This window comes from Cupressus sempervirens, chromosome 10 (genome assembly GCF_028749045.1).
Source record: "Cupressus sempervirens isolate cs-2001-9-10 chromosome 10, ASM2874904v1, whole genome shotgun sequence".
Classification (NCBI taxonomy): domain Eukaryota; kingdom Viridiplantae; phylum Streptophyta; class Pinopsida; order Cupressales; family Cupressaceae; genus Cupressus; species Cupressus sempervirens.
In genome coordinates this window covers 525,544,795-525,833,152 of record NC_143127.1, presented here as the reverse complement: position 1 = coordinate 525,833,152, position 288,358 = coordinate 525,544,795, and the positions used below count along the sequence as shown (strand labels likewise).

General features: G+C 35.7%; 2 protein-coding genes across 3 annotated transcripts; one reads left to right on the top strand and one right to left on the bottom strand.

Annotated features, from left to right (window-relative positions):
* The first annotated feature begins 68,427 nt into the window (after positions 1 to 68,427).
* On the top strand, positions 68,428 to 247,154 carry ALG3 (asparagine-linked glycosylation 3). Of its 2 annotated transcripts, none has more exons than XM_089806855.1 (13): positions 68,428 to 68,740; positions 68,807 to 68,855; positions 68,926 to 69,063; positions 91,984 to 92,052; positions 123,738 to 123,895; positions 123,982 to 124,048; positions 175,709 to 175,762; positions 175,837 to 175,925; positions 199,627 to 199,743; positions 207,934 to 208,061; positions 208,187 to 208,265; positions 246,373 to 246,429; positions 246,519 to 247,154. In XM_089806855.1, exons 1-13 carry the CDS (start codon positions 68,541 to 68,543, stop codon positions 246,676 to 246,678), a joined length of 1,365 nt encoding a protein of 454 aa, XP_089662981.1. In that variant the 5' UTR covers positions 68,428 to 68,540; the 3' UTR covers positions 246,679 to 247,154. The 2 variants fall into 2 exon arrangements, with proteins under 2 accessions (XP_089662981.1, XP_089662982.1); XM_089806856.1 differs by having other exon boundaries at positions 68,598 to 68,740; positions 68,821 to 68,855.
* On the bottom strand, positions 221,872 to 226,329 carry LOC149534958 (uncharacterized). The gene is made up of 6 exons (XM_089805660.1): positions 224,366 to 226,329; positions 223,922 to 224,220; positions 223,382 to 223,779; positions 223,053 to 223,276; positions 222,755 to 222,942; positions 221,872 to 222,658 (listed from the first exon to the last, which is right to left on the bottom strand). The coding sequence occupies exons 1-6, from the start codon at positions 225,103 to 225,105 to the stop codon at positions 222,045 to 222,047; spliced, it is 2,463 nt and encodes an 820-aa protein (XP_089661786.1). The 5' UTR covers positions 225,106 to 226,329; the 3' UTR covers positions 221,872 to 222,044.
* Positions 247,155 to 288,358: the final 41,204 nt, after the last annotated feature.

Sequence of the window (288,358 nt, the reverse complement as noted above, 5' to 3'; positions counted from 1 at the left end):
AAAAATCCACTTGTTAGTGGAAGTGGGGCAGCAATAGGAAGGGGTGATGTTGTTGGTAATCCTTAAAATGTAATTATTACAACCTCGGGCATTGGTGGAGAAAAGTACAATGTTGCAAGTGCTCTTTCTCCTTTCAAGCATCGTATTGTATCAACAAACCCAAATTTTAAATTCAATAATTTCATAACAAATTTTCAAGAAACCACCAAAATGAATAGAAAAAATAATAAGGCATTAAAAGGGTGTACTTTAGGTGGCTCATTCTCAAGAACCTACATTGAGTAGGATATTTCCAACATATAACATCAAAAAGAAATGATGGAGTTTATGATTATTTCTCCCCCACAGTTACATAATATTCCACTAGAGAGTGAGATAAATCCATCAAATTTTCATATTAGAATACTATCTATAGATTTATCCAAAGTATAAAATGTGGACAAAGTCAATGTGGAAAAAAGACCAACTTTGTGGTCTACAGTTCACTGTTCAAGGTGGAGAGAGAGAGAAAAGGGTTGGAGAAGGCAATTGAAAAGTTAAAAGAAGACCTAGAAAATGCAAAGGCAAAGGAGAAAGTAGTAGATAGCAAGTATGAAGAAATAGAGAAAAGTATTACAAGTGCTTCCTCCCAAGGACCAAGTGCACAGCCTCAGCTAGAAAATATGGAGGTAGAAATGAAAATTCTAAAGGAACAATTGGAAGAAAGCAATAAAAAAGCTATTTGATGTAAATGTAGAGAGAGAAGCAAAACTCAAGATGTTGAAGCAACAATTGGAACAGAGCAATAAGAAACTCAATGATACTTTTAACCATGTTAATATGGAAGCTGATGTAAAATTCAAAGAACTCAAGGATAAATTACAAGAATCAAATAAACAACTTAAGGATGAGAGAGCATCTGCAGTAAATATTTTCAAAAAGTTTGATTCTAGTGGACATAAAATCAGTAACATAAATAAGGAATTGGACAATGAGAGAAACAATGGGAAGAGAAAGTAGAGGAAATAAAGAAACAAAGTGAAAATTAGTTGTCACAAATGTTGCAAGTGGTACAGAAGGCTAATAAAACAATCAAAACCTTTGAGAACAACTTGTTTGACTCAAATAAAAAAATAAAAAATTTAGTCAAGCTAATTAAAGAAAAAATGTGGGGGGGAATTATGAAAAATACCTATAGGTTGTGTGATTGGCTTGTATTACATCAAATTTTTTAGATGTTTGTGGGAGTATCTATAAGAACCATGTCCTAAACAAACATAAGAATGAAAAATTGCAGAAAAGAAACCAATCATACACACAGTTGAAAAGTCAAGAACTTATTCGTTATCCATTAACTAAACAAAATAGTTTATGAACTCATACGAATTTAGCATAACACTATGGTGTTGATTTACATCACACAAATGTTACAACATGAACTATGGTGCTAATTTACATTGTATGCTCATCTTATACATAAAGAAAAATACATCTCAATCTTTAAAGATTATGTTACCCAATAATCATAGATTACATCAATTGAATGTTACCATACTCATCATCAAGATGAAGGTACAAGACCATGAGAAAGGTTACTGAAACTTGATAGGTGTCCTTTAATATATCTAGTCTCTAAAGCCATCGAGCATCATCCATCTACTATCTAAGATGGGAGTGTCGCTGATGCAGGAGCATCTTGCATGGAAAGATTAAATTATTAGAAAAAAAAAAAAAAAAGAGGAAAAAAAAAAAAAAAAAAAATTGTGGAGGAGAGAGAAAGTGACGAAAATTAGAGGAGAAATAATAAAAAAATAAAAAGGAGAAAAGTAAGGAAAAGGAGATTTCTATTTTCGAGGCGCATAGGTGGCGTAAAAAGAAAAATAATAAAAATAGTTGTCATTCCATTAATCGAGGTGTATAGGTGGCAATTTAGAAGTTTGTGGAAAGATCCTTAAATCATGTATTTAATATTTGTTGGGTGCTTAGTTGTATTTGGGTGGGAATTTAATATTTATTTAAAGGTAGTTGTATTTACCTTTTATCCCACATTGGTTGTGTTTGTAATGTCTTGGGTTAGAAGTGCCTATTTAAGAAAGGCCTATTATCATTTGTAATCAAGTTCAAGAAGTTCAAGAAATGGAAGCTCTTCTAATGGAAGTTGGAGAAATGGAAGCTCTTCTAATGGAAGTTCGAGAAATAGAAGTTCTTGAATTGTAAGCTCTTCAAATGTAATCTCTTCTAGGGGATTTCAAATATTAATGGATGCTTTATGAAGCATTTTTTTTGTCATCTCTCTATCTCCATCTTGTTGCATTTTTGGTTGTGAGTTGGTACGGGTGGTGTGGCCCCTCATCAGTGGTATCAGAGCAGGAGTTCCTGAGTGTGCGGACAGATCGCCGAACGTGAGGCAGTTTGCACCAGGACCTTGAGTTGGTTGAAGTTTGTGAAGAAGTTCTTGATTGTGTAGACAGAGCGCCGACTGTGAGGCAGTTTGCACGAGGTTCTTGTTTTGGACGAGATTTGTCTTCTAAAGACTTGATTATGGAGAAGAGAAAAAAGAAGATGACTTTTGTGATTGGATGGATTCTGAGGATTCCTCGACTTGAGAAATTTAGAGCAAGAAATCAACAATCATTGCTAGTTGATTTGCAGAAGCAAGTGAATGAATTAGAAGCTGAGTTGCGGAAACGAAGAGCATGTCACCAGAAAAGAGATGTTGATAATTCCTTGGATGTGGAAAAGAAAGATGATCCAGTGGAAGAGCAAGCAGATGAAGAGAAAATTATTTGCGAACCTAAAGTTGAAGAAGATGAAAGAGAAGAGGAAGAGCATAAAGATGACGAGATTTATGAACCTGAAATAGATCAAGATGATGTGAAGATTGCAGCAATGGAGGAAGAATATAGTGCTTTCGTTGGAGATCAAGCAAGTGGAGTAGTTACGTGCATTGTTGATGACATAAAAGAGGCAAGCAAAGATGAAGATGTCAAACAGGTAAATTCTTATGAATCATGGGATGTTGTCTTTGATATGAGTTTAAAAGATATTGATGATTTTTTGCATGAGGATCTTGTTAGTCATGTGTGGTATGCAAAGGAAGATTGGTATGGTGTTGCTGGATTTATTACAGGTGTGATTAATTCAACAAGATTGGATGAGGATGAGAGTTATACTTGGATAGAGTTCATTGCAAAGGAGTATTTTCAGCAGCAAATAGTTGTTCCAGCCAGGTGTTGGAAAAGAAGAAAGAAGGAAATATATCGGCACCGAATACTTGTTCCAGCTATGTGTTGGAGGAAGAGGAAAAAAAACTTTCAACAATGGCTACTTCATTTTGTGAATCCATATTCACAAAATTTTTCCTACCATGGGAGTCGGATGCAGGAGCATCATGCATGAGCAAAAAAAAAAAATGTGGAAGATTTGCATGTTGGTTTTTCTTGTCCCTATTGAGGTCGTAGCTTGTGGTGAAGATGAAGATGGATGTATATCTTTCTTTTGGCATCAAAGTGTGGGACACACTTTTCTATCTACCAAGGGAGTCTGATGCAGGAGCATCTTGCATGGAAAGATTAAATTATTAGAAAAAAAAAAAAAAGAGGAAAAAAAAAAAAAAAAGGAAAAAAAAAAAAAAAAAAAAAAATTGTGGAGGAGAGAGAAAGTGACGAAAATTAGAGGAGAAATAATAAAAAAATAAAAAGGAGAAAAGTAAGGAAAAGGAGATTTCTATTTTCGAGGCGTATAGGTGGCGTAAAAAGAAAAATAATAAAAATAGTTGTCATTCCATTAATCGAGGCGTATAGGTGGCAATTTAGAAGTTTGTGGAAACATCCTTAAATCATGTATTTAATATTTGTTGGGTGCTTAGTTGTATTTGGGTGGGAATTTAATATTTATTTAAAGGTAGTTGTATTTACCTTTTATCCCACATTGGTTGTGTTTGTAATGTCTTGGGTTAGAAGTGCCTATTTAAGAAAGGCCTATTATCATTTGTAATCAAGTTCAAGAAGTTCAAGAAATGGAAGCTCTTCTAATGGAAGTTGGAGAAATGGAAGCTCTTCTAATGGAAGTTCGAGAAATAGAAGTTCTTGAATTGTAAGCTCTTCAAATGTAATCTCTTCTAGGGGATTTCAAATATTAATGGATGCTTTATGAAGCATTTTTTTTGTCATCTCTCTATCTCCATCTTGTTGCATTTTTGGTTGTGAGTTGGTACGGGTGGTGTGGCCCCTCATCAGTGGTAGTCGCCTAGGCACTTTTACCTTGTCAACCATGGAATGTTTACTCCCTCGGGATTCTTCCTGACATGAAGAATACCGCAACCCTAGCATGAGAAGCCTAGCTTACTGGAACAAGATGGATCAGATGGATCCAATACAATCGTGAAACATACTACATACAACCATGTGCCTAGTAGCCTAATCACAGAATGTGGTAGGGAAAAGAAAGAATGCTACACATCTACCCATATGCAATGAAAGAAAAACTATAACATATCCACCCACATGTACATTTCTTTTAACTAATGCATATCTACACATATGTAAAAATAAAATCAAGCATAGTCACACACATATGCTATATGTTAGAAATAACATACTTAAATGCAATAAATAAATGGCTTGGCCAAGCACTGAGCTCATCAACAAGTACTAAAAAGAGAGACAAATCATAATGAATCCTACATTTTAGAAACTGACAAGTTGAGAGAAGAAAAATAGAATGCATCCATTTCCACCTTCCCATTTTCCACATTACACCCAACCATGAAGGAATTATACATCAATACTCAGGACTTCAACAAATAACAATCAATCTCTGAGTTCAAATTTAGTAAAATAAGAGTAGTCTATATCTGAATTCTTATTCAGCAAATAAGAGAATTCTACAACTAAATGCTTGGCCAAAAAAAAGAGAAATCTTTAGTTGAATTCATTTTCAGCAAATAAGAACAATCACAACTAAATTCTTATTCAAAAATTAATTCTTTGCGAACATTAATGCCTTAAACATAGAAATTGTAATCTAGATAGTACCTATGAAGGAAGGCCTAGTTCTAATTGGTATATAAAACTCTAAAACTAGTACATAGCATATTCTTACACCGAGGAATAGGAAATGAAGACATTGGCTTGGGTATTTTCCATCGTTCTCTCATAGGTATTAAGGGTGGGTCTATGAAATTCTTTGAAGATTTGATTGAGTAGCTAGTTTAGGATTTGAAAAGATACAGTCTAACATGGCATAAAGGACTCCATATGTCTATTGATTCAAGATAACTAGAATTATAAGGGAATCCCTTATCAAGCACAATTGAAGAGTTATTCATACAGATATGTTCTTCTAACTCAACGTAATACACTTTCTTTCACCCAAAGCATAAATGAAAAACAATAGATGGGAAAATTTTTGAAAATATCCTACCAAGCTTTGTTTTAGCTGGTGAATCATGTCTAGAACTCTACTAGAAGAGATGAAATGGGAACTTAGGAGAATTGAAAAGCCCAATATACTTCTGAACTAAATCCCATCTAAATGTTTGGTGAACAACGTGAACAACCAGATTTTAATTAAAGTTTAAGATGGTTCTCAAAGTGGTAGACTTAATGGCATTACAATAAATAGTTGTCATTAAACTCAATGGCATTACAACAAATAATTTTCATTAAACTCAATGGCATTATAGAAAACAATTGTCATTAAACTCATTCTGCTAGAAAACTTGACCTACAGTTTGATAATAAGGAAAAAAAGAAACCTTGCAAAATATAAGTACGCATTTATCATATCCTATCACATCTTCATTTAAAAGTTACAAAACATACATAAGGTAGAGACAAGTTCTACATTCAATCAGGCCTTGGGTTCGAGTTGTCAAAAAAATGCTCTAAGGAGGAAGTTACGGTTTGGAATCAATATAGCATCAATATTGAATGCCCCATGGTTTTCTATTATTTCCTCCTATTAGCTAAAGAGGTACAATCTCAGTCTACGATGGTATTAAGCCATAGTCATTACATCTTACAATTTTGTTACATTTAACGCAATGTTTCCTATTCTTACTCACATCCCTTTTCATTATCATTTAAGGCAATTACATTAGGGGAGGCTAACCTTAGTTGGAGGTTTACAAGAAGATATAAGTAGAAGAAAAGCATGTGCCCTCATACATTCCAAACACATAACACACAAGAATTTATCAAAACTTCTTTTAATGCAACCATACAAGGATCATTCATATTAAACAAAACCATCCATTATTCTATAGCAAGGAAGAACTAATTAGTGGTATTCAATAAAAGAACCCGAAATGTTAAGCTCCTGATTCCTTTGAAGTTGCCTTCAATTCCACTACCTCCTGCCCATTGTCGATACCCTGCTTCCCCAAGTCCATCCACCACCAATGCTCTAGTTCCATAATCACAATTGTTTTTATATCACTGCCTTAGTAACCAACCCAATTTTTTTGGGTTTGTCTCTCCTAGTCATTTCTTTTTCTTTTCTTTTCAAACCCAACTATTTTATTGTCTCTGATGAGTGATAAATAAAATTCAACATCTATAGTTAATTTTCACAAATTTTCCAATAAAGAATAATGCTATATTCTTGCTCATTTCTCTATAATTACTTACCAAATTAAATTTTGATCTACAATGTAAGAGGAAAATAACTTAACATTATAAGGGCATTACATGGAGATATTCTAATACCAACATAAATATCAAGTTACCATTTTCAACTATGAGAAAGAGATAATATTGAATAAAATATTTAATCGCATTATTCTACATGGTGTGTGGGCTACAAAGGCAATTTGATACATGCTCTTATGAGAGGTTAACCCTCTCCATGTTGACCACACTCTCATCCCGTTGATCCTGCAACACTAGGACATTTGCAATAAGCAACGAGTTAGTAATCCAATAATATGATTAATACAGCATTAAAAGTAATCATAAACAACATAACATAACATCATATAAAATTAAATTTGACATCTCATAACATCCATATATGCATCAAATAATCATTAATCCATCCTCAGAAATAAAATTAAGTTACAAAACTTAGGAAAATAGCTTAAATATCTCTTAATTGTCATCAAACAAAAGGGTTGACCAGTCTAACTTTGACTCAATCACCACATAAGCATCTAAATAAGCATGTTGAAAAATGAGATGCGACAATATCAAAGAGAATATTGAGAAGAACAATGACCTTTTTAAGCTCAAGAAGACTGCAAGATAGATTATACACATAATCAACACACACAGTGATAGGCATTTGGCCAACCAAGGAGTTTATGACCATGTTAGTGCATCATTTAAGTCATCAACTATCTTTCAAAAATGCCAAAGTATAAGGGAAGGAGAGGAATATTTGAACTCAATTGGGAGAAAACTCACGAAGCTAGATGATAGAGAAAAAGTAATGATAAGTCTTGGTTTGCCTACTTCTTGCTTTAGTAAATCATCAACAACATTCATTGGAAGGGAAGCTTACCAAAAAGAGCTGGAGCCCAAAATGGTGTCTGAAGTAGTCAAGTTTCCTAAGGATTCAACTTCTGAAGGTATTTTGAATTTCATCAAACCATTGGCAAATCTAAATGCACTATTGGATATAGCATTGCTTTCAAGTAAATCTTCCAAATATGGAAGTCTGGCGTAGTTAAAGGTCATCTACTATAACATAACAAATGTTAAAACACCAAATGAAGAAGACTTCAACACTCTAAAAAAACTTACCAAATATTCAATCATATCATAAGACATCCATCAAGCATCAAAGTATGTGACACTTGGAAAGTGATTTATATCATCTTTGTAGTGTTTACTTTATTTCTATGTGTAATTGTTTGATATGATTTTAAAGTTTGAACTTTTTTTCTTGATCAGGATAAACGTAGCAGAATCAAAATAATATTTTGCTTACTAGGCCTATCAAATGCAAAGGTAAAAAATGTTTGTGATATTTAATTTGATGCTAGTTTAAGACTCTTCCCATGAGGCAAAATGACCTGAAGCTGTTGTTGCTCCATTATTTCTATATTTGTATAGAAGGGAATTCAGGATCATTTTCTAAATGATATAGTTATAAATTTAGTACTTTTAACTCATGATTATGAAATTGGGCATTCCAATTAAAATTTTGCAAATTGAATTCATTGAATTCTATCATTTATCATGTATTAAAAAAGTAATGAGAATGAATATGAATTTTATCATTTGAATTGTTATACTTTCATAAAAATTATCAAGGATTATAACATAACAATATATCATATGAGTATAATAAAAAATAATAGTAATGGTAAAATTTAAATGAATCTTGATTCATGAATCATGGCATCATCTAACATAAAATGTACTTGTTTGTTTGACATTAGACATTTAAAAAATGATATGACTTATTATGAATGATAGATGAATCATGATTAGATTCAAAGAATACTGTCTAGAATCCAAATTTTAGATTTTACTAATTACTAATAATTAATAAATTCAGAATTGACAAATCATGCCATAACTATTAAACTTGCGACATCATCTCATCATCTGAATCTTTGGATTTCTTTTTCTCTAGTAGACATACTCCATCATCCTGATAGTAATCCTCAGCTTCAACATCAATGCTACCAATACCAGTACCACTACCTGAGTTACTGATCTCATTGTTTGAAATGTTGCCCAAACCTCTTCTTTGGCATTTCATCATCCATAATTTTAGTGACCTTTCGTAAGGAAAATTATTGATTTTATATCTGAATGTGTACAGCCTCAAACAATTTTTCAAATTCTTGTCTATTTTATTTCTTACCTTTGATTTTAGGAACCCCAAAGCACTTAAACTTTCTCATCCTCCATAGACCCCAATATCATGGTCAAACATAATTCAGCAAGCTTGAAAAAAAATTATATTGAATCTCGCAACACTTCGCTCTAAGCTATATTTGTCCAAAGGTTGGTTACTGATCCTTCTTCTCTAGGGTTCTGCATAAGATCATATTGTCCCATCATTATACTGGAAAAATGACATGACTACTCTCTCAAACAAGATTCATCTAAAACTCCATCTACAGTCACCCCATTAATTTGTTTGCTTTTGCAAAATTGATCTATCAAAACCAATAACTTATCTCTAAAATATTTAGGACTTCTTAAACTCCAATAATGGGGAATCACAATACACATTGATTCAAGTAATTCATGTTGAGGCAATCTTTCTCTCATTTTTGAGGAAATATTATAAGAAATATCCTGCACAAAATTCATTATAGACCTAGCAATCTATTCAAACACTTCCTTTGTAAGAGTAAATTTTGGTTATGTGGGTTTCTTTCCTTTTCTCATGGATACAGGCCTTCCATAGTAGTGCATCGGTATCTCAACACCTCGTATATTGGTACATAATTCTCCCTTTTCATCAATCCTTAAAAACTTATCAAGATTATCCAAATCTATGATTCTCATCCACCCTAAAAAATTTTCATCCACAGAAAATGAATCTAGATTTATATAGAGATTATTGAGGGTCATGCATGTCATTTTACGTAGCGTATTATATTTTGCAAGATACATAAATCTTTGTTGGATCTTCTTCATTATATTTCTCATTTCCTCTGGCACAATGAGAATGGTTGCTAACATTAAGAGTGTCTCTACATTACTTAACCTTTCAATTAGATCACAATATTTATCTTGACCACCCTGATTGTCATGAGTTGATTCCATTGTACCAAGAAACGATGGATATTAAGAAAAGAAAAAGAAAAAAAACTCAATGAGTTGGTCCATCCAAAGAGATCCATTTGATATCATTATCCTTAAGCAGCTTTCTCCCATTAGTTAGGCCCTCAGCAAACTATTGAAATTCCCTGAATCATTTAGGACTTTGACAAAAGTTCCTATAGATCTCTTCAATTAAAACTTTAACTCTATATTTTGTGGAGACTTGTTAACAATTCCAAAAGATAGATTCATTTTGTGGGCCATGTAGTGAATGCCAACAATGTAAGGTGCAAAAAAATCTTTTAACTTTGTGACAAGACCATTCTTGTGGCCTTGCATTACTGAAGCTCCATTTGCTCCAATACACACACCAACTTTTGGGCAATCGTCATTTCATCTATACTTCCATAAATATGTTTTATGTCATTGAATTGTCCTTCATTTTAACAATGGTTAGTAGATTGGGTTGGCGGACAAAATTGTGTACAGTATAGACATGCATGCATACCCAGGAAGTATTTTCTATTGTTATCACATCATCTAAAGATAATGCAATGAAATTTGAATCTTTAGTTTTTGCTTTGATATTTCCCTTTCCAACCTCAGCAAGACAACTTTCCTATTTCCATATGTTGTTTACTGAGCAGTGACTCATCGAATAATAACAAACTTTTGCAAAGTGGAATAAACTATGCAATGATGGGTAGTCTAGTGTGGCATGCCCTTTTCTTAAAATATAGAAGACAACACTTAATTGAAGAACTTTACCATTTCTTGAACTTCCATTGCTTTTCCAAGAAGAGATTCAATTAAGCCCTTTTACTTCAGTAGGCATCAATTATATTTTCTCCTAAAATTCTAAGATTTCTACATTGTTAACATGTTGACATTCATCCTTGGTTTTCCATCTTTTAACTAATTTTTTCACTTCATCTATGATTTGCTTCTCATAAACTTTACACGTGTGGTTTTCTATGGTGTCAATTTTTAGCTACAACCTCTTTTTCTTTTTATTTATCCTTATGCATATTGTACATCTGCATTCTACCAGAGGCTCACCTTCTTTTGGATTGCGTACAGATTCAATGAATGGATACTTTGAGGCCCAATCTATTTGAAAATTCTTGATCAATAGATCCCAATGCGATATTTTTTGGATTGCTCATCAGTTTTTGTATTGTATTTCCTTTTTCCCTTCCCTAGTCATTCACCATCACCATCTTTAAAATTATCATCCAAGTCTATTATACTATTCTGGCTACTCTAGGAATTGACCTAAAGATCTTGGCTACTCTAGGTATTTACATGAATATCTTCTTCAAGTTTATCATGATTAGATATATCAGGTTCACCAACTCCTTCAATATGTGTCAGTGGAACTAGTAGTGGTTGGGAATCTTGTAAATGTACTTGTGATGATGTAGCTTCCTAATTTTGGCCTGCAAAATATGATGTCAAGGTTCTGCGAGTACACTTAGCTGGCCTTTCTTGAATTCTACCACATGTAGGACTCTTATGCTTGTTTATGTTCAACATCTCTCAAGAAATATAGGCTGTCATAAAATTCAAGTTGTTTAAAAAGTGACAATTGAGTATAGTATATTACATATATTTATCTAAATGGTATTCATTAGTTGTACAGCCTACACTATAAAATATAGATGTCTTAGGTCTCCTAGGTTACTGCATAACTCAGTGGTACTGGTCACTAGTTCCAACTGATAACTGGCCACTAATAGTCTAACTTGCATCTACTAAATATAAGAACGAACTAAAATTATAGAGAATAGATAGATACAGGTCTAAGTTACTCACCTTTGGCTAAAATGTAGTCAAGCACACTTGTGACTCGCCCAACAATGATCTTGGTAGTATGAGAAATTGAGACTTTGCTATTGATTGGAATTTATACAACCTATTGATCTATGAATGCATTTATACCACTCTTTTATGGAAAAATCTATGGGAATATTATAGCTCATACAAAATATTTGGTGAAGCCCACATAATAAAAACCCGTATTCTAAAATTTCTAAGGTGAATATGGTTCATCCATTATATGCCATGCATAATATAGTTGACAAAATTAATTTTTTATGTACACATGTTCGTATATTTGGGGGATGAATGTCATCCCTCTCCTACAACATTTTTTAAAACCAAGGGCAAATCGAGGTCGTCCAAAAAGTTCCTCTTGCGAAATCATAGGCAAACGTGTTTAATATGTTGTGTGCCAAAAATATTTTAGATTGGCTATTTCACTTCAAAAGAAGATCCAATGGCATAAATCCTCTAGCAATGGGCTCAAGGCTTTGACTTGTATTTGGTAAACTTGGGGCGACACACTAACCCACAGATGCATACAAACATTTTCCAAATTGACGTTGGTTGATGGACAAAATTCACCAAATGGCGAATATTTGCCACTAAAGTGAACCCTGGAATGGAGTAAAGGAACTTTGATTAGTTTTAGTCATTAGGTTTGATAATTGTTATTTCATTTGAATTATATTCTAAAATATGGTATTCCAAATAATATTTCCAAAAGGAGGAGGAGGTGACAGAGCATTCCTACCTTTGGTAGAGATAGAGGATTCACCACAACCTCCAGTATTAATGATAGTATTTTGTTGGCCACCCCAAAGAGGTATATAGTCACTATGATAATTATAATACTAACACCCTAGAGATCATTCTTGTGTCACCTCAAGGAGTTGTACTAATAGAGGATCTACCACATGCACGAATGCTCCCAACATGGTTAGTTCAACTTGTTCCTGTATAATGCCCAAGCAAGATAATTTTGGGTACAAAGAAGGGAGAGGTGTAACCTCGTTCACTATCTCCTCTATTATTAAGAGTACCTCAATACCATTCTTATTTACACTTAGTAATTATGTTATATATGACATCTTTAGCCCTAGAATGGTAACCTTTTTGCTAAAGGAATGACTCAAAGTCTTTTCACTTATCATCTAGGGCGTAGAATTTATCAAAAGTAACCATGAGGGCTAAGTTGTTGTCTACTATAGGATATCTTCGTGGTGTACTTTTGGCACAGTATAATATTATCCCATCTTTGGAGAGGTGTTGAATAACTATAATCCACTTAAATCATTTACGTTTGTGTCTCTAGTAAATATGGGTCTTGGTCTAGCGGGACTATACCAATTAGTGGAGATTTTCTACCTCAAATACCTTCTCACAACAACTCCTTTCATAGTCTAAGTTGCAAATCTCATGGCAATTTGCAACACCTAGACTTTACCAAAGGCATTTTTTACATTAGGTTCACCAAAATGTGGGGAAGATAATAATGTACAAACCTTAGGGGTTGACTATGTTGACATTAAGGTCAATTTTTCTATCAGTAACTTAACACTTAGTCAAATGGTTACATTACTACCAAGCTCTATAGTTTCTACTAAGCTAAATAGAAAGTTTGCAATACATGTCGAGCTACATAGTATCTACCAAGCATTAGAGACAGTTTGTAGTGTAGCATGAGCATCAAAGAGAAGATTGCAGAAGTTGAGTGTTAACCAAGCTCACTCGATTGATGAAGGAAGAGTTGGATGGAACCAGTGTTAACTAAGCTCACTCATTTACCAAAGGAATTTTGTAAATATGCAATGTTAACCGAGTTTATTTGGTTAACACAACAAAATCATCTCTAAGTTAGTATCTACCAAGCAGGGTCAGCGAACGAAGGATTTTCTTGTTTTCTCATATTGAGTTCAATTGATTTGATTATTGGTTCTAGCCGACTAAGGAGATGAGTATTAAGTATTCTAAATTATATTCAAGCTAACTTGAAAATGTGAAAGATATAAATATAAGGTCAAGTTGAGAATTGAATGAGAGTGGAATATAATAGAAGATTTGAAGATGCTTAGAGGAAGCAAATTAGAAGGATAAGAAGTATATCCTTGTTGAGATGCAAAGATACATTTGATCAGAAAGGATCAAGTATACAAATCAAAATTGAGATCTATAATCAGCAATTAATCAAGTCATTTCATTGTTACTCTCTTACCATTGTAGCAGTGATCTAAATCCCTTAACAAAGTTGGCTTAACAGCTATTTGTAAATCTTCTAATAAGGTGTCATTTCTAGATTGAAGTGTTTAAAGACCTCTAACAAGGCCACTCCTAATAGGGTGATTAAATCCTCTAATAGGTCACACTTAATAGTGTGTTTTGTAACCTTTAACAGAGTTGACTCCTAAAAAGGCTCACTTCAGAAAAGTGAAAATAAATAACTAGTTGTAATTGTTGGATTTTCCCAAATTGGGTTTCCACGTTAAATCTTGGTGTCACTTGTGTTCATGCTATTTCTTTTATGTGTTTGAAACTAAGTTTAATAAGATTAATCACGTATAATATCTTAATATTTTCATGTTAAGCAATTCCCAAGTTATTTCAATGTTTGTCGAGTTATAATATTTGGTAGTGTAAATTGAGTGACTGTGTGTTTACCAAGCATTAATATTTTTAGTAAAGTTTATTCTGACATCTAAGGGATCTGGGATTTGTCTTTTTGGTAATTGATTCACTCCTCCCCTCTTAGCTACTCTTATATTTCCAACAATTGGTATTAGAGCTTCATGGTGCTTGTAGAGAAAGGTTTCGAGGACCTAAGCTAAAGATCAGGATGTCTTATAGGAGAGAGATTTCTAAGTTAAACATAGATAACTTTGAAGTATGGCAAAAAGTTATGAAGTTGCATCTAGAAAACATCAGTGATTTAGGTTTGAAATATTTAAACACTATTTGCAAAGCTCCTACTAGTACAATGACTATGGAAGAAATTGTTGAAAATAAAAATCATAATATCATGATGATTGACATAGCATCAACTCTTAATTATGTTGAATTTGATAAGGTCAAAGGATGTGCTACTACTCATGACATGTGGACCAAACTGAAGAATATCTATGTAGGTAATGATAATATGAAAAGAGCCAAAGTAGAAAGCTTGAGAGGTTAGTTTAATTAGATGAAGATGAGAGAAGATGAAAACATTGTAAAATATGTTGAAAGAATCAAAGCCAGTGTCAGTGTCATCAAAGTCTCTAGAGGAAAAATTGAAGATGTAACAATGGTAAGCAAGGCACTCAGAACCCTTCTTCCTATCTATGCAATTAGAGTGTCTATTATTCAAGAGATGAGATGTGATCCAAATAATAAGATAACCTTGGATGCTCTAGTTGGAAGATTGACTACATTTGAACTAGATAACTATGATAATTATACTCCTAGTTCTAGCAATCTTGAGTCTGCATTTGAAGCCAAGATATCACTCAAATAGAAAGCTAAAAGATCTAAAAGTAAACAATATGAAAGTGAAAAGGAAGATAGTTCTGATAGTGATCTTCAAGCTAGTGAAGCATTGCTTGCAAGAAGGTATCCCAAAGGCAAAGGAAAGTATAAAGGTAAGATTTCTTTAATTTGTCTCTCTTGTGAAGAAGTTGGACACATTGATGCAAGGTGACCAAACAGAGAAGACAAAGATGAAAAGAAGCACAACAAATACAAAGGCAAGAATGATTTCAAGAATTTCAAGGACTACAAGGACAAAGGTAATAAATCTTATTGTATGGCTAAAGATTTAGATAGCATTGAAGATGATGAACTGGTATATATTGTTGTAAAAGATGAATTTGATGATGAAGGAGATAAAATGGCAATTATTTCTCATGTTAGCAAGAATGATGCATGGATTATTGATAGTGGCTACTCATATCATATGACTGGTGACAAAAAAAAATTGAACATATGGAACATTATGATGATGAAAGTGTGAGATTTGGAAACAATGAACCTTATTGCATAAAGGGAAAAGGTTGTAATTCACTAACCAATAAACTTAAATATGACAATGCTTATTGCATTGAAGGACTAAAGCATAATCTACTGAGTGTGGCATAGTTGAATAACATTGGATTCAAGGTATCTAATTAATGAATTGGAAGGCCAAGCTACTGGATGGAAAATAAAATCTAGTTGGGTCTAGCAAACAAACAAAAGGTAACCTATTCTACCTAGATCTCAGTGAAAGTTCATGTTTTATTGATCAAGTAGAAGAAAGTTGGTTGTGGCATAAAAGTTTATGTCATGTGAACTTTGATAATCTAGTCAACATAAGCAAGAAGAAAAGAGTAAGAGGTATTCCTAGTCTGAGAAAATCTGATATGGGCCTATGCAAAAATTATCAAATTGGTAAGATGGGAAAGACAAGTTTCAAAAGAAAGGACTATCATTTTGAAGAAGTTTTGGAGCTAGTTCATACAGACTTATGTGGACCTATTAGAATAGAAATCTATAATGGAGTTAAGTATTTTATTCTTTTTGTTGATGATTATTCTAGAATGATGACTATAATGTATCTAAAAGAAAAGTTTGAAGCATTTAAAAAATTTGAGTGGTATCCGAAAGGAGTAGAGAAAGAAACTGGAAAGAAGATGAAGTGTTTGAGATTAGACAGAGGTAGTGAATTCATTTCCAATGAGTTCAATGAATTTTGGATTGAAAGAGGAATTAAAAGACAAGTATCAACCCTTGGTACACCTCATCATAATGATATAGCTGAAAGAAGGAACAGACCCATCATGGATTGTGCAAGAGCTTTAATGATAGAAAAGAGTGTTGCAATCAAATACTAGAAGGAAGCAATCAATATTGTTGTGCATACCATAAATAGAGTACAGCTAAAGAAAGACTCAAATCAAACTCCTTATGAAGTATGGTATGGCTACAAACCTAATGTAAGTTACTTGAAATTATTTGGTAGAAAATGTTTTATCTTGAAGGAATCTACGAAAGCTAAATTTGATGTCAAATGTAATGAAAGCATATTCCTAGGATCTTGAAACTATTGAGGCATTACTTACAAGAAGGTATCCCAAAGGTAAAGGAAAGTACAAAGTTAAAATTCCTTTAATCCATTCCTCTTGTGAAGAAGTTGGACACATTGTTGCAAGATGTCCAAACAGAGAAGACAAAGATGAAAAGAGGCACAACAAGTACAAAGGCAAGAATAATTTCAAGAACTTCAAGGACTACAAGGAAAAAGGTAAGAAATCTTGTTTTATGGTTAAAGATTCAAATAGTAGTGATGATGATAAAATAGTCTATATTGTTGTAAAACATGAATCTGATGATGAAGGAGATAAAACGACACTTACCTCTCATGTTAGCAAAAATGATACATGGATTATTGATAGTCATTTCTCACATCATATGACTAGTGAAAAAATAAAGTTTGAACATATGGAACATTATGATAGTGGAAGTGTGAGATTTGGAAATAATGAACCGTGTTGTATATAGGGAAAAGGTTGTATCTCACTAACCAATGAACTTAGATGTGATAATGCTTATTGGGTTGAAGGACTAAAGCATAATCTACTAAGTGTGGCATAGTTGAATAACATTGGATTCAAGGTAGAATGCATGAATGGGAAGGCAAAGCTACTAGATGGAAAAGAAAATCTGGTTGGGTCTGGTAAGCAAACCAAAGGTAATCTATTCTACCAAGATCTCAATGAAATTTCTTGTTTAATTGCTCAAGTAGAAGAAAGTTGGTTATGGCATAAAAGGTTATGTCGTGTGAACTTTGATAATATGATCAAGCTAAGAAAAAACAAAAGAGTGAGAGATATTCCTAGTTTGAGGAAACCTTATATGGGCCTATGCAAAAAATTTCAAGTTGGTAAGATGGGCAAGACAAGTTTCATAAGCAAGAAATATCATTTTGAAGAAGTCTTGGAGCTGGTTCATACAAACTTATGTAGACCTATTGGAATTGATAGCTACAATGGAGATAAGTATTTTATTCTTTTTGCTAATGATTATTCTAGAATGATTACTATAATGTATCTGAAAGATAAGTTTGAAGCATTTCAAAAGTTTAAGTGGTATCTGGCAAGAGTAGAGAAAGAAACTAGAAAGAAGCTGGAGGTTTGAGGTCAGATAGAGGTGGGGAATTCATTTCCAATGAATTCTACATTAAAAGAGGAATTAAAAGACAAGTATCAACCCTTAGTACACGATAGTAGAATGGTATAGCTAAAGGAAGGAACAGATCCATCATGGAGTGTGCAAGAACTTTGATGATAGAAAAGAATGTTGCAATCAAATACTAGAAGGAAGTAATCAGTACTACAGTGTATACCTTTAAAAGAGTACAACTAAAGAAAGACTCAAATCAAACTCCTTATGAAGTATGGTATGGCTACAAACCTAATGTAATTTACTTGAAATTATTTGGTAACAAATGTTATATCTTGAAGGAATCTCGAAAAGGTAAATTTGATGTTAAAGGTGATGAAGACATATTCCTAGGATACTCCTGCAGAAGTAAAGCATATAAATATTTGAATTTATCCACTCATAAGATCGTAGAAAGTACACATGTGAGAATTGATGAGTTTGTAGAAAAGATTGAAGAAGAGAGCAACAAAGAACATGTGGATTACAAAAGATTTGTTTACTATGAACATGATACATTGTTGAATCTAATTGGAAGTTAGGAGGCCTCACCTCCCGAGTCCCCAAAATCTCTAGAAGCTCCTGAGTTACAACTAGTGCAACCTGAGTCATAGTCTAAATGACCTGAGTCACAGTTAGAAGCTATTGAGCTATTGCCAGGGCAAATTGAGTTTGATGGACCCATGTCATAGACAGTGGAACCCGAGCTTGATATAAAAGATCATGGAGAGGTTAGTGGAACAAATTATAAATCCAAAGTACTTGTGTTAGCAAGATATGTCAAAAGGCACCATGCACCTGATCAAATCATTAGAGACAAGTTAGATGAAATAATGACAAGAAGCAAATTCAAAGGTACATGTTTGCTTGCTGAATTTGAACCTAGATAGGTGAAAGATACTTTGGATAATGAAAGTTGGATTGAAGCTATGAATGAAGAAATAGAATAGATATAAAGGAATAAGACTTGGACTCTTGTTCCTAGACCCAAGTATAAAAATGTAATTGGCACAAAATGGGTTTTCAGAAATAAGTTGAATGAAGATAGAGAAGTTTCCAAAAACAAAGTATGGTTAGTATGAAAATATTATTCTCAAGAAGAAGGTATTGAAAGTAACTTTACTTGCTTATGTTGCACATAAAAGATTTAAAGTGTTTATCAAATGGATGTAAAATCTACATTCTTGAATGGAATTCTTGAAGAAGAAGTTCACATAGAACAACCTAAAGGTTTTGTGGATCCTAGCAAAAAGGGTGTGGTCTATAAATTACACAAAGCATTCTATGGTCTCATGCAAGCTCCCAGAGCTTGGTATGAAAGACTTCATAACTACACGATAAAGCTTGGTTTTCAAAGAACAAATGATAACAATAGCTTGTATATCAAAGAAGGACCAAACATGAAAATTGTGTTAGCTAAAATCTTTGTGGATGACACTTTATTTACAAGGAATGATGATTTGTGCAAGGCATTTTCAAAAGAAATGAGTAAAGAATTTGAGTACAAAATTCTTTGTTGGACTATAGATCCAACAGAAGAAAGATGGTATCTATATTACTCAATCCAAATATATCAAGGAGATACTAAAGAAGTTTGGAATGGAAGATAGAAGACCAATCAGAACACCTATGTCTACTGGACATAAGATTTTCAAAAATGATGCTTCCAAAAAGGTAGATCAAATCACATACAAATCAATGATTGAAAAATTGCAATATTTAGTGCACACAAGGTTGGATATTGCATTAGCAGTTGGTATGGTGGCAAGAATTTCAGCAAATCCCAAATAAAATCACATGATGGCAATCAAGAGAATGACAAGGTATTTGAAGGGTACTGAAGACTATGGATTATGGTATAAGAAAGAAGGCAATTTGGATTTGAAAGCTTTCACAGATGTTGATTGGGTAGGAAGTGTTGATGACAAGAAGAGCACCAATGGTGGAGCATTCTTTCTTGGTAAAAGACTAGCGTCTTGGACAGGCAAGAAGTTGAATTGTATTTCCCAGTCCACAAAAGAGGTGGAATATGTGGCAACAGTAGTTAATTGTTCCAATGTTGTTTGGTTCAAGCAACTATTGGTAGGTATGAAGGTAGAGATCAAGGATCTAGTGGTTATCTTCTATGATAACACTAGTGCAATTAATATATCAAAGAATCTTGTGATGCATACCAAAACCAAGCACAATGCTATAACATATCATTTTTTGAGAGAATTGGTACAAGATAAAGAGTTAAGATTGGAATATTTGAATACTAAAGCACAAATTTTAGACATATTCACTAAGCCATTACCTAAAGATGCATTTTTGTATCTAAGAGGTAAGTTAGGGGTCATTCCCCTATCTAAAGCTCACTAAATGAAGTTTAGTGATGTATCAACCAGAGCATGTTGAAGATCAACTAGTTGATGCAGTATTGAAAAGGGCACGTTGCATATGAATTAGTACATAAGGTACACTGGTATTCTCTAGCAATTGTCTTTGGCATGAGATGTCAAAGAGGGAGAGTTTGTTGTCATATAATAGAAAATTTTATAAAGAGAGAGAGAATACATTTCACAAAAAATTTGTAAAAGAAGAATTTGCAGAGATATCAAAGAGGGAGAAATTGGTCTAATATCAAGAGACAAAGTTTTGCTAATAGATGGAGAAACTGAAGGCAAAGGGAGTTCACACTAATAGAGGGTGTTCTCATGGATGAACATCAGAATAAAACTAAGGATATGTTCCTTACTTTATTCTTACCCTAAAATTTCATTGTATTATGACATGTTGTGTTTCCATCAATGCCAAAGAGGGAGATTGTTGAAAATAATTGGTTAATTGTGTATTGTCATTGATGTTACACAAAATGTCATATCATTTCCAGTCAATATATCCCAAGCTCACTCAAGTGATGAAGATAGTTTCCTGTATTTGTCGAGCATTCTAGAGTTTGCCAAGTTTAGAAGTTAGTGACTATCGAGTCCACTCAGGCATCAAAGGGAAGATTGCAAAAATTGAGTGTTGACTAAGCTCACTCGGTTTATGAAGGAAGAGTTGGATGGAACTAGTGTTAACCGAGATCATGTGGTTACCAAATAAATTTTGTAAATTTGTAGCATTAACCAAGTTCACTTGGTTAACACATGAAAATCATCTCTGAGTTAGTGTCTACTAAGCAGGATTAGCTAATGAGGTATTTTAATCTTTTGGCATATTGAGTTCAATCGATTTGATTGTTGGTTCTAGCCAACTGAGGAGATGAATATATAGTATTCTAAATTGTATTCAAGCTGACTTGATAATGTGTGAGATATAAATATAAGGTCAAGTTGAGAATTGAATGAGTGTGGAACATAATAAAAGATTTGAAGATGCTTAGAGGAAGCGAATTAGAAGGATATGCATACTATCCTTGTTGAGCTGCAAAGATACATTCGATCAAAAAGGATCAAGTATACAAGAAAAAATTTAGATTTGTAATCAACAATTTAGTTGCATCAGAAATTAGGCCATTTCATTGTTACTCTCTAACCATTGTAGCAGTGATCTAAATATCTTAACAGGGTTGGCTAAACAACTATTTGTAAATCCTCTAACAAGGTGGAAATTCTAGATTGAAGTGTCTAAAGACCTCTAATAAGGCCACTCCTAACAAGTGATCAAATCCTTTAATAGGGTCACACTTAATAGTGTGTTTTGTAACCTTTAACAAGGTTGCTCCTAATAGGGCTCACTTCAAAAGAGTGAAAATCAGTAACTAGTTATAGTTGATGCTTTTTCCCAAAATGGGTTTCCACGTCAAATCTTGGTGTCACTTGTGTTAATGCTATTTCTTTTGTGTGTTTGCAACTAAATTAAATAAGATTAATCACAAATAATATCTTAATATTTTCATGTTAAGTACTTGTTGAGTTATTTCAGTGTTTGTCGAGTTACAACATTTGCTAGTGTAAACTGAGTGACTGTGTGTTTACCAAGCATCAGTATTTTCAATAAAGTATATTCTGACATCCAAGGGATCTAGGATTTATTTTTGTGGTAACTGATTCATGCCTCCTCTCGTAGTTACTCCTTTTACATTTCCAACACATTGTAACATAAGGAATCTCATTCAACAAATCAAAACTACTGGTTCTCACATCAAAAGTTTGACAACTTGAGATAAGATCAAAGGCAATGAAGGTATACAGGCTAGATAAGGCTATTTAGAATGAAAAGCTAGAGCTAGAATTGGCCATTGAACAACTCAAGAAAGAAAAGGAGTAGCTTTATCAATCATTAAAAAGAAGGAAAGATCTTGCAGTACAAATGGATGACAATATCTACACTAAAAGACCAATTGAAGACTTATGTCAAAAGAGAAATTTAGATGAAGTTGATGCAACAATCAAAGACCTATTAGAGAAGAATTCTAACCTTCAAGAAGAAGTCAGAAAGATAAAAATAGAACAAGAAATACAATCAATTAGAATGTGTGAGGTCATGGAACAGAAGGACAAAGCCAAAGAAGAGATAAGAGAAAAAGAAATGAAATCCATCAACTATCCCTTCAACAAGTAGACTTTATTGATCAACTCAATGATGCAAATCAAGAGCTTATCAATCTAAGGATAGAGAACAAAATACTATAGAATGATCTCACCATTGAAAAGAAAACTAATGAGAGAATGATGAGATCTCAAGAAACCATGAATCAATTGAATGAGCAAACTCAATATAGACACAAAGACAAAATTGGATTAGGGTATATAAAAGAAGGTGAATCATCTCATCAAGGAGCTCAAAAGAACAAAAGGCCTACTTGCAATCATTATGGTAAGATAGGTCATACATTAAATAAATATTGGAGCAATGGTAAAGCAAAATTTAATAGAAAGTGTTATAGCTGCAATAATCATGGTCATAGAGCAAGTGAATGTATAGAGAAACCTAAGTTTGAAGGAAAGTGTCGCAATTGCAAGAAACAAGGACACAAATCTTCAGAGTGCAAAACCAAGAAGTGGAACCTAGCAGAACAAATTGTGAAAGCAATATTTGGATGGGATTACAACACATGGTGTAGATGTCACTGTGGTGAGTTTGGAAACATTGGAGCAAATTGTGTGAAACATCACGAGTAAAAGAGATGCTACAAAGAGGTGTTTCATTTTTACAAAAATTGGTCATCTTGGCAAGAATTGTATGAACACATGAAGAATTGAAGATGAAAAGAAAGACAAAGCTGACAATATCAGAAAACAAATGAGGCAACAATGGGTGCCAAAATCTCTAGAGAATGCAAACCAAAGTCATGGAATTTTTGACTCCTAAGTCAGTGAGTTGGGTGGCCCAACCATTTCAACTTTATTTCCTATGGAGAGCACTAGAACTGTAATTTAGAAGAAGTCGTCTAAGATCAGTTCCATCCAGCAAGTAGAAAGATCCATATCAGCATTCAAGATGCACAAGGATCAGTAAGTGATAATAGAAGTTCAAGACCTTACTGAGTAAGGTTGATTTGTAAGACCTTATCAAGCATGGTCGGGTTACATATCATTAGATTACATAAACGTCGAGTTGGTGACTCTACTGTGTACCTGTAATCACCTAAAAATGGTCATCTAGACTATTAGCCCCCTTTTCAACATTTTGGCTAAATTAATTTAATAATTTACCTAGACCAAATTGCTAATAATCAATTTATTTGATTATAACCTATAGTTTGACTATGCTATCCTAAGTTCATTATTTGATTAAAAGAACATGTCCCCTTTTAATTAAATAAAACACCCCATTCTTCTAACCCACTTAAAGTGCACACATAAAGTCCTTTTTCTATTTTGCAATTAAAAGAAAAGGCTTTGTGACTTTTGTCTTATATGACAAGTCAACTTATATTCTATTGGTTGACTTGTGTGTGCACATGGATCACTCCTCTTTTTGAATTCCAACATTGATCATCCACCATCTTCATCTTGATCTCTACCATCCATACATCTTTAAAAGGGAGAGAGTTTTCCCCCTCAAATTATCCATCCTCATTTTGAATATTGTTATGCTACAGGTTTTTTAACAGGTTTCTTTGGAGCTTTGTGGAGAACTTCTATTTCTTGTCTACATTCTCTCATCCATGGCATCATGGTATTCTAGCTTAGCTTAGCTTTCATTTTTACATGTAGCTTAATCTCACATAGCTTAATAATGGTATTGTAACACTCTCATCCATGCTTAGAATAGCTACACTTTTCATATTCATTCTAGTTTAATCTTTAGTTGCATTGCATTCTTGAGGAACTCCTTGGGACATTTGCATTCTTGCATCTTGTCTTTAGAACCTCCCATTGCATGGCTTACTAGTAAGAAGAGTATCTCTAAGGCTCATCTGAGAGCCCTTGAACTTGAAATACACTCTCTTGCACTCCGTGGATAGAGAGCTCTAAGCCGGCATCCAAGCATTCCGAACTTATGGAATCGTTTGGATAGAAGGGTTTAGAGTGAGACACTTTCGAGTGTACATTTTTGGCGCCCACCGTGGGACTTGAATCAAGTTTTTAGCTCCATTTGATTTTATTTTTCATCTCTAGTTTTTTTACAGCAGCATATTGGATCTAATTAAGTGCTTTTGTAGGATTATCACTTTGATTTTAAGGCCAACCCATAAGTAGATTGGTTTGAAGGCCAAAAATCTAGTTGGTTTAAAGATTTGATCGTATCTTTAAACCGCTTGGATTTTGATTCTAAATTTTTTTTTGTAGGTTGGGTATGTATCCAAAATGTTTCAGTCCAATTTTCAGAGCATTTTGACGTGATTTGTGAAAGTTATGATATTTTTTTTTTTTCATAAAAAGTCATTTTTGGTCGCACATCAGCATCTTTTTTAGAAAAACTTACATTTCCAGAAAGGGTTTTCAATTCTAATGGGGGTTCTTTCTTTGTGCTTTAAATTTTGAGGTCATATTAAGGATCAAAAACTCGATTTGATAAATTTGGCCTGTTTTGACAAAATCGATCTCTAGAGCGCAAATGAAAATATTTTTTTAAAATTTCTTGCATTTTTAGAAAGCTCTCTAATTTTTAATAGGGGTCTCTTCTTTTCATTTTTATTTTTGGATATGAAATCATAGCAAACAAGTCCAATCTTGTTGACTAGGTCAAAATCAAAGAGTAAAAATGAGAGCATTTGTGATTAACTTGCACTTTCCTTGCATGCACTTGGTTGGAAGATAAATTGGATTTTTGAGGCAACTCACCACTTTTTATTGCAGATTTTTATGTTATTTCACACTAACTTTTGGTGCTAACAAGTTGTGATTACAGGTTGCCATCTTTATGAAAAAAAATTGAAATATTGCATAAAAAGAACGCATGTCAAAGCTTCAAATGCATAAGGGCTACTAATGATTGTTTGCAGGGTTGCCCAACGCATAAAAACCCAATTTTGCTTGTCCTTTACTTTTACATGTGCGGCATATATTAGTTATTTATTTTTAGGCACATTAAAACTTACAATTGCAATCTTTTGGTGATAGGAGAGTATGCTCTTCACCCTTGTGGTGAATCAGAAATCTTGACTTACCATTTGGTTTTAAGAGTAAGAGGCAACTGAATCTTCCTGGCGTGTTTGGGAGAAAACGATTGGAATAAGAGAGTATGCTCTTCACCCTTGTGGTGAATCAGAAATCTTGACTTTTGAAAGTTGATCCACTCTTTGTGTAGTTAGAATCCTTTAGAGGGCCTGCTCTTGGACAACCTGAGAGGAACGACCCAAGTGGGGACAAGTAGATTACCCAGCTCTTCCAACCCACTACAAACTCAAGGTTGTCAAGGACACAAAACCTTGGTAGACACAGTGTTTGTCTTCGCCTAGTGTGATTACTTATGGGATTTCGACCATAGGGAGATCACTAGGCAAGAATGCTTAAGATACTCTTGTGGTCGCGAGATTGGTTACTCATCGCAAGGTGAGGTGTCTTGTAATTGGGAGCAAGAGGAGCACTATGAACGGAAGCCTTATCTAAACACCCTAAGTTAGTAACTACCTTTTTTAGCTGCTCAACTTCTTGGTGCAAGGATCAATCCTAGTGGACTACCCGGATCACCCCAAGATTTTACACTCACCATATATGTTCCCTTGGTTGTGCTTATGGCACTTCCATGACAAAGCCAATATCTCTTGTGGGAAACCACTTGGTGTGAGGAAAAGGAGCATCAAGCGTGGGCCAAGTTGTTGAGTAATGAACCATGACTTTTAGGTAGATATTGCTTGATGTGTTCTCGAATGTGTTAGACCTATGAAATTTTTTTGAACATACACATGACGATAGTTCTAGGGATTTCTTTTAAGATGTCACATATGCTTGTATCATGCAAGGTTGCTTTGTCCCTTGCTTGATTGTTTGAAGACTACTCTATTGTCACTATCTTGCTTGGAAAGAAATTGCTTTTGAACATCAAACTTGCTATGCTATCAATTATTGTCAAACTTTGTCAACCAAGTCAAAACATCAAGTGCAAACATTTTCTTGCGTTACTTACTAAGGGGGGTTTCATCATTTGACTTTTCTTTTATATGTCTCTAGTGCTTGAACATGCTTAAAGTGACTCTTTGGTCTTAGCGCTCTTGGTCTTTCTATCTTCATGGTCTATGTCCACTTGCTAGTTATCTTTTTGCTGAAATGGTTGCCTTGATTTCTTGACTACACTCTTGGGTTGGAGAGTTGTTCACTTGTCAACCCGCTTGCTCTATCTATTTGGCTATTTGGGCATCTTGCCTAGCTATTGACTTGGGTCATTCATGTTGTAAGTTTCTTGGACATATTGTTTGACAAGTTGCTTTAATCTCTCTCTACTATCTTGGCAAGTGAACACTCTACCTCTTATAGTTTCAACATCAAGTTATCTTCTAGGCTCTTTTATGCTTGGCTTTGCATCTAAAACTATGGGATCCAAACCTTGTGCTACCAAACTTCAACCGAATCTAGATGATCATGATATCCTCCATGTCACTAAAGAGTTTCAAGATCTATATGCGCAATACAAAGAACTAGAAGAGACAAATGATCTTTCTTACCTTCATCTCTCTAAGCGCATGACAGAAATGAAGTCTAAACTTGAGAAAAGGTTAGAGGAGAAGATTGCATCATTACATGAATCTTCCTTAAGGTCTTTACATGCATGTGAGACACCTTCTTTGAGGTCATCCTCTTCTTCTAGGTCTACATGCTCTACTTCAAGACATCAAATGTCTTCATCTTCTAGATCTCGAGACTTCTTTAGAGAAAAAGCAAGTGATACCTCCTTTGAGCCTATGCCAAAGTTTCATGATGGACCTATCTTTGACCAAGATAATGATGAAGACATGAATGCATTCTATTCACTTGAGAAACAACAAGAAGATCCTAGACATACTTCTAATAGAACTTTTGCTCCCTTGGAAGATTCTTATGATGACACTTTGCAAAAACTTCTTAGCAATAAGATCATCATGTTACCAAAGTCTAGCTCATATGGAAACCCATTCTTGGATATCTATTGTGCTTATCATCAACATAATGAGCATAGTACTTCAGATTGCATTGAGCTAAAACATAAAATCCAAGATCTTATTGATAATGGAATTATTGATACCTCTAATGATTCATGTGCTGAGGATACTTCTCTTGAGCAAGATTACGTTGATGAACCTATGTCTAGTAGTGGCTCCATTACATCTTCCACTTATTCAAACACTCATGCATCTCCCAACACTTCAAAGCTTTCCAACATCCCTCCATCAAATAAAGAACCTAATGCTTTCCACATTGACTACGTGTATCCTCAAGGGCTACTTCTAAAAGAAACTCAAGCTAACCTTCACTTGGCTGCAAACCTTTTCCATGCTACTAATCCTAAACATCCTCAACCTTCATGCACTGCTATGCCTAATCCAAACACTACTCCATTCACTCTTCATTCTCCCTTGTCCTTAGAAGTGGCTCCATGTCAAGAGGACTCTCAAAAAGACAAAGCTATAAATGTCAAGAAAGATCAAGATCAAGCACCCTTTTATCTCTTTCAAGATTTTTTCCCTCCATATCCTATATCTTGTCCACCTCCTAAGTATGATGAAGATAGCACTTCCATTATCTCCCTTGAGCTTACTGAAAATTATGAGAAAAGTTCTCTTCATATGCTATCCAAAGCTACTTGTCAAGATCAAAGCATCCCATCATGTTCTACTTCTCCACATCCACTTCAAAATTGTGCTCAAGCTTCAAGTGCTACTATTAAAAATGTTGTTCCTATCAAAGGTACTCATGAGTCTATTGATGGCTTTGACCATGTTGCTCATTCTAAAGATGTTGATATCCCTTCCCACTATCCCTTTGCATCTTCTAAATCTATCCTTGGTCCTTATCCATCTAAGCTAAAGCATTCAAACCTTCCATCCACTTTGGGGCCTTATGTTCCTCCATCTCCTACATTCACTCCTAGCTCATTCCCTAGCTCTCCCATCATACCTCAAGATCAACAAAGACACTCATCCTTGATGACTTTTCACCCATCTATACATCTAAACCAGTCATATCATCCTTATTCACCCACAAGTCCCAATTCCTTTGGAAGTGAGAATAAACATAAGAATCCATTGAAAAATGAAGATCACTATGTCCCATCTAATCAACATGTGAATGCTAAGAAGGAAAATGCACAAAAGAGACTACAAAGGTCCACTATTAAGAGAGCTAAATCAAAGAAAATGTGGGTTCCTAAATCCATCATTGAAGAAATGCACTCTCAAGCACCCAAAGAACGAGGAAAATCTAAAGCTATGTGGATTCCCAAGTCTCTTTTAAAAGACTTGAATATTGAAAATACTTCAAAGTTGACATTCAAGCTTCCAAAGGCTTCCATTCCATCTTCTTCCAAAAATATTTCTAAAAATATTCCAAAGCCTTCCACTCCACTTTTTTCCAAATCTCTTCTACCACCTCATACATCTAAACCTCAAGCTACGTCATCCATGATTCCTCCATCATTCCAATACCCTTCAAGGTGTGTGTCAATGTTGATCTTGTACAATATTTCAACTACCCTCATGAAATCCTCTAAAGCTTACACTAACTTTCTATACATGAACTATTATCCTCAATATACTCTTCCTACTACCATTTCTCTTTCATCACCCTATCAACATCTTTGAGCATACATTTCTATGGTCTTGGCTTATCATGACATATCTTTTCTATAGGAGCATTATCTACATTCAAATAGCTTCAGCTCTTTCTAAAAATTCAAAAAAAAAAAAGCAAAAAAAAAAAAAATGAAAATGTGCCTTGGTGAAAACTAATTCTTGTGGCACCTTGGTAGCAAAAGTAGAGAGAAATAAATTTATCCTATGGTGAAAACTACTTCTTGTGGCACCTTGGATAAGTACCATGATGAAAACCTAGCAAACAGACGTCATTCGTAATTCTTCCATCATCCATCTATCCCCTCTTCTCTCTTTGATCTTGACAATGTTGACCTATCTTTGCATATTGGCTATCTTATCCATGAGATTCTCTATTTGTGTTTTCTTATTCCCTCATAGCCTCCATCTTGAGCTTTATTTTTATTGCTTTATCCCATCGCTATTCTATCTAGTTGACCCCTTGGTCTTGATCATAATAAATGAAAAATAGTTCTTAGGTCTCTTGACATGTCTACTTGTACACTAGAAAAGGTGCACTTCTCTAAATCATTCTATCCGAGGTTCTCCATAGATTGGAAAGCTCGAATGCCGACTTAGAGCTCCCTAGTCATGGAGTGCAAGGGGCATACAAAATGAGCATATAGGAGCTCTCAGCTGAGCCTTAGAAATACAACCCTTGCTAGTAAACCACAAAATGGGAGATTCTTTAGACAAGAGCAAGAGTGCTAGTGTCAAAGAACTCTTGGATCATGCAATGCAAAAATGAAACTAAATTAGGATGAGATGCACAATGCAAGCTATGCTAAAAATGAGATGGGAATGTTACAAATCCAACTATTAATCTATGTGATCTAATTATTTGCAAAGGAAACTACACTATCATGCAATATGATCTTAAGACTAATATGAAGGAAATGAGAGAATGAGACAAGGAAAAGAAGTTCTCCACAAAGCTCCAAGGAAACCTGTTAGAAAACCTGCAGCATGACAATATTCAAAAGATGGATTCCTTTGAGGGGGAAAGCTCTCTCCCTTTTAAAGATGTATGGACGGTGGAGATCAAGATGAAGATGGTGGATGGTCAACGGTGGAATTCAAAAAGAGGAGTGATCCATGTGCACACACAAGTCAACCAATAGAATATAAGTTGACTTGTCACATAAGACAAAAGTCTCACAAGCCTTTTCTTTTAATTGTAAAATAGAAAAAGGACTTTATGTGTGCACTTTAAGTGGGTTAGAAGAATGGGGTGTTTTATTTAATTAAAAGGGGACATGTTCTTTTAATCAAATAATGAACTTAGGATAGCATAGTCAAACTATAGGTTATAATCAAATAAATTGATTATTAGCAATTTGGTCTAGGTAAATGATTAAATTAATTTAGCCAAAATGCTGAGAAGGGGGCTAATAGTCTAGATGACCATTTTTAGGTGATTACATTTGCCCCTCTTTGACTAATGCGTGATCGATCTGGGAACACATTACGTCAAAAAAAATCGAAGCCAAGTAGGCGATGATAGATATAGATATCTGATTTCAAAGAATGAAATGCAGAAATAGATAGCAAGTCCTAAATGCACAGCCTAATAGCGGTAGTACTAAACATTAGGAAGATGATGTTAGGATTCGAAAAGAATTCTAACATCTAGCAAAGCGAATAGATCGAGAGCAAGTGATAAGGTCAAACAAATGCTCCTAAGAAATAGATAGTTGTAACAATCAGCAATAGAGTATTTCTGCCCCCTCGGGATCGAAATCGAAATGAGGTAAGAGGAAGTAGAAAGTAGCTAGACATGAGAAAATTAGAATATAGCAATGTCCAAGATGATTAGAACCCAAGAATGACTATAAAAAATTTGATAAAATGCCCCAGTTTGACTAGAGTCGACCTTGAAGGATATAGCATAAAAATTAGGTCAAATCTAGTAGAGAGATGATTTAGATGTGAAAAGGTGAATAGAAGGAGATATGAAGTATATAAATGATGAAGATATGAAGAAATGAAGATGCCCCAGCAACGATTCAAAGATTAGACCTCAAACGGTCAGCTAACTGCTCAGAAGAAGGTAAAATTTTGAAATGTGATTTTGACCATTAAGATGAACTCAGATTTCGATTTCGATCTCGAAAATGGATCCAGGACGTCGAAATTATCTAGGGGTGCAATTTTTGCGCAATTCTGAGGAGTTTTTAAAAATTAGGTCAAAATGAGGTTGGAGGCTATAAAAGGGGTCCAAGTGTCATTTTCACTATTCATTTGTCTTTTTGTGATTTGAGAGATTTTGTGTGGTCCACATAGCATCATGGCTCAGGCAAACATTCCTCTTCATCGACACCATTTCGAGCGCAGCCGGTTGCACAACCGGCCAGAGCGATATGGGGCGCCGGTAAGTGACTATCTTTTTGTTGCTTTTTCGAGCTTTTTGTGAGTTTTTCGCACGTTTTCAAGATTTTTGAAAAAAATTCGCGCGATACTTTTTAAAGTATCGCACGGCTTCAGAAATATTATCGCGCGATACTTTTTTCGAAAAAAGTGTCGCACTGCTTAGGAAAATGTGTCGCGCGAGCGACACCCAAATGTCGCACGACATGGTGCGAAGTGTCGCATGACATAAAAATGTCGCACTACTATGTAAAAAAATGTCGCACGACACTGTTTCAAAAAAAGTGTCGCACTCTCTTTGTAAAAAATGTCGTACAGAGAGTTTTGTTGTTTTTCTGAATGCTTTTTTTTCGTCATGTGACTATTACTGATGATTGCTTGTTTTACCTGGACAGGAGGTATTCTCGGCATTACAGATTAGAGCTCCCAGGGTGGTTGGTTTGCGCATTGTGCAGCATTTGAGCGATGAGGAGCAGACTGCGCTAGTGGCTATGGGCTTGCACTGGGTTGTACGGATGCCCCATATTCAGGCAAACCACGGTTTGTTGTATGCGCTGGCAGAGAGGTGGCATAGCGAGCATAACACCTTTCACTTACCAACCGGCAAGGCGTCGATTACCTTGGAGGACGTATATCGCATTCTGTGAGTGTCATGCCATGGCGAGCCGTTAAGTTACTTGGTTAGTAGTTTGCTGATTTAGCCATTTCAATGTTGGATGCCAAGTGTACTGATGTTAAGTTTTCATGATGGCACAGGTGTACTATGATACGACCCCGATAGAGGGGCGAGCGCGAGTGCAGGAGCTTTTCCAGGATGTGACCATTTTGGATCGTCACCTGAGTTGGGAGAGATTGATGACTAAGTATGGATATGATTATCCTTTGCCCAGCTTATTATGTTCTTTGGTAGCCCAGGCCCTGGTGACAGACCGAGGCCAGAAGGGCTTTCCACTAGGATGGGGTCGGCTGGTATATGATCTGATCTCCCGACCACATAGGATGGCATGGGGGCCTGCGATATTGGCAGAGATGTACCACGAGCTTCATGAGATAGTATATCATGAGGGTGGATCATGGGCATGCGGAGCAGTGTTAGCACAAATCTGGGCTTGGGAGCACATTGCTGTGATCCGACCACGGGTGCAACCACGAGAGCGCAGCCAGCCGTACATTTTTTGTTATAGAGGTTTCATCCCACAAAGGCATAGTGGAGATGTGACCTATTACCGACGTGTGTTTGATGAGCTGACAGCATTCACATGGCGACCATACCAGGAGTGTCAGTGGTGGTCAGATTCATGGGAGTTAGATTACATGCGGTATAGCAGACCACTGGTGGGTCAGAGCATAGACATTGTGGAGCGGTTTGTGACCAGTTGCATATGGCGGCAGTTTGTAGAGTGACAGGTGGTGTCAGTGGAGACTACTACCTATGCCCGAATGCGCATAGATGAGGGATTGGGATGGTTGCCGATGCTGGACTATCATACAGCAGTTCGGGATACCGCAGCACTAGTGGCGACTCCCTGAGATTATCACCCAGATGTGGCAGATGCAGGGGTTGATCCAGGGTATCTTTATGAGATGCAGAGACACTCGTTCCCCTAATTCACACATCCAGATGCAGCACCTGTAGGAGTGGGAGGTGGAGGTGGCGATGGAGGAGGAGGAGGCAGAGGAGGAGGGAGAGGGGGGAGGCAGATGGAGGGGGAGAGTTCCCGAGCAGGGCGGAGGAGGATGTGAGCGCAAGTGAGGCATGCGACAGAGGAAACCTCGAAGTCTGAGGAGGAGGAGGTGCCCTTGAGGAGACGACGAGCAGTGAGGGTAGAGGCACCTACAGAGCAGTCGGCAGGAGGAGAGGAGGAGGTGCCCTTGAGGAGGCGGCGAGCAGTGGAGGTAGAGGCACCTGCAGAGCAGCCAGCAGGAGGAGATGAGCAGGGTGCGAGGATCTGTGCCTTGGAGGTAGAGATGTAGGCACTTCGGGTGACTATTGCAGAACGAGATCAGCAGCTGATGGATGAGCGAGCGCGAGCAGATGAGCTGTGCCAAGAGCGAGATACTGCGAGACGAGAGGCAGTGCATCATGGTGCCCGAGCTGCCTACTATTATGCCACCTATAGGAGTGTGGTACCACCAGGACAGGGTCTTCTTGATTATTCAGAGTGAGCGGGCAGATCAGAGGGTGCAATGCAGGCACCAAATAGGAGACAAGCTCCTCCACCAGGGCCAGCACTAGCCGCAAAGGGTGGCAGTCAGACATGACATTGTGTTTTGATTTGTACCTTATGTATTTTTGAGACATATATCCAGATTTTGGATCTCACATTTGTATATGGGTGGTATAGATTTAAATGTTTTTGTGAAAATGTGACACTTGGATAGATCGTATGTGATGATTTTTTGGATTAACCCCTTGTGATGACAGGTTAGCAAAGAAATGTAGCGAAAGATTAAGAAGGTGAAAAGACAAGTAGAAGCGAAAGATAAAAGCAGCTAACTGATATGTCCATGAAAAAGATGAAGAGAGAGAGCTCTTCCCACATGCAAGAATGCAAGACTTAAAAATGAACCTAAAATGCAAGCTAATATGCAAAGTGGTTTACCAGCAAGAAGCGCATAACATTTAGACTCTTAATTTCATCATTGAGCATTTATTAGGGTTATCATGAGATCATACAACCATCACTAGTATAACTATGAGGATATGAATATGATTGATATTAGATAGGTATGTGGAAATCCAATCTAAGCATGAGAGACATGTAAGTCAAGATAACTACATGATTAGATTCCCTAAGTTTAATTTAGCAAGATTACACCTGTATCAAGGCATAAGCGCCAGGATAAACCCTGAGTGCGGTCTTGCAAAACAGTCAAGGATGATACATTTGTAAGTCAACATGTTGAATTAGGACTAGCATAAATGCTTACAACACTATAGACAAACAAAGTATACCCACAAGCAGAAATCAAGAAGACATGCCCCATGCCCCCAGTCTTCTAGTCAATGACATCCTCAAAAGACTATTAGGGAGGGAACACATGGCAAAGAAATTATCATAGACAACACACAAAGTAGATAAATGTCAGCATAGCTCAGTCGTTTAAGGGTTAAAGTGTGTGTGTGCAAGTCACTTGGCCATTTCTTCAAGACTGGATTCTGATAGTGAGAAACATCGCGACATTCGAGACCGTAGGTAAACTATCTAAAAAGTGTTGAAAAACACTTGATGTCAAGGTGAGGGAAGTGTTGAGAAACATTGTTTTGTGAGTTGTCAAAGAAACCCAAATGCACAAGAATACCTCATTAGGCTAAGCAATTGTGCCCCCAAGATGAGGACAAGAAACAATTCCAAGCAAGGAAATGTGTAGCAAAATAGGTGATTGAGACTGATAGACATAGGTGCAAGGGTCTCAAGTAGCACCTGTTTCCAGATTTTCACCACTTGACAGATTTTTTTAGGACTTTTTTCAATTTTTTTTTTTGTATTTTTCAAATTTTCAATTTTTTTTGGTGATACATCAAAGTGCCTATTGCTAGGTTTTCACTAAGATGATCATTTTTTAGGACATTTTTTGATTTTTAGGATTTTTCTCAGCATCATATATGATTTTTTGGATTTTTTAGAAGGTTTTAGAGATCACTAATTCTCAAGCAAGGTCACATCATTTTCTCCCAATGTCTAGCAAGGTATAGGACATGATGGATAAACAAGCCGATTGATAAGCAAAGATGCATAAGAAAGGAATATGAAGCTTGGTGATCCTCAAGGACTGACTCCTCAAGAGTACCCAAGCTAGGGAAAGAGATGAAATAGTCATATGAAGCATATTTTGGATAAGCAATGGAAGTAATGAGAAAGATAGCATGTAGGATAAGAAATGAAGCCAACAAGTGAGATAGCATATAAGATAAGCGATGGAAGCCAATGAGTAAGATAGCATGTAGGATAAGCAGTGGAAGCCAATGAGAGAGATAGCATGAAAGCGTGCAATCCAAGAGAGTAGACATGTCAAGAGACCTATGAGAACCATGTTTCATTTATTATGATCAAGACCAAGGGGTCAACTAGATAGGATAGTGATGGGATAGAACAATAAAAATAAAGCTCAAGATGGAGGCTATGAGGGAATGAGAAAGCACAAATAGAAAATCTCATGGATAAGATAGCCAATATGCAAAGATAGCTCAACATTGTCAAGATCAAAGAGAGAAGAGGGGATAGATGGATGATGGAAGAATTACGCATGATGCCTGTTTGCCAGGTTTTCATCATGGTACTTATCTAACGTGCCACAAGAAGTAGTTTTAACCATAGGATGCATTTATTTCTCTTTACTTTTGCTACCAAGGTGCCACAAGAAGTAGTTTTCACCAAGGCACTTTTTCTTCTTTTTTTTGGTATTTTTGATTTTTTTGAATTTTTAGAAAGAGCTGAAGCTATTTGAATGTAGATAATGCTCCTATAGAAAAGATAAGTCATGATAAGCCAAGACCATAGAAAGGTATGCTCAAAGATGTTGATAGGGTGATGAAAGAGAAATGGTAGTAGGAAGAGTATATGGAGGATAATAGTTCATGTATAGAAAGTTAGTGTAAGCTTTAGAGGATTTCATGAGGGTAGTTGAAATATTGGACAAGATCAACATTGACACACACCTTGAAGGGTATTGGAACAATGGAGGAATCATGGATGAAATAGCTTGAGATTTAGATGTAGGAGGTGGTAGAAAAGATTTGGGAAAAAGTGGAGTGGAAGGCTTTGGAATATTTTTAGAAAGAGTTTTGGAAGAAGATGGAATGGAAGCCTTTGGAAGCTTGAATGTCAACTTTGAAGTATTTTCAATATTCAAGTCTTTTAAAAGAGACTTGGGAATCCATATAGCTTTAGATTTTCCTTCGGATACTTCAAAACACATTTCTTCAATAATGGGTTTAGGAACCCATATTTTCTTTGATTTAGCTTTTTTAATAGTGGACCTTTGCGATCTCTTTTGTGCTTTCTCCTTCTTAGCATTCACATGTTGATTAGATGGGACATAGTGATCTTTCTTTTTCAATGGATTCTTATGTTTATTCTCACTTCCAAAGGAATTGGGATTTGTGGATGAATAAGGATGATATGGCTGGTTTAGATGTATATATGGGTGAAAAGTCATCAAGGATGAGTGTCTTTGTTGATCTTGAGGTATGATGGGAGAGCTAGGGAATGAGCTAGGAGTGAATGTAGGAGATGGAGGAACATAAGGGCCCAAAATGGATGGAAGGTTTGAATGCTTTAGCTTAGATGGATAAGGACCAAGGATAGATTTAGAAGATACAAAGGGATAGTGGGAAGGGATATCAACATCTTTAGAATGAACAACATGGTCAAAGCCATCAATAGACTCATGAGTACCTTTGATGAGAACAACATTTTTAATAGTAGCACTTGAAGCTTGAGCACAATTTTGAAGTGGATATGGAGAAGTAGAACATGAGGGGATGATTTGATCTTGACAAGTAGCCTTGGATAGCATATGAAGAGAACTTTTCTCATAATTTTCAGTAAGCTCAAGGGAGATAATGGAAGTGGTATCTTCGTCATACTTAGGAGGTGGACAAGTTATAGGATATGGAGGGGAAAAATCTTGAAAGAGATGAAAGGGTGCTTGATCTTGATCTTTCTTGACATTTATAGCTTTTTCTTTTTGAGAGTCCTCTTGACATGGAGCCACTTCTAAGGACAAGGGAGAATGAAGAGTGAATGGAGTAGTGCTTGGATTAGGCATAGTAGTGCATGAAGGTTGAGGATGTTTAGGATTAGTAGCATGGAAAAGGTTTGCAGCCAAGTGAAGGTTAGCTTGAGTTTCTTTCATAGGTAGCCCTTGAGGATAGGAATAGTATACATGAAAAGCATTAGGTTCTTTATTTGATAAAGGCATGTTGGAAAGCTTTGACGTGTTGGCAAATGCACGAGTGTTGGAAGAAGTGGAGGTATCAAGGAAACCATCACTAGACATAGGTTCATTAATATGATCTTGCTCAAGAGAAGTATCCTTAGCACATGAGTCACTAGAGGTTCCAAGATCAATAATCTCATCATCAATGAGATCTTGGATTTTATGTTTCAGCTCTATACAATCAAAAGTAGCATGATCATTAGATTGATGATAGGCACAATAGGTATCCAAGAACGAATTTCCATAGGAGCTAGACTTAGGCAACATGATGAGCTTGGTGCCAAGAAGTGTTCTCAAAAAGTCATCATAAGAATTTCCCAAGGGAGTAAAATTTCTCTCAAAAGTATGTCTACAGTCCTTTGGTTGTTTCTCAAGTGAATAGAATGCATCCATGTCTTCATTATTAACTTTGTCAAATATAGGTCCATCATGAAATTTTGGCATAGGCTCAAAGGAGGTATCACTTGCTTGTTCTCTAAAGAGGTCTTTAGATCTAGAAGATGAAGACATTTGATGTCTTGAAGTAGAGCATGTAGACCTAGAAGAAGAGGATGACCTTAAAGAAGGTGACTTACATGCATGTAAAGACCTTAAGAAAGATTCATGTAATGATGCAATCTTCTCCTCTAACCTTTTCTCAAGTTTAGACTTCATTTTTGTCATGCGCTTAGAGAAATGAAGGTAAGAAAGATCATTTGTCTCTTCTAGTTCTTTATATTGTGCATATAGATCTTAAAACTCTTTAGTGACATGTAGGATATCATGATCATCTAGATTCGGTTGAGGTTTGGTAGCACAAGCTTTGAATTTCATAGTGATAGATAGATAATCAAGCATGAAGGAGACTAGAGGAAGCTAATAAGGTGACACAAGATAACTTGATGTCCAAACTAGAGAGGTAGAGTGTTCACTTGCCAAGATAGTATAGAGAGATTAAAGTGACTTGTCAAACAATATGTCCAAGAAACTTACGACATGAATGACTCAAGTCAATAGCTAGGCAAGATGCCCAAATAGCCAAATAGATAGAGCAAGCAGGGTGACAAGTGAACAACTCTCCAACCCAAGAGTGTAGTCAAGAAATCAAGGTAACCATTTTAGCAAAAGGATAACTAGCAAGCATGCATAGACCATGAAGACAAAAAGACCTGAGCACTAAGACCAAAGAACCACTTTAAGCATGTTTAAGCACTAGAGACATAATAAATCATAGCCAAATGATGAAACCCCCCTTAGTAAGTAACACAAGAAAATGTTTGCACTTGACATTTTGACTTGGTTGACAAAGTTTGACAATAATTGATAGCATAGAAAATTTGATGTTCAAAAGCAATTTCTTTCCAAGCAAGATAGTGACACATGGAGTATTCTTCAAACAATCAAGCAAGGGACAAAGCAACCTTGCATGATACAAGCATATGTGACATCTTAAAATAAATCCCTAGAACTATCGTCATGTGTATGTTCCAAAGATTTTTATTGGTCTAGCACATTCGAGAACACATCAAGCAATATCTACCTAAAGGACATGGTTCATTACTCAACAACTTGGCCCACGCTTGATGCTCCTTCGCCTCACACCAAGTGGTTTCCCACAAGAGATATTGGCTTTGTCATGGAAATTCCATAAGCATAACCAAGGGAACACATATGGTGAGTGTAAACCTTGGGGTGATCCGGGTAGTCCACTAGGATCAATCCTTGCACCAAGAAGTTGAGCGGCTAAAAAGGGTAGTTACTAACTTAGGGTGTTTAGCCAGGGCTTCCGTTCATAGTGTTCCTCTTGCTCCCAATTACGAGACACCTCACCTTGCGATGAGTAACTGATCTCGTGACCACAAGAGTACCTTAAGCATTCTTGCCTAGTGATCTCCCTATGGTCAAAATCCCATAAGCGATCACACTAGGCAAAGATAAACACTACGTCTACCAAGGTTTTGTGTCCTTGATAGCCTTGAGTTTATAGTGGGTTGGAAGAGCTGACTAATTTGCTTGTCCCCACTTGGGTCGTTCCTCTCAGGTTGTCCGAGAGCAGGCCCTCTAAAGGATTCTAACTACACAAAGTGGATCAACTTTTGGAAGTCAAGATTTCTGGTTCACCACAAGGGTGAAGAGCATACTCTCCTATTCCAATCATTTTCTCCCAAACACGACAAGAAGATTCAGTTACCCATTGCTTTTGAAACCAAATGGCAAGTCAAGATTTCTGATTCACCACAAGGGTGAAGAGCATACTCGCCTATTACCAAAAGACTCCAATCACAAGTTTTATGTGCTTATGAAAAATGAACAATTAGTCAATGCCACACATGAAAATAAAAAAGCAAGAAATTTTGGGTTTTTATGCTTTGGGCAGCCCTGCAAACAATGTTAGTAGCCCTTGCGCATTTGAAGCTTTGACATGCGTTCTTTTTATGCAATGTTTCAATTTTTTTCATAAGGATGGCAACCTGCAATCACAACTTGCTAGCACCATAAGTTAGTGTAAAATAACATAAAATACTGCAATAAAAAGTGGTTAGTTGACTCAAAAATCCAATTTATCTTCCAACTAAGTGCATGCAAAGAAAGTGCAAGTTAATCACAAATGCTCTCATTTTTACTCTTTGATTTTGACCTAGTCAACAAGATTGGACTTGTTTGCTATGATTTCGGACCCAAAAATAAAAATGAAAAGAAGAGACCCCTATTAAAAATCAGAGAGCTTTCCAAAAATGCAAGAAATTTAAAAAAATCTCTTCATTTGCGCTCTAGAGATTGATTTTGTCAAAACAGGCCAAATTCATCAAATCGAGTTTTTGATCCTTAATACAACCTCAAAATTCAAAACACAAAGAAAGAACCCCCATTAGAATTGAAAACCCTTTCCGAAAATGTAAGTTTTTCTAAAAAATGCGCTGATTTGTGATCAGAAATGGCTTTTTATGAAAAATAAAGAAAAACTCATAACTCCCGAAAATCATGTCAAAATGCTCTAAAAATTAGATTGAAACATTTTTAGTACATACCCAACCTGCAAAAAAAATTTCAGAACGAAACTTCAAGCAGTTTAAAAGATATAATCAAATCTTTAAACCAACTAAGTTTTTGGCCTTCAAACCAATCTACTTATGGGTTGGCCTTAAAACCAAAGTGATAATTCTACAAAAGCATTTGATTTGATCCAATATGCTGCTGTAAAAAACCAAAGATGAAAAACAAAAGCAAATGGAGCTAGAAACTTGATTCAAGCCCCACGGTGGGCGCCAAAAATGTACACTAGAAAAGGTGCACTTCTCTAAATCATTTTATCCGAGGTTCTCCATAGATTGGAAAGCTCGAATGCCGACTTAGAGCTCCCTAGTCATGGAGTGCAAGGGGAATACAAATGAGCATATAGGAGCTCTCAGCTGAGCCTTAGAAATACAACCCTTGCTAGTAAACCACAAAATGGGAGATTCTTTAGATAAGAGCAAGAGTGCTAGTGTCAAAGAACTCTTGGATCATGCAATGCAAAAATGAAACTAAATTAGGATGAGATGCACAATGCAAGCTATGCTAAAAATGAGATGGGAATGTTACAAATCCAACTATTAATCTATGTGATCTAATTATTTGCAAAGGAAACTACACTATCATGCAATATGATCTTAAGACTAATATGAAGGAAATAAGAGAATGAGACAAGGAAAAGAAGTTCTCCACAAAGCTCCAAGGAAACCTGTTAGAAAACCTGCAGCATGACAATATTCAAAAGATGGATTCCTTTAAGGGGGAAAGCTCTCTCCCTTTTAAAGATGTATGGACGGTGGAGATCAAGATGAAGATGGTGGATGATCAACGGTGGAATTCAAAAAGAGGAGTGATCCATGTGCACACACAAAAGTCAACCAATAGAATATAAGTTGACTTGTCACATAAGACAAAAGTCTCACAAGCCTTTTCTTTTAATTGTAAAATAGAAAAAGGACTTTATGTGTGCACTTTAAGTGGGTTAGAAGAATGGGGTTTTTTATTTAATTAAAAGGGGACATGTTCTTTTAATCAAATAATGAACTTAGGATAGCATAGTCAAACTATAGGTTATAATCAAATAAATTGATTATTAGCAATTTGGTCTAGGTAAATGATTAAATTAATTTAGCCAAAATGCTGAAAAGGGGGCTAATAGTCTAGATGACCATTTTTAGGTGATTACACTACTCTCTTGGATTACACGCTTTCATGCTATCTTACTCATTGGCTTCCATCACTTATCTTATATGCTATCACACTTGTTGGCTTCATTACTTATCCTACATGCTATCTTTCTCATTACTTCCATTGCTTATCCAAAATATGCTTCATATGACTATTTCACCTCTTTCCCTAGCTTGGGTACTCTTGAGGAGTCAGTCCTTGAGGATCACTTTCACTTACTTCATACTCTTTTTTCATCCATCTTTGCTTATCCACTGGCTCGTTGCTCTATCATATCCTATACCTTGCTAGACATTGGGAGAAAATGATGTGATCTTGCTTGAGAACTAGTGATTTCTAAATTATTCTAAAAAATTCAAAAAATCATATATGATGCTGAAAAAATCCTAAAAATCAGAAAATGTCCTGAAAAAATGATCATCTTAGTGAAAACCTAGCAATAGGTGCTTTGATGTATCACCAAAAAATAAAAAATTAAAAAATTAAAAAAAATTGAAAAATGTCCTGAAAAAATATGCCAAGTGGTGAAAACCTGGAAACAGGTGCTACTTGAAACCCTCGCACCTATGTCTATTAGTCTCAATCACATATTTTGCTACACATTTCCTGGCTTGGAATTGTTTCTTGTCCTCGTCTCGGGGGCATAGCTACTTAGCCTATTGATATATTCTTGTGCATTAGGGTTTCTTTGACAACTCACAAAACAGTGTTTCTCAACACTACCCCCACCCACTTTGACATCAAGTGTTTTTCAACACTTTACAAATAGTTTACCTACGGTCTCTAATGTCGCAATATTTATCACTATCGAAATCAAGTCTGGAAGAAATGGCCAAGTGACTTGCACACATGCACTTTAACACTTAAATGGCTGAGCTATGTTGATCTTTATCTACTTTGTGTGCTGTCTATGATGATTTCTTTTCCATATGTTCCCTCCCTAATAGTCTTTCGAGGATGTCATTGACTAGAAGACTAGAGGCATGAGACATATTTTCTTGATTTCTACTTGTGGGTATACTTTTGTTTGTCTATAGTGTTGTAAGCATTTATGCTGGTCCTATTCAACACATTGACTTACAAATGTATCATCCTTGACTATTTTGCAAGACCACACTCAGGGTTTATCCTAGCACTTATGCCTTAATATAGGTGTAATCTTGCTAAATTAAACTTAGGGAATCTAATCACATAGTTATCTTGACTTACATGTCTATGATGCTTAGATTGGATTTCCACATACCTATCTAATATCGATCATATTCATATCCTCATAGTTATACTAGTGATGGTTATGATCTCATGATGTACCTAATAAATGCTCAATGATGAAATTAAGAGTCTAAATGTTATGCACTTCTTGCTAGTAAACCACTTTGCATGTTAGCTTGCATTTTAGGTTCATTTTCTAGATTAGTCTTGCATTCTTGCATATGGGAAGAGCTCTCTCTTCATCTTTTCATAGACATATCGGCTAACTCCTTTCATGTATTTCTTTACTTTCTTCTTGTTCATGTATTTTCACCTTCTTAGTCTTTCGCTTCATCTTTTTTCTATCTTATCATCACATTATATAAAGTTTTGACCTCTTAAATAATTTCAACGTCCTAGATTCATTTTCAAGATCAAAATCCAAATTCGAGTTCATCTTGATGGTCAAAATTGTCTTTTAAAATTCTACTTTCTTCTGAGCAGTTAGCTGACCTTTTGAGGTCTAATCTCTGAATCATCACTAGGGCATCTTCATTTCTTCATGTCTTCATCATTTCCATACTTCATATCTACTTCAATTCATTGTTTCATGTCTAAAATCACCTTTCTACTCGTTTCGACCTAATTTTTATGATATATCCTTCAAGGTCAACTCTAGTCAAACTGGGGCATTTTATCATTTTTTTTATAGTCATTCTTGGGTTCTAATCATCTATCTGTCATCTTGGACATTTTTATATTCTAATTTTCTCATGTCTAGCCAGTTTTTGCATCCCCTTACCTCATTTCAATTTCGATCTCGAGGGGGCAGAAATACTCTATCACTGATTACTACAACTATCTATTTCTTAGGAGCATTTGTTTGATCTTCTCACTTGTTCTCGATCTATCTACTTTGCTAAGTGTTAGCATTCTTCTTGAATTCTGACATCATCTTCCTAGTGTTCAGTACTACCGCTATTAAGCTGTGCATTCAGGACTTGCTATCTATTTCTGCATTTCATTCTTTGAAATCAGATATCTATTTCTATTGCTGCCTACTTAGCTTCTATTTTCTTTGACATAATGTGTTCCCAGATCGATCACACATTAGTCAAAGAGGGGCAAATGTAATCACCTAAAAATGGTCATCTAGACTATTAGCCCCCTTTTCAACATTTTGGCTAAATTAATTTAATAATTTACCTAGACCAAATTGCTAATAATCAATTTATTTGATTATAACCTATAGTTTGACTATGCTATCCTAAGTTCATTATTTGATTAAAAGAACATGTCCCCTTTTAATTAAATAAAACACCCCATTCTTCTAACCCACTTAAAGTGCACACATAAAGTCCTTTTTCTATTTTACAATTAAGAGAAAAGGCTTTGTGACTTTTGTCTTATATGACAAGTCAACTTATATTCTATTGGTTGACTTGTGTGTGCACATGGATCACTCCTCTTTTTGAATTCCACCGTTGATCATCCACCATCTTCATCTTGATCTCTACCGTCCATACATCTTTAAAAAGGAGAGAGCTTTCCCCCTCAAATTATCCATCCTCATTTTGAATATTGTTATGCTGCAAGTTTTCTAACAGGTTTCTTTGGAGCTTTGTGGAGAACTTCTATTTCTTGTCTACATTCTCTCATCCATGGCATCATGGCATTCTAGCTTAGCTTAGCTTTCATTTTTACATGTAGCTTAATCTCACATAGCTTAATAATGGTATTGTAACACTCTCATACATGTTTTAGCATAGCTGCATTTTGCATTCTCATCTTAGCTTAATTTTCATTTGCATTGCATCCTTGAGGAACTCCTTGAGACATTTGCATTCTTGCATCTTGTCTTTGGAACCTCCCATTGCATGGTTTACTAGCAAGAAGAGTATCTCTAGGGCTCATTTGAGAGCCTTCTTATTCTTGAAATATACTCTCTTGCACTCCGTGGATAGGGAGCTCTAAGCTGGCATCCAATCATTCCGAACTCATGGAATCATTTGGATAGAAGGGTTTAGAGTGGGACACTTTCGAGTGTACAGTACCAAGGTTAGATTGAATGGTGGTAATATTACATTCTCTAAGTTGGTAGTTCCTACTGAGTCAAGAGACATTATTGAGTTAAAGATGTCTTCTGAGTATTAAAGACCAAACTAAGTGGAGAACAACATGTCACCGAGCCAATATGTGTATGAAGCATTAATGGTGATTGAAAAGAGGAAATTTGTTAGAAGGAAGAAATTGAATGCATTATTTCATTACAAATTTTTAGAGCATAGAGTGGAGAGTGAATTCAAAAGTTTCCAAGCGATTTCAGAAATTTTTGTTGAAGATTCTCCCATTTTTAAAACCCCATCGAGTGATGGAATCTTCAAGTAGAAAAGTGAAGAAAGGATAAAAAATGTTGGTTCATGGAGTGGATTGCAAGGCTCATACATTCAAGTTAAGTCCAACAATTGTAGAAACATTGGACCCCATTGGAGCACAATCATAAATTCTACCCAAAGTACTTCTTCTCCATGATATTCATTCATTCTATTATTGTTCTATTTAAGAACTTGGAACCCTAGAAATGAAGCATTAAATAAGTTGTGTGTGTGGATGGCATTCTCAAACCCGAGCATAATCATTTGGAAATAAAGGGCTTAACATATTCTACATATGTCGAAGGACTTTCAAGTCAAGTGGATCAGATTTATTCTGAGTAGAATTCATAATCGGTAGTTGTGTCTAGATCACCCCATCTTGATAACAAAGAAGATGATACATCAAATCACTAGATTGCCTATGTTGAACAAGGCTAAGACCACTAAAACCCTAGGTCAGGCAGAACTGACAAAACAAACTCTTGTTAAGTGGGATGAAAGAGGCATGAAGCTTAGTGGTGTGATAGACATGGAGTTGAAGTTTGGAATCCATGTGATTGCTCACAAGATATACTGCTCAAGCTGATTAAACAACATGCCATGTGAGGTTGTTGATCTAGCATACAAGGTGGTGAAAAATAACTTATCTTTTAATCTTGTCAAGTTGTTTCTGATACAATTCAAAAATAATATGGAAAGTATTAGAGTGTCAAAGAACAACCCATGTAAGTTTGGTTCTCTTTTGACACATCTATTTTTCTTTGTTTAGAATTTTTTCCCTTCAAAAGGATTTGTTGTATGGAGAAAGGACGTTCCAGTTTTGTACCAAATCAATGAATACATAACAAAAATGGCTTATAATTTTAGCAACATCATGGATAATTACTTTGAGTCATTTAAGGAAAAGATGCAAAGTAGATTTAGGATACCCAAGAAGCTTGTAGAAGATTATGAGCAAGATATTTGTTTTATGGTTGACTCTGACAAAGTATGTATTCAAGTATTCAAACCTAGAGTAGCATGGGTTAAGCCTCTAGATTATGAGGTTAACATTTATGACACTAAGGATGTCATTGAAGCTCTTTCGAACAAGCCTGTGGATCTTAAAGTGACCTATTTTGGAACATATGATGAAGCCAAGGCAAGTATTGAGCTCAAGATCAAGCTACCTCAAGCAGTAAGTAGAGAAAGAAAGAGGATATAAAAGATAATCAAGAATAAAAAGTCATCAAGTTCTCCTCTTATGCTTACTAAGGGCAAAGGAGATTATGCATTAGATGAAGATGAAAAGGAGGAATCTGAATCTGAGAAGGAAGTGCCTCCCAAGAAAAAAGGGAAGGTTATTATAACTAGACCTACTAAGTCCTCCCCTGCAGTATTTACAAGAAGGGCAGCCAAATCCAAGAAGAAGCTAAAATTACGTAAAGATGAAGCCGAATAGATCATCTTTAAAAAGGTTTGCACCTACACTTAAAGAGAAATTGGAAAGGATGTAAGAATGATCTGGCATGGCATGTTTTAATTCTCTTTAAGTATGGAACTAGGACCAGAGAAGAGAAAAAGCAGATTGAGGATACTCTCATGACAAAATTGGGTAAATGGAAATATTCACCAGATGAGCTTTCACAACAAATTCCTAATAAACTATTGGAGGCAATTAAACCTAGATGGGGAAGTGCAATGAAGAATACCAAGGACACCTATGAACAAATTTTGAGATAGCTTATGTCGAGTCTAATGAGAAGGAGGTAAAGGAATCCTTGAAGCAGAATGAGAAGAAGCTCACTGTAAAATTCAACATATGTATGATATTGCTTAAGGATATCGAATCTTTGTTGAAGAAAACTACTACCATATGGAAGAATATCTATGGGTTGTACAAACCCAATGACTTCATGGTACATGTTGATGATAAGGATGGTGAAGATTAGGATGAAAAAGAAGAAGTAGAAATAAGAGATAGATGATTTTAATCTTAATGATGAGGAAGAAGGTCAGGAAGACACTGAGAAAAGTCTTCTAGAAATATAGAGCATTGAGGAAACTAATGCAGAGAAGATTACAACATTGGTCATGACTTCATTTGCTCACTCTCTAAGCAAAGCCTTAGTAAAATCAGGCTCAGAGAAGGCTCCTACTAAGTTGGTTGAGGTAAAAACTACTACACCAAGCACCCAACCTATCTCTAGATCTCTACTATCGAGTGAAGTGCCCAACACTTCATCTTCCAAGTAGCAAGTTCCTCCATCATTAGGCCTGATCGAGCAACAACAAGGTATTCCTATTGTCAGTGTTATTTCTACATTTATTGATATTCCATCTATTTCTACAATTATTTGTATTCTTAGTAGTTCCATAGCCAGTGCAATGACAGTTGAGAATCAGTCTCAACTGATCACTAAAGTTCTAAATAAGGGTAAAGAAATTATTTCTACCATTACAAAGGTTAAGGGTAAAGAAGAAGAGGAAGAAATTGATCTAGATGAGAACATTTTTATTCCAAATTCAGATATCTCTATCCTCACTCTTGATCAAATGGATACCCTGGGTGAACTTTTGAAGAAAATGGCTAAGCAATAGAAGCTTAGAGAAGAGAAGAAGAAGAAGAAAAATCAAGTCCTTGAGGACATAAAGAACGTATTTGTTGATGTTCTGAGTATTGAGGTTGACAATAAACAACCTATTCTAGATCAATTAGCTAAAATTATCCACAAGTATAATGAAGATTTGAATGGACAGGAAAAATTGTTGCAAAGAGCTAAAAGGAAGTTTGAGAACAAAGTGTTGGAACAAGTTGCACTAAAGATTGCAATAGATCAAGTAGAACTATCTAACATTCTTGCTTCACTAGAGACATCCGTTAGTAATGTTGTTTCTTTATTTGTCAAACACATCTATCTTCACAAAGGAGATCAAGGATAAATTATCCAAGATAGATGAGGATATGAAGGCAAGTGCACACTAGGTGCCACTTGATCTGAGTTATAGTTTTGTACATTTCACAAAGATCAAATATCTGACAAATCTTCAAGCATAATTATTGAGGGAAGAAGCTAGAATCAAGGCTACACTTACAGAAATTCAAGGCATGATTCTTCCAAACATGGATGCACTATAGAAACACATTGCATATGCAAAGACACTCATCCATGATAAAAACTTCTCCATAGCTAACCACATGATGGAATTATCAGTAGAAGTTCATATAGCCTTGCATGCAAGTAAGCTATTACAAGATAATTGGGACAAGACTATGGTACTAATTATGAAGGTACATTCTAATTTCTTGTCACATTTTGGTATTAACATATAGATATTATACACCTTTGGCATTTACGTCAAAAAGGGGGAGACGTAATATGCTTAGGAGAGAAGTAAATATGTTAAGATTACCTGTATGAATATTCTAATAAAGGAGAACACTATACTCCAGATATATGTGTATAGGAGAGATATATGTATGGGGGAGTCGTATAGTATTATGCAGATACATGTACTAATAAGCAGATAATATCTTTACCAAAGCAATTTTGAAAAATTAGAAAAATAGAGTATGTTACCAAGCTATAGCAATTGGAAGTCAAAACTGAGTTGAAGACATAATATGTTGTTAAAGAAAGTTCTTTGACTTGTAATTTTGAGTATTCAGATTTTTGGTTTGATAAGTGTTTTTGTCACTAATGCCAAAGGGGGAGATTGTTAACATTAAGGTTAATTTGTCTATCAATGCCTCAAGACTTAGTCAAATGGTTACATTGCTATCGAGCTAAATAGATAGTTTGCAATTCATGCTGAGCTGCTCAGTATCTACCAAGCATCAAAGATAGTTTGTAGTATAGCCCAAGCATAGGTGTCTACCGAGCTATCTAGTAGAAGTGATGGAGACTCCAGTGTTAACTGAGATCTTTAGTGTTAACCAAGATCTGATATCAATTGTTGGAAATATAAGATAAAGTTTTATTGGTTCCTGATTCACCCCTCTCCTCTTAGTAACTTTACCTACTTATATTTCCAACAGACTAGGACTTTTAAGGGATACATGATTCCCTTCAAACCACCTTAATTAGTTATCTAGGAGTGTTATGTATATTAGACCCTAACGATCAAGGTGATTCTTGGTTGGGTATAAAGGTGTAATTAAGGTTGTGTTGTTTTTTGACTTCAGACCAACTAAGTGGATGTAAATTAATTATAGATTAATCAAACACAAGTGAAAATGTGTTAAGTGATGTGCAGGTTAATTAACTATGAACTAGGTGAGTAAATGAGATAACGATTTTGTTAGACTAGAGGAATTGACGTGTCTAATTATGACAGAGTCACTCTAAACTCTATGAGCTCACTACCTTAGACAAGTGTGCCACCTACAAGATGACATTAAGACTGATGGACATCAGCGTGCTGCACTAACATATCATATGGACAAGGTACAAACAAAATACAAACAAAGTGAAAAGCAACTGAAATGCAAATGTGATAAAAACCAAATAAACATAATGTAAATGAGTAAGCTAAGAACCAATACAAATGTACACAATATGATGAAATGATAGATTAACTTAATGTATCAAGATCAAAGAGAAGGATGAGAGAGATAATACCATTTTTCTATGGTTGACAACATGATCCTACTAAATCCTTGAATCCACAATACCTACACACATGCAAAGATGAAAAATGGTTGGATCATTTGAGAGGCTTGCAATAGTAAAACCCTAACTTTGGTGTTTCTACCTCTATGAATGACTGATAGAAATGATATAATTAGCAATGGATAATTGAAGTGAAGATAAAATAATAATAATGTTGAATATAAATAAGATAAATATAATATATTTCTTAAAGACACAAGGATATGGATAAGAGACTCCAAATGCAAATAAAGAGCTGAAATGTGCGTTGCAAATACAAATACGAGAGTTTGAGAGTGGAACAATAGTGGCCTACAAGAAAATGGAGGTATGGAAGAAAAATAGTATTATACATTTGTGTAGGAGAGAGAGAGAGAGAGAGGGAGAGAGAGAGAGAGAGAGAGAGAGAGAGAGAGAGAGAGAGAGAGAGAGAGAGAGAGAGAGAGAGAGAGAGAGAGAGAGAGAGAGAGAGAGAGAGAGTAATCAAGTGACCAAAAAGGGCATCATGAGGGGTTTTTTAATAACCTAAATATAATCCATTTAGAAGACCATCATTTCTAGGCATTATAAATGTAAAGTGGAAAGTTTGTAGTGCTCAAAAACTCTCTACAAGTCTATAGATTTGTGAATGCAAGCACAACACACATATGTCTTTGATGTGCACACATATTTGAGGCTACCAAGGCTTCCTTACATAGAATTTTGATTAGATGATGAGTTGGAATGGTGACAAGGATGAATGAGGGTGGTAGATTTTGTGTCTTAGGATAAGGGAGAAAATTTGAAAAAAAAAGACTTTTACATAGGGGTGTACCATTACAAATTTCTTTTCACTTCTCTTATACAACACATTTCTCAAACTAAATGACTCAAAACCATGAATAAACCTATGAATATATTTATAATTTGCTATACAAATTTCTCAATTATACTTTAAGAAGAAAGCTTAAAGAATGTAAAATTTATTTGTGGTTAAGATACATAATCTCACATGCATGATTTGACATAGGGAAAGATTATGATACCCAGGGATCTCTCAACCATTTTACTTTATTACTCTCAATTTTACTAGAGTCTATGAATAAAATGATTCAATGACACAACCAATATTATAAATATGACATCCTTCATAATATTGATACATTTTAAGAAAGCTAAAACCGAATTGAGCAGTAATTTTATTCCACATAAACAATAACAAGAAGAGTCCTAAATATGACTCTTGTGATTTATTGAATAAAACATATTAGGAAACCCCTACTTACTTCATGCCAATGCCCTAAATCCTCCTTTGCTTCTAAAAAATGTAGGTAAAATATATTTATGAAACATGATATTATTGGGATGGGAGAAACAAATCATAAGAGATATATACAAGTGCATTTCCCACACACAAAACAATGGGCTTTTGTCTCTAAAACCTCTACAATGTGCCATAAGAGTTTAATTTTTGATACAACATGACAAGTCTTGAGGAGACAAAAGTGTTATTTCCTTGATAACCATAGAGAAGGACTCTTCTAATGATTTTTAAAAAAAAAAGAAATATTTACTCCTCTAAAAATAATATTAGATTTGGAAAGAACTTGTGTAGACATTTAAGGTGGAATAAAGAAAAAATAGCAAATAAAAGTTATTTCCACTTTATCACACACCTAAAAACTTCCTAGATCTGAATATAGATATGGATTTAAAAGATTGAGGACAACGTATAACCATAATTTAATAATAAACCCAATTTTCATAACAAGGTTAACAATTGCTAAATGAGGCGTCTTTAGGTTCAATTGCCCTAAAAGTGAAAAGAATGTACACTCTTTCTTGCCAATTTTCCTTGGTTCTTCCCATCTCCTTGTTCCTCATTGAAGTTAGTGATAGTTATTTATTAATTGAGCAATAAGGATTTTGGCTTTCCATACAACATATGAGCCTCTACGTACACTTCTTTAAGAGAGAACATGAGTGGAACTAAACTCCTTAGTATTTTATTTATTTTTTCTCTCATGCACTTTAGCCAAGGAATACTTGATAAATTTATTTAAGACAATAACTATTATCTCTTTTTTCCTATTGGATACACATCTAAATACATGTTCTAATTTCTCATGCATATGATGTTTTGTGTCATCCAAGTTTGCTTTCTTTTTCTTAAACTATCACCCAAACAAATATTTATCTGTCTACTTATTTTAACGACTACAATTTCTTTTAAAAAATTATATGAGGCAAATCATAACAATTTTTTCTATAGGAAATAACCACACTACACTAAAGACAATATATTAATTAACAAACTATTTATTTTAAACTTTCTCATGATCAAGCTCTTTGAATTATCTCAATTTGTTTCCATTTTTAAATATAAGTTTTACTATCCCACAATTATCATTTACCAATTATAAGTAGGAGCACTAGAAGACCAAAAATGAGTATGTCTAATTCTCCACTCCAAAATTTGAGCTTCTCTACATCTATTTTGAAGAGAATAAGATACTTTCCACCTACCCAAATCTCACTTTCTATAATCCTCCCAACTTAACTTATTGGTGTAGTCAAATCTGAGATATTTGGACTACTTAACTTCTTCAGTAATTTTGAACTCAAAGTGGAATGTATGCTAAGTTTACTTTATTTTCCAATGAAAACTTTGATTTTTGTCTTGCTATATTAACTTGTATCCCCACTGAACTACAAAAATGCTCAAGAGAAAATAAGTGCTCTTGTAACATCAAGATGAATTTACAATCAAAATAAGATCATTGATGTAGGGAAGGCATATTGTCATAAACCCCTACAAATGAACCCTACCTCAATCTTGAGAATTCAACCGTTCCTTATGCTTGCCAATATATAGACCAAAAAGAGTAGGGGATAAGGCACATCCTTGATTTTGACCTCAATGTAACTACTAAAACTTTTTCAGATGCTCGTTGAATATATAATTTAAACTTTAACCTTTTCATAATCCCTATTGGGATTTTTAAAGATGAAAACAAATCCCAAACTCGTCTAGTTTCAACCACAATTTAGCCCTAGGAATAGTGTCAAATGCCTTTTTGAAATCAACAAAATAATAAAAGGATTCTTTCCCTTTCTCCTTGTCCTTTTAAATTAAGTGTCACAAAGTGATGACATCGAATAGAATGTTTAGGCCAAAATCATCTTATATTTTTTCCCACTTATCTTTTTCTTCTACAAATGTGTTAATTAATTAAACTACCAAATATATTTGTAAATAACCAATTTATCACAACATTTATATTTGGGAGATTATTGTTTTCACCACTCTTTAAAAGGGGAATCACTCGACTTGTTATTTTCTCCCTAAGGAATCTTTGTCAAATGACGCTGTTGAAAATTTTCATTATATAATATAGACAAGTTCTCACTCCCTACTTAAGCTACTTTCTTAGTAGATCAATAAATCCTTAACTTTTCCAATTCCCAACTTCTTAATACTGATGTCTACATATTTCACAATAAAGAGGTTTTCTATAGTGTTGAATGGAGGAGGAGGGACAACCTATAGTTTTTGCTCATATAGTTATCCTGCACAATCAAACCATTCTGTATTTGTAATATTAATTTAAATTTGCTTCTTTCTAGGTTGAAGTTCCTTCCAAACTAATTTGGGATTATTTTTTCCAAGATAAATTAGATCTCCACCTCTAGTAAATTAATTCTTCCCTCTTAAGCTAATTTTTGGCGACAAATAGTTTTCTTTGTATGTTATCTCTTTACAACCCAAATTAGACTAAATATAATGTTGCGGGATTTGATTTTAAATCCTACATATGCTAACCAATTGAAACTTCCTCTACCTTGTCAATTAAGCTTTGCAAAGACATGACATAATTATTGATACTTCCCTTGCTATATGTATTCCAAGTAAGTCTTTGATATTTTCCATCTATCAAAACCATTTCATATGAATAAGTCAAAGGTACCACAAGTATAAACTATTATTCTTCAAAGAGACTACAATATTTATTATTTTAGGAACACCTTGACCACTGTGATTATTTACTTTTGTAGGTCAAATAGGGTTGCAATCCTCTTTAGAATAAATAATGTTAGCCTTCTCATTACTTATCCCAGAGTTGAAGTCCCCCACCAAGAAGTTTTCACTGGGTCAAGAAAACTCAACAACATTTTTCCTGAACATTGAAAAAGGTTCCTTATTGTCCAAATCATTATGTTTGTATGTCTTTTAGGATTGAAGAGCAAATCAACATGGTACAATTCTAATTTTATTTCCAAATTCTAAAATGTTGAACCATATATGTTATTTATTTGAATTCTCCCCTTCTAATCAGATTATACGTCATTTCTCTTTACTAAGAACATTATATTGTTGTTCCCTTTACCATTTGTTTCTACCTTATTATGATCAACCAACTTAATATACCATTTAAAAAATAGGAGTCTTGCACCCTTCATGCTCATGTGTTCCATGAGACAAATTATATCTCTATCTTCTATGATAGGCCTTATCCTTCATTAAGTCTTCCTATAGATAAACATACCAAAAGATGTCAAAGAACTTAAGAGTCAATAATAATTTTTGGACCTTGGATTTTTGAATGAAGGAAAACAAAGACTTGACTTAGATCAAGACATTATTTTTAAATTAATTTCAATGATGAAAAATTAGTAACATAACTTTTTTGTCAGAGTAAAAGAAAGTTATTTGTTCATCAAATCACGCTTTAACTTAAGAGGGCGAGAGAAAAACAAAGGATATTGTGCTCATTTAATTAAATTAGAAATTAATGAGGCTTATTTATATAATTTCTTATTTTGTGAGATAATAATTATATTTATGTACATGGTTATTAAAAAGATAAACTTTTGTGCAAAAGTGTGTTGGATTGAAAACCATCCCATAAAGCTTATAGAAAGAGTTTATGTGACTTAGAAAAAGACCATGATGACCACTCAAGGATGAAGAAGGTGATTTGATGGGTTATCAATAATGGATAAGGAACCATACATAATGCTTTTGATTTAAAGTATACAATATTATCTTAAGTAGGACTCTAGTGTTAGTAGGAACATATTCCAATATGAGTAGACACATACTTTGATATAAATCAACATAATTCAAGTAAATACATGCTCCATTTTTAGACAAGTTCTTTACATGAGCTCCTACCAATAATAACCATGAACACTAGAAGTTTCTTAAAATGCAAAAGACCTTTTCAAAATTTATGATTAATACAAATAAATCTTATTATTATTATAAACTATTTAAAACTTTAAATGAAAATAAAAATAAAAATAAATTTTTTTATTTATCTTTCGACAATATTTGTATTCTTAAAAATTATTCAATACTAATGATATAAATTTTAATATAATGTCAAATAGATTAATATTAATGAATAAACCACTTCTTAATTTATATTTGAATAATAAGTTTGATTTATAATTTTAAACATAGACAAAATCACTAAACATCATGTCATAGCACATATAATTGTGCTATAGGAACTTATTATATGAAATGGACAACCCAACATCATCAATTAATGGTTCACAATGTCTATGAAGCATGCAAGACCATAAAAGACATCTTTGGTCACTCGTTTTGGTCATTGATTATTTCTTTGCTTTATTAAATACCACTATATTTGTGATTGGTTTGGATGTTCATTCCTTTTTATTGCCCTTTTAAATTTATTTAGTTTCATTACAATAATATATTGAAAATAGCTACCACTTTAACGTGTATGACAATATTTAGTATGCAAAAGAAACCATATAATTGTGGGTCAAGAAAGAACCATATTTTTCTTATAAAGAGGTAGTTTTTGCTTTGATGGTATTCTATTGTGGGGCAAAAACTTCATACCTAAATTCAAAGACTTTTATAAATGCTTAGAGAGATCACTCAAACTGGTCATTACTACATGCACTACAAAAATCAAGGAAAACATCTAAAGTCAATGCATGACATTGTCATCATAAATAACCTCAGTTAATGCATCAAGATAAAAAACAATCGATTATAAAAGATAAAACAAATGACCCACAAAGAATATGAGAAAGAGAAACCCTTTGAGAAAGAGAAAAAACAAATGAAAGATGATAGGAAATCAATTTATTTAGTTTCATTACAATAATATATTGAGAATAGCCGCCACTTTAATGTGTATGACAATATTTAGTATGCAAAAGAAACCATTTAATCGTGGGTCAAGAAAGAACCATCTTTTTCTTATAAAGAGGTAGTTTTTGCTTTGATGGTATTCTATTGTGGGGCAAAAACTTCATACCTAAATTCAAAGACTTTTATAAATGCTTAGAGAGATCACTCAAACTGGTCATTACTACATGCACTACAAAAATCAAGGAAAACATCTAAAGTCAATGCATGACATTGTCATCATAAATAACCTCAGTTAATGCATCAAGATGAAAAACAATCAATTATAAAAGATAAAACAAATGACCCACAAAGAATATGAGAAAGAGAAACCCTTTGGGAAAGAGAGAAAACAAATGAAAGATGATAGGAAATCAAAAACTCAAAACCAAATTTGTAAATAAAAAATAATGAGAAGACCATAAAACCCTACTAGGAGAAAATTAAAAGCATTTCCATGAAATCACCTATTTAGATTGGTAGAACGCAAGGGGAAAGAGTGATAGAGAGGAAAATCCCCAAACAAGAAAACTAACATGCACAAAGTACAAGTATGTTAGAAGTTCAATGCATATGGGCAAATGAGTAACACAAGAGAAAGAGGTCTTCTGGGCAGACCAAGTAGCAGATCTTTTGAGGGCACTGAAGTTGTCCTAGGGTTGTCTTTTGGCTTTCCTTTTGCTATCTTTTCATGCATAGTTATTTTTTGTCCTCTTGTTTTTGGCTTGTCTAGTCTATTCTTTTTTAGACTATAAGGCCTTATGTTTTCTGAGCTTCTCTACTCTTGTTTCTTTGATACTATGTACAAGGTTTTGGGTCCTTTAAAACCTATTTTTACGTAATCAAAACACAAGAGAAAGAGGTCTAGGTTTTGAAGATGTATTGATCTCATGGCACCAAGCTAGGAGTTGATCTTGTATCAAAACTATGATATGAATATGATAAGGATTTTCTCATTTATATCACAATACTCTGTATCTTTCTATACTTATGTTTATCAAGAAAGCATATCTATTTTCTTGAGCCAATCTCACCTTACAATTTCATGACTACTATGTTCAACTAGTAAGACATAATATACAATAAGAATTATAATGTGTAAAGGGGGTTACCCATCGAGATATATTGCAAAAGAATCACCTCAAATAATGATGAAGAAAGACTACAAGTGTAAGGAAATAGGAAATCTTAAGAATATTTGTAGCAACCTGCTATGTTACATGTCAAAGAAATAATTTACCAATACAACAAGCCCTTGCACACAAACACATAGTAAATTTGAGTTATGTAAAAGAGTAAGTATTGTTGAAATATAATAAAAACTGAGTTTTATTGATACATCATCCCAAATTTCTAATTAAGATAAAAAAAATATGTGTCTTTGATTGATAAATTTCATTGTATTGGATATAATAAAAAAAAAAGTTGCTTGGATAGAAACAACCCACATGATAAGTTTTGAACATATTATAGAAAAACCACTCAAATTTTGAATGTAAATTTGGTGAGTAATATTTTAATATCTTCTACTCTATCTATTTACAACATTTATACAACTTTATTGGCACAACTAAGTTGTATATTTTGTTTTGTTAAATTCACCCAATCTCCTCAACTAAGTAACTTGGACCTAGTGTGTTGAGTTTGAAGCTACCACCTTGAATAGAGTAATTATCATCTCTCCATGCTTTTTATCCTGGAACTTCATTAAGAATGCTCAATCATCTATGCTAGTTGAGTTGGGTTCATCCTAGTTTTCTCCTTCACTGAAAATCAAGCTATCTAATTTGAATTTAAAATGAGCAACGGTGTGCGATAATCCAACTTCCTAAGCAATTTTTTGAGATCCTACAAATTATAACATTTGTATGGCTTTCTCGGCACAAATGTGTAGTGTCTTTTTGCTCGGTTAAATTCATCCTATCTCCTTAATCAGGTAACTTGGACCTAGGGTGTTGAGTTTGAAGCTACCAACTTGAATATAACAAGTACTATGTCTCTATTTTTTTTATTATGAAACTTAATTATGAAAGCCCAAACACCTATGCCACTTGAGTTGAGTTCACCCCAACTTTTCTCCTTCATTGAAAACCAAACTACCTATATTGACTTTAATGTTCAATGCAGTAATTGAGCTTCTTGAGTAAATTTTCAAGACCCTACAAATTCTTTGAATTATTACCATTGCTTACCATTTGCCATCATTTCTAATTATTACTACACAACATTGAATAAAAAAAAACAATTAGCCTCACTTTTGTACTTCACCATCTCTACAATCTTATATTTAGATTGATTTTTCTTTAAATAATTATACAAGATTACAATATGCTTTTTATCAAATATTTTTATTAATTAAAAACCAAAAATAACAAGAGCTCTAAAGATTTGGAGTCTCGTCTTATGTAACAAAGGAGAAATAGCATTGAAATAGAGAATGAAGGATAAGCACATGTCATTATTAAAGACTTCCTGTATGTATTTAGAACTAAACATCTAATAGACTTGCTTTTTATTAAAATATATTCTATTATTTATTTAATCATCTATCTGTATATTTTGCTATTATTATTATGTTAATGTTATTACTTGTTTATTAAAATTTTACTATTTAATAGTTAGTTTATTCATAAATCCTATTTCAAACTAGAATATCACATAAACATTTATACTTGTTAGATAAATATTGATTGATTTTTTTTTTTATCGGTAAACAGTCGAAGCCTTGTATTATATTAAATAATAAAAAAGGAATTGTCACAGTAATCTCTATTCAAACAGGCATTGGTAGGAAAGAACGAAGTAGGAAAACATCTAGCCTTGCCTAGGACCAAAGTCCTATATAGTACATTATAAAAGGGGCATACCCCAATATAAATATAATTATTTCTTACAAATTTATACAAATATTGATGAGTTATTATACAATATAAATACATTCACTGCATGGGGAGAAAAATACTCGAGGTAAGAAAGCATGCTCAAAGGAAAGGAAGACCATCTTGAGTGAAGAGATCGTATCAACATCTGCAAAACACACACAACTAAACTTCCAATAGGGGATAAGTAACCCAAAATACAAAAAATATGAGGGAGATTAATAATATGTGAGAAAAAATAATCAGATAATAGATTTAGAAAAACTACACATAATGCCCTTTAATAATGATTCTCTTTCCTTCCTACTCTAAATTATCCTGATTATAAATCTCCACACTTTTGTTGTTATTTGAAATCATAAATTGACATTATCTATTATTAGGCCTAATTATCGAGTAGTACTTGATCTAATCTAAACTGATGAGACTTGTCAGATGTTTTAAACATTAATCTAATATGCTTATTCTTTATACTTTCTATTTTCATACCTTTTTGGAGATGAATTTAACATCAAAGGTTTATTATTAGTCTTAAAGATTTCTATTGACTTCTTCTAATCATATGTTTTATTGATCTAGTTTGTAGAGTTAATGTACATACTTTCTTGTAGACATTTATTTTTGTACCTATACAATCTCTTCATTAATTTAATTTCTATTTCATAGCATGATATCTTTTATTGCTCATTACTGCCCTTGATTTTTGCCTTAATTTTCTACCCCTGTCTGTTAATAGGATCTAGACCATAATTGATCTTGCATTGAATTTGTTCATGGAGCTTTGTAATTTAATGATTACTTCATAGATTAAATAAAGGAAAAAAAAGATAATCCAAATTGATTGATCATAATATTGATACTGCATCTACTATCTAGTTGTAAACAAATAAGAGGGAAATGTAAACCATTTCATATCTTAAGATATGTTTAATAACGGTAAAACTAAGAACTAACCATCTTCACCAAATTATTAAGAAGTATATAACACTTATGATTATATTGATGATAGAAGTACTTACATCTAGGTTGCCAACAACGCAATCAAAAAACATCTTCAAAATGACCAAAGGGAAAAGGGTCCAAACAAAACATGGAAGATCATACAAAAGGACCTAGAAGAAGGAGTTAGTAGTGGACCGAGAACATAAAGTGAGAGATAGCAAAGACCAAAATTGAACACCTAAGACATAACAAAGGAAGAAACTAAAACATAACTACACAACTAGCATCGATATAGATAAGAGGCGAAACCTAAACTAGACCAAAAAACTAGCCAAACCCCCATATCTAGACCTCATCCTTCTTAATACAAACCATGATCATCTCCAAGGCACCCTGGTCATTTGTCACTGAGCACACAGGGGGGAAACAAAGGAAGTTTGATCTTTTCTCAATTTGACTAGGTTAGGGAGAATGAATTCCACATTCTTTGAATTGTTCAAATCGACCTCTGGGTCAATGTAAGCGGAATAGATATTTAAATAGCTCTAAAGCCAATCCACATTTTCTTCCTCCACAATGTGTCGCCACCACAACAGAGATTGGATGTTGGCTTCCATCTTTGGCCAAGCTTGGAAGAAAAAGACACGTCTCTAATAGTCAAAATAGGACATTGGAGCACCTTGGCTAAGGCCAAATTCCTTGGAGGATGATGCATATAGACCTCTGGTAAAGGTATCCTCTGCGCTTGATTGATACTTAGTATCGCTTCCTCTAGCCCCATTGGCCAAGTAGGGTTAAAAATATTATGATAAAGGCTTTTCTTGCCCTATATTGGCCCTAGCTAGGCAAGTGATTAATGCCCCAATAATGGAGTTGTTCGTTTGCCATGTGAAATCATAGTTAAAAACATGCTCACCTAAAATATTGCTCTCTACAATTCTAGACAAATTATCTACATTATTCAAGAGCCTATTCCACCTCTCAGGTTTGGCATTGCCCCTAAACACCATAGTCCTGACCTCTAAAGCATGAAAGATAACCACCGCAGACTCCATTTAAGAAAGAGCTGGGCAAAACTTAAGGGATGACACCAATACAAAGCAAACACAAAAAGTGACCCTAGATATATAAGGAACATAGCCAAAGCCTCTAGAAGGAAAAAATCATGAAAAATTAATATTAATTGCTTAATTTTGGTTTCCCTTTAGAAAGTGTCATGTAATGATACTAGTAATCCGGATATATTATCGTCTTAAAGTTTCATTGTAGTGTATGATTATACTTTATAGAATTTAGTGTTTAGGTTTTCAATTTCCAACTAATCATATAGGTGGATTCATAATAGATGATTTTCTTTTAATCTTGAAATATTGATTAGTCTAATAGGTAATGTGCCTAATTTTTATGAGGTAATCTAGTGAGTGCTAGATTTTTATAGCCTTATAATATATAGTTTTAAAAAAAAAATTTATATAAGAGTGTAGCTTGGAAAAATTAGATCAGTGTAGATGAGAGAAAGGTGAAATCTTCACTCTCTACTCCTTTGTTGGCTAATTCATTAGCCTCTGTATTTCCTTCATGATAAATATGTTGAAACCTTGTTTCTGTAAGTTGATCTATTTGATTTAATACCTTTTTGAGCTTGGAGTTCAAAACCCTATTTGGCGTCTGACATTTCCTAATGGCATTGATGACAATTTGAGAATCTCCTTCGATGATCAATCTTGTGAATTTTTAATTTAAACTTATTTGAAGACCTTCTTGTAGGACTTCTAATTCTACTAAATTATTTGAAATAGTGCCCAAGGTTTTAGCTCGTTTGATAAGCCATTGGCCAAAATTGGACCTAATTATACATCCAATTCCAACCTTTCCTAGATTCCCTCTGGATGCTCTATCAAAATTTAACTTTGCCTAACCCTTAGGGGGGGCTTTCCATACACATCCTTTCCTAGCTGTCCTTTCTTCTCATAAATTAAAGGTAGATTGATAAGGTGTTTCTATTTCTTTTTTTATGGCTCCATCCCATTCAGAGAAGGATCCTTTCAATTTACTCATTTTTATAAGGTAAATTATTCATTACTTCTATTATAGATGCCTCAATTTTATTAAAGAGGGATGTTGAACTTAATTTAGAGTTATTAAATATATGTTTATTTCTTTCTTTCCAGATTTCCCACACCAAGATAGTTGGAGCAATATTCCACAATTTATCATAGATACAATTTTTGTGATTAGTAAGCCAATCATAGAGTTGATTGGTGAGATCATCTGATAGAGGCGAGGTCCAAACAAGTTTATGTTTAATTTAATACAATATTTTTGAGCAAAGGAACATTAAAAAAGAAGATTTTCAGAGGTTTCATAGTTTTCTTTACATAAACAACATCTAGAAGGACCTTTAAAACCCATTTTTGTAAAATGATCTACATTTAATATCTGATTTTGGGAGGCTGCCCATAAGAAGATGCCAACCTTTGGTAGGCAAGCAACATCCCAGCATAGATCTAGAGGAATTTTAAGATTGTCCCATCTATTTGAATTGATTGTGATACTATATCCTTGTTTTGCGTTGTATTTTCCATCTTTGGATGCTCCCCAAATAATTTTATTTGTTCTATCTTTATAGTTGATTATTCATTCCTTGAGAATATTTGCTAGGTTTAATTTGTCTATAGGAGAGATGTCTACAGTCTCTAGACTTTTCCATTCCCATTTCTCTTCCCCTTCAATCTTACTAAAAGTTTTATAATTAGAAACCTTCGATCCCCAAGTGCTTGTCAACTTATCTATGGTAGTATGGGGAAAGTTTTACAGGAGAAAAGGTGGATCCCCATCCCAAGAATCTTCCCAAAAAATATAGATTGATTATTATTATGATGAATCTACACTAATTCCACACACTATTTCTTTGAGTGACTGTATTTAGGAATGAGTGTTTTAGACTGATGTCTTCAATTCGTACAAAGACAGTCTTAATTGTAGTCTAAATAGCATTAATGTTTAGGGTTTTTTACTTTCAAGAGTAAGCACTATTTTTTAATGATTTATCACCTCGTGAACCTAAAAATTTCATGTGTTTGGTCTAAAAGATGCACGTGTTTGGTTGGTAGTGACTTCCAAAGATTCAACCATGATAATTCCAAATTTTACATAATTCCGTGTTAATTTGATTGGATAGTTTTGTTTTGTTTTTAAATTATTGTTATTGGATTAAAAAAGATAACTAAAACCTAAAAAAATAATTATAATTTCATTGAGATAGAAGAGTTCATATTGACATTAGAAAATATTAGAAATCTTAAAATATTTCTTTATTTTTAATTCAATAATATTTTTAATTCATCAATTTTTGAGCTTATATCAAAAATAAAATCCATTCAACTAATTATTAAACTTTCTTGTAGTGTAGACCATCTTAATTATGATTTTGTTTATGGGACATGAGATCTAGAGAGGTGGTTTTGGAAGGAGGGAGTGTCTTCTTCATTCCCATAGGTGCCATCTTCTTTGTAATGTATACAAAGCAAAGCCAACCTCTAGTCACCTTTAATATGCTAGACATTAAATCTTGTTTTATTTGTGATTGGTGAGATCCTTCATCTGCTTTAAGCACCCAAACTCTTGAAGTCACCTACAATATCAAGAGAGGAGGCATTCAAAGGATTTTGAGCAAACCCCAAATGGAGAAGATGGGGTGGATGTATCATAGGAGATTTTATTTTATTATTATAATGCAACCTTATTGGATAAAATGATGTTATATTTTATTAAATTGCTATCTTAATAGCAAGTTGTAATGGATTTGTTTGGAGGCTTCATAGAAACATTTGACCTTCAAAGGGTCTTAGCTCTTCACTATGTATCTTTTCTTTTTTTATTAATTTACTCCAGGCTATATGCCTTTTGCCTGAAAATATAAGTAACTTCAAGAAGGTAATCTTCCCTTATTTTGGTTGGATTTTGTTCGAAAGTGACTATGATCAGAATACAAGATATAACATGCTGCTATACTATTAGATAGAACAACCATGGTAATGCTTCATATAAACAATAAATGAATACAATCAATTTTTCATTTGTAGTTTGCAAAGTGAACTAATTAACAAAAATGAGTAAATTCCCCCAAATTAATGAAGTTTACTAAGGAACTAAAATACACAAGAAATGAAATAATATAACCCTTGCGAAACTAACAACATGAATGCTTTTTGATATATGATATAATTGTATTTATGGTTCAAATCTTACATAATGATTAATTCAATAAAAAATAATGAATGATTGTAATCAATTCAATATAATGAGTTTTGGCATAGAAAGGGGTAAGAAGCATTAGAAAAGAATATGCAAATTGATTATTTAAAAAAACATAGAATCTAGATGGAAGTACTCTCTTGACTGATCTAAATTTTTAAAAATATTGTCTAAAGAATTTACCCCCAACTTCATCTTTTTAACTATCCTAACACAATAACATGTTACTTTGGAGTGCATGCTAGCCAAACAAATTTAAAAAACAAAACAACAATATCCTAGAAATATAATTTGCTAAGAAGTGAAGTTATATTTTATCATCTCTGAAAAAGAAAAATAAGTAGAATGGTTACCATTTATTTCTATATAATAATAAATAAATCAATCAATTAATGTACATTGGTTATAATTTGCCCCTTCACATATTTTAATTCATTATTTAAAAGAAAAGCTACACATGGGACAGATAGAAAAGAAGCATAATGTAAGCACTATGGGCTTTTAGGCAAGTTAAGAAAAATAAGGTTTCTAAATAGACTGAGTGTCAAATTAAGATTAGAAGATAAATAGTCATGAATGATACAACAATTACCGCAATATAAAGCTAGACAAGAGCTTCATAGTAACACACTTCGAAGCTCTTCAATCTTCATCTATTCACAAGAGAAGCATCTTCCCTTTAAAATAAAAGGATTCATCCACCATGTAGGCACCTTCTCTATTCAACAACAAATTCTATTCTTTGGAAAATTTAGCCAACAAATAATAGATCTTAAACCCTAGAAACTTAAAGACGAGCCCACTAAGACAATTTTACTGAAAAGAGAGAGAGAATGTAATGGTATTGCTACAATTACACATAGATAATGGCTCACAATAGTGCACATATTCCCATAATAATTTTGACAAAATGCTAAAGTTGCACCAATCTACATATTAGTTAAAAAAATTATTGAATTAATCTTATTAAGAATCAATAGAGTGATTAACTTCCCCCAAATTGCTCTCTTCTCCTTGCTAGTGATGAAATCCACCCATTAATGACATGCCATGAGATAATGTCTTCATATCCTCCTTTGTGTGTTTCCATTCATTCGACATTTGATACTAATTTTTTAGACATGCAAGGTTGAGTCTTGCCCAATCCCAAAGAACACAATCTATTTTTTGTTGTTGTTGCTAGTGCTAGTACTGCTTCAACAGAGCCAAAATGCTTGAACCAGAACTCCGCATGGAAACATTCAGATTGGAGAAAATTTCTAGAATAATTCATGTCCTTGCCATAATACTTTGAGAGCTTTGCCTATTGCAAATGCCATTCATTAGTCTAACCATTATATTTATGTCTGAATGAGTTGGAAGGTCTTAGCCATTGTGGAACCACACAAAATGTTACATCCCAATTTTTGAGTAGCTTGAAATATAGCCATTGAGGTTCGCATGAAGTCAGTTGGTAGTTTAATTTGATATAATCTGGCGAAATGGTAAGATAGTTGGTCGTTATGATTTCAAGTAAAGATGACATGTTAGTTGATCATTAATCACAAATTTATGGAATTAATATGAAGGATTAACTATTATGATTATTTATGATTAAATAATTTAATAATTTAATTACAGAGAAATTCCTTGCAGGGAGCATGTCAAAAGGGGTGGAAGCATTGTTAGAAAAGAATTAGGCAGGGCATCATGAGCACTGGACAAGCAGGTAAAGGACCTAGTGATTTGAAACAGGATACATCTATGGAATTGCATGAGTTATTTAAATAAATAATTTAACTAAAATAATTGGGTTAAAATATATAAACATATATCAAAGGATATCTTTCATCATATTATTTTAATTAATATTTATAAACATTCATATATGTATAAATGATTTAGCACCATTATAATTTAATAATTAATTAATTGATGTTGCTTGTACATATTAGATTTTAATAATTATAACAAAACCTTTCATCTTATTTCTTTCTTTCTTTTCCTCCTCCTTTCTTTTTATTCTTTCCTTGTTTTATAACCGATTAAACACTTGCAATTTGTATTTGCATATAATCTTTTATGTTTTGGAAGCCAAGAAGTCACAACTAGTTCTTTATAATGAAAGCTGTGAAAGGAGTCGAGAGAATATATATATATATATATATATATATATATATATATATATATATATATTTGCTATGTTTTTTCCTTTCAAGATTTATTATTGCCTCTCATATCATTCAACCTTCATTAATTTTTCTCTGGAGTCGGGTTAGACAATGGATGCAAGAACTCTCATTCTTGTTCCTTTTTAAATCAAAATCTTCTTTATTATTGGCAACTCCATTCTTAATTAGGACTCTGCTTCAAGTCTGCGTACATTGTCATTATTGCCGAAGCCGTGAGAAGAGGCAGGGATCTTTTTCAAAGTCACTGATTACTCTACTTTGGCTATGTCTTCTAGTATTCAATTATGTCTTCCCATAATTCCCATTCTTATATTTCACATGTCGATTTTCTCTGCTGGAACAAATATGCACTCTTCTTCTCACGATTTCATCCCAATCTGACAAACTGCTAGAATTCGTGAGAGTTATATGAAGCAGTGTGTAGTTGATGGATATTATACTCTCACCTGAACTTGCCTCTGATCAAGCAACTCATTTTATGCACCCTGCCATACAAGTATTTCTACCTGAGAATAATAGATCATATGGATTATGGTACCATCCTCAAGCAACTGGAATGAAACTGATTTCAAATCACTTTGCAAGATTTCAGGTAACATCAAATTCATATCAGTTCTTGAGTTACCTATCTAATGTTCTTTTTTAAATTCAATAGCAGCGGGCTAAGCACAGGAATCTCTCTACTTTATGACTGTGTTCATGATATTTATCTTGCTGAATAATTCTTGTGAATTATAATGTTTTTCCTTCTTATTTTCAAAGTATTTAGATTCATCATAATGAAGTTGGATAGTATCTATTTACGAAGAGTTTCCAAGTGTAACCAGAACCACAGTATGGATTATTATGTCACTGGATATTAGAATCAATTATGTAATCTTTTAAAGATCATAATCATGTAATCACAGAATGTGATAAGCCAGAATATATATTAATTATGGAACAATTGAGAATCATCAGAAAGAACTAGTTGTTCTGAGAATTTCAAACACCTGGGACTCACCCGACAATATAGCCAAGGAAATGGGTGATAAGGTGAGAGAAATGAATCTGCAATAACATGAAAACAATATCAGTTTTGACATGACAATGTTTATCATTTTTAATATGAATTATTTATTAGCTCATGCATGATCCTATTATTGTAACTCTTGCTGTCAAGTCTAGTGGTATGGTTAGATATCAAAATGTTTAGTAAATGACAGATGCTCCAAGTCCAATTCTGGGTAGGGAGGGCCTTTCTCATTAGAAATTGTGTGGGGATAAAGTTGAGGTCTGAGGTTGGGTGGTAAAGCCCTTGATAATGTTCCATCTCTCCTCAAGATGTCAGTTGTGAGTCAGACAGAGATAAGCTATGCAGTCAATTGTTTAACAGAAACATGTAATATCACTTTTATTTATGAAGAGGTAAGATTAAATTGAGTTATATCGTATTGTTATTTCACACCTGGATATAAGAGATAAATTCATGGACTACTTTTCATCTATATTAATATCGAATATAAGTATATTTTTATTTTCAAAATACTGTCACAGTTAAGTAATCAGAAGGAAAGGAATCTGAAGCTCTAATTGATTGTGTGATAGCTGGAACCCTAAATGATACAACAGTATCAGAAGCCTTAAATGAATCCAGTGGTATTAGAAGCCCTAATTGAATCCATGGTTTTGGAAGCCCTAATTGAATTCATGGTATCAAAAGCCCTAAGTGCTATAGCGGTATCAAGAGCCCTAAATGAGCCGATGGTAAATGATGCCCTAATTGATATAGTGGTATGTGATGCCCTAATTTAAAATATAGTGGTATTTAATTGTAATTATCATTTGATTTTGTGATAGCGGTTTTTTTTAGATGTTAGTCATCATGTGAAATTGTTAAAGTGTATTTGTGGACTAACCTGGGTGGTTACAAAAGCATCCCTAGTTGATTTCAATCTCAGTTTTCCTAGGTATGTAGTTTTCAATTTCTATAATAATTTCATTTGATGGTACTTCAAGTTTTTAGTGAAGAAATTTTGTTTAATTGATTTTTAACGATAAATCTTATTCACATGAACATGAATGATATAATTGTCTTCCTATGAAACAAAGTAATAACTATATTCTTTGAGTATGTTAGATGATAAATTAGACCCAAAAAAACTAGATGCTACACAAAAACACTTATTCAACATGCATGGTGCCACTTGAATTCTACAACAGGCTACCACGAAAAGTCACCCGCACCAATGAGAAAAGAAAAATTAAATTATAAAAATTCATTTCAATAAAAAATATTCTAATAACCTTAGAATGAAGAAATTGTTTTGACAATTTTATGATATCCAAAACAACCATTAATACAAACTAGATGATTAAAAACTATAATCCCTGCCTATAAATAGGCTTATTTTTCAAATAATGGTACATCCTTGCCAATTTTTTTCACCCATGCATACCTCGAGCCCCACACATTTTCTGCCTATAAATAGGCTTATTTTTCAAATAATGATACATCCTTGCCAAGTTTTTTTCACCCATGCATACCTTGAGCCCCACACATTTTGCACATCGAGGTGCAATTCGTAGTCGTAATACTAAGAACGTTTTGTGAGGGGATGGTCAGAGTGGCGCGAACGTCGTTATTATTATTCACAAAGGACTACCATTTAACCGCTGTCGAGTCTGGATCCTCCGATTTTCGTAATTGCCAACATGAAGAGGCTGAGGACAAGGGATATCAATCCTGCTCTTCGGGCTGCCATTATCCTAGCTGGAGAAATTTTTGTGCTTGCGGCCATCATAAAATATGTTCCATGTAACTAAATGTTGCTACTTTTCTCTTACATTCTTATTCACATGACCTGCCCTAACCTATTTGTAGATATTTGTCTACAGACACGAAGATCGACTGGGATGCCTACATGTCACAGGTACAGTACTGAATTTATCGAGGTTTATTGTTGATAGATGTGCTTGTGAATGTGGATGTCGATGTTGCAGGTGGAAGGTTTCATTGAAGGTGAAAGGAATTATACGGAGCTAAGAGGAGATACAGGACCCTTAGTGTATCCTGCGGGTTTTCTCTATTCCTTCTCCGCCATTCGCTTTCTTACTGGTGGTGCACTCTTCCCTGCTCAGGTACCCTATTCATACTTAGTCGTCTTCTCTTATTTCTGCCCTTCTGTCCAATTATTGTATTCCCTGGCATACCAGATTGTTAATTCCTTGCGCAAACTTCTTCTCATACCTAAAAATGAGCAGGCAGCACAATGCTCATTACGCTCTCAAAACCTTTTAATTAAAATCTTGAATTTAGCTTAACGACACTGGCAATTCCTCATATCCAACAATATCTACCCCACCCAAACAGATATCTCCTTGTTGACCAGTGAAAATTTGAACAGAAAGTGCATTAGCCATGTACACATGTCCAGTGACAGTATCCTGACCTCTCTTCCAGGTAAAAGCTCTGAAACATTGATTGCGTATGAGCACAAAATGCCAATATCTTCGATATCTTAAGGACCCAAAACACTCTTGACAAGATTCAATGAAGAAGAATCAGTGCTTTTGAAATGTTTACAAAGAATGTCGTAGGAGAATTTTACCCTTAGAAATGGACCCTTGCCTTTGGAAGAATGATGCTTTTAAGTCATAAATTCCAAGGCCAGCACATACTGAATTTACCGTAAAAACAATAACCAAGCCTTCTCCATAAAACCTACTATCACCACACAATTGCCAAATTGTTCAACAATGGGGAGAGCACATGTAAACACTACCAAAAAAATTCATGCTACCCAAATAAACAAAAGCTGAGAGATTGCATTCATCAACACCATTGAGAGACAACTCCCGCGGGCCACCAGGAAAAAAAGGCTGACACCTCTGACTAACAATGCCTAAAATAAATGTAGCTGACATCAAGTACACAAAGATATTAAACAACATGGAAGCAATCGTTTCCCCATATGATGAATGCCTAGAGCCCACACCCAAACAAATGTTTTAACTGGGGGAATTTCTCAACCAAAAGAAACTTTTCTAAGCCATCCCAAGATTGTCAGGTAAAAGTGCCAATAAAGTTAGATCATTTATACCAGAACTAGCTACTTTCTTGAATGTAGTGAGAGATAAACATTTTCTTGAAATCTCTCCAGAAATGTACTGCATCGTATGATAAACTACAAAGTTTTCAATTTTGGCTATCCTATTTACTTAAGCCTTGAATGACATTAGCTTAATCTCTCACAGCAATCAGCTTCTTATAACCCGAAGTAGACACCAGAGAGAGCACAGCAACAACTGCTTCCCATTCAACTGTATTATTTGTTTTTGATCCAAGAAGAAAAAGATCACCTTTTAGAAGATTGTCTGAAGAATATATAGTCTGTAATTTCCCCTTTTGAGACATTTCTGATTTTGCCTCCGCAATGGCAAAGATTAAAGGTTTTTTTCCTTAACTTGATTCATAAATTGATTGATTTCTTCACTGAATGCAGATTGTATTAAAATATATCAGACCTGATCATCTCAATGGATTGATACATTACCAGTCTGCTGGTACTGATTGCAGATTTGCATATTATTTTTCCCTCTTCTTTCCTTCTTGAATGCCGATTTTCAATATATCTCTATCCTTGGAATGGAAGAGTCATGTTCTTCCCATATTCATGTCCTCCCTTCTAGAAAGTGGCATCTCTTTTACAGTTGACTAAACAGCTGATTGTTAACTTAATTCATTCCTTTTGCCCCCACCTTTTATAAGTGACCTGCGGCTGCTTGGGTGTACTCACACCTTTATTAATGATGCATACCTTAATAAAAACACTCCCGTATATCGCTGCATAAGAACTTATGCATATACAGTGATGCAGAATTATGTAATGTCCCCGTTATAAATTAAATGATTATTTAATCTTTGTAATGGGCCGATTGATTTATTTTATCTCGGACCCATTTTTATTTTTGTTTGGTAGTTTGTGTCGCTGTCGGCTGAATTTGTACACCCTCGGAAAGCTTTTCCCGACAGGTATTTAAGCACGGCTCGTAGGTAGTTTGATAGCATGCTTTGGATTATATCTCTTTGTACTGTGGATTCCTGTTGGAGTGCGGCATTGTTCGCCATTTCAGAAGTGAAAGACCTTCCCTATTTGGCTTGCATGGTTTCGGTGGGATTCAAACCTCACCCTATTCTGTCTGTGTTCGATCTTGGTGTGTATCTGGCGAATTGGAGTGCTTTGATTATTTTCAAATCAACTGTTGAATATTCCTACTCTTGTACGGCCATTATTTTGGTGTTGAAATCTACAGTATTTGCTAATAATTTAATAATCTTTTATATTGTGTGTTTGGGCATCTCTGTTTTCCAATTGTGTGTCACAATACGGCTTCTTTGGGACCACCATACGGCCACCCTTGCTGCTCACAAGCCTCTGTATGAACTCTTCCTGCTGCACCCTCTGTACGTCATATTTCCACTACAGTACAACTAGTATAGTCACCGTACGGCTAGAAAGTCTCACCGTATGGTAAGCTTATCTCTCTGTATGGATTCCTCCTTGCACATCCCACACAATCCTAATCTTTCGTACGGTCATCCTGTAGGCCATTTGTTTTGTCTGTACCTCCACCCCAAGAAATTCAAGGATGAGATTGAACGAACGATTCAAGAGTTGCTTGAGAAAGGATGGATCCGTTCTAGTTCTAGCCCGTTCGCGTCATCCGTGGTGTTGGTGAAAAAGGAGGATGGAATGATGCGCATGTGTGTGGACTATCGCGTGCTGAACAAAAGAACAATAAAGAACAGGTACCCATCCCAAGGATAGATGAGCTGCTGGATGAACTACATGGCGCTGTCTATTTTTCAAAAATAGATCTCCGTTCCGGATACCATTAGATCTGAATGAGGGAAGATGTGGAAAAAACGGCTTTCCACTGCCACTACGGACATTATGAGTTTCTAGTCATGCTGTTCGGATTGACCAACACACCTGCCACATTTCAATTGTGCATGAACCGCATCTTCAACAAACAGTTGCGTAAGTATCTGTTGGTATTCTTTGATGATCTTATTATTTATAGCAGGACATGGGAGGAGCACTTGAAGCATCTGAATGAAGTTCTGAGTATCATGGAGGAACAGTCCCTGTTTGCCAAGTAGTCCAAATGTGAGTATGGTATGACAGAGATATTGTACTTGGGGCATGTCGTCAGTCAATATGGGGTTCAAGTGCATTAGGAGAAGATTCAGGCTATCCTCGACTAGCCTCCCCCAAAATCACTCACGGATCTGCGAGGGTTCTTCGGATTATGCAGTTACTATAGGAGATTTGTCAAAGGTTTTTCTTAGCTCAGCACACCTTTAACGGATTTAACGAATAAAGGGGCTTTCCAGTGGAACGAAGAAGCACAACTCACATTTGATAAGCTAAAAGAGGCCATGAGCACTTGCTCGGTTCTTGCACTGCTTGACTTCACCCGACTGTTCATTTTGGAATGCGATGGTTTAAAATATGAGGTAACATGTTGTCCGTTGATGTCCCCTTTGTGATAATCCTAAAGCTTGCTGTAAAATCACATTTACAATTAAACCAAGCCACCAATAGTTCCATCTCCCATAGTTAATCATAATAGGGTTTGGAGAAGAAAATCACAAGGGTGCCCAAAGACTTGTTCAGCCCAATTAAGTCTTAGAGTGCTCAACATTCAACTAAGACCATTCAACAGCCCAATAAAGCCCAGGAGCATGCAACATCCAATTAAGATCACTCACCCCTTGCCCCAGGAGTTGTAGGAATATCCACTAATACAATATCATCACTTTGCATGGCCTACTCAGTTCAAGGGAACTGGTCTACTGCCTCTGTCCTTTGATGTCCCGTATGTGATAATCCTAAATCTTTCTCTTAAATCATATGTACGATAAAAACAGGCCATCAATAGTTCCGTCTCCCATTATTAATCAAAATAGGGTTTGGAGAGGAAAGGCACAAAGGGTGCCCAAAGACTTGTTCAGTCCAATTAAGTCTAAGAGTTTGCAGCATCAAACTAATACAATTCACCAGCCCAATTAATCCCAAGAGCATGCAACATCCAATTAAGGCAACTTGACCCTTGCCCCACGAGTTGGAGGAATATCCACTTATACATTATCATCACTTTGGGTGCCCTACTTATATGTTAGGCTTAGTTTTGTTATAGTTTTGTTGGCTAATTCAGTATGTGCTGGCCTTGGGATTTATGGCTTGGAAGCATCATTCTTCTAAAGGCAGGGGTCCGTTTCTCAGGGTAAAGTTCGAAATGGCAGATTGGAAGCCTTCAGCTGCATCTATGGAGTAAGGGCTGAAACTATCATCCAAATCAGATTCACCTATGGTGAATGAATCTGTTTTTCAGGCAACTAGTGGAAAGCCTCATCTATCTGATAGCCACTAGAGCTGACTTAGTTATGCTGTCAGCAGCGTATCATGTTTCATGGTAGCCCTTAAGGCAGAACATTCGGTTGCAGCAAAGTCTTTACTGAGATATGTGAAAGGGACAGCTGACTTTGGCATCCTGTCAACGGAAGCAAAGATCCTCGGCTGGTTGGTTCTAAACTTTTACAGACTTGGATTGGGTAAACGCTGTTGATGATAGGAAGTCTACTTTTGGGCATTTCTTTAGTCTTGGTAGATGTGTAGTCACGCGGAGCAATAAGAAGCACTAGACAACAACTCTATCCTTGATAGAAGCAGAATATTAGGGGACTGTAAAAGCAACATGTGAGATAATATGGCAATGGAGGATGCTTTCTAACATGAAAATTTCTCAAGTGGGACCTTCACCCTTGTTTTGTGATACTCAATGGGCGCTAAAACAGCCAAGAATCCAACTTTTCACAAGAAAACCAAACATGTAGAGCTTCATTGTCATTTCATCTGAAAGTTTGTTGAAGATGGAATTGTGATGTACTGGATTGCAATTGAGGATCAGACTGCAGATATTCTAACAAAGTCTCTATGCCGAGACATGTTTATAAAATTTAGAGGACAACTTATTGTAGTTAGTAGATGACCATTAAGGGATGGTATTAAACTAATAATTAGAATATTTAGTTTAATGGTCATTTATGTATTTTAAATTAGTTTAGTATCTTTCTATTTTCTGCTTTCTGCTTACAATTGTTTTTTGATTAAGAAAAACAGGTTTTATAGGGATCCTGAAACCCAAAAGTTTTTACATAATATCTGAAATAATAATATTAAATAAAGTCCAGACCCTATGCAATTGCCTATGAAAAGCCATAACAAAAGACAGGCCCGCGGCTAGGAAACAAAAGCCAAAAACAAAAGACAGGCTCGCAGCCAATAGACAAAAGCTAGAATTACTAAACTAAATAAAGTACGAGGCAAAAAATCAGACCACTAGCAATTATTTCTCACTATCTGGATCCTGCAGATTTTTTGCTTTCTCGTTGGCGCTTTGGATCTCCACGCCCACACGTTCCTAGTTTGGGTCGTTAGTTCGTTCCACCTGGCCCCTGGTCTCTTTCATTTCTCCCTCGGTCTTCCTAAAGTCCGAGTTGGCCTTTTCATCCTTATCACCACCAATTCCTGCATTTCTCAATGATTCACCCAGGTTATTGATGTTCTCATTCAGAATGTTTAGGGTAGCAATCACCTGATTAGCCAGGTTTTGGTTTGATATCTCCATCTTTTGCACCCTTTTCTCAACCTTTGCTAGACGATCCTCCTGGGCGGTTGGATGACTCTGGTCGCTGCTCGTCCTGTGGCCTTCCTCTAGGCTCCTTTTTTTCTTGAGCTCCTTAATCTCATGGAGCAACCACTTGATAGAGCGAAAATTATCTATCATGCTGTTTTTGGCATTATTGGGCAGATTGAGCCCTGTTTCCCTTGCATTATCTGAAATTGCAACCAGAGCAGGGTCTATGAGCTCATCAAAATGGGCTTTCCCTTCTATATCTTCCAAGACTTGCAGATTCACTTTCTCCCTAACAATCCCCATCGTTGCCGTTTAGGTGTTGAAAGTTCTCCACGACCTCCTTCTATCTTTCCTAATTATCTCCCCACTGTCTTCCACCATAGTTTCCTTAATCCCCCGAGATGGAGAGATAGAAGGTAAGGGTCCCGAAGCCTCAGGGGTCTGATCTTTTTTCTCTTCTGGCTACAACTCCTCCTTGGCCTTTCTCTTTTTGGGGTTCCCTAATTGAATAGAAATATCTTCTCCCACCTTCCCACTGTCTTCCCCCTTCTTCTCTTCCTCCGACTCCATTTCCTCTTACTCTTCATTATATTCCTCTTCCTCCTGTTTCACTGGATTGGGGGTTAATCCCCGAGGGCTCTTTTTGCTAGGAACAATAGTGGAAGGAGGAGGAATTTTCTCCCTCCCCTTAGACTTCTTGCCTTTCGAGGAAGTGTTTTCCTCATCTTCCAAGCTTAGAGTTTGAACTTCTTTAGAATTAGAGTAGGTCGAGCTTCCAGTGGCCTCTGAATCATCCTCAAAGTGGCCTTTTCTGCTTGCAATTGTTTCTTTTAGAAACATTGTCTTATTGTCTTATTTATGGAACTTTGTGTCTTCATTGTAAATAAAATGAATTACCATTTCAAAGCTCAATTGTCATAAATATAATAAAGTTAAAATGTAATAAAAAACATTGTAATATTCAGAAAAGTAAAAAATCTAAAGGGCACTGGAATAAACAAAAAGTTAAAATGATTCATGTTACGAATACAAATATATTAGTCGGGGCAAAGCTACTCTAAATATCTAAAGGAAACCAAAATTTGGACGATATATACATTTTGCATTATATTAGACTTCATTTTATTGCCGTGTCATTGATTGTTTGGAGCAGATGGTGCTTGTTGACTGTTTGAACTCTAAACCACATAAAATGCATTATATGATGGCCATTTAGGGTTGCCATAATCAAGAAGTTGAACAAATTATGTTGAAAATTTTGCTTAGTGCTGGAATTGTTACGTCCAACTTGGAATCACCTGGGTATGTACATCAATGATTGCACATGATTCCAATCATTTAAAAATGTATCTTGCTCGACCCCAATGGTTGATTTGCCAATACAGTAATACATTTTATGAAAAAATCATTTGATATTTACATTATCTTACATAAATGCTGTCTCCAACAAAACTCAAAGCATTGCAATATAGGATATCAATCACAATTTCATATCTAGAAGGGAAGACAGTGTTCACGTAGGCAATGACTTGAGATAACAAACTTTTTTTTTAATGCTTTTTCAGAAGTGAAAATCTAAGTCGCTATTTGTGTCTTGCAAGTCCTAGATCTAAGTTTGTTCAAGCCTTGTTTAGATCTATGTTAATCTAGGTTGGAATTCTAGTAGGACATGGGTTTAAGACTTGGGATGAATTTGTAATAACTCAAACAAACCAAAGTCAAATTTGTCCTCAAAATGGGATTTTTGTTATTCCTTTTTTTAATCTTTTTTGAACTAGAGTTTGAGTATGATTGCGATTTTTTTTTGAATAACTCGATTTCTCAATTGCTCTTGCAACTTGATTTTCTATGAACCAAGATGAATCTTTGTGCAAAAGGCTTGACCAATATGAGTATGTGCTGTTTTGGATAGATGAATAGGTGAGAAGCAATGGCAATAGATTATATGTCAAGTCAATAGTAGATGAAAAGTGGCAATGCCAAGATGCTAAGGTGTCAGGGATCCATTGGTATATGTGAATAAGAAAAAATTGCATTTGTTCCTGAAGGGGAAAAAGTTGTTTGACAAAGAAATTGGGGAAAATATATGTGATGAAATATTAACTTTTAATGTTTGGGTTAATATACAAATTACAGTATCAATTAAATTAATTAATCAAATTAGTTATGGCTCACAAAATAGTTGGTTGCCATAAAGTATTAAATATTCTTAATACATAAGATATGGTTTAAATTTTTTATTTAAATTTATTTATGTTTTAGACTTTTTTTAAATAACCTTTTCTTTTTGATATGTAAATTGCAGACAAGAGGTCTTTGCTTCCATATGTATTAAAATAAAAACATTATGAATTGTTTGTTACAACTTTCATATATATATATATATATATATATAATATTTTGATTTTAACAAATACAATATTTTAAAAGAGAAGTCAGTTTTTTCCCCTCCAATTACATCCTTTGATGAACTTGTTTCAATTTTTATATTTTTTGGTTTGGAACATGAACATGAAGCTTTTGACATAGTTTTTAGTGTTACTACTTACTAGTGTCATTGCTTGTGGTTTTTCTAATCTACTAAATAAAATTATATTCGACAACTCTCAAAAACATGGTCAATTAAAGGACATTGCTATGACATTGATCAAGGGATGATTTTACCATCTTTCCATCCAATGGAAAAAAATAAAGACCTCTTTTTCAATCCATGAATCTTTTATGGGCTTCATCGAATCTTCTCCAAGCTTGACCTCTTTTTCGAATAAGGAATTACACACCCTTGTACTCTTTTGGAGTGTCATTGTGTTTTGCACCATTTCTTGCTAATATGGTGAGAAAACAATATTGAAGTTATTACAATAATAGATAAGATGTCTATTATTAGTTAATGGTTATCTTGTAAATATCTTTAGCTTTAGTTTGCTTTCGTTTTTTGCTTTCTCTGGAATAGAATGTTTCTATTCTTTACGATCGTTTCCTAAGGAAATATCGTCTCTTCCTTTTGTATAAATTGACCTTTCGGTCTCTGTTATTAATAAGGAAGTATTTACCAATTACCTTGTAATATGGTATCAGAGCTAAATACTTAAATTTTTTTGGAAAAATTTATAATTTCTTCTTGAAATTATTTGTTTAAATTTTTCCAAAATTATTTCAGCTAATTTCTCCAAAACCCACCTAGGGTTTTTCTGCTTGGAGAAATTCCCGAATTACGGGTATGCAAATCACGTGGAAATCGTGGCCATTTTTTGAAGACTCGCGTTTTTGGGGTGAAAATCTGCATGTTTCTGTATCAAATCTTCATGCTCTTAGCCGTCTCAGTCTGTCATCGTGCTCTGGGAAGCAGATTCGACCATTTTTCATCAAGAAATTTGAAGTTTTTTCAAGCTTTTTTCAGCTAGGGCCGTTTTTTTTCGAAACCCTAATTTTTGGGGTTGAAATTTTTTTTTGTTTGAAGATTCTTGGTGGGTTTTTCGAGAGCTCAACTGGGTTGTCGTCCGTTTTTTCTGGGTGCCTCGATTTTTGTGCCTCGATTTTCAAGCCAGCAGATTCAGAAAACGACAGCAGATTCCTTTTGGGTTTTTCGAGCTCTCTTTTGGGTCATTCAATGATTCTTCTGGGTCTTCCGTATTTTTGCCTCGAAGAACGTGCCTTCATAGATTTTCACAGTTTTTCATTGAAAAATGTGCCATGGCATCTCTAACAAATATTCTGGTCGAGCATAATTCCAAATTCAATGGTCGCAATTATGGAACCTGGAAGCAGCGCATCATCGCAATCTTCGAATATCGAAACACCAATCAACTTGTTCTGGGTGTTGAGCAGCGTCCGACTTCTCCGGGTCCTGATCAAGATACATGGGATCTGAACAATCGAGAGGCAGTAATGCTTCTCAAACTCTCCGTAGCTGATGACCAGCTTTCTCAGATTCCATCCGGCAAGACAGCGGCCGAAATTTGGACACATCTAAAAGGTCTTCATTAGACTTCCGACAAGAGCAGAGCCTTCTTTCTGAAAAACACTTTGTTTTCTATTGTCATGGATGAGCGCACCTCGCTCTAGGCACACCTGAATCGGATTCAAGAAATCCGTGATCAGTTACTTGCCATCGGTCGCAAGATGGAGGAAGAGGATATTGTGGTAATCACTCTTCGGAGTTTACCAAATTCCTATGAGCATTTTATCGAGACTCTCAACATCACATCTACTGGTGTTGATCTAAAGTTCACTGATCTCTGCACCCTGCTACTTCAGCAAGATCGGTGGAAACAACAGTTCGGTAGCAGCTCCAGTTCCACCTCCACTGAGCAAGCCTTTGATGCAAAATCCTTTCAGAAGGATAAGGGCAAGTTTCAGCAACCATCTCAGCAGAAGTCTTCTGCTCCAGCATCCGATGGTACCAAAAAGAAGAACATTCAATGCAACTATTGCCACAAGTATGGTCACATGAAGGTTGCATGTCAGAAACGCTTAGCTGCCTAGTCTAAGCAATCAGGTTCGCAACCCAAAGCGAACAGTGCAGAGCACACTGAGCAGGTGGAATCTGCCTTTTATGCCTTCATGGCTAAAAGACTTGCAGATCATGTACAGTCATCTGCCTGGTACATTGATTCAGGTGCCTCTCGACATTTCACTCACCGCAGAGGCTGGTTTACTGACTATCGGCCTTATTCAGATTCTGTTATCTTTGGTGGTGGAGAAGAGTACATGGTTGTTGGTAAAGGCAACATTCAAATTCAGTCTGTTGGGAGGAAGCTCATATTCCTTGATGTGTACTACGTTCCAGGGATGGAACTAAATCTACTCTCGGTCAGTCAGTTGCTGCGACATTCTCCACACTTGGCAGTCACCTTCAGTTCACATCAGTGCACCATCACTGATCGGGCGACTAAGTCTACTATTGCAGTTGGTCTTGAGGATCATGGTCTTTTCAGACTTACTGATTTTGGTGATTCTCAGGACTTAGCTATGGCTGCTCGGCGATCTTCCATCAGCACACTTTGGCATCACCGATATGGGCACTTAAATGTGCATTATCTCTCACAACTTGCTCGGGATGAGCTTGTTCTTGGTTTGCCAGAGATTCAAACCCAACACCTTGGAGTTTGTGACGCATGTCAGGCTGGGAAGCAACATCGCACACCTTTCCCCAGTGGCGATTCTTGGCGAGCTTCTCAAGTACTTCAGCTTGTTCATGCTGATATCTGCGGCCCTATGGCCACTCCTTCTGTTCTTGGGTACAAGTATTTTCTGTTGTTTGTAGATGATTTCAGTAGAAAAATGTGGGTGTATTTCCTTAAAAAGAAATCCGATGCATTTATTGTATTTCAGAAGTTTAAACCCTTAGTTGAAAAAGAGTCTGGGAAATCTATTATTACTCGTAGATCAGACAATGGGGGGGAATTTTGTTCTAATGTTTTCTCCAGCTTCTTGGATACACATGGCATCCAACGCCAGTTCACCACACCCCACACGCCACAACAGAACAGTGTAGTTGAACGTCGGAACAGGACAATCACCGAGATGGCTCGTTCCATGTTCGAACACAGACATGTTCCGAAGCGTTTTTGGGCAGAAGCAGTTAACACTGCAGCTTATCTGTTGAACCGATCACCCACAGTGGCGGTCAAAGGTAAAACTCTGGAAGAGGCCTGGTCAGGTCGCAAGCCCAGAATCAGTCACCTGAAGGTTTTTGGCTCTCTTGCTTTTGTTTGGATCCCTGATGCTTCATGCACCAAGTTGGATGCCAAGAGTCAGAAACTGATGCTTGCTGGATATAGCAGTCTTCACAAAGCCTACCGCCTTATTGATGTTGAGACATCTCGTCTCATATACAACCGCGATGTAGTCTTTGATGAGCAGCGAGGACCATTCATGCCTGTTTCTCCTGTTCCTGATCCAGCAGACCAGCCTATGCAGGTTCATGATTTGGGAGTTCGGCTTCCATTAGGTCCACTTGATGGGAGGGCTCTAGTAGCTCCTACAGCTCCAGTCCTGCCAATGATACCTGTACAGCCACCTCCGGCTTCTCCTGTAGGATCACCTCGTTTTGAAGATGCTTCACCTGAGTTTGATCCAGATTCTTCTGATCAGGATCCTGCTGATCAAGCATCTCCTAGTACTACTGTTGGTCATTCTCCTCTCTGGCCTAAGTGGTGGGCTAAGACACTTGCTGATCTTCATGATGATGAGCTCATTGATGGGAGAACTACTCGGAAAAAGAGCAAAACTATAGATTCTGTTAACTTTGCTCTTATGGCCAACATTCACAGTGTGTTTGAACCTCAAACATATTCCGAGGCTAAAGGAATTCCAGAGTGGGAACAGGCCATGCAATCTGAACACCAGAGCCTGCTGAAGAACAACACTTGGGTCCTTTCTGATCTTCCCCCAGGGAAGAAACCCATTAGCTGCAAATGGGTCTACAGAATCAAATACAAATCAGATGGTACTTTGGATAAGTACAAAGCTCGTTTAGTGGCAAAGGGCTTTTCTCAGCGTCAGGGCATTGATTATGAGGAGACCTTTGCTCCTACTGCAAAGATGAGCACCATCAGATTAGTCTTAGCCATGGCAGCACAGTTTGGCTGGAAGGTCCATCAGATGGACGTAAAGAGTGCTTTCCTGAATGGTGATCTCCATGAAGAGGTCTACATGACGCAGCCTCCTGGTTTCAAGGTTGCTGGTAAAGACCATCAGGTTCTCAGATTGGTAAAAGCTCTCTATGGTTTGAAGCAGGCCCCTCGGGCATGGTACATCAAGATTGATACGTACCTCAGTGATCAAGGCTTCAAGAGGAGTTCTTCAGACTCAAATCTGTACATCAAGACTACTGACAGTGACATCATCCTTCTGGTTATCTATGTGGATGATCTGATCATCACTGGCAGTTCGGCATCTTTGATTCAGGGAATCAAACAACACTTATGTCAGTCTTTTGATATGACTGACCTTGGGCTCATGCATTATTGCTTAGGTGTTGAAGTTTGGCAACAGTCTTCTGGTATATTCATCTCTCAGTCCAAATATGCCAGAGCCTTGTTAGACAAATTCCGAATGCAGGATTGCAAACCTGCATCTACACCTATGAAGAAAGGTCTCAAGTTATCAGCCAAGTCTAATTCTCCTTCCGTTGATGATACTATGTATAGGCAACTAGTAGGCAGCCTCATCTACCTATCTGCTACTAGGCCTGATATCAGCTTCACAGTCAGCTATATTTCACGCTTTATGATAGCTCCTAAGGCTGATCATTGGATGGCAGCAAAGCGTGTGCTTCGTTATGTGAAGGGCACTTCTGATTATGGACTTCTGTATTCTCGGAGTTCTAATCCTAAACTCAGTGGGTTCACAGATTCAGATTGGGCAGGCTTTGTTGATGATAAAAAGTCAACATCTGGATATGTGTTCAGTTTGGGATCCGGTGCAGTCACATGGACCAGCAAGAAGCAGCAGGCAGTTTCTCTCTCTTCTACAGAGGCTGAATATAGAGGGACTGTTAAGGCAGGATGTGAAGCTGTCTGGCTTCGTCGGATGCTTGGGGATATGCAGATGTCACCAGCAGGACCGACTACTCTGTTTGTTGATAACGAAGGTGTTATCAAGTTAGCACGGAATCCAGTCTTCCATGAACGAACCAAGCATGTGGATGTTCATTGTCATTACATACGACAGCTGGTTGAAGACGAGACTATAGATCTGCAGTATGTTCCTACCTTAGATCAGACTGCAGACATTCTCACCAAGCCTCTTGGTCCTGATAAGTTTGTCAAATTCAGAGGACAACTTGGTGTGTTAGATAGATTAACCATTAAGGGAGGGTATTACAATAATAGATAAGACGTCTATTATTAGTTAATGGTTATCTTGTAAATATCTTTAGCTTTAGTTTGCTTTCGTTTTTTGCTTTCTCTGGAATAGAATGTTTCTATTCTTTACGATCGTTTCCTAAGGAAACATCGTCTCTTCCTTTTGTATAAATTGACCTTTCGGTCTCTGTTATTAATAAGCAAGTATTTACCAATTACCTTGTAATAGAAGTCAACCCATTGTCAATGACGAATCTCATTTTGAAACATAGTTCCAAAGGTCCTTTTGTTTTTTTGGTTTGTAGCGGGTTCTTCACTTTCAGGAGTGGCAAAAATGAGTAACCTTTTACCACAACATTAGGATGGGATGGGGGCATTGGGTGCTTCATTCCTTTTGATATTCTGTTTGGTAATGGCTGATTATATTTATGCCATGTGAGTTGATTTGCTTGCTATTTCTCTGTAATGTATGCTACCATATGCTTTAATTACACAAGTCCATTTTTTCTTGGGAAAACTTTGATATCTTGTCCAAGTATTCCACACAAATGGGTTCTCATCCAACTATATGAGCTTGAATAGCTAACAAGACATTTATGAAAAATCCAAATATAACCCTGATCACAGGACTACTTGTATCCTATCAACATACATCCATAGAGAACTTGGAACTGTTTTGAATTCAGGTCAAGCCATGGATATATAACTAGTTGCCATTGTGTAATGTCCCCTTCTCGGCAATTTTCCCAAGAGTTTGGTTAGCTGTTTTCTCATTTCAATAAGCTAATAAGTTATTCAAAGGGATGCTTTTCTAGTTACAACTTTATTTCAGGCAAAATGGCAAAAAATAAAATCTTATTTTAAGGTTTATAAAGCTGAAGTTTTTTTTTATGTTATAAAGTGACGTTATAAAAATGAAGTGACTCTATAATGTGGCTTTCATAAATTAAAAGTAACTTTTTATCCCACATTGCTAAAAGTAAGTGTATCCACTGACTTAAGTGGCTATATAACTGAAGCTGTTCTCTCAGTTGGGATATGTTTGAGAATATTAGATTGAAGTTATTTTCTCTCATTTCTGATATTCAGAGACTGGATTGTTCAGACGACAGAAACTGTTGGAGCCAAGAAAATTTGGATGAAAACCCATGCCTTCAATATGAGGTGGATTTACTTCAGCCAGCATTCACCATTCGAGTCAAACATATAATTTTTTGATTTTTAAGAGAAGTAATGCCATCCCAGTGATTCTGGTATAGAGCTTCAGATTGTGATTGATGGAGCTAGGGATTTGAAGAAGTTTGGTTTCAGCTGAGAAGACGTCCCACAGCAAGCTTGTTGGGTTTGCATTTTTTTTTCAGTACAAGGAAGAGTACACAGATTCATCAATTATAGATGACCACAGTGTGCAAATTGGAAAGACAAAGGCCTGGAACTAGTCATGACCCAACACCTAGAGCTTCCAGTCTCATCTTTATTATTAGCACCATTGGAGTATCATAAACGCATGGAGTTTTGAATGTTATCTGGCATTCAAGACAGCCCAAGCCCCATTTTATTAATAATATTTCTTTGCATATCTTTCTATTTTTGTTTAATGGTCAATATTGTAAATCTTGTACTTATTAAAATGTGATTGTTTCATTATGGAAACATCGTCTATTTGTAATCTTTAAATGAATGTCTTCTTCATTCATTAATTCATTCAATATTTTTTCAAATTATCTGTGTAATATGGTATTAGAGCAGGATTACAATTTTTTCGAAAGATTTATAATTCTTTTAGAAATTATCAGTTTTAATTTTTTTGAAATTCTTACTGTTGTTCATTTGAAAAATTTTATGGAGAAATTTTTCAATATCTTTTCTTGCAATCCTATACAGGGTTTTCGGGCCATCATTTTATGTTGTTTTCTTCATATGATGACCTCTCTCTTCTGAAAAACACCTCGCTAGTCATCCGTTCGTGGTCTTTGAAGGTCATTTGTGGTTTTCAACCATGTTTTTTCTGCAACACACTCTTTCTTCAATTTACACCACAATATTGGTTGTTATTTTACAATTGCCATTCTCAAAGGAAAAAATGAGTTTTTTCTTAGCTGAAGACGTCAAAGGAAAAAAATGAGTTTTTTCTTAATTTTCAACTGCGTCTTCTACATATATGCATTTTCTAAAAAATGTGACCTAGTTTTAGTTTTTTTTGTAAATTTGCGGTTGCTAGGATTTTCTATTTGTGATGACTTTTCTTCTAACTTGCAACAACTCTTCTCTTTTGCGGTAGATTTCTTGCTTTCTCTAGCTATCAATTCTCATTATGGTCGTCTTTGCTCAACACGACTTGGGTTTACAAACACGATCCACATTTTTGTTCCAAAGATCCTCCATTATCTCAGAGGTTGCATGTCTTTCTCAGTCAAGTAGGTTTTCTTCAACATCGGTTGATATTTTAGTTCGATTTCAATTTTGATTACAAATTTGTGGTGGGTTTTTTCGAAAGGATTTTTTCGATTTCTCTAAGAATTTTCAGGTTCTTAATAAATTCTTGCATTGGGATCCCTGCCCATAAAATTGTTTTTCTACCTCACAATTAGGCATTCTTTCTGTCTTAGTGTTGTTTCATTACACTATTTCACGCATTGAACGTATTCTGCCTTGATATTCTTGCTACCCTTCAGTCAACTAGTTTTTATCCCTCGTTTTTGTGATGACATCTTTGACGAATATTTTGCTTGAGGGGACACAAAAATTCCACTTTAGAAACTACCAAACCTGGAAGCAGTGTATGTTGACGATCTTTGAATACAAATATCTTGACAAACTTGTTGTAGGCAAGAATGATCATCCTAAAGATGAAAACAAGGAGCAGGACAGATTCGATGAACAAAATTGGGAAGTGTGTTATGCTCATCAAACTTTCAGTCAGTGATGGTTATTTGCCGCAAGTTTCTTCTAGAAGAGCAACTTAAAAAATTTGGATGCATCTAAAAGGAAAAATGAAACCTTTGATAAGAGCAATGCATTCTTTTGAAAAACATGCTCTTCATGATCATGATGGATGAGTTGGTGTCCTTGCAGGATCATCCCAATAAAATCAAGGACATTTGAGATTAGCTAGGAGCAATTGGACACAAAATGGAAGAAGACATGGTTGTGATCACCCTCTAGAGTCCATCGTCTTTCTATGATCACTTTGAGACTTTCATCATTGCTTCGACTAATGTTGACTTGAAGTGTTTTAATCTCTGCACAATGTTTTTACAACTCGATCAATGGAAATCACTATTCGAAAGTGGAACTATTTCATCTTCTAAAGAACAACCCTTGACAACCAAATCTCCATCTTCTCAGTCTTCTTAGCTTTGATTTGGCATCAGAAGGCTTGAAGAACATTCAATTCAATTATTGCCATAAGTATGGTCACATGAAACTTTAGTGCTGTAAACGCTTGGTTGCACAAGCTAAGAAAAGTGGTTAACACCCTAAAGAAAATGTAGCGGAGCACACCGAACAAAGCGAGTCTGCCTTTTATGCCTTCATGACTAGAAGACCTATAGATCATGTGAAATTTATTGCTTGGTATATTGATTTAGGTGCCTTGTGCCACTTTACTCATTGTCAAGATTGCTTCATAAACTTTCAATTGTTTACAAATTTTGTTATTTTTAGAGGGGAAGAGTACACCATCATCAGAAAGGGCAATACACAAATTCAGTTAGGTGGGAGGAAATCGATATTCCTTAATGTGTATTATGTGTCAAGAATGGAACTCAACCTTCTCTCGGTTAGTCAAACACTGAGACATTGTCCTTGGCTAGATGTGACTTTTAGTTCATGTCAATTCAGTATCATTGATCGGGATATAGTCTACTATTGTCATGGGTCTTAAGGATCCTTGCCTTTTTAGGCTTGTTGACTTTGGTGATTCATAAGAGCTTGTCATGGCTCCTCTGTTAGTGTACTTTGGTGTTAATAGTATGAGCACCTTAAATGTGAACTATTTTTCTTAGTGTGTTTGTGAAGATATTGTCATTGGACTACTAGAGATCCAAACCCATAATCTTGGAGTTTGCAGAACGTGCCATGTTAGGAAGTTGCATTAGACTTCGTTTTCAGATGACTCCTTGTGAGCTTCTAAGGTACTACAATTGGTCCATGTTGATATTTGTGGACTTGTGGCTACAATTGATACAAGGTCTCGTATTTCTTACTTTTTGTTGATAATTTCAGTACTAAAATGTCTCTATTTCCTTCATAAAAAATTGGTGGTGTTTGTTTTATTTCAAAAGTTTAAAGCATCTGTAGCAAGAGTCTAGTCAACATATTGTTACTCTTAGAACTAACAATAGGGGAGAGTTTTGTTCTTCTTTCTTCTCCCATATCTATAAACATGGCCTAAAGTGCTAATTAACAAAACCCTACACCCCTTAGCAAAATGGTGGTGCTAAGCATAGAAATTGCACAATTACTGAAATGGCCTATTCTAGTCTTGATCACAAGAGTGTTCCAAACATATTTTGGGCAAAAGAGTCAAAATTGCTGTCTATCTTCTCAACCACTCTCTTATAGTGGCTGTCAAGGAAAAGACTTTGGAAGAAGCGCGGTCAAGCTTAAGCACAAAATTTCTCATCTCAATGTTTTGGACTCTATTGCTTTTTTTTGAATCTGTGATGCTAAGTGCTCCAAGTTGAATGCCAAGAGTCAGAAACTTTTGCTAACCGGCTGCGATTTTAATCATAAGGCCTGCCATCTCATTGACATTGAGACAAATACTATCATTTTCAGTCGAGATGTGACTTTTGACAAGGAAAGAGGGTCATTTTAGTTGTCTCCTCTAGCTATGTATTTAGAGGATCAACCTCTCAAGGCTCAAGACTTGGGTGTTTGTCTTCCATTAGGTCCATTTGATGGGAGGACTTTAGCTATTCTAGTTCCTACACCTCTACTAGTTCCTTCTTTTGTAGGATCACCTAGACGTGCAATTGCACCACCTAATTTTCCTTAAGATCATCCAATCTTGAGTTTGATGAACCTAATCTTGTTGCACCTCTTTTTCTGATGTTCTCTACACTCCGTCCTAAATGGTGGGCTAGGACAATTGGGAATCTTATGGTGATGAGCTCATTGTGGGTAGAACTACTCGATAGACGAACAAACCTTTAATTTTGTATATTTTTCTCTCATGGACAGTCTTAACAGTGTATATGAGCCTCAAACATGCACAGATGAATGGGATACCTAAGTGGGAACACACTATAACAATTGAGCCCCACAACTTGTTGAAAAATAACACTTGGGTTGAGTCAAATCTTCCTCTAGGGAAGAAACCCATTGGATGCAAATGGGTTTATAAAGTTAGAAACAAGGCTGATGGTACTTTGGATATGTACAAGGTTCATCTTGTTGCCAAAGGCTTCTTTCAGTGTAAATGAATTAACTACAAGGAGTCTTTTGCTTCGGCAACAAAGATGAGCACGATTGGATTAGTCCTAGCCACCATAGCTCAGTGTGGCTGGAAGGTAAGATGTCAAGAGTGCCTTCCTAAATAGTGAGTTACAGGAAGAGGTATGCATGATGCAACCTCCTAGAATCAAGGTTGCCGATACAAAACACTAGGTGCTCAAACTAGTTAAAGTAGTCAATGGCCTAAAATAGGTTCCTTAGGCATTATACGTGAAAATTGATAAGTACTGTATGGTCAAGGCTTCCAAAGGAGTCCTTTTGACTCAAATTTGTATGTCAAGTCTATTGGTGTTGATATCATCCTTTTGGTTATATATTTTGATGATCATATAATCATTGGTAGTTTGACATCATTGATTTAGGGAACCAAACCGAATTTCTGCTAGTCTTATGACATGACTGACCTTGGGCTTCTCCACTATTGCCCTAGGTGTCTAGGTTTGGCAATAGTCTCGTGGCATCTTAATCTGTTAGTTTATGAGTATGCACTCTACTAGATAAATTCAAAATACAGGATTACAAATATGTGTCTACACCTATGGTTTGGCTTGAAGTTGTCGGCCAAATTTTGGTTCTCCATTTAAGAATGAATCTCCATCTAGGCAACTAGTGGGCAGTTTAATCTATCTCAACACCATTAGACCTAATCTTAGCTATGTTGTGAGTTGCATATCCTTCTTCATCATAGCTCTTACTTAGGATCATTGGTAGTGTATCCTACACTATGTTAAGGACACTTCAAACTTGGTATCCTCTATGGGTGAACCAAAAATTCCGGACTCATCAGTTACATAGATTTGGATTGGGGAGGATCAATGACAAAAAGTCCACTTCGGGTGTGTCTTCAGTTTGGGCATGTGTTATTACTTGGACCAGTAAGAAGTAGCATGCTATATCTCTTTCCTCGATAGAAGCCGAATATCGGGGAACAATCAAAGCAGCTTGTGAGGAAGTTTGGCTTCAAAGGATGCTTTCAGACATCCACCTATTTTGAGCAGGTCCTTCACATGTCTTCTGTGACAATTAATGGGTGCTCAAACTTGCCGAAATCCAGTCTTCCATGAGTGAACCAAGCGTATCGAGCTTCATCGTCACTTCATCCTCCAGCTGGTTGAAGATGGATCCGTGGCTTTGTAATATGTTTGTACTGTGGACCAGACTGCATATATTCTCACAAAGTCCCTACTTCTAGATTAGTTTCTTAAGTTGAAGGGGCTCCTTGGTGTAGTAGACAAATTGACCATTAAGGGAGGGCATTAGAATAATATCTCTGTAGATATCTTTCTACTTTTTAAATGGTCAATATTGTAAATCTTATACATATTAGAATGTTTCTAATTCTTACAATTGTTTCACTATGGAAACATTGCCTCCTTGTAAACTATAAATGAACGTCTTGTTCAATCATTAGTTCATTCAATTTATTTTCAATTACCTGTGTAATACATTTGTTAGCTGATTAAAATTGTCTGAAAAAGAATGATAAGAGCCTCATTTCTGGTTGAAGTCTGAAAAAATCCAAGCATTTGAATTGAAGGTGGCTTCCGGAAACTATATTTGGTTTCCCACATCCATAGACAAAACACAGTATCACCTGGCAGCAACTAGACACCCTGTGGAGAAGTTTACACTGGGAATGTATAATGTGGGGCTGCATGTTCAAGTTGTTTAGCAGGAGAAATCAGGTGAAACAGCATTTGCTTTACGTTGCATTCTCAGCCCATAGGTAGTTTGAATGTTTTGGGAAGAAAATCTGGTAACTCATGACAGAGAAATTGCTTTAGATCCGGTATTGTTATTCTGATTGAGAAACTAAAATCTTGTACACTATTAAAGAGGATGCTAGGCGAGTGTATGCTGAAATTACTATAAAGTCTAAACAGAGATATATTTGTCATTACTGTCCAACCATTTGTCTTAATGTCTGCCCATATATTTGGTGAAGAAGTGTTGGCATTTCAGACTGGGCTTTGTGTTGATTGTGTGTTTATCTTTGCATTTAAATAAGTCATGAGTTGGTTACCGGTTTTCCATGTTTGACATGATAACTATATAAGAAAAGTGTGCTTTGTAATGTGTCTTCTTGATTCAAGAACTCAGAAGATTCAGAACAGACTTTACACTCCAACTGTTCAATGAATTGCCTGTGATGCAAAGTGAAATTTTCAAGGACAGAATAGAAACGGATCTTACACCTTGTGATTTGTAAGACAATTTTTTGTTATAAACAACACATTCAAAACAAAGAAATAAAAACTTACAACACAAAATAGATATACAAAGCTTAGTTTTTTTTGATACATCCATGGAAGACTGAAAAAAATCTACAATAATAAAGCAAACAGTTTGTATCATGTTTATGAAACCAAAAGGGAGGAAAAAAAAGAAGAAAGCTTACTTCTTTGCAGCAATATTCTTCTATGATCTTCTTGGTAGCCAATGGACACTTGCAAATACATAGGAATGGCCATGCAATTGTTGGAGAACCTTCAAAGGTCAATTTTCAACTCCCTTTTTGATTCAACAAACAAAAGTGAACCTGGCTTGGTGTTTGGTATGTTATAGAAATGACTTTTTGGGGTAAAAAATTTATTTTATTGCACTGAGGTCTAAGTTCAAGCAAAAACAAATCACTCAAGAATAGATGGGCTTGCCCTCTGGTTGGGTGGGTTTCTCCAGATTTGTCCAAGCTGAACAGAAGTTAGAACCCTTTTGTCAGGGATTGTATCCCAATTTGCATGTGGACTGGACCGAATCATAGATCTGGTTTGAACCGAATTGGACCCAATTTATAGGTGGATTTAGCAACATAGTTTTGAATTTTTGCACGTGTAATTCTCAAGCACGTAGCATGAGATTCTAAATATTTCAAATCTTTGAATTTTGCAACTCAAACATTAAATAGGCAAATATTGGATAAGCAAGCTCAAAATCAATGAAAACAAGGACTTTCAAGCAAGGGACACTAAAATGGCTTCAAGCAAGGGACATTAAAATGGCTTTAAACTATTTGATTTCCATCAGGCATGCCCATGTGTCAAAGAATGTGAGAGGATTGGGTGGATGCTACCAAGAGAGAGTTAAGGGCAAATTCATTTTCTCTTTTAGCCCCTCAAGAAGAAGAAAAAATCTGAACCTTGGAACAAGTCCAATGAAAAAACAAACTGTTGTTAGCAATTGAACCCACACATTTAAATGAAATGGCAAATGAGACATTGCCTGCTGTTACACGCTCTTTGAAATCGCTCAGCAAAATTTTCATAGTTTATGTGAAGAAGATGGCACCTAATGTGCAACCATTACCCCTCAAACATTACCACTGTTCATCAGGCACCTTTTCCTTGTAACGAGGGTAGCTCTCCAAATCCCTTGCCACTACTTTACTGTTGTCATGTAAGGAGTGATCAGTCTACTGCCTGATCGATGTGAGCATGCATGTGCATGATACACACAATGGTAATAAGTCACATTTGGTGAGTACAATGACTTGAACAGATTATTGAATATCCCATTCTTCAAAAAGAGGATTTGCAATTGTGATCTTCTTGTGGTAGTGTTGGCTTGTTTAGATGTAGTTAAATATTTTTTGAGATGCAATTAATATGGTCACAAATTACAATTGTTTGGAAAAGATTAAAGTTTACAGATTGCACTTTTGTTGGCAAGTTTTGACAAATGTTAAACCTAGTTTTTTGATTTTTATTGAGATAAGTAATATGGTCACAAATTACAATTGTTAAGAAAAGATTCAAGTTTACAGACTGCACTTTAGTTTCTAAGTTATGATACATGGTAGACCTAGTTTACTTGATTTTTGGTGTATGCCTTTATTTCTCTAAATCTCTCTCTTGTTTTCATGTACAGGTCACCTGTGCTATTTTGTATATTGTAAACTTTGAAATTATTTTACTGATCATATTTTTCGCGATGACTAAGATGGTCACAGATTACAATTGTTATGAAAATATTCAAGTTTACAGACTGCACTTTAGCTTGTGAGTTATGAGACACGGTAGACCTAGTTTACATGATTTTTGGCGTATGCCTTTATTTCTCAAAATTTCTCTCTTGTTTTGGTGTACAGGTCATCTTTGCTGTTTTATATATTGTAAACCTTGGAATTATTTTACTGATCTACACAAAGACTAATTTGGTAAGCAAATTACTACTATTTTTTTCAGAATACAGTTGTGGTTCATGTTTTATGTGGCTGATATAATCTATGCTAGCCCAAAGAGGACACCCACGTGGTGCCTGGCTTGCCTCTAAAATATTAAACAAGAAACATGAGGAAAATAAGCATCGCTCCATAAGTTTTATAGCATGTCAAGATTCTTTTTGGAAAGTGACATTTGAAATGTGAATATCTGTCTTATTGTGGCTGCAATATTTGATTGGCAGCGATTTCCAAATTTGTTTTACTAGCAAATTTTCCATTGAAAACAATAATTGTACATATAAGGACCTGCCTTTTTTCCAAATCAAGGAAAAAATATAGTAAATTATTGCATCATCAGAAACTAACATAAAGTCCGCCCCTCCCAATTAACCACAGATACTGGGGGTACATGAACAATACTAGAAGAGATATTGGAAGTGTACTATCTATAGATAGCTCCAGGCTCCAGCATCTATAGTAGCATCCAAGTTTCGAAGATGATAAATGCATAAAACTTAAAACCTATTTCCATTCATTGTCTGAGAAATGGGTACCAGGCTCAACATTCTTAATTAAATGTGTAAAAGTAGAATGTCAACCAAATTATGAACGTATCATTTGATAATATCAGTCCAGAGCTTCAACACGTTCCTAGATATGGGATTCACTAAAGATTATAAATTAAAAAAGAGGTGCACACCAAGTTGCAGTGCCAATGTGCATGTGAAATCCAAGCATCTACAGAAAGATCATTTTATTTACTTTCTAAATCATTTGACTGTAACCCTAATATCAGTACTTGGAAACAAGGTTGGTTGGGCAAAGCAAAATTATACACATTATTCAATTTTGAGGGATTTATTCTGGCACGACCTAGAACATTTTTTTTGCTTTTCAAAACCTGAGTTGGTCTGTGTAGCAATACCGAACATTGCCCAGGTTGGATTTTAGAACATAACTGGATCCAATCAGTGAGGAGTTAATTTTAGAATGCAAAAGCACTGCTTCTTCACACTTCGGTTCAAAAAAGCAAATATTGAGAATTTTTACTTTTGTGCCTGAGGGAGGAGCAGTTTGATTTACTCTTGTGATTTAACTTGTAATGGGTGCACAATACGTGATTGGGAATTTGATATGTAGCTGGAACTTGGGAGTAATCGGCAACATTGAATATTTGTTTAGGTCTTATCCTTGAACTCTCTTTCTCTTTTGACATGCCATGTTGACATAAATATCTAGAGTAGTTTTCTTGTCCATTTTTAATGAGTATTTTAGTAGTTTCTAAATTACTGAGACCTGTGCTTTCTCTGTTTTGATTCTAACTACTTGAATCCATATGAGCTTCCTGTATGCCTTGCCAATGCCATGCAAATGGAAGGATGCCATTGTTTTGATAAGTTTCCAAATCATGGTTGACAGATTCTGCACCTTGAATATCCTAATTCCTAATATAATTGAAACTAATGCCTAAAAAATATATCCTTTCTGTTAGATGCAAGAATCTGTTAATGTTTTGGTACTGACAGGAGCTATCATTCATACCTGTTCATTGCTGGACTGTGCTTACATTTATCTGCTACCTGCAAAGGTTATGCTGTATGGTTCTATTATTATCTGTATGAATTTTATTATGCCTTCATGCCTTCATGTTCATGAAGCAGCTGTATTTCTGTTGCCAGCCTCTTCACTGTGGAGGTCTATGCTTTTCTTGGTTTGGATGTCTCAAAGATGAAATGATACATTTCTGTAGCAGTCACCGACCATTTTAATGTCATTTGGAGCGCAAGTGTCGCATGGTTACTGATGGGAGCTGGATGATCTTGTCATTGTGTGTTCATTTTTAATGACGGGAGTTGTATGATTTTTCTGTTGGGTTACCTACAGCTCATTGAGGAACTCACATTTCAGTTATCTTAATTGGAAATTAAATGATAAGTAGGAGATAATTTCCACAGCAAGTCAAATTGTGATATTGCTATCAGGATTTAACTGTGTATTTTTTGAGTCAAACTCATTGACCCATATTTCATGAGTAGTGATTCAACATGAATCCATCTCTCATGAGAATAAATGGAACACTTAGCACTCATTGGATCTAGGTGATGCTCATAGAGGTGAAGCACCGGGACTTCCCGGGAGGTCACCCATCCCAGTACTACTCCAGCTTGATCAAGCATGGAAATTAAAATGTTAATGAGTAAAGCCTGTGCATGGTCTTGACTCTGAAAGGCAGAGTGGTTGAAGATTGGTTGATTTAATCATTGTGACTGCGTGGTTATTTATAATGACAAGCGTTGTAACTGCCATGGCTTCTTCTTCGTGCTTCAATTTTGTTTTTTTGAGTTACAGTGGTCATATACATTCTTTGCAGCCAGGAACACTTGAAGGCGCTCAGTGCCTTCTGTCATGAGGTTAGGAAGCAAGTGAAGATGAGTGAAACCAAAGTGAGGATTTTCTCTTTGAAAAAAAAAACAAGAAGCAGCAGAACACTTTCCTTTCCAATGGCAGCCCGTTAGAGATTGTGGATGAGTATGAATACTTAGAATTGACTTCCATAATGGGAAAAAATTTAGAGTGCTGGTACCAAGCAAATGTTCTGATTTTTTCTACTGATATACTGCCGCTGTTGGCCAGTGAATGACTATGCTGCTACTAAACGGCTGGGAATTCAGTACCAGACTGCCTGCAATTCTGTTTAGAGCTGTACAGGCTTTGTATTGTCTTTTTTTTCCTTAAAACTCCTGCAATTAAGTCTGAACTGCACCCTTTTCAAGCTATGCATAAGCTGGGAGTGTGTGATCAAACCCCAGGGCTTTATGTTTGGGGCTGGGACTGCAAATAGCAGTAACTATTTCCTTTAAATTACTGATCTTCTAATGCCGATTTTTAATTTCCCCCAAATCAATCTGATCTGTAGAATTGCTTCACAATTGCCTGATGCTAAGTGAAGTACCAACTGATCCCTGTAAGTTTCGAGCCCTTTGATGATCTCTCACAGCCGAACGCTTCCTAACTTCTGAGAGTTTGCCTTCTCAGATGACCCAGACAGCTGAAACCCTTGCACAAAGCTCCATCTCCCGAAGCACAATTTGCAAAACAACCTGGAATGAATAGATTCTTCCCCGATTTTTCACTTTTACACTTTTTCTTTTCCCTCCAAGACATTTGAATCTTTTAGGGTTCTGTGGCTTTTAAAATAAAAAACAATCATGATAAAGTAACCCTCTTTAAGTTATAACTCTATTTTAATACCTATGGGCTTGGGGCAAGTTATTTTAATAAATTATTATATCAAAAAATGATTATAATAATCACTTTTATTATTAATTTATACAGACTTAGGAAATAATTAAATTATGTCCAAATTTGTTTGCTTGCACATTTGGATCCCGTTCTGAGTTCTGTTTGATGACACCTGTCCATTGCTGTTGTCATAACTGACTGTCCCCTCCTAAAATTTAGGAAATCCCTTCAAAAATAGGAATTATGCCAGAAGTCTCCAAAATGATCCAGGCGGCCTCTTGGTGTGTCCCATGCAACTCCCAACCCGTTTGTTAAAAATAGAGAAATTTAAAATCTAGGAGACTATCCCAAACTGGTCAAACTGGCTCACAAAGCTCTGATAATACTCCATTAGTCCTTGAATGGTTCCCCTATGTAGTCTACTAGCCGAACCAAATTATAGAGCAACCCTACTTGAAACACTACCATTAAGGAAGGTGCAAAATGGGGACATTACACATTACTCCACGACTTCAAATGTTGTGCAAGTTGTAGAATTTGGCTTTAACACTTCCCAATTGTAGTTGCTTGAAAATTCTACAAGCAATTTCTACAAATGCATTTAATGCGAAACCCACAATTGGTTCATTTTGTTCCTTGCATTAACATTTGATCAAGACACTATTGAACAATTCAAGGGTTATTGTTAATGCTCTTTGTTTTACACCGTGGCAATTGAAATTACAACAGAAAACTAAAGATTATCGTATATGCTGTATGATACACTATTCCAAGCCTCTCATCTTGTGCACAAACTGCAAGCATTTGATTTCTTTCCTTGAGATGACACCTCTTCAGGCATTCTGTCAAACCATTCATGTGCATTCTCTTTGCTCGCTTACAGGCTGTACGAGTTTGCTGCACTTAAAACAGCCAACATATTCTTTCTACCATCAGTGCTTCAAAGGATATTGGTAGACTGTTTCAAGACTCCCATTCGAACACAGGTGCAAAGGCATTGGCAAAGGTTACTGTATTTCTTAACAGTAATACTTGTATTTTGTTTAAGTTACTAAAGTCTTTACGACGAAACCGTTTTGTGCATATCCTGCAATTGCAGCATGTCCAAAGACCACATTTCTTCAAAATGGTTCACATGTCTTTTTGTATGCTTCTGCAACTATCAACAACATTCCTCAACTTTTCATGCTTTATTTGATGCCTGTGTACTCTTTATGGAGTTTCCATGGCTGCTCACTTTTTAATCCTTCTTGAAAAAGGGGTTGCACAGTTCTTAAATAATTTTAAAATTGCTTGAATATAAATAAAGCTGTGTTACTTGGGGACACGTCCCCAATATATTTTCCGCCGTTCCCATCCCAGAAACGTCTCGGAGACTTGGGGACACCTAGGGGATTTTGGCTTTGAGTTCTACAACAAATTAGACTTTGATTCTCAAAGTAACACAAATTTGGCATATGAATTTTACTGATTCTTATATTTTTAGGTTCTATTATGTATAAGTACATGCTTTATCGATGTTTTCATATAAATATTTTAAATTTCTTTACATAATTTTTTTCCTTATTGTTATATAGCTGTCCCCATTTGCCGTCTCCTCCTGTCCCCAAAATCAGTAAAATTTTTGGCCGTCCCAGAAACCTGTCCTGCTGTCCCCTGCCGTCCTTGTTGCGGAAACTCGGGGGAACATAGGAATAAAGTACAGAGGTTAGGATTATTGGTTAGAATTGCTCAAAATTTGAGCAATGTGAATTTTAATGTTTTTGAGCATAAAGGTTTGAGATTTGATTTTCTAGAGCATAGAGGGAGTTGGAGTTTAGAATTGCTCAATATATGAGCATCTCTAACCTGTTGACGACTAAGTTACCGATGCTGATGCAGGTGCGGGGTGCTGATGTGTGGATTTTTTTTTTTTGGGATTTTGGATGTGTTTGGGTGCATCCATATATATATATTTATATGTAGTAAAATTTATTTATGCAAAGAAATGCAAGAAAATATTCAAGAATTAGCCATTCCATAGCATGATGCTTCACCATTGATAGTTCAACTTCAAATTCACTAATCAAATTCAGTCGTTTAGAATCATAAGGATTCTAAAAAAAATCCACATTCTCATCATCATTAATTAAATACATGCTAAAAATTGACATCTAAAAGGCGTTTTGGCTGCGGGTGCTTTCTAGATGGGCCTGGATGCTTCCTGGATTCTCCTAGGAAGCACATCCCGGACCTGTGGATTCTTGCTAGATGCGCTGTAGTGCATCCACCAAGAACACATAGTTTCGGGATGCACTTTCAAGGAGAATCTGTGCAACATCCTAACACACCCAAGCATCCAGATGCATTAGAACCAGCATTCGGATGCATTAGAACCAACATCTGGCCATTTCAGAGAGAATTGGTAACTAAGGTTGACGGTTAGAAAATTGAAATCTCCGAGCATGTGAGCATGGCAAAGACGAGAGGAGATGATTGAATGGATTTTTAATTATTTTTGATCGAGGTGGATTTTACCACTAAAAATTCAAAAGTTCCCAATGCTTCCGAAAATAGCATCAAAACAAAGATCTTGCCAAGATGAATCCAATGCAACTTGAACAAAGTCAATTGGAGTTCGTCTGCTCAAGTTACAACAAGTCAAAGATTGGGAAAAAATGGTTGATTGTTCAAAGTTTTATCAAATCCTGTTGACTTTTGAAGAATTGGTTAAAGTGAAAGTGAAGAGGCTTGAACTCCAAACCTCCTCATAAGAAGCCACACCCCTTGCCACTAGACCCCACATAGTAACATCAATTACTTGGGTGCTTATTCAAACAATATTGGTGCCAACTACAAGTAAAAGGAAGACAGTTGAAGGAGTTGAACCCATGACCTTCCACCATGCAACCTGAAAACTTGCACACTACCAACATGCGGCCAACGGGCTTTGAAACATTAGATGCACACTTTGGTACTTACACAAGCAGATCAATTGTATTTAGAGAAAATGGTGGGCCGATGGTTTGAACCGTTGACCTACCAAGCTAACATTGTCATGGATGCCAACACACCAACGACAATAATATTGGATTAAATTATCATTGACCAGCAAAATTGATGACGATGATGGTTTAATATTAACCACAAAATATTCTAAAGGTTATTTTTGCGGGATTTTTAAGATGCATGTTATTTTGAGGGGATTTATCAAAGTAACGAGACTCAGACCCGGCTCGGACTCGGCAAGGGTAACTTAACTTGTGACCCGGCTCGGACTCGCCTGTGACTCGGCAAAGTGATAAAACCCTTGAAATATAGAGATTTTTTGGATTTAAATTAATTCCATGAACTCATTATTGAATAAAGATTAAAGACACAATAACATCATAAAATAGAAGGTAATTTTTATATACATAACATATATCAATTACGTAACTACAAAGGTAAAAAAAATAAAAATCAGCCGAGTTAGATGAGTCAGTTGAGTCACCTAGGCGAGTCAGCCAGGTCAGGCGAGTCAGCTTAGTTGACTCGCCGAGCTAGGGTTACGGGTCATTTTGACCCGGTTGAGGCAACTTGACTTGCCGACTCGGACGACTCGCTCGACTCGCGGCAAGTCCCGTTACTGTGGGATTTATTGTTAAATATGGGAGATTGTGAAATCATATGGTTATCTACCATATTGAGTAAATTTCTTGTATAGAATGAGGTGAAAATGGGGGGAGAGAAGTATTGGATTTTGGAGAGAAATTGTTCTAAGTGTTATTCCAGGCTATCGATGATTGTGATCTTGCTTAGGAGAGAGCTTGAAGCTCAATGCAACCAGATGCTATTAGATTGGCACTAGATTATTGTAATCTTTCTTGGGAACTCAACATAGGACCGATTGCTCTACTTGATGACCTAGAGACGTAGTCCAGTCGGACGAACTCCGTATCAGTCTTTGTGTTATATTTGCATTCTCTTATCCTATTCTTTTAATTCCAGTTTTGCATTTTTAAAACATAATTTATATTTATGTATTTAAAATTAAGTTTGTAATGCTTGTTTAATTTTTTTTTGTAAACAAACTTTAACTTGTATTAGCATTCAAATGCAATCGTCATAGATCCATCTTAATTAGATCAAGTTTGGTATCAGAGCCTTGTATGACTAGTTTTTGCAGATTTGAATGTAAACAAGATCCAAGATCTAATATAAGGTGAAGGAAAGCTTGAGGAATACAATCTTGAGATTGGGAAATGAAGGACCAATCGACTGTCACAAATGGAAGGCAAAGGTGGTGGACAAGTTTACGAAGACAAGAGTATCTAGACGGCTCTTCAGAATTTGTAGACAATGGTAGAAGTTTTAGTATAGGAAAGAGAAGAAAAGATGCGAAGGCATGCAACTCGTGAGGGAAAAGGAAAAAGATCAAGAGGTGATCACGAGCCTCCAAAAACGCCCCCAACTCCCTTCTCTCCTTCTCCATCTTCTCCTTCTTATGCCCATTCTGAGTCTTCCAATCCTTTCAAGGGTGGAATAAGCCTACAATAAAATTGGATGTAAAGTTTGATCTACCAAAGTATTGTGGGGAATTAAGTGCTGAGAAGTTAGATGATTAGATTCAACAAGTTGAAGTCTATTGTAGAGTTCAAAACCTCTTAGATGATGTTGATAGGATCCAGTTAGCTACTCTTCGGTTAGGAGGTACAACTCTAACCTAGTGGGAGAGTAGATCTTGGGATGAAAATTCTCACCATGGTAGAATCAATTTAACTTGGTTAGAGTTTGTTAGTTCTTTTAAGAAAGAATTCTATCCCTTAGGCCATATGCAACAGTTAATGATGAACTGGCAGCAATCTAGGCAAGGGAAAGGTCAGTTTGTCCAAGAGTACACCCATGATTGCTTGCTTATATTTTTAGCCCTAAATTTTGATCTCTAGACAAATTGGGCATTTCGAGCTAATTATGTACAACTTTGGCATATTGTGTTTGTTTTTCGAAAAAATTATAGCCGAAAAATTGATTTTGAGCAACATTCAGTCAGGGAGGCATTTTTGTAATTTTTTACATCGTGAATTCTATAGGCCTTTGAAGCAGGGTCTAATTGTTTCTTGCTTAGAGAGCCACATCTTTTATGGATGGAGTTCGCTTTTTGCAATTCTTGTGGCATAAAAAATCTAGTTCAATCCTCTACATAGATCTCAAATTTATTTATCCAAAAATAATATCAGGTATATGCTATTTGTTGGGTGCATACTTTGCAATCGACAGCTTTGTTAAAATCCAATCGCAAAATAGGATGAGTAGCTACAATGTATGAGACAAAGTCTCTCCTACCTTGAAGGGAAGTCTCCCCCTTCTCACCATTCCTTGGATCAACTCAAGGTAAGCAAGAAGTTGAGAGATCTGTAAAGGGTGTTACCAATATTCTTTCCTTTTAGCTTTCTGGAAAGAATCCACTTACTGCGAAGCGAGTAATGGGCAAGATGAAATCTCTAACTACACTTATATCTAATTTCTAGAAATGGTGATAATCATAAACCAACAACTCAAGGGCTGATTGAAAGCATACCGGTTTGGCCCTAGGTCCTGTTTTAATCTATCTTATAAGAATAACCTCTACCATTGGGGCACAAAGACTTCCAGAATTAGGGAATTCTAGCTATTTTTGTTAATAAAGACGAGAATACAAGCTATAGTCAAAGCTTCTAGTCTATGCATCACCACAATTGCTCCCAATCAAAGCTTTGGCTCTGATTGCCTCTTAACTTAGTATGATCTATAGTTAAACGCAATAATAACATGAATCAAAGAGAATAGACACAAATTACAATCAAAGCTTCTAATTTGCTCTATCACAATTGCTTCTAGTCAAAGTTTCAAGTCGAATTGGTTCTATTATTCACTTTTCTCCCAAATTGGTACTGCACAATTAAAGTTATGCTTGCACAAGTTTGGCAGAGCTTTCTTGTATACAAAAAAAGATGATTTTTTACAATGAGGGGGGCACTCCTTATATAGGAAAAGAAGTGAGAAAAAGGAGGAAAAAGTGGGAGCAACTTAACCACTTTGACCTAGTCTAACTAGGAAAGAAGAATTATTGGATTACATGCGATTGCATTACATGGGATTGCATTACATGTGTTTGAGTTACATGTGATTGGATTATATGCAATCCATCTTCTGCATCTACAAAGAAGAAAACTACATTTGAAGAAAAGATTAAGAAGATGTTGAAATTGTTGATTTTGAATGAATCAATCCTATAGACTATCAACAAAAGCCTTGTTCTTTGTGATGATCTCGGGATCACAAATTCCTATATTCTGCACCACTGCATTCTCTTTGAAGAGTTTCTAATTGTCATTTTGAAACTTGATGTGATCAAGCTTTTTCTTGTTCGAGTTGTCGTAATTTTTTCTTTGTAGATTGACACATTTTGGAGTCTCTACTTTCTTGAAAACCTTCTTGATGGTGTCAGGATGTAAACTAGGAACAACTTTGCATCAACACTTTTAACTCTTTTTTTTTGAAGCAAAGTGCTAGGCGTATTCCCACACGAACTTGGGTTCTTAGACAACCATTGGCAAAATGGAGACCAAATGAATTACTGCTTCTTGAGATTCAAAGCATGTCTTGTTGCCGGGATGTCTTTGTTCTTTGAAGAAGTTCTAACATATCTTGAAGAGTGCACTGCAATGTGAAGATGAAAACATCTTCAAATGAGGCTAGATCCATGAAAATTTTGGGCTTTGAGTTACAATGACGAATCCATGAGGGATGAGTGTTCAAAGTATGGATTAGATACTTATGAAACACATATGATGGCTTGAAATGAATGAGAAAGCATATGTATTTGGATCGAAAGGGCCAAAGTCGGACTTAGAAGGATGGATTGCATGTGGGCAATGATGGGTTTTTGTTGGCATGACCAAGAATGCAAGTTGGGATGCATATGGATGTGTGCAAATGGTGACTTTGGTGTTTACAAGTTTGCAAATGCCAAAATCGGGTTCTCTAGATGTAATTACATGTAAAGTTATTTACATGTAATTGGGTTCGGAGGACGTAATTACATGTAAGTGGGTTCAAAGGATGTATTACATGTATAAGAAAATGGATGTAATATGCATTGACATGAAAAGGTGAAAAGTGAAAGGATGTGGATGCACTTGCATTCTTGGGTAGGATGCTCCAACTTTCTTTCAAAATAGGAAACCAAAACAAGCAAGCAAAACAAAAACATACTTCTTGCTTTGACTCAAACTTTGATAAACTTCAAAATGTTCTTCTATAGGCAATTTTGTTTTTGGAGTTTGGAGAAGTTTCAAACACTTGAAAAGAGAAGATTTCATCTTATTTAAAGAAAATTTGCAAAATATATGGCACGACTTTCAAGAAATGGACAAAGATAAGCCAAAATATGCAACAAAACAGCAAAGCAAGAAAAGATGAGCAAAGTTGAAATCTTCTTACTTGGAGCTCAAAGAGCCAAATGTGGAAAGATAGAGAAGTTAGAATGAATGACTTTCCTCCAAATTCAAATTTCCCAAACAGCTGTTGACTATTTCAAAGCTTGCAAATGTGATCCTTCAAATGCAAATACATGAGGCGTTTTTACATGTAGATGCAAACACGTAATTCTTAACACCTCCAAACGCAAAATGTTTTTCAAAAACTCATGTGTTTGGGACATGTTTGGGTAAAAATGTGCCCTCCAAATGCATGTAAATGAGTCGTTTTTGCATGAAAAGGTTAAAAACGTGGATTCCAAATGCATGAGTATGCATTAAAACTCAAAAACGTACCCTCTAGATCCAAACACATGGGCTGGAAATGCTATTGTTTGGGTGTTTTTGGTTAACACGTGGCTCCAAAATGCATATATATTGGTTGTTTTTGACTTGTCAATGCAAAAACATCTTTCCTAAATGCTAAAACATAGATCCAAATGCAAAAAGCGTGGCTCTGTAATGTAAAAATGTGGATAAAAATCCAATTTTCTTGGCATTTCTAGCAAAAATATGCCCTAAAAATGCACATATTTGAGCCGTTTATGACTTGGAAATGCAAAATCGTGATCTCCACTAGCATTTACATGTATTAAAATACCCAAACATAGTCTATGAAGGAGTTTACATGTTCAAAATGCATACATTTGAAGGTTGGGAAAGCAAATCGCACTCTCCATGGGCAAACACATGTTTTAAAATCCATGTAAACGGAGTTGAAGGAGTAAATCACACTCTCCCAGCCCTATTGCATGTAATATGTAATATGCTCAGGGCATTTTTGGTCTTGGAGGGCAAAATTGTGGACTTGGGATGCAATTACATGAGTTTTAAGTGCAAAAATGGATTCTTCAAGACACATTACATGTAAAGTTCATTGGTTGGAAGTGCATTTACATGTAAATGAACTCTTAGAAGTCTATTACATATTTCAAATATGCATTTACATGTTTAAAATTGGACTCTTAATATGCATTTGCATATTTACATGTTCTAGTGCAAATCGTACTCTCAAGAAGCAATCGCATGTAAAGTGATTTACATTGTAAAGGGGATTTTTCATGCAAAGTGGACTCTAGGAAGTCTATTACATGCATCTCCAGTGCAAATCATATTCTAGGAATGCCTTTGCATTAAAACATGTAAGTTGAGTTTGCACAACTTAAAAGACCAATTAAGGACATATGTAATTGATTTTTGAGTCAATATTACTTAATTGGTTCAAAAATAATATTTACACTATATAGTTTATATATTATGTGCAAATATGTCCGAGGGGTTTAGCTTAGTTGGTTGAAGCAACGAGTTCTCATTGTGGACACCCTGGTTCAAATTCTAAGAGGGACATCTTTGTGGAATTCTAAGTTGTGACTCTTGGTCTTCCAATTGTTGTTTCTAGTGTGATTGCTCGAAAAGAGCTTGAATAAGTTGTAATTGTTGCTCTTAAGGAGCACAATATAATATTATGTGCAAATATTAGTCAAAAAGTTATTTTACTTAGATGTTTTAAAATAAAACATAAAGTAATACTCAGAAATAAATTAAACAATATAGTTAATAAAGCCACTTAAGTGAAAAACTTATAAAGCAACTCAACATAAAAATATAACATAAAGTGCTCTATAGTCACTGAAGTGATGAATTTTAGTGATAACATAACTTAAAAACATAACATAAAGTCAATTTATGTTATATTTTTCAAAAAGTGAATGTCAACATTAAATTATAACATAGATATTTCAAATATACGATTGCACCTGGAGTCTCCACTTTTTGGGTACTTAAATGGTCATATATTTTGACTACTAAGTCCGATTAAGCCCTAAGATATATCCAAGGGAAAACCGGAAGTAAGAGATTGGACAAAACAAAAAGACTAAAAGGCAACTAAACACACACTCAAAAACACAAGAAAGGACGTTGAAAGCTTCAAAAATCAAGCTTAGGCTTAATAAAATGAAAAACAACAAGGACTTGACGAAAACCTTCAGTAAAAGGATTCATTATACAAATTGGGGTTGACTGGTTGATCAATGTTAGCCAATTAAATAATGAACTATCTCAGAGAAATGCGAAACTAAGTTGAAAAAGTTTCGTATTGTTACCTACATTTTGTGGTGACAACATGTTGGACAATGCTATTTTTGTCAGATCTCAAATCTTTTTTCAGCTTCATTTCTTGGAAATTATGCAAATTAAGTCAATTTTTTGTGATCAAGGATGAATTTTCCTTTAATTTTTTTGTAGTTCATTTGTGCACTTGTTTTCTTTTACATATCATTGATACAAATCATGTTCCTTCCCACATTCCAACTACGATAGTTGGAGAATATCAATGGAGACTAATTTTAAGAAACAACTCAAGGGTTTATAGACTGACTATATCACAATTTATGGAGCAATTCAATGATTTGGCTTGCATTATAAAATATATTTAAATAAAGTATCGTGAATGTTATTATTTATACGTGACAGAAATGAGTAACCATGTATTTACTGGTTCAACAAATAGCTTAAATAAGCTAATAAATAATAACAAACATAAACAAACTAACAATCATCAAAACAACCTATCTACATGGGAATAATGATGGAATATCCAACATTCTCGTCTTATTACATCATTGCTTTCATAGACTAATAAAAGAACCCTAAAAAGCTTCAAATTTCACACATAGAAGAGGCTTGGTGAAGGTATCAGTATGCTGTTCCTGTGTAGTGCAGAATTGAAGCTGAATGTTAGTTTGCCAAACATGTTCTTATATGAAGTGACCAACTTTAAGGGTCTATTTGGTTGCTGGAATTGTCAAAGTCCAGTATTTGACGATATTGGAAGATTAAAATCCGGAAAATGGTTTTTGGAGTATGGCTTGAACTGTTTGGTTCACCTGTAAGTCATAATGAGAAGATGCATTTTCTGCCTTTGATTCTGTATTTCTGGAATTGGTATTCCATTGAATAAGTTTTTTTTAAACATGAACGAAATGTGATTTTTTGTGTGATTTAATATGAATGAAATGTGATTTTTCTTGTGAATAAGGTTTTGTGTTTCAGCGTGGGGTGAACATTTTGAACTGATTTGACACCCATCAATCTAGAATGAAGGGGACTTTTGTTAGATGCAAGGGCAATAGCATCAAAGACCCTGCTGGTTCGTTCAGAATCTTCATAATGCTGGTTCTCACTCTCTTCTTACCATTGTAGTACAGAGTGATAGTGCCATTCACGAGGTGAATAAGCAAGGACAGGAATTAGATAACACTTTAGAAGGGAATCGGGGTGGCTTTCCCCGATGTCACTGCATCCTCACAACTTACTGTGTTGCCATGGAGACCTTGCCTTTACACATTATGCCCTCCAAACTCCTCACACATCAACTATCATTCCAATAGTTGGTGGGCTTGATTTTTAAAATCACGGGACATTCGGATTTTGGCCACACACAATGCAAGAGCGTGGGTATTTTATTCATGTACGCAGAGGTGATGGTTGAATGGCCAGTTCAGGCCGTCCAAGAGCTGATGCAAAAACAACCAGATCTAGCTGCTGAACAACTCATGTGAACAACAAGGTGAGCCAATTTCGAACCCCAAAAAGCTTCAACAGAGGCTGAGGTGCTCAACAGATAGATCAAGGGTGTATATGCTGCAACTAGGGTATGGAGCTCCCTGCCTGCCTTCTGAATTGGCTTAAAAAATTCTATTGTGAAATTCTAATGCAAAATCTGCCTCCGCCATCATGAATTCCAAAAACTTCCTTTTGACTTTCAATTCCAATTCTAATTCCAATTCCAGGGATTTAGGTGGAAGATCCAAATGTTGGTTTTGGGTTAAAATTAGAATTTAGAAATTCCTATTCCATTTTCATTTTTTTTTAGACCAAACATAGAATTCAGAAATTCTGGTGTTTGTGAATTCCAATTCTAGCTCAATTCCTTGAAACAAATGGACCCTAATATGCTTGGTTTGTTCATGAAACAGTGGATTACGAACAAGCTTGAGAATTCTCTAATTGTCACAATAGAGGAAATGAGGGCAATTTTGTTGAACACCCAATCCTTTGAATGTGTCGTGTAGCCAAACAGCTTCACATACTATTTCACTTGCTGCACAATACTCTGCTTCTTTTGAAGAACGAGCAACTGTGGCTACCTTCTTACTTCCCCAAGAAATAGGTCCTGAACCTAGGTAGAAAACAAATCTAGATGTGGATTTCCTATCTACAACAGAACCTACGCAATCTGCATTTGTGTATCCTGACAAGAAGAATTGATCATTCCAAACCATGATTCTTTGTGCTTTGGATATACTTTGGTACCCATTTTACTGGTTTCCAATGACATATTTTTGGTTCTTGCATGAATCATGATAGATAATCAACAACAAAGCTGATATCTGGGCTAGTGTATGTTAGATAATTTAAACATCCAGTCATCTGTTGATAGTTGTATACTATCAACCAGAGGATATGGATAAAAAACAGATATCTATGGATCCAGAACAAATATCAGATGGGTATGGAGTCTGTCTTCCTAAACCTTTTGAGAAGTGTCTTGGTATATTCCTTTGAGATCTATACCATTAAGCCTAGACAATAGTGCGATAGCCCAAGGTCTGTCACGTCAAAAGCCTTATTGAGATCTTTTTTGGCTGCTTCTGACCTGCCAGTGATGACTAGGTCATCAACATATACATTAATGATTGCAACACTCACCCCTTGATCATTGAGGTAAAGATTTTGATCATGTGGATGCCTAGTGATATCATGTTGTTGTAGATGTTCATCAATTTTGAGAGACCAAGCTCTAGGAGCCCGTTTGAGACCATATCTGGACTTGACTAATTTGCATACCTTTTCTTCTTTTCGAGGTGGAATATATCCCTCTACTTGAGTCATATAGATCTCTTCCTTAAGGTCGTCTCCTTTGAGAAATTTTAATGTTCCTCTTTTTGTGGTTACTTGGACCCTACATGAATTGTCAATTTCCTTCCAATGCAATGTACAACTATTTCAATTATGAATGAAATTCCAATGCAACTGTTATTACGATAATAGATAATCGTCTAGTATTAGTTAATGGTAATCTATTGTAAATATTAGAATATTTCTAATATTTAGTTAGCTTTAGTCAGTTCTAGCATTTTTAGCTTTCTTTCAGCTAGAATAGAATGTTTCTATTCTTTACGATCGTTTCCTAAGGAAACATTGTTTTATTTTGTTGTATATATAGACCTCTCGGTCTCTATTAATAACAAGCAAGTATTTACCAATTACTTCGTAATATGGTATTAGAGCATGGTTAAATTTTTTCAAAAATAATAATTTCTTAATTGAAATTCAAAGATCATTATTTTCGAAATAAATTTTTACCTCACAAACCTTGCTTCACATTCTGTTTAATTTTTGCTAAGGTTTTTCTAAAGAACAAAGCCTACAAATCGCGAGCTAGGGTTTGAGGATCGAAAAATCGTGATTTATAGAGAGATCGCATGGTGGAAATCGTGATTAATCACTCGTCCTCTGCTAGCATTCAAAAACAATGACATTTACCAACAAAAAGGGTCGTTCTTTGTGGTGTTTTTCTGCTTACGGCTTTCGCGACCTTAGACTTGCATTTTCAGCCGTTTGTGGAGTTAATTCTCCACATCTTCAGCACTATTCAGTGACGTCTTAGCCTCTAGTCGAGCCTTGAAACAAAAATTGGCAAGCTGTCTCAAATCGCCATTTTTCTGCTCTTTTTTGCTTCCATAGCTACCAACTAGGGTTTTCTTCAAAAACCCTACTTTTTGAGTTCAAATTTTTTTTTTGGATTCCAAATTCTTGGTGGGTTTTTCAAGAACTCAACTCGATTGTCATCCATTTTTAAATGGGTGCCTCAATTTTGGTGCCAACAGATCCAGAAACCGAGAACATATTCTTTTTGGGTTTTTCCAGCTCTCCTATGGGTCATCCTTCAAATTTTTCGAGTCTTCCATTTTTTTGCCTCAAAGAATGTGCCTAACAGGTTTTCATGTTATTTCATTGAAAAATGTGCCATGGTGTCTTTGACAAACATGCTAGAGCACAACTCAAAATTCAATGGTCAAAATTATGGCACTTGGTTGCAACGGATATCGTAATTTTTGAATATCGGAATACCGATCAACTTGTTCTGGGTGTTACGAAGCATTCGACTGCTCCTGGTACTGATCAGGATACTTGGGATTTGAATAATCGAGAGGCGGTGATGCTTCTCAAATTATCTGTGGCTGATGATCAACTGTCTCAGAGTCCATCCAGCAAGACAACTGTCGAGATATGGACACATCTCAAAGGTCTTCATGAAACTTCTAACAAAATAAGAGCTTTCTTCTTGAAAAACACACTATATTTTATTATCATGGATGAGCCAACCTTGCTCTAGGCACACCTGAATAGGATTCAGGAAAGCCGTGATCAGTTGGATGCCATTGGTCGCAAGATGGAGGAAGAGGATATTTTGGTTATCACTCTTCGGAGTTTATCAAAGTCCTATGAGCATTTTATCATGACTCTCAACATCACGTTTTTTGGTGTTAATCTGAAGTTCATTGAGCTTTGCACACTTTTGCTTCAGCAAGATCGGTGAAAACAACAGTTCAGTAGCAGTTCTATCTCCACGTCCATAGAGCAAGCCTTTGCTGCTAAATCCTCTTAGAAGGATAAAGGCAAGTTTTAGCAGTCGTCTCTGCGAAAGTCTTCTACTCCAACATGATGGGTCTCGAAAGAACATTCAATGCAACTATTGCCACAAATTTGGGCACATAAAGGTTGAATGTTGGAAATGCTTAGTTGCACAATCTAAGCATTCAAGTTCGCAGCCCAAAGCGAACAATGCAAAGCACATTGAGCAGATGGAATCTACCTTTTACGCTTTCATGGCTAAACGACTTGCGAATCATGTCAAGTCATCTGCCTAGTACATTGATTCAGGTGCCTCTCGTCACTTCACTCACCGCAAAGACTAGTTTACTGACTACTAGACTTATTCCGATTCTGTTATTTTTAGTGGTGGAGAAGAGTACATTGTTGTGGGCAAAGAAAACATGCAGATTTAGCTTGTTGGGAGGAATCTCATTTTCCTCGATGTGCACTACATTTGAGGGATGGAACTAAATCTACTCTTAGTCAGTCAGTTACTTCGACATTCTCCACACTTGGATGTCACCTTCAGTTTACATCAATGCACCATCATTGATTAGGTGACTCAGTGTACTATTGCAGTGGGTCTTGAGGATCATGGTCTTTTCTAACTTACTAATTCTGGTGATTCTTGGGACTTACCTGTTAGTGCTCGACGATCTTCTTTTAGCACACTTTGGCATCAACGATATGGGCACTTAAATGTGCATTATCTCTCATAGCTTGCTCGGGATGAGCTTGTTCTTGGATTGCCGGAGATTCAAACTCAATAGCTTGGAGTTTGTGATGCACGCTAGGCTGGGAAGCAACATCGTACACCTTTCACAAATGGCGATTCCTGGCGAGCTTCTCAGGTACTTCATCTTGTTCATGTTGATATCTGCGGCTCTATGGCCACTCTTTCTGTTCTTGGGTCTAGGTATTTTCTGTTGTTTGTTGATGATTTGAGTAGAAAAATGTGGGTGTATTTCCTTAAAAAGAGATTAGATGGATTTCTTGTATTTCAGAAGTTTAAACCTTTAGTTGAAAAAGAGTCTGGGAAATCTATTATTACTCTTAGATCAGACAGGGGGGGAGGGGATTTTGTTTTAATGATTTCTCTAGCTTCTTGGATCCTCATGGCATCAAACCCTAGTTAACAACACCCCACACACCACAACAAAACAATTTAGTTGAACGTCAGAACAAAACAATCACCGAAATGGCTCGATCCATGCTCGAACACAGACATGTTCTGAAGAAGTTTTGGGCAGAAGTAGGGAGCACTATAGTTTATCTTTTGAACTGGTCACCCACAGTGGCGGTCAAAGGTAAAACTCCGGAAGAGGCTTGGTCAGGTAGCAAGCCCAAAATTAGTCACTTGAAGGTTTTTGGCTCCCTTGCTTTTGTTTGGATCCCTAATGCGTTACAAACCAAGAGTCAAAAACTCATGCTTATTGGATATAGTAGTCTTCACAAAGCCTACCACTTGATCGACACTGAGACATCTCGTCTCATCTACAGTCGTGATGTAGTCTTTGATGAGCATTGAGAACCTTTCATGCTTGTTTCTCCTGTTCTTGATCCAACAGACCAGCCTATGAAGGCTCACGATTTTGGAGTTAGGCTTCCATTAGGTCCACTTGATAGGAGGGCTCCAGTAGCTCCAGTTATGCCAGTGATCCCTGTATAGACACCTCTAGCTTCTCCTGTAGGGTCACCTTGGTTTGTAAATGCTTCACTTGAGTTTGATCCAGATTCTTTTGATGAGGAACCTGATCACTAAGCATCTCATGATACTAATGTTGGTCGTTTACTTCTTCGGCCTAAGTGGTGGGCTAAGACACTTGCTGATCTTCATGATGATGAGCTCATTGATGGGAGAACTACTCGGAAAAAGAGAAAACCTACAGATTCTGCTAACTTTGCTCTCATGGCCAACATTCACAGTGTGTTTGAACCTCAAACATATTCCGAGGCTAAAGTAATTCCAAAGTGAGAACAGGCCATGACATCTGAACACCAGAGTCTGCTGAAGAATAACACTTGGGTCCTTTTTGATCTTCCACCAAGGAAGAAACCCATTGGCTGCAAATGGGTTTATAAAATCAAATACAAATTTGATGGTACTTTGGATAAGTACAAAGCTTGTTTAGTTGCAAAGGGCTTTTCTCAGTGTCACGGCATTGAATACGAGGAGACCTTTGCTCCTACTGCAAAGATGAGCACTATCAAATTAGTCCTAGCCATGGCAGCTCAGTTTAGCTGGAAGGTCCATCAGATGGACGTCAAGAGTGCTTTCTTGAATGGTGATCTCCATGAAGAAGTCTACATAACACAGCCTCCTGGTTTCAAGGTTCATGGTAAAGACCAATAGGTTCTCAGATTGGTAAAAACTCTTTATGGCTTGAAGCAAGCCCCTTGGGCATGGTACATAAAAATTGATAAGTACCTCAATGATCAAGGCTTCCAAAGAAGTTCTTTAGACTCAAATTAGTACATCAAGGCTATTGATAGTGACATCATCCTTTTGGTTATTTATGTGGATGATTTGATCGTCGTTGGCAATTCGACATCTTTGGTTCAGTAAATCAAACAAAATTTATGCCAATCTTTTGACATGACTGATCTTGGGCTAATGCATTATTGCCTAGGTGTTGAAATTTGGTAACAATCTTCTTGTACATTCATCTCTTAGTCCAAATATGCCAAGGCTCTGTTAAACAAATTTTGTATGCAGGATTTCATGCCTCCATGGAGAAAGGTCTCAAGTTATCGGCCAAGTCTGATTCTCCTTCTGTTGATGATACTACATACAGGCAACTAGTAGGCAGCCTCATCTACCTCTTTGCTACTAGACCTGACATCAACTTCGCAGTCACCTACATCTCACACTTTATGACAGCTCCTAAGGTTGATCATTGGATGGCACCAAAGCGTGTGCTTCGTTATGTGAAGGGTGTTACAAGCTAGAGTTGCCATCGCACCAAAAGATCAACCTGTCAATGCCCGATACAACCACTAGATTTATAGAACAGAGGAGGCGGTTAAGCCATGTCACGAATCTCGAAGGGGAACGTTGGCAATTAGTCCAACAATCCCCCGCTTAGTGTTACCTGAAGAGAGTTGGATCTATGACCAAGCTCTGATACCACTTGTTACAAGCTAGAGTTGCTGTTGCACCAAAGATCGACCTGTCAATGCTCGATACAACCACTAGACTTATAGAACACAGTAGGCGGTTAAGCCATGTTAGGAATCTTGAAGGGGAACATTGGCAGGTAGTCGAATAAAGGGCACTTCAGATTATGGACTTTTGTACTCTTGAAGTTCTAATCCTTGAGTCAATGGGTTCACAAATTTAGATTGGGTAGGCTTTGTTGATGATAAAAAGTCAACTTTTGGATATGTGTTCAGTTTGGGATCCGGTGGAGCCACATGGACTAGTAAGAAGCAACAGGAAATTTCATTCTCCTCTACAAAGGCTGAATACAGAGGGGCTGTTAAGGTAGGATGTGAAGCTATTTGGCTTTGTCGGATGCTTGGGGATATGCAGATGTCGCCAGCATGACTGACTACTCTATTTGTTGATAACGAAGGCGTTATCAAGTTAGCCTGAAATCCAGTCTTCCATGAACGAACTGAGCATGTGGATGTTCACTGTCACTACATATGACAACTAGTTGAAGACGAGACAATAGATTTGCAGTATGTTCCTACCACACATAAGACTGCAGACATTCTCACCAAGCCTCTTGGTCCTGATAAGTTTGTCAAATTTAGAGGATAGCTTGGTGTTGTAGATTAACCATTAAAAGAGGGTATTACGATAATAGATAATCGTCTATTATTAGTTAATGGTAATCTATTGTAAATATTAGAATGTTGCTAATATTTAGTTAGCTTTAGTTAGCTGTAGCTTTTTTAACTTTCTTTCAGCTAGAATAGAATGTTTCTATTCTTTATGATCGTTTCATAAGGAAACATCATTTTATTCTTTTGTATATATAGACCTCTCAGTCTCTGTTAATAAGAAACAAGTATTTACCAATTACTTCGTAATAGGTATATATAGATAAAACTGTAATTCCAATGCCACAATGGAACACAATGGATAGTTCAATTCTATGACTGCAATATATATTTGGTAGTTCGAAACTGGCTCTCTGATTTAGCAAAATGAAATATGCACATTACCTTGTGAGCTCTCTTTGATAGACAATGTGATGTTTGCTGCAATTATAGGATGTTCATTTGGCTGAAAATGTTGTCTCTGATGTTCCATTATAGACTATAGAATCTTCTGTTTTGGAGCCGTCTTTGATATATCAAATATGTATATGCACTTTGTTGTGTGTTGTCTCTGATCTACAGTTATAACCCTAGCACTTGATGAAGGTTGTGCTAGCAATTGTTATGCTCTGCTCGAGTGGAATCCACAAAGGGAGTTTGGTTTATAAAATCAATTCAATCATGCTTTGGATAGCCGATTGGCTTGGAATAAATACATGCCGAAGAGGCACGATGAACGGATGCCAAACTTCATTATCATTAGCCTCCGATTGTTAATGGTTGACAAATCAATTGCATGGATTATCATTAGCCACCATTTGCTACTTATAAACAAATACGATTGCATTGATAATTGTCTTTTATTGCAATTAAAACATAACGACCAAGTATCGATGGTAAATGCATATAACCATCACCGAGAATTATCATTTGCTCATGGTGCTAACTATGGTTTTATCATTACATGCACCTTTGCATGATGATTATTCTCCCATATAGAGAGGCGACCATCATTCTTTGCTGAATGTACTCCACTTGATAATATTTGTTTCCCATATAGAAACAGTTCTTAATTGCTTGGGTTAAATCGCTAATCATATCGTTCTCAGTATCATACTGTTCTCTCATGTACATTTACACAAATCAATCTATTGGTCTTCTTCGATTCTACCAATCATGTCTTTGAGCCATCATCGATTTTCTCAATGATGTCAGTTAGATACGGGTTCGTCACTTTGCCGGAGTTGATCTTATCAAACTTTGATGAAAATAAGATCCAACTATAGTTTTGTTTATATTATGGTATCCTGAATTGCTAAATCTGTCTATCACTTCCTTACATATTTGATTTGCTGTTTGATACCTTCGGGTTATATGTTAACCTTCAATCACTATTGGTTATATCGGCTTAATTTGTATTTTAATATCTGTGTTTTGATGTCTTCATAATTACAGGTTTAAATCTTTAATTTAAGCTTGTATAATCAATTATAGTTTGAACAGAATGGGGATATTAGAGAAATGCACTTTTTACATTCATTTGATTTAGTTTCAATCTATCTGGGCAGCTAAAGAAAATACTATTCTAATGGTCTTTATTTTTGCTGTGGGAGCAAATGTTTCCTCATAGTCAATCCCTTCTTTTTGGGCGACCCTTGGCTACAATCTAGCCTTGTATTTATCTGCACTACCATCTGCTTTAGACTTAGTTTTGAATTTCTATTTATAAATCAATTGCTTTCTTACCAAGTGATAGATCAACAAGCTGTCAAGTGTTGTCTCTCATCAAAGATTGATACTTTACATCCCTAGCCCCTTTTTAGGGCTCTGACTCTAGTGCTTCTTGAAAAATAGACAACTCAAAATATTCCTCATTGCAAGCCATGCTGTGATTCATTGAACTTGAAGTGGAAGTGTCTAGAACTTCAACTAGTTTTGCATTTGGTGGTACTAGTATACCACTTTCAGTTATGGTTTTGTGACATTGGTGGGTTATAATCTTTTTTTTGATAGGGCTATAGCCAATGATTTTCATTGAACAGTTTAAAATCTTACAACTTTGTTCAATGTGGGCATCGGGAGGAAAGAAAAGAGTAAACAAAACCTTTCGCATAGCCCAAAACTTATAAAAGTTTAGATTGTTAAAAAATCACAATTCGCGCTCCAAACAATGCAGATAATTGACCATCAGTATTACCATAATTTTTCTCATCCACGTTGAATATAAGAGCACTATCTAAAGTAGTTGATGATGTGAGAAGAGAACTCACATCATTCTTCTCATGAAAAATTACATCTCTACTAATGTAAGTTTTCTTTGTTGGAATCCATAAGGCGATATGCTTTGGATGCATTACTATGTCCAATAAAATTATGTTGCCTTGATTTTTCATCTAGATTTTTTGTAATTATTATTTAGGAATATGCATATAGGTAGTGCAACCAAACACAAAAAAAATAGAGGCAAAAGGCTTTATCCATGTCCATACTTCATTTGGTGTAATCCCATCAAGGTCTTTGGTTAGTGCACGATTGAAAAGATCAGCGGCCATGCAAAAAACTTGAACACAGTATGCATGTTGTACTTGAGAATCTTTCAACATACTTCAGATCATGTGCACAATGCAGTTTCTCTATTCAACAACTCCATTTTTCTAAGGTGTGCATGCTTGATGCCAAATTCCATTTGCTCTCAGGTATGTGGAGAATTCTGTGTTGGTGTATTCTCCCCTTGGTTTGGCCGGAGGACACAAATACAATGATTTGTATCTCTCCACAAAAGAGTAGGAAACTCCTTAAAGTAGGAGAAGGCCTCACTTTATTGTTCAAGCAATATACCCACATTTTTTTGAGTGTAATCATCAACAAAAAGCTGAAAATACTTGTATCCATTATGACTAGGCATCATTGGACTGCAAAGATTGTTATGCGCCAGTTGCAAAGGTTGGCTTGCACAATGCTCACTTGGATAGGCGCTCTATGTTGTTTTCTAGCAATATAGCTAGAACAAGCAACACTTGACTTCTCAAGTGATGGAAGACCTTTGAGCATTCTTTGCTTGCAAAATTTTGGCAACTAGTGCTCAAATGACCAAACTTACGACACCAAAGCATAAAAAGATCATTCTGCTTAATCACTAAGTCTTGATTATTATCAATTGTATCAAGCCTAAACATTTTACCATTCTTAGAGGCATGTGCAACAATCTTGGGATGTTTAGACTTATCACATATGACACATCTTTTAATCCTAGTTTTTATTAAATTCTATTTTCAATTTGTGATCAAGGAACTAATTAACATATAGGAGATTTTTGGTAAGTCTTGGTACATGTATTAGTAAGCTGGCAATGATGTACACCAAACGTTGAAGAGATGTCACCAATACCTTTCATGTCATGAGCTTCATCATTTCCAAGAGGGACTATACCGTGATGATGTTTCAATGTGTAAAACCACTCCTTATGTCTAGTCATGTGCTTTGTAGCACTTGAGTCCATGTAACATGTAGAAGGTTATTGTGAGCCATCTCCTAAAGTGTGAGATGAAAGAACATGTTCCTCATCTGGAGAGACTTCTGCTTCAGTAACATTGCTTTTTAGTTTTTATTTTTCCTACTCCAATCGTGGTTTGCCACTTCAAAATGGCTTCTTTTGATGTGACTTGTTGGATGATCCTTTGTTGAAGTAGTTGTATCCATAGCTTGCAAATGCGGACTTGGAGAGTACGTGGGAAGCCCAAAATTTTCAACTCTAGAAAATACTCGACATATACTCGACAAAAACTCGAGGAAAACTTGACAACTCAGAAAGTACTAAAATCTAAAATTTCTTAAATAAACATATATGTTTTTGTAGAATACAATTACAAAATGTATTAAATTAGTAATTGACATTTCAATTTTCAATAGAGAAAATGTGTAGTTTTATAGCACTAAAATGATGTGAAAAATGCATCTAATCTAATGTTTTTCTTGCATCAACATTTTTACCTACTTTTTTTACATCTATAAATATGTGAGTTGAACTTTGGAGTACTCGAAGAGTTTGCAAACTACGGTTGTACCAACAATATTTTCACATTATGTCTAACTCTTTCAGACATCAGACACTCCTACGATTTGGATGAATTACCAAATTTGGGAGGTCTATTGAACTGCTTCATAAGCTTAGTGCTTTTATGATGCACAGTCATGGCATTATCCTCCTCACCATGACCATGACTAATATACCGGTTTGAATGAGATCTCGTAGCTTCTCAAAAGTGGGTGTTGCCTCAATGACATTCAAAGTTGTCACAAAGACTTTATTATTTAGAAGGTAATGCCCATAGATCAATAGGCACCGATAATGCATCATCAGTTGTTATTCCTAGTGCTTGTAGGGAAGCTGTGAACTCAGCAATCCTTTGGGAATGGGTTTGAACTGTTCTCCATTCTTCATATTAAAGCCATGTAGTTGACTTTGGAGGATTTGATATTGATTCTTTGCCTGATACATCAACTTGAGCTTGTCCCATGTATTTTTGGCTATCAACGAGTCACGTATAAGGGGCTAATCTTCATCAGGGACACTTAACAAAATGGCTAATTTTTCCCTTCTATTGACTTGTTCAAATTGCTTTTGTTCATTAACAATTGTCTTGTGTTGTGTTGTTCCATTCACCACATCATGAACTTCCTCCTCGAGTTGAGGTTTGATTTTGGTTTTCCAATTTTGTATTAAAGAAGGAAGAAAAATTAACACCCCGTTTGAAGAGTTTCAAATTACATAATTTTGTATAAAATATAGGCTGCTAATTTTTATTTTTATTTTGTTTTACGGACTTCCTATATTTAATAATATGCTTGCAGCTGAAAACAAAGGGCCCACCACTACGAATTCTTAACTTGAAGAAGAAACCCTAAAATGGTGAAATTCACACCAATATATGGTAGTTGATGAGTTGTGTGTAGGTGTAAATGAATGCGATCAAAGCAAGCATAATAATCATAGATAGAGGGCTGATTATGAAGAAGCCCCACTTGTGACCAAGACATGAGTGACTCTTATCTTACGCCTGATCCATTGCAATCGTGCAAAGGCAGAGTAAGGCGTGGGAAACCAATGTGACGTCATGACAAATCAACCAATTGTATTAGTAAACAAAATTCTTGAACCATTCAAATAAGGCATTTTCCTCCAAGTTAGATTTTGAAACCACCAAACTTAGAAGATAGAGGGCCATCTATGCTAGGAATCCTACGAACCTTGCCTGCTCGACGCTGGGATGTCTAATCGGTTGTGGCCAACTTGATAGGATTAATCAATTTGATTTAGATCCTCTGCACTTTTGGCTTCACAAAACCAAGACCTGTACACCTGATCTTGGACAACAAAACTTGGATCCAAGAGGTTTTATAGCGAATAGATATAACGTAAAGACAATCTCCTTAAATGGCAAGATTCTAAGGAAAACTTCTGGATTGCGAATGGTGAATATTAATCTTCTTATTTTGATTACTTTAGTAGAGTTGTGAATTGCTGAAAGAAAATTTGAAAATTAATTACTAAAACGAATAAATATCAAACCCTTCAAAGAAAAAGATTAGAAAATTGCCAGCATATATATAGATTGAGAAATATGAATGGTTTTAATGATCAGTGCCGAAATTTAAATGGCCAATAGAGGCAAAAGTATACGTTCTCACATACAACTTTATGATATTAGGTATATTGTATCTATAAACAATTCAGCTATCATGATGCATCAAATTGTTTCGTTTTATGCGTATTTAAACCAGTCTATGATGTTTTAACCCTTGTATGGACAAAATAGATACAAATAAAGAAAACAATAATATTTCACAATATTTGTATTTGTCAGAATTAAATAGCAGCGAATAATTTGATCTACTTATCCTGATAATAAATTGTAAATAGATAAAGAATAAAAAATGATCACAAAGGACGAACTATATAATATTTAACTCTAGAGCAAATAAAATTCTTACTGAGTATACTGCAGAAAATTTCATGTTGAAGACATCCGAATGTTGATGCTCCACTCAACACAGTTTCTTACAGTATTTGAAATGTATGCTCAATAGTCTCAACATCCAGGAGCTTAGTTCAACTTCAGTCCTTTTCAGAAGAGAAATTTAATAATATATATGGTTCAGAAATGTCAAGAGCCTTTTGAAAGTATATTCAATGGCGCTTCTGTCTGCTTTTTCATCACATATTTATAAATGGCTGAAGGGTGTCGGTTATATTTCCAAACCTTGCACCTCTTCATTAAAACTAATCAATATTTATGATTTGAATTACATTGAATACTAATCAATGGTTAATCTTTTCTATGGCTTACAAAGTCAGAAACCATTTCCTTCACTCCCGTGGGCGCCTTTTCAAACTTTAGATTTCCTCATCCTTCTGCGTATATCCTGAGAGTGGCCTTTGGTGGTTTGAGACTGATTTAATACAGTCATTCCTCTTTCGCAAATGCTCCAAGTCTTTAACAGCATCACAAATGAACTCCTATCGCATAAGCAAGCTCCCATAAACGCATCACAGACCTGCATCAAACACATAAGATTAATAATGAATAAGACAGGTCCATTGTTCATGCGATTCTGGAGAGTAGTTCCTCTGAGATTTTAATCGTAGTGTCAGGCAACAAAAAACGTGTAGGATGTGAAACTCTTCAATGAAGACGAAATCTGGCACATGTTTCATGCTATTTGTGACACAAAATTAATCTTCTACCATCGGGTCCTCCTCGTATTTGACCTGTGGTTAATTCAATTGATCGATGCTTATCTTTTGTTGATGTTCAATCTTCATCTCTTTATGTTTGTAACCTGCCATCTTTGTCCTTTCCAGAACATCATTATCGTTATTTCATCCTTTTATCGCTATCGGATTGCTGAAGTCACTGCACTTTATCTCTATAGATGTTATGATGTATATACACCCAACAATATCGTCTTTCCCTACCTTCAAAATATCCGAGGCTGTAGAGTTGAATATCACAGGTAATGCTTTCGAACGAAGACTGATAAGATTGGTATATTCACACATCAATAATCTGAAACATGTTTCTAACTTTTACGGCACATGGTAGCTCTGGATACGCACAGGGTATTTGATTGTTTTAGGTATCTAACAGCGTATATTCCAATCAATTTTTGCCTTGACTTATTCAAATTTCTGAATATCACCATCGCACCTGGAGATGTGTATATCGTTGATTTTTATTTCATTCCTTACTCCTTTGTTGTGAATCATCAATACTTGTTTCTGTACGTGCATATACTCATTGCAGTCGTCAATGCTGCTTCAGATTAATCGTTGATGAAACAATGGCACTTAATCTGCACATCTGAAGCATGTGTGGCAACAACAATGAATTACAAAATTCCTACTGCAATAATCACTGTCCCAACCAAGTGAAGGACAGACTTTTCGTGAACAATAGAATTTTCAAATATAATGTTCATTGTAGAATTTAATGAGATAAAGATTGTTGCTCAAATTCATCTGATTGACCTCTGCAATTTGCCATCCTTTATGTAAAGGTAATGAGATTCACTAATCATCTTGCAGAATGGAGTTCATAAACAACTACACAAATGACAAATCGCAGAAATGCACACACGCGCCCAATTCATTATCCATCGTATGATTTTTCTGTCACAGTGTACTTTATCTGTATATCAAACTGCAGACGATTTCTTTCCAGCCAATTTTAAAAAATTTATAATTTTATTGCTTGTTGGTAATCTTGAATAAGGTCACACCATTCAAGGGTTCTTTACAACTCTTGTTTTGTTTTGATAACAATGTAGTAACGGTCTTGTTCACACATTCTTATTAAACATCAATGATAATACTTTGTCAAGTTTCCAACATCATAAAGGGAGGCCCTAAATTTTGCGGAAATTATGGCTCCATCAGGGGGTATTCGGGTGCGCAACGCACCCGCACCGGGTGCATACATGCACCAGGTGCTTATGGGTTTTTGACTTGGGTGCGCTACTGGTAAAAAACTTGAACATGTAGGTACTGCTTTGAAATAAAAGTGGATTAATAGGTATGATGAGGCTTTTGGACATTATGAATGTTTATGTCTCCAGTTCTTTTCCATGTTGACTCTTGCACCTTTCCCAGTCAGATCTGGAGTTCTTGTTTGCTGAGTAGGAGATTTTTGGCTTGAATCCTAGAGATTTTGGCAACATTGAGGACTTATTTGGAAGTTGATTTGTGCCTGATCTTCCTAGAGCTTGCCAGTTGACTTAAAAGCCTTAAAATCTGGCACTGACTTGTACTGCCGCTGTCGGTGATCATATACCTCTTTTGGAGTAGTTGTATCAGATCAAGTTTTGAGGGATTTTGGGATTGCTGAAGTTATCCACGACATTGTGATTTTAATAGAAGGAAATGCTTCAAGAGATAAATAAAAAAATGCACCAAACCTGAACGAGAAAACCAACAATAGGTAGTTTGTTCTTTTTTGTGCTTATATAAAATTAAATAGATAATATTTCGATGTTAACATAAATCCCATGTAACAATGAACTGGGTGATATCATGCAAACTTTTATCAATCTTACAATCAGCCGCACTTTCTGTTGCCTCTTCTAAACCCCCTCTTTTTTACTGACAGATTAAGCTCATCTAATTCAGTTGAGCCAGAACTTTCAACTGCTGCCTCAATTATTTTTCTTTCTTATTTTTTTGCTTTTGATAACCATTGAAATGCTTGGAATAAGTCATTCTGCTGCATAAATAGTACCAATTCAAGCAATCAAAATGGTGATTTCCCTGTATAGTTGCAAGTTTTGATAAAACGATAATATTGTAAGGTGCTCTTGTGACATGTTATAATGAACTCCTTTTTCTAAGCTTGAATGGATTTCTCCAGATAGTGATTTCCTTGATCACTCATCAATTGCCATGGATATTGAAACTTAGTTATGATATTATCATAGTGGAAGTTTTCAGCAGCATGAACAGTGCAGTTCGTTGTTGCTGCAACATCGACCCATTTACAAAGTAATCAGTGCTTGTGTATCTAGTTGGATTACAGAAGTACAATTACTTCTCAGGATTAAAATCACTTGTCTCTGCATCTTCATTAATTGAGTTTCTCCTAGTGAAAAGAGGCTCATTATATTAAGAGGGGTGTTTGACAATCTAAATTTAAGGAGCCCAATGAGTGAAATTGTTTTAGTGTATGCTACTTTTGTTCTTCTGTTTTCCAGTTTGTTCTGGTAAGATTTATGGTTGAACTTGAGAATACTGTGGAGTGGGGATGTGGAAAATGTTTTCCAACAAGGCCTTGGTTGTATTTGATATGAACTAAAAAATAGCATAATTGAAGTTCTGCAGAGAGAACAGATGTGACCAACAAGGAAAGCAGAGTGCGATGACCATTTATATTTATGCTGTACACTCCTTTGATATCCACAAGCATTTACAGCATTCTGTAAACTACAAAGATAACTTCTAGATTTGTCTATTGTCACACAAACACAAGGGATGTGTTCCCATCTTCTAGCATACATCTTTTGTTACCACATTGTCTTCCTGATTTAGGCCCTCACCTTATTTTTAAACCTTGGTTCTCTTGTGTCTCTCCCCTTATAGAATATGCCAAAGCTTCAATGAGGCAAGAAAGTCACTAAACGTTAATCCATCAAATAGATCCTTATCCTTGGTTGGTCTGCTAGCTCTCAGTCTGGTACAACTTTTCAGGCTGTGAAGAAGATCTTACTATAGAAACGGATTTTATAATTTGTTATTTAAGTAAATTCCCAGTAGATGGATAACTTGTTAATTTGTCAAGTGAGACCTACTGAGGATGAATGTTTATGTAATCTTTAACATTAAACTGATTAAAGACACTGAGATAAATACTTCTGTAGCATTATGCATTAATAGATACACCATTCCTAGATCTGTTTCTCACACCAAGAAATATTAGAATATAAACAAGCTAATATAGCCTGAAATTACATTCTGAACTCTGTGAAATCTGGTTAAGTCTTGGTGGTCTTTTGGAATTTTTTTTGAGCCATCTAACAACAAAGATAAGCTTCGCTGAACAAAGAGATGTCAGAAGGGACATGAAATTTCCTATCTAGAGTAGCAAATCACTCATAGTTTGCTTTGTAAAATTCTGTTACCTATCTAGAGTAGCAAATCACTCGTAGAAGATGAAATGAAATATATTCTCTAATCAGGATCTGGTTCATTGTTTGCTTTGTAAATTTCCTATCTAGAGCAGCAAATCCTTTTTTTTCTCTATCTAGAATTGAGGGCTAGTAGTTTGTAAATTTGGTTCAAAAGATTTAAAAGTTGAACTAGGATATTTTGATTTGGTGGAGTGTAATTGGATGATACATCTCTGGTGGGCTGTATTTAGTTTATTCAATTTCTAAAGCATTTTTTTGCTAATAATTTTTTTACCAAGTGGAAACTCTATTATTTATGCTAGAATAATTGGACACTGAATTTTTAAAATTTTTTTTGGAACATATATGCAGCTTCCATGGTGGGCTCTCTTCTTACTTTGTTTGTCAAAAAGAGTTCATTCAATTTTTGTTTTACGACTCTTCAATGATTGCGTAGCTGTGACTCTTGTTCACTCTGCAATTGCCTTGCTTCTGTACAAGCATTGGTATCTTGGCTTGATTATGTTTAGGTATGTGGGATGGATTCATTTACAGAAGAGATTAAAGTATTTATCTGTTCAATTTGAAATCTCATTATTATATATTGTATTTCTAGTGGAGCAGTTTCAGTGAAGATGAACGTGCTTCTCTATGCACCTCCTTTGTTATTACTAATGCTGAAGGTAACTCAATAGATATGAATATGTATGAATATTTGTATATTAGAGTAGCATTATGTTAATACCTTTGTATGTATTGTGAAAATAGTCTCAGTGCATTCTTTCTATATTGAATATCTCTTTATATTTAAAGCAGTTTAATTCACCATAATTATTCTTTCCAAAATAATTGCAAATGAGACTTGTAAAGTTTATTACAGATTTCTCTGACAATGCTGAAGAATATATGTTTATTATTTTAGGTACAATCTCTGGAAATGAAGGATCTGATGTGCTCCACAATATGTATATTTCAATGCAAGTATGAGATAAAAGTTCCTTCCAATTTGATGTCTGTACTACCTCCGATCTGCTCACATTAATCAATTTCGATGTTTGCAATATCGGGCGGCATACAATATGTATACAAAGGTGGTCGGGTGTATGGGTGAATGGGAATGTCTCCAAATGGAGACATGACCATTCACTGATACACCTTATCTGTGGTATGGTCACATCCGTTGATTAGTCATAACAAAAACTAATGATTTCAGGACTTAACTAAGTCCAAAGCAATCGATAATGACCAGAATAATTACGATCATTACTGAGATCATTCTCAGATATAAACACAGTAATTATATGCACAGTTGGTTCTGAATGCTGCGATCACCATGAAAAATGCAGATTATATTCATGCATATATACATATCGATATTCAAATCATATCGAGATGTATAGATACATGAGTATATTCTCATATGATCAGAGTTATTTGTTTGAACCAAAGCTACATGTTTCAACACTCCCTCTTAGCCAGGGAAGACAAAGTGCATATGCATTCTTCTCATTATAAGAAGTAATATCCTCCAGATATTTTAAGAAAATCAAGTCTCATGATATTCTTTCAATTTTGTGTGTACACAAATATCAAGTCTTATGATATCCTCCATGGTATATCCATAGATATTAAGTCACATAATATCCACCATGAGTTAAACATATTGATCTTCAATAGATATCAAGTCACATGATATCCATCAATATGCTCTTTCAACTATAATGATTTTCAAGAATATCAAGTCACATGACATTCATCATAATAGTAATCTAATAATTTAAAGTCGTCACCTTATATTATTAGAGTCAACATTTCAATATAAAAGATTGTCTCCTTTTAATACTGAACATAGGGTAGGTCCATGAGTCATAGAGTCACACATATGACAAAAGAGTTTACACTTTAAACATCTTTATTAAATAAAACAAATTTACAAGGTTTAAGACTCAATCTCGTTAACTTACATTTCAACCAAGCCAAATTTCTTTTTGAAATGATCAACCTTCACTTTAGAAAGTGCCTTGGTAAGAATGTCAGCTGTTTGATCACCTGCATTGTATATTCCAATTGAATAGCCCTTCTTTCCACCAAGTCTTTTACATAGTGGAAAGGAATTTCTATATGCTTGGATCTGTCATGAAATACCGGATTCACGGATAACTTGATACAACTTTGGTTATCGCAGTGAATAGTGGTAGGTTTCATAGGCTCACCAAACGAATTAGAAAGCAACTTCTGAAGCCACACTGCTTCTCCAGCTCCATTGTTGCTGCAATATACTCTGCATTAATAGAACTTTGAGCAACAGAAGTGTGCTTTCTGCAGATCCAAGAAATCACAGTTGATCCTAAGCTAAAACATCCTAATGTGCTTTTCCGGTCTTTCACACTTCTGGCCCAATCAGAATCAGTATATCCATATAACTCCAAGTTGGTAGTGTCATACTTAAGTTCATACCCAATAGTACCTTGGAGATACCTTAACATATACTTCAAAGCAACAAGATGAATCTCACGAGGTTCACACATGAATCGACTCAATGCATTCACAGCATAGCAGATGTTAGGCCGAGTATTTACAAGATACATTAGGGACCCAATTATCTTTCTGTATAAAGTAGGATCAACTAGTTTGGATTCAACACTTGCTTCTTTTAGCTTGTGTAAGTTGGTTTCCATAGGTGTAGACATAGGTCGATAGTCCCACATTCCAAATCTTTTCAAAATATCAACAATATACTTCTTTTGGTGTAGAAAGATATTCAAAAACTTCTAACGAACTTCCAATCCAAGAAAATAATGAAGAATTCTGAAGTCCTTCGTTTCAAATGCAGAAGCTAATTTTTTTTTTTATGTTGATTAATGAGATGTTCTTCCCTTGTAATTAGAAGGTCATCAACATAAAGAATTAGAATTAGCATATCACCTCTAGTTACCTTGAAGTAAAGATTTGGATCAGCCACATTCTTGGTGAATCCAAGACTCAAAAGGTATTTGTCAATCCTTTCATACCAAGCTCGGGGAGCCTGTTTGAGTCCATATAGAGCCTTCTTCAATTTACATACATGAGAGGCAACATCATGTGTCACAAACCCTTCTGGTTGTTCTAGGTATACTTCTTCCTCGATTTTTCCATTAAGAAAAGCAATTTTTACATCCATTTGATGGATTTTCCAACCTTTGGCTGCTGCAATGGGTATTACAGCTCTAACAAAGGTGTACTTGGCAACTGGTGCAAAAGTTTTTTCAAAGTCGATTCCTTCCTTTTGAGAAAAACCTCTAACCACAAAACGAGCTTTATGTTTTTCAATGATGCCATCTTTAACATACTTAACATTGAAGAGCCATTTTGAAGACCACAAATTTTCCCTTAGGTCTAGGAACTATGTACCAAACATCATTTTTTAGTATAGACTGATATTCTTCCACCATGGCATCTTTCCAAGCTTGATGTTTAAGTGCTTCAGAAGTACTTGAAGGTTCAAGGTTTGGACTCTCATACATGAAAGCATTGTAGGTCAATTTTCTAGGTCTCTTGCTTTCTCAAAAAGTTCCTGAAGGTGCTGCAAATCCACCTCCTTGTATATTTTTTCTTGCCCAAAGTGGTCTTTTAGAATGATCAAGACTCTCTTCTTGAGTCTTAGGATGGATCTCAATTTCATTTGAAGTCTCTTTAGGGTAATCCCTCTGAATCTCAGGAGCAAGAGCCTCTTCTTGAGATTCATCAAATGTATCTAATTCATCAAAAGTCTTGGCTCTTCTGAAAGCAATGTCTTCCTCAAAAATGACATCTCTGCTTAGTTCTATTTGTTTTTGTCCAGGTATGCAGATTCTGTATCCTTTCTTCTGGAAGGTTCTAACTTTGTCCTCTTTTCCTTAGGTACATGAACATACACAAGACATCCAAATATCTTTAAGTCATTGATGTCAGGTTTTTTTCTAGAAAATGCTTCTTTAGGGGACTTATTGTCCAAATATGAGTGTGGACATGTATTCTGAATATAGACTGCTGTGTTAGATGCTTCAACCTAGAAAGACATACTCAAGTTCTGATAAAAAATCATAGCCCTAGCAGCTTCTACAATAGTTCTGTTCTTCCTTTCAGCAACTCCATTTTGTTGAGGATTGTAGGGGACTGTGAACTCCCTCTTAATCCCAGTGAGTTTGCAGAACTCTTTAAATATTTCCGAAGTATACTCTTTCCCATTATCTGTTTTCAAAACTTTAATGTTCTTGCCAGAGGAGTTCTTAGTGATTGTTTTGAATTCTTTAAATTAGAGAGAATCTCTTCAGATTCTTTGCACTTAAGGAAGTATATCCATGTCTTCCTTGAAAAATCATCAACAAATATCACATAGTACAAGAACCCTCTTATAGAGGGCATAGACATGGGTCCACATAGATCAGAATGTACTAGTTCCAACACATCTTTAGTTTTGCTCAAACTATGAGGAAATGGGTTTTTAGTGTTTTCCCCTAGGGCACAACCTTTACATGATTCATTGTGAATATAGCTTAATTTGGGCATTCCGGTTACTAACTTCTCCATTGATGTTAGGGCACGGAAGTTGATATGGCTTAATCTTCTATGCCATATTTCATTTGAATTTGAGGTCTCATGTACAAGTGCAAGGTTTGTCTTAGTGCATAGCTCATATAAAAGTCCTTGTTGTACTCCTATTGTTAGAGCCTTCTTTATGGTTAACTTATTAGGCCAGCTAGTACTTTGCCTCTTATAAATGCAATTCTATAACCATTATCTTTAAGTGCAGATATAGATATTAAATTCCCCTTAATACCTGGTACATAAAGAACTCCAGCTTTTAATTTTATGGTGTAGGTCTCAATTCCTTTTGTGAAATGTGCAGAATCATCACCAATTGTGACTTCTTAATTTGTTTCTATTTGCATGCTTTCTAGGTTATCCTGATATCGAGTGATGTTTCTTGAAGATCTGCTATCAACTATCCATGTATTAGATTGGTTGAAATCTAGATGGACAATGCTGAATAGAAGGCATATTTCTCAGATTCATGTCCTTCATTTGATTTATCAGATTTTGCAAAAGATGCTTGAGATTTAGCTTGATCAGGACGATTTATTGTAATGTCCAAATAGATCACATCTAAAACATTGAATTTCGGACACATCTTTCTTCTGTTTAGATTGTCCTTTTCCATGAAAGTTTCTTTTCCTTTTGTTCTTCTTCTTCTTTCCCTTCTTATGAGAGTTTATATTAAGAACTTGAACGTCTTCATCTGAGGTTTTGTGTTTTCCCTTAATCATTAATCTTGATTCTTCTTGAAGACAATCTGATCTTAAGTGATCTAGTTTTAGGATTTTAGACCTAATACTTATACCTTGTACAAAAGATTCCTAGGAGTTTGGAAGTCCTCCTAATGCTATTAAGGATAATTCTTGATTGTCAATCTCATAACCAAGTGTAGATAATTGGTCTCTCAAATATGTGATTCTCATAAAGAAAGCATTTATGGTTTCTCCTTTATTCATGCTAACATTATTCATTTTCCTTTTAAGAGCAAGTTTTTTGCCTGTATTATTGATTGTGAATGAATTTTCAAGAGCTCGAAACATACGATATACTGTTGTATGTTTTGCCACAATAGGTACTATGTGGTCTCGAACAACATCCACAATTCTCTTCATGGCCTTTTCATTTTTCTCTATCCATTCTAATTTCTTAGGATCATCTTTAGGTTCCTTTTTGTCCTCTCTTACAAAAGATTCCAAATTTGTTTTCTTTTAGCAACATTATTATCCAAAGTTTCGAAGATTCAAAGTTCTCAACACTTGCAAGGTGATGTTCGAATCTCAATACGTTTGTCATCTTTGTAGAGAGAATAGACTGTTAATTTAAAGTGAAATCTGATCCTTATAAACTTAATGCGATCTCTCCTTAGCCTTGCTTTGATACCATGTAAAGTTTATTACAGATTTCTCTGACAGTGCTGAAGAATATATGTTTATTATTTTAGGTACAATCTTTGCAAATGAAGGATCTGATGTGCTCCACAATATGTATATTTCAATGCAAATATGAGATAAAAGTTCTTTCCAATTTGATGGCTGTACTACGTCTGATTTTCTCGCATTAATCAATTTCGATGCTTGCAATATTGGTCGGCATACAATATGTATACAAAGGTGGTCAGGTGTATGGGTGAATGGGCATGTCTCCAAATGGAGATATGACCATTCACTGATACACCCGATCGGCGGTATGGTCACACCCGTTGATTAGTTATAACGAAAACTAGTCAAGATTTAACTAAGTCCAAAGCAATCGATAATGACCAGACTAATTATGATCATTACTGAGATCATTCTTAGATATAAACACAATAATTATATGCACAGTCGATTCTGAATGCTGCGATCACCATGAAAAATGCAGATTATATTCATGCATATATACATATTGATATTCAAATCATATTGACATGTATATATACATGAGTACATTCTCATATGATCAAAGCTATTTGTTTGAACTGAAGCTACGTGTTTCAATAAGACTTCTTTGACCGTTACTACAAGAGGTTTTGGGTTCATGATGATTATGTTGATTTTGTTTGCTTGGGACCACTTTTTTGAATGTGTCTTGCTTCTTATTGAAATAAATTGCAAAAGTATTCAAAAATTGATTCCATGGCTAAAGAGGAAAGATCAAGTTGATTATTGTCGTTAGTGATAAAATTGTTGGAAGGGCCTTGGAATTCACCTCTTAAGAATAATACAAATCAATCTTAGAGGTTTGAATTTATTTACTAAAATTATTAATTGACAATAAAGATAATTAAAACTATCATGAAATTCATTCATAGATGTATAATTATTATACTTTAGGTCTTCTCGTTAATCTTGAATATGATGTTTTAAAGCTTCATTAGCATTTTTATACACATTTTAAAGGCTCTCAAATGTTGAAGTACATGAAATTATATGAACACCATCTTATAAGTGTAGAGTACAATTACAATGCAATAGAATATAAAAAGGGATGAGAGAGGTGGCAAAAACGACCAATAGAAGAGTCCACCGCTATAGCCTAAACTAGGCAAATATAACTCTCATGGAAGATGCCAACAACTTGCACCCATTCACTAACTCACTTTTTTAAGATTATAGGAATCGGATATAGCATCCCCTATAGGCTATAAACTATAGTGCGCTTGGTAAACTTTTTAAAGTAATTGGTGGTGGTGGCACGCCATGTCTTCTTGGTCACATGGGCTAGGAGGACATTGGACCTCATGACCTTATGCTTTACCATAGGAAGCCCTCGCCAATTGAACCAGATCCCCCTAAACCCCCTAATACTCATTTTATTAATCCTAAGAAAGCTTAATTAGAAGTGTAGGAAATTCCTAGAAATAGGAAAAATAATTAACCAACTAGGAAATAAAATCCTAAACTAACATCTTTGACTCTTTTTCCTTTTACAAACTCAACTAGTGATACATGATACTCAGTACAGGAGGAAGCGTCATCTACTAATGGTTTACGTTTTCGGCTAGAAAGAAAGCTAATTGATATGTTAGGACCTGATGGTATCAACATTTGGTCTAAATGGACCAACTTTATTGTATAGTTTTGGTTGATTATAGATTCATGGTCTTAATTGACCATTGGCAACAATTGTTTGTTAATTTTGTCATCAAGAAGTGTTTGCCTTGTTGCTGCTTGCATGATTTTCAAATGTATTCTTGATAATCTTTTTGGGGCTACCTCAATTCAAGTATTGCTTCATTTTTGATGAATGGTCTGAGTTATTCATTACAATCGTTACATTCTCTTTATTCATCTTGACTACAAATTATATTCTTGTGTCAATATTTTTTAATGTAATATGTTGAGCATTTGTAATGTTGATTTTTGCTTGCTTAGCATATTTTTGCAGAGTGGCACATTTTTTGTGATGTCTTCTGCAAGAATATTCAGTTAATGATAAGTCGCCTTATCTATGTTCATCTATGCTTAGAATAATATGTTTCACTGGTCTCTTATCTTTGGACAATGTCTAAAGTTACGCTTCTTTAAACAATTTAATCTTAAGGGCATCTAGATATTTTGCTTGAAGTAATAATGACATTCTTGTGACATGCTCCACAATTGTGATTCCCAGATAGGATAAGGTACATCTTAATTTAGCCATCCTAGTTTGGTACCGATTTTTTCGCATTCTCTTTTCAAGTTCTATCTCATCGTGATGATGGATCATGGCGTGTCATCTTGAATGTCTAAGTTGCTTGGTTGGGTTCAAGTTCAGGTTCAAAGAATTGGTTTCCTAGTACATCAAAATCTCTGAATGGGGATTGGGTTCGTTAGTATATAAACATGTGGAAATTTTATGTGTGTGTGTGTGTGTGTACGTATATAATTTACACACACACACACATATGTATGCAACCTAGAAGCATGAATTAAGATTAGTATGCCAGATAGTATCATAAAAAATGACAAAAACACTATAAACTTGTAATCATAGCATCATATCAACATCAATATATTAAAATATGAATATTGAGCGCAATTATCATTGTTTTGACTTTCAACAATTCGATTTGTATACTTTCAATCATCTAATGATTATCTAAATCTTCATCATCTTCTTTTTCTTCTTTATCAAATTCATTAGTTGATTCACAAACATGCCAATAACATTTTTGCAAACCCGACCCCATCCAAGAACCAGTTCGAGCCTTGTCTGAGCCAGGGTTCCAGGCAGGCAAACCAGACTTCATAGCTAAATGCTAATGCTTATAAAAATGTTACACAGTCAAATCCAGAAATCAATGCATATTGATATCATGGACTGTGGAAAATTCATCATGTTAAAAGTTCCATCTCATGCAGACATCATCATTAATGAGCAAACAATCATTACAACAACTCTTAAAATCTTGACAGTATAAGTAATATAATAATTATTACTCAGTATTTAAAACGATATCATACAAAATGATGTCAGTAAGGTAGTTTTATCTTCAAGTTACCATTACTAGGATATTATTTGATTGTTTTTGGTCAAGGCCCTACCTTCATTCCTTTCCAGTAAAACTAGATATTCTAATTTGTTGAGACAACTGCTCATTATTGATTTCAATTTATTATTTCTACATTTAATTGTTTGCAGGTTTTAGTTTTTCAGATTTGTTTTAATCACTCTTAGTAAATAGGATTTGATCCTTATTGGTGAGTTACCTTGTTCTTTAACATGAAAAGGGCAATCTTTAACAAACAGTGGGAAAAAGCATCCAACCAGCAGCTGCAAAGGTGAAGATAGATTATCCTTTGAATGAATGGAGGTACATAAAATAACAACCAAACAATAGCTTCATGAGATCCATTACCCAACAAACTCTAAAATTAGGTTGCAAGGAGTGCTACCTTTCAGTTGTCCAGAAGTGTAAAATCCTGCAATTATTTTTGGCCTTCTTTTCATTTTTCCAAATGGACAATTTGTCGGACAGTTTGCATGCTAGATTTGAATAATATTTGATCTGTAACTGCAAAGTTTTCAGTTTATAACATTAATCCTTAAAAATAAGACTAATGAAACTGCTGGTGACAGTGATATTATAATTTCTGGCTGTAATAAACAATTGCAACAGTGAGATGAGTCATTTACAATATGTAGTGTCCCCTTTTTGTCTGGCCTAGAAATATAATTAAATAATTAAAATAATGTCATAAAATAATTACTTTCCCTGTCCAAAAGCGACCTCCTTTTATGTCAATGAGAAAATATAGGAGGGCCAGTTTTATTATTTCCCAAGATAAAGTGAAGAATTAAAAAAAGGGAAATATGAAAATAGAGGGATGTTTATAAGGTTATAAAAGAGCATTCGTGGTTGTTGAGTTGAATTTGATCCATCTTAGCCTCTTGAGGACACAAACCCTCTTGGGAAGATTAGTTTCTAGGATGAGAGATTCCTACCTAGCTAGTTTCTCTTTATCAATCTGACATTTATATTAGCATCAATTCTTTAACTATATACACACACCTCTTTTTCTTTTGTAGATTTTATCTTCCCCAAGTCCGCCTTTATTCTTACAAACATATATATATATATATTTTTAATCTTTTATTCACATCAATTATTCCTTATAAATTTTGAAATGTATTCTCAGATTCCTCTTACCGCTGACTTACTTCTGATTTCTCATATTTATTTCTACACACTCACTTCTTTTATTTACTTCACATCTTTACCTATATATATATTTCTTTCATCTCCAAGAATCGTGTCTCTTCAAATAGACATATCTCTTCCTTTAAAATGTGATTTATTATTATTTTCTTTAATCACTTATTTAATAAATAAACCTCTCTTGGTGTAATTCTTCAAAAGTATTTAGAAAGTCTATATTGATTTTAATTGCATCTTCTTAGAATTCATCACACGTTTATTTTTAATACCAACCATAGTAACATGGGACGCATCCCCCCCCTTTTTACCCGACGTCTCGGAGACTTCAACGCACCGGAGACTTGGGGACTCTGTCTCCCCGTCCCCAGCGGTGCCACTAGATTCCACCATCTCCACCGAGGATGGGGGACATCCTGCTATTCACTATTTGCAAATTCAACTATTTATGTTTAATGTTCGATGTTCCAATTCAATGCAATGTTTCAAGTATTCACTCTTTTACATCTTTACATCCTATATTGCAATACTAATTTTCATAACTAACATTTTTAAATACCATATGCATAGATATATACACCCCTCTTGTCCCCTGCCGCCGTCCCCCCACCGTCCCCAAATTAAGGCCCCTCTGTCCCCCCGTCCCAAAAACTTGTCCCCCCATTTCGCCGTTCCCCCGTCCCCCAGGGTGGTGTAACTATGATACCAACCTTTATTTGCTGCTGTAGAACGTTTTATGTCTTAAAACATTATCTCGATTAAACAATCAAATGTTATACGCCTGGCTTGATCTCAAACGCTCTGTGCATACAGACGTTTGTACAACCTTTTAATCATTTTGCCATATTAGATTGTTTCAATTTCAAACTCCTTATGTCTCATGACGTATGGTTTGTCACTCGATTGCCTCTAACATCACTTCTTCCAACTTGCTGTAGCATCTGCAGAGATCAAGGGCACACAAACTCTTTGGCTTGATAAATCCTTATAGTATATTTGCCGCTATTGTTATGGAGTATATGTCTGAATCATTTAATATCACTTCATATTAACTATCGTGGTTTGTATTTATATGCCTTGCTTTTCCATATATGTTTCAATCTTTTAATGTGATGATTGGAATACTTGGTATGTTGCTGTCAAATTTCAGTCATGGCATATGTTTGATGGTGTTCACCTTGTGTTAGCATAACTCATTTTTGACCATCCTTCATTGTAGTTTACGTCAGTTCTGCTGCTCATATAGTATCGGACTTCCTCACTTCGTTGTTCATATGCAAACTATCGTTGTGAGATAATCTTTCTAATAATTGATAATATTGGTCTTCAATGCTTTGAAGAATTTTCATTGATTCGACAACAACCATATGCTGCTGCAATTTGGTATTATTGATTTACACTGACCATGCTTTCAATATATTATTCTTGTCCTTCATGATTTATCGGGCTACATTGCTGACTTGCCTTATTATTTGAACACGGCAAATAAAGATGTCAAATCTTCTAGAGATTATAATTGACTTGTATGGTTCTTTTAACTTCTTAGCGTTATGGATTTTGTTTCCAAATCTGACTTCTATTCATCCTTATCACTGTATGTATTCCATAGCTGCTATAATCCACGGTGGTTGTTTATTTAGAGATTTAGTGCAACCACGATTCTTGGTCTATGACTGGCTTTTCCATAGATGTCTGCAATAATTGCTTCTAACCAAGTATAATTATCGCTGCATTTATATCTGTGGTAGCTGTCCTGTTTGACTTAACATTTTTATATAAATCACCATTGTTGACTTCTTTCTGTTTATTGCACATATTATATAATCTCTTTTCTGCATTCAATATATGTATCATGCTTAACAGTTTTGTTGCCTTTTGTGTCAAATAGCTTCAGACCCATGAATTCTCGGGCTTAATAATCTGCGTATCAGTTATGCTTTCTGTTATTATCGATGCCTTCATTTTACTCAAATAGTTGGCAAAAATAATAATCTTCTTCTATTTAATTAAGTTGCTGGTCTCTTGTATAGATGTCATTTCCTGCTTGTACTAGTGTATATGCTGTTAGTGCCTCTTTTATGTTGATCATAGCCAATCATTCATCTCTGCCATTTTCCTCCAAAATATCAAACTTTGTCTTGGTCATTCACTTTGTAGTTTGCTTCAGTCAATTGCCTTTAAATCAGATTGATATATGTTTCTTTTTTGTGTTATTCAGGCATTTTTAATAATCATCATCTTTTAATTGGATTTCATTACTTTGTTGCCTTTCTGCCTGCATACTGGCATATTTGTCTGCATACACAGATCACCATTGCTTCTATCATTGCTATACTTCTAACTTTATGTAGTCATATAGTCATGGAGCCTTTTTATTATTCTTAATGTGCTATTGGTTGCTCTGTAAATCTGAAACTTGTTCAGATATCATATCTTTGGCTTCTTGTATTTTCAAACCTTTGACATTGATGATGTTATTACAAGTAGTTTGGTACATGCCCATGAACTCCTTTTACATCAATGACAATACTTCCATCAGGGTGTTGATTCCTTCAACAATCTGTATGATCTCCTTGGTTTTGGAATTAAGATTGTCCTCTTGGTGAGTGGCTGCAATAGAAATCTGATTGTTAGCCTTGTATAATGAATAAAGTATCCTACTCAATTGATGACAAAGCTCATCTACCTCCTTCTCTTTATCATCTGCATACTTGATGACAACATTTCTATCGAGTAATTTGAAATAATCAGATTGTTAGCATGTTGGGGAGATTGTTGAGTATATACCAAAAGGAGGAGATTGTTGAGTAGTTGGCACTTGGATTGATTGCTTATGTATTGCATTCATGGCTTGGTTTGTCATTGATGTCAACACATGTGTTTTGGTATGTGACAGATAGAGTTGCAGTACATCATAGAGACAGATTTGATCAACAAGGTTTGGGTATAGCGAGTTAAGCTATGCGGGCTTAGATTAGTGTTCATGGATGTGTTCAGATGCTACATCCGTGTTTGTGCAAGTTTGTAATATCCCCCCTAATAATGGAATTTGATATTAAATTACAATTGATTAAGGAATGAAATGATAACTCAATTATGATATTTTCTACTTGTAATAAATTATTTGGTTATTAGATACTAAATAAACAAATATATGTATATAAATAATAAGTAATACTAACTATTTATTTAATATATAAGATTCATTAACGTAATAAAGTGACCGACCCTGAGTCATCACATCAAACCTATGGGTCATATCCCTTCCAAATACAATGTGGGCCCCATACCCTTGGACACACCATGCGACATGACCCTTCACATTTGGGTGCTGCATAATAGGATTCCAATGAATGGAATAAGGGAGGGCAAAAGGAAGAGAACCATTAGGAAAGAAAGGCGATTGATAAGAAAAGAAGAGGTAGATATGCATCGCATGCAAAGAAGTCCACCCATGAGTTTATAGACACGTCACCACATGTGAACACCATAATCAAAGAAGTGATGTGGAAATTCCTTGACCAGTAACATAGAATATGCCATCCTCATCATATCACGTATAGTAGGGAAGCATCGACAAAAAAGGCCACGTCACTTCCAGATTGTCCACACCACGTGAGTTTGCATTTAGCATAGAGGTACCACGGGAGGAGTACGGGAGTATTCTTGAATATCATGAGTTGGCAGTGGATCATGAATACTATGTAATTGTGCGGTTAGGAGGAGATAAGTAGGATAGGACACCACTCGTATATATGATATTGAAGGTATGTGTAATTATTATGATTTAAATTGCATAGAATAATCTTATTTTTATAGGTTTATTTTCAAATATGTAATGCATATTGTTTTAAGCCAAGTAATATATGTCAGGTAAGCAATAAAATCTATGTATATATATATATATATATAAAATTGAATGGTATTTTATTAAAAATCATAAATTGAATAGTTTAATATGTAATGATATTAATAAATGGATTATAAATTAATTCACATTTAGTTATAGCTTGTTAATGGAAATTAAGAATTATCACATAAAGGAAGGATTATGACTTCATATATTTGTATCAGAGGTGGGTGAACTCCCATTTGGCAAATATGATGAAGTAAATGGCAAGCTATTGATGTCAGTATTAGAGATAGTTATAGCTACTTGTTTGGCTGACACAATAGAGATGGATATAAGGGTTGGTATCAAAGATGGATGCAACAACCATTTGGCCAAACACACGGAATGGTTACATCCTCTATAATGTTGGCATGTGAGAACTATCTCCATCTGACCAGCATGCTTGAGGAAGTTCAATGGAAGGATTATTCTAATGGTGTCAACATATGCATATGTGAGCCTTAAAGGCTGCACTCCAGAAAAGACGGTGGACCAATTGAGGAACTCGATCTAGAGACGTCTTTAAGGTTGGGTTAGGATAGAGGGTAGAATAGTAAAATATATTTTACTATTGCATAAATTCTAACATTGGTTTTGCAGGTATTATTGTCCTCTCTAGTGGGGACACTACAAAGTTTGTTTGCAAAATTTCATCAGTTGTAGTTGATTTAGTGAAGACTGGTTGCAAGGCAGTGTGTAGGAAATAAACCACTGGTAATTCAGTTGTATCGGTTAGGCGAGATGGAATGAAGGTAAGCGAGCTTAGATCGTGGTTGAAGACATGTTAGCAGATGCTGAAGATCATTCTGTTGAGGTCGTTGTAGTGTAATGCATGATATATTCACTGGCAACTGACTCTTATGCTGAGGATGCAAATTCGATCAAAGCAAAGCAACAGATGATGATGAGATTGGTTTGAGAACTTCAAAGGAACTGTATTAACAAAGAAGTTGTTGTATTGGTCGGTTCACTATGGGATATGTAATCCTAGAAATATGTTTTGTGTAACAATCATGAAGCAACTTGGCTAGTGGGTTTAGTTGTCTTCCTTGTGCTCCTAAGAGGACTAGAATCTTTTGGCAAGGATTCAAATTCTCCTAATATGGACTCATATGTATTGATTGTATGTAATTGGCTCCTAACAGGGTCATATCCTCTTACAAGGAATTTTTATATTAGTACATCATATTGTGTGTACCATCCCATTGGGGTTTCCCCTCTGATCAAGGGGTTTGCCTTGTTAACAAATCATTGTGTCATTATATTCTATCTCTTGGCATTGTTCACTTTATTGATTATTGGTGTTGGATTTGGTAAATTAAGTCTAAGTTGGATTAAACATACAAGTGATTCACCCTCCCCTTCTTTGTTGTATTGGTGGAGAAATTAAGTCTAAGTTGGATTAGACATAGAAGTGATTCACCCTCCCCTTCTCTGTTGTATTGGTGGAGTTTACTTTCTTACAACTAGTATTAGAGCATCAGGTCCTTGATTAGGAAGTTTTACAGCTTAAGGAAATCCATGGCATTCAACAAGGAAAATCCAAAGTTGATGGAGAAAACTATGACAGTTGGAAGGACAGAATGAACGCTTGCTATGTATGGGAATTGATTACTAGGTGATCCTAAAGGATAAGAAGACAATCAAGGAAGAGAAAGATCTATCTTCTTGCTTACTTGAGTAAGGGAACAACAAGAACCAGTGTAGTCCTACAAGAACTAGTGTTGGTGAAGGGTATTTCATTGTTTTCATTAATGATTTTACAAGAATGATGCGGGTAACATTTCTTAGAGAGAAATTTGAGGCATTTTAGAAGTTTAAGATTTTCAAGGCTACAGTTGAGAATGAATCAGGATTGAGAATTAAATGTTTAAGATCAAATAGAGGATGAGAATTTACATCAAATCAATTTAACATCTTTTGTGAAGATAATAGAATCAAGATACAACTTTCAGCTCCTAAAACACCACAGTAGAATGGGATAGCAGAAAGAAGGAACAAGTCAGTAAGTGAAGCAGCTAGAGTAATGAGGCTTAAAAGAAATGTGGCACATATCTATTGGAGAGAAGCAGTTACTCCCCTAGTATACAGTATGAACAAAGTTCAGATTAGAGAAGGTACTTGTAAGACACCCTATGAACTTTGGTTTGGACATACACCTATTGTGAAATACTTTAGAATCCTAGGAAGTAAATGTTACATCAAGAGAGAGAGGATGATATAGGAAAGTTTGATCTAAGAAGTGATGAAGGTATATTTCTTGGTTATTCGTTGAAAAACAAAGCATACAAATGTTATAATCAAAGATTGAGAATGGTAGTTGAGAATGCAAATGTAAGAGTTAATGAGAAGTTTAGGATTTAAGAAAGAATACTTGATTATGATTTAGATAATGAAGCAAGTGCAAGTCCAACAATTAGAATGCAAAACAAGAACTATTCTACGAGACGGATAATGATTTGCAGGTACAAATTGAAGAACCTAGTGATGGACTTGAACAAGAAGGTAGTGAAGAACAAAGGACACAGGTACAAAGGACACCTAGATATGCTAGAATAAATCATCCTGTAGAACAGATCATTGGAAGCACAAATAAAAGAGTAATGACAAGGAACAAGGTAAATGAAGAAATGTTTGATTTCACAAGTTGAACCTAGGACAACATATAAGACATGTAAAGATGAATATTGGATGAAGGCTATGAGGGAAAAACTTGATCAGATTGAAAAGAACAAGACTTGCGAATTGGTCCCTTAGACCTAAAGATAAGAGTGTTATTGAGACAAACTGGGTATTTAAGAACAAGATGAATGAACAAGGTGAAATGGTAAGAAACAAAACAAGGTTGGTATGTAAAGGTTATTCACAATAGGAAGGAATTGATTTTGAAGAAATTGTTGCAAGACTTGAAGCAGTAAGAATGTTTATGGCTTATGCATCTAACAAAAACGTCAAGGTATATCAGATGGATGTTAAGTTAACAATTTTGAATGGTGAACTTGAGGAAGAGGTTTACATGGAACAACCTAATGGTTTTCCCCTCATTGAAGAAAAAAAATGGTTTGTGGATTAAAAATGATATTATATGGATTATGGACTAAAACAGGCTCCTAGAGCATGGTATTCTGAGAGTGGACAAGCACTTGATAAGTATCAGATTCAAGAAAGGTAATGTAGATAGTAACATGTACTTAAGAAAGAATTCAGATGGTTTATAGATCATTGTATTATATGTAGATGATATTACCTTTGGAGGTAATGATGAGGCTAGTGAGAAGATTTTTGAAGAAATGAAGAATGAATTTGAAATGAGTATGATTGGTGAAATGAAATATTTTTTGGGATTGCAAATAAATCAAAGTAAGGATGAAATTTTCATATCATAGACGAAGTATCTAAAGGATCTATCGACAAGATTTGGATTGGAGAATTGTAAGCTAGTCGGTACACCCATGGTTGTAGGTTACAAATTGTCAAGTAAGGATGAGTCTTCTAGTGCAATGCAAACAAGGTTTAGATCAATGACAAAAGGATTGCAATCCCTAATCCATACAAGACTAGATATAACAAATGTAGTTAGTATTGTTGCAAGATTTAAGGTAGACCCTAAAGAAATACAATTAGCAATAGTAAGAATAATATTCAAATATTTGAAGGGTACATCAGATTATGGATTATGGTATGACAAATCACATGACTCCACTTTATGTGCATATATTGATGCAGATTGGACAGTTAATGTGGATACAGGAAAAGTACTAGTGGTGGTGCATTCTTCTTGGGAGGAAGATTGGGTTTCTCGGCTAAGCAAAAAAAAGATTGCATTTCCCAATTTACAGCAGAAGCAGAGTATGTAGTAGCAACAAATAATTGTAATCAGGTTATTTGGATGAAGTAGATGTTGAAGGATTTAGGTATTGCTAGAGCCTGTTGTCATTCATTGTGACAACACAAGTATAGTAAGCACGTCAAAGAATCTAGTTTTACATTCAAAGACAAAACATGTTGCTATAAAGCATAGTTCAACTTCTCGTTTTTAGGGACTTCTTGATGAGGCCAAAATTAAAATTCTTGGCAAATATCAAAGAGAAATCGACAACTTCTCAGGAAAATATCGAGAATTTTAAAAATGACTTTAATTTAATTTAAAATGCATTTTTTCACAAAATTCAATAAGTAGATGCATGTATTGAGTCAGTAAATGAGTAAACAAACCAAACGAGCTGATCTAGATATATATAAATGCAATAAGTAACAAAATCACATCCTCAGTGGAATGCTGATGTAGTCAGAGACTCTGAACTCTGAAGCAAACTACAAATATCGAATTGTCTTTGTCAAAATATAAGCAAATAAAAATGTCAAGTTCAATATGAAACTAGTCTACATCTTCCTCTTCCCCTTCCCCTTCCCAGTAGTTCTAGTAAAAACTATGGGAGAGGGAGGGGGTTTAGTAGCTCTAGTCGTAGTAGTCGTCTGTGGTGGTGCTGGTGTTGGCCCTAGCAATGACTCCTCATCCTCCTCATCTTGACTATCATTGTGCCCACTGTCATTGAGCTCACTATCATTTCCCTCCTAAATCTCATCTAGTCCCACTGCAAAACCACCCTCCTCAATAGCCTCCCTCTTCAACTCATATATTTCATCCTCAGTGAACAGTGAAGGCTGCTCCTGTGCTGTCCAATTGCCAAAAGGATCTACGTCATCAAGATCAAGTGGCTTAGTTGCTACTGACATTACCTTTCTTATGCGCAACATAAAAATCGCTACAAATCAATGCCAAACATTTAGGTGCTGCTCCAAAACCCTTCTCCACCTAAGACATTGAACATAGCAAACAAAACAATAAAATGATGTTTTCGTGCATTGGTATTTACTGGCACGCTACCCGCGAGAAGACAAGTTATCACAAGAAATGACGATATATCGGCAAGTTATGACAACTCCTTGCCGCGAGAAGTTCAAAATCTTGGCCCCCAAAATCGGCGATAAAATCTCAACATTTCTCACCGCCTAGAACTTCTCGCGAGAAGTTGATTTATCATCGATATATCGGCGAGAAGTTGATATATCGTTGATATATCGACGAGAAGTTGAACTATGCTATAAAGTATCATTTTTTGAGAGAGAAAGTGCTGAAAATGAAATCAAATTGGAGTATGTCAGTACAAAGGAACAAATAGAAGATATCTTTACTAAACCTTTGACTAAGGATACTTTTTGAGTACCTTAGAGGTATGCTTGGGGTAATGCCTCAACCTATTTCAGAGTGATTAATACAAGGATTGGATCAATCTAGTATAATCAGAGAACTATTCATTCTGGATCGGATGCTTGATGCCACTCTTATTGGGGAGTAACAGTTGTTTTGAGCTGAGTTATTCAAGAACTTGTAAATGTTTTGGTACAACAGTGTTTGTTGGCACTTGGTATTTGCATATTGGTTTGACAAGTAAATAATGAGAGTACTTCAGATTCTTAGATTGGCAGAATGATACCTTTGTCATTGATGTCAATGGAGGAGAAGAATACATGAAAAACTCTTAATATGAATGAGGGAGAGTAAACATCTATGGGTGAGGGAGAGTAAACATCTATGGGGGAGGGTTCTAAGAAGAAGATTGATGTATGTTCACTTTCAGTTGATGTTTTGAGAAGATAGTTGGGTTGATGGTTTTTCATCATATGTTGCCATCAATGCTTGAGGGGGAGATTGTTAGCATGTTAGGGAGATTGTTGAGCATATACCAATAGGAGGAGATTGTTGAGTATATACCAACAGGAGGAGATTGTTGAGTGGTCAACACTTGGATTGATTGCTCATGTGTTGCATTCATGACTTGGTTTGTCATTGATATCGACATATATGTATTTTGGTATGTGACATATAGTGTTGTAGTACATCACAGAGATGGATTTGATAAACGAGGTTTGGGTATAGCGAGTTAAGCTATGTGGGCTTAGATTAGTATTCATGGATGTGTTCAGAGGCTACATCTGTGTTCACGCATGTTTGTTTGGAGGATTTCATTAGTTGTAGTTGATTTAGTGAAGACTAGTTGCAGGCTTGTGTGTAAGAAATAGTTTATTGATAATTCAGTTGTATCAGTTAGGCGAGATGGATTGAAGTTAAGCGAGCTTAGATCGTGGTTGAAGACATGTTTGTGATGCTATGGTTGTGATAGAAAATGTTGGAGATCATTTTGTGGAGGTCGCTGAAGTTTAATGTGTGATATGTTCATTGGTGCCCGACTCTTATGCTGAGGATACAAATTTGATCAGAGGAAGGCACTAGAGGATGATGAGATTGGTTTGAGAACTTTAAAGGAACTGTATTGGCAAAGAAGTTATTGTATAGGTTAGTTCACTATTGGGATATGTTATTTTAGAGATCTTTGTGTAACATTTCTGAAGCAAATTGGACTGTGGGTTCAGTTGTCTTCCTTGTGCTCCTAAGAGTGTTAGAATCTTTTGACAGGAATTCGAGGTCTCCTAGTAGGGGTTCATATGTATTGATTGTATATAATTGACTCCTAACAAGGTCATATCCTCTTATAAGGAACTTTTATATTAGTACATCATATTGTGTGTACCATCCCCACTCGGGTTTTCCATAGTTAACAAATCATTGTGTCATTGTGTATGTTCTATCTCTTCGCATTGTTCACTTTATTGATTATTGATGTTGGATTTGATAAGTGAAGGGTTAAGCATACAACCGATTCACGCCCCTCCCACCCCTTTTAGTTGTATCAGAGGACTTTACTTTCTAATAATTTTTATCTTTTTCAAAATCTTTATAATGGTGTGAAGGTATGCACCATTAATTCCACTCAAAATTCCCTTAGCCCTTTCCTCAATTTGAATTTCCGAAATAGTTTCTTCAATTTTTTATGGGTATTATCAAAATGCAGTAAGGCTGCAACAACCATGTCATCCAAGACCTTTAGCTTATCTTCCAAATTATGTGCTCCAAATTCCTTACCTAGAAATAAAATTTCTGATTTGTTATTCAAATCAGCCCCTTTGGTGTCATCATCATGCCCTAGCTCACGTATACAAGCTTGGACAACCCTTTGGTCAGAAGAAATTTCATTATTATTAAAAGAATATTTCTCCATCTCAAAATGCATCTCAAAATGTATGGCCTCACCTGCTATTATGTCATTTATTTTGAATGATTCATCATCATGAGAAGATTCATTTCCTTCCTTGGGAACATCTTGAAAACAAACATCCTCATCGAAATGCTTGTCAATAACAACTTCCACATCACCAAACAAGAGGCTTATATATCCCTTACCATTAACCGCAAGTGATTCCATCTCCTCGCAAGCTTTAGTGTTACTTTGTTGGAGCCAAATTGTTGAATTCTTATCTTCTTCAGTGCTGGTCTGAATTTCGCTGTCTGTCTCTTCTTCCTTGTTGTTCCCATAGTTGTGATCAAGTGTCCAAGTTAGTTGGCACGTGAAACAAATCTGCTCTGTTCTCATTTGGTTCTTGCTTGTTTTTGGAGATCCTGCAACCTGTATGCCCACCTATTTAGCTCATTTTCAGTCATGTACTCCTTGAATCTTATGTTCAATCCTTTACTTTGCGAGGATATAAATCATAGGTAAGATTCTATGCTTCCCTTTCAAAATTGCTGACAAATCTGATTGCAACTAATTACAAATTCATTATACTCTTCTAAGATTAAGGACGTGATAGTTTGCATGCAAACTCTCAGATTGCCTAGATGCTGCTTCCTAAACTTGCGCAAGGAGCATTGAAACATTTGAAGAACCATTTTAGCACAATTGAGATCCAACATGATGAGAAAAATTCTAGCTTTTGTGATGATAATCCAAAGTCTTAGCCTCTTACCAAAGGTAGGGCCTTCAACATGACATTATGCACATAAGCTGTCCACAGTCAGTTGTAAAAACTCATTGAAAAGGCTATCCTTATAAGGTGCAATAGGGGTTGCTATTCTTATGATTTCATTGTGGCAAGTAGCAGCTGTCAGTCTCAGTCTCACATCTTCACATGGATGCTCCATTAATTTGTGCTGGTCTAAAGCAAACATTGAGGGCTGCAAAGCCCAATTCAAGAGCCTCCAATCTGACTGGTGTACTCTAGATAGACACGAAACCAATTCTCCCAACCTTGAAAGAACAGTATCTATAATTTTCATAGACTCTACTTGCAATACAATGGTATATAATCCCCAATTTCGTCTTCTTTTTGTAAGTCCCATTGTTGATTACCATTGAAAGTATCATTAAATTCCCTTAAGAAAACATTGTTTTCCAGGTTTTCCATTGTCTTAATTATGTTGCTGGAAGACCCCTGCTCTGAAACTAATTTTTGGAACTTTGACCCAATAGGCTTTTGTCAAACAGATTGCACACATTTGATAAGGTTTGATTTGCAGTCTAATATGTATCTAGTTTGCATTGTTTCAAAAACATTCGTTTTTGCAAGACCATCATGTTCAACTGAACTTTCATCATTTAATTAACTAATTATTGTACCACTAAAATGTGCTACCCCAGTTTAAGTACTTTTCCTCCCATAGTTCAGCCTAGACAATTTTATTTAAAATTCTGGAAAGAGAAATTACTTGGACTCTCTTGGTTTAAGTTATCAATTAATTAAATATCATTGCTTAGTTGATGGTTCTTTAAACATAATTGATAATAGTCAGATGCATGAGACAAGGTGATACCATAGTCAAAGCAAAACTGTGTGATCTCCGATGATGAGAGCATTGAGGCGTTGTCTGAGATGATCTTATTGGGTAATCCAATGTGAGAAATAATATTCTCCTTAAAGAATGAACACACCTCTGATGGTGTTACATTCTTTACAAGAATTGGCTCCACTGACTTAGTGATGTAACCCATTGCAGTTAGAACATAAGTATGCCTGACACTATATGTTGGATTGATGGTACTGATGAAATCAAGACCCCACTGCTGAAATGGTATTCTATCTTAATGGGAGTGCTGCTAATGTCTGCTTTCCAACAAACTGTTGACAAGGGTCACACTTATGCACCCAATTATATGGATCTTGACAAAGAGTTAGCCAATAGTATCATGCTTGGAGAATCTTATGAGCAATGACTGGTGTTGAAAAATGACCACCACATGCCATAACATCGAAAGACTGTAATAACTTGATTTGTTGTGCCTTGTTAACACAATAGAGAAATATGCCATCAATAGTGTTAGTAAACATATTTGTCCTTCGAAAATAAATACAAAACAAAATATGACTCAAAATGCCCGAATGGAAAAACAAAAATTACTAACTGTTGGATGAGTTTGATTGATAACTCTCCTCTGAACTGCGAGGTACAACTCCCTCCAAGAAAGGTTTGCAATGAATTAGGTAATGAGGCATGTCTTTAACCAGAAGACACAAAGGTGTATTAACCAAAGTAAGGAGAATTGGAATTGGATCAGAATCGTCAAGGCCAAATCGAATCGTGAATCAGCCATGAATTGGAATCGAATTGGCTATGAACCGACAAATTTAAATAAATCCTTTAAATTTAGGGATTTTAACAATTTGAAACTTATTTCACGAACCCTTTATTGAATATGACTTAAACACACTATAACATCATCAAATAGAAGTTAACATACATAAACATGGAACATAAATGATAAATCCATCACATACGTAACTATGTTACACGTAAAATATAAATTGTAGGTTGTAGCTGAAGTAAATAGAAATCATATGATCATAATGATTCAAATCATAGAATTTATATAAGACGAAGATTCATAAGATATCAAATCATAAATGTATGTAAGAATCTAAGATGAAGATCCATGAAACGCATGCCTATCAATATCTGTAAACAAAATGAAAAAACAAGGCTCCAGCTAAAGTCTCATCATCATCCCCAAGCTCGATCGCAGCTTTAGTCTTAGCCTCTGAGTATCCAATTTGCCTTCCAGAAAGGTGTCTAAGGTAGGTCCTAGAGGACTGCCGAGCCATAGTCCCTATATGTAAGATGGGTTCACGAACATCACTACGACCTGTGTCTGTGTCTATGCGTGCGTGTGTGTGTGTGTGCGTATGCGTCTACCAGTGCCTGAACGTGCTCTAGCTGCCTCCTTTGCCATGGCCACAACCTCAACCTCTCTATCCACCTGGTCAATCCACTCATGGTCTTCCTCAATGAAGACTGGATCCATAGCCTCAATGACCCACTCTGATTTTGGATAAATTTCCTCCTGAATGATCGGAGAGGAGTCAGCGCCCAAAATTTGTCTGATCCTAAGACGAAGGTTGTAATGAACAAAGACAAGATCATTCAACCTCTGCATAGTCAACCTATTTCTCCTCTTCGAGTGGATGTGCTCGAACATGAACCAGTTGTACTCACATCTAGAAGCGTTGCTTGGCTGACTCAGAATATGGATGACAATTTTTTGAAGTTTTGGGGTTGTGGGCCCAAACATTTGCCACCATCTATCTGAAATAAGGGCAAAAAACAATTAGTCTCATTTGCAACTTTAAAATTACATAATCAACAATTAAAATGCACAACTTATAAGTCATAAACTTAAGATTCATGAATATATTATTTTTACTTGGCCGTATTGTTGTCCAAGCATCTATGGCCATCTTGCTAGAGAAAAGTGGCCCTTCTTTATTATTGAACTTGTCTAGCTCAATGGTTGCAATTGCGCTATCCTCATAACTACTCAACCTTTGGATCACTGTATATAAGCCTGTGAACCTCCTTATCCACCTTAAAGTCAGGATGGAAACGAAATGCCGGATTCAGATAGTAAGCTATTGCATGGATAGGTCAGTGGAGTTGATTTTGCCATCTCCTATCAATGATCTCCCAAATAGGGGCATACTTCTCTTGCACTCCTGCATACTGGGCTCTAATGGTCCCCTTGGCCTTATCCTTGCCCTCATATATGTAGCCCATAGAGGGCTTCTCCCCATCGACAGTTTGTAGGAGAGATACAAGGGGCTTAGTGACCTGCATATAATGTAAAAAAAATATTTGAATCAAAACTTAAATATAAAATAATATAACTAAAAGTAAAACTAAATTATTAAATAATTAAATAATAAATATTAAATACTAAATAGTAAAATACTCAATATTAAATTGCTGTAAATTTACCTTAAGGATTTCTTTAGTAGGTTTCCAAAAATCATCATCATCAAGGATGCAATTCACCAGATCTACCCCTGTAGTGGTTGTAGCATTGGAAGATGTAATCGACTCCCGCCCAACAAATGCGCTCCTCAAATCGTCCCTTGATGTCAACAAGGACTGCAGTGTGATGAAATTCAAGGCAAACATCGTGATGCCTGCACAAGCTAACTCCTTGCCTTCTGTGTAGTCCCTCATTGTGCTAAGAACGAAAGAATGATTGTAGACACTTGCATATACTTTTTGCCCTTTCGACACATGATTTGACTCACTCAAGCTTGCCAATTTTCTCCAACATGAGGTCTGGGCAATGTGTCACACAAGGAGACCAAAATATGGTGGGGTGCCTCTCCATCAAAAGTTTACCTACAACAATTTTAAGTTAATTAGAAATTCAAACATGTTAGGAAACTTAGAATTAGCAAAAGTTCAAAATTCAAATAAATTTATTTTCAAATCTTGAAAAGTTAAAAGTTTACCTCAAACAACATAACTTGCTGCATTATTCGTCACCACCTACATCACATGTTGTTCCCCCACCTTTACTATGACTTCCTCAATAACCTCACATAAGTATGTGGCATTTTTGATATGAGCAGAAACATCAATGGATTTGAGGAACATGGTATATCCTACAAAAGAATGAATTATCATGGATCATCAACAAATTAGCAATCAACAAATCAAAATTTAAAATATTCATTCACAATTCACAATTCACTATGTATGTAGGAAAGTAGAATGACCAATCACCTCCAAAGGAAACAAGAAAATTGAGGAGCTTTCTATTCCTCCTGTTTGTCCAACCATCGGTTAACTATCCCGAATACATATTTACCCGTTTCTTTCTCAAAATAATATTTAGAACATAAACATATGAAGTTGCATTATAAACCAATAATATAAAACCATAGATTCTCATAAAATCCTTTGAAATATGCTAATGCATTATACATGAGCAATACAATAACCAGGATTTAAAATCCAATGTTAAACATAGATTTACAGTCAAATGGGAATACTAAGAAAATAACCTGTAAGCACATGCAAGACACCTGATGTGACGTCTCCACAGACAATGGGTTTGGGTCTATTGTCTCCTAGCCAGAGAGTTTTTGTCCTCTCGCTGGATGAAAACTAAAGCTTTTCAAATAACTCTCACAAGATAGAAATTGAAATCTGAATCGTAAACTAAGAATAATCCAAACGAATGAGTCTCTCTCTGTTTAATCCTCAAAACTATGACTCTTCGACTCCCTTCCTATCTTTTTGTCCTATCTCTCCTTGTCACTTTTAGCCCATTTTATAATATTAAATTGATCTTTTATAATTTTAATTCAAGCTCTCATAGTCAATTTTAATATTATATGAATATGTCATTAAATCTTCCTTCCTCGAGATTGCTTGTCCTCAAGCAATTAGTATGAGGGTCCCATATAAAACTACAGGTAGCTCTATAGCCCAATCTGAAAACAAATTCTACCACACTATGATGCAAGGTGTCAAATTGCAACCCTTCCATCAACCAGATCCCTGGATCCCATATTAATCTATGAAGTATCGCTGCATTTGTAGAACGTACAACTTTGATCATTATTGCATTTAGTTTCAAATTGTGTAGAACTACAACAAAATCCTCAAAATGCCATAAATACATACGGTCAACACTTGGATTCCAAACCATCCAATGTGCATGTTCAACTAGTACAACCTGACGTGTGCTACCATCATATACAAAAAGATCCCCAATCCGATTGAGAATCTTACTCCGATTGAGATCACAAGCACCACTGTGGTCAAATAATAGTGGGAACTCAACTGTGTGCCAACCAACTCTTAGAAACATTATGAACCATGGGAATGTTCTTCCTGGATCCCACAAACAAAAGGGTCATCCACCCTCCCAACTATTTGTACTATGTTGCTACTTTCTGCCCACAGTGGGTGGAGTACTCCTGCCGCTCAACTGCCACAATGTTGCCCCTCTCACTATATGAAATATCCTGAACTAGATATTTACTAGATTTTTCTTTCAACAATATATTCAGAACTAAACATTGTAGATGTATTACGACATAGTCGAGACCAATAGAAGTCCCCACAGATATTTGACTAGCTTCTTCTTGAATATAACATTCAAACTTAGATATAGGCAAATGTAATACGATACAACAATAACACCAGAAGACTCTCCACAAGATAATAACCCATTATTTCCAAAATAACATTCAAGATTCGAGCATATAACAATGCATTACAAACTAGTAAGAAACATGGTGACAGCAAATAACAAAATTATTTCATTAATCTTAAACAAACTCTTATAACTTCTTAAAATATGTTATTGCATTATACAACAGCAATACAATAACCAACACTAACAAATCTAATCTTAAATACAGACTAACAGTCAGAGTAGAATACTAGAATAAGAACCTGTAAGTGCATATGGAACACCTGAACTGATGTCTCCCCGAACAATTAGGTTGGCGTCCACCATCTGCTGATACGAGGGTTACATCCTCATACTAGCTGAAAGCTAAAGCTTTCCAAATACCTTCGCAAGAGAGAACTGCTATGCCCAGGAATGCGCCTCTTTCCCTTTTTAATACACAAACTAAGACTCTTTGACTTCCCTCTGGCTTTCGTCTCATTCCCTTGTGACTCTTCAACTTTCCTCTGGCATTTCGTTTTATTCCTCGTTGACCTTTTGCCCTCTTTATAACAAAAAAATTGACCTTTTAGTAATTTGAGTCTACGCTCTCATAGTCAATTTTAACATTATATATAATAAGACTTCAATATTTCTAATGTCCCAAAAAGGGGACTTTACAAATCTCCCCTCCTTAAAATTGCTTGTCCTCAAGCAATTAGTACTAGGATCCCATATGTATCAGCAAGTAGACCTGTAGCCCAAATTGAAAGCAAAACCAGACACACTTCGAAGCAAGGTGTCACTCTACAACCCATCCATCAACCCGATCCTCGGGTCCCATATAAAACTATGGAATATCACATCTGTAGACTACACAACTCTGCTTATCCTCGCATCCAATCTCAAACTAAGTAGAGCTGTAACCAAATCCTCAATAAGCCATAGATATATGCTATCAACACCTGGATCCCAAACCTTGTTGTCATAACCATTCGATATGATAAGGTAGAAATGTATCCATAAACTATGCATAATCCAGTAGATGGTGACAACCTGACCTAAATAGATGACGTAATAAACAAGCCGCTAAAAAATTGAAGGTAACACCCTGGGCGCTATAAATACCATATTGTCATCTTCAATTTGGAGAGCCTTTGAGTACATAGGTACTATGAATAAGAATGAAGCTGAAAGAGCATTCCCTCTGATCAACACATAACTCTCCTCAATACTACACCAAATCCTGTCCAAAGGCTGATGTATATAATCCAACCAACTCTTGTATGGTGTGAAATCAGTAACCCTATGTGAACTGATCTAATGATGCACAACCGTAGTCAAATCATCACTCCCATCCTGTGACTAGGTTTCGCTGTTAAGAACTATTGCTTGATCCGAATCTCTTAAGTCAAGATCATCCTCTTCCTGGAATACAAGAGGAACTCTCTCCTCTACCTTAAAAAGTGGGTTATCGGAAATCCAAACAACATCTACCTCGAACAGAGGGTTGTCTATAAACTGAATGTGTTCTGAAGTTTTGGAACTTGATCGCTTAGGACAAGCATCCAAACAGATATGTTTGCTGAATGCTATCAAGTTCATCAATTACCTCTAGGAAAAATTCCTGCCTCTATATCCTCCTGTTCCCGACAGTTATTCGTGATCCTAATCTAAGTTTCTGCTTCCTGAAGGGAAATCCAAGCATCATTTAATGTCTCCTGGGTTTCCTTAAGCTCTCTATTGAGCTCCTTAATCTCATTCCTTTCTTTATTGAGCTGATCAACATATGTCTCGGCAACTTTAAGAATGTTATCCCTGAAAGCAAATACAAGTATTTCTGATTTCATAGTTTCAAGAGCTGTTTTGATCATTTGCAAACTAGAAACAAGCCATTCTTCTTCCACTCCCTTTTTAACCTTCTTGTAGAGATCCTCAACCATCTTTTGAGTGCTGTCATAACGTACCAAAGATGCCACAACCATTTCTTCGTTAACCTTCAGCTAGTTTCTAAATGCATGCATTTCATTATCATGTTGATTCAAACTCATTGCTTTGTAGTGTCATCTTGGATTGTTCCTCTAAATTCCTGTCATGGGCGTAGGAAATATATGGTTCATCACACAAAAACCCCAACCTACTATTACCTTTTGTGCAACCGACCTCATCCACCTGGTTGACAAAGCTAATCTCCAAATCACCAATGTAGAAACTTGCACTTGGTGTCACCTCTTTTGTGTGATCACCAGAAGGCTGCAAATCAATCAGGGTTGACTGCTCTTCTTTTTCAATGATCTCTGTTAGATGATTTTTATTTGCTATAAATTCTTCATACATAGTTTTGCACTGGTCTTTTGCAAGGAGATCTTGAGCTAATTCAAAATACTTTCTTTTTGCCAAATCTGTCTTATTTTGCTGCTCTAGATGAAGCTCAAAGTAATCGCTGAATGGTAAATCATTCTGAATTTGGGTAGGAAGTTCTTTATAATCTCCATTAATGTTGAGTATTTCTGCTCTTATATCGGATTCAGAATTCTGGGCTAACTGCTCTTGTGGCTTCATAATACCTTTCTTAATTTTATCCAAATCTTTTTCCATTGCTGAAGTTTGCTACTTGTCTAATAAATCCAAATGCCCTCTGCAAATTCTCAAGATTTTGGAAATGACAATCCTGATAAAATAACAGGAATATATTCAGCTAGAACCTTTATCGCATGTCTTGTTGCTTCCTTTATATGAGCATAAACATACTCTATCCTTCCTTCTCTTTTCTAAAAAATAAAAAAATCACTTATTGAAACTCTATTCTTTCGACAAAATCCTTTAATTGGTTTTGTGTGCTTTCCCTCTAGATCAAATGCCTTTCTCACCTCTATCTCAGTTTCATCTCGCATTCACCATGTTTGCTTGAGATGCCTTCAATTATTGTTGATCAATTTCCCAAACTGATTTGAAGACAAATGAAAGCTGGATTCCTGAGCTGCTGCCGCCTATCATGCTCGTAGCTTCTTCATGCTTAGTATAGCTATGAGCCTTGGTGTAAGTTATCTTGTAGTGTTCTACTTTTAAATATAGAGTCTAAATTGATTCCATGATTATGATGAGGCCCTCTTCTTCGCCTAGAGCTTTAGTATGACGAGATAAGATGCCTTCTGCATATCATAATCTCGAGCTCACCTTGTACAAGAATTCCAATGAACATTTGTGTTCATCATTGACACTTCCAGTTAGAATCAAGAAGGAAAAATGGCAGCTCAACATAGGTCCAGATCTAACAATGCCTTATTAACTTAGAGACTTGATGGTCCTCTTTCAACACTTTTCTGTCTTAATTTTTTGTGCACAACATCTATATTGATATTCGCTTCCTGTAACTAACTCTCACACCTTGGCTAAACAGCATAATATAAAATGCCAATCGAGCTTGTAGGGTCAATTCAACAACTGTGTGGAACTCCTTTAGCTTGCATCTTTTAAACGGAAGCTGCTTTAAACATCTGACTTTCCCTAATCTTTATACGTTCAGACGTGTATGTATATTAACAATTTTAACGTCTTCAATTATTCCAAACCTCAAAACCAGTAGAATAGCCTCAACATATTCCGGACGACAATGTTCTCAAAACATCTGAAATATTTAAAAAAAAATACCCCTTGCCTGTGTTAGTCATGGACTCAAGCCAATTTACCCACCCCGACGAAATTATGAATTTTTTCCTCTTGATTGAGTGTCTGACTTAGTGGGTGTTACAACTTGGGTATACTCCATTTTTCACTGAACACTAAATGACACCCAATGGCTACTACCGTTACTCCTAGTACTGACGGCCTTCTATATATGCATGGGTGTTACTTTGGCATGTAACCCTCATCCATTGCACCAGTTCTCCACATGGCATAGACCCACGATATAAATTACTGACGGACTAACAATGGCTATCCTATCAACATATATTTGTATCCTTTAAGCATGATGATGTGTTATAACTTTGAGATGCGTCATCTATAGAACATCTCAACCAACTTCTATTAATAGGTTTCTTATCGGTTACCTTCCCACTCCTATGGATCCCCACACGGTAGATAATTGCTTGAAAAAGTGAATCGTGGCTCTTTTGTCAATTATTCACCACTCAGTCCAAACAACTTGTTCACACCTCCGTTAAGGTAGAACTGTAACGCCCAGGACGATACAACTACTTATTGAAATCAAGGGATATATAACGATATGTACTCGTCAGAAAACCACAATGAAATGTTTCATCATGCAAAATTTTCCTCGCATAGAGTCTAAGGAATAAAATATTTTGAAGCTTGATGGTATCAATCTGGAACAGGGCCGTTGTTCTTGCTCTTCTAAACACCCTTTTCTCTTGCAATTAATGTGATCTAATACCAGGTTAATGCGATGCAAATTTGGTGAAGATGTGGCTTGCTTCCAATTTCAAAGAACCTGTCATGGTGTCTTGTTACTCGGCCTAATGCTGGAGATGGCATCAATTGAACTCCTTTTCTCTTATTGAGGTTTCGGAGTCTAATGTGTGATGATCTGGTGTATATGACCTGTCACGCATACTTCTCCAATGGTGGCCAGACTGATTGATGCTACCTATCCTTGGAGTGAAATCAAAATAATTGATGCCTAGATTTGCATAGACTCTCGTGACCCAGCTGCTCTTTGTGTGCTTGCTGAAAATCCCAAACCACAGACCAGCTTACTCGTGATTCATCACTGCTTTGAGTGCGAGGTAAGGAGAATGTTGAAAGTTCGGTAAGTGTATGGAAGATGTCCCAATTTGTGTTAATAAGCCCGATATCTTCTTGCTCACGTAGGTGGTTTGCTACATGTGCCTTCCCAAATGAAATACTCAGGTCGTGAGAGAAATTACCTTCCCAAAATAAGATCCTTACGGGTTAAGGTCTTTTCCAAAATGCTGGTGGTAATCAAGATAATGATTGAGGATGATATAAAAATATTTGCTCTTTTCAACACTCAAATAAGCATAAATATCTAGAATTTAAGTCCTGAAACTAAAGGAAATTATCTTCTTCAAACCTATTCAGATTCACACTTCTTGCTCGAATGAAACTTTTGTCACTCTTGAAATTTCCAAAAGCTTTCAAGAAAATTATTTCTGATAAAATCCTTTGCTTATACCCAATAGGATGGCAAGTTCGAGGCTCTGATACCACTGAAATATCCCGAATTGGATATTTACTAGATTTCTCTTTCAACAATTTATTCAGAACTAAACATTGCAAATGTATTCCATCACAATTGAAACCAATAGAAATCCCCACAGATATTTGACTAGCTTCTTCTTGAATATGACATTCAAACTTAGATATAGGCAGATGTAATACGATACAACAATAAAACTAGAAGATTCTCCACGAGATAATAACCCGTTATTTCCAAATAACATTCAAGGTTCGAGCATATAACAATGCATTACAAACCAATATGATAAAACCAACAAACTCTTATAACTCCTTAAAATATGTTATTGCATTATACAACAACAATACAATAACCAACACTAACAAATCCAATCTTAAATACAGCTTAACAGTTAGATTGGAATACTAGAATAAGAACTTGTAAGCGCATATGAAACACTTGAACTGATGTCTCCCTGGATAATGGGTTTGCCTCCGTTGTCTACTGGCACGAGGGCTATGTCCTCATACTAGTTGAAAGCTGAAGCTTTCCAAATACTTTCGCAAGAGAGAACTGAAATTTGAAATAATAAAACAAGCATGCCTAGGAATGAGCCTCTTTCCCTTTTTAATACACAAATTAAGACTCTTCAATTCCCCTTTGGCTTTCGTTCTATTCCCTTGTGACTCTTCAACTTCCCTTTGGCATTTCGTCTTATTCTTCCTTGACCTTTTGCCCTCTTTATAACATTAAATTGACTTTTTAATAATATGAGTCTACGCTCTCATAGTCAATTTTAACATTATATATAATAAGACCTCAATATTTCTAATGTCCCAAAAAGGGGACATTACACTATACTGCTCACCACATCGCTGTCCCAGGCTGATTTGTAATCAGTGTTATGTCCCTTTGTCAAGGTAGCAACCTCTTGGTTGCAACAATTGTCAATTCAGAACTCCTGACTGAAATCAATGAGTTTACCATCATCGGACTCGAATTGTGGGCTCTCCATTATCCAATTAGCATCTACTTCAAACAAAGAGTTGTCTACAAGCTGAATGGGATATGAAGTTTCTATCCAAATCATAAGTCTGCTGAATGCTATCAAGTTCATTAATTACTTCTCGGAAAAACTCTTGCCTCTCTTTACTCTCATACTCTCGAGAATGATTTGTCATCCTAACCTGATTTTCTGTTTTCTGAAAAGGAATTTGCGTATCATCCCATGCTTTATGAGCATACATAAGCTCTCCGTTGAGCTTCATAGTCTCATTATTTCCTTTACTCAACTGATTAACAAATATTCCAGCAACCTTAAGAATATAATCCTTGTCTGAAAGTAAGTATAAATAATCTGATTTCATAGATTCAAGGGCTGTTTTGACTACTTGCAAATCAGCAACAAGCCAATCTCCTTCCGCTCCTTTTTGAGCTTTCCTATAGAAATCCTCAATTATCATGTGGGTGTCGTCATAACGTACCATTGATGCCACAACCATGTCTTCACTAACCTCCAGCTGGTTCTTTAAGGCATGCATCTCATTATTTGTCATGTTGAAGTGGCTCATTGTCTTATAGAGTGATATTGGATTGTTCCTCTAAATTCATATCATGTGTATAAGAAACACGGTTCATCACACAAAGATTCCAACATTGTATTACTTCAAGTACAATCGGCCTCATCAACATGTTTGTTGAATCTAACCGCCAAATTGCCAACGTTAAAACTTGGATGTTCCTCATCCACAATTGAAATCATCTTATCTACATTTTTGCCTGCGTTGGTCTGAATTCTTTTGCCTCCTCTTCGTTATTACGATTCTCACAAACAAGATCGGGTGTACTAGTGTCTCACATGTCAAGCAAATTTGTTCTTGCCTCATAGGAATGTTGTAAACCCTTTAAGTTCTTCACTATCAGCTGCAAAACTTTTTTCAACACTGCATCATTGTAGGCTATTGTAGGAGATGTTATTCGCATAATCTCATTGAGACAAGAAGCAACCACAAGGCTAACCCGTTTACTTGGATGCTCCATAAACCTGGGCTGGACCAAGGTCACCATTGAAGATTGTAAAGCCCAATTTAAGAGTCTACAATCTGCTTGCTCTACATTGGTCACATAAGTTTCTATCTCTTCTAATTTGGATAGAACATCATTTGAAGATTCCATTTGTTCTAATTGCCACCCAAGTATGTATAGCCGACCCAATTGTTTTTCTTTCTACAAGTTTCTTAGCTATTCACCATTAAAGGTCTCATTAAATTCTTATGAAAATACCTTTTGTTTCAGATTTTTCATGGCATCTTGCTTTTGCTCGTGTTAACTGATTATTGTGAGAATTCCCTATTTTGAAGATTTCTACACTTTCACTGAAGCACCCGGCATGAATTGTAAGTGCTAACTAAATGTATGTTCCGTAGTTTGACCTTGTGATTATTTGGTTCTTACTTGCAAGTTTAAATGTGTAGTTTTCAGGTAAGTACCTCTATTCTTGAATTAATACGGAAATTATGACAAAATATTCCTTGCAGAAGCTCTTAATATGAAAGTCTGAAGGAATTGCAGTCACACATACGTACTTACTGCACCTCCCACTCTTAATTTCTTTATGGGGAAATGCTTACTCTAGGTTTGAATAGGATTGGTTCACTTTCAATATTCTTTCCTTATACTATACAAGTGGATCAACCTTTATTTCGTCTTAGAAGATTCCAGCAGTATTGTAACTCCAACGGAACACCAATAAATTTCACTCATGATATGGGTTATTTTCAGATATTAGTTCCAATATCATCATGCACCTACAGGAATATACAATGCTCTGCTTTTGGTAGTCTTCATCTATTTGGAAGTGATTGGAGAATGTACCTGTTAAGGCAACAAAATTGGATTTCCAGAACAATCTCTTTTTTTTGCAGGTTCACAAACTCTAAGGGTTTAGATTTTATGGTGCAAAGATAACAATGATTCTCAGTAGGGGGTATTAGCATCTGGTTTCTTATATGAGTAACCACTGTAGCCGATACTTCTCAAAACATTAAAGACGAGTTTTCACTCAAGGGGGAAATCATATAAAGAAACCTAAATGCAACACCGCCTTTGTAGCTCATGCACTTGCGGACTACTCATTTTCCTGCGACCACAATGAGAGCACCAAACTTCTCTTTGTTTAAGCTGACTCTTTCAACATGTTCCCAGTTTCAATAGCTTCCATGGTGATGTCTCAAGGCAGGAAGATTGCTACAGGTTTATTATTTGAGATACTACATTGAAGTCCTTAGCATCTACGAGTTCCAAGGAAGAGTTAACTAACTTCAAAACAACTCCGTCAAATTTGTTGTTCTGAGCATGAAAGGAAATGAGACAACCCATTTGGATAGTGCTTCCCTCATGAGCCAATATTCTCGAATGCTAGAACTTAATAACCTTCGTTATTCTTGACAATGGCATACAAAAGTTTTGTTCTCGGATAGATTTTCACACGAAAGTATAGCTAATTTATTCATGACAACAAATATATCCGACTGTGCATGCATTTCTCTAATCAAAATGCACTCACTTTTGACAATAGCTCCAACGAATCTTTAATGCCGCCCTTCTTCCTAATAAGTTGGTAATCGGTGGAGAGTGTTGCAATGCTTGCAGTGAATAACTCCAAACAATTTGTTAGCTCTGCCTTTTATTGTCCACCCAACTGATGCTTGTGATGATGTAACGGTTTTTCAGGTAAGTAAAACGTCTATCATGGTAAATAATGATGACCACCCAAACTTAGAAGTTACCGCTTCCCACAATAGTATCCAACAATCACGATAATACTAAATTAACGGGTCACTCCCCGTAACGCCTCTTCACCAATCAAACCTGATATGATGATCCCACCGATAATATGGGTAGTAAAAACTAAATATAGCTTGCAATAATCCGTTCAAACATTAATTTCTCATTCCTTGCGACGATTCCTCTAATTGACATCCTCCGTCAATGAAAATAGCTTGATGACAAAGTCATTTAAGTGTCTATGAGTTGCGACCACTACCAATTAATAACCAATGTACGACATTATTTATTGAAGAAATCTGGTGCAATATGCTTTAATTAGTCAATTCTAAAAGCACCCAAACACTGCTCTCCATAATTAAAATTGTTTCCCTTAGAAATGATAGCCTTAAAGATAAAATTCTGCTTTTGTTACTTTCATCATTCCATTGCACTCGAACACTCCCAGATAGCCTCTTCTCCACTATGAATTTTGATAGTTTTCGAATGAAAGAGCTTGCAGAAGAAATTTGACAATCTATATCAAGTCAATGACTCCACGTAATCAACATGCGAGTAACCTCAGAATTGGGACATATGAGGTGTTTCGCCTAACAAGGCTTCTCCTTATAGAGTGCTGACATATAATGATTTAATTCACAACCAAATAAGACTTCAGAAACGTCAGTACCCAATATAAATCATATTATAAAGACTTGGATACCGTGAATAATGTTTGATATGATAAACCTTAAGGATCTTGCAAATAAATGTCCAGCTCCGAATACACATCACCATAAATAATAATATACTATTGAGAAATTAGCTCGGTCCCACTCAAACAATACTATGATTCAAACAACTATAGCCTTCGAACAATCAGTTAATTTCTTCTCCGAATATTTACATTGTGCAATTCTTTTCCCACATGTTGGAAATTTGAAGAGTTTATATTGCATATGCACCATGAATGGACACCATGGCTACTTAGGCTTCAAGTTCATCTTGCTCAGGAAATTTCATGCATCACTCCCAAAAAATTTCATGCACCACTCTCTATTCGAACCCAGATTTTGTTGATCATGGACAAAAAGAAACGACACAACAGTGCCTGAATTTAAAGGGCAAATACTTATCTTCGATAGCCCAAATGAATATAAACTAGTCACAATCTTGAATGTATTTCTTCGCTCAAACATTCTCAGCCAACATGGAGATAATTCTAAACTTGCTATGAATTTGTCGCGTAAATTCTTGATAAAACCTTTGATAAAAGATTATGGAAACTTGTTTTTAAATAAACTCCACTGGATGGTAGGATACACAACTTTGATACCACTGAAATATCCCCAATAGATATTTACCTGTTTCTTTCTCAAAATAATATTCAGAACATAAACATATGAAGTTGCATTATAAACCAATAATATAAAATCATAATTCTCATAAAATCCATTGAAATATGCTATTGCATTATACATCAACAATACAATAACCAAAATTCAAGATCCAATCTTAAAAATAGATTTACAATCAATCTAGAATACTAAGAAATGAAGCTGTAAGCACATGCAAGACACCTGATGTGCTGTCTCCACAGACAATGGATTTGCGTTCACTATCTCCTGGTAGGAGGGTTTGCATCCTTCGACTAGATGAAAGCTGAAGCTTTACGAATAACTCTCACAAGAGAGAAATTGAAATCTGAATCATAAAACTAAGAATAATCCGAATGAAGTTTTCGCTCTCCTTTTAATCCTCAAAGCTGTGACTCTTCGACTTCCTTCCTTGCTTTTTGTCCTATATCTCCTTGTCACTTTTAGCCCACTTTATAATATTAAATTGACCTTTTATAATTTTAATTCAAGCTCTCAATGTCAATTTTAATATTATACGAATGTCATTAAATCTTCTAATGTCCCAAAAAGGGGACATTACATCAGTCATGATGGTGCAACCCTTTTCGATCCACTCCTTTCAGTGGTCCTCAAGCTCAACCTTCATATCTTCTACCATTTCATCCAAGAGGTATCTACTCAACTCAGCCTCAGTTGGGGCTTTAAACCCCGAATGACAAATAGCAACTGCATCTATCATGTTTTGCCAATAAGGAGCTCTATCACAAATAAATTATGATTAGAAATCTAGATGACAAATCATTATGTAAGCTTGTAAAGTGAATCTATGATTAGTCAATGAATCATAAAACAAGTAGATGTAATTAAAATTTTACATTAACCTTAAAGAAAACAAAGAAAAAAGAATCAATTACTTGGCTGCAACAAATGGAATGTTGCAAAAGTATGAAAATTTGCAAATTTCTTTTTTGGCAGCATCATGAATCTCCTTGTTTAAACCCATGCCCTCAAGTGTGGGTTGTGAGCAAGGAGTAGTGCCGGGCACAAAGTAACTATTCAATTTGTTCTTCCACATTGTAGGCTGCAATAGGTTGGACTCAATCTCAGTATAAGACTGACTAGCACTAGCACTAGGACGAGCACTAGAACTAGTCTGAAAAGGAGGCCTGGAAGAACCCTCTGCAACACAACCTACAGATGCGGATGTTGATGCGGCTATGGGAGCATGGGAGCCAGTAGCCCTTAACCCTTCAAGTTGCCTTTTCTTATTCAATTTATCTTGTTCATATTTTTCTAATGCCATTAAACAAGTGTTTTGCCTTCCCACTTTGTTGAGTGCAAATTGTAATATTATGTCCAGCTATAGCAACAATGTGGTATTTGAATCTATAAATACCACCGGAATTTATTTCTTTACAAAACATACATTTTGTTTGAAATTTGATTCTTCTAGGAAAGTCTTTGGTATATTTCCAACATTCATCGTTTTTACCCATTGTGGAAAATGAAAGTTAAGGCTGCTGCAATAAGAAAATTTAAGTAAAACCTCAAAGTTTGAAACTAATAAACAAAATTTACAAAACAACAAGCCCTACTTTGCAATTTAGTAAAACCAAAAAACATTCAAGATTTGCAAATGAAAATTTAAAAAATTTAACAAAAAATGCATAATGCACTAACATGCAAAAAAAATCAACACTTACCTCTTGCAAATGAGTTGAGGAGTGTTGTTATTGACTCCTTAATGCTCCCAATGCAATCTTATGGCCTCCCCAAATGGACTTTTGATCTCTTTGGTGCTCTTCTTGCTAGTTGCAAACCTGTGGTTTTTCTCCTCTCTTCTTCTCTCACTTTTCCTCTCTTCCACTCATGCTTAACAATTAGAAGGCCCTTTAGGGTTAAAACAAAGAGGAAAGACAAAAAAATAAATTAAAAAAAAAAGTGTTTCAATTTAAAAACAAGGTCACTTTTTGCCTTGCTGTGCGGCTGATTCATGGAGCCGATTCATGCGATTCTTTGCATGAAATCCAAATAAATAAATTAAAAAAAAACATGTGTTTCAATTTAAAAACGAGTTCACTTTTTGCCTTGCCGTGCGGCTGATTCATGGAGCCGATTCATGCGATTCTTTGCATGAAATTGCATGAATCGGTGATTCATGGCAAAAAATTGGTGATTCGATTCACCAGCTCCAAAAAAATCGGCATGCCTAAATCAAATCGCCAAACTGGTGATTCTTGCAATTCTCGGAACTATGGTATTAACACCCACACATAAACATGAAATGAGTGTGGTTATCAAATTTATGGATTAAATGTAGAGGGAAAGATAAACAAACAAGTGTAAGATTGCTTGTCGAACTTTTCACATTATAGTGGAAATGAAAGGGATTAAATGACTTATTCTGCAAATGATGCCTTTGTGAATCGACTGATCCACAATCACATAACCACTTCATATAATAATATATAGTTGTATCTAAAATAGGAAAGAAAAGACCACAAGATCCTTATTAATCAGAAAAATGAATGCAGAAATCATAAGATCTAACTCATGTATATTCCTCTTTGATTCATAAGCATAGCAAAACAACCTCAAGACTACTTTGCTCCTGCTATTACAATTAATTTGCAGAAAATGAAATTAGCTCCTCTTTACTCCCCCTTCCTGTAGCCACCAGACATTGTTGGAAAAAGAACCCCCTTGTTTTGAAATATTTTGCAATAATTAGTTATGGGGTTCCTTGATCAGTTTTATAATTGAAACTTTTTACATGCCCCTTTAAAAATATGATATATTCACCTTTTGATTTTCCCATAACTATGATGGTTAGTGGTTATCCTACAATAGGTTCCCTAATATTATGAGTTTGAGAAGACACAATTAATTCTTGAATAAGTATCAACAAACTATATGTTTTATTTTTCCACATGTTGCTCTGGAGTTGGGTTACATCTATCATAGAATGAAAGGGATTTTGGTTAACTCGGGTCATTCCCCTTAGTATTCTAGCTTTCCATGTGTTATATCTACACTTGGCTTGATAGATTAATGAAGTACTCGATGCCTTTGGAAGCATGCCTTCAATACTGCGATGCTTTGACTGTGGTTCTCGCACGTTTATGAAATCATTCTCGAGAGTCATAATCGGGTCTTTTACATTCTTCAATTGCTACCTGAATTATGAATCATGAGGCTCTTATGATGTTCGAGGGACTTTGATATGTTTATGTCCTATGGTTACCATCAGTCATTGGGAGTGTATTTATGCAGGCACTCAGTGAAATAATTGATCAACATTTCTCCACATATAGGCTTTGCTATTGTCGACACCTATGACAACCCTCGTGATCCTATTGGCATTGTGTCAAATAGTTTTGAATCCTCTAACATGTTGCAGACTCACAGGATGGGTGGATGTTTAGAATGAGAGTCACGTATTGGGATTTGAGTGTTTGGTCGTACTATCAAAGACACATGTTATTGCACACGACTTTCTTTGCTATGCAAGTTCATTTAGCTTTGATGCATTCCTTTTATCTGCTGCAAATCAATTGCCACAAGCATTCTTTGAACAAATCTATAGGGTTTTAGCATCGACATGACTCAATTTACCATGCTTGGTCTCGTGCTCTTCCCAGGTTGGTGTTGTCATCTGATTCATATGCAAATGCTCTACAATATATATAATTACTGTGGCCTTCTTGACCCTCAAACTCGAGCAAATAGGGACTTTGACCTCTGATTATGTTTCAAACATAGCTTCCTCCTAGCCCCAGCCGCTTTGGACATCTTTGTTCATAATATCTTATACAAAGGTACATACCAGATGAGCACACGACATTGCAGAATGGTGTAATTCAGGCATGCCATCAATGAAAGAATGAGCCATCAATGGGTTTCAAATACATTTGTATAGGCTGACATTTTGTCAAGCAGTTGGTGGATATCGTGCCTATGCAATTTCACGCCATTGCTTTTATGGGATTCTTATATTGAAGCTTGGGTTGTGGAACGATCTCCTCATGGTTGTGTAGTCATTTGAGCGGTGGCAAATTTATCGATGGAGTCTATGGAAAAGTTCTATCTACGAGCATTTTGCCAAACATCTTTTTACCGCTTTCCACATTTCATATATCCATCACCAATTATAAGATTAAAGTTGAGTAGGGGCGGAGAACTTGGACTAACATCAATTAGTGTATACCAATCATGGTGAATGTGAAATATTAGATCAACTTGGTAGGAGCTAGGTAAGATGTCTACTCACACATCTTGTTGGTTTTCTGGCAGCGCCATTCCTTATGCCGTCGTGGATTATTATTCTCACATGAATCCAACGTTTGATCAGAACATCAGACGCCCGATGGTATTTCTGCACTTGGTTTGATATTATCATGCTTTGTTAAAGTTGAATGGTCAACTTGGAATCATTTGATCTTGGGAGTGCTCATAAAGCCGCACATTTATCGAGAACATATCTTGGAATGAAGCAATGAACACAATCTTTAACTACATTCTTTTCATATCCAAAATCCATGTCCCAATTTCATCCTCACAAAAGTGAGGTGAACATGACCAATCATTTGCCAAATAGTTTACATCCGTGCTTCCAGTAATAACAAATGTTTTCAATGAAAAGGAATGTTATAATCTCCATTAAATTGTCAATGAATTCTATTGAACCGATCAAATGCATTAATATGTAGGGGACCATCAATTATGGTAGATGAATGCACTTAATTATGCTCAGTAGCTTCTTTCTTGTTTATGGATATGATATGAACATGACACTTCCCTGTAAACATTAATGATGATATCATCTTACCCAATAATGAGCTTGTTACTTATTGGTGCTTCGAGTTTGAACCATCTGACCCCCTTGAATCCAAACTATATGTTTGAGCTTGACTAAATCATGGAACTCTGAACTTCTGAATTCTGAAACTAAACCTGGATTTGGAACTTTGAACCTTGAGCTTCAGCCTACATCTTTGAGACAATAAGCTTATGTCATTGATTCTAAACTTCAAACTTTGAAGCTTTGAACCTGTACACCTTCGAATTGCTGAACTGTGAACTAGAACTTGGGAGTATTCAAGATCTACATCTTGATCCTTGGGCCCAAAATTTGAATCTAAGCACATGGATCTAAACCAAAAGCCCCTTGAACTTGAACCACTGAACTTGGTTTTGAACTTCAAATCATGGTACTTGAACCTGTATGTTAGGACTCGAACTTGAACCTTGAACTTGAACTTTTAATGGTTCACAAGTACAAGAGTTCATCTGAATAACACTTTCTACAAAATGTCAATTTTACAAAGGTGTCAACAACGTAGATTGGTATAAGATCTGAGAAAATTAAGAGAGTTGATCTTTTACGACTTGACCTTGAAAATTTTGAAACTTGGGTGCTAAAGGCAAGCCAATAACTGGCTCTGACTGGTGACATCGATTGCAAGGGACATAGAGAATTCAGCAATCTTTGGTATAAGACCAGTGTCTAGCCGTTGGGGAAATGTAGTCACAGGAAAATACAATTACTAAAAATATTGAATTAGCAAGAATACAAAGGTTACAATTATAAATATCAAGGAAAATGATATAAATCTTAAAAAGTGCAATTATAATCAATGGCAAGGTATTATTTATTTTAAAAAGAGATGACTTTTCTTTTGAAAAGTCACGTCTTCCATTAGATAGAATCTAAATAAGAGATATTTAAAAGGAAAAAAAAGACATTCGAAAAACAAAAAGCAAAAGAAGAAATATTCATATATTTACTTGTAAGGAGGAATAAGGAGCAAAAATATGGCTTTGTAATATTTTAATAATAAACAAAAGGCCCTGTTTTGTTTATTTTTATTGGAGGCATAGATATTTACATTGCAGTTGATTTGTCCTTTATAATCATTTTAAAAATTCTGTAAACAACTTAAATGTTATATAAGTGGACATGGTCATTTATGGCATTTTAAACGCAATCACCGTAGATATAATGAAATACTGAATTGTTTCCATATCTATGTTCGGTTTGTCTCCCTACTTTAGGAGTTAAAGTGCAATCTAGACTAGTTTAAAATTGTGTATATATATATATATATTCATCGCATCTTGATTATAAATTTTTTTATAGTTCAAGTGCATAGAACTTTTTAAAGTTGTACATGATAATCTTCATTGTAGTTGACTCTGTTGCTTAGATAAGCAGATGCACTGGTCTTTTTATTATTGTAGTCAGAAAATCTATATTTTCCTTCTTACAAGCATCAACTTCATTATTGACAAATATTATACATTCAGTTTAAACATTCACAATTTAACTTTATTTTGATCAAGTTCAAGGATTTTGCTAACCGAAGAACTCACCAAGCTTAAATTCACTATATTTTAAGATTTGGACAAGGCGATCAGGTTTGAGGTGAAGGCCTACCCGCCCAGGTGTAGTAGAGCCTGAAGTGTAGGGGAATCAATGTTATTCCCATTCGTTGGCCAAAATTGATTGTGGAATCCTATTGGAGATGTGGCAGGCTCTTGGATTTCCAATCTGTGGTTTTGGGAACCAACAAGTAGTACTGGCAAACAATACCTTAGGTGATTTTTCAGGAACTTCTTCTGGTCATTTCAGCCACATAAGGTGACATAGGCCTTTACGATGAACAAACTTTGTAGGTTTGATCTCAATGTTGTACTCTTAGATCTTGGCAACCTAGTTGCCTCGTTTTGTTTCAAACTCCTTTTGTGTCAAGATAGACTTGATGGTTGTGTCAGGGACAAGAGCAATAACATGAGAGTTTAGGGAGTTCACAACTAAGAAGGCATTCTTCTCCACTAGTGAGCGCTTCATCTCATGCGACTTGAGTGGGCAACTCATAATCGCAATGGGAGACTGAATTCCTTCAACATTCTTTTGCATGAGAATTGTTGACATTGTATGCTTAGAAGAGTAGGTAAACACGATGAAGTCCTTCATGTAGTCTGGACAGACCAAACACAGGTGCATGAGCTACTTCTTCCTTGATTTCTTTAAAAGAAGCCTTTCCTTCTATACTCCAATGAAAAATTGCAGGTCCTTACATCATATTTGAGATATGATGCATCTTCTCAGCAAAAATAGGGATGAACCTACCCAGGAAATTCAACTTTTCCAAAGAAAGAGTGAATAACAGTTTTACTGTTTGGTAATGAGAGATTTTGAATTGATTTGACCCTCTCAAAAGCAATTTTATTCCCTCATTTGACATAATGTGTTTGAGCAATTTTCCTTTTGTAACCCCAAAAATTGACTTCGTAGGAATTAAGAGAAATCCTGTGTCAAAGACACCTCTCCAACACTTGATGCAAGTGATATAAATGATCTTGCCTTTGTTTGGAGAAAACAATGAGATCATTAGGGTAAACCACAATGAATTCATCCTTGATATCCCAAAAAGCCACGTCCAATGCTTGCTGGAAAGTGGTGCTTACATTGATCAATCTAAAGGGCATTCTGTTGTAAGCAAAGGTATCAAATGTGGTTTTGTATTGATCATCTTCCAAGACCTCAATTTGATTGTACCGGGGAAGCCATCTGATGGAACTCTAATTTTTGCAGAATAAGGCCTCCATTTATGGCATAATGAAGTATGGTTATATCCTTGATCGGATACATGAAGACTTTGTGAGCTATTTATAAACAGATTATGGTCATTATTGTGATATGGTCATTGTCATGGTGATAGCCATTTATAAACAATTTTTTGTATAATGAATGGGGATTCAATCAGAACTATACAAGCATTTGCAGCAAAGAAGCACATGGAGGTTTGCACTCAATGATGTCCAGAAGTCAGACATGAATTTCTCTGATTGATTCAATGAAACAGTATACAGCAATCATACAAATACTCTGATATAGAATCAAAGAAGATACAAATTGCTTTGGTCAAAGTTCTTTGAGGAAAGGTTACAGGAAAGATTTAAAGTACACACACCAACAAATATGCAACAGTAGATACAGATGTTACCAGCATATAATATGATTTGGTCAAGTATAGGATTTCTGTACAGCAACACACAGGTTTGATACAGGTAACAAGCTGTAGAACAGAGTATATAAGATTTAAAGCACGAATGTTCCAAGCTAGATCTGTTCACATTTCAGTATGCATTAATTTAAGAGAACTATACTGGTCTTTGTACACTAACAGCATATTAATAATCCACAAATCTTATATGTATAATAAACAAGATATGCATGAAGTTAAAGTGTTTCTGAAGCAAGTATATGCAGTAACTAAGAGACATCAGGACAGATTCAGAGGCCTGTGAGATCCTATAGCAGAAAAGTTTCATTTGTTGTTGGGATCATTAATCTCGGTTCTGAATTGTTCAAAGAAATCTTCTTTGGCCAGGACAAGATGGATTCCACATGGCATCCTGTATTCACGTGAACCATGTGTTTCTCCTACAATATGTGAAAGAAGCACCCAGGTTATCATCGGCACAGCATGATGTTTGGGATGAAAGTCAACAATAGAATAATGGCCCTAGTGTTTCGAATGACCAGGACTATTTATTCTGCCCGTTAAGTAGATGCTGAACACTTATGCAGTTACGAGCATATGAGGCAAAGAAGATTGATAATTCTAAATGCGCAATATATATGTTGTTGGTTAAGAGTTTCTCTCCCTTATCTTTTTGGTTTATACCTTGACTCTTAAAATGCCCAATGGCTTGTGGAGAACAAAGAAGTTAACAACAGAATGGGTCAGTGGAGTAATCTATCAAAGACACCTGAATTGAAAGGTACAACTCCCTTTTGAATGCAAGATTTGCAATGAATTTTCTTTTTTGGGTTTTGGAGGTACACTCTTAACAAGAGAGCAGAAGAGGCAAAGACCAGATTGTTCATCACTTTAAACAACCTAGGCAAGAGAAAATGGTGACTAACTCTTGAAATGCAATCTATTTTGATTTAAGTGCAAGATATGGAAACATGCAATACTAACTACAACAGTAAGAGAGTAGGAAGGATGACAAAATGGGCAATTCCCGGATTACTATGCTAATTGATATTTCAACAATACCTTGATTGCCTATCTTTTAGCTGCTCTGTTAATCAACTTTTGACCCTCTTATACAGTGAACTCCAATACACATATGAACTATGATGTATAGTAGAATGAACAGAAAAATGCTTATGCTGAAGAAAGTAAGGCATACAATCTACTGAATGAAGGAAATAAAACCAAGTTCGTTTGCAGTCATTCAATTTTCAACAAGAACACTTTCATTCCAAGTACTACACTAAAATTAAATGAATAACAGAATTAAAAATGGACTCAAAGTTGTACACAGTAGTCCCAGCTACAAGGATTCCCCCAAAAGTAATTTTGCTTATCTTATTAACTTATCAAAAAGTTACATATATAGGCCTTCTCAAAATGGCTAGTTATAATAGATGATTGTATCATAGAGCATCTTTGAACAGAATAAACTAAAAATAGGACATGATTGAATCATTATCCGTTACAAAGACTGATAGAATGCCATAAATGGCTACAAAAAAGGAGAGAGAGGGAATGATAGATGTCTGGAAGAATGTCAGAGCATCATGCCTTCTTAGGAGTAACTACTTTCCCCTATAAGCTTTCATTGCATTAGTTACTTTATCTAACTCCTTGACACTTGGGATGATGATATTGTCAACTCGAATCATCTAGTAGTCGTGCATTTTTGTCAACTCATCAATTCTGGCAACCTTCGGTTAGAACTTTTCCGATGCCCTTCTTATGATTGAGTCTACTGACGAGAGCTCTTGGATCTTTGACATCTGGAAGTTGAGTGGATCAACAACTTCATCAACAAATGCCATAAACTTCGACTTCATCCTCTCAACATCCACTAGTTTGCCATTAGTAGACACACAAGACTTTGTATGTAGCACTTTTAGATATTCAAATAATTTTTCAATGACCTCTTGCACCAGGTCATGCACATCCTTTAGTTGATTCGCAGACCTCACATAGCTTTCCAGTATGAATTCCAGAGATTGTTTCCAATGAAACAAAGGCTCTTTGCCCATTTTGAGGATCCCGTGAGAGATGGCAACATTGGTCTTCATATCGTGACCTCTTGCAACATGGCCATCTTCTCTATCAAGCTATGTGCTGCCTTCTGCATGGTGATCTGATGGCTGGAAGTAGCTTCCCTCAACTTGTCAGCGTCCAACAAAAGACCTCCCAAATTTTCAATCAGTGGGGGACCTTGAGCCTTATTTGATCTACCCATGCTCGACCAATTTGCCCAATTTGCCTCTCTTGTTGCAGGTTTAGAAGTAGATTTTTGTTCTCCTCTGCATTTCGGTCGAATTGGTTGTTTGAGGTGCTGCCGAGTGCAGATCTGATATATTCCATCAATTCTCTGTTTGAGCCCTTGAGGACCTCCTTCTCTGCTCTCAACTCTTCTAGTCTATCCTCAATCTTCTCATTAGTGGGCAGCCAAAGGGAAAGTGGAAACTAGATGAATGCCACTTTGTTTGATATACAACATATGACTTGTGGATGCATCATTTACTCTCTTTAAGAAATCCTTGATATCCAAGTGTGAGATATCAGCATGCTTGACCTTTTCACAATAAGAAGTGAGTTGTGAAGGATGCATGAAGTTGTGATACTGGTCACACTGGTACTTCATTTTCTGTCTCTCTTTACCTTTACCTGGAGTGATGTCCTTAGTCATGACAAGTGTGTATGTGCAAGCAATTATGACATGGAAATTCCACCGTTCAAGCGTGGAATATGGGAATTTTGAATGGAAGATATAGATGGAAGTTATTGGGACAGTGAATGTATGCCAAAAATTGAGCTCAAAACATGCACTTTTATGATTGAATACCCAAAAACGGGGTTTTGGAATATGATAGCATATGTAGACAGCAATGGTGTTGTATGGAAAATGCATGAAAATGAATGGAAAGAAGTTCACTTTTGATGAGATTTTGTATTTTTGTCATAAGTTAATGTGCAAGCATATGCAGGCAATCACCATCACGAGTTTTCAAATCATGTGGCAGTGGTACGTAAAATGTGAATGGAGTACATGCAAGCATGAAAGTGGGATTTTTGGACAGAAAATTATGTGGTAAATGAGCTCACATTATGAGTGTGTTCTTCAAGAACATTTTTTTAATTCTGACTGCATGTATAAGCAAGATCAAATAGAAGTACTTGCACATGCAACTTGGAGAATTTAGACGGAAAAAAGGAACACATCATAAGCATTATGCAAATCTGAAAATTGAAATGAAAAGACTTGCATAAAAAAGAGAACAAATAAATACAACAAAGCCCTATGAAAATGGTAGAGAATCGTACCTTTTTTTCTTAAGAATCAAGGGAAGAAGTCTTTAATCTTTGTTCGAAAATCTGAAAATAAATCCAAGGAGGTTTTTTGGATTTAGAATGATTGCAAGATTTAGGGTTAAATATACTTCAAATCTTGACTCACTCTTTGCAAAAATTGAGTCAAATATTGTAGCTTGCAAGTGTAGGAAGTTAGAGATAAAAAATGCATCATTGTAGCAATTGTTTTGACCAAGCAATATGCAATGCATATTAGAAATGGAGTCTGAAGCATTATATGCAACTTGAAAAGGATTAAATGCAAGCTGGAAACGATAAGCAATCCTTTAGATCTTATCCGAGTCAAAGAGTTGAAGATTTGAAGAAGAAAAATGCTTAAACACAAGGCATTTTTGGGCAAAATTGTGCCCTAGATTGGATGTAGAATGAGCGAAAACCTCTATAATCTGCACTTTTGAATAGCTAAGAATGATCCTTGGGTGATTTCATGCAAAAACAACCCTATGGAGAGCAAAATCCATCAAATATTGACCAAGATATGAGTGATTCTTTTCTGCAAATCCCGTTTTTCTCAAAAATGCCCAAAATTGGTGGGTTTTGAGAAGTCAAAAATATGTACTTTTGCTCTAAAAATTGCAACCCATGGTGGACAAACATAATGCCTTGTAAAATGAATAGACACTTTTTAGTGCTCAAAACATGTCAAGTCCAAAATCGCCACTTTATAAAAAATGCATGCAAAATGGAACAAAGACATGCTTTTAGAAGTGGAAAGCATGTATTTAGGAAGCAATAATTACCACCTTTATAAAACAAGTATGGATGCACTTTTTGGTCTCCAAGACATGTGCTTTTGGGTTGACAATTGCCACCCATATGCATATTTGCTCTAAAATGCTTGTTAGGTGAGTAGTGACATGCTTTTTGAATACCAAACACACACATTTGTTATAAAATTCACCTCTTATATGCATTTACATGCAAATATAACGTCGTGCTTTTTGTGGTAAAAAGCATGTGTTTTGGAGACTAAAAAGCCCACCATATGCATTAACATATCTAAAAACTTTTATTGAAGAAGTAATAATGCGTTTGTAGGAGGAATAACACATGTTTTTCAAAATGCATGTGCTTTTGGGTTATAATTTTCCTCCTATATGGAGTTTAAAACTTGTAAATAAGCATATTAATAAACTTTGGAAGTGCAATTAATGTGCTTTTGGTTTCAAATTCCCCACTTAAAGGCACTTAAGTGATAAAATAACATGTTGCCTATAGAAAGTCCATCTATATGCATTTAGGATTTATATTTATTGGCAGTGGGTTTTTTAATAGATATTTTGGATGTTGATATATGCTACAAGTAATAAAAACCCCCATCTTTATGCATTTAAAATGTCTAATGTAATTAAATTTATTAAATAACTATAGTTTTCAATAAGGTAAAATGAAAATAGACTTAAAAAAGACTAATTTTCATAAAACATCAAAAACTATGGTCGAATCAACTTAGAATGAGCTAAAAATCTGAAATGGATGTCAAAATCAACTTTAAATACTAAATATAATTCTATCTTGTGCAATTGCCAATAAAAAATCCCACTCTTGTAGGTTTTTAAATTATGACATGTTGTTGCCCTGAAAAACCCCACCTCTTCCTTCATAACTTGAGTTAGACAATTTTGATTGAGGCCTAGGTTAGCTTGGAGCGAGTGAGATTGCAACGACTATTATCATAAGGCAAAAACAAGATTGAAATCTATTTACAACAAAATGAAAAACAAACAAAAAACATGGAAGTTTACCAAAAATCAAGCATTTGTTGTCAGAGAAGAAAAACTCTTTATTACAAACATTGGGGATTAAACTTGATGGAAACCTTCAAAAGAAATGTACAAATAAAGCTACACAGAGTACATTTTAAGGATAACAAATTGCCTTAATGACGCTTGACAAAAATGGTAAACCAAAGAGGATGTACCTACAAATTCATGAGAAAATTGTGTAGGGTAACCTCAATTTTGTGATGTCAAAATCGTGGACAACACATCTAGCAAGTCTGCAACGGAGATTTGGGTGCACCTGAAAAGTCTCCATGGAACATTAGATAAAAGTGGAGATTTCTTTTTGAAGAATATGTTGTTTTTTCTTGTAATGGATGAGAAGATGTCTCTGTAGGAGCATCCTATGAAAATTAAGGATATCTACGATCAACTTGACACTATTGGTCGCAAGATGGAAGAGGACATGGTAGTGAATATGCTGAAACGTCTGCCACGGTCATACAAACACTTTGTTGAAATTAGATGAGTTGTGCAATAAGCTATTGCAACAAGATAGGTGGAGGCAGCATTTTGGTAGTACTTGTGATGTGGTCGGTACGTAACAGGCATCTTCCTACAGAATTTCTCACTGTTGAGTTTTGAAAAGTTTGACTGCCAAAATAGCATCTTCTTGTGAGTTGAGTTAGATACAAATTAAGATCTTTTTCATTACGAACTTTCAGTATCTGCTTGATTATTTAAGAAATCTATTCTAGCAGTGTGTATGGGTAACAGATATTTCTCAAACTTTCTTTCCCTGCTATTGTCTTGGTGAGGGTAGTTCTAGAATTTTAGCCTGGCCTAAGATAGAGAGGCCACAGATGGAAACCTCTCCTGTTGCATCATTGCTGTTCAAACTTCTGAGCTCAATAGCTCAGCTAGAGCATAATGCCTTCAAGCTCGATGTCCTAATGGGGGTTTAAAATTTTGCATATTAACATTGAACATTATCCATTACTAATCATTGCACCATGCTTCCACAGCTCTCTTCTCAGTATCGTGTGGTATCTTCTTTTGCAATTTATATTTTTGATGTATGTCAGATGCATCCTTCTAGAATTTAAGGGCAAAATTGGGCTTATCATCAGCATCAATATCCATGTCATTACATGGGTAATATTTGTGCAAACAATTTATTGTCATTATATATATAACATATGTTTTTCTTCTAATCTACATCCTCAAAATTATGAGATATGAGGGAATACTTTCTGACAGCAGAGATCTTTAAAAGTTAAAAATAGTAATATATGATTACAATAGTAGCATATATTGATACAATGTAATTTGAATTACAATGTAGAGCTCTATCTGCATCTATAGTTTTGCAATTATGAATAGCACAGATTCAAAACCTCACAAATTGCACAGTGAAGGTACTTGAAAGATTACTAGAATTAGCTTTAAAATTTTGTTAATTTTTTTCAGTGGATTTGAAATAGAAATTTTCATCATGGTAGACTGTTCTCTTTATTCTACATTGAACTTCTGTAGGGAATGAGTACCAAGGGAGTGATTCTTGCCTCATTTTCTGCTGCAGCATTTCAGGTATGACAACTTTATTTTATGTTGTAATAAATTACATGCTATTCATAATTTAACGAGGACATTTATATTTACAGGTACTAGTGGGGTTTCCATTTCTTGTAACATACCCATTTGAATACATACTTGGATCCTTCAACCTTGGACGTGTTTTTATACATTTCTGGTAAGTGGTTCGATCATATGCACGTTTATGTTCTCTGTAAGAAGTTTGACTTTAAAATTCAGCATTTGTCTATATGAGCTGCAATTATAATATAGTGTTATTAACGAAGACTCATAGGGTATGCATAGGTATACATAAGTTATTAGCATGGCATTTTTTTAATTAGTCTTTATCCTATTTAAATGTCAAGAAGTAAGAGTCAAGACTCAATAGTGAAAAGTAAAATGCTAATTTATGTGATGTCCCTCCAGCTCTGCCTTCATGAAAATAAATAGTACATATTTCATATTAATCAATTTATATTAGTTTCAATTTAAATAACATAAATAAATTAATAAGGAGTAAATAAATAATAGTAATTGTTGGAAGTTTTCGGAGGAATGAAGCAGTTTCGGAAGTTTATGGGATTGTACAAGATAAATATAATTTAAGGAAGTGCTGTGAGAATTGGAGAGAGGGGCGAAGATGAAATAAGGTGTCGTGTTTTGAGTAGTAAAGAAACTGATAGATATTATTTTCCTTTCATCGGAGTTCGTATCTGATCTAGTGGAGAACATATTTATCGTGGTTATTGGGGGAGGGAAAGACAAGAGTTTACAACATATGCTTACGCGCAGAATCACAGAGGTCCAGGCCATGACAAGTATAGATGATTGATTGTTACGTGGAAATGAATTTATTAATCTGCGACTGGAAGTTTCCTATGATATAATCTGATTGTTATGCGGAAATGAATTTGTTAATTTGTTAATTTGCTGGGTTGCACTACTTTGAAGTTTCCAGCTTTGTCTGTTTGCAAGGAAACAGCACACACAGATAGCGACAATGGTTGTCGGCAAGGGAATTTGTCGTGGACATGTGATTTTCGCCTGTGACATGAAGCAGCAGAAATTTAAGTATGCATGAGTGCTCAACAGTATTCAACAGCCGGTGAAATTGGTAGCTACGTTCAAATCAATGAATGAACCTTTTGACAATAGTTCTGTATGTCTAATTATTGGTGATCACAGGAAATCAAATCTATCTGTTCAAGGAAATGAGACCGTTCTATACAGTTTCAATTGCATTAGTTCAAATATCCTTACTGGGATTTCACAATTTTCTAGTTGTTAGGAGGTTAAGATAAGTAAGTATATGATGATTGTATGTGTTAATTTGCGATATTGTTCTCCATCTCATATTGAGATATGGAGAATGCAAGTGTAAAGTTTATTTTATTGCTGAGATTATTTGTAGGTTCTTCCTCACGGAGGCATATTGGAGAATGCAAGTTTTCAGTTTATTCTATTTCAGAGATCATTGTCTATTATTTTTTAAGAACTTAAGGTATTTTGCCAGAAAATTTAATTTCTGAGTTCTGGTTTTCTTGCCTCTTTCCATATCAGTTCACATTAGAGCATTCTCTGATCGATGGGTTTGGAATTTGCATTTAGATTCATTTTATCAAAAGAAAAAAAAAGAAAAAAACAGTTTGGAGGTGTTCTCTTGAAAAAATAAGTACTCTTATTTTATATTTTTCTGTGTTTTTGCTTTGGAGATTTGTGCTGTTCTTTCATTAATAGTTTTTTACACAAATTGTTTTATAAAAGATATTAGGGTGGACAAGAGCTTGTTCTCACCTTTATGAAACATTTTAAGGTTTCAAAATTCATTAAGACATGGGAAAGTAATGACATTAATAAAACTGCCAACTTAGCTGCTGAAAACAAAGCAAAGGAATTGCTTTGAATGGAATAATGTTTTTCTCCTTTTTTTCCATGGTTTTTCTTTTCAAAATAAAGAATTTATATTCTTTATTTAAAAAAAGTTGTCTATAGTTCTCCCAAATGTTAAAAATAAATAAATTTCAAGTTTGTTGGGAGAGTATTAGTTTGGAGGCTGTGATCAACTTAGCATTTAATTTTAGTACTTTTATGTTTGTCAAGTTGTGTTTGTAAGTTTCACTTAAAGCTACGAAGGATCTCTTGATTTGCTTTTTTTGTCAAACCCAAGTCTAGTAGAGTGTTGAACCTTATTTATGGTCCATTTTTATTACTGAGTGTAAAACACTTTTTAACTTGCAATAATATGGCCAATAATCTGTTTGAGCGAGTTGTTGAACTTGCTGGTGCCATAACCACATTGACTGATAAAGTCAATGAAATTTCAATACAGTGACTTCTTGGAACCAAAGCCCATCAACCCTCAATCAAATGTGCAGTAAAGATATGTGTAGGATCCTGAAATCTTGATGTGCTTGACACTTGGATTCTTGACATGGAGAAATTGTTTTCCTACAATGGGGTTGCTAATGAGGATAAGGTTCCATTTGCGAATTCAAAGCTCCCTGGTGTTCCTAAGGTTTTGGTCATTGAGCGACAATATGTGCAAATTCCAATCACCACACATAATCAATTTGTCATAGCTTTAAAGGATACATTCTAGCCTTCTAGTAATAAAAAGATTTCCACATCATGACTTCGCCTGTGACAATGATAAAGATGTTAGTGCAAGATTATATTTAGCAATTCAATCAACTAAAATTACTTCTTTGAGTGCAAGATCCTATGTTGTTTTCAATCCCAACATTCAAGAGCGGTTTGCAAGAACATTTGTTTAGGGAGTTAAAGTATACTATCCTAGAAACACTTGATGCTACATTTAACTAAGCTCATTTGACAAAAGAAATGCTTTCTGCCCAATCTTGTGCATCTCAATCTTCATTTTCCGGAAGTCCTCCAAAATTTTCAAATTGTTTTTGATTAAGTAAAACAGGTTTTGAAGGGGCCCTGAAACCCTATACAACCAGATTTTGGAGGGAATCTGAAGCCCAACATAGATGGAACACTGCATACAGATTTTCAACAAAAGATCCGCAGTAAGAGACCAGCCCATAAAAGGACAGCAGCAGAAAGATTGAAAATATTAAACCTCAGCTGCAAACAAAGGCCCAAAAGGGCCGAAAGATCCAACGAGAACAACTAAATCATGGGGAAAAAGGAGGACTACCAATTTACCTCCTAACCCCAAAGCAAGAAAAGTATCTATAAATGCATTTCCACAATGCATCATAGTAATTCTGTGCTTCTGGATTTTTGATTGTGTGAATCTTTTTTGGGCCAATGTTTTGGGTCGCACTTTGTGAACAATCATCAGGGCAGTAGAGCAGCAAGGAGTTGAGAGGTATCTTTGAGCACATCATGATCAGCCTCATGAAAATACATACTCTCAGACCAGCTGAAACCATAAGGGAGATCTTTCCTCTCCATACCAGCCCTGCCATCATAACCCCTTTCCAGCTCAATAGAAAGGGAACTTGCCTCAATAGGAAAGATAGGAGGGAGGAAAATTCCTGAGCAAGGCATCTGCTGAGCCATCTCGTATTCCAATTGAAGGCAAAAGGAAAGGGAAAATTCTTTCCCCCATCAACTTCACCCGCACAACAAGTCATCACCACAAAAGGTGATAACACAACCTTAATATGAACTGAGCATAGAAGAGACAAAAACAAGAAATAGCCCTGAAACCCAAAGACCTTCAGAAGGGGTCAACAAAGCCAACAAATCAACACCAAAGAAATTTTTTGGAGATGAAATATCATAGAACTCAGAGGTCCAATAGATGATCAAATCAAAGAATCTCTAGACTCCACAAGGGGGAAAACCCCCACAAAAGCAGCTATTACTTAACCAAAATCACCAAGGAGCTAGGGAGGGCCCTTGAAAACTATTAGCACCCTCCTGAAAAAGAAATAGATAAACCCCTTTGAGAAATTGGGCAGGGGGCAACTTCAATCTCCCAACATTGAAAGCACCAAGACAAAAAAGGGGCATCACAGACTCAATAGCGACAATCCAACCATTCTGACCAAAAAAGGCCCCTCTGAGCCAGGGAAACCCTCCAACAACAAATCTGGATATAAACTATCCGAGAAAAAGAGAAAGACCCAGGAAAATCTTGGCTGAAAAAATGCCCAATCTTGAGGAGATGGCAAGAAAGGAGAACCCTAACCTGTCGATCTTGAAAATGCCACAAAGCCCCCTCATAAGGAATGAGCAGCAACAAAACTTCCCCAGTGGTGGCAAGAAGAGGTCCAAACTGAACCCATCAGACCCAAAAGCATAAGTGTTGACCACCAGTGACACATAGCCCAGCCAAACAAACCATTGGGGTGATAGCAACAAGGAGCCCCTCCTGACAACGGGGAGATCACAATCCAAATAGTCACCATTGCCAGACTCAACAATCCTTGAAACCCTAGCAACCACGAGATAGTCCAAACCATGCACAAAAACATCGGTTCCAAACATAACAGATTTGAGGAAGATCAAATCCCCACCACTGTCGTAGGAGCTAACCAAGAAGGAGACACCCTAACCATCATCATCCTCCCCATCTTCATCACCTGCCTACTCTGTGTTCAAACTTCCCTTGCTCCTCTTCTCGCCCGATGCAGACACCATTTGAAGATAATCCCTAATTTTTTGAATTGTTGAAGACATCAAAATTTCTTTAAAGAAAAAAATTCTTCTCCTTCGTCTTCTTTTCATTCTTGTTAAATGCTAAGAAATATAAACTTTGTACTTATTGTAAAAACAAGGGACATGATAAGTCTGATTGTTTTAAACTAAAGAAGAAGAATCTAGTTGTATAGTAGTATCAAGATGAGGAAAGTAAAAATGTTCCCATTAATATTTTTGGTGAAGATAGGGCATAAGATGACATGAAAAGTAGAGTTAATAAACTCACCTTATAAACAATTATTCTACTTGAAGGGGACGTGGCAATTTGTTTGTTCGGTTTTCAGTGGATTTTATCATTGATAATGGTTTGTAGGAAAATCTGAGTTCGAAGTCCATTGTTGAAAAGCTTCATTTGTTGATGGATCCACATCTGCATCTATATTTAGTTAGATGGAAGGATAATGATTCATCGTCTCAAATCACACACACATGCACTGTGTCTTTTGCATTTGGTCCCAAATTCATTGATAAGGTCACCTATGATGTGACTACTATGGATTGTTGTGGTTTATTGCCAGGGAAACCCTATTAGTATGATAGGACAGCTCATTATGATGCCTTAGTAACAACTATACATTGTAACAAGATAATACACTACAGATCTAGTCCTTAGTTGTAGATAGGCACACAAAGATATCAATTAGGCACAAGAGCTAGAACTAATTTCTATAAGGCCATAATTTGTTAATTCTAAAGCAAAATGATTGCTTGTACCACATGGTACTCTTGAAAAATTGTTACAAGAATATTCACATTTTGCAGGAGTCTAAGAGACTTCCCCTAAAAGGAGCAATCGACCACACTATTAATATTGTTCTTGTTATATCTCTTCATAATGTACCATTGTATTGGCAATCAATTCTTCAAAGTGACGAGATAAAAAGACAAAGTCAAGATTTATTGCCCAAAGGTTTCAGTAGAACAAGTATCTCCTTGTGATTCACCAATTTTGCCTGTGTTGAAGAAAGGTCGAACTTGGAGTCTTTGTATCAATTTTCGGGCTTTAAATAAGATTTCCATTAAAATTGATATCCTTTCCACGTATTGATGACCTTTTGGATCAACTTCAATGTGCTAAATTCTTCTTCCAAATTGATCCCAAAAGTGGATATCATCAAGTTAAAGTTTACATAGAGGACATATGGAAGAAGACTTTCCGAACCAAAATGGATCTTTTTGGAGTGGCTTGTAATCCCTTTTGGTCTCATGAATACTCCCATGACTTACATACAATTGATGCATGAGGTATTTTGTGATTGTTTGGACAGATTTGTAATCACCTTAGACGATATTCTCTTTTCTAACACTTCGAAAGCCCATCTTCAACATTTGGAACATGTTTGTTGCACACATAAATAGAACTATTTGTATGTCAACTTTCTTGAGTGTTCTTTTGGTCAAGCATCCATCTCCTATCTTGGATTCATCATTGATGCATGTGGCATTCATATAGATCTTGTGAAAGTCAAAGCTCTTTTGAAGTGGCCCACTCCTTCAAATCTCACTGAATTGAGGAGTTTTCTTGGTCTTGCTGACTTTTACCGCAAGTTCATCCTACATTATTTAAGACATTGCCACATCCTTGCACCAATTGACGTAGACCAATGTTGCTTTCAAGTGGACAAAAATTCACTCTCATGCTTTCAACACATTGAAAGGGAAATCTAATTCAGCATCTATTCTAGTTCTACTAGATCTGTCATAGGCTTATGAGATTGAGACAGATGCTTTGCTTAAAATGGCCATCTTGTGGCTTATCTCTCATAAACCTTTTATGCTACTAAATGAAACTACTCCATATCTGATAAAGAATTGCATGCATTGGTGTAACCCATCAAGTATTGGCGAGATTATCTTTTGGGGAAAGAAAGAGTTGTTCATATTGATCGTTGGCGAGATTATCTACAATTTTTTCAGTCTCAGAATAAAACTGAGGAAGCAAGGTATATGAAGTGTGTTTTTATCAATAAAAATCCTTCTTGGAGTGAGCACTGGATTTTTGGGTATGCTCATTCTTGATGTGGTGTTATAGTTCTCTCATTTTGAGTAAATGTACTTCTATTCAAATGAATCAGAATTCTGATCTTGTATATCAGTCATTTTATCTTTGCATTTTAATTTCTAAAGACATGCAATTTGCTTACCTAGCAACGTTTAAACTATCACTGGCCTGGAAACTTAAATCAAAACTCATTCCAGACAGCTCAAGAAAATTTCCAATGCTCAGATCTGGACTATGTTCATTCGATGTTGCTGGACAAGTTCTGCACATGATTTAGCCCAACTCTTGTTCTATTCTATTTGGAGATCTTTTGGTTTACCAACTAGCATTGTTTTTGATTGTGACTCACATGTTGCAGGCCATTTATAGCAATCTTTGTAGAAGACTTTGGGGAGTGCTGTTACATCCCAAATTTTGACCTAATTTAAATTTATTTAAAGCGGTTTGTGGATTGAATGGATTTTCTTTCATAATCATGTGAAAAGGGTGGTTAAATATATCCGTTGTATTCATTATGTTAACTGTTTAATGATGATAGTCCTTACTCGTTGTTTGTCATGTGATGATTAGTAGTTGCTTGATTTCGGAATTATGGTTAATAATTAAATTCCTTATCTATATTAATTGTTATTATGGATTTATCATGGACTTGTTATTATCGTGGAAAATGTTGCACGGGTGATTGCAGGAGAAGATGAAGGGGAGAAGCATTGCTAAATGGGATCAACGGAATGGGATACTAGTTTGGTCCAATTATCGGGTTGATAGGTATGACTTTTAACTGTCTTGGTAAGGACCTAGCGACTCGAACATCAAGATACAATCGATGGACATGCATGAGCTATTAAATAAACATTTAAAATATTAGTTATTTTTAATTAATTAAAAATAATGCATACCTCAAATGGCTTTTGATTGACTTTTTCACCGCATCACTATAATGTAAATGTATGTACGTGCACATAGATATAGAAATAAAGGTGACACCATAATATTATGTTTATACAAATTTTTATCTAATATGTACATTTAAATACATGTACAAGAAGATAAAATAATCTTTCAAATAAAGCATGTATTTAGATATACTTAATAATAGATATGACCTTGGATAAAATAAATAATATGATGCCACCTCATAAATACATCTACGTGCAAGTAGATAAATATATTGTAATTATCCTTGATTTATAACCTTCAAATCTTTTTCCATATTTATTCAAATTTTTGCTAGAAACTGAAATGCACATTTGGCATATTGGCATTCAAGAAGCCAAGTCTTTTTTTTAAAGTTACGGCTTCTTGGAAGCCAAAAGGTTTTTTGAATACTTCTTTAAATTATGAAGCCGTGAGAGGCCATGGAGTCTCATTCCTCACGATATCTCTTTGCATCATTCCTCATGTTCTTTCCCTCTGCATATTTGCTTGCCACGATTTGCACATTTCATTGAATACTTTTGCTGAAAGACGTGATTGGTAATCACATTGAGATCTGCGTTTGAAGTTATTTCCATGAAGGAATTGATTATTAGCGTCTAGCCAAGGCTCCAATACTTCTGAACTTGATAGATTATGTGGTTGACTTACCATATCCAATTGATGTATAATATGTTTTTATCAGATACCACTGCATTGTATTTACAACAGTAAGATACAGATTCTTGAAATGCCGTACAACATCCTTGTGTGATATCATCAGATAGTTCGTCCTTAAGTCAGAACTTCTCATGATAAGTCAAGACCAATTGTTCATGATATGATTTGACATCTTTATATTACTGCTGAATGTCAGAATCAAATGGTATTTATTTTGCAAGTTTTAAGATTATATTTCTCAGGTCACAAAAATGTGATATGTTGAAAACATGTAATATTCTTATATCAAGTTGATGATCAACAGATAGAGTTGATTGCTCTGAGATTCAAACATTTGGGACTCACTCGGCTGTATAGCTAAGGAAGAGGTGAGATAGAAATCTGCAATAACATGGAAATAAAAATCAGACATAACATAACAATTCTAAATTATTTTAAAAGAAAAATCATTTAATAGCTCATGCATGTTCATACTTATTGTTCCCCTATTGTCAAGTCGAGCAGTAGTGATTGGGTCATTGAACCCATTCGAAAACCTTGGCCAAGGTCGTTAAAGGCATGTTTGCCATCTATGATCACTTGATGTCAGTAGCGCCAATTATTCAGACATGTCCATCCATAACTGTGCGGACATTCTAAACACTAGAATGCTCAGGTGGCTGGATTAAAAGTATCCCAAGCCTAATCCCAGGGTAGGGAGGGCCTTTCTATTCAATAGATTGTGTGGGGATGAATATGGTCCGAGGTTGGGAGGTTAAGCCTAAGTCAATGCTTCTCCTCTTACCGAAAGTTGAGGCTTGCAAAACCAATTAAAGACTCACTAGTTACTTCTTGTATGTTTTTCTTTCTATTTCATGTTATGCATTTACTTTACTTGTATGCAAGGAAAGATAGTAAATCATTATTTCAGTTATTTCAATTGATTGTTATTACAATTATTTTAGATAAACATTATTATAGTTATTTCAGTTGATCATTGTTACAATTATTTCAATTGATCGTTATTACAGTTATTTCAATTAATCATTATTACAGTTATTTCAGTTGAACGTTATTATAGTTATTTCAGTTTGGTTTTGTTATCTCAGTTAATCGTTAGTAGTTAAAATCCGTTAATGTCTCATGAAAAAGAATTCAAGAGATTTTGTTTCAATAATTAGATTTGGAAAATTGGTGCAGGAGCACCCACAAAATATTTTGGACGTGATTTCTGCATGAAGAATTTATCCCGATTTTTTCATTACGATAAGATCTTTTCTTGGGATTTGTACAGATCATTGTGGGGTTATTCTTCCCCATTCTAAATTGATCTAGAGTATTCTGTAAGTTGTTCTTCCTATTTTGTAATAATCTAGAATGTTCCGTAGACTGTTTTAGTAAGTATAAATAGAGTTTTTAGGTTTAGGTTTAGGTTTAGGGCAAGTTTTTGGATATGAAATTACGAGAAGAAGAAATCTGTAAAAGAGCAAGTGTATATACTATTCATTTGATGAATTAATTAGAAGAATATTATTATCTATCTCTTTCTGGTGCTGGTTCCTTTTGTTTTTGCTTTCATTGAGTTGATCTTTGCATCATTTTTGGTATCAAAGCTTGGGGAAAGCTTCTGAGGCAATTAGATTTTATGTCTGGATTAGAGTCAGAAGCTGAAACATCAAACATGGTCTCCAATGTTGAACTGGCTAAGAAGATGCAAGAACATGAGAAAATCAATAAGTGGTTATTAGATGAATTTGAGAAGATGAAGGGCCGGATGGAAAAGACAACAAAGATTTCCTCAGAGCAAGAGGAAGAAGGTGAAGAAGAGGATACCTCTGAGCAGGAGGTGGTTAACTTAACTGCAGACCAAAGATACTTCATAGAAGCCCTTGAAAGAGTTCGCAAGAAGGATGCCAAAGGTGACCTACCCATCTTCTCGGGAAAGATGGATGTTGATGCTGTTGTGGACTGGATAGAAGCTTGGAACAACCATTTTGAATGTGAAAATATAGTAGAGAAGGACAAGGTAAAAATTGCCAAGTCAAAGTTGAAGGGACCAACCCTCACTTGGTGGAATTTCACTCAAGGAGAAAGGGTCAAAGAAGGTAAGAACATGATAACTACATGGGAAAGGATGTGTGCCAAGGTGAGAGAAACATACTTACCTGAGGATTATGAAATCCAACTTCATCAAAGGAGACAAAGTTTAAGACAAAAGGAGCTAGATGTCACTGCCTATACTGAAGAATTCCAAAAATTAAGCCTGAGGGCAAAGTAGAGTGAATGTGAAAGTGTAAAAATTGCTGGATATCTCAATGGATTGAGGTTGAACATTCAAGAAGAACTTAATTTATTGTGTCTTGATACAGTACAAAAATGTTATCAACTGGCATTGAAGGTGGAAGCCAAATTGAAAAGAAGGCAAGAACAAAATAGTAGAGAAAGAGGAAGAAATCAAAGGGGAAGAGGAAATTTCCAAGGAAGAGGACAAAACCATGAAGATCATAAGGAGATAAAGCAAGAAACCAGTCAAAACGAAGGAAATTTCAGAGGTAGAAGAGGCAATTCAAGAGGTGGATTTGGTGGTAGAAGGGCAAGTCCGATTATTTGTTTCAATTGCAATAAGGAGGGACATTATGCCTCTAGGTGTCCGGATAGAGAAAGTTCAAGTTCACAAGGTGAAAGAAGAAGACATTTGGTACAAGATGATGAATACTAAGAGAAAGAGATGGCTGACTCAGATAGTGTACCTGAAAGAGGAGAAAGTTTAATGATGAAAAGAACACTTTTGAAAGTGCCTACTACCATGGAACCACCACAAAGGAAAACTATCTTTAGGACTGCTTGCAAATCCAGAGGTAAGGTATGTAAAGTCATTATTGACTCAGGACCTACTGAGAATTTAGTTTCTCTTGAGATGTTTCAGAAGTTAAAATTTAGGAGGATACCTCATCCTTTTCCTTATAAGGTTTCATGGCTAACAAGTGTCAACAAACTCTTGTAAATGAGCAAGCATGGGTTGATTTTTAGATTGGGAAGTATAAGGACAGAATTTTGTGTGATATAGTTGACATGGATGCATGCCACCTATTATTTGGTAAGCCTTGGCAGTATGATTTGCAAGCACAACATGATGGAAAACTAAATATATACACCATCAAGAAGGATGGAAAGGTGATTAGATTGATTCCATTTGCTGATCATGAAGAAGTGGAAGAAAATAAAGAGAGGGAAGCCAAAATTATGATGGTTGATAAAAATAAATTCTTACGGGACATGAAGGATAAACCTAAAGCTTGTTTTCTTTTGCTGCCTAACCCACAACCACAAGAACCCGTTGGAAATGACTGAAAGGAGGCTGAAACAAAGAAGACGATTTCTAATGAAGTGAAAGAACTTTTGGCTAAGTATGAAGGTTTGATTTCAAAAGGTATGCCAAAGTCTTTACACCCATACGAGACATTAGTCATTGTATTGATTTCATTTCGAGAGCTACTTTACCCAATAAGGCTGCATACAAGATGACACCTCAACAAAATGAGGAGATTGCTAGACAAGTAAAGGAGTTACTCGATTCTGGCTCGATTATGAAAAGCATAAGCCCATGTGCTGTACCTGCTGTTTTGGCACCCAAGAAGGAAAGAACCTTGAGGTTGTGTGTTGATTCTAGAGCCATTAATAAGATTACAATCAGATATAGGTTTCCAATGCCAAGAATTGAAGATTTTCTTGATTTTTTGGGAGGTGCAAAGTATTTCTCCAAGATTGACTTAAAAAGTGGGTACCATCAAATAAGGATAAGAGTTGGAGATGAGTGGAAGACAACATTCAAAACCAATGATGGATTATATGAATGGAAGGTAATGCCATTTGGACTCTCTAATGCTCCTAGTACCTTCATGAGACTTATGAATGAAATACTCAAAGACTTCAATGGTAAGTTCATCATAGTATATTTAGATGACATATTAATTATCAGCAAGACAAAGGAAGAACACCTAGAGCACATTGATATGGTTTTGAGAAGACTTCATGAGGAGAAATTGGTAATAAATGTGGAAAAGTGTTTGTTTATGCAAGAGGAGCTGACATATCTTGATTTTGTGATCTCCCAAGGTAGCTTGAAGATGGATAAAGATAAGGTAAGTGCTATACTATCCTGGCCACCCCCAAGAACAGTTGGAGATGTTAGAAGCTTTTATGGTCTTGCTACATTTTATAGGAAATTCATAAGAAATTTCAGTTATATATGTGCTTCTATGTTAGAAACTATTAAAGGAGGAAGGAAGTGTAAGTTTGCATGGAGTCAATCAGCAAATAAATTGCTCAAGAAAAAGGCTAGTGAGCAGCCAATTCTTTCTTTACCTGATTTTAACAAAGTTTTCGAAGTAGAATGTGATGCTAGCAAGGTTGCTATAGGGGCAGTTCTTAGTCAAGAAGGAAAACCAGTGGCTTTCTCAAGTGAAAAGCTCAATAAAGCCAAGTAGAAATACTCTTTATATGACCTAGAAATGTATGCATTGGTTCAAGCTCTCAAAAGGTGGAGACATTACTTGTTGCCAAAGGAGTTTGTCGTGTATACTTATAACCAAGCATTCCATTTTCTGAATAGCCAAGACAAATTAAGTCATAGGCACATGAAATGGGTCGAGTATTTACAGGCCTATACCTTCACCATCAAACATAAGAAGGGGATACCAAACAAGGTTGCTAATGCTCTTAGTAGAAGGAATTTGACTGTCTCCCAGAGACATCTAGAAAGTGTGGGAATTGAAGCACTCAAGGACTTGTATGTAGCAGATCCAGATTTTGGCAACATCTACAAGGTATGTATGGAGTTTGGTGAAAGATACTATGCTGATTTTTCTGATTTTTTGATACAAGACAGACTTCTTTTCAAAGGAGGACAACTATGTGTACCCAGGTGCTCTATGAGGACAAACATTATCAAAGAGAAGCATAGTGGAACAATGGGTGGACATTTTGGTTTGGATAAAACCTTAGAATTAGTTAGAAGGTACTACTATTGGCCTAAACTTCAGACTGATGTTAGAAACTTTGTGGAAACATGTATGATTTGTCAAAGGGCCAAAGGAAGGACTACAAATGTAGGGCTATATCAACCTTTGCCAATATCATCTAGACCCTGGGAAAGCATAACGATGGATTTTGTAATGGGGCTGCCATAGACACAAAAGGGGCATGATAGTGTATTTGTTGTAGTAGATAGGTTCAACAAAATGGCTCACTTCTTACCATGTAAGTCGACCTATGATGCCTCTGATATAGCAGATCTCTTTTTCAAGGAAGTCATAAGGATTCACGGGCTACCTCTCAACATAGTTTCAGACAGGGATGTGAAGTTTGTAGGACACTTTTGGAGAACTTTATGGAGGAAACTTGGAACCAATTTATCATTCTCATCAGCCTACCACCCTCAAATTGGTGGCCAAACAGAGGTAGTTAATAGAACTTTGGGCAATTTGTTAAGAACACTCACAAGACAACATGCAACAAAATGGGATGTAATCCTACCCGAAGCTGAATTTGCATATAATGACTTCATCAATAGAAGTACAGGAAAGTCACCATTTCAAGTGGTGTATGGAATTCATCCTAGAGGGATTTTTGAGTTAAGAGATATGAGTTCACAGCAACAAGTTAGTGCCCAAGAAGAAGAATTTGCTACAGCCATAAAAGAAATCCATGATGAAGTCAAAGCACAACTCCAACAAACCTCTGACAAGTATAAGAAGCATGCAGATAAAAAATGGAGACACTTAGAATTTGAAGTGGGAGATTTAGTATGGGAAAATCTCAAGAAAGAGAGGCTACCAAAAGGTAAATCTACCAAGCTTATGTTGAGAAAACTAGGTCCTTGTCAAATATTGAAGAAGTTTGTAACCAATGCTTATGAGATTCGATTGCCACCTGAGATTGGCATTTCTCCCATCTTCAACATAGTAGACCTCACACCATTCAAAGCACCCACTGAAGAAATTGATACAGGACATATTGCTGATACAAAAGACATTCAACGTTTACCATTTAAGCAGACACCACAGCTAGAAAGGATACTTGACACCAAAGTCATAAAGCAGACAAGAGGAAAGGAGTCCAAGCAGTATTTGGTAAAACTTAGAGGTTATTCAGATGTAGATGTTGTGTGGATGATAGAACAAGATATCAAGAAGCAAGGTACCACTCAACAAGCGCTCATCTCAAGTGGGCATGAGATAAAATTTCCTGGGGAGTATGGTGCAGGAGCAGCTACATAAAATATTTCGGATGTGATTTCTGCATGAAGAATTTATCCCAATTTTGTCATTACGATAAGATCTTTTCTTGGGATTTGTATAGATCATTGTGGGGTCATTCTTCCCTATTCTATATTGATCTAGAGTATTCTGTAAGCTGTTCTTCCTATTTTGTAATAATCTAGAATGTTCTGTAGATCGTCTTAGCTTGTATAAATAGAGTTTTTAGGTTTAGGGCAAGTTTTTGGATATGAAATTACGGGAAGAAGAAATCTGTAATAGAGCAAGTGTATATACTGTTCATTTGATGAATTAATTAGAAGAATATTATTATCTATCTCTTTTTGGTGCTGGTTCCTTTTGTTTTTGCTTCCGTTGAGTTGATCTTTGCATCAAAAACTCTTTCTAGATCACCTTTATTTTGTCATGAAAATCCGTTTGTTACAAGTGCCCCTTAAATTTTCCACTGCCTCCCTTCCTCAGTTAGATGGTTAGACTGAAGTTGTGATTTGAATACTTATTGAGGATTTCAGACTGAAGTTGTGAATTGAATACTTATTGAGGATTTCACACCAGAGTTATCCTACCAAGCGGGATTCGACTCTAACCTACATATAGCATGCCTACAATCGAGTAGTTCACTCATCTACATGTCACACATCTTTTGAGGTATGCCTTGGTTTTTGGCCTTTGGCTCCATATGAGTTGCCTTTATCTCTGCCATCAACAACTACTGTGCATGTTCAGAAAGAGCAAGATAAGGCCCAAACCTTTGTTCAACATTTGTCGAATCTGCACTCCAAAGTTGTTAGATTCTTTAGAAGAGTCTATAAAAGAAAAAAAAACTTGGGGATCGCCATCGTATCTCTCATACTTTTCAAGTTGGGGATAAAGCTTTTCTATACTTGGACAAATATCATTTCTAGTGCAAGGTTAAGCCACTGTTATGGGCCTTAGACTATTCTTCGAGGAGTCTTAAAATGCTTTTCGACTTGACCTTTCAACTTAGTTGGGCATACATGATGTTGTTAATGTTGATCTTTTCAAGCACTCCAATGTGTCAACACTAGAATCTAAGCCTCCTGCCAACCACCCTACAGATGTTATTCCTAATATTCAGCTTCCACTTGATTCTGATAGAGTTTCTAATAAAGTCTCATTAGGCACGCAATCATTCCACCACTTCCTACTTTGTTGGCAAACAAGGTCATCTTCCACATCATATTCTTTGGATTTCTTAGCATCAACTATCTTAGGAGTTTCCTTAACTTTTGTGAGCATTGGAGTCCAATGCTGATATTGTTGAGAGAAATGATGAGGATTCACAGGTTATGTACAAGATATATACAAGTTATTGGAATGGTATTTCTTCTATTAGTATTAATCCTATGCAAATATTAAAAAGTAAAAGTTGATAGTTTAGTAAAATGTTAGTTTATTGGTTCTTATGATGTTAAGATGAGCTACCATATGATGATTGTATTTGTTAATTTGAGATATTGTTCTGCATCTCATGTTGAGAGTTGGAAAATACTTCTAGATCCTTTAGTTTGGGTATATTTATGCCTATATATTTGTAGTCTCTTCCTCACGGAGGCATATTGGAAAATTCAAGTTTTCAATTTATTTTATTGTAGAGATTATTGTTTTTTTCAGAACTTAAGGTATTTTGCCTACAAATTTAATCTAACTGTTGGTTTGTTTGCCATTTCCATATTAGTGATGTTTTCAAGTGAATGTGGAGTCATGAAATCAAGAAAATACAAGCACATTGCGAAGAAACATAGAAGAAATAGGAAAACTTATGCTCATGAATGACTTGCAATCATTACAAAATAGGGAAATAATCCTTATAATTGATATTTACTATAATATACATGTTTTTTTTTTTGATCAATAATTCGTAGTGTTATATTTATATGGAAAAATGTTACATAGAATTCCACCTAGGCATGACACATAAGCTGATTGCACAGTCAAAGCCCTAACCCAATACATTAGGATGCCACCTAGGCATAATACATCCGAAAATTCAAAACAAGCGAGAAATCCAAAAGGTGACCAAACTACAACATGAATCTAGAAGACTTCGCAGGATCACAGAGGCACCAAAATGTGATCTTGACCAAATCCAATGCAACGAGAATCAAAAAAATCTTGCCTGTGCCAATGCCCAGTCATTCTTTGAACCATTTAAATCGTCTTCCCGAGTGAGACTGGGGATCTCCATGGCCTGGCGCGACATCTTCCTCTTCTTGCTTCCAATGGCAACTATGTTGCTTGAGGGTTTTTAATGATGCTCCAACAGAGAGATATCCATGCCATAAGTGACCCTCCTTGAAGTCACTGTAGGAGTTTCTGCGATCATACACCTTTTGGCCTTTGTGTCATAGGCAACAGAGGATGAATCAAAGGGTGGTCAAATCCATATCAAGGTGTTGTGGAACAGATTGGCACGATTTTCCTTATCCTGAAGCTTGGCTCACCAAGGGGTCGAGCCAAATCAACAGACCGAAGAAGCTGGAGCAACTTACACCATCCCCATCGAACTAGTGGCATGTGTACCATTGGTGGGGCCACCATTGACTAGATCAAAGGGGGTTGCAAGTCCCCTTCACCCAAGCCAAACATTGTCCAGGGATGAACCCCCATACGCAACCTAACACCAAGGTCGACCCTCTGGAGGATGTCATCTATACCACCACCCCACTTCGGTTCTACAACTTCTTCGAACATGTTTGGCTTCATACTTCGAGTCCACCACCATAAGAGCCAAAGCAACGAACATGGAGGAGATGTCCAAGTTCGTGCAAGGCTTCCAATCGTTGGTCATGAAAGCTTCTCCAAACATCATGGTGATGGCATCCCAAAAAGATTCATCATTAGGGTTGAAAGCATTTTGAAGTCGCTTCACTGAAATGCTGCCATCAAAAGGTGGTATTTGGTTAGTCGTAGAAAGAGAGAAGTTTGTCTCCATCATTGGTCTACAAAGAAGAGCTTAGGTTACCAGTTGATCGTGCCAACTTCAAGCCACAATGTGGAATAATTAATGCTTCCCATCACTAGAAGCTTCCTTGGATTGAGCTAAAAACACCTGGTTTACACACTTCTTCGTACTAATCCCCTTTCACGAGCCTGAAAGGACCATATACTCCGCCTCTATTTCCATAAAGGGAGTTCCCCAATGAGTGCCCCCATCCTCGAGACTAGGCACATTTGCCACCTCATGATGTTTGCACCAGTGACATTCATTGGAATTCATTATGGAGACAATTGGGGGTGGTACTGGTACCCCTCACCCTACTCGATCATAAATCTAATTCGTGTGGGGGGATGGTACTAAAATCTTCCATGATTTCACAATTTTCATATGGGACTCTTGCCACCCCCATGTTTGAGTGTTTGTCAGCTAATGAGTTGGCTTCTCTATACACGTGTGATTTTGAACTCATCAAAGCTCTCAAGTAATGTCATTATCTGCTGAATGAATTTATCTTGGTATTGAGCCTCCAATTTTCCCTTAGCAATGCCATTGACCACTATTTGGGAGATGCCTTCTAGGTGCAGTTTTTGGGTCCCAAGGCTAATTCCTAGCATAACCGCATCCACCGCCGCCAAGCATTCAGCTTGATTATTGTGCCGTTTGCCACCCTTTTGGCATTGAATGCCAAAATGCTGCCATCCTCGGATATAGCAATGACACCCAGATGGTCCTGAGTTGCCTTTAGATGCTCTGTCAAAATTTACCTTTATCCTACTGGGGTCCGGTGGTGACCTTTCCGAAAGTTGCTTGCTTGGTCTTGATGCTAATAGAGAAATCAACCCCAAACTGCCCATGAGCGGGCCTATAATATGCATGTTTTTTATAAGATAGGTAAAATTGGTTTTGAATTGCCCAAACAGTTAAAGATCAGAAAAATGTAAACCCACAATGAGGCATTCAAATATAGCACCAACAACGAAAATAGCAGAATATAGGACAAAATAATGACAACCAATACAAAACTCCTGTATAATATGCATGTTTCATGACTTATTCCATTTGGATTTTGTTTAGACAGCAAATGAACACTTGAAAATAAAATTAATTGTAGTCACCCAATGTCCTTAAGTGAATTTCAATTTCTTAAACAATATGACTAATTGATGGATTTCAAAAGGTATTTATTTCTTCATTCCAATAAGATTTCTTGCTGCGATTTTTCTTAGTAGTATGTATCAATATTTTTATTTCACTAAAATTGAGGTTATTGCATTTGAGATTCATTATTCGTTGGACTAATTTAAACTTTTAAGGATTTGTTTGGTTTGTTTATTTAAAATATGCTAATTTCCTGGTTTTAGTACGAAAACCCAGTATATGGGCACACACAATTTTTTTGGGGTTTGGGTATGTTTGTGTTCATGTGTGTGTATATATATTTAAAGAAATATACAGAATTGTAAAACTAAATATACTTTTGATAGTTGATAAATAATATAGATAAATTCACACAATTATAATATCAAATTCTAAAATAATATATATTAAGATGGTAAGTTCAAAAATAAATTAATTTTTTTAATTTTTTGGTAGGTAAATTGTGGGATTGGGCCCACTCCTGATATAACAAAAAAGAAAAATAGACGATTGCTTTATCCCAAGCAATGTGAAGCACAAGGAATATTGTTCTAGCTGAAGAAACCTAAAGAGAGCTCAAAAACTTAAAAGTACACAGCAAAGAAAGTGAAATAAGAATAATACAGTTGTGACTCAACTGAACAATTAGTCACCACTTCAGAACTCCTCAATGAACCCTTTTACCAAGCTCCTTCCTCTTTCTTCTACCGAGGAGGGCATCCATCATCCATTGGGTGCTATCATCAACTACATCATGACCTTCGGTATACTTCTTTACTTCTGACTTTCGACCCGTCTGTTTTTAATAGAAGTAATAGGCCTAGAGATGACATTGGCAGTTTGAGAAATGGTGCAATGTTTCATAGGAACCCACCACATCAACTTCGTCAATATTCAGCAAAATTATCATCCAAATCTGCAATGTTTCGTCTGCTAAATAAAATTTGATAATAAATAATAATACTGAATAATAAAATTTAAAAAATAAATATAAGATGAAGAAATAAATAAATAAATTACAGGAGACAAAGTTGTAGAAAGTATATTCCCTTTCTAAAATAATATATAATAATAAATGACAATTAAAATTTGAAAAAATAAAATCTAAATTTAAATATAAGAGAATTAAATTAAAATATAAAATAAATAAATTAAAATATAATTAAGTTTAATGAATGGTCAAAAGACATGAAATGGAAAGTTGTGACGCCCTCAAACATGAGATATAAAAAGGAGTTTATAAATTCATTTTGAAGTGAAGAGCAAAAGAAGAGAAGCACATACATCAAGAGAGAGTGGCATTTAAAGATAGATTAATTAGTTGTTGACAAAATTATGTCTCTTTCTAATAAGATGCAACCATTAGATCTCATTGATATTTAATATGGATTGAAATTATTCACAAAGGGAATTAGGAGAAGAATATATATTTGGATATTCTTCATGGGAGTAATAAGTATGGAACAAGAGTTTATAATATATATATATATATATATTATGACGTTAGTTAATAAATTAAGTGATATATATTAAGAAAAAATATATAATAATAATAGGCTTATACATATTATATACTTGAATCATATAGGGAATATATAATTGAAATATATAGCTGGAAGATCTAATAAATTTAGAATATGAGCATTATTATATGTATATATATTAATTATTAATGTTAATAATAATGAAATCAGAATTATACATTGTTCGTATCACACACACATACACATTTATAGAAGATTTTAATGCTTACTTGGCCAATTCTTTAATCACTCACTAATATTATTAAGAGGATATGGAGTTTGTGAAGGGAGTGGCAGAGTAATTCGGTTGCATTTCAAGAGGGTTCCAAAATAGGTAAAATCCTTGAGGGAGCCTATTTGTAGATTGTTTTTGCACCATGGTCATAGTAGTTTAACCATTTGCTTAGGGCTAGTTATTAGAAGTGAAGTAAGGAAATGGGGATTATATATGTTAATTGTCAAATATATTATGAGTCATTGATCTAACTTAAATGAATAATAATTCATGTAAATCTGATTTATAATTAGTAATATAAACTTAGCTAATTCCTTGACTACTTGCTAATATGACCAAGAGGATTGGGAGTTTGTGAGGGGAGTCTCTGAGCAAGCTAGTCACATGTTTGAAGAGTCTTAACATGGGTGGAAACCTTATCAGAGCTCATGTGTAGACTGTTTTTGCACCTTGGTCACAAGAATTCTACCATCCATCATAGGGTTAGTGATTAAGAGAGGAGTAAGGAATTAAGGCTTATGTATTATAAATCAATGATTGTTTCTAAATATGGGGCTGTGAAAAATGAAGCGAGTCTTTGTCTCAGCCTCCCCGAGGTCATAAAGCTGGCAGATCCTATCCTCCCTAGCCAAATGGTGGTTGTGCCAAATGTGGAGCCTATATAAGTTAACTCTAAATGAACCAAGAGAGATACAAAGTGCATGAAACCAGCCATGCGATAGATACGAGGGGCTAACAAGGATTGTGTTCTGTAACTCAAGAAAATGCTCCACATAGAATGCCATGCTTGGACAACAACCCCATCCCTGCAAGGGGGACTTACCCAAATAGTGAGAATATATTGCCTTTGAATGTCCATCTTGATATGTACGTTAAGTTGTTTCCTGGGTGGCAAAAGATGAGATTGGGTATCTAGGGAATATTGGAAAGGGGGAAGGTGATTGATATCGATCGGACCCAGAAGAGTTGAGCGAGGCTTGAGTGAACCAACAACGAGCCCACCCATTGGAACCAATTTGTGCAATAGCCTCTGAGGAGCAATAGGCTAGGTATGTGTATTTGTGACCTCCCTTAGAAGATTTGCAAAGCACCATAGGCGATGTAAGAACTAAACCAGATCAAAGATAGTACCAACTTTAAAAGGATGGGCTCTGAACTCAACAAGGACAATAGTGGTGCACTATCTACATCTGATGATATGCCGAAGGAAAAGAGTTTGTACCCACTCCACTGAAGCCCAGTCTGACTCCAGTAAAGTCCTCCCCCAAACAACAGACCCATAGAGAATAGTCAGTTTAATCGAAGTGTCCAAAAGAGACAACTTGGACATGGTTTCTAGGCGGTGACGTCTGAATCACTGTATCTCAGCAAGGACCAAAGAGCCATAACCGTTGTTGATATGAGGCTGAACTGCCTGTCTCATTCTGAAGTGAAGGCCAAAGAACTTGACCCCCAAATATGTTGAGGAAAAAAGCAATCTCAATCTCCTTGCCCTTGAATAAGTAGAAGTCTGCTGAGACTGACTACCTGAAAAAAGAAGCAATTACACCATTCTTCTTATACCCAAAATTCATCCACTATAAGCCAATCGAGAAATTTGACAAGTGCTCCACATTTGGATTATTCTCTTTCATTAAACATTCAAATGCTCATCATTCAATGCTAGGAAGATAGACAGCCTTTAAAGGGGGCTTTTTATAAATTAAATTTACATGAAGTAGCAAGATGAAAACCAGGTTTTCCATGATTTGGAGGAATCATGTACAACTCAGGGTCAACAATGGGTTTCCTATCATCACTGATTAGCTATCAAACTGACAATATGATTGAACTTCTTGCCATGTGGTAAAAGCATCCAGATTGCCCTCTCTTAATTTATTATACAGCTTTGTGTGGAATGCAATTTAACACATCCTGAATATGATCGGAAACCATAAAACTCACAATGCTTTTTGACATTTCTGTTGATCCATAAGCCAACAATTTGGAAACAGACAAATAAATCATGATTTTGAGATGTCTCAAAAACTGAATACTCTATCAGCTCTGTAATGCATGTACCGATCTCCTCTCAAGGCAACAAACACAAAGAGACACAAAAGGGTGGAAAAGTATCACAAGCTGCAGGGCCTTCCTAAAATCATTCAAGTGAAGATCAAGTAAGAAAGAATGAAGCCTCTAAAATGTAGAATATATAAGTTTTTGCATATTTAACATGTCTTGTAAGCTGACACTTCGTTGTTCTTTTCCACTATGAGATATTCTGGCTTCAGAATGCACTCGCTTACTTCTCTTCTCATTTTTCATCCAATAGGCAAACCACTCTGATCAGTTCTGGTTTGCCTACTCTTCCCCCTCTTGGCAATTCCCATCATACTTATATAGGAAAGTGCAATGCTTCGATTGCTTTTAATCCATCTCATCCTCCCTGCAGGTTACCTATGGATCTGGAAAACATTGAAAATGCCCCTAAAAATCCCATTGAAAAGGGTATGGAGCACATGGTATACATTGTTACTGATGTATCCAATGATATAGAAGTCAGAGGAAAATAACAGTAGTGCTCATATACGAGGAAAATGTCATGCTATAGTGGTAATTGTATTTGGTAGGAGCAAGATGGAATTAAATTATTCTAACAATCTCTCAAATAAAATAACATTTACTGTACCCCAACCAAAATTTCGACTTTCTTCTTGGTATAAAAGAGGCTATAAAACTTCTCATCACTATGACCAACTGGTAAAGGCTCATGAAGGTAATGCCCAGAATACACAAGCCTACAAAAGTCAGATTTCTTATTTTGTAAATCCTGGTAGTGTTAGTAGTGGAGAAGGAATTCTTACGAGTGTTCATACTATTTTTTCAATGGATACTCCAAGTGAAAGAGTTGCTGCTTTTGTAGAACCAAAATCTGATTGCAATGTGAATCTCATTTTCTGGCTGTGTTGTGCGAAGTACACAAAAATTCAATGGTAGAAATTACTTTAAAAAAAAATTTAAGCTATCTTGGAAATCATGACGATATGAATATGTATATTTCTTATAAGCTACGCTTTTCTTCTTGCAATTCTAAATATTCTATTGATGTTTGTTATATCTTGGCATAACTGTGCATCTTAATGTTAGCTAATAGGGACTGAGTCTTATGTCACAACCTTTTTTCCTTTTTGATAAAATATTCAAAATTTATCAAAAGTAATTTTTTTTTGTGTGCATTTTTTTTCTGAACTTAATTACAGATGTCTGTTCACTTGCTTGCTTTACTTTACCTGGTTTAACTTTTCAATCTCATTTACTGCTTCTGGTCATCCATGGATATTAAGCTAGTTTCTTTCTTCTTTCTGCCATAAATTCATTTGATAAGTATTTATGGAGAAAATTGTCATTTTCATCTCAAATACTATCAGAGCCTTGCAAGTCCTTTCCTATTTTATGCTGATAATGCTTTTGAAACTTATGTGTTGTCTGAATGTCCTTTTTGCAGGTCTGTCAATTTCAAATTTGTCCCTGAATCGATTTTTGTATCAAAAGAATTTGCTATTGCTTTGCTGGTTGCCCATCTCCTCCTCCTTTTTGTCTTTGCTAGGTGCAAATGGTGCAGGTAATGTGCTTAGGAGCTCTACCGGACTGATTAATTCTATACTGCAAATTTCGCTCACGAGTCTAAAGCCTGATCCACATTATGAATTTTTCGTATTGCAATTTTTCTTAACACTCAAATAATTGAACTTTTTGATGGTATGATAGATGAAAAATCAGCCATGAACTTTTGAGCCCGTCTGTGTAACCCATCTTTGTAAGTAGTTATTGTTGTTGATAGGAACTCACTTTTCACAAGCTTGAATTGTTTAGATCATAGTTCAAAATCTCGTTCTTTGCTACTTATCGGCTAGGCAAAAAATAAAGATCTCGGCAAATATTGGAGATAAATTGGCAACTTCTTGGGAAAATATCTGGAATTTAAAAAATGACATCAATTTAATTAGAAATGCATTTTTTTGCAAAATTCAATAAGGATATGCATCTATGAGTCAGTAAATGAGTGAACAAGCCAAACAAGCAGATCTAGATATATATAAATGCAATATGTAACTAATTTGCCTCCTCATGTGGAATGTCGATGGCTGACAGCCATATTTAGAGACTCTGAACTCTAAAGCAAAATAGAAATAGAAAATTGTCTTTATAAAAAGATAAGCAAATACAAATGTCAAGTAAAATATGAAATTAATCTATATATTCCTCTTCCCAATAAAAAGAAAAAGAATTTAGAAAACTTACTTGTGAATCTGAAATCTGCCTCGAATCCACTTGTGATCTATCTACAAGGCTGTCAAAAACTATTTCTCTCTGCTGAAACCCTTCTCTCCTCCAAACACTCAAGATCACAAAACAAATAATGAATGGGCGAGTTGCTGGGTGTCCCAATTTTACTGGTGTCGCCCAAGAGAAGTAGTCAAGTTATTGCGAGAAATTCACGATTTATCACAGAGAAGTGGCCAACCTATCGGTGAGAATTTGAGGTCTTCTCGACTTGAATTTGTCAGCAGAAAACCTTAAGTTTTTTCGTTTTGGAAAAGTTCTTGTGAGAAGTAGAGATATCAGCCACTTCTTGGAGAGATTTTAATCTATGGTTTAGATAGTGGCAGTCAGATAGTGACAATTTGCAAAGAGTGTTTCATAAGGTGTGATACTTTCTAAAGGTTTAACAACTGAAGTTGAAGGCTAAGTGTTGTGACTCTGGGATCCATAATCAGGACCTGCTTAGCTTTCTGATGCATCTGGCAAAATGTTCGAAAATATTCTGCCCAGGGAACCATTCATTTCTCTAACTTCAGTCCACTGCTTCACCTCATTAGCATCAACTACTGCTTAGAAAACTATTTAAACAGATAACCACCCTCATGGAAAATAGGTCATGAAGATTGACTTGATTTTAACTTGGAACACACTGCTGGTTCCTGAAAAATAATATTATACGACGACACACTTCAAAACCAACTTCAAAAAAGTGAAAGTTATATATGGTTACTAGCTGAAATGCCCGCTTTTTTGGGGTTCTAGAAATGTAGATGCTAATAAACTTGCTGCTAAGCTGTAAAAGGTAATGGTTCTGTGCAAGATAGCTGCCAAATTGTCCAAAACAACCATTTTTCTGCAACCACTTGGTTGAGCAACAATTTAAACAAGCTTTCTATAACATTATTGTTTCAAATTGAGTGCATCCCAAACTAAGATCCAATAATTTACGCTTGTTGCATAACATTCCAAGCAGTTGTTGTAAGGAACTACATTCCATACATGTTTAACTCAATTGTTTATTCAGGTACTTCTATTGAAATAGGATAGGCATCTATCCATTTGGATAAGCATCTAACCATATGGGTTAGGCATCCATCTATTTAGGATATCATCTAATCGTATGGCTTAGGCATCAATGGAAAATAGGTAATGCTCTGGCCAAAGACTTGGATCGTAAGGAGCATCTAGGTCCTAAGTCACTCTCTAAAAACTACACTCCCCTACTGGGAGTGCACCAAGGTCGTTGTCCTTAGTGTTGATGCAAGTTTTGTGACCACTTCAACATGCAGGATGAAACGGTTAGTATCCTAGGATGAAAAATCAATTATTAAATCCTCTCTTGAATAAGGAAGTTCATATACTAAACAATGTATATGGATTGTATGATCAAATGAGACAATCCCAAGTTTCCTTCTTTGATGTGATTTGCTGGTAATCACTGTGCGCCTATGTTGTCCATTTTCATCCAATGGGCTTCAACTTTGCAAACATGAATGATTTGGCAATGCAAGCTCATCAACTAGTTCTAACCAAACAAAATGCAAATAGGATGAAGGTTGTATGAATCTAATTGAACTCTACAATGCAAGAGGTCATTGATGATGATGTAACATCCAGTTTTCTCGAGTCTAAATTAACATCTAACGTACTCAAAGAATACAGTTATTACTTCGTTTCATAGGAAGACAGTTATATCATTCACGTTCATGTGAATAAGATTTATTGTTAAAATCAGTTAGACAATTTTTTTTAACTAAAAACTTGAAATACCATCAAATGAAATTACTACAGAAATTGAAAACCACATACCTCGAAAAATTGAGATCGAAATCAAACTAGGGATGCTTCTACAACCACCCAGGTTAGTTCACAAATACACTAACAATTTCAAATGACGACTATCATCTAAAAACCGCTATCTCAAAATCAAATGATGATTACAATTAAATACCACTATATTTAAAATTAGGCCATCACATACCACTGTATCAATTAGGGCATCGTTTACCATTGGTTCATTTTGGGCTTCTGATACCGCTATATCACTTAGGGCTTCCGCTACCATTGATTCAATTAGGACTTCCGCTATACCTGATTCAAATAGGGCTTCTGATACCACTAATTCAATAGGGCTTTCGATACCACTGATTCAAATAGGGCTTCCGATTCCATGGATTCAATTAGGGCTTTTGATACTGCGGTATCATTTAGGGTTCCAGCTATCACTCAATCAATAAGGGCTTCCAATTCCTTTCCATCTAATTACTTAACTGCTGCAGGAATTCAAGATTAGAAATATGCTTATATCCAATATTCATATAAATGAAAAACAACCCATAAATCTATCTATTGCATCTAGGCGTAACAATGAAATAAACTCAATTAATCTTACCTTCTTGCATATTAATCGTAAAAGTGATAATACCTGTTTTCGACAATCAATTGAATGTACAACTTATCTTTGTCTGATGTGCATCCAGTAACTTATGGAGAGATGAAACATTGTCAGGGGCTTAACCACCCAACCTCGGACCAAATCTTATCCCCACACGATCTCTAAGGAGAAAGGCCCTCCCTACCTGGAACAGACAGGGGTCATCTTGCCATCCACTAGGCATCTTGGTATTTTAACATACAACTTGGCAACAGGAGATCACAATTCTTGCATGAGTTATTAATTAATTCATATAAAAAATGATAAACGTCGTTCTGTCATAACTGATACTGATTCATGTTAGTGATGATTCCTTTCTCTCACCTCATCACCCATCTCCTTGGCTACACAGCCAGGTGAGTCCCAAGTATTCGAAATTCTTAGAGTAGACGACTCTATCAATTATTCAAGAAGATTACACACATCCAGCATTTCACATTCTGTGATTACATAATTATGTTCTTTAAAGATTTCAAAATTGAATGTTTAATTAATTTATTAAATCGTAATTGATTCCCCTTCTGCGTTCTTGTAGATTAACTCCACCATTGATGGTGTTCTTGCTGGTGAATTCCTCGGTGCTTGATCATAATGCCATCATTCATACTTCTACTAATTATATAAAAAGAAAAGAAAGTAAATTTAACTGACAGGATCCTTATCTCCTAGGTTTCATTATGGTTTTCCATCCTTCATATAACTAAGACAGTCTCATGTTTTTTGATACTAAACAAATTTCATGTTATCAGCTCCTTGTAAAGCTAAGACTAAGGAATTTATGTACTTCTAAATATCAATAATATATCTACAAAATTGTCAAAATAGCTTAATATTGCTAAATGATTTAACTAAATAACTCAATATCATTTTTAAATTTAATAATATTAAATCAAATAACATAAATATATTAAATATCCTCAGATGAAGTTTGAAAAGGGTAAAAATTGCTGAAATCCAAATCTCATGGAGAAAATTCGACATATCCTATGACTTAGCCCATACCCATACCCGAACCGATAACTTATGGGTTTATGTATCATAAATATTTCCGTGCAATTCACGTGGAGACTGCACAATTATTCTCAAATAATCCTATTCAAAGGATTTAATACATGTAAAAGTTCACTACATAGAATTCATCTCAAATAAAGACCAAGCCCAAATTTAATAACAAATAAGCTCAAGCTATAGTCTAACAAAAGTGGCAATTTTCATTACATAGAATTCATCTCAAATAAAGACCAAGCCCAAATTTTATAACAAATAAGCTCAAGCTATAGTTTAACAAAAGTGGCAATTTCATATTGTTAAGAACTTAAAACTACCTTTGGCAAGCCCCTCACAAACCTCTAAGAACAAATTGTAGGTAAGTTGTCTTGAATGTTGGCCCCACAATCTTGATCGCAGGCCATATTCCATAGGACACAGGGGCTTGTTTACAGCTCGCAGCCCTTCCTTTGTGTGGAGAAGCTGCCTTTAAGAATCCCGATAGATAAATATAGACCCAAATGCTGCCACATAAATGAGTAATGACAACCGCAGCTCACATACAAGCCGTCCAAACCCAGACGCAAGTATAAGAATGTAATGCAGTACCAAGAACAGTTATGGGATTGCCAATAGAAGCAAAATAAAGTTATATAAAAAACGATCAATGAGTTTCTTATTAAATGGCCCGGCCTAGGCTCTACGACTTCCTGCGGTTATCAAGATGGCCATACGAATGCATCACAAATACAAAATATATGAGAAAGAAATAAAGAGGGAAAAGAATAAGGAGTTGAAGAGAAGTTGGAAAGACAATTTGAATTGCCAAATATTAATCGATTTAAAAACAAGAATATTAAAAAGAAAGAATAAAGTTGGAAGATTATAATTCGAAGATTATGATAATTCAAATGTTATCATAATTCAAAAATTATTATAATCCTATATGTACATATAAACATCACTCTATTAAATTATTAATTTATAATGGTGCCAAATCATTTTTATATTATATTAATATGCACGTATATAAATACTTATTAAAATAATATGATGAAAGATAAATTAAAATCCTTTGAGATATGTTTTATATTTTAATTAAATTAATTATTTAAATAACTCATGCAGTTCTAGAGATGTATCTTGTTTCAAGTCGCTAGATCCTCTACCCATCTACCTAGTGATGGTGATGCTCCTGCCTAATTCTTTTCTGACAATGCTTCCACCCCCATGACATGTTTTTTGCAAGAAAATTTCCCGTAGTTAAATTATATTATCATAATGAATTATTTAATCTTAATTAATCATAACGGTTAACCATCTTCTCAATTCCATGAGTTTTTGATTAACAATCAACTAACATGTTATCTTCTTTTGAAATCATAACGACTAACTATCTTACCATTTTGCCAGATTATAACAAATTAAACTGCCAATTGACTTCATGTGAATCTCAACAACTATATTTCAAATTAGGTCAAAATTTGGGATTAACAAAGGAGGTGAAACTCTAACCAGTCTGTGCTTTGCCAAGTCAACTATGCCAAGGAGGGTGGTTGCTTGTAAGGATGCAAAAATGTTTTCATATTGAGAACATTCACTCAAATACCCATTTATGGTGCAATCCAAATGAACATTTTGATTTGAAGTTAGATGCTTGCAATTAGACCCAGACTAACCTTGCATTGATACTTGCAATTAACAAATATCAAAAGGTATGGGCACTAGTTTCATCGTAATTCACCAACAATATCTTCTATTCATCTTCTTCTTCTTCTTCTATTCAATATGAATGAAAATTCTAATTTAAGTGAGAAAATGTAGTAACCACGCAATGCTCCAAATGATAGAAGTAATCCACCATGAAAACCAATAAGGAATTATGAACAATTTTGGCAGTATTATTGCAACAATCTCTCCAAGTCTCTCCTGCTCAAACTAATCTAATGAATTTTGCAAATAAGAAGCCCTTGCCTTTTGTAATAGTTCAAACAAAATGAAGGGCCATGATCGATTGAAGATCAAGGGTCAAGATTATGCCAACAAAGCCCTGATAGAACTACCTACTACAAGCATTAGATGCTTTACCAATTACAATGAAGCACCACCTTGTGGGTCAATGAAAAAAATTACATTACTTTTCAGAACCAATGAGAAAATGGGTTAGGTAATGACATTAGGTGGATTCCAAATGCACACTTTGCATGATTTGATTGGATTTTCTTTAACACATGCAACTATAATTTTCCGATTGGTTGAACGTGAGTGGACACCACCTTAGCATGCTTAACTTGTACACTTCATCAATATCTCTTGATAGCCAACATTTTTAGTCTTTGAACAATTGTGATGACTCATATTCCCAAATTGCTTTATCTTCCTGTAGCCTTCCATCCTTTGAAGTTCACCTTGTAAACTTCTCATTGATATGTTTGACAAACTTGCACCTATTCTAGTGTCATGATGTCCTAACCTTAATCTTGCACTCTTTGAAATGATGTGGGTACTTCATTTAGTTGAATGGATCCAACTGAACTTGGATCTGATCATAATGTTGTACTTGCTCTTCAAATTCCATTTCGATTTCTTGATCCTGGATCTTCACCTCAACTTGACCTTCATCCTCGAATCTTGTTAAGCCTGTCCTCTTGATGAACTTCTCTTGATTGGGTATGTTCAATCGCACTACTCGTGTTTTTGAAATGAAATTTACTCCTCCGTGTGCTAATGCCATTTTCCAAGGATAAATACATCATGCAAAATTCTGTGTCTTCTTTATGGCATGCTCCAATCTAGAATTGACTGCAAATTTTCCTTATTTTACTAATTTTCAGCTTTTTCATCATTTGAACTCCATTTTCCACCTTTGCAAATGTGTTTGAAAGATTGTTCACTGGCCTTGCAAAAACATGGGCAAGAGATGACAAGAATGACATAGACTACCAATACCAAGCTCTAAAACACAGATATTAACTTGACAAGAAGACAAGAACTTAAGTTGAACTTTACATGATACAAAATAAAAATAAAATGTATAGGTATAAACAAGATTCCGTGGATATTACAGACTTACGGTTGTTGCACAACTTTCTGAGCAATTGGAAGGACGTCTTCTTGGTATTTGCCAAGGAGAAAAACTGAATGAAGTGAGTATAGTTAAAAGAAAAATCTTGTATAATTAAGTTATTAGGCATTCTTCATCTTAGCAAAGGTGGGGTTAATCTTTTGTAACAAATTGTAATTAGGCATCCTTTGTGTTAGTATAGGTGGGGTTAGCTATTTACTCATATTTTTGTAATATCAGTCATAGGCAATTAGCAATCTATTCTAGAATTCAGATTTGTATCTCTGCAGTTGTTTAACAGCTTGATGTTCTAGAATGAGTTATTTATATATCTATGTAAAATAATAAGTGAGCTGATTGAGGAGTGAATTTGTATCCCAAGCACCAGTCTGAATGGAAAAAGGGCTGTTAGTGAGGATTGGTGAACAATTAGGTACACTTTCTTCTTTATGTGTTTGCAATTCATGATTTCAGTTCTTATCCAGTTAATAATGTTGTTTCTATTACCATGATTTTGATCTAATTTATGAAAGTATTACAGGTCAGCACGTTTAATTTGGAGCAAAATTTGCTTCATTGGTTTGAGAGTAAATTAATGTGTCCTTTGATCTTATTATTATCTTAAAATCTATCTAATATCCTCAAATTAGGTCAAATATGCAGTTCATATAGAAAACTCAATTTGAAGTAGGATTTGCAGTCTTGCATATACTTGGCAGGCACCTTGTTGAAACAAACTTTGTCAGATCAAAACAATATTGAGCGTACTCAGTTTTCGTCGAATCAATAATTACTAACATTCAGAGTGTTAAGGTTCTTGCAATCTGTGATAATGTTAGTGCCCCCATGCTTGCATTAGAATCATGCCAGCAAGACAAAGTGAAAGACCGTTTACATCTAAACTCGTTTATTTTTCATTTCTTAGTTTAAGTATTGACTTTAATGCTTTTGACCTATTCAAGCAAGCTGAAAGGAATTTCCATAATTTCATGTTTGAACTGCAGACATGAAGGAGGCATTCTTCCAGCAATAGGATTAAAATGTGATGATGGAAAATGTAGCACTTTTCTGCATAAACTTTTTGTCAAAATCTGGTTTGACAATTCAATACCTTGCAATTTAGATGCAGAACGTAAGTATATATGAGTAAGATCAAGTGCAAGTTTAGCCATCTTTGGTTTTAACAAATTGTTTCAGAGGTTCTTAAGCATTTATAATGTAACTGATAAGTTATACTGAACTGCTGCATCTGTTCAGATATCACGACTGTCATGTTTGTGGGAAATTTCATTGGCATTATATGTGCTAGATCATTACACTACCAGTTTTATTCTTGGTAAGTTATTATCAGTCTTTCACCGTAGGAATAACTTATGCCGTTGGTTGCTTGAAAAATTGCACCTGCTTATTAATACAATTTTATTCTCATCCATGCATGTCTGTTCAACAGAAGTAATGCATTGCCAAGTTCCATAAATTTCTTTCTTCATCTATTTGTGTACCCATGTGCATGACATTGATATTTGTTGGAGAAAGAAGGAATTATATTATTGTTTACAAATATTACAATATGCCATCTTTTTTTAAGAAAAATGAAGTCTAATATTAAAGGCAGGAAGACAGGCTACATTTCCAGATAGGATAAGAGGTAGAGTTATGTTTCTTTTGAAACCTTCTTTCTTCTTTCGAGAAGGAAAGTAGTAGAGGGAAAGTTCACAATAAGTGTTCAAGAGTAGTCATGGTGAGTCTTAGGGGTATCAACAAAGGTAGAATTTCAACACATGCTTTTTGAGACTGTGATGGCTATTGGAATCCATGAATAATTTCATTCATTTGGAGGTAAGGTGTAAAGGTTTGCCTTATTTGTAAACTGAATTTTTTGAATCTTAAAAGATAAGATAATCTATTAATTTCCAACTAGAGATCACCAAAAGGGTCCATTGGACTGAAAGTTACAACAAAGAGACAACTAACAATAGGAACACCAAATGGTTCCCAAGGAAAGAGCGAGATACAAAGAAATAACAATAAGAATACCACCAAGGGGCTGGAAGCAGAGGACAATGAGGACAACTAAGGGCACCCACCCATAGAGAAGTACCCCAAAACAAAAGGGTAACCATCGAGGCCATAGGGGGTCCAGGTCCGTCTACAAAAAGTGCTAGGAGTGGATGGCTTTTGTCGAGGTGTGGGGTCTTGACGAGGCCTCATAGATTTGGTGTGTATTGGAGTAGAAGGGTCCAACAAATGCTTGTTGTCTCTAATGGAGGTGACCGATGTGAAGGAGGTAATGAGCTGATTGGATCCAAGTCTTGGGGGAGCTTGAAGCTGTAAGGTGTGATCATGAAGACGCGTAGCCTCGTGGAGGTAGAGTGGTAGGCAACGTTGGTCGGTGTATCTAAAAAAGGATGCAAGAGACTAACAATCCTTGAATAGAGAATGAAACCACCCACAGATCTTGTAATAGATGGGACGATGGAATAGAAAGTATAATTGAATCTCAACAACGCCCATGTCACAAAGTTAGAAAATTCAATCCTCTCTATTTGGTGGTCAATCTTGATGCGAAGCAGATGAGAGCCCACTCTAAAGGAGCCCAAAAGAGTATGCAAGATATGGGTTCAATGTTGTTCCACATAAGAAGGCGACATAATGAGCTCATTCTATATCTTGATGTAGTGCTTAGTACAAAAGGTCATATTGTGAAGGTATTGATCCAGTTCATGTGTTAATACCTCCTGCAGATATTCGTCCAGATGTGCCCATTCTGCTTCGACTGGGTAGGAAGGAGTGGGCAGGAGCATACAATGAATACTGGAAGGGAGGAAGACAATCAATATGAATGCCCACTCATTCTAAGAGAGCAAAGACTTGGGCATACCAACACCTAGACTGACGAGAGGAGTTGCTAGCCACAATCTCGACCAAGGAGTGATAAGCCAAGTAAGATTATTTGTGATGACCCTTCATAGAGTCACCAAACCTTTGAAGCCGGTGAAGGAATCAAGTCAGGTCAAAGAGGGCACCAAGTTTAAAGGGTTGGACCAAAATGACGCTAGTAGGGGTGTTCTAGTAACACCTGATAATGTGTTGAAGGAGAAGGGTCTGAACTTGTTTGACTGAAACCTAGGTAAAGGCCAAGAGGGAGGGCCCCTAAACCACATAGCCATAAAGAACAATCGGTTTGATCAGGGAATCCATAAGAGACATCTTGGACGTGGTGCTGAAAGCACTGTCTCTCAAGTAGAGCAAGGGAACCCAAGCTCTTCTTGACTTGGGGTTGCATGGCCGATCTCATACTGAAACGGGGTCTTGAGAATCAGACACCCAAATAAGTGTAAGTAGATGAGACCTCAATCTCCTTGCCATGAAAGAAGTGTAGATGGGAGGTCTTCAAACAATTGAAAACCATAACCTGGGTCTTACCTAGATTAACCGTAAGTTGTCTCGAGTAACAAAAGGAGGCCAAATCGTCTAGGAGATGTTAAAGGTTGTTAAGGAAGCCAAGAGGGCCACATCGTTAGAAAATAAAAGAATGGAGATTAGGACCTAGTAAAGATAACAACCATCCTTGGGGAGTGAGTCCTAAAGGAAGGCCTTGAGCTTGTCAATGTAGAACCAAATAAGGTGGGGAAAAGAAGGCAACTTTGCCTCACCCTAATGATACTTTGAATTATGTCAGAGAAGCCTCGGGGAGTCTTGAACTAACTAGCCACAGTATCATAGAGCCTCATACTAGTCATAAGCATCTCTAAGATCTTGATGTTTGTAAGTCTATGAAACAAAGTTGACTGAGAAACATAATCGAAAGCTTTGCAAAAGTCTACAAAGCAACAATAGACTTTCATCGGGTGGTTTTGAGTCTCCTCAATGATACCACAAAGAGTTAGAATGTGATCCATAGCTTGAAAGTCTATCTTAAACCTTGCTTGACCCCTCGTTTGGTGATGTCATCTGTTAAGCTCCCTGAAGAGGATGATGTGCAAAATGGTAGCATAGAGTTTGGCAATGGTGCACCTGACCATGATGGTCTTGTAGCTATTGGGGTTTGAAGCTGGCCCAATTTTATGTATCGGATGGTGATTTGTCATGACCAAGGGGGGAGAACTTGTGTAGATCACTCTATTCAAGAGTACATTGAAGAAAGACCCTAAGATTGAGATACCTAGCTTGAAGAGTTCTGCGTAGAACCCATCCTTATCAGCCACTTTGCTACTGCCCATGGATCTATTGACCTCACAAATGTTGGTGAAGGTGAAAAGATAGCAACGGGAAGGAGGGGTAAGGTGGAAATGGTGAATCTCAATCGAACATAAGTAATGCCAGCACCAACACCATTCTCCAAGCCCTAGATGTGCACTCCTTTTACTGCAACTTGGTACAAATGCAAGAAGAATAAGATATCAAAAGTGTGTGGGCTCCCCTTCAGGGCAGTTTAAAGCCCTTATATCATAAACAACAACTCTCTAGACTCCCACACACAACAATAAGTCCAATCACGAGCATTAATTGTAAGAGGTATATGAATATTCTGACCTCTATAATGAAAATAAAAAAATTGTAATCTCCAGTAGTAGGTACATAAATATACCTCCTAGATGACCACCTCAATATTTATGCATTCCAAACACCTTAAATTACAACCATGAAGCTTGAACTCTGCTGGACACGTACAACATGTATTTTGAAGACATGTCTCACTTAAGCATGTGAAATACCTCTCACTGGTTTCTAACCTCTACAAAAGCTTGTTCTTGATGTAAATAATGTGATTAGCACGCACCATGCAACTGACCGATTCAAGATTATTCAATCACAAACTTCAGCTCATACTTACCAAAATTGAACCCTTTCCTAAAAACTTCGATCTCAACGACTAGATAAGCTAAGATAAATTCATTAATGTCTAACGAAAGACCACAAAGGGTCAAAGGGATTGCCTAGAACAACAGGCCAACCTACAACAGGAACACCAAACGGTGTCCAAAGAGACAAACAACATGAACAAAAGCAAGGAGAAGAATTGGAGGACCATGAAAGCCCACACGAGCCCAATCAAGGGCTCCGAACAATCATGAAAAGCTTCCAATCCGAAGGATAGCCAATAGGACCAATCAGAGCCTTGGGTCACCTCGAGGTAATCCTATGAGAGGAAGGTTGTTGTGGATAGGAGATTGTCTTGGGCCTCATAGATCTAGAAAAAGGGGGCGGTGTCAAAAGACCACTTGATACCACATGCAGAATGAAGCCTTGCGAAGGACAAGTCGGAGACGTTGTGGAGCATTGATGCTGAAGCTGGCATCAAGCGAGTATTGGAAAGGAGGGGGGCAATCGATCTCAATCTGGAAGGAAGCCTCAACAAAGTTGCAAATAGATCACGAGCTCGACCAGAGGAAAGGGCCAAATCAGCAATAAAATTTAAAGGACAATAGGCTAGGTGCTTTGGTAGATAGCTCATTACAAAACATAATAAGGATCTACAAAAATATAGAAGTAATAAAAAGGCCAGAAGACTTGTTAGCCCCAAATTAAAATTTGCAAAATTTGAAGTTGTTACATTAATACCCTTGTGCTCTAGCAAAAATAAAAATGGTGATTATAAGATGGCTTTAAAAACTTTCAGAACATTGTAACACATGGAAAGAGTAAAGGTAAGACAAAAGGTGGCGATTTATGTTTCTTCATCATTATAAAGCATCCTATATAAAAATTAGTGACAAGATGATGAGTGGGCAAAAGCTCATTGATTTAAGTTTTGAGAGTTTTTTGAAATAAGGATATGAATTGGTTTAAGCAGTCAATTTAGAAGACTTTCAAAAGCTCTTCATGAGACCAAAATACGGAGGAATATAGTTCTTATAACTAACAATTGGTCATTTTATATGTTTGAGAAATGCCTTGAAACACCGTCATGATAGGGAAAAAGCATAAAAAGTTTCAATAATATAAGATTGATGGAAAATTTCGCCAAGATCTACAATTATTTTGAAATCCAAATATGGCAAGTAGTTATTATAACTATTAGGGAAATTTGTGTAGTTGACTGAGATGTTTATTAAATTCATGATGCACTCCCTTAACTATTAATCGGTAATTTACTAAACTCTCCAAAGTTTTGGAAAAATCCAATTATTTTACAATGTATTCATTGGCAATTTGGAGTAAGTCAAAAGTTGGCCAAGTTGGTAAAATTCCCGATATGTTCTTCAAAACGTGTGCTCACATGGAGTGATGCCAAACAAAAGGGTAGGAGTCAGTTATAAGAAATTTATAGCAAAACTTATAATGAAGTCGACAGAAACAATGGAGAATATGGTAGTTATTATAACTACCACAATAACAAGGTGCCTTGTTCGTCAACCTTCCACAACATTTATTTCTCTACTTGTGGGCCAAAGTAAAAGATTTTGAATCACCGTAGAAACTTTCAAGTTTGTAGGCTCAAAAGAATCCATCAATTCAAATTTGGCGAGGTACAACGAGTAGTTCAACTGCTGTACTTGACACAGGTCATGGATGTGTCCAAGCTACATCAACCGCATGCATTATTTCATCTTTGTAATATCAATGAATATCGATGGATGCGCCTTGGCATAGAGATATTTACCTATATTACCATTGCAATTAAATACAAAATGTGGAGGTTGGATGGTTATAAATTCGATCCAAATACAACTCACATAGAGGGCATGAACGTAGAATCTCAAGTTAGAACTTGATGTGTGAAGATCCTGAGTGCACTAAGTAGTGTATAGGTGTGTCTATTTGTATACCACATGGGGGAGGAATCAATTCTAGTGCCAAGTCTTGACTAGCGAGCATGAGCATGGAAGTATGTAACTTGGCTGCTCGATACTTAAAGGAATGGGAACAATCCTTAGGTATACCTCAAAGAGATGTCATATGATAATTATTGTATCTGCATAAAATAAATCATTTTTTTTTGAAAAGAATGTAGAAATATTGAAAGAAGTGCCCACATCCCTACAATTTGCTGATGATGGCGCCTATATTATGTTAATGTGGGATTCGATCCAGCCATAGGTTCCCTAATAGGTGTAAAGCCATCTTCCACCATATTAGCAAACTTTCTCTTGATCAGATATCTGGAGCTTATCATCCTTTAAAGCATATTGATTTTGTAAAATAGTTATATGTTGATCCTTGAAACCACATTTGGAAGATCAAAATTTTGCCACTTTGTAGTGTCTCCTACACCCACGCACAAGCTTTTGAATGAATTATGGACATCCTTTGATGCATATGGACAGTGTCCTTTCCTATCATATTTTATTGCTAGTAGTGCTCTATCAACATGGATATGATATTTAATGTCCATTAAAGCACAATGAAAAAAGAATTTTGTCACATAAATGCCTATAACATTCATTGAAACATGTAGACGATGCTCAAGGGTGGTCAATAAGATGTTAGCTCAAGGAATGATATGAAATGATCACAGTGCTCCACAATGTGCCTGGAAATGAATATGTTGAAGACTTAGAGGCAGAAATTGTTGGCAAGAATAGAACTAAGTGCGCCACATTTGTCCCACATTTTCATAGGCTCCAAAAGTAGGTGAGCTTCACAAATTATTTGGTCAGGTAATCTAGATATGTACTTTTGGACATTGCGTGTGATAGGGAGCCATTGACATGCATATGAAGCATAAAGTCATAGGCCACACAAAACTCAAGCAAACGACAGGATGCCTCAAAGTAATTTAATTTCATGGAATTGTGAGTTGCTTACAATGAATGAACACTAATTTGGTATGAAAGGTTTGCTAAGAGCTATCAACATTTTTACTTAGTCGTAAAAGTATCTAGAATACTGAAAGAGAATTACTTATAAAACTTATCAACATTGAAGGCTTTTATCAAGGGATTTGAAAAGCTTCAAAAGTTCAACATGATACTACCAAGCAAAGGAGGGGTAGTTATTATAACTACCAAATGAAGAATTGTTTTCATTTCATCCACCGTGAAAAATAACTAGTGCACCTCATTTGTTAAATGGGACATGTAGATAAGGTACCCAAATCAGCTGATAGGATGAACAAGCTTCAAAGAGATGTCACCTTAAATAGCGAAATGAAATAATTAAAGAATATTTGACACATAGAGGTGCAGCTAAAAAGTTAGATATACAAATTGTGACAAATGTGGTATTGTCAAAAAGCCCTTATGCAAATGTATGGAATGTACAAAATCACAGGTAGAGATATTTGAACAGTTTTTGACTCAATGCTTTTAAAACATGTCATCTCATGTGATGAAATGATTGAAAGTTTGGTTCATGATTGCAAATTGTGATAAATATGGTATCGTTAAAAGGCCCTTATGCAAATGTATGGAATGTACAAGATCACAGATTGAGATATTTGCACAGTTTTTGACTCAATGCTTTTAAGACATGTCATCTCATGTGATGAAATGATTGAAAGTTTGGTACATGATTGCAAAATAAAGACTTCGGAATGGCCATGGAACTTAGTATCAAATTGGTACTCGGTATCCATTACCATGTTGAGAAACTCCATCAAAAGTTAGAGTAGAGAAGTGAATTGTGATCCTTGATCCAATCACTACTGTTGGACTTAAAATGGTTGATACACAATGATAATGCAAAAAGAGGTAGTTGTTTCATAATGTATTTGAAGGTATTATCATATTCAAAAATCAGAAGGCAAGAAATGTTTTGAGGAACAAAGGCATCTGTGAGATATTTAATGTTTGATATTCTATTCGTATCAAGGCACAAAAATGTCACAAGTATCAGAGCAATCCTTTCTAATGTGTTGTTTTTCGAAACTAATCTGAGCACAAGAATGTATATAAATAATGATAGGGAATTCAAATATTGGAATGAGGAAATGAAAATAATTTAGGTTCTAGCCATTTTGGATTTATCAAAGGTAAAAATATTTAGGGAGTACATTGGACCACATTTCTTTGAAGACCAGGTTTTTCGTGATTGAAAGAGAAGTGGTGCTCACCTCAACAAAATCAATGACTATTCTGTTTCTCTGAATGTTGTAAATGTCAAATTCTCAAGTTGTAAAAGTGGATCATGTCACTTATTGTACTAAAAGTTAGACTTTGGATCTTATCATTGTAAAAGTTGGTAAATCCTAACTTATTTGTGAATGGGTAGTTACTCTAAGCGATCACTTGGGTAGTTATCCTAAGTACTTACTCAGGGTAGTTATCCGAGGCAGTTAGGAAAGTGGTTAGGAAGTGCTCCTAAGTAATTACTAAGAGAGTATAAATACAAGGCCATTTGTGATGTTAAAGCAGGAACTTTTTGGCAAAGGGGAAACTATGGAGAATTTTTTTTGGATTTACACCATGTATAGGAATACTTTTGAACTTGTGTATTTTTGAAAGAATAAAGATGAATGCAATTAGTTGTAAGTCTTGAATGTGTCATCAATTATATTGCTTACTTCTTGTATGTGAAATTTGTGTTCTCTTTTGTAATGGTGGAATTCTATGGTATTTCCATTCTATGTAATTGATTCAATGAAACAGATTCATCTTGTGGTAGCTTGATGTGGATGTATTAGAATATCCTATCTTTTCGTATGTCAAGGTTTGATATTCCTATTTTGTCTTCATTATATTGTATTCAAAATACCTCTTCGTAATCATTCTACACTATGAACCTCATCAGTATACACGTCTTCTTTTGGGGTTCATGTTAACTATCACCTTTAGTTTTCTTTTGTATCCTTTTTGTACTTTTAGGTGTAAAGTACACATAAGTACAAGTACACCCATCATATGAGGGAGCTGCCCCTCTCAAATGCAGAGGAAGTTTGCAATTTGATCGGAATTAGATTCAATCTCTCCAAGTGTTGGTGCAGTTTGTCATGTCCCCACTCTAGCTCAGTCTAATAGAGACATGTGAGTCAACTTATTATGGGGTCTTGTAGGCTGACAGGGTTGGATAGAAACCCAGTATGGTTATTCAGTGTTGGGGACTGGGTTTTTTGGTGGGTATTGATCAGTTGGGTGATGTTCCTTGTTTTTAGGAGGCAGTTCCTACATTTATGGGCTTCATTCCTATTTTTTAGGAGATATGATCATGCCCAGGGCTGGGTTTCCATGAGATGACCCTTTGGGTTCAGTTTCAGAGGGATAGGGCTTGTTTCCTAAATTTTAGGAGCATCCTTAGATTTTAGGGATGAGACTGCCAGTGGATCCTTGATTTCCGACTTCAGTCACAGACAGGTGACAGGATGATTTTATGGTTTGTGATGTCAGTTGGGCAGTTTGTGGCTATTTGGGTTATATTTTTAATATTTCCTAAGTTAGCTTTTAATTTTTAAATAAGGCTAAGTTAATAGCCATTTTTGGAGTAATAAGGGAATTTTGGCCTCATCTGGATCCGTATCCCATGTTATGATAACTCGTTGGAAAGGTCTTGAAATTCTCTAAATCTTCCTCTTTGGTCTCAGGGCAATTCGGTGAACGGATTTATTACTATGGTGGAAAAGGTCATTTTCTAGTGACATGGTCACTTTAAAATAAGATTTAATTCATTTTTTATAGCCAACGCTAATTGGGGGTCACTTTAGGGTTCGAATTGCTTTGCAAGGGGTTTATAAGGAGATGGGCGCCATTTCTCATGATTATGCATATTTTTCGAACACTTCTTTTCAGATTTGCTCTGCTTGAGCGATTTGCATTCTGGGACGCAATCCCCAAGGTAATTGCTGGCTGGGACGTAACCCTCAGCAGCATTGGGTATTGGTTTGTTAGTAGTTTCAACAGTATTCAGGAGGAAGGTAGACGCCACTTCAGCTTGGGCCTACAGTTTGTTTTGTTGGGCATGTTCTTTGGCATATGAGAGGTGAATTCTAGCAGCCGTACACTGCCATTTCTTGCAGCCGTACTTGCAGCCGTACTCTGTCATTTGCAGCACTTGGATACATAGAAGAATCGATTACTCAACAGCAGATTCTTGCATCTTATTAGCCCGTTTTCATCAGCCAGTTGTGGCGTCATTGTTAGAGGAAATGTACTGGATCTTTTATTTGGCTCTATAATTCAGAGATCTGCCTGGTACGATTTGTATCAACTCTGACTTTACTGCATATTGTTATTTATTTTCAGACTCTTTTCTTGCCATTTGCTACTTCTCATTTCTATGTGGAATAATCATCAAAAACACAAAAACAAACAAACTCTTCTGCATTTCCGTCTAGTTCTACAAGAAAACATTAATAAACAGGAAAAAACAAAAATAAAATAAATCTACAGCAGATTTGCAGCAGAGATCCATCAGGGATCTTTCACAGTTGTTGCTGCTCCTTGGGCAAACAAGGTCAGTTTTGAAGAGGTATTCGTAGTGACAAATATGTTTACCAACAGGACTTTGATGCTATAGAGGCAAAGGAACCCTTTGGCACATTGAGTATCTTGTTGAACATAGAGTGGTTTGTTGTTATGGAGTATCTCACTTTATAAAAGAGGAATCAGTTTTACATGAAGAGGAAAATGCAATTTCTATCCCTTTATACATTGACATGATTGGCACACACACAAAAGTAGTGGCATGATAAGATGATGTGGAGGATGAAGAAGAGTAAGGAGGCATATACTCTTTAGGATGAATTTTACGATCAAGATAGATAGTAATACAAAGTCAAAGGGCAAGATTGAGTTGGATGAGAATTATATTTAAACTAATCTTCAAGATGTGATAGTGATACTCAATGAATTGGAATCAAGACCTAGAAAGTTTTTAGGGGTTAGGAGGGTGAACAACGTTATGAAAATTTTACAAAATAGGGAGGACCACACAAAAGGCAGAATTGTTAGAAAACCATAGAAAATTAGAAGGAATGTTGTTGTAAACCCCTAGGAATGATCACAGTAAGAGGGATATTGCATGTCAATCTACCTCACAATTTTTGGGCAAGGGACTTATTAAGGTATTTAGAGGCTATGAAGAAAACTTTTGTATAGGGGAAGATCTTAATAAATAAGCTTTGGATAATAAGTTAGTATGTTGTGCATCTAGATGGTGGAACACTCATAGCCTACAGGTCTAATGTCCCAACATGGGAAAGTGCTAAGTTGCTAACAATAATAATAAACTCTACATGTAATGTCCCTAGTTTTATGCCATGTTGTTCTATGAGCATCGACTAGTTTATGGGGTTTTTGAAGGCTTCTAGGTTGGTTTGGAGTGTTTTGAGAGCTTAGTTTTTGGTTTTCTTGGCATTCAATGATGATTTAGAATTTAGTGCCCTAGTTAGTGATAGAACTCTTTTTAGCATTTTGGGTTTTTGAGTTTTTTTTCCTGTCCTAGGTATTCATTTCTATTTATAGTCATTTCTCATTTGAGCACCACTCATCAATCTTCACCATCAATTATGCTCTCACATGATCATTGTTTTTTGTGTTTGGTGAGTGTTTTGGAAGGTGGTCGATAGTATTTTGATATTTGCACTAAAGTAATATAGTGATGTTTTCATATTCATTTTGGTGTCTATATATTATAAGGTTGTTCTTTTGTTCCTCAAGTTGGGCACCTAGGAGATGTGGGGAACTTGAATTGTTTTAAAATGTTTGGGGAATCTTTTGAGGGAAATATGATAATTGAATTATGGAATGTGCTAATTCCCTTTAAATCTATAAAGTAGAGTTTTGGCTCTCATTCATCATTGCACACATAATGATGTTGTTGGAGTGAACAAAGAAGTTTTTCCAAGTTTGATTGAGGATGAAAACTTGTGTCAATTTCTCACAGAGTGTGACGTCTGTGGTTTGGGGCATAATGAAAACATTGAGAGTATTCAGAATGCAAGATCTTGGGTGATCATTGCAAAGATTTTGTTGTGATTTATAAGGGTTTCTATGTGGTTTTTTCTATACAGTCGTACTCTTTCCTATTGCTGGCTGAATCCTTGAAAAATGACATGTAAGCTAGGGTTTTGATATAAATTTTGTTTGTTGTTTTAAACTATTTCTATCATGTAGATGACTAGGGACGAAGTGGTTTATTTAGATTATATTTTGTTGGGTTGCATTTTTCAAGCAGTTTGCCACTTTCAGTAGGTTGTTTACACCTTTGCTTCACAATTTGGGGTTTTGAAAAGATTGCAGTTAGGCATGTAAGTTTATTCCAATCTTTGAAGAGGCATCTATGCTTTGTAACTATTGGCTGAAGGTTGCATGTTGGAGTGTCTAATCTCCCCAAATTTAGAGCTAAAATCATTAAGCCAATTAAAGGCGATAAATGTTTCAACATTGAAGTCATTTTTGAAGGAACAAGGAAACTTTCTATAAGCAAAGTGATTTAAGGAAAGAAAGTCACTTTATTTATAAAATTGAAAATATTACATTTTAGTTAAAAAGTAAAATAATATAAAAATTGACTTAATAAGATATAAGGTGGAAAATGAAAAAATAAAATTAAATATTGTTCTCTCATATGGAGTAGCCTACTTGTGGAGGAATAAATTAATGAAAATCGGGAAAAGTTTGAGAAATACTTAGAAACTTTCAAAAGGCCCTTATAATGAGTATTAATCACAGTTCCAGGACTCTTCAGGTCTAGGGAAGTCTTAAGCTAAGGGACCCTAATCGAGTCCCAACGTGGGACCCCAACAATTCTCTTTAGGCAAGACTTAAAATTGGTATTTGCCAAGTCTTGTTGAGTCTTGGCGATTTTTCGCCAAGTATAGAGTCAAGTCACCCACGCTGAGTTTGTGCTGAATTTGAGTCTTGTTCATGTGGTATCAACTGCACTCCATAGGCATCATTTGAGTATTTGGCTATTTTTGAAGAATTTCCATTATTAAATGGTCTTGAGAGTTTTAGCCATTTCTAAGGACAAAAAGCTTCAAAATTAGTAGATTGGACAAAAACCCAACTCTCATTTGAGAGGTGGCTTCATCCAAGTTTCACTAATGTAGATAAATTATAGGTTTTTGATGTTTGGAATCCATATTTAGGATTTTTATTGCCTATTTTTACACCATTCTTTGCTAGTTCAAAATCTTGTTCTTTGCCATTTATTGATGAGGCAAAATAAAGTTTTCTCGGCAAATATTGGAGATAAATCGATAACTTCTAGGGAGAATATCGAGAATTTTAAATCAATCTACAAGGCTATCGAACACCATCTCTCCGCCAAAATCCTTCTCCCCTCCTTCAAATGCTAAAAAATGAAAAACAAAACAAATTAGGCAATTCACTAGGTATCACAATTTTATTGCTGCCATCCACAAGAACTACACTAGTTATTGTAGGAAGTTTGTGAGAAGTGGCCAAGTTCTTGCCGAAAAGTTCAGGACTTCTTGGCGAGAAAACCTTGTTCTTTCGCATTTTGTGAAAATTCTCGCGAGAAGTAGAGTTATTTGCCACTTTTCAACAAGAATTTAATCTATGATGTGGAGGATGAAGAACACTATGGAGGTACTTTTTAGGATGAATTCTAGAGTAATTATAGATGATTATACAAACTCAAAGGGTCAGATTGAGTTAGATGAGAAGTGAACCATTTTAGTATATCATAGTGAAGATGCATTAGAAGCATGGCTATTGAACAAATTGGAAACAATATCTAGAAGGGTTTCAAGGGTTATTTTCGCAAACCCCTAGGATCCATTGTGTCGAGAGGGAGATGTTATTAAGGTACCTTGCTATTTTGGGGTAGGGGACTTGCTCGGATATCTAGAAGCTATGAAGAAAACCTTTGGATGATACATTAGTATGTTGCACTCCTAGATGGTGAAACCATAGTTGGAAAACTCGCCAAATGCAAAAACTCGCCAAGCCCCCCAAAAGTTTAATCGGGAAAAACTCGGCGATTTAAAAAAAAAACTCGGGAACCTAAAAAACCACTGAAATTTAATTAAAAATACATTTATTTTGCAAAATTTAATGAGAAGATGCATCTAATAAGTTAATTAAAGACAATACAAAAGAAAGAAACAAAGTTTAGATATATATAAATGCATAATGCGTACAAAATTGCATTCTCATGCAGAATGCTCATGGTAGGAAGCAAAATAGTAAATTACTAAATAGTTTCAATCTGTCAAACTAGAAGTAAATACTAAAAGTCTAAATACATCAATACAATGTGACAATGCCAATCACATCTTCCTCTTTCCACTTGCACTAGCAGGAAAGCGAGGGGGTCTAGTCCTAGAAGAAGTGCCCCGCACTGGGATAGGGCGTGAGCTGCGTGACTGTGAACTCTGTGGCTGTGCCCCCTCGCTCGACGTCCCTACTGACTGGCTCGGCGTCCTGGAAGAGGATGCATCTCCTCCTAATGGTAATGTCTGATCCTCGCCTGAATCATCATCATCCTCGTCCTCATCCTCAATGTCATCCATAGTGAACTGAAAATCAGTGTCAACCTCCCCCTCCATGGCCTGCCTCTCCAAATCAGCGATCTCATCTGGTGTAAACAATGGACTTGGCTCCTGTGCTGTCCAATCAGAATAAGGATCTATCTCATCTAGATCAAGCGGACCAGGTAGTTCTAAGAGTTGTGACTTTTTTATGCGCAACTTAAGATTATAGTGCACATAAACAAGGTCATTAAGCCGTTTTTGAGTCATTCTGTTTCTTTTCTTTGTATGGATGGACTCAAATAAGCTCCAATTGCGCTCACAATGGGATGAGCTACAAGGTTGGGATAGGACTCTGAGAGCAAATTTCCTTAAATTGGGGGTATTGCCACCCCAACTTGCCCACCAAGCATCTGCAAAACAAAATTTAAAAAGTTATAAAGCAATAAAAAACAAAATTAGAAGCACAACTTATCAATTAGCAAAAGTTTTAATGTTTGACGCTTTACCTGGTGCTTGAGTAGATCTTGCTCTCTTTGCTAGCATAGAAGAGAACAAAGGACCCCTTGATTCCACATAGATTTGTTGTTCGGTCACAATAAGGTCTCTCTCCTCTTCACTTGATATCATTCTCTCAATGCATTTAGAGAGACCTTCCATGACCTCTCCATTAGGATCTGAGTAGGAATCATCAGCCCTAAAACAAATAGAAAATGATATCAAGTCTTACTACACAACCTTAAAAAGTAAAGTAAAATAAAGACTTATTAAAATCCCAACTTCAAGGACAATCAATTATCATAATACCTGAATTTGGGATTGAGGAAGTAGCCTGCTGCATGAATAGGTTGGTGGAGCATATTGTTCCACCTCCTATCAATTATTTCCCAAATGGGGTCAAATCTGAGACTGTCCCCGTGATAGTAACTTCTAACAGCCTCTTTCGCCCTATCCATGGCCTCATAAAGACCTCCCATTGGAGATTGCTGCCCATCACATGTGCGCAAGACTAGAACCAGGGGCAGAGACATCTACATTTGAAATTTGAAAAATACAAATTAGTTAATAACATAGTAAGTTATGAATTGAAAATGAAACTTGAATAAACTAAAAGTCTAAAAATATAATGAAGTTACCTCCACAATCTCCTTAGCCTTTGCAAAAAAGCTATCATCAAAGACTATTCGTGCCACAGCTTCTCCTTCGGGCTTCTTTGAGTAAGGTGAAGCAACCCAATCAGCACACACAAACATTTGCTTCAAAGCCAATATGTGGTCAAGAATACTTTGCAACGTCAAGAAGACCGTTGCAAACCTTGTCATAGCAGGTCTCATCAAATCTTTGCCTTTAGTGGCTTTTCTCATCAAACTGAGAACCCATGGGTGATTATAGATATATTTCGTGACTCGCCTAGCATCTTCCACAACTGGACTCACCCAATCAAGTTTTCCTATGTCCTCCAAAAGAAGGTCAAGGACATGTGCTGCACAAGGTGACCAAAAAAGTGTGGGATGCCTCTCTTGGAGGATTCTACCTAAAAGATTAGCAAAAAATCAATAATCAGTAACAAACTTTCCATATTTAGTATTTACAAATTACATCAAATCTAAATTGAATAATACCATAGCATTACATTCATGATTCATATTGATTCAAATATAAAAAATTAAATCTACCTGCTGCCACATATGCTGCTGCATTATCTGTGATTATTTGCACCACATTCTCTATTCCCACCTCCATGACAACATTCTCCAACATTAAAGCCAATGTGGCTGCATTTTTCACTTTGTTGGAGGCATCGACAGATTTCCAAAACACCACATCATCTTTGCAAGCAATCAAGAAGTTAATAATGGTTCTACTTCTTCCATCTGTCCACCCATCAGATAAAATGGTGCAGCCATACTTCTTCCACTCTTTCTTTTGGTCTTCTATCAACAATCTTGCCCTACCAACCGCTTTGTCAAGCAACCTACAAAATTTAAGTGTAATATTAAATAAAGTGTAAGTGTTAGTAAAAAATTAGGAAATAAGTTATAACAATTAAGATTTAAAATATAACAATGAACTAAAGTGAATCTCAATTATTTACAATTACTAAATAGTAAAATACTAACCTTCCACTCATATCCTTGCGATTAGGCGGCTTGTACCCTTTGCCTGATATTGTCATTGCATTCACCATATTGACCCAATAGGGACTATCAGCGGCATTCATTGAGATATTGTTGAAAAACCAAAAATCAGCTGCTGCAATATCAGTTTGCTCATGCACCTCCTTAAACCATGCAGTGCCCTCTAATGATGGCTGTGCTCCAGGTGTGTTCCTGGGCACAAAATAACCACCTATCCCTGATGGGGATCTAGATGGTGATGATGAAGAAGTAGGAGATGTAGAAGAAGTGGAACCGGTAAAAGAGAAATTTTGTTTGCGGATCCGTGGGCCACGAAGAGATCCGGGTATGTTCTCAAGTGCTTCTTCTTCCTCTTGCATATCAAAAGGAGCTCCTTCAGATTCAGCTATGGCTGCCCTCATAGCTATTTTTGCCCTCTCCCTATTCAATTTTTTCTCTTCAGCAGCTGCAAGTAGGGCATGGATGAATCTTTTTTCTTCATCAGTTACCTTGAGACAAGGATTTGAGTCATGTTTCTTTATGCCTGCAAGGTGGTATTTGAGGCGGTTTATGCCTCCAGAAATAATTCTCTCACAGGGAATGCATATCACCTTCCCAATATCATTTGGATTTGGAGCTTCATAGGCATACCGCCATGCCTTATCTCTTGCATTTTTAGGTCGAGTGCCTATATATCCAGATGGGCATGGTGTTTGTGGCCACTCTTCTTGTGGGTTTGTCATTTTTTTAATGGTTGACCGTTGCCCTACACATAAATATATAGAGAAATGAATAAACAAAGTTAGAACTTAGAAGCTAGGGTTTCAAATGATTCAAACTTCAAACTTGAACCATATCCTTAGCAAACAACAAACTTCAACCATATCCTTAGAAGCTAGGGTTTCAAATGATTCAAAATGATTTTAAATGATTTGAAAACATTTACAAAAAACAACAAAAACAAAAGAACATTTGTTATAAAACTATAAAAAGTTTTCAAACTATGATAAGATGAACATACCTGGAAAGAAATTTGTCTTCTAAAATCGGTTAGAATCCTCTACAATCCACTCAAATCCGCCTTGAATCACTTGCAATCAGCCAAGAATGCCTCCAAACCTTCTTCTCTTCACTCCTCAAGGTTCTAAACAATGCAAATACAAGAAAGAATGAGAAAAAACACACTCACTGCCGCTTAAATCCTCACAGGCCGCGTTCACCAGTAAACCGCGAGTTTTTAGGAAAAACTCGCCGAGTTTTTGCCGACTACTCGCCGATTACTCGGCGAGTTTTTACCAGTTTGCCGAGTTTTTAAATCGGCGAGTTAACTGGTTAAAAACTCGCCGAGCTAGGAAACTCGGCGAGTTTTAAAAACTCGCCGAGTACTCGGCGAGTTTTCCATCTATGGGTGAAACCATAGTTACAGGACTTAGACTCGCCTCTGACTTGGAAAGTCAAAATCCGACTTGGACTTGGACTTAGTGATCAGACTCAAAAAATTGAAAAACCCATGAAATTCAAAGATTTTTAAGGATTTTAAGATTTTTTCATGCATCTTTTAATCAATTAACATCAAATACACAATAATTGAGATAAGTAGAAATTACTTAATACACATACACAATTTTGCATAGATCACATAAGTAAAAAGCGAATTTCTGAAGGAAAAAAGCTGAATAACACAATATAAAGTAATAAACATAGTGTCACTACAGTGTCAAATGTCCACAATATTCATGGATTATGAAATCTATGGTATCAAAAGTTCAAAACATATATCAAAATAACTAGAGTGTAGAATAGTAGAAGACTAAGGCTCATTGTAGCCTATGTCCTCTTACGAATATGCCTAAGGTAAGTCATGAAAGACTGTAGAGCAATCCTCTCTCCCTGTGTTTGAGGCTGAATCTCATCCTCATCCTCATCATCATTGTCATCCTCATCCTCATCATCATCAGACTTGCGTCCATCACTCCTAGCCTCAAGTTCTTGCACTCTGTCTCCTCACGCTCTAGCCTCCTTGACTGCCATCACTATTGCCTCAGCCTCTCGATCCACCTAATCAACCCACTCCACGTCTTCATCATTGAAGACAAGATCAACAATCTCTGTGTTCCACTTTGCATGTGGATCAACATCCTCTAATACAATCGCTGATGTATCGGTGCCCAAGATCTGTCTATGGTGAAGGCAAAGGTTGTAGTGAACAAAGACAAAATCATTCAATTTTTTCACTGCCAACCTATTGCGCTTCTTCGAGTGTATATGCTCAAATAGACTCCAATTACGTTCACATTCTGATGCTCTAGATGACTGGCTCAAGATGCAATTCACAATCCTTTATAAATTTGGCACCTTAGTGCCAAACATCTGCCACCAAGCATTTGAAACAAGAAAATTTCAAATCAATTCAATAACTTTGACTTTATCAAATTTAAATGGTAATAGAATTAGAAATTAGGATGTAGAATCAAAGTTTTTTACCAAGCATCAATTATATCCTATTTTTCTTGCACAACTCCCGTGCAAATAAGTCCCCTTGAGCTTTCTTAAACAATTCAATCTCGTGGACTACAATTGTTCCAATTGTTGAATCAGGTGACATTCTCTCTACAACATCATAGAGGCCACTCCACACATCATCAACCTTGAAATGTGGATTGAATTGGTATGTTGGATTAAGGAAGTAGGATGTTGCATGTATAGGCCTATGAAATAGATTGTGCCAACGCCTATCAATGACATCCCATATAGGCCCATACCTATCTCGATTCGTTGCAGCGAATGACCTCCTTCACCTTATCCATGCCCTTATAAATGTAGCCCATTGTGGCCTTCTCTCTATCAACAATTTGTAGGAGAACAAGTGGCTTTACAAACTACAATCATTATGAAAGTTGGAAGAGAAACAATCAGCTTTAAGTTTTTTTTAAAAAAAATGTACAATAATTTATAACATAATTTCATAAACAAAAGAAGTTGAAATGAGGACAAAAAGGAAAATTACTGTAACAATATCAGTGATTGGTGTCCAAAAGGATGCCTCATCAAAAACATGATCAGCTGCATCAATCCCTGCAGTGGTCTTTGCATATGATGATGCAATCCACTCCTCACTAACAAATATGCGTTTCAAACCTCCCTTTGAATCAAGCAAAGATTTTAATGTGAGAAAGTTGGTTGCAAATCTAGTGACCCCTGGACGAGACAACTCCTTTTGATCAGTGTATTTCTTCATGAGGTTGAGGACCCCTGTATGATTATATATGTATTTGCATACACTCCTTCCTTGCTCTATAATTGTTTTTATCCAAGTAAGTTTACCAAGATCCTCTAACATGAGGTCAATGCAGTGAGCAGCACAAGGGGTCCAAAATATGTGAGGGTGTCTCTCCATAAGAAACTTTTATGCAGCAACATAATTTGCTGCATTATCTGTAACTGTCTACACCACATTCTCCTCTCCCATGTCTTTTATCACTTCATCCATTACCTCACAAAGATATTCAACATTCTTTGTTTTTCCTGAGGCATCAATTGATTTCAAAAAGACCATGGCACCTGAAGAAAAAGAAACAAATTAGCATAACGATCAATGATGAGTCATAATTTGTAAATTCATAATTTATAAACTTAATCACTTAAGTACAAGTTCTACTTCTAAATTTTTCTATGTCTAAGTACAATTACCTGATGAGGAGACAAGAAAGTTGAGGGGTGTTCTACTCCTATCAATCCAACTATCAGTCATGATGGTGCAACCCTTTGTCTTTCACACCTTACGTCGCTCCTTGATTGCACCTTCTACATCTACCACCCTTTGGGTCAAAATAGAGCCTCCTAGCTCGTCAGCACTAGGGGCTTTGGACCCAGGACCACAAATATTAACAGCATCGATTGCAATTTGCAAATTAGGGGACTTAAAACAAATTAAATAAAGTTTAAAGTTTTTTTTAAAAGAGGGGTAAACGCTTTGACCTGGAGCTATGAACTAGTGAGGCCACAAATGGGGGACCTCATCCCTATTAGATTTGAACCTTGATGGCAATGATATCAACTCAACAACTTAACCATCACAACATGCCACTATTGGCTAAATAAAATTTAAAGTTAAACAAATTAGTTTATGATAATTAAATTTGAAAATAAAATACAAATTAAAATAAACAAAATAAGCATATCATTGTCTCTTGAAAGTTGAAAGTTGAAAGTTGAAAGCAAGAGAAGTAAGACATAAATTTAAATTTAAATAAATAAGTACCTTGCTGCATTGAATGAAATGTTGTTGTAGATGAAGAAGTCTCCAAATGCCAATTTTGCATAATCATGCTTCTCCTTGTTCTAACGCATGCTCTCAAGTGATGGTTGTGCACCTAGAGCCGTGCGTGGATCAAACATGGAATCAAGTGTCGATCTTTGTTTACGAATGTGAGGCTTAATGGTCACACTCATAAAAGCAGTGGCATCTGTAGGTGGAGTAGGGGATAATGGAGAGCGAAAGCTAAAAGATCCCTGTTCGGCCAGTTGTGCCATTTGTTCTTGTTGCTTCTTTTTTAATTCTTTTTTTCTCTATTTTTTCCTTTAGAAGAGTTTGCATGTCTCGCATAACATCTTGAGGTACATCTTTGCATTTTTTAGCATCATGCCTAGGTATATGTGCTAGGTGATACTTCAATCTATTTATTCCTCCCCCATTATATACTACACCGCAATGCCAACATGTAACAACTCTGTTTTTGTGGCCTGGGATGGCATGTTTCCAAGCCCTATCCCTTGCTATTGCACTTGGGTTTGCATCAAGGTTAAATGCAGGCCTAGTTCCACTTCCAGAAGGCTCACCCTGAGGCATAATGTCAATGTGTTTGCTGCTGCAATATGAATATACTATAAATAGAAAAAAGTTAGCATCAAATCAGATTTTTAAACTTTAGGGCCTGATGGAACCCAAATTTTCACAAAATTTTGGGTCTCCATTTAAGCAATAATGTTGGAGATTTGATGGAGCCTTGCCATGGTTCCATGTTGAGATGATAAAGCACATTGAGAAATGTTTCAAAGAGTTTATGATTGTATACATAATGGATCATTTTAATCAATTTCATTGTCTCATCTTAGTCAGTTGAACCTTAAGATTCAAAAGGGAACATAGGCTGCACGTTAACAAGGAGGCCAGGAATTCACATCTCACTTTTTAGTCATTAAGAAGACTATGCATTTCAATCGCAAGATTAAATATCTCTTGCATTGATATGAATCAAATTCTGAAAATGCACAGCTCATAGTGAATGTTTCATGTATCACAACTTGATAATTGAGAGTCTAAACAAAGGGGTATGCAGTTAGATGCAACCATGAAATCATATTGGGAAAATGGTTTTCAAAAGAGTTAAGTACACATATCAACTGGAAGAATTTGCAGATCTGACGAGCAATATATGAACAGCAAGTATGGGATGCTTTGGTTAGGATGAAGTGAGGAACATATGGACCTGAAAGTGCAGCTGATTTTCCTCGCAGCTTGCCCCTAAAGCATGTCTTCACTTAGTATTCTTTTGGATTCCCGCCCCATGAATGGTAATCCATTTTGTACTCGGTAATGATATATTTCAAGCATGAAAAATGATGAGTTTTAAGCTTCTGGACCCACGATGGAGATAGTGCAGCAGATAATCACAAGAATATTGTGCTTTTGGCTTTTGAGATCTACCACTTTCAATGATTGTGTCCAATGTCCGACAGCATCGCTGAACAACAGAGTCAACAAAGAGTAATGAAGATCTGATGTTCCTGTTTTAAGTGATGGTATTGGTCTGATATAACTTTTGCGAAATGATAAGTCTGTTGTTCTAAAGGCCCAATCAGCAATGAAACCACTGGCATCAGTTTCCAAACTTATCAAGGACCTCATCATAGGTCACAATCAGCGTGTATGCTTCCCGCTTGATTCAGCAGTCTCTTTAGTGGTGTAAATTGAAAACCTCTTGACTAAATGTTCACAGTTTGCAAATGAGAATAATAATCTCTGGGGAAGAAAGTGATGGACATATGTGAACACCAAATAGTGCACAGTTGCAATCACAAATAGTCCAGATCATGAGAAGTTTCAGAACTTAATGTATTCAATATTATGATTTATCATTAAAAGTAACAGATGAAATATTACTACAGCAAATTAGAATCCTCGTCTTGGCCAGGTATGCCTCACAGAAAGAGATTCAGACCTGATCATACAATTCATTAAATGGACAAAAGCACAAAGTATCAAGTTTGAACAATGTATGGTTGGATATTGTAACTATGAAGTGATCACGATGGGGATGTTGTCCACCAAGTCACCATGATTCAAACAACAAATGAATGGCATGCATACCCGGCGCCAATAAAACTTGTATCCGGATTTTAGTGCTGTGTTGAAAATGTAAGGAGATCAAATTATTTCATCATATTTGATTTTTCCCTGTCTTTGTCTGCAGATGCTCGAGTAGAAGGTGGAGATGAAAATGGAAGATTGAAACTAGTCATCATACAAGTAGAGGGATTTCAAATATGCATTGAGTGTTTGCACTGGCCTGTGATGAGCAAAGGGAGTTGGATGCCAATATACGAGAAGCCAAACTGTTCATTCTGGTCTGGAGACGCGCACGCAAAGCAGTATAGGAGGATACCGGAAAAAATATATTCCCATCGTTGAAAGGATTGAAATTGAGCCCTTCTGCTTGAAATTGCACTTTAGAGAAAGAATTTTACACGAGTATTTCAGTTTTTCTCGACAACGGAGTATAGTATTTGGTTAATGAGCACAAAATATATAATTTTTCGCTCAAGGATGTCATAAGTCTTTGTGATTAGTTATTAGTTTTGGAGGGGTGTGTTGTTTTATGAAGGGATGAGTACCCCTTCGGCCTCTATAAATATGAGTTATAAAATCAAAACAAGAGATACACATTTTCATATTTTAAATTTTTACCCATCCTATGCTCTATGAGGTATTATATTTTTTCATTTGCAAAGAAATTGTTTTTTGAACTAAGCCCGTGGATGGTGGATTATCGAATAAATTCTTGTGCGATTTTGGAATCAAACTGTATTGGATGGATCATCCGCAAAGAGTGTCTCCAGTACAATTTTATTTCCGGATCAGTAAGAAATATTTATTTTAATTTATTTGCATTAAAGTTTTAAATTATTATTAAGTTGTGTCCTTTATAAATGTTTTTTATTAATTTCTATAAATATTTTAATATTCGGATAAGTGGATTGGGTCATTATTGCATTTTAAATTTGATAAACATAAATATTGTTGAATATTTAATTATTTTTGTAATTATGTCTAATTTGTCTCTGCAAGAGTTAAAGTGCATTTTAGACTAGTTTAAATTGTGTTTATATAATTGATCCCTCGCGTCTGAATTATTAAAATTGTTTATAGTTTAAATATATTAAACTTTATAAAGTTGTATGTGTCATCTTATAATATTGACTCTGATTGCCCCTTTAATTAAGCACTGGTCTTTTATTCTTGATTCATAATCCATATGCTGGCAACTGTTTCATTTCTTTCCATTAAGGATAGAATATATTCATTTGTTGCAATCATCTATAATAATCACTTTTATTTAAAAAACTCTCATATATTCTTTTATTATTCTTAATTCGTAATCCACAAATTTGGAGTTTTCCTATAATTCTTGCCATTTGGAAAATTTCATTGTTTTCGTGTTCTAATCGATTTGCTTTAAGCATTTTGGATTTGAGGTTGTCTAGGATCAGGTACACCCGCCTCGGTTTTGTAGAGCTGGAAGTGCAGGGGATTTGGATCAAGTCGATCAATCCTGTCGAGTTGGCCTTAATCGGTTGGATATCCCAGTATCAAGCAGGCAAGGCTCTTAGGATTCCAATCTGCGGTTTTGGGAATCAATAGGGCCTTCTTAATTTTTCATCAAGATAAATTAGAATAAATCTAGATTCTAAATAGTAGATAGTAGAAGTAGAGACTAAACAAATGTAAACAAAATGGAAAGTAAAAAACATGAATGTAAAACATATTACAAAACAACACAAAGAAATGCAACTTGTTGCTTACCTCTTCAAATTTGCACAAAGTCAAACAATGGAAACGCAAGTAAGTTTGTAAAAGCCTCCTCCAAATGCTTCCTTAAGCTCCTCTCAATGCTTAAGTGCAAGCTACAAAGTTGCACAAATCATCAACAATCGATACTAGAGAGCCAACCGGTTTGTTGATTTCGCTCTCAAAATCCCAATACTCTTCTCTAATTCTTTCCTCTCTATTACAAGCATACGCAAATGGTGGAATGACCTTTTTAGGTCAAATAGATGTTATAATGGAAAAATGCAACTTAAGTCATTGATTTTTTAATTTTTTCCACTTTAATGTCTTTGCCGCCGGCGTCTGGGCTCAAGACTTGGCGAGTCTAGCGAGTCCTTGGACTCGGCAAGTCCACATGGACTTTGCCAGGACTTGGTCGAGTTCAAGTCCAGAGGCCAATTGCCTCAAAAAGTGTGCCTCTGCCTCGGACTCGCAGAGCCCTGGTGCAGAGTCCTGGAACACTGGGTGGAACACTCGAAGTCTAATGTCCCAACTTGGAAATTGCAAACAATACTAACAAAAACTAGATACTTAGAGGAAGAAGGGGATGAGTTGTTTTAGAGATTATGCTGAAACTACCAACCTTCATGAGCACATTCAATAATGCATTTCAATTTGGGATGAGAAGAGAGAATATAATGAAAGATTACAAGTACAACTATTTTACTAGACCTTGTCACCTATTGTCAAAACTTGATATATAAGCCAATAAGAAAGCTTAGGAAGAATTAAGTGAGAAATGGGCCTCAGTTTGTAGTAACCCTAGCTCATTGCCTTTTTTCAGTGCTGAGGAGCTTGTTTAGGCGAGGTTGGTTGACAAGCACGTGAGATGAGCTCACGATCCCAAACTGTAAGTGTGTGGCCTTCCTCTGATTTTCAACCCATAGGATACTCCTTTCTCAATGAGCAGTTAGGTATGACAGATATTACACTTGATAGAGCTTGTATATGGCACAACAACACCCTTTTCCTCAGGTTCCTCACGCTTGCCTATTGTTTGTTGGTTCTTAGGGCAAGCAAGAAGCTCTTTCCTCTTACTACTAAAATCTACCTTGACAAGGGTCTCACTAAATTGCAAGTGATAGAGTTAAAAACATTCATGAGGCTTAGTTGTTGAGGCTAGACGTGTTGGTAAGTGGGTTGTCATAAAAAATTCTTAGATTTGTCATTCATGATTCTCCTCCTCCTTACTGGGAATTGAAATTGGCCTTCATGGCTAAACGAGGCCTACGGTGGCAATTTGGCATGAGGGGATCTCCTTGGGATTCCCTGTATGTCAGCTATTGCAACAACAGTAGTACCCTATGTTGGACTTACAAGTCTCATTGGCATGAAGTCTGGCAATAGGCGATGCTAACTCTTACCATACCATTGTGTTGTCATTAATTGGCAATCAATGAACAAGGGAAGATGAGGATATGAAGCCTAAACGACGATTGGTAGACTCTTACACTAATCAAATCAAGAAAGAGTTGAGGACAAGGCATAACATGTAAACAGGTAAAGTGAATTGTCATAGGCAACGACCTAGCATGGGGAGTCACCATTGATGTGACATAGTAGAGGAATGTGTATACTACATCTTGATGTGACAGGATAGACAATTTTGAGCATTCACAAATGTGAAGGACAAATGCTACATATAAGTTAATAGGGAGAGTGGCATGTAATGTCCCCATCTTTTTAGCCTCTTAGTGGAGTTCTTAGCCTTTACATTCTTCGAAGGCTAAGTGGAGGAATAAGGAGAAATCGATTAAATTGATTTCTTATAAAGCCATTAAATAAATTACAATTAAAATATGGTTTTATATCTAATTAATTTAATTAAAAGTGATTAAAGTTAAATAAATAAATTAAAAGAATCTTCTAGAAGGAATTGAATATTATTTTATTTCTTCTAGAAGGAGGCCCATCTATTGGAGGAATCGAATAAATATGGAGGGCAGCCTCATTGTGGATCATCAGATGTGTTGCCATTTACACTACTTGATAACTTGTAGAGCCAAGGGTTTCTGCAGTTGCTACATTGATCGTTAGGAATAGGCACTACCATTGATTTGCATAATTGAGGTGGTGAAATATCTTTTGAATGGTTGCAGCTGTTGGAGAAGACAAATCAGTGTTTTCATTGTGCCAAATTTGTAGCCTTGGGCTAGATTTGTGGAGTAAGATTGAAGGAATAAAGTAATGTTGCTACAGTAGCATTGCTAATGTAACCTTGCTATAGTAACGCTGCTATAGTGATCCGCTGCTACAGGAACTCGCTACAGTAAAATCCAGATTTGTTTGAGCAGTTTCCAATTTCTTATCTATTTCTTTTGTATTGCATGGAGGATATATTTGAATATCTGAGAGCATGTGTAAGAATTTAGAAATCATTTGTAATCTGATTTATATTAGAGTTTTACATCAGAATTTGTTGCCCTAATGTCTTATTGATGTAGATGCACATTTTCTCATTTATAGTCAATGCTCTATGTTTCAAAAAAAATACAAAAACATTTGCATCTTCATTGTTAGATGTTTTGGAGTTCTTTGAAAGCATATTTATCAAAGTTTGGCATTTAGAAAGAAATCAAAAATTAGATCTGCAATATATCTTGTGTGCAATGTGTTCGACGAAATTCTCAGGTTAGAAATTAGGAAATTAAAACCAGAATTGCAAGGGATATTACATGGCAAGCCTACCAGTCTAAGCCCTACTCATAGGTGTTGTGATGACTAGCTCATGTATGTGATTTAAAATTTGAATACATCAACTTTGAGCAAGATATTTTTAGGGTTTTAGTGTCCAAACGTTGGAGAATGTATATGTCTAAACTTCATTTAAAAAATGTTTTTTATGATTGAAGTGTGAGAGACTCAAGGAGAACAGAGTTGTAGAGCAAAGAGCCAAGGAACAATAGAGTGGTAATTAGAGACAGAGTAGAACATGCAAGAGAGAGAGGTGATACAATAGTGATTATAGGGCATGCCAGGACAGTAAGGGAAGATCAAGATCCCTTCAAAGGTATACTCAATAGATCTACAAGGAAGGTATGTGATTATAGGAGATGCCAAGACAATGAGGGAATTTCAAGGGATCTTCAAAGGTATACTCAACAAATCTACAAGGGAAGGTATGCCACTTACTTAGGTCAACCATTTTGATTACTTTCTTGTCATTGCAACCATCTTGTAAGCTCTTGCTCGGGCATGCGTCATCAACAAGCATCTTGTAAATCTTCTAACAAGGTACATCCTTGGAGTTTTAAAAATCCTTTAACAAAATAACTTTGAAAAGCTTTTGTCATCCTCGTAGATTACCATCATTCACAATTGGATGTGTTCTTTGAAAGAAGAGTTGTAGCCTCTAACATAGAAACCTTTTATTTGCAATAAAAAAATTGTGACTATATTACTCCCTCTGTGGTTTTCATCCTCTCATCGAGGGTTTCCATCTAAAAAAACTTATGTGTCCTTGATGTATGCATTTCTATGTAAGATTGCTCTTACTTTACTACTTTTCTCATTGTGCTATTGGTAAAACAACTGGTATTTAGGATCTTTGGTTTTATAGCTCTACAGATTGGTTTGTAAGTTTGTACTGATTCACCCCCCTCTCTGTACGGGTTTGGGACAACAATTAGTATTAGAGCTCAGACCCTGACGGTAAGAAGCTTGACAACTTGAGGGAAGATCCAATGGAAACTTTCAAACTTCACAAGCAGCTTGAAGATGCTCTCACCATCATTGAAGATTTGAAGGACAAGTTAAGGATTCCCTTAACAAAGAGAAAGAAAGTGGTGAACAAACTCAGTGAAAGCCAACAACTCATTGAATAGCTTGAAGATCAAAGTGGGATCAGATGAATTTGAAGAAGTCATGACCGATCTCATGACTAATGATGAGAAGTTGATCAAAGCCATTGCACGATTGAAGAAAGAACAAGAAGAAATGATAGGATTGAGTCAAGCATAGGATGAGAAAGAATGATATAGCTTAGGAAGCACTAAAAGCAGCCCTAGAAGCCAAATAGATAGCTGAGGAAGCAATAAGAAATAAAGATGAACAAGTGGCTAAACTGGAGGAAGAGCATTGCTACATAAGATAAGAAAATAGTGTCTTGCATGAACATGATCATGGCCACAAAGAGAAGATTTAAATGTTGATTGAAGAGAACAAGCAACTAGGTGAACAAGTTCACAAGATGACTGAAGAGCTGAAAAGTACAAATGAGAGGAATGAAAAACTGAAGAAGTTTAAATCTCTGAGAAGTTAGACGAGGGCCTCAAAGCTCAAGGAAGACCAAGAGCACCATCGATCTAGGATATGAGGGTGACAACAAGACTAAAAAGGTGAGTCATCTGGAACAAAAGACCTTGACTTCAAGAAGCAAGGAAGGACATCACTTGAAGGTACAAAACCTAAGAAACCCATTTTCTATTGTTGTGGTAAAGTAGGACATACTTCAAATGTATGTTGGCACAAAAAGGTTTCACCTGGTATTCAATGTACCTTTGATGGGTACTATCACAAGTATCATCGGAATGGTCATACAACACAAGAGTGCAGGTCTTATCTTAATGAGGAAAGGATTGATGGATATTGTTACCATTGTAACAAGTATGGACACAATGCTAAAGACTGTAGGTCCAAGGTGAGACCAAACCAATCATCCCTGAAGTCAACAAGTTCCACTGAGAGGGACAGGTTCTCCCCACAGGTATGCTCAACCTATGGAAACAATGGACACCTCACAACATATTGCAAGTTGAGGACTGGTTAGAGAAACAACATTGGACCTTGGAGAGGTACATGCATGAAGTGTTACAATTGCACCAAGATTGGACATCTTGCCAGAGACTGCAGATCAAGAAACGGGTCCAATGACTAATACCTTAATAGGAAAGGGAAGATCAAGATTGTGAACATAGAGGAAGTCAAAAAAGACTTCTATAAGACTTGGACCAAGAAAAGTGATGAGGCAATAGAGGCCAATCCTGTTGTGGCTGTGAGCTCACCAGTCAGTGGTGAGACTCCTGAGTCAAACTAAACTACTCTTGCTAAAGGGGTTATATGTGTAAGGAAAAATCTTAAAGCGGTCCCCTAGTCTAAACCAGTAAGTCACTAAGTGTAATGCCTAAGATAATTGAGTGTTATTATACTAGCTAGTATATTACACATGCAACCAAATAGGAGAAAAGTGAGAAAGTAAGCATTGGTGAACAAGTCAAACATTTATCACGGGTTAAGTGGTAGGTGAATGGTTTTTTTATCGTTGCAATGTTAATGTTACCCTAGTGTTACTATTTTTCACGCTATAAATAGGCTATCAAAGAGCCATTTACCACTTTCCAAATTTAAATGCTTGAGCCTTCTAATTTGCAAAAACCCTAGCTTATACAGTGTGCTTATTCTGAGATCTGTGTATTGTGGTGAGTGAGCAAAAGAATAGCTTGAACAAGTGAACTTGGTGACAAGGGTATTCATGATGTTTATGGAAAAATACATGAAATGGGATTTTGAAAGTGAAGCATAAACATTTGGAAAAAACTACATTGCATCATGTCGTAGATATTCTTGACTTTTTCCATGAAGATTGGGTTAGATTCATGTTGAGAAGGGTGCATGACAAGTACATGTGGTTGGACAAACCCTACAAGATCATGAAGGATGTGATTTGAAGGGTTACAGGTTTCAGTGGCACAGGGGTGAAACTGGCCATTAGAACAATACTAGTCTCAAACGTTGCAAAGCTACTTGGAGGCCATGCTAACGGGTGAGCTTGCATAATGAATGACATCCCAAATCTTGAGATGAGATTCTCAGCAATGGTGATCGCCTACCGAATCTACTATTCAAGTAGAGAAAACAATGTTCCTAGTGGTGTTGCATATGGTGATTACTAGATCATTCATGGCCACGCCACACTTGACCTACGTGGGTGGCTTCACAAATAGATAATGGAGAATCTAGGTAAGATTAAGAAGAAATATAGTAAGCATATTTTAAAATTTGGATGCATACTTGTGAGCATTTTCTTTTTTTTAGAAGAGAATTTCTAGAGCATCAACCCTTCAAATGGCAAAAAGATACACCTATCACAACTTAGATTAGTAAGTTGTTCAGGAAACCAGAAGGCAAAGGTAACACCATCCTTTAGGGGTAATTTAGGTAGTTCCAACAAGAAATGCACAAAAGGGAGAGGATTCCCTATAGTCTAGTAGAAGAACACGAGAATGAATTGTGCTTTTTGGCAAGCACAGATAAATGTATGGAATGGGTTGTTGAATCACATACTCATTGGTTAACAATATTTTAGTATGAGATAGCTGAAGAAGTGGCAAGGCCACACATCGACAAGTTATTGGCAACTCCAGTGGATCCTACATTGCCTAAGTTTGGTACAACCATGGTGATTAAAATGAAAAGGTGGAGGCAACACCAACTAAGAAAAAGTCAAGAAAGTCAAAGGAACCAGGCTACGAAGGCCACTAACTTGGAAGGAGTTGAAGGAACGGACATTGAGGAAGAGCTCATCGGTGGAGCTCCATCTAGTCCTCAACTTGTGGTGGACACTGAGACAAAACTTGAACCTGTCAAGGATTCATCACTCGAGCCAGTAGAGATGACAGAAGATTTTGGTAAGGAGGCGAGTACAACTTAGCTTGTAAAGCTAGAGACTTATAAAAGAGAGAAGAATGAGAAGGAAAGCAACAGGAGAAGGAACTAACACCAGTTCCCAAAGCTAAAGAGTCATTTTTGATAGAAATAGAAGTTGAAGTGACAAAGGTGGTGAAGTGAGGTACACATAAGGGGAGTCTCATCGGATTTTCAACCAAGTCCACACTGGTGTAGATTTTTTCTACTGACATAGTTGAAGAAATAAAGGAAGAACTGCTTGAAGCCAAAGGCTCTGATAAAACAATCAAAGGGTGGTTAAAGGTTTTGCCATTAATGCCATAGGGGAGATTGTTGGACTTATAAGTCTCATTGGCATGAAGACTTGTGATTGGTGATGCTAAAACTTAGCATACCATTGTGTTGTCATTGATTGGTAATCGGGGAACAAAGGAAGGTGAGGATATGAAGCCTAAATGACCACTACTAGACTCCTACACAAGTCAGATCAAGAAAGAGTTGAGGATAGGGCATAACATACAAACAGGTAAAGTGAGTAGTCATAGGCATCAACCTAGCATGGGGAGTCACCATTGATGTGACATAGTAGAGGAATGCATATACCGCATCTTGGTGTAACAGGACAGATAGTTTTGAGTGTTCACAGATGTGAAGGACAAACAGTACATATAGGTTCATAGTGAGACTGGTAGGCCTACTAGTCTAGACCTCTACTCATACTCATAGGTTTCACGAGTATTCTGTGAGTAGCTCATGTATACAATTTAAAATTTGAACACATTGACTTTAAGTAGGACATTTTCAAGATTTTGGCATACGAACGTTGGAGAATGTATACAAAATATAAGCTTCATTCAAAAAAAAAAGTTGTTCGTGATTGAAGTGTGAGAGACTTGAGGATAATAGAGTTACAAAGCAGAGAGCCGAGGAACAACAGATTGGTAATTGGAGACATAATAGAACGGGCAAGAGAGAAAGGTGATACAACAATGATCACAGGGCAAGCCAAGACAATGTGGGACGATCAAGGGATCTTCAAAGTTATACTCAACATATCTACAAGGCAAGGTGTGCCACTTATTTAGATCAACCATTTCAATTGATTCCTTACCATTGCAACCTTCTTGTAAGCTCTTGATCGACATGCTTCATCAAGCATCCTGTAAATCCTCTATCAAGCATCCTGTAAATCCTCTATCAAGGTAGCTCCTAAGAGTGTTGTAAATCCTTTAGCAAGGTTGCTTTGAAAAGCTTTTGTAATCCTCATAGATTATCGTTATTCATAATTGGATGTGTTCTTAGAAAACACAATTTTAACCTCTAACAGGGCAACCTTTTATCTATAATGAAAGGTTAGTGGGTATATTACTCCCATCGTGGTTTTCATCCTCTCATCGAGGGTTTCCAAGTACAAAAATAATGTGTCAGTGATGTAAGCATTTCTATGTGACATTGTATGCTTTTACTTTATTGCTTCTCTCATTGTGCTATTGGTAAAGCAACTGGTATTTAGGATATTTGGTTTGATAGCCCAACAAACGAATTTGAAAGTTTGTACTAATCCACACCGCCCCCTCCCCCACTCCCCTCCTTACAGTACTAGTTTGGAACTGTCACCCTATGGTCCTTGTTGGGTTTGTTTCAGGGTGCCATTGGTTTCGTCGACATTGTTTTGGTTATCAAGACTCATGAGAGTCCAACTTACCCTCTTCTTGGGGTCTTGGGTTTTTCAGTGTTTGTTAGCTTTTAGAGATGTGGTTTTTGGTGGGGTCACAAGTTTTGGTGGGGTTGCCTGCCTTGTTAGGGATCACTTTTTCGGGGTGACTTCTATTATGTACTTCGATAGTTTTGCTAGATTCATGTGGATCTGTATCAAGTTGAGGGATCCTTTTGATAGGGATATCTTCATTATCATTTTCTATTTTCCGCCGATCATTTCATCCTACGTTATCCACATTACTGAGGAGGGGAGTCCCTATGAGGACTTGATTGCATTTGTAGTTTCTCAGCTATGGGGAACATCATCATTTTGGGGAACTTCAATGCTAGCACCAAAGACCTTTAGATCTAGGTTTTATGGGTCTTCAACAATCCTCTGATGACAGGGATGGCCCTCTGATGTGGTATGGTCATCACATTTTGCAAATTTGTGAGTCTTTTGACCTTGTGATCCTCAATGGGCTCTCTAGCTTTGCTAGCACCAGTCTCTTCACTTGTTGACCCTATTGGGGGTGCGAGCATGGCTGACTATGCCCTTTCTTGCACCTCTTTCACCCCCCCTATTAGTGACTTCTTATCTGCCGAAGGTCAATCATGATCTTCTCAACCTCACCCTCCATGCCTCCCCCCACTCCCTCTACCCCCAGGTGTCACCTCCTGCTCGTACTCTTTTCTCCTTGTCGATGTTGACTGTGACCTCTTCACCTCCCACCTCAAGCAGTTCCTCCCTCAAATACTCTTCATTAACACCTATTGTGCCTCTTCCATTTTTGGCCACCTTTCCACTGCGATTCGTGAGTTTGTCCTGCTCTCCTTATTGCACCACCTCTTCCTTATGCAACCCTCTTCGCTCAAGATCCTGTCACTTGAACCATTGGTTTGATTGTGATTGTAAGTCCTTCCACCACTTGGTTCACACCACCTTCTCCGCCTAGGTCCCTTTGTTTCCCTAGTTGAGGATCTCTTATCGCTGCTTTCTTCACTGTAAGAAGTGCTTGTTTTTCTTCTTGCAGTGTAGATCCGTTAGCACCTCTCTCATGCAATCCCCTAAGCTTTTTTGGTGTACTCCTTTCCCTGGCACCCCCTGCACCGTCCGCCTTAGATTTTTGCACATTGGTCTCCTAGACCTCCACCCTTTATGACATCCCAACCAGCTCTCTGTCCAACTCATCCCCCTTATCATTGCCATTTCTTCACCTTCACCAATATATATGAGGTTGTTAGATCTGTGAACAATAGTAGAGTGGCTAATGAGAAAGGGTTTCAAGTCGAACTCTTCAAGCTAGGTATCTTGGTCTTATGATGCACCCAACACAAAAAATTGGTCCATCTTAGGATCCCGATAACTATAGGACCATCATGGTCAAGCACACCTTTGCCAAACTTTATGCTACTGTTCTAGATACCATTCTCTCTAGAGATCTTGATAGTCAACAATGTCATGTGAGGGGCAAGCTGGGTTCAGGACAATGTTACACCAGTACGGGGGTACTTCGGGACGGCAGGACGCTGGGGCGAGTTTTTGGGACACAGGGAAAAAGGGCTTCATTTTTAGGACGGTGGGGGGACGACCAGGGGATGGTGACAAGGGGAGGACGGGCCAGAGAGGGGTGTTCTATAGTATATATAAAGAACTTGAAATGCTAGTTATGAAATGATGTTTTAGTAGTTCACTAGAACATACCAAATTAAAATACTTGAACATAGAAAAATTGCAACATGAATTAGAACCATTGACATTCAACATAGTAACGTATTACATACTCGATAGTAACATTCAAAAATCAAAATTCAAATAGAAATTCAAGTACACATCCCCACGGCGGCATGGTTGCGGAATGACAGAGCTGGGGGTGCTTGGGTACTTAAGTATCCAATGCAGAGATGTCTTGGGGACAGGTACTTCAAGGTTTGGGAGGGGGGTGCGAGTCTTCGGGTTATATTGGTTCAGGACAAACTTTTTGACTATGGATCACATTCTAACTCTTCATGCTATTTTTTGAGGAGGCTCAGGATGTTCGGCAAAAGTCTACCGTTGCTTTGTGAACTTCCACAACGCTTTTGACTTTGTTCCTTAGTCGACTTTGTTTCAGAGACTTAGAGACATCAAGATACCTGAGGTTCTTTTGACCATTATTATGAGTCTCTATGAGAGTGTGGTGGGTTAGGTTTAGATTTGTTAGAGTTTTTTTGACCCCATCTAGAGTACTCTTGGGGTGAAGTAGAGCTGCCTTTTGCCCCACCTTATTTGACAATTACATTGTTGAACTTGAGGCTTTTTTTGGGGACTTCTCACTCCTTGGTGATGGTTGTTACTTATACCAAGTCCTAATCTTCATTCCTCTGCTGATGATGCAGTTCTCTTGCCCGCCTGCCCCAAGGGCCTTTAGCATCTCCTAGATGGCTTGGCCCCCTTCCGTGACTTGAGACAACTCATTGTTCAATGTTAACCTAGGTAAAACTTGGGTTATGTTCTTTAATTGTTTGAAGACATCCCATCTACACTTCTTCTAGGGTGTTGAGATCAAGATCGCATCTACTTAAAATTATTTGGGTGTCAGATTCTTGAGACCACGTTTTAGTATGAGTTTAGCCATAAGCTTGGGTTAATCATGGCCTTGGTTCCCTTGCTCTACTTGAGAGGCAGTGCTTCCGACATCACTTCCGAGACACCACATCCAAGATGTCTCTTATAGATTCTCTGATCAGGCCGACAGTTCTTTATGGCTCTGTGGTTTGGGGTCCCTCCCTCCCAGCCTCTAGTTTGGATTCTATTGAGTGGGTTCAAACCCTTCTCCTTCGGCACATTAGCAGATGTCACTAGTCTATCCCTTCTAGCATCACTCTGGCTGAGTTTGGGGCACTCTCGCAAACTCGGTGCCATCTTGGTTTCATCATTGGCTTTAGGGGTATGTCAACTTTGTCGAGAATTGTCGCACATATTTCACACATATTTCTACCTGGCCTATTGCTCGTTGGAAGTGATTGTGGTGACTGAACCCATAGGTCGGACCCGATGCTAGTATGCTCAGGCCTTTTCTTTCTTAGGTTAGATTGGCATTGACATTGACTATCTCCCTTCCACTGCTTGTTGGATTCTCTCATTCATATCCTTCCTACTCAGTTAGAGTTGAATGAGCATGTCAGGATGGACATCTACAAGAGGTATATTCACACCACTTAGGTCCATTCCCTGGGGGGGCTCCGTCCCAGGATGGTCATTTATGTTGTGCACTACAATGACATTCAAGACAGGATCATTATACATCCCTTTCGTGTTGGGGGACATTGAACTCATGCTCTGCATATTCCTTTTGGCTCCTTTATAGTGGGCTCCCATGGGCTTCGCATCCAGAGTGACCACCAGATCAACAAAGATGACCAGAGGGTTTTGGAGATGGAGTTGCACTTTTTATTCCATTGCCCCATCTAGTATGAATCCATGGGGGTTTCATTGTCTATTCAAGGATTGTCGGTCCTTAGCTTTTTTAGATACACCAACCAACGGTGTTAAGCACTCTACCTCCACGAGGCCACATGTCTTTGTGATCACACTTTGCAAATTCAATATCCTTCGAGACATGGGTCAAAAGCACCAAGAGTTCGTTGGACCTTATTGCTTTAGTTCATACCAGATCTGGGAGATCTCGTAGAGACTACACAGCCCCTCTTGCCCTAGTTGATACCCTTTTGTTCGGGGGTACTTCCCTATGGTTGGGGGCTCTTAGCCGATGGCCCTTATTTTCCTCTGAGTCCGGCTTCTTGGGGGTGTTTGTAGTTGCTCTTTCTTTTGTCTCTTTGTTGCTTGCTGTTTCCTTGGGGACTGTTTGGTGTTCCTGTTGCTGGTTGTTTCTTGGTTGTAACTCTCAATCCCTTAGACCCTTTTGGTGGTCTCTAGTAGGACATTAATAAACTAACTTATCTTGTAACACATTCCAATTTACCAGTGCAAACAAACAATGACATAATGTTCTACAAAGAATGAAACAGATCATTAACCTTCTTGTAGAGGATGTGAAAGAAAATTTTGGAAAAAAGAAGATAAGAGAACTACAAAAGGAACAAAACTTGTGAAAATGATAGAATCAATGAGTGACGTGAAGTCAATACCCAAAAAATAGTTAAAATATAGAAGATACAGCTTGAAATACTGAAGAGAATAAACAAGAACCTTGTAGTATGGGTGGAAGGAGTGAGAGAGCAATAGAGAAAAAAGTCTGAATAAAATATGAATAATTTTACCAACTCTTAAGTTAATAGAAGAAAACTTCACTAGTAAATGAACATCTAAACTGGTAAGAAGTAAAAATGCTCTGCAGCTTGTGAAAGTATTACTACAGTATGAAGACCTTTTTTCCCAAGTATTTTTTATATCTGAAAGTTAAAAGAGGAGATATGTTACTGAAAATATAATTGACAGAAGGCACAAAACCTATTAGGAAGAGACCATATCACCTTGATCCTAATGCAAAGGTCAAATTTGAAACAGGAACTGGATAAGTGCCGAAGTAGGGATTTTTTAACTTGCAGAAGACTCTAAATGAGTGTGTTTGATGGTTATTTAGCATAAGCAAGCTGGAGAGGTAAGAATTTATGTTAATTTCATGTTGTGCCCCCTTTCCAAGGAGACCCTATTATTTAATTCCATAGGTTAATGTGGTGATGCTAGGGAAATAATTTGACTGAAGTCCAGAAAGCAATTTTACGTTTTATTCATAGAAGACAACTAATATTCTCTTATTAAAAAGAGTGTTTTTATAAGAGGGACCAAAAGTATCACTAAGAATGGGTCCAGAATTATCATTGACTAGACTTTGTTCTAAAATTATGTTTGGAGGGCGAAAGAGGAAAAAAGATATTTATTTTCCTTGAAAAGCTCATATATAAAGGATTTGAGGAATGGAGAGGGTACCATGCATGTTTTTAAATCTTTTTCTTATTGAGATTGAACATTCATCATCTTTTTGCACCCTAGGATGCAAACCCCTAGGCAAAAATTGGATTTGAGGATGAAACACCCTTCTAATCCTTCAAATAATTTCATTTACAAATGATCATTGTGCTGAATAGTTGCAAGTTTTTCTGGTTTCAGTTATTTTGGTTGTGGGATTTTTAGATTATGTTTACTTTTAGTATTAGTATTTTGACTCTTTAAACTTTTAATGTTCAATGCCCATAATTTTGTCTTTCATCGTTCTTGTTTTCAAAGCACTATGTTATGAATCTATGGTATTTTTTATAAATGATTAAATCATATTAAAAAAAAATGCTGTCTACAAGTATCCTGTCTCCTATTTTTGGAAAATAGCCGTACCAGTACTCCCTTCCAGGTAACCTTGGATTTTTCCTCCTATACCTGATTTTCTGATCATTTAAGCTATCTATTTTGGAAGAATCCGTTATGACATTTCACACAGGGATAGTGGTTCATCTGATATGATGTTAGGCTTTAACATAATCATTTAAATTATAATGAGGAGCGACACACAATCTAGCATGGTTAGTTAGCTGGTGCTTTCCTAGAAGTTTAAGTTTGAGTTGATTGAATTAATTTGCACAGGTACTTCTACAGTTTACCATTCCTCTTATGGAAAGCACCATTTCCAACGCTGTTAAGGTAAATTGTTTTACAGGAACTTTGATTGGTCATATGGATATGCGCTTAATGGAATATTCAATCATTTTACTGAATCTCTTTTCTTTCAGGTTACTTATATTTTTTGGAGTAGAAATTTGCTGGAACATATACCCTTCAAATGCTACTTCATCTTTAATATTGCTTCTCTTCCATTTGATTGTTCTATGGGGACTTTGGAGGGCCCCTTCAGAACATCCTTATGCTGAAAAGACTCGAAAAGAAGTTTGAAGAATTTTGGCTATTTATATGTTATGAACAACACTTTTGTAGCATATTGACAGTGAATAGATGGCTCTAACTGCAGGCACTGTCATTCATTCATGTTGATGTTAAATCATTGATTATTGGTTCTAATTCAGAACTAATAAATGGAGCAATTTGAACAGTTTGATGAGCTTTGCCCTAAGGGATTCTCTTGGGAATGTATAATGTCTGCTGTGCCAGAAAGTTTGTATGTAGGCACAACACTGAGAATCGAGGTTTGCCAATGCAGTTGATATTGTAGTGATAATGAAGTGTACCATCATAAATTCATAGACACATTGATCTGGCTGAGTGCATACTTATATTTTAGCGGGAGCAAGGAAGAAACTGTTTTCTATATTATTAATTTTCCAGCTTTGCTCTATCATTATGACGATGAACCCATAATTTTTTCTTATTTTGTGTGGAAGATTCCAACTGCCGTAAGAGGTTTTTTTTCATCTGCTGTCATTATTATTTTGGTGTGGCACTAATATTTGCTTGTTTCATAATTCTATTGTTGCTATATCTGCTATTTTGACTCTGAGAAGTTGTGTTTCGATTCCCTATAGTTATCTCGCATGTAGCTGCAATGCTTGACAAAGCAGTTTTTATGACTATAATGACATGTTGAAAGTGCTGCTCTTACATATTTTGTACACTCTTTATCAAAGAAGAATCATCTTTGTTGCTATGATACTTAGTACAGTTTATACAAAATAGATGCCCACTGCTTTGCATATTTGTATCAAGAATGTAGAAACGTGTATGATTTAACATTATCAATTCCACAGATCTCAATAATATAAACCAGCCAGTGGATATTTCTCTCTATGTTTCCTGTATTTTTATGTAAAACTTTCTATATGCTTCAGTTTAGTAAATTCCACTCCATTGTACTCTTTTGAGACGTGGATCTGCTGCTGTGACTATTATCCATATTCCATTTTAGACATGAAATCCAAATGGAAAAGTTCCTGCTACAAATCATGTCTGTTTTCTGGGATGCACATACATGCTGTGAATCCAAAACAGTAGACTAACTGTTTTACATGAGGCGCAGGGGATATATAATTACAGACTTATTAATTGTACTCTACAGAGATACAAATTAACAAGAGCCTTTGCATAGAAGAGACCTTTAACAATTGAGCTTCCATGGATCTGCTTGAGTTCTAAAAAAAATTATTACACTGTGAACCATAGTTACCAGGATTGAAAGATTCGATTCATTTCGAAGAGAACCTTTTTTTTTCGAAATCTGAATTTCAAAGAAAATTCAGTATATTTATGTAGTAATTGGGAAGTCCAGACCAAATCAGTCAAATCTTTTGAACAAACCAGCTTTGGCTGGTTTTGATAATCATGGTGCTAATCTATCTGCATCACCGTGTACTTTTCTGGATTGGCTTGTCTTAAGCCAGAGTTACTTTTATGATCTTGTTTGAAGCCAAATTAATCAAGTATGGAGTTCTTTGAACCCTCTACATCTGCCTAATCTTGTCCTTGTAATGGCTCTTAACATATTTTTTACTGAAACATGTCCTAGTAATGAGTAAAGAGAAAGTAACTTAGTGATATGTAAATTTATGATTATACTTAGCAATATCAGTTGCACTGTATTCATTATGTCTTGGTATTCAACTCAGATCAGCTTGAGTCTAAATAATTTTATACAGACAAACAACAAAACATAGTTTTTACTGATTCATGTCTTAGTAGTAAGAGAAGAGAAAGTAACTTGTGTAAATTTGTGATTATACTTAGCAATATCATTTTCAATGTATTCCTCGTGTCTTGGTCTAAATAATCTTTCTCAAACATTAAGTTCCACAATCACAGAAGTGCTGCATATCACAGAACAACATGAAACACCAACTACCTCTCACTTGTATACATATAATGAAACAGACACAACAATCACACTTTGATCACTTAAAAATTCAGTAGAAAGACTAATGGGATTACGAGTTGCTTTCAATTGAAGATAACTAGCGGCTCATAAGCATGAAATCTATGATGATATTATTCACAAAAGAGAAGAATATAGTAGGAAAGAAGATGCAAACCTTAATCATAATAAGATGCAAATTGAGAGTTAAGAGGGCCTCAAGTTACCTTGGAAGGCCCCATGAAAATTTAACTTGTACCAACCTTGTTGGGGTAATGGCGACCTATCTTGTGCCCTTGGGCTAGCTCCATCTCTCTGACCTAGGCTTACAAAGACTGGTGCCCTTAATCATGCTTGGCTAAATCTCATTTCCCCATTGCAATAAGTGAAATGCTCCACCTTTCTTTGGCAGGATTGGTGATCTCTGATTAACCACTTCCACTATAGCTGCCTCCATTTTGTTTTGGAAGGAACAAAGAGACATTTCTTTATCATCAAATACCCTCTTGTTGTGTTCTTTCCACAGCTCCCATATAAAGAAAGGACAGATCTTCCAAAGACCTTTGAGTAGAACCCAATTAGAATTCCTTGGCCAACACTAAAAGAGACTATGTCATTTGGTAGAGTACAGATCCACCCCAATTTAGCATGCATCCATCTCCAACATTCTTGTGCATAGTTCCATCCCAAAAGGAAGTGATCGACTGATACGTCCTCATTTTTGCAGAGCATGCATCTCAAGGAACCTTCAAAACCAAGTGTTTTGAACCTTTCGACATTGGGAATCTTCTTTTTCAGTGTTGGCAATGCAAATGTACCTACCGTTGGTATACATTTTTTTATCTCAACATAGAGAGGTTGGGATCTCAAATTTAGGGGGATCCAATCCTTTCATAATCAAAAGATAACCACTTTTCACATTGTATTCATCATTTTTCAAAGCTACCCAAATCAGTTTATGTTCCCACTACTAAAATTTATGTCTTAGTCCAAGGATACTTTTCAAATCTCTAATTTATTGAGTAGGTAGGAGTAGAGGCTCTAAGTCCTTCCATTTCCATTCAAAGGTGAACCCTTGCTAATGAGAGGTAATGTAATCTTTGACTCTGCCACCCTAATGTGGTGAGATATGTTTTTTGGTAGTCCCAATATCTATTACACTATCAATACTCCTATGACCTTACCATGAATCTTCCTTGAATAGGGCTTTGCTGCCATCATGAATAATCGTATGACCTTACCATGAATCTTCCTTGAATAGGGCTTTGCTGCCATCATGAATGTCCCAATAGGAATTTGCATATGATAGCTTGCATTTAAGCATAAAACTCAACAAAAATATTTACAACTTAAAAAGTTGCATAAATTTCTTTAGAATTTTTTCTGTAGTCCTAAAATGAGTACAAAAAGTGTTTTCTATTAAGTTTTCTTTTTTGGAATGTAAATTGAGTACATAATGGTGTGATGAAGCAAAGTCTAGATGGCTAATTACCTAATACGATAAATAGCTAACATGATGAAAATAGTAAAAACAAACTATACCATTTCACATATTTGTATTGCCTACTCTAATGAAATTGGGGAGACGTTGAGGTTCTAATCCTTGGAATTTGTTGTGGCCTCTTGCTTGGCACAAAATTCTTGTGCCTCAGCCTTCATTTATATTTGTAAATGGCAATGACTCGTAAGCCTTGTCAATGTCATGAAATGTTGTAATGCTTGTTCTATGTACATTCTCCAATCTCTGCCTTGTAAAGTCAATAATACCATCTTAAAAAATGGAGGTTGCTCATCTAATAAGTACAAAGATCTATCTCATCCAAATCAATGAGATTCTTTGATTTGTCATCTACCTTTATGTACAATTGAAGATTGCATTGCACAAAACAAGGTCATTGAGACATTTATAAATTAATTTGTTTATCTTCATGTGGAAGACCTTAGATAAGCTTTATTATGCACACAACTAAATGCACAACACTGTTGGTACAAAATGTAAGTGGCAAATCTTTGGAGATTTGGGGCATTTACAACCCACTTTGTCCACCAAGGATCTACAAACTAAAATATTGAAGAGTTGAAAGAAAAGCCAAAATATTTAATCAGATTATAAATATGTTATGTGACATTTTCTCCAAGAGAAAGTTATGAAACCATTTATAAACAAAAGAAGATGAAAAGTCAATAAAGAATGTTGTGGAGTTACAATTATATTCATAAAAGGGTAAAATAAAAATGACCTTTTTGAAATGGTGTGATGGTTTGGAAATCATCCCTTAAAGGTTATAAAAGTCTTTTGTGTGAGGACTTTTGAAGGGGGTATGGAGATCTCTCATAGAAGAAAGTGGTTACTTGATGTAATGTGAGGCATTTTGGGAAGGGGTGCACAATATGTCCAACTTGAGATATAGTGTACACTTGGGAGTGTCTTGCCTAGCACTTCCTTATTTTCATATTATAAAGCAATTGTTCCATATCATGAAGGTATGCAAGGTTCTTTGAGTTTTGGTGTAAAAATTGGTTTCCTCCATGGTGTGTTGTAGCCACAATGGGCCCAAGGCCACTAGAATTTTCCTGAACTGAGAATAACTATTCCAAACACTTCAAATTAAGATTAGAATTGGAAACCTTGATGCTATAAGATATTGAGGTCTTACATATGATTAATGATATTATGATTGAATTGTGTGGTTAGTCAATTGATCATTTTGGACATCTTTTAAAATTCTTATGAATTGTCACATTAGGGCATGCATTTTTATTCATGTCTTTTGAATTGTCACATATGTGAATTATATTATCATTATGTTAACTCCATTACTTATACTTAATTAAGTTTGATAGGTTTTATGTGAAAACTTTGTTCCCAGAAACAATTTTTTTCTTGCTATTCACTCAAGTTATCTTCTCATTGTTTTTCTTAGAAATTGTTATATGATATCATGATAGAAAGTTAATCTATGTTTTCTTTTAGAAAATTCTAATTTGATTTTGGTTATTTAGTTTTTAGGATTTCTTTATAGATTTCTTATGAGAGAATTTTATAGATAATCATTCTATTCATATTTGATAAATTAAATATTAAAAAATAATAATTTTTAAATTTTATTTAACTTCAATTAAAAATTAAATATAATTTAGATAGTAGCTTGCAACACAATGGTAAGTTGTGTCTCTCATCTAGGAAGTTTTGTGTTCGAGTTTACTTGAGCTTAACACATAATAATAATCAATTTTAAAAAATTATAATAATAAATAATCAAGGTTTTTCCCTATTACCTTTCCAAAAAATAATAATAATAATTTAATTATCACAATAAATTATGTTTGAAAAACAAATTTATAATTAAGTACCTATCAACTCGTTGCAAGAACAAAAGTGTGCAACTACTAGTTAACCCTTTGGAGAAAAAATGCCATCACACAATAATTATAGAGTTAAAACTTATAACTTGTACAATGCATGTGATATTGATTCAAATTTAAACATGGTTAACTTTATCCTTGTGTGGTAGGCTTCAAAGAAAAGGGCTTACCCTTTCTAGTCATATAATTATGCAATTTTTGGACAATAAGATTGGTCACCTCAACATGGGGGTGTATGTTTTAAGGTCCTCTATAGCCCTTGCATTGAAATTTGAGAATGTATTTGAATTGAAAAAACAAGGGTTGAAGATGTATGTTGTTGCATGAATGAGTTTGTGAAATTGATTATCTCATCTATCATATGATCTCTTAAATAAATAAATAAATCTAAGGTTGTCTCTCTTGTAACATTTTTTTATGGTGGTGCATCACCCCCTAATGACATTGCTAGTTTAGTGGATTTCTCAACAAGTATGCATATTGGTAGTTATGTTGTTGTGCCAACGAGGAAGCTCGCATGCACGTTGGTTTATCTCGTGCCTTCAATAGTGGGCCCTATGCCCATTCGTGCAACAACTTGCGAGTTCATTGACTGTTGTGTTGGTTATAGTCCTAGCGAAGCTCTAATGGGGGTTTTGGGCCTTCCTTCCACTTTGATTTATGGCATTGTTTCTTATGTTTCTACTCTATTTCCCTTGATAACTTGTCTTGGGAAAAAAAAAAAAAAAAACTATTCTCAAACCCCTCAGGTTGCTCAATGTAAACTTCCTCTTCCATAACTCCATTGAAGATTGCAGACTTTGTGTCAATCTGATATACCTTGAAGTTCTTCTATGCTGCAAATGCTAGGAGTATCCTAGCTCCTCCCAATCTGGCTAATGGTGCAAAGGTTTCCCCATAGTCTATGTCATCCTCTTGTGAATAGCCTTTGAAACCAAGTATGGCATTGTTTTTTACCACCTCTCCATCTTCATTCATCTTGTTTCAGAACACCCATTTTGTACCAATGAAATTTTTGTCATCTGGTCAGGCAACCATGGTCCATGTATCCTTCTTTACTATTTGATCAATTTCTTCCTCTATGGATTTTCTCTAGTCTTGATCTTTTAGAGCTTCCCATGTAGCTTTGGACTCCTTGTGTGAGAGTAGACATACTGTCTCTCCCACCTTTTTTCTTTTCATTACTCTAGCATCCTTGTTGCCAATGATTTGGTTTGCTGAGTGGTGCGTCCTTACACACTTTTCCAGCACCAATTCTCCTTCGGGTGCTTCTGCCCTTTGTTCTTCATTTCAATCTTCTTTACCTTGGGCTAGTACAACTACTTGTACAAGTTTGACCTTTACCAATATTGTCTCCATTGTATCACTTAGTTGGATGTACTCAAACTAGTTGTAGTCTTCTAGTTCTCTCTTGATGTCTTCCTCATTTTCCTTTGAGAATTCATCCACACTTCATTGGAAACTTCAACAATCTTGTTTGTTTTGAGATATATACACCAATATACTCGCTCTTAGTAGACTATCCTAGAAAGATACCCTCATCACTTTTAGACTCAGAATTTCCCTAGTATTCATCTCTTTTGATGTAGCATTTGCTTCTAAATACCATGAAGCAACCACCACATGTTGTGTAAGAAGACAATAATTCATAGGGATTCTTCTTTGTCCCCTTCTTTACTTATACCATGTTCAAGGTGTATATTGTTGTTCTTATAGCCTCTCTCTAGTAGATTTGGGCCACACTGTTTTGCATCATCAAAGTTTTGGCACAATCTATGATGGTTATGTTCCTTCTCTTTGCAACACCATTCTGCTAAGGTGTCCTCAAAGATGACATTTTCCTTTTGATTCCATGTTCTTCACAATAGCTTTCAAATTATTGTGAGGTGAACTCACCTCCTTGATCTAACCTTAAGCAATTCAATGCTCTACCAATTTCTTTTTCCACTTTTTCCTTGTAGACTTTGAATATGTGGAAGGCTTTCAACTTTTCTTTCAAGTAAATAGTCCACATCATTTTAGAAAATCATCAATAAACAACATAAAGTATGTGTCACCAGATACACTTTGTGTCCTTATGGGACTACACAAGTTAACATGAACTAGATCTAGTACATGTTCATAAGTAAATGACTTGCTAGAGAAACTTGAACTTGACAACTTTCTTGGTTGACAATACTTACACATACCATTATCAAGTCTAGTAATAGGGGTTAAACCCCTTACATAGTTCTTCCTTCCTACCTTGACAATGCTTTCAAAATTCACATGACATAGCCTCCTATGACATAACCATTGTAATTCTTGGCTACCATACATGTATTATGAAAAATATTGAGGCAGAAAATATTGCCCCTGCTTTGTTCTCTTACAACTGGTAGCTTGCATGTCTTGTCAAATATTTTGCAAGACCTTTTGTGAAACTCAAACTTATAGCCTTTGTCCATCAATTGAGCCACACTCAATAGGTTATATTTTAATCCTTCTACTAGATGCACATCTTCACATGTAGTTGATTCATTTAGCATTGTAGTGCCTTTACCTATCATTGTGCCTGGTGAGTTGTAGAACTTCACCATTTCTCTGTTGTAGGCCTCAACCTCATAGAAATTTCTCCTATCACCAGACATGTGGTGCAAGCAACCTCTATTTATTATCTAGGTCTTGTGGACATTGGTACTAGTTATCAGGGCTCTCTCCATCTTTTCTTTGGTGATAGAAACAAAGGACACATCATCATCTTCCTCATCATAATTGGTTGATTCTTCATCTATCACTCCTTCAATAGCGTAGTGTCATCTCTTCTCCTTTTCTTTGGGGTTTGATCACTTCTTAATGGTTCTCTTCCTATTGTCGTTCTCCTTCCTCATAGAATCTGGAGATCTGCAAACATAATGTCCTACTTTTTTGAAGTTAAAACATTTAAAAGGAAGCTTACCTTTGTACTTCCCTTTGACTCTAACCATTTTCTTTGTGAACAGAGCCTCCAAATCTTCTTGTTCAAGTTCTTCACTATACATGATCTATAGTTATCTCCTATAACTAGATGTACTCACATATCCTCTTTCTCTTTATGTTGTAGTTGATGCAACAAAAGCTTCAGATGCAGTTTCAATCTTGGGCAGTTGATTGTTGTCAAAGTTGCTAAGCTTGAATACAATGAGCTTTCCTATCAAGGCATCTAGTGATACCTCTATCCCGTCTATTGTTCTCAACTCTTGAATGGTTGATACTCTTATGGAATATTTGGATAGCAGGGTTCTCAATACCTTACTCACACACTCATCTTCTTATATTACTCCTTTGCATGCTCTCATGGCTAGCTTAATGTCCTTCACCCAATGTTTATACACTTCAATATCTTGGCCCTCTTATACCGTCATCTCATCAAACTTTCCTTTCAAGCTTTCAACTTTAGCCATCATGAAATACTTATCACCACCATAAATGACTCTCAAATTCTCCCACATCTTGTGTGTGTTGTCTCCAGTTCCTCTATGCCTTTGTACTTGGAGTAGGACAAGGTGCTCGCTAGAGCATCCATTGTAGGCATGTGTATCTCCTTCTCCTTCAACTAGTTTGCACTAAGTTGACCAGATGGTTCAAATTATTTGACCTCTACATGTATCTAGTAAGCATCTTGAAGAGTCTTCGTATGCAAATGCATCTTCCTACACCATAAACTGTAGTTTTCTCTAGAAAACTTTAATGCATCCCTTTTAAACATATTTATATTTTCCTCGAGTTGCTAAACTCTTGTTTCTGTAAGACCTAGGCTTTGATACCAAATTTTGGTCCTCCCACATTTTAGTATACTAGGAGGGCGTGGTACGGGGTTAATCAACATTCTCATTGGTTTCTTGTTTTTCTTGTAGATCACACTACACACTTATCTATGGGTCAATGTTGGCTATAACTTAATTGATCAAGATTAAGCAAAAACAAGGAACAAGAAAATAGCAACACATAACATAGTGTCTATCTTATGGAAAGATTTCTAGGTTAAAAATCAAGGTGTGTGAGTTGATCCTCACAAAGCTTGTACTCTTCTAAAGTGTGCCTAGTTAAGAGCTTATCCCTATTAGAAGATTACAAAGATATTGTTAGATGCCATGTGATTAAGGGCTTTTAATAAGACCTATTAAAGTGTTTCCCTATTATGAGCAACCTGGTTAAAGGAATCTAGAACACACGTTAATGTGTTACCCTGTTAGGGGATTTATACAAAGAACCTATTAGAGCCCACCCTTGATGAGATTTACTATTGTAAGGGAAAGTAAACAAAAATGGAGTGATCTAGAAGATAGCAACTACTCTTAGCTTGAATCAAACCTCCTTCATCTATGTTGATCTGTCTGGACTTCTACCCTAGCTTATCTTGGCTCTACAACTTCTAAACTTGATTACTTCTATGCTTGTCTCTCCTTGCTCTTGTACACAATAATCTTGAGTTATTAGGGCTTGCTAGCTTCTCCTTAACATGATAACTTTCTGAAGATGATTCTTCTCTTGTCACTCTCCTTCACTCGATTCTATTTATCTCAACTCTTCTAGCTCTTTGACCAATCACTCAAAAATCTAACCTTTCCTCATTCAACTCTACCTCATTTTATACTTTCTTCCAGCTAGTAGCATGTTCATACAGGAATCATGGGAGTCATGTGTCCTTGATGACTTTCTATTATTAGAAAGAATATAAATTTGAAATCTCTCGAGTGTTCCTCCATCCATTCCCCCATCACCATTAAATGTGACTTTGAGTGCGCTCTTACCCTCTAGATGACTTCCAAGAAAATCATGGGTTTCTTGCTTCATGCTCATCTTACTCATTTGGTCAATCCAACTCACTGGTCTATCTTCTTTATCTTCCTCTTTACATCCTTCTTCTTACACAAACTTCACTTAGATACTTCATCTAAGTGGACAACCTCTATCATCACTTTTTTGGGCTCACACATCTTCTCTTCTTTGACCACCCTTGTGAACTAGAGGTGTACATCAGTGTGTTTTTTTAGTCATTCCTCTCTACTAGTCTTGATTCCTTTCACACTAACATCAATGACACCACTTTTGATGATTAAGTGTACTAGTTTATCCATTGGTCAGTCTCCAAGTCACTTAGGCCAACAACAATATGCCTACCTAAAGTAACACAAATAGAATCAAAAGGATTAGGAACAAAAGGAGGAATAGGATCAATAGAGGGAGAAACCTAAGCATGATTCTTAGCAACAGTATAATGTTCACATGAAGCTCCCTTCCACCAAGAAGTATCCTTATTAGTGTTTGGCCTCTAAAGAGTGCATTGAGGTGCCAAATGCCCAGTGTTTGTAGAATTTTCTACATCTGAAGGGAATCCCTTCATAGTTTGAAGTCTGAATCCAGATGCTCCCATTAGGAAGCCCAACTTTAAATTTCTCTTGAAAACCCTAAGAAATATCCACCTCAACAAGGATTCTAGCATAAGTCAAATGCATAATATTTGATGAATCTTCATCAACCATCAATAAATATTCAATAACATCTCCCACATTTTCCAATTGGGAATCAATCCAAAGATGAAGAAGAAGGTAAGAGAGTCAAATACAAATTGGAAACATAGAAAAAGATTTAGAAGTAGGCAAAAAATTGGAATTCCACGATTTCACCATCAACGGATGTAGCTGAGTCGACAAGCAAAAGAAGGGCCACAAATGATATGCTCTCAATCCTTTATATCTTCAAACTTAGAAATAAAGAAACACTTAGCCATGGGGAAAATGTGGATGTTACTAGATAAAATGGGTTCCAACTTGGTAGAAATCCATGTATGCAAGTCTGATAAACTTGACCAAAGCGATAAATCACTGCATGATATGAAAGAATGTTAGAAACAAACACAATGTCATCCATCACATTAATATTGAAAAATGTATTTATTATTCTTATTTGTTTATTTAATATTTTTGTATTCATAAATCAACTATTCAATATATATTTTTATTAAAATATTTGTTCTAAGTATGAATCCTTAAGCCAATGATAGCTATAACAACAATTATTTTGTTTTGATTACAATTATATTATATTTATAACTTTCAACAATTAATTTTATTTTTTCTCATTTTAATTCTTTATTTCAAATTATATTTCATTGGATCTTTTACTAATTATGTAAAGTGTCAAACACTCTTTTAATTAAAAATTGTAATGTAAAAAAGGTGATTTTGTTTTACAATAATCTTATACTATATGTTATGTTTAGTAATTGTGGGTCATGCATTATGTGTCATGTATATTCCAGGGGGACTTAGTTATTTCAACAATACTAGTTATTTTTAAGATTACAATTAATGTTATAATTATAATTACAATTCTCTTTAAAAAAGAGTACAATACTCATTGCAATATCATATTTTTGCACATTAAATAAATACAATGTTATTAATCTCAAATCACCATTTTGGCAACTACTTGCCTTGTTATTTTGGGCTTGAGGTCTCATATGTAAAATTCCTTTTTATTATTATTAATTTGTAGATTGTTAAATTCCTATCAACTCTCTATTGCATTCACAAAAGCATGCAATTTCTAGTATTACTTTGTGTACAAAGTTTTTGAAGTCTATATCAGATTTCTTTCCTTGCATGACTCAATATAGAAACTATATCTGTATTTATATATTCCTCAATATTTGGAAGCCATTAAATGTATTGATAAGGGACAACATGGTGTTTTTTAAAGAGATGTTTTTTTTCTTAGTTTAAGACCAAAGTCAAATTATTTTTTATTGTTTCAATTTTTTCTTAAATCTTTGTCTAGTGTGGGCACCAATAGGGAAGAAATGAGTAAACAAAACCTCTAGCCCATTTAGGACTTATGTAGTACTAATACTAGAATACGTAATGCAAAATTGACTCTACACTATTGGTAAAAAATAAGAGACAAAAATCCTCACTATATGTCCAAAACTTTGACATTCCAAGTAATTATATTAATAAAATTAAACCAAAAACACAAAATAAAAGAACCACCCTAGACTAGCGACAATTTTAGGAGAAATATTCATTTTCCTTTACATGTCTAGAGATTTGTTTCATAAATATATAGAGGTAGGCTCACATGGGCTAAAAATGATCCATCAACAATTAGTTCTCTAATAAGATTGTGTTTGAAATAGGCTCGAATGGTCAAGCCCTCCTCATGGTAATTATCACAATGGTTATGTTATTAATGTCATAGGATAATGTAAAGAGATTCCTGCATGATCAGAGGTTAATCAAGCTCACTAAAATTTAGATATACATAATGCTTGGTTGGGATTGAACTGGGATATTTGCATTAGGCATCAAAATCATAGACAACACAACTACCAATATATCCATATAAGTTAGAAATGATGTTATTTGTTAACCATGAATGCGATAATGGACATAGTATCCTCTAAGATATTACCATACTTGTTGTTGGTCCCTAAGCCTTCTTGTTGTAATCACCCAAAAATGGTCATCTAGACCATTATCACCCTTCTCAACATTGTTGCTGAATTATATTATCATTCACCTAGATCAAATCTTTAAAAATCAATGTATTTGATTTTATCCTATAGTTTGACCACTATATCCTAAAGTTCATATTTAATTAAAAGGAACATATCCCCACCAACCCCACCCCATTCATCCGAAGTTGCACACATAAAAAATTTCCACCAATTTAGAAATAAAAGAAAAGACTTTTGTCTCATATGGAGATGCAAAAGTCAAGTCTTTTTTATTGGTGGAAATAATCTTGCACATGGATCATGAAAAACATCAACCCTCCACCCTTGATTATATATTCTTTCCTCATTATCTCCACCATCTGCACTTCTTTAAAATGTAGAGCTCTTTCCTCATCTAGGATCAATCATCTTTGCATTAGTGTTATGTTGCAGGTTTTTCTATAGGTACTCATGGAGCTCTTGAAGACTTTGTGGCTTGACAGCCATTTCTTCCATAGCATTGTATTTAGTTTCATATAACATTAACATATCTTCTTTTATGCATTTGAATAACACATTTAGCTAATTAGTGGGATTGTAACACTTTCATATTGTTAGTTTAGGTTGCATTCTTTACATTTAATATTAGTTAGCTACACTTTGTATATCATTCCCATATGGTAGGTCTTGGACACTAGCACTCTTTCTTTTATCTCTAAATATCTCATCTCATGGTGCAATTGCAAGGGGTTGTATCTCTTAGGTTCAATTGAGAGCCCAATTATTCATATTTTGCATTCCTTTGCACTCCATACCTAGGGAGCTCCAAGTCACCATTTGGGACTCTCAATCCATGAGATCTCTCAAATAGAAGGACCTAGAGAAGTGCACCGTGGGGCAGAACAACTCTGCTTTTCCTCTCCTTGTACATTTTCATCACTTCAACATTTTCTATTTTCGGCTTTTTAAATTTTTTTTTTGACAAAGTTATCGTGCAATATTTTTCTAGTATCATATGATACTTTGTTCTATACTAGTGTGATGCTTTACCAATTAGAAGTATCACATGTAGTGTAAGTTTATGTCACACAGTAATTAAGATTTATGTCATCCTCAATATTAAGTATCGCACAAGGATACATTATCACCTAACAATACAAGGAAGTATTGTACAATATCTATGTAGTGAAAAGTATCACCTAGTTTAGGGAAAAGGACTATTTTAGTTTTTGGTTAGCATTTTGAGTGCTTGCAATATTTCTTTTTTGATTTTTATGCATTATTTGTTGTATGACCAATGTCTTGCAAGTTTCTTACATCTTTTGGCTAACCCTATGTTTTTGTACTATTTCATTGATTTTGTAGGGTTGCCTAGGTTGCTTGCAAAATTGTTTACTAAAAGAGTGCATGTCAAAGATAAATTGCTAAAATGGGCTACTAACATTTTGTAGGGCTTCCCAAGAAAAGAAAAAACAAACAAATCAAGTGTCTTTCATTTCATTTCCATGTACGACATATACTAGTTGCTCTATTTTCTTAGGCACATAAAGCTTGCAAGTAGGTCACTTTGTTTGTATGAGAGTGTGCTCATCACCCTTGTGGTAAATCAGAAATCTTGACCCTTCATCAAGTATTGAAAGTGAGTGGCATATTTCACTTTTTAGTGGTCTTAATTAACCTTCTTGGTGTATTTGGGGGAAGCATTTGGAATAGGAGAGTATGCTCTTCACACTTGTGGTGAATAAAAAATCTTGACCTCTTGATGTGGATCCATTTTGTTTCTATCTCCTAGAGAGATATTCCCTTTAGAGTGCTTTCTATTGATGAGAAGATACCAATAGGAATGACCGAAAGTGGGAATGAGCACAACCCAGCTAACCCAACCCACTATAATCACAAACCCTTTGACAAAAGCCAAATCCTTGGGGGACATAGAACTTGTTTTTTTTTAGTAGAAGTACTTGTGGGGGGTAAAAGCACAAAGCTCTGTCAACGTTTGTGATATCTTGTATAGTTTCGGTCGAAATGCTTTCGGCCGTAATGGCTCCGACCGTACACACGTGGCGGTTTCGCACACCTACGTGGCGCGTACTGTTTCGACCGAAATACGTTCGACCGAAAGGGTTCTGGCCGAAACCCCAAAGTCGGTATAAAACCTGCTGCAAACATCTAGTGGCTATCATTGTTACTATTGCGGTTCTTGGATGTTTGGAGAGGGGGTTAAGGGTTTCAGCTGTAATTGGTTAGTGGTTTTTTCCTCCCCATTTTTTAATAGTTTTTAAACGTATTTTTTGATTAATAGATGTTAATCGTACTTAAAATAGTTATTTTTGACGTATTTTGTGAGTGAAATGCTTAAAATTGTTTATTTTTTAATATGTTTAAATTATTTAAATTATTTTAGATTATTTTAGAATGGTATTTAAATTAATTTGTTAGCAAAAATGTAGTTAAACATGAGATAAAAATGTAGAAAAACATTAATTAAAAGTGTAGAAAAATATTAAGTTAAAATATAGAAAAATATTAGGAAAAACATTAGGTTAAAATATAGAAAAACATTAGTAAAAAATGTAGAAAAACATTAGGTTAAAATATAGAAAAATATTAGGAAAAACATTAGGTTAAAATATAGAAAAACATTAGGTTAAAATTTAGAAAAATATTAGGAAAAACATTAGGTTAAAATATAGAAAGATATTAGGTTATGAGGTAAACATGTAGAAAAATATTAGTAAAAAATGTAGTAAACTTTTAGGGGACATTATTCAGTTTCTAACATAACCTGATGGATCTAGAGGTGAAACAATAATATCTTATGGTGAAATTAATTTTGACATTAAATACACCTTCTAACATAACCTTATATTAACTACAATCATAACCCATACCACATTCTAACCATAACATAGGCCCTCTACTAACCGAATGAGCTACACTTAGATATTGATGATGTTCATTTTAACAACTAGTTATTGTTAGGTAATAATGATTCTTACATTACCAAATGACACATAACGACCTCATGATACATTTCTAGGTATTTTTATCCATATATATGTTAAGGGGACCTAGGGACTCCTACTAGGTCATTACATCTGTTATAGGTTGTAATAGGTATTCATATGTTTACTAGCACATAATAGGTATTGTCAGGTAATAATGAGTCTTACATTACCAAACAACACATTACTTGATCACTTATGTCAACTGCATTTTTCAATATGTTATCCATACATGTGTGTCTTAAGGGGACATAGGAGTCGTAATAGGTCATACTATTTTTTATAGGTTCTAATAAGTCTTAATATGTATTATTAGGATATAATAGGTCTTATTAGGTAACGATGATTCTTACATTACCAAATGACACATAACGACCTCATGATACATTTCTAGGTATTTTTATCCATATATATGTTAAGGGGACCTAGAGACTCCTACTAGGTCATTATGTCTGTTATAGGTTGTAATAGGTATTCATATGTTTACTAGCACATAATAGATATTGTCAGGTAATAATGAGTCTTACATTACCAAACAAAACATTAAGATCACTTATGTCAACTGCGTTTTTCAATATGTTATCCATACATGTGTGTCTTAAGGGGACATATGAGTCGTAATAGGTCATACTATTTTTTTTAGGTTCTAATAAGTCTTAATATGTATTATTAGGATATAATAGGTCTTATTAGGTAATGATGATTCTTACCTTATCAAATGACACATAACGACCTCATGATACATTTCTAGGTATTTTTATCCATATATATGTTAAGGGGACTTAGGGACTCCTACTAGGTCATTACGTCTGTTATAGGTTGTAATAGGTATTCATATGTTTACTAGCACATAATAAACCAACCTTACTATCAACCTTAATAAAACTATATCCCATTTACTTTATTAACATTCTTAACTCTAATTCAAACTACTAAATTAAGTCATGAGTTCTAAATTGTAAACTAACATTTTCTAACTAAACTCATTTAGTTATCTAGTAACAAATTTTTCTATCCCTATGTCCTAACTCTCATCTGCACTCCCCATAATCATCAAAGCATTTACATCAAAATTTAGATTTTAGTCAAGAATTATATTTTTTTATTGCATGTATGTACATGTGTACACTTAGTTATCATTTAATCAAAAAATTTTATTTTATTTTTATTGCATATACATGTGCATGTACGGATATTTATTTTTCACATTTTCATGAGCACGTTACAATGTACATTAGATATGGTCTCTAAGATAATTTGTTTTAAAATACATATGTATGTTACATGATTGTTCATTTAGCACCATACATTTAATCTTGTGTATTTATATGTACATGTGTTTCAAATTAAATTTAACTTTTAATTATTTTAATTTAAATAGACTTGTATGTTTATATTTGTATATATATGCATGTGCAGATCTCTAGATATTTATCACTCAGATTGTAGCTTCACATTCATATTCTCATATTTATTTTCATATATACATTATGGCATCCGGTTTTGGGGATCGTGCTCCTGCATCCTCAAGGGATGCTAGTGTTCGTGGTGGGGGTCAGAGTGCTGAGTCTGGTACAGCACGTAGATCGACCTCCTCCACCCATGATAGACAACAGTTATTTAGAGATACAGTGGTGAGATTATCTCGTGCTATGCAGGTTTTGGATACCTCGCTTTCCTCTTCTACCACCCTCCCTAATAGGGAGAAGGTCATAGCAATGCGAGAGGAGTTATTTCGTATGATTCAAACAGTTGAATCATACAACCCTTTTGATGATATGAGCATTGAGACATTTTATTCTTCTTTATCTCACAGTGTCACTGGCACTGTGAAGTACACACAGATTGACACTGAGGTTTCCACCGGCATGGTGAAAACCATGTTTCCATCTTATGCAGATCGTCACAGAGTCAGAGGCTACTCTACCATGAAGTGTACTGATCCACTCGTCGCACCATTGATGTATCCTCGTTGGTTGGCTACTCATCATAGATGGCCACAGAAGGATGATTTCCCCCTATATTTCTGGAAACAATTGTTTGGAGAATTTCATTTACACTATGATGTTGACTATACAGATTATCCAGGGCATGTTGGGAAGGGTCAGGGGAGACTTTCTGACAGATTTAGACTCGCGGACACTCCTGCGCCTATTAACAAACGAGCAATGGTGGGTCCAAACCTTTTGGTTATGCCGAGAGGTCCACAAATGGCTACTACAGGTGAGAGTGTTCCTGATGACACATTTAGGACACAGATTTTTTCGAGCATCGCCACCGTCGCCACATAGTTACACGAGATTTCTTCTAATCGATGTAGTCGATATATGCTACGGTCTCAAGATACCGCTCCATACCTTCCCCTGTAGACATTTTTGCAGTCTTAGAGGTGGATGCATTGCATCGTTTGGCATCATATTTAGCATCTGATCTTTTAGATGCATATCGAGCATTATCTACACTCTCAGGGATTCCACTTCGTGACATGAGCTCTTAGATTAGACATATTTTGTCACGTACAATAGTCCTAGAGGATTCATAGAGGCAGGAGGACATTCCTACACCTTCTACTACTCCTACTGCTACATAGGCCCAGGCTACAACACCAGCCCTAGCTACTCAGGACCCTACAGCACCCCCCCCCTACTCAGGATCTCAGTGGCACTATACAGCCTGGTCTATTTACTTCCATGCTTTTAGATTAGGGCTGCACTATTGACTTGGATGCTGATACTATTTTTTCATTACATGATTTTGTTATCAGTCAGATCGGCAGAGCATTACATAATGCTACGGTAAATATCTCTATATGTTTAGATTATTTTTACTATAGTAAATAATATGTCTATATGTTTAAATTAATGTATATGTGTGTGTTTGTGTATGTGTTATAGGGTTTGAGTGATAGTATGTTACGTTTTGCTGATCTGCAGACACCGACAGATCCTACACGTCGTGAGTCCTAGGTATGTTACAATTTATATATATTTGATTTAAATACATGTAGATCTTGATATAATTTGTCTGTACACATAATTAAATGGTTCACTTGTTATCATTTGACATAGGGTTCAGATGCAGCTGATTAGATCATATGTGGCCTTTTATTTTATTACACACATGTTATGTCTAGATACATATTTATATGGACAGTTTGATGTTTTATATGTTATTTCCATATGCATACATTTTATATCTAGACACTTTGATGTCTTATATGTTATTTTCAGATACATGGTTTATATGGACACTTTGATGTTTTATATGTTATTTCTAGATACATGTTTATATCATGGACACTAAATGATGTTTTATATGTTATTTCCAGATACATGTTTATATGGAGATTTTGATGTTTTATATATGTTATTTCTAGACATTTGATCTACATGATCTATTTTTATACATTTGATATGGGTACATTATATTCTCCAGATATATGCACATGTATGTTATTGATCTTTTAATGTAGACGTCTATTTTATTGATCTTTTGATGTCTTCATCTTTTATGTAACTTATGTATGTGTTATGCACATGTTTCTATATGTTATTCATATTTTCAATATTCAAGTTTACATGTATATGTATAGTTATTCATCTTAATGCCTTAATCTAAGTGTACTTAACTATATAATTTTAATGGTCGATGTACATAACAATATAACATATATTTAATGACATGTCTTAATTAACTGTATAATTAACTATATTTAGTCTAATTATATTTAATGTAGATCATGTATTAACTATATTTAATGACATGTCTTAATTAACTATAATTAACTATATTTAACCTAATTAACTATAACTAACTATATTTAATCCTATTAACTATATTTAATGTAATTATATTTAATGTCTTACTAATTAACTCTATTTAATGACTTAATTAACTCTATTTAATGACATGTCTTAATTAACTATAATTAACTATATTTAACCTAATTAACTATAACTAACTATATTTAATCTAATTAACTATATTTAATCTAATTATATTTAATGTCTTAATAATTAAATCTATTTAATGACTTAATTAACTCTATTTAATGACATGCCTTAATTAACTATAATTAACTATATTTAACCTTTAAATTAACTATATTTAATCTAATTATATTTAATGTCTTAATAATTAACTCTATTTAATGACTTAATTAACTGTATTTAATGACATACATTCTTAATTAACTATAATTAACAACATTTAATTAATAAAATATAATGTACATGTAATATGTAACATAGTTCATATAACATATACATGTAAGAACATAACGATTATATACAAACATAAAGAATGTATCATATAAGAACATAACGATTATATGCAAACATAAAGAATGTATCATATAAGAACATATAAAGATTATATGTACATACAAATACATACAAATACTAAAAAGGTTGTCTTAAGGGGAGGTCCTAAGAGACCTGGTCTTAAATGAGATATCCATGTCGAATTTAAATAAAAATAACAATACATGTCTAATTTTGCATATGCAAGATAAATGATCCAATGTACAAAAAATTATAAAACAAATATCCTATCAATATTAAATATGAACGTATAAGAGCTATACAGGCATAACTCAACTAGAGCTCCACAATAAGTACATAGGTAAACTAGAGCTCCACAAACAATGTATTGTTAGGATTCTCTCTACTTTTTATTATCTCTAGAAGTTTTTCATGTTCTTCAATAGGCAATTTCCACTTTTGATTTCTACGACGTCCTTTTCTTTGTATTGCTTCAAATTGTAATTTGGTTGCTATAACATGGTTACTGTAGCGTAAAACCTTTTCTCCAGGCTTGTATTCAATAAATTCAATACCACTACCAATTACCCTTGTTTGTTGATAATATGTTCCTTCAATAACAACTGATCCAATTGGATATGACTGTTCATCAGCATCTATAGTTCCTTCTAGCAACTTGTGTTTTGCTTTTGTGCATCTTAAAAGATAATAGTCCACATTTTCTGCATTATCTGGTAAGGCTTGAACTGCAAAAATATCTCCTGCATGTATATAAAAAGATAAATATAAATTAATTAAAAAAAATATACATGTATATTAATTTATATATATGTATATATGCACACAAACCTGCCACAACTAAATCAGAAATGCGCTCATAATCAGCTGAATATATAGGATCATGAATGTCAATGTCAATGTCAACATCTTCAAAAGGAGGCTTTCTAACTATCTCCTTCAAATCCCAATGTGAAACATATCCATTCCCAATATTTTCACATGCACTCACTACATTTTCCTTAATGCAGTCATCACAAAAATATGTTTTCTCTCTTACTTTAAGTACTGGAGGTTTATGGTTTCCTGTAGTCATCACTTGATGTAAACTTCTAATTCCAGGAATCGTTTGACAATTGTAAGGATTAGATCGATCTATATCTGGTACAAATACAAAAAGTAATTGTCATATTTCAAAATAAATATTTAATTAAAAACTCAACTTGATTTGAAAAAGACATTAAAAATAAATATAATTTAGTTCACCTTTCACCTCCCAAAAGTAACACTTATTGTATTCAGTATCTTGAGTAGCAAAATGAACTTTGCACCATTCAACAATTTGATTTGCGCTCTCTATCCTATTCCCTGTATGTACATAAAATATGCATGTATATATAAAATTTAAAATATATGCTATTAGAGTATTAAGCATGTACATTTAAAAAATGCATATATTTACCTGCAAGTTCATGTTGTCGAAGCGCACGTTTTATACATGCTCCTGCTCCATCATGCTCCCCTTTTTCGTGTCCACTTTCAAAGAAATTCCATAAAAACTTAACATTGGTTCTAGCATGTTGCATTGCTAACCAATTAAATGCTTTTGCAGATTTGAATTGTCCTGTGAACGTGAAACATGATAAGTATCTACAATTATCCAAGTACATATATCAAATAGAAATAGACATGTCCAAATAAATACAAGTTAAAATAAAGTTAAATAAATGTGTAACTATTTCATGTATACTAACCTGCACATCCATCAGACCAAATCCAATGCTCTGAAACATTTATTCCACAATTTTTGAGATCTTCAGAGAACATTGCAAAACAATGAGCCACATAACTCCTGTCATGAACTTTATCATCACTAATATAGAAATGAACCTCTTTGATGATGATGCATTCATTTTCATCCAATATTTCTATCTGATCCACCTCAAATTGTGCATGTCTATAGGTCACTTGCACAAATATTGCAACTTGTTCAGAATGATAATATTGGCTTTGGAGCTCTGTATGAGGTGCAAATGTATAATTCCCAGAAAAATCTACAATTGAAAGTATACAACCAAGTGGAAAACAATTTTTGGAATCACGAAACTATTTAGCTTGCCATCATGCACCATGACAATGTTGGATATGTGGATATATCAATGGACGGAACTTGGCCATGAACTCATCATAATGAAATTCACTCTCCTTCAATACAATTTTTTTGGATTCATCCCCTCTATTATTTTGGTATGTCTCATATTCATATCTCATCCATGAAACTGGTGTGGATTCATTAATATTCTCAACTTGCATAATTTCAGAAAATTTGTGTAAATCTGCACAATCTTCACACTGATTTCTGATGCATTGCACTTTGAATTCATTTGAATCTTCTAATTTATCACATAATATGGACCTCACAAATTGTGTTGTACTGCTAGGGATGACCAAATTAGGATCAAGTATTGCCGTAACTTTTTTAAATGATTGCAAGTGTAGACCAAATTCAACATGATTTCTACAACAACAAGTTTCTCGCATCTTATTTATGCGTACAAAGGAAGGACGTAAACTCTCAAACATTCTCTGACATATTTTGACATTTGAAAATTCTTGTTTGAATGCTTCAAAAAGTTCACTTTGAGTTATATCTATGAAATGTTTTGGATGTTCAATTTTGGCCCCTGTTTCTTGATCTTTAATTTGTATAGTATCACACCTGTTGGAAGAAACACGAGAATGTGTGGTCCAAAATTCAATAACTTGTCTTTTTACTTCTTCAAAAATCCTGTCTTTTCGAGAAACTCTACAAATATTCACCCAGTTATTCTCAATGTTATCATCTAGCATATTTCTCCTCTTGATGTATCTCTGGACAGTTCTTCTAGATATATGTAGTACATCAAAAATTGCACGTACCTATTTTCTATGTGTCAATTTTCTACTAGATATAGTAGTCATCAATGCTCTACGTGCATTACTCAAATCACCTGCTCGAGTTGTGTTGTCAATTTTGTTATAAGCATTTTGCAAATTTTCAACTATTGTTTTATTAATATTATGGGCATGGCTTTTCCTGTTATCAACACCCAACAACTCTAAAACAGGTCTCATATCTCTTCTCCTAAATAACTTGACAAATAATTGTGCCTGTCCAAATATACTTTTATCCTTGAAATATTCATCCCACATGTTCTGATAATGCTTTTTGATAGTGTTATCATTTATCATATCTTTAGATGAAATTTGGTTAAAAAGTAGTTCTTCATCCAAATCCATCAAATTTTTTATGCTTTCTAATTTGTCTCTATCAATAGAACTGCCAATTTCTTCCTCTTCATTACTTTCATTTTCTTCATGAATCTCATCATGTTCAGAAATTTCAATAGGTTGGTCTTGAGCATGTTTTGTATGGCCTTTCATTTTGTCATCTCTTTTTCTATCATATTTTCTTGATCTTTTCCTTTTACTACCCATTGAATATTTCAATCTATAGAAAAAAATAATAATAAATTTAGATTTCACTAAATATCAGCTAATGGTTCAATATATAATACATAAAAATAAAAATAATTAGAAGAAAAAAAAAGCACCTTCAAAATATTCGATCCTTTGCAATATTCATTAAATCCGCAAAACAGTTGTTGAAAATTGCTTCAAAATTAATTGTTTTTTTGCAAATCTTCTTCCAATTTTCGTTGTCCCTGTATATTTAATTTTTAAAAAAAGGGAAAACAATATTTTTTTATATCAAATAGTCACATTAAGCGCTAGTGGTTTCTCATGCCGACAGGTGTTTAGGCCGAAACCGTTACAGCTAAAACAGTTTCGGCCGAAACAATCTATGTGGCAGAATATGTGGCAGCCAAACAAGCAAAAATCAGAACTTCTGCAAACATCTCACTTTGAAGGCCAATTTGACCTACTAAATTGAAGTATTTTTTAAAACTAAAAATATGCTTTTGTAGTTCTCGGAGTCACGATTATGATTGTATAATTTTTTTTAAGTTTTGATTGTGAATAATATGTTATAATTTGAAAATATTACAAGTAGGTATCTTAAGATTCAAGAAGATGTCTATTCAAAAATAAGAAAAAATACTAAATCATGTTAAAAAATTAATTTTTTTTCATGGTGCACTAGAGGAGAGAGTCTTCTTCAAGAATATGTAATTTGTTTTAAAATATATATAGATTTGATGGAAAAAGTTTGACAGGAGAAAAAAACTATCTATTTCTGATAACTTTGACTTTGACCAGTTATAACTTCAAAAATATTAGCCGAATTTCAATTTTTCTTTTTCGGAGCACCAGGTATATATGTTACCTCTAACATATTCCAAAATCAAACCAAAATATGAACATTTGCATATATTTGTTTGACGGGAAAAAAACTCTATATTTTTAGTATTTTTAAAAAATTAAAAAATACACTTTAAAAATTCAAAAATAAATAAAATTTTCACTCAATTTTTAAAGAAAAATTATATACATAAACTTCATCCAATTTTACACATTTCATTAGTTGACATCATCTTCAAATTCTAAGCACAAATGCCACTTTTATTTCGTTAAAGTTGAAGACTTTAAATTCTGATATCACTTCTCCTTTATAAAAGGTGACACAGGTTTGTGCTTTTACCCTGGAATTGGGACCATGAGGAAAATACTAAGCAAGAATGTTTAAGGTACTCTTGTGGCTACAAGTTCCATTACCTAATGCAAGGTACAATTTCTTATTCATAGGTGCAAGAGGAGTGTTGCAAATGGAACCCCTTTCTAAACACCTTAGGATAAGAAGCTACCATTATTATCCACTCAACATCTTGGTGCAAGGATTGATCCTAGTGGACTACTCGGATCACCCCAAGATTTTATGCTCACCATTTGTGTCTCTTTAGTTGTGCCAATGGCATCTCCATGACAAAGCCAACATCTATTGTGGAAAACCACTTTGTGTGAGGCAAGGGGGCATCAAGTGTGGGCCAAGTTGTTTACTAATGAGTTGTGACCTTTAGGTAGTTTTTCTTGGAAGGTGTTTTTGAATGTGATAGACCTATGGAAATATTTTGGACATACCCATAACTTAGTTTTAATTTTGATATCACAAGTGCTTGTGTTGGAAAGGTTGCTTTTTCCCTTGTTCAATTGTTTGAAGATATGCTTATATCCTCAATTATTCTTAAACCATTGTGTACGTTGTTGCAAACTAGTGTTTTATTCTTTCATGATTGTATTTTGGCCTGAAACAATAAAAAAATTGATTTGAAACATAGATATCTTAGGCCACAAGTTACATACTACAAAGTTTATCGGTCCTTTGTTGCATGATTATCTGTGAAATATTGTACGACACTTTGCATCTACAAAATTATCGCACTAATACACAAACTCTATCGCATACCTATGCTAGATTCTATCATACCCCTTGTCAATAAGTATTGTTTGATTAAGAAGTATCACAAGTATTGTATGAAACATCACACAAGATAATTTGTTGAACAAGTATTGTTTGTTGTGTTGTGAAATATCACCTAGTCCTTTCTTATTTTAGTATCAAGTTTAGGTTATGTTTTAGTTGAATTAGGGGTGCTTTTGTCTAGTCTTACCATAGTCTGGTCTAAAATATTCATGTTTTTTATTGTTTGATGCTGAAAATATGGGTTTAGTCTCTTGGATAAAAACTTAATGTCTCTTTTGTTCACTTGTCAAAAAATCAGTTACCTCATTTTCTTGGCTACTTCCTATCGAGCTTCTTTCTCAATTCTCGACTGGAATAATTAGTGTTGTAAATTCTTGAGCATTTTTGACAAGCCACTTTCTCCATTATATATTTTGACAAGTGATCATTGTGGCTATAGAATTTTTGACCTTGAAAGGCTCTATTTTGTGTCGCTACACTAAATACTTATCCTTACATGTCGATTGCGACTAGGATTCCTTACATGCCAGTTGCAACTAGGATCCAAGTTGGTCAAGGAAGTTGTCCCTCATTTACCTTTGCACAATTGACTACTCTAACTAGATGTCCTTGTAAGAAAACCTATGAGGAAGACCCTACTTTGATATTTAGGAAGAGGCTAACACTACAACTTTGCATAATCCTATAGATCACTTTGACGATCTCTTTGGTACCCTCTTTGACATGCCTAGGGCTACTGACATTGTTTCACTCACCATGAATCTTCAAGAGAGCAACTACCACCTAGAGGACCTTTTTGTGCAAAAAGAAGAACAAGATCAGTTATATAGAGAAAGACTAGAAGAGGCTAGGTGCACTTAGAGATGTCTTATCAACACACTGAGAGTAGCACTGGTGCACATGATTTTGAGAATAGACATGCTCATGGTAGCTATAGTAATCCCTTCATGAACAATTCATCTTGCGAAAATAATGGGAATAACACACCACCAAGGTATCTAAGAATACACATTGGGGGATATCCCTCACCACCTAGACCCTCACAATCACACAATGAGAGTGAGACAAATAATGAAGTTAATAGTGAAAACCTTATAAGATTTGAATAAGATGAACTTCTCCAAAAGCCCATGCTAAAGTCCTTAGTGCAAAATGGAGACCAAGACTTTCAATGCATGACCTCTGGGGGATGAAAAATCCCTGGTGACTATGGTGTTCAAAAGATCATACAAAAAAGAGAACCAATTGAGGCTGAGATCCTAAGAAAGGAAATGCAAGAGCTAAGAAATCAACTTGCTCAACTACAAATGGAAAAAGAACAACCCAAAACATCTTTTGTGGAATCTATATGTGCTCTCCCATTTGATAGTAGTCTCTACATGGTACAATTTCCTAGGGATATTGAGGTTCCCAACTATGATAAATATGATGGAAATGGTGACCCACATGACCATATATGCCACTTCTACGCTCTTAGCATGGACTTCATGCATGAGGACACATATCTCATGAGATTATTTCCTAGAAGCTTAAGTGGACAAGCCATGGAGTGGTTTACCAAATTGTCACCTCCCCTCAAGTCATTTGATGAATTTGCACAACGATATATCCTACAATACTCTTATAACATACAACATCCTATTGTTGGATTTGTGCAACATAAAATAAAAACAAAGGGAACCATTTGCTACATGTTTACAATGTTGGAGATCATTACACTATAGGTATCCCTGGCAAATACCTGAGATTGAGAAAATTGACATTTTCATCAACACAATTATGCTTGAGTTATATTATGATCTTAAGAAGAAACTATTTACCTCATTCAATGACATGGTTGAAAGTGCTTACCCCATTGAGGATGTTGTTATAAAAATGGTGACTTGTTCTCAATAAAGACAAAAATGGAAATGGTAATGTCAAAGATAAGGGGAAACCTTGGAATAAAAACAAATATGTAGGCAATGATGGTGCTACCGTGCTTTTAGCACCTACCTTTTAAAGTTTGAAAATTGGTCCCATGAAAAGAATCTCTAAATCATCCTACTCTTTTGGTTGGTTTTTGCTACTAATGATGATTTTGTAGATTTTGACTTCTATTGAAGGTAATGTTCTGAAGTTATTTTGAAGTTGAACATGAACCTCAAAGTTTAATTCAGGTTCAACTTCGAGTTTGAAGTTCAGTATGAAGTACAAATTTAGATGTAAAGGTGAAAAATATAGGCTTGACAAATGATGTTATGGTTAACGAATCACGTTGATGATAGTAGTTTGGTACTCTGACCTCAACACAACATGTCCCCAAATTGCAAATTCAGACAATTTCAAGGTTGCAGAATCAAGGCCCAAGCTTTAAAGCCCCGAGATTCACCTTGACATGTTTTGAAATACAAACTTAGATACAGATTCTCTAGTTTACAAAGTTCAGAATTTGAGATTCAAATGCATTTTCAAGACTCATAGAGAAGCTCATAAGGTTGGGTTCAATTCACAAGGTCATTATCACTATTGCTGATGAAGATGGTAACTATCTCCAAGAAGCCTAGGAAAGCATTTTAACATGTCTCTCTTGATTTGAGTAGTTGCATCTGTTGGGAGAGGGTACTCCTCTAGATGCCACATTTTTTTTTTTACAGTGTCACAAAATGGATGAGAAAAAATCAAGCATCCATTGTCACTTGTTTACCATGCACAAAAAGAAAGGGAACGGGTCAGCCCCAACGTGTAATTGTAATAGGTACAATTTCTCAACGGGGATCATATGATAATGTTGGTGTTGGGGGCAATGCTTTAGGAATAGTAATCCAAAAGTAGATGAACAATCTAGTTTCCAACTTGAACATGCTTAACAAATTGGCAATTTTGAGATGAACTGCATTTTGTTCATAGTGAGGGGTTGATTAGTAAGGAAATAGTTAGTTTTGTGAAAGCCCTCTACAAGGTCTCAATAGAAGAGTTGTGCTTTCTTGCTAATCATCAAAGTTTCGTATCAGGGTAGTTTGGTCTTGTATTTGGAATGTTCTTTCAAGTTTCTTTGTCACTGTCGAATGCTCAGAAAATCTCTCTATCGTTATTTTTGTGACGGATTCTCTACGATGGCTAGCAAGGAATTTTTTTTGAACACAAGAGCTCACTTATACCAGGAGTACATGTCAGCGCGCTTAGCAAATTGAAGTCTTATGATGATGAGACATGGCTTGTCATGCAGAACTCTAAAGAAGTTGAAATGATATATGCTAGTGTGAAAGTCATAATGTGCAAACATTCCCTTCACATTGAGAAACGCCGCCATGAAGTCTCACAAGTCACCAAGGAAAGGGGTAAATGTCGATAAATGCTCATGAAATAATTAGAAGCAAATCATGAATGGGTTGAATTGCAGTCAAAACATGAAGAGGATTGTTGGCAAGAGAAGAATGCTTATCTAAGCCCATAGAGAATGAAGCTCAGTCTCCATGTACTCCTTGACACCCATGGGTATTAGACACAAGTCTTTCAAAGGCAATGAAAAGGAAGCAGAGTTAAAAAAAAAAAAGAACCTCAATCATCCCGCGTCACATACCAAGCATGAGAGGAAGATTTTATGTACTCAAGGAAGGCATTAATGATAAAATTATCACTATTACCAACAGATTGCAATGCTAAGGACAAGCATTTCCCAAAGCTCAACTCCTCACAGCATGCCAAGTGAGCCAAAGATGTCTGTCTTTGCTAACAATAATGGAACTGCCAAGTGCATGTAATAAGGATAACAAAATTTCATTTCTGATTTATGAACCCGATACTACATAATTGGAACATATGAAATAAGAAACACACGGGATTTGAAATGCACATGGGTGAAGGTTACAATCCTGCTGCTGAGCACAGTGACTTCATAAGACACGGTAAGCATTGGTGTCATGGTGTGCCGAAGTGAATGTAATGCTCAACAAAAGAGCATTGAATCAGATTACTTGCGAGTTTTTGAAACATATCAAGGAGAGATGCAAAGGTTATATTGTTTTGCAGATTCTGAGTGTAGTTTCCTTTTGTCATCTTCAAGGCATTGTGCACTATGATTTAAAGCCAATGTATGGAGCATTAAATTAATAACATATATCTTCTTATGTGGTTGTCGGCCTTTTTGGGCATGCACTTTTGTGCTATCTTGAAAACTACACCGAATTTTGAAGACACACCATGGCTTTTAATCTCTGTTGAAGCCAAGGATTTTGTGAACGGATTCTTAATTAGGATCTGCACAAAGGATGAATGCAGCTCAGGCCTTTTCACATCCCTGGCTTCACGATCGACAAGTCTAAATATGAAAAAAAGCATGTTGGCGGCAAACAAGAGTTCCCTAATGATGATTCATCATAAGAATGACATGTGTCATGAAAGAAATAACAAGTTCTTTCATCTTTGTTTTCATAAATAACATTTACAATATAATATTGGTAAACATAATAGACATTGTGGGCTCGACATGGGAAGTGAGAATTATAGGAGATGAATGAAATAATTTCACGAATCATCTTTAGTAATCAATAAATATGTTGCTAAGTAAACATTGATGAAAATTTCAAAGAGGAGGAGGATTCAGTTATATGTAACTAAAAGAGCCAGTGAAGAGATTTTTTTTTTTTTCCAAGAAACAGTTACAGAACTAGAAGGAGGGTATTTAATGTAAGAGATTTTATTTTTTTTCCAAGAAATAGTTACAGAACTAGAAGGAGGGTATTTAATGTAAGAGATGAAACAAAGAAAGGGTTCTTCTTTTCTAAAGGCGGGAGTTCTATAGCTGCTGCTACAGGGAGAAGATAGTTCTATTTTGCAATGGGAGAAGCAGTTTCTTTTCTTTATGCAGATTGACTGTGATAAGGGGATTGAACAATACTATTATTGTTTTAACATGTTTCTAGAGTAAAGAGGGATATAAGTGTGTTTGATTTTGCAGTCATATACATTTGTGTTTCTAATCTGGAAAGATTTTGAGTCTTTTTATTTCTGTTTTAGAAGTAGTCCTTTATTACTATGTCGAATGTGATATATGTGATCTTGTGGTTATGTATTCAAGTTTTTGCGTAAAGATGTTTACTACTCTCTCTCTCTCTCTCTCTCTCAATTTTCTCTGTAACATGAAAATGTGGTAGATAGTCCTATGGTTATTTATTGGTTTCTCATTCATTACCAATTTAAGATGATTTAGTTTTATCTGGTTGGTTTCAACAAGACAACATTGTTAAAGTCTCAGGTCCAGATTTTAAATTAAAAGATGACCATACAGGTAATAAACCTTCATAGAATAGAGTTTGCCTCTATGAGCAATAGTACCATTTAGAGGCAAAACCCAGAATGAAAAGGCTTGTCCTTAAAACAACAAGACCAACATCCTCCATTTCTGATTGTCAAATTACATTAGTCTTTAGTGTAGAGGATTTGGTAATACCTTCTTCATTAGAAAGCAACCCTCACCATACAATGGGATCATATCACTTGCATGTCAAATATGATGATGAGAATTCTTAAGAAGTCACAACCAAAGAAAACAATTCTTCTAATATAACAGTGACCTATTGTTCACACATTGAGGATGATAAAGATCATTCTAGATTGGATGATTTAAGTAAACCCTTTGTCGAGGAAGAGCTAGCTGAAGAAGAGTTGAATGTAAGCTTACCAATGGCTGCCTCTCACCCTATCCTTGGATCTTTTTCTTTTGAATCTACTAATGTAGTTTCAGCCATCAATATCAATCAAGAAAGCATGTTAGATCAGTATGACAGTGGAAAGATTCATGAGGAAAGAATGAAAGGAATTTTACAAGGTGATGGAGAGGTAGAATATGAAGCCTTTTTATTTCATTTCCCTTCTTCTTGAGAGGAATGGTCACAACTTGACACATAAAAAGAGTTCTATATCCCTATGAGGTGTTCAAATGCTGATTTGGAGCCTGAGGTTGGACCCCAGTCAGGTAGTCTTCATGAATAAGAGGCAATCACATTCACTTGTGACAATGAAGGTTCCCAAATGGGAGAAACTCTCACATGCTTAGATAAAGAAGATACTCTCCAAATAATTGACAAATCAGCAAGTGAGACAAAAAAAAAGTTTGAAGAGTTGAATGATGAATGGGCTTGGAGTGAGCTTAACCCACTCTACTTACCAATGAGTTTCCATGAAAATGTCATTATCAGAGGAAATCCTCTTTTCCAAATGCAAGACTCACATCCAGGTGGGAAAGACTATTTATTTCCCTTTGGGATAGAGAATGCTAAAACAAATATACTGCAAGGAGAACCACAAAGACCATTGAAGGTTTTAGCAAACACATTATCTCATAGTGAAGAAGTGTTGTCCCACTTTCTTCCAGCAAACAAGGAAGGAATTTCTCTCATGGAAACTCTAGGTATAAGCCTTTTCAATTCCTCTGATTTACATAAAGAGTTTTCAAGCTTGCTTTCAACAAAAGATGATGGATTTATCCAAACCGAGATTGGCCCTATATTTGAAAAGGCTCACTTCTATCTTGAGGGTGTTTTGAATTCTGGAAAGCCTCTTTTATGTGTTGATCCCAAGGGTACGAATGCTGAAAATGACATAATCCCTATTTTGAAAATTTTTGAACAAGTTTTGTTTCAGTGGATTGTTGGAAAAGGAGTTGAAAATTCTTTGTAGAATGTCTAGGAAAACTCAGAAATTTATGATGAGATGGGGCTTTTTTGACATGACGATCGATGGATAAGTTTCCTATGCATGATCCGCCTAAAATACTAAGAAGACGAGTTTGCCAAATGGAAGTGTTGGGTTGTGCCATGTGTTAGATTGTGGTGACTAATCAAGAAAGTACTGTACATACTTCATAAATAGTGGGGTTCGGGGCATCGGCCCGAAAAAAATTTTTTTTTGGAAGTAGCCGACATATTATGGCCGACATATGGCTGACATGTTATAACCCTAAAGCGGTTTAATACTTGTATAAAAAGGGCTTAGGGTTGGGTATTTTTTATATGTGGTGATACGAAATTGGTTCTTGCGGCGGTATTGAGCTGTAAGGGATTACGGATTGTAATCAGGTTGTAATCACTGGATTGTAATAAGATCGGACTTGCTGTTTGGTGGACGTAGCCCAGGGATTGGGTGAACCACGTTAAATCTTGGTGCCTTGTGTTCATTTCTGTGTGTTCTATTATTTTTTGTTATTGGTTATATTTGCATGTAGTTTTTTATTTCTGTCCGTGGTTTATCCTAACAAGTGGTATCAGAGCCTAGTTGTTTCTCAGTTATCCTCTGCAAGAAAGTCTCACGGTTAAGTGGGAGTCTCACGGTTGAGTGGGAGCAATGGCAGATGATGGTAAGCTGAGGGTTGATAGGTTTAATGGGCAGAACTTCCAGTTATGGAAGATGCAAATGGAAGACTATTTATATCAGAAGGATTTATGGAAGCCGTTGGAAGGAAAAGCCAAGAATCAGGGAACTATGTCAGAGGCTGAATGGGATCTTTTGGACAGAAAGGCACTCGGAAGCATTCGGTTATGCTTGGCACCATCGGTGGCATTTAATATTACAAAAGCAAAGACGACAGAAGATTTGATGAAAACCCTAGCGACATTGTATGAAAAGCCCTCCGCTGCAAATAAGGTATTTCTCATGAAGCGTTTATTTAATATGAAAATGGCAGAAGGTGGATCTGTTGCAGATCATTTAAATGAGTTTAATACTATTACTAGTCAATTATCTTCTGTGGGTATCAATTTTGATGAAGAAATTAGGGCTCTCTTGATTTTGTGTTCTTTGCCTGAAAGCTGGAATGGCTTGGTAATGGCGGTGAGTAATTCTGTTCCTGGATCTAGTACCCTAAAATATGATGATGTGATCGGTGTTATTTTAAGTGAGGAAACTCGTAGAAAATCTTCAGGTGGATCTACATCAGGAAGTGCTTTAAATGCACAAAGCAGGGGCAGAACGACTGAAAGAGGAAGTAACTCTGGAAATCGTGGGAAATCAAGAGGAAAGTCAAAGGGGAGGAGGTCTCAATCGAGAGAACCAAATGATTGCTGGTACTGTGGAAAACCAGGGCACAAAAAGAAAGATTGCTGGACTCGAAAGAAAAATGAAGGAGATAAATCAGATGGAGACAAAGAGGCAAATGTGGTAAGTAATAAATCCGAAGAGGATGCTTTGCTTCTGTCTTTAGAGAGTGTTGATGATTCATGGGTTTTAGATTCTGGTGCTTCTTTTCATGCTACACCTCATAGAGGTTATTTCATTGATTATGTCCAAGGGGATTTTGGGCTTGTTTATCTGGGGGATAATGAACCCTGTCAGATTGTTGGAAAGGGAAAAATTAAGATTAAGTTGCAGAATGGGAATCATTGGCTACTACATGAGGTAAGACATGTTCCAAAGCTGAGTAGGAATTTAATTTCAGCAGGGCAACTCGGTGATGAGGGTTGTGTAATTACTTTTAATGATAAAAATTGGAAGGTTTCAAAAGGTTCCCTTGTAGTAGCAAAAGGTGTGAAAGTAGGCACCTTATATCTTTGTACAGGTCATATTGTTCCTTCTACTTTGATTGTTTCAGAGAAAAATGAATATTCAGGAACAATTACTGCAGTTGAGCAGGGAGAACAAATAGCTGCTGTAGATTCTGATACAGCGCTGTGGCACAATAGACTTGGGCACATGAGTGAGAAAGGTATGAAAGTACTTCATTCAAGGAAAGTTTTACCAGGTCTAAAATGTGTGAATATGGATTTCTGTGAAAGTTGTGTGTATGGAAAACAAAAGAGAGTGAGTTTTGTAAAGACAGGGAAGGAAAACAAAAAGGAGAAATTAGAGCTTGTGCATACAGATGGGGACCGGCTCAGGTATCTTCCCTTGGTGGCTCTCATTATTATGTTACATTTATTGATGATGCAACTAGAAAAGTATGGGTTTATTTTCTTAGACAGAAATCTGATGTATTTCAAACTTTTAAGAAATGGAAATGCTTGGTTGAAAATGAGACTGGTAAGAAATTAAAATGTCTCAGATCTGATAATGGTGGTGACTATTGCAATCATGAATTTGAAGATTATTGCTCCACTAATGGTATTCGTAGACAAAAAACTGTTCCAAGGACTCCACAGGAAAATGGAGTGGCTGAACGCATGAACAGGACTATAATGGAGCGCGCAAGGAGCATGAGGTTGCATGCTGGGTTGCCCTTACACATGTGGGCGGAGGCTGTCAATACTGCAGTATATTTGATTAATAGAGGTCCCTCTACTCCTTTGGGCTGTGGTATTCCAGAAGAAGCATGGACTGGTAAGAAGGTGAGTTATTCTTTTCTCAAGACCTTCGGTTGTGAAGCTTTTGCTCATATAGACTCTGAAAATAGAACCAAGCTAGAAGCGAAATCAAAGAAATGTGTCTTTGTTGGATATGGCATTAATGAATTTGGCTATAGGCTTTGGGATTTTGAAAATCATAAAATTATAAGAAGCCGGGATGTCATATTCAATGAAAAAGTGTTGTACAAAGATCTATTGTAGCAACATGAGAAGAAAGAAGATGATTATGTAGTGTTGGATGATACTCCAAAAGCTGATATTCCAGCCATTCCTCATGATGTGCAACAACTGCAACAACAAATACCACACACACCAGTGAATGTTAGACGGTCAACAAGGCCAATTAGACCTCCACAAAGGTTTTCTCCCTCTTTGTATTCTATTTTACTTACTGATGCTGGTGAACCTGAAAGTTATGATGAAGCTATGCAGGTGGATACTAAGATTCAGTGGGAGTCTGCAATGAAAGATGAAATGGACTCTTTGCTGAAAAATAAGACATGGGATTTGTGCAAGTTGCCTGCAGGTAAAAAGGCTTTACAGAATAAATGGGTTTACAGGTTGAAAGAAGAGGAAGGAGGTAAGAAAAGATTTAAGGCCAGGTTAGTTGTAAAAGGATTTGCACAGAAAAAGGGAATTGATTTTGATGAGATATTTTCTCCTGTTGTTAAAATGACTTCTATTCGTACTGTTTTAAGTCTTGTGGCTACTGAAGATTTGCATTTAGAGCAGATGGATGTTAAAACAACCTTTCTTCATGGTGATTTGGATGAAGAAATATATATGGCTCAGCCACAGGGTTTTGAGGTCAAAGGTAAGGAGAACTTAGTGTGCAAATTGAAGAAAAGTTTATATGGCCTGAAGCAAGCACCTCGGCAATGGTATCTGAAATTTGACAGTTTTATGCATGAGCATGGATATAACAGGTGTCATTCAGATTACTGTGTTTATTTTAAGAGGTTGGATGATGATAGCTACATTATTTTATGTCTATATGTTGATGATATGCTTATAGCTGGGTCTAACATGCATCATATTAAGGGGCTAAAATGCCAGTTAGCACATGCATTTGCTATGAAGGATTTGGGGGCAGCAAAACAAATCCTTGGTATGAAGATTTGCAGAGATAGGAAGAACAAAACATTGACGCTATCTCAAGCTGATTATGTTGAGAAGGTGTTGCAACGTTTCTCTATGGAGAATGCTAAAGCTGTCAGCACACCTTTACCTGGTCATTTGAAATTGACTAAGGAGATGTGTCCCAAGACACAGGAAGAGGAGGATAAGATGTCCAAGGTACCCTATGCTTCAGCTGTAGGAAGTTTGATGTATGCTATGGTATGCACTAGGCCAGATATTGCACATGCAGTGGGAGTCGTTAGCAGGTATATGAGTCATCCAGGTTTTGAGCATTGGAATGCTGTCAAGTGGATTCTCAGATATTTGAGAGGAACATCCAATAAGTGTTTACACTTTGGGGGCTCTACTACTGATTTACAGGGCTATGTTGACTCAGATTTGGCTGGGGATATTGATACCAGGCGGAGTACTACAGGTTATGTCTTTACTGTTGGTGGGGCAGCCGTGAGCTGGGTTTCTAGGCTACAGAAGATTAATGCTCTCTCCACTACAGAGGCAGAGTATGTTGCTGCTACAGAGGCAGCCAAAGAGATGATATGGCTTCAGTTCTTCTTGAAAGAATTTGGACATCCTCAGAAGGATAATTATTTGTTCACAGATAGTCAGAGTGCCATTCATCTTGCTAAGAATTCAGCTCTGCATTCTAAGACCAAAAACATACAGTTGCGGTACCATTTCATTCGGTCAGTTTTGGAGGATGGACAGTTAAAGCTGGAGAAGATACATACCAATGAAAATCCAGCAGATATGTTGACAAAGGTTGTCACAAGGGAGAAGCTGAACTCCTCTTTAGCTTCAGTTGGTCTTTTAGACTAAATGTGAATAAAAGAACAGCAGAGTCCAGGGTGGTTTGATCCAGTGGGAGCCCCATGCGGTAGTTGTATTGCTACAGGATCAGTCTCCAAGTGGGAGATTGTTGTTTAGTGTGGAGCCTGATCAGTCCCCAAGTGGGAGATTGTTAGATTGTGGTGACTGATCAGGAAAGTACTGTACATACTTCATAAATAAAAATTTTTTTTTTGGAAGTAGCCGACATGGTAGCCGACATATTATGGCCGACATATGGCTGACATGTTATAACCCTAAAGCGGTTTAATACTTGTATAAAAAGGGCTTAGGGTTGGGTATTTTTTATATGTGGTGATACGAAATTGGTTCTTGCGGCGGTATTGAGCTGTAAGGGATTACAGATTGTAATCAGGTTGTAATCACTGGATTGTAATAAGATCGGACTTGCTGTTTGCTGGACGTAGCCCAGGGATTGGGTGAACCACGTTAAATCTTGGTGCCTTGTGTTCATTTCTGTGTGTTCTATTATTTTTTGTTATTGGTTATATTTGCATGTAGTTTTTTATTTCTGTCCGTAGTTTATCCTAACACCATGCTGGCACAACTCACTGTTCAGAAAAGGTTCTTTCTTCTCATAGCCAGTGAATGGCTTTCTGTAAGTTTTTTTCCTCAGCTCTGGTCCTGTAGTGAGTTCTTCTTACCTATGTACATTTGTAAATCTTGTTGCTCCCTTTTTTTGGTGGTGTTTAGTGTAGTTGGTCGGTTGTTGTGTTGTTGGTGTTGTCCTTGTTTTCTCTCTCTACAAGCAACCCCCTTTCTTTGTTCCCATAACTCTGTTGCCCAATGGACAAGGCTTTGGTTTGCAAAACCAAAGACTTCTTGATTCTTCATGTCCCTCATAGCCCACATCCCTAGTCAGAGCCAGTTGTTACAGTGCTTTTAGCGCCTGCCTTTTAAAGTTTGAAAATTGGTCCCATGAAAAGAATCTCCAAATCATCCTAATGTTTTGGTCAGTTTTTGCTGCTGATGATGATTTTCTAGATTTTGACTTGTATGGAAGGTGATGTTCTGAAGTTGAACATGAACCTCAAAGTTCAATTCAGGTTCAACTTCAAGTTTGAAGTTCAGTATGAAGTACAAATTCAAATGTAAAGGTGAAAAATATAGGCTTGACAAATGACATTATGGTTAACAAATCAGGTTGATGATAATAGTTTGGTACTCTGACCTCAACACAACAGGTCCCCAAATCGCAAATTTAGACAAGTTCAAGGTTGCATAATCAAGGCCCAAGCTTCAAAGCCCCAAGATTCACCTTGACATGTTTTGAAATACATACTTAGATACAGATTCTCTAGTTTAGAAAATTTAGAATTTGAGATTCAAATGCATTTTCAAGACTCATAGAGAAGCTCATAAGGTTGGGTTCAATTCACAAGGTCATTATCACTATTACTGATGAAGATGGTAACTATCTCCAAGGAGCCTAGGAACACATTTTAACATTTCTCTCTTGATTTGAGTAGTTGCATCTGTTGGGAGAGGGTGCTCCTCTAGATGCCACATTTTTTTTATAGTGTCACAAAATGGATTAGAAAAGATCAAGCATCCATTGTCACCTATTTACCATGCACAAAAAGAAAGGGAATGGGTCAACCCCAACATGTAATTGTAGTAGGTACAATTTCTCAACGGGGATCATATGATAATGTTGGTGTTGGGGGGAATGCTTCAGGAATAGTAACCCAAAAGCAGATGAACAATCTAGTTTCCAACTTGAACATGCTTAAACAAATTGGCAATTTTGAGATGAACTACATTTTGTTCATAGTGAGGAGTTGATCAGTAAGGAAATAGTTATTTTTGTGAAAGCCCTCTATAAGGTCTCAATAGAAGAGTTGTGCTCTCTTGCTAATCATCGAAGTTTTCAGTCACACCAAGATTGTGGAAATTGGGTATTATAGTATGAACCGTATTAGGGTAGTTTGGTCTCGTATTTGGAATGTACTTTCAAGTTTCTTTGTCATCATTGAATGCTTAGAAAATCTCTCTATCATTATTTTTGTGATGGATTCTCTACGATAGCTAGCAAAGAATTTTTTTTGAACACAAGAGCTCACTCATACCAGGAGTACATGTTAGCGTGCTTAGCAAATTGAAGTCTTACAATGATGAGACATGGCTTGTCATGCAGAACTCTAAAGGAGTTGAAATGATATATGTCAGTGTGAAAGTCATAATGTGCAAACATTCCCTTCACATTGAGAAATGCTGCCATGAAGTCTCGCCACCAAGGAAGGGGGTAAATGTCAATAAATGCTCATGAAATAATCAAAAGAAAATCATGAATGGGTTGAATTATAGTCAAAACATGAAGAGGATTTTTGGCAAGAGAAGCATGCTTATCTAATCCCACAAAGAATGAAGCTCAGTCTCCATGTACTCCTTGACACTCACGAGCATCAGACACAAGTCTTTCAAAGGCAATGAAAAGGAAGTAGAGTAAAAAAAAAAAAAAGAGCCTCAATCATCCCGCATCACATACCAAGCATGGGAGGAAGATTTTATGTACTCAAGGAAGGCGTCAATGATAAAATTATCACTATTACCAATAGACTGCGATGCTGAGGACAAGCATTTCCCAAAGCTCGACTCCTCATAGCATGCCAAGTGAGCAAAAGATATCTGTCTTTGCTAGCAATAATGGAACCATCAAGTACATGCAATAAGGATAATAAAATTTCATTTTTTATTTATGAACCCGATACTACATAATTGGAACATATGAAATAAGAAACACACAGGATTTGAAATGCACATGGGCGAAGGTTACAATCCCATTGCTGAGCACAGTGACTTCATAAGCACTAGTTCCATAAAAATCCCAATGAATGAAGAGAAAAGAGACGATAATCATTGGTGTCATGGCATGCCGAAGTGAATTTAATGCTCAACAAAAAAGCATTGAATCAGATTACTCGTAGATTTTTGAAACATATCAAGGAGAGATGCAAAGGTTATTATTGTGCAGATTCCAAGTGTAGTTGTCTTTTTTCATCTTCAAGGTGTTGTGCACCATGATTTAAAGCCAATGTATGGAGCATTAAATTAATAACATATATCTTCTTATGTGGCTGTCAACCTTTTTGGGCACACACTTTTGTGCTATCTTGAAAACTAAACTGAATTTTGAAGACACACCATGGCTTTTAATCTTTGTTGAAGCTAAGGATTTTGTGAACAGATTCTTAATTAGGATCTGCACAAAGGATGAATGCAACTCGGGCCTCTTCACATCCCTGGCTTCACGATCAACATCTCTAAATATGAAAAAAAGCATGTTAGCAGCAAACAAGAGTTCCCTAATGATGATTCATCATAAGAACAACATGTGTCATGAAAGAAATAACAAGTTCTTTCATCTTTATTTTCATAATTAACATTTACAACATAATATTGGTAAACATAATAGACATGGTGGGCTCGATACGGGAAGTGAGAATTATAGGAGATGAAAGAAATAATTTCATGAATCATCTTTAGTAATTAATAAATATGCTGCTAAGTAAACATTGATGAAAATTTCAAAGAGGAGGAGGATTCAGTTATATGTAACTAAAAAAGCCAGTGAAGAGATTTTTTTTTTTTTCAAGAAACAGTTATAGAACTAGAATGAGAGTATTTAATGTAAGAGACTAAACAAAGAAAGGGTTCTTCTTTTCCAAAGGTGAGAGTTCTATAGCTGCTACTATAGGGAGAAGACATTTTTCTTTTGCAACAGGGGAAGCATTTTCTTTTCTTTATGCAGATTGACTGTGATAAGGGGATTGAACAATGCTATTATTGTTTTATCATGTTTCTAGAATAAAGAGGGATATAAGTGTGTTTAACTTTACACCCATATACATTTGTGTTTCTGATCTGGAAAGATTTTGAGTCTTTTTATTTCTATTTTAGATGCAATCCTTTATTATTATGTCAGATGTGATATATGTAATCTTTTGGTTATGTATTCACATTTTTGCATAAAGATGTATACAACTTTCTCTCTCTCTCAATTTTCTCTATAACATGAAAATGTGGTAGATAGTTCTGTGGTTGTTTACTGGTTTCTCATTCATTACCAATTTAACAATCTAATAATCACATTTATTCCATATTGATGGATGAATGTCTGAAAAACCCTTCGTGTCTTCAGGTTAAAGACATAACCAGATTTCACATTCATTGAATATCTTTTATGAGGGAGCTATACCTCTCAATTTAGAGGATGATTATCAATAAGATGATAATCTTTCCAATTGTTAGTGCATTTTGTTATTCTTTTGAAACATATTGAGTCATTGTTTCAATTTCTATTCAAAGGAGAAAATTGTTTACTAACAGATGGAGTCGTAGATGCTCCTAAGACTAAGAAATCAACCTTCAACCTATCCAATGTCATATATGCTACTAAACAACAAGAGACCTCAAAGCCAAAACATTTTGACAAAACTAAGAGGTCCTCTAAACTAAGACACACTTACACACTAATGGTCAAATCATATGAAGTGGTCTTGAAGACTTTTCTTGCCAAAAAGCTCATTACGTTGCCCAATAATTCCTGACCTTATGACCCACCCATGAAACCTGATTGGTGAAGGGATGATCAATATTGTAATTACCATAGGAATAAGGGCCATAAATTAACAATTTCTAAAAGCTCAAAGATGACATCCATGATTTTATTGACAAAGGAAAACTTGACATGGATGGCTTAGTTAAGAATTCTAACCATAAGGCTTTGAAAAAAATGTTTCCCAAATATAAAAATGGAGAAACGTCCAAGGCCAACAAAAAGAGTAATGACACCAAGGTTAGCTATGCCTATAGCAACACATAAAATGTGATTAACATAATTACACCCATAAGTGAGAGCATCAACATGATGGGCCCTAAATTTGATGAGGAATCCAATTATTGCACTAACAATGAGAAACCTAAGGTAGTCTTGAGAACATGTAATCCTCATCAAAAC

What these genes read in the sequence shown, in the direction of transcription:
- ALG3 (XM_089806855.1), top strand. Translation starts at nt 68,541, where the DNA reads ATGGTCAGAGTGGCGCGAACGTCGTTATTATTATTCACAAAGGACTAC. An exon ending in TTGCAATTTAGATGCAGAAC is followed by an intron (nt 208,062 to 208,186) that starts GTAAGTATATAT and finishes GCATCTGTTCAG; the next exon opens with ATATCACGACTGTCATGTTT. An exon ending in CCATTTCCAACGCTGTTAAG is followed by an intron (nt 246,430 to 246,518) that starts GTAAATTGTTTT and finishes CTTTTCTTTCAG; the next exon opens with GTTACTTATATTTTTTGGAG.
- LOC149534958 (XM_089805660.1), bottom strand. Translation starts at nt 225,105, where the DNA reads ATGACAAACCCACAAGAAGAGTGGCCACAAACACCATGCCCATCTGGA. An exon ending in AGCAGCATATGTGGCAGCAG is followed by an intron (nt 223,780 to 223,921) that starts GTAGATTTAATT and finishes CTAATCTTTTAG; the next exon opens with GTAGAATCCTCCAAGAGAGG. An exon ending in AAGATCTACTCAAGCACCAG is followed by an intron (nt 222,659 to 222,754) that starts GTAAAGCGTCAA and finishes TTTGTTTTGCAG; the next exon opens with ATGCTTGGTGGGCAAGTTGG.